The sequence below is a fragment of the Trachypithecus francoisi genome, unplaced genomic scaffold, assembly GCF_009764315.1.
Source record: "Trachypithecus francoisi isolate TF-2019V2 unplaced genomic scaffold, Tfra_2.0 Lachesis_group12, whole genome shotgun sequence".
NCBI classification, from domain to species: domain Eukaryota; kingdom Metazoa; phylum Chordata; class Mammalia; order Primates; family Cercopithecidae; genus Trachypithecus; species Trachypithecus francoisi.
Genome location: NW_022681457.1, coordinates 47,216,650 through 47,505,007, shown reverse-complemented (window position 1 = coordinate 47,505,007; position 288,358 = coordinate 47,216,650). Strand labels below are relative to the sequence as shown.

General features: G+C 40.2%; 3 protein-coding genes across 5 annotated transcripts; all 3 read left to right on the top strand.

Annotated features, from left to right (window-relative positions):
- Nucleotides 1–58,332: 58,332 nt before the first annotated feature.
- On the top strand, nucleotides 58,333–201,328 carry DDAH1 (dimethylarginine dimethylaminohydrolase 1). 2 transcript variants are annotated; one of them, XM_033225463.1, is made up of 6 exons: nucleotides 58,333–59,048; nucleotides 162,104–162,203; nucleotides 169,265–169,338; nucleotides 170,296–170,415; nucleotides 194,936–195,079; nucleotides 198,235–201,328. In XM_033225463.1, the coding sequence occupies exons 1-6, from the start codon at nucleotides 58,746–58,748 to the stop codon at nucleotides 198,349–198,351; spliced, it is 858 nt and encodes a 285-aa protein (XP_033081354.1). In that variant the 5' UTR covers nucleotides 58,333–58,745; the 3' UTR covers nucleotides 198,352–201,328. The 2 variants fall into 2 exon arrangements, with proteins under 2 accessions (XP_033081354.1, XP_033081355.1); XM_033225464.1 differs by lacking the exon at nucleotides 58,333–59,048 and adding an exon at nucleotides 115,122–115,269.
- Nucleotides 201,329–242,717: 41,389 nt separating this feature from the next.
- On the top strand, nucleotides 242,718–253,026 carry BCL10 (BCL10 immune signaling adaptor). The gene is made up of 3 exons (XM_033225462.1): nucleotides 242,718–243,321; nucleotides 249,277–249,565; nucleotides 252,208–253,026. The coding sequence occupies exons 1-3, from the start codon at nucleotides 243,265–243,267 to the stop codon at nucleotides 252,561–252,563; spliced, it is 702 nt and encodes a 233-aa protein (XP_033081353.1). The 5' UTR covers nucleotides 242,718–243,264; the 3' UTR covers nucleotides 252,564–253,026.
- Nucleotides 253,027–260,476: 7,450 nt separating this feature from the next.
- On the top strand, nucleotides 260,477–267,899 carry CUNH1orf52 (chromosome unknown C1orf52 homolog). 2 transcript variants are annotated; one of them, XM_033225460.1, is made up of 4 exons: nucleotides 260,477–260,805; nucleotides 261,440–261,638; nucleotides 264,524–264,612; nucleotides 267,176–267,899. In XM_033225460.1, the coding sequence occupies exons 1-3, from the start codon at nucleotides 260,530–260,532 to the stop codon at nucleotides 264,598–264,600; spliced, it is 552 nt and encodes a 183-aa protein (XP_033081351.1). In that variant the 5' UTR covers nucleotides 260,477–260,529; the 3' UTR covers nucleotides 264,601–264,612; nucleotides 267,176–267,899. The 2 variants fall into 2 exon arrangements, with proteins under 2 accessions (XP_033081351.1, XP_033081352.1); XM_033225461.1 differs by lacking the exon at nucleotides 264,524–264,612 and having other exon boundaries at nucleotides 260,481–260,805.
- Nucleotides 267,900–288,358: the final 20,459 nt, after the last annotated feature.

Here is a 288,358-nt window from a genome sequence, read left to right as displayed (position 1 = left end):
TTAAAAAATTACTCACCCATAATTAGTTACAGGAACATAGAAAGAATCGTTAGACCACTCTTTCCTCCAATGAATGTAGTATCCTCTCATTGCCAATAATTAAGGTCTTTAATTTTATGAGGGAAAAAATAACTTCCTTCAGGCTTTACTCTCAAAATGCAGATATTTCATGATACAGTGTTATATGAAATAATTAGGAAGAAAGGTTTTTCTTTGCTGCCACATATAGTAGGAATGGGAAAAAATTGTTGCTCTGATTAACTGGGGAGTCTACTCCATGTGAGTGGTAGTACTAATTTACTAATTCATCCTTTAACATCTGCTGTGTGCCTAAAATGTGCCAGAAACTGCTATTTACTGGAGATGTAAGAAGAGCTAAGACTTGGCCTCTGTTCTTAAGGAGCTTACAATGAAACGGGAGACGTTTGTATAAACAATTGCAATGAAACAAGACAATTCTTAAATGGAAGTCTGTACAAAGCACAGCAAACCTGTAGGAGAACGACGCGAGTCGGATGGCGTGGGATGGGCGCTGAGGATTATGGGTTCACAGAGAGAGCATCTGAGCCGAGACCTGCGGGAGGAGAAGGAATTTGCCAGGCAGCACAGCTGGTGACTCGGTGACGGGGGAAGGCATCTAGATACAGGAGTGAGTCTATGGAGTCTTTGGGGCTTTATTTTAGCAGCAAATGGCCTGTGACCTACCTCACAACTCACAGAAACACACCAGTGAGGCAATCCGTGGTAAGGCTCTCTTATGAAGGTTTTTAGCGTAGCAGGGATCTTTCAGTTTGGTCGTTAAAGACAGCGTGAGTTCACTCTGGCGGCCGTTGGTGGAGACAGCATCTAGAAGCTGCCTCAGTGTTGGGGCAAAAGGGGATGAGCCCAGATCTGAAACAACACTGGTAGGAATCAGGGTGTGGAGGGCAATAATGAGGCCAAGGCAGCGGGATCCGGTGATGAACCAGGCAGGTCACAGGTGCCTTGGGCTGTAAGCCACAAGATCTGGACGGACTCAAGTTTCCAATCAGTGGTTGTGGCTGTCTGCATCACCCAAAATAGAACATAGGTTGAGTATTGCACTCAAACTAACTTGAAGGTAGAATGATGAATAGCCAGACATTAAAGTATTGTGATGACATGAAGTAGGATATTTTCAAAATAGATGATCCTTTCTGGGGGAGAATATTTGTCTGCGTCGATCTCTTAAATAACTGCATCTGGCCCTGGAGAGGTAACTTTAACACTTTCAGCAGGGAAGGAGCTGAGGCTGACTCACAGCTCTCCATCAGCATTTCCCATTTTTGTTTCAAAGCAGTTCATAAATACCTTCTTTATGCTTTACATTTTTACTGTGGAGCCAGAGAATGTGTAAGGAAGAAGTTGATTAGCGTGGTTAATCTAAATCTGTGACATTAGACCTATTCTCCTAGTAGCCTACCTCTTTTTATTTAATTGCACATTGACATATTCCTGTGCCTATGCCCATAAAGTTCCTGCATCTGCTTTCACAGCTCTTCAGAATTTCAGAAGGAAATCTGTTCCAGTCACACTGAACTCCTATTGTCCCCTGCATTTGGTAACGAAGTCCCTTCTTTGTGCCTCGGCACAGTCCATTTTCCTATCTGAATTGTTCCCTCTTAGAACTCCATAAACTTCTCCCTCATATTCTGGCTCAAAATTAAACTTCTCTGAGAAATATAGTCACAGTTCCAATTGCCTCTTTGTTTTTTGACATATCTGAACTGTATTAACTTTGCATACAAGTGTCTACTTAAGTCTTCTCAAACATTTCATGTACATATTTTGGGCATTTTCAAACAGTATCATCCTTAACCTAGTGTAACTGTTCAATAGATGGCAACCTTAACCAATGGACAAGTAGTGGAAATACATTTCCCTCTGTCTGCCCTAGTTTCATGTCTATCTTTAAAAGTTTAGAATTTTTTCTAGAACCCAAAATATATGTGCCATTAGGTCAGCATCTCTATTTCTGACTTCTAAGTACAGTTCTTTGAACAAATATTCAAAATATTTTATACACACAGAAAAGTACAGGATATAACAGAGCAGAATTTAAAAAGGTAAATATCTTGTACCATGTTTCAGATATTTTATTTTTATGAACAAGATTAGAGCTAAGCTATGAGGATGCAAAGGCATAAGAATGATACAGTGGCCGGGCGCGGTGGCTCAAGCCTGTAATCCCAGCACTTTGGGAGGCCGAGACGGGCGGATCACGAGGTCAGGAGATCGAGACCATCCTGGCTAACACGGTGAAACCCCGTCTCTACTAAAATATACAAAAAATTAGCCGGGTGAGATGGCGGGCGCCTGTAGTCCCAGCTACTCGGGAGGCTGAGGCGAGAGAATGGCGTAAACCCGGGAGGCGGAGCTTGCAGTGAGCTGAGATCCGGCCACTGCACTCCAGCCTGGGCGACAGAGCGAGACTCCGTCTCAAAAAAAAAAAAAAAAAAAAAAAAAAAAAAAGAAAAAGAAAAAGAATGATACAGTGGACTTTGGGGATTCAGGGGGAAGGGTGGAGGGGAGTGAAGGATATAAGACTACATATTGGGTACTGCTTGGGTGATAGGTGCACCAAAATCTCAGAAATCACCACTGAAGAACTTATTCATGTTCAATCAATCAATCAATAAATAGAAAAGAAGAAATAAAACATTACAAATATAGTTGATATCCTTTTTATAGTCTTCCCCCATGCCATTTCCCTCCTTTTATTCCTAGAGGCAACCACAGGCCTGAAATTGATGCATTTATTTCCCATCTCTGTTCCTATAATTTCACTAAATATGTATCTTTCTGTGATCAATATATTAATTAATGTTCGTGTTTTAAAATTTTACCCAAGTGATATATTTACACATACAGCTTTTGTTATTTTATCCAACTTGAGAGTCTCTGTATTTTGATAAGCAGATGTGATCTTTTATATTTATTGTGATTATTGATAAGTTTGAGATTGTGTTTAGCATTTTTCTTAGAATTTTTTATTTATTGAAATTTTTCATGCTTTTCTTCTTCTTTTTTGTCCTTGTAAGTAATCATTTTAAAATTCTTTTTTGTTTCCACACTTGTTTGGAAAATAAACATTCTATTTGTCTTTTTAGTGGGGCTGCCACTTTAAATACGAAAATAAAACTTATACATTATTTTTAAAACACCAAGTCTGTATTTACCTTCTCAGTCTCAATCTGTTGCTATTCATCCATTTTTTCCCTAACCCAATACAATGATCCATCTTTCCTCCTTTTTTCTTCTTTTACAGAAAATGGTTATACTATAAGCACTCTTCCATAGCTTACTTTGCCGTTATAACTTTTGAGTATCTTTCTATGTCAGTAGCACAGTTCTATCTCGTTCTTTCTAATGGCTACATAGCAATGATGATGATAGCTAACATTTTCTGAGTAATTGCTATGTGCTAAGAACTTTGCCTCATCTAAAAGTCACAACAATTTTATGTCAAAAGAAGTCCCATTTTAGAGATGAGGGACCTGAGGCTTAGAGAGGAGTGGCAGATAGAACAATGGTCCCGGAAGATGTCTATGTCCAAATCCCTGGAACCTGTGAATATGCTGTCTTACATGACAAAAGGGACTTTGCAGATGTGATTAACAGTAAGAACCTTAAAATGGAGAGCTTATGCTGGACTATCTAGGTGGACCCAATCTAATCACTTGAGTCCTTAAAGGTGGAGCCTTTTCCAGTTGGATTAGAGAGAGCTGCGATGGTAGAAGCAGGGTCAGAGAGACAGCAGCCTGAGAAGCATTCACCGCCCTGTCACTGTTTTTGAGAGGTTGACATTTATGTGCAGGGACAAGCAAGAGGCCTCTAGGAGCTAAGGGCTGCCCTCAGCTAATAGCCAGCAAGGAAACAGAGATCTCAGTCTTACAACTGCATGGAACTGAATTCTGCCAACACCTGAATGAGCAGGGAAAGGGATTTTCTCTTAGACTTTACAGGAAGGAGTGCAACCCTGCCCACCCACTGATTTTAGTTCATACCAGACTTCTGACCTGCTGAACTGTAAAATAGTAAGTCTGTGTTGTTTAATGCCTATACAATTGTGGTGATTTGTTAAGGTAGCAATAGAAATGAATACAAGCAGCCACAACTAATAAGTTGTAGTGAAATGGGAGCTCAGGTAGTCTGATTCCAAGGTGCATATATATATATATATATATATATATAGCTAAATCAGAGTTTATTTAGCCAGTCCATACTGGTGGGCATTAGGTGGCTTTCAATTTATAGTATTTCAGACAATGGGACAGATTTCCTCATAGCTCTCTCTTGATACACTTTAGAATTTAGGATTTCTATAGAGAAATTCCTAAAACTGAAATTATTAGGTCAAAGGATATGCACTTTAAACATTTTTTAAATAAATACTGTCAAACCGCCTTACAAAGTGTTCCAATGCAGTTCATAGACAAGAACTGAAATCAGTAGAAATAAAATTAACAAAGAGTATTAATGGCTCTGACTCATTGGTGACCATTTCAGCAAAGCAAAGAACTGAAATGACCACAAAACTGAAAGTTCCTTTCTCCTTCAATTTAGATGGAAAGGCTGCAGATGTCTGTTCTGCAAGAATCCCTCTGGCTCTGTCTTCTTTATGTGCTGTGTAACTTCATTACTTTGTGCTTTTACTTCTGGGTCTTGCTCTTTGGCCCTTGAAGCAATAAAGACTGACAAAATAAATAGTTTTTAAGTATCACTTGTGCCTCACATCTGTTCTAAAAATGCTATATTTCTTTAACAGAGGCTAGAGTTTCCCATGTGCACAATTAAATACTTTATGAATAGTGTCTCATTAATTTTGAACGATATGCTGTCCAACAGAGCCCTGAAACCCAACTGTTGAAAGAAATCACTGATTTTAAAAAATTAACATAGCAGCCAGCTCACACATGAGGGCCCAGTGAGTAGCCAGCATTTTACGGGAGTCACTGGTGAAGTCTCCCATCAGGATGTAATGGCCAATTCCTCATGTGACCCTACATCAGAACAAACCTCTTCACATTAGCAAAGCCCAGGCTCTGAAAGACAAGTAGTGTTTCTTGTTGGAAATAATTTTATTTTCTTTGGCATCTTACCTTCATTTTTTAGATACAGAAGTTGGTTTCTTTCTTTTCTTTTCATTTCTTTTTTTTTTTTTTTTTTTTTGTGGTGATAAAAATGTGTATTTAGAATTAGCCAGCTAGGCTCAGTTTAGATGATCTCAATTTTATTGGCAACATCCAAAATATCATAGTTTGGAACTTGTTGAGTGTATGTTGCCTTCTTTCCATCAGGCCTGATCAGGCTATTGACATTGGTCATGTCAACATCAAAGCTTCTTCATAGCCTGTTTGACCTGGCACTTGTTGGCTTTGCCATCCACAGTGAACACAATATGTTGTTGTTGTCCGTCTTCATGGCCGACTCGGTAGTCAGGGGAACTTGATTGTCACATACAGCTCAAGCTTGTTTCTCTGAGGGCACTATTCTTTGTTTCTCCTGGGGGCTTGGGCTGCCTTTGGGAGCCTTAGTGTCTTGGGACTCTGGAAGGTGGGTGATGTGTAGATATTTATTTGTGGCTGTGATGCTTTCAGAACTGTCTACTTGGCCTTCAAAACCTTTGCTTTAGCTTCTGCTTTGGAAGGAGAAAGGGCTTCCTTTGCTATAGGGGCTATCTTGAGGAAAAAGCTAGAAAGTGGCTTCTTTTACTCCTGACTCGCACTAATATTTTGGTGAGCTTGCAGATCTGATAGCAACCTTTCTTTTTTCCCATGCTCTTTCTTTTGTTTCAGAACTTCCTTTTCTCTATTCTACTGCCTTGGAAATTTTTGTTTTCTCCTTCAGCTGTGATTTTAAATAATTAGAGTTATGAAACCCTTTGACTCAATTATTAGGCTTGTTTTTTGTCCTTGTGCTCGACTGCCTGATCCTAGCACGTGGCAGTAAGCATCCTCTTGGTCGTGAAGTGGACAGACATCAAATTAAAGAGATTTGCCTGTTGTTACTTTATTTTTGCTTCATTTTACCTAAAAAAAAAAAAATGGAAATTTGAATTCTGATAAATTTTAGAGTGTTATGATGAATAACAACACCTCCTATTTATTGAACACTTACTATGTACCTAACACAATTAATTTTTCAAAATGCTTTAACTTACTTAAGTCCTCAGGGCTGTTCTGTGGTAGGTGCTATTGTTATCCCGATTTCACTGTTGAGGAATTTGAAGTTTTAAGAAATTAGACAACCTGCTCAAGGCTATATAGCATTGGAATGATAAAGCTGAGATGCAAGCACAGGCTTGTTTGGCCAGTCTTCACCTCTTAACCACTGTACTATAATGTTCCTTGGCATTTTAAGTTATTTGTAAGCAATGCTTCCAGGAACATTTTTTAACCAGAAAAAACTAAACATAGAACTACTTAGTTGTGTAGAAGCAGAAAGAACACTGGGATATGAGACAGGAGATAGAGCCCTAGCTGTGTGCCTAACTAGCCAAGCAAGTCCCTGAACCAGTCACTTCACTGGCCCCAGCCCTGTGCTTTTCTCATCTGTAAAAGTGCCAAACTTATAGCATCCTAAACAAAACTTTATTTCCTCTTCTTTAGTTTTTCCTGTACTAAGGCAGATAAAACCCACCATTCCCATATCATTTATGACAACTAAGGCTGGTATCAGATGAGGCCATTGGCACAGGGCTACTTGTCCTGAAAAAAGAGGGAAAATGCAATGATTAAATGCCACCCACCCTGGGCAGAAAGCAAACTAAGCATAATGACTCAAATCCAAGGCCTAGAAAATCTTGGTAGAAACAGGGTGGATATATTATTCTGTCTTCAGTTTTCTCTGTGTGTATTCATTGTTGACCATAGAAATGTGGACAAACGTGGCTCACCATTAATCATCATCTCAAACTTGCTCAAGCTATTGTGGAGTAATAATGCCATTGAACTTTGTCCAGCTAGAAATGAGACCCAGCCATAGAGAAGACTTCCTGAGTTTCTCAAGCATGTATCTGTTCTATCACATAGCTTTTTCCTATCCCACATGTTATGGGCTGAACTGTATTATCCCCAGCAAATTCATATGTTGAAATTCTAACCCCCAGTACCTCAAAATGTGACTGTTTGGGTATAGGGCATTTAAAGAGGTAGTTAAGGTAGAATGAGGCCATACAGGTGGTCCCTAATTCACTATGACTGTTGTCCTTAGAAGAAAAGTGGATTAGGACACAAACAACACAGAGACCAAAGGGTGACCATATGAGGACACAGCATGAAGGCAGACATCCACAAGTCAAGAAGAAAGATCTCAGAAGAAAACCATCCTGCCAACATCACCTTGATCTTAGCCTTCTATTCTCTAGAACTGTGAGAAAATACATGTATGTTGTTTAAACTACCCAGCCTGTGGTATTTTGTAATGGCAGCCCTAGCAAACTCGTCCACTATGTTTTAAATCCAGGTTGCTTTTTTAAAGTTTCTCTTTATTTTTCAGAAGTTTCTCACCTTAATTTTAAATTTGTTTTTCTTTCCTCCTTTGCTTGAGCTAGATTTCTACACCCTAAGAAGTCATACTTATGTTTCTTGCTTCATCCACGTACTGGAGTACAAAGATTCCACAAATTTTAACAGTATTTGAATAGTGCCCAGTCTTTGAGATGAGTCTTGACTGTACTTTGGATATAACTTACATTTTATATTTCTGTAAGTTCCTTTTCATATTGCTCACCTGTGTCAGTTCTCAAATAGATTATTTAATTTTATAACAAAGCAGCAAATAAAACAAAGCACTGAACTATGTATAACGGACTTGTCATCCCCCACCCCTGCCCTGTGAATTTTTTTCTTTTTCTTACTCCTTACCTTGGGTAAAATGGCAGCAGCAACACCATCGACCCAAGTTCAGGTTCTCAAACTGGGAACTTAGGAACTCATTCTTCATTCTTTCTTTGTCCTTGCCTCTTACATTTAACTCATTATTCAAAGTCTGTTCGTGCTTCTTTTAAAATGTCTAATAAAAACACTTGTAATTTTTTTTTTTTTTTTTTTAGAGACGAGGTTTCACCATGTTGGCCAGGCTGGTCTCGAAGTACTGACCTCAAGTGATCTGCCCGCCTCGGCCTCCCAAAGTGCTGGGATTACAGGTGTGAGCCACCATTCCCAGCCAACACTTGTAATTTTAAACTATATTAAATTTGAACTGGCAATATCAATATAGACTCATGAATTAAAAACATATATATGTGTGTGTGTATTCTAGCTCTGTACACTGAAAGAACATAGAAGCAATGATATTCCTCTAGCAATGAGCAATACCTAGAATCCAGATATTGGTTTCTACTCATCTTTGCTTACGGAAAATATCTTTGGAGAAATAGCTGATTCCAGGTGTTGAGCATGGAAACTACAAGGTAAGTGTAGGACATTTTGATATACCAAGGAAGTGCTCAGTGATTTATGGGGGCATGATACGAGGACACAGGGGCTAGTGTGAAAGGGCTCCCAGTAGCCAAAGTCTGGACAGTTTGAACATGGCTATATTGATTGCAAAACATTGAATACATAAAAATTCATTAGTCCATAGTAATACCAAAAAAAGTGAAAGAAAAGGAAAAAAAAACTAATTTGCCATCATTGGAAGTGATTATTCAATAAATTCTTACTCTGACATTGGTAGTAAAAGGGAAAGAACTAAACATTTACCTTGCCTTTTTTAAAAAAAATACTTGAAGTTTGAGGGTACATGTGCACAACGTGCAGGTTTGATACATAGGTATACATGTGCCATGTTGGTTGGCTGTACCCATCAATTCATCATTTACATTAGGTATTTCTCCTAATGCTATCCCCCAGCCCCCCAGCCCCTGACAGGCCCCGGTGTGTGATGTTCCCCGCCCTGTGTCCAAGTGATCTCATTGTTCAGTTCCCACCTATGAGTGAGAACATACAGTGTTTGGTTCCGTCCCTGTGTTAGTTTGTTTAGAATGATTGTTTCCAGTTTCCTCCATGTTCCTGCAAAGGACATGAACTCATCCTTTTTTATGGCTGCATAGTATTCCATGGTATATATGTGCCACATATTCTTAATCCAGTCTATCACTAATGGACATTTGGGTTGATTCCAACTCTTTGCTATTGTGAATAGTGCCACAATAAACATACGTGTGCATGTGTCTTTATAGGAGCATGATTTATAATCCTTTGGGTATATACCCAGTAATGGGATTGCTGGGTGAAATGGTAATCCTAGTTCTAGATCCTTGAGGAATCGCCACACTGTCTTCCACAATGGTTGAGCTAATTTACACTCCTACCAACACTGTAAAAGCATTCCTATTTCTCCACATCCTTTCCAGCATCTGTTGTTTCCTGACTTTTTGATGATTGCCATTCTAATTGGCGTGAGATGGTATCTCATTGTGGTTTTGCTTTGCATTTCTCTGATGACCAGTCATGATGAGCATTTTTTCATGTGTTTGTTGGGTGCATAGATGTCTTCTTTTGAGAAGTGTCTGTTCATATCCTTTGCTGACTTTTTCGTGGGGTTGTTTTTTTTCTCGTAAATATGTTTGAGTTCTTTGTAGATTCTAGATATTAGCCCTTTGTCAGATGGGTAGATTGCAAAAATTTTCTCCCATTCTGTAGGTTGCCTGTTCACACTGATGGTAGTTTCTTTTGCCATGCAGAAGCTCTTTAGTTTAATTAGATCCTATTTGTCTATTTTGGCTTTTGTTGCCATTGCTTTTGGTGTTTTAGTCATGAAGTCTTTGCCCATGCCTATGTCCTGAATGGTATTGCCTAGGTTTTCTTCTAGGGTTTTTATGGCTTTAGGTCTAACGTTTAAGTCTTTAATCCATCTTGAATTAATTTTTGTATAAGGTGTAAGGAAGGGATCCAATTTCAGCTTTCTACATATGACTAGCCAGTTTTCCCAGCATCATTTATTAAATAGGGGATCCTTTCCCCATTTCTTGTTTTTGTCAGGTTTGTCAAAGATCAGATGGTTGTAGATGTATGGTGTTATTTCTGAGTCCTCTGTTCTGTTCCATTGGCTATATCGCTGTTTTGGTACCAGTACCATGCTGTTTTGGTTACTGTAGCCTTGTAGTATAGTTTGAAGTCAGGTAGTGCGACGCCTCCAGCTTTGTCCTTTTGACTTAGGATTGTCTTGGCAATGTGGGCTCTTTTTTGGTTCCATATGAACTTTAAAGCAGTTTTTTCCAATTCTGTGAAGAAAGTCACTGGTAGCTTGATGGGGATGGCATTGAATATATAAATTACTTTGGGCAGTATGGCCATTTTCACAATATTGAGTCTTCCTATCCATGAGCACGGAATACTCTTCCATTTGTTTGTGTCTTCTTTTATTTTGTTAAGCAGTGGTTTGTAGTTCTCCTTGAAGAGGTCCTTCATATCCCTTGTAAGTTGGATTCCTAAGTATCTTATTCTCTTTGTAGCAATTGTGAATGGGAGTTCACTCATGATTCGGCTCGCTGTTTGTCTGTTATTGGTGTATAGGAATGCTTATGATTTTTGCACCTTGATTTTATATCCTGAGACTTTGCTGAAGTTGCTTATCAGCTTAAGGAGCTTTTGGGCTGAGAAGATGGGGTTTTCTAAATATACAATCATGTCATCTGCAAACAGGGACAATTTAACTTCCTCTTTTTCTAATTGAATATACTTTATTTCTTTCTCTTGTCTGATTGCCCTATCCAGAACTTCCAACACTATGTTGACTAGGAGTGGTGAGAGAGTGCATCCTTGTCTTGTGCCAGTTTTCAAAGGGAATGCTTCCAGTTTTTGACCATTCAGTATGATACTGGCTGTGGGTTTGTCGTAAATAGCTCTTATTATTTTGAGATACGTTCCATCAATATCTAGTTTATTAAGAGCTGTTAGCCTGAGGGGTTGTTGAATTTTGTCGAAGGCCTTTTCTGCATCTATTGAGATAATCGTGTGGTTTTTGTCATTGGTTCTATTTATGTGATGGATTATGCTTATTGATTTGTGTATATTGAACCAGCCTTGCATCCCAAGGATGAAGCCAACTTGATCTTGGTGAATTAGCTTTTTGATGTGCTGCTGGATTCGGTTTGCCAGTATTTTATTGAGGATTTTTGCATCGATGTTCACTAGATATATTGGTCTAAAATTCTCTTTTCTTGTTGTGTCTCTGCCAGGCTTTGGTATCAGGATGATGTTGGCCTCATAAAATGAGTTAGGAAAGATTCCCTCTTTTTCTATTGATTGGAATAGTTTCAGAAGGAATGGTACCAGCTCCTCTTTGTACTTCTGGTAGAATTCGGCTGTGAATCCGTCTGGTCCTGGACTTTTTTTGGTTGGTAGGCTATTAATTATTGCCTCAATTTCAGAGCCTGTTATTGGCTACTCAGAGATTCAACTTCTTCCTGGTTTAGTCTTGGGAGGGTGTATGTGTCCAGGAATTTATCCATTTCTTCTAGATGTTTTAGTTTATTTGCAAAGAGGTATTTATAGTATTCTCTGATGGTAGTTTGTATTTCTGTGGGATTGGTAGTGATATCCCCTTTATCATTTTTTATTGCATCTATTTGATTCTTCTCTCTTTTCTTCTTTATTAGTCTTGCTAGTGGTCTATCAATTTTGTTGATCTTTTCAAAAATCCAGCTCCTGGATTCATTGATTTTTTTGAAGGGTTTTTTGTGTCTCTATCTCTTTCAGTTCTACTCTGATCTTAGTTATTTCTTGCCTTTGCTAGCTTTTGAATGTGTTTGCTCTTGCTTCTCTAGTTCTTTTAATTGTGATGTTAGGGTGGTGATTTTAAATCTTTCCTGCTTTCTCCTGTGGGCATTTAGTACTATAAATTTCCCTCTACACACTGCTTTTAGTGTATCCCAGAGATTCTGATATATTGTTTCTTTGTTCTCATTGGTTTCAAAGAACATCTTTATTTCTGCCTTCATTTCATTATGTACCCAGTGGTCATTCAGGAGCAAGCTGTTCAGTTTCCATGTAGTTGTGCAGTTTTGAGTGAGTTTCTTTTTTTTTTTTTGAGACGGAGTCTCGCTCTGTCGCCCAGGCTGGAGTGCAGTGGCTGGATCTCAGCTCACTGCAAGCTCCGCCTCCCAAGTTCATGCCATTCTCCTGCCTCAGCCTCCCTAGTAGCTGGGACTACAGGCGCCTGCCACCTTGCCTGGCTAGTTTTTTGTATTTTTTAGTAGAGACGGGGTTGAGTGAGTTTCTTAATCCTGAGTTCTAATTTGATTGCAGTGTGGTCTGAGAGACAGTTTGTTGTGATTTCTGTTCTTTTATATTTGCTGAGGAGTGCTTTACTTCCAATTATGGGATCAATTTTAGAATAAGTGCGATGTGGTGCTGAAAAGAATGTATATTCTGTTGACTTGGGGTGGAGAGTTCTGTAGATGTCTATCAGGTCTGCTTGTTGCAGAGCTGAATTCAGGTCCTGGATATCCTTGTTAACCTTCTGTCTCGTTGATCTGTCTAATATTGACAGTGGGGTGTTAAAGTCTCCCATTATTGTTGTATGGAAATCTAAGTCTCTTTGTAGGTCTCTAAGGACTTGCTTTATGAATCTGGGTCCTCCTGTATTGGGTGTGTATATATTTAGGATAGTTAGCTCTTCTTGTGGAATCGATCCCTTTATCATTATGTAATGGCCTTCTTTGTCTCTTTTTGATCTTTGTTGGTTTAAAGTCTGTTTTTTCAGTGACTAGGATTGTAACCCCTGCTTTTTTTCACTTTCCATTTGCTGGGTAGATCTTCCTCTATCCCTTTATTTTGAGCCTATGTGCATCTTTGCAGGTGAGATGGGTCTCCTGAATACAGCACACTGATGGGTCTTGACTCTTTATCCAGTTTGCCAGTCTGTGTCTTTTAATTGGGGCATTTAGCCCATTTACATTTAAGGTTAATATTGTTATGTATGAATTTGATCCTGTTACTATGATGTTCACTGGTTATGTTGCCCATTAATTGATGCAGGTTCTTCATAGCATTGATGGTCTTTACAATTTGGCATGTTTTTGCAGTGGCTGGTACCAGTTACTTCTTTCCACGTTTAGTGCTTCCTTCAGGAGCTCTTGTAAGGCAGGCCTGGTGGTGACAAATTCTCTCAGCATTTGCTTGTCTGTAAAGGATTTTATTTCTCCTTCACTTATGAAGCTTAGTTTGACTGGATATGAAATTCTGGGTTGAAAATTCTTTTCTTTAAGAATGTTGAATATTGGCCTCCACTCTCTTCTAGCTTGTGGGGTTTCTGCTGAGAGATCTGCTGTTAGTCTGATGGGCTTCCCTTTGTGGGTAACTTGACCTTTCTCTCTGGCTGTCCTTAACACTTTTTCCTTCATTTAAACCTTGGTAAATCTGACAATTATGTGTCTTGGGGTTGCTCTTCTCGAGGAATATCTTTGTGGTGTTCTCTATATTTCCTGAATTTGAATGTTGGCCTGCTTTGCTAGGTTGGGGAAGTTCTCCTGGATAATATCCTGAAGAGTGTTTTCCAACTTGGTTCCATTCTCCCCATCACTTTCAGGTACACCAATCAAACGTAGATTTGGTCTTTTCACATAGTCCCATATTTCTTGGAGGCTTTGTTTCTTTTTACTCTTTTTTCTATAACCTTGTCTTCTCGCTTTATTTCTTTCATTTGGTCTTCAGTCACTGATACCCTTTCTTCCATTTGATCAAATTGGCTATTGAAGCCTGTGCATGTGTCATGAAGTTCTCATGCCATGGTTTTCAGCTCCATCAGGTCATTTACAGTCTTCTCTACACTGTTTATTCTAGTTAGCCATTCGTCTAATCTTTTTTCGAGGTTTTTAGCTTCCTTGTGATGGGTTCGAACAGTCTCCTTTAGCTCAGAGAAGTTTGTTATTACTGGCCTTCTGAAGCCTACTTCTGTCAACTCATCAAAGTCATTCTCCGTCCAGCTTTGTTCCACTGCTGACAAGGAGCTGTGATCCTTTGGAGGAGAAGAAGTGCTCTGATTTTTAGAATGTTCAGCTTTTCTATTCTGGTTTTTCCCCATCTTTATGGTTTTATCTACCTTTGGTCTTTGATGTTGGTGACCTACCGGTGTAGATGACCTTTTTGTTGATGTTGATGCTATTCCTTTCTGTTTGTTAGTTTTCCTTCCAAGAGTCAGGTCCCTCAGCTGCAGGTCTGTTGGCGTTTGCTGGAGTTCCACTCCAGACCTGTTTGCCTGGCTATCACCAGCGTAGACTGCAGAACAGTAAATATTGCAGAACAGCAAATATTGCTGTCTGATCCTTCCTCTAGAAGCTTCATCCCAAAGGGGCACCCACCTATATAAGGTGTCTGTCGGCCCCTACTGGGAGGTATCTCCCAGTTAGGCTACACGGGGGTCAGGGACTCACTTGAAGAGGCAGTCTATCCGTTCTCAGAGCTCAAACACCTTGCTGGGAGAACCACTGCTCTCTTCAGAGCTGTCAGAAAAGGGACATTTAAGTCTGCAGAAGTTGTCTGCTTCCTTTTGTTCATCTATGCCTTTCCTACAGAGGTGGAGCCTAGAGGCAGTAGGCCTTGGCCTTGTTGAGCTGTGGTAGGCTCCAAGCAGTTTGGGCTGCTTGGCCACTTTGTTTACCTACTTAAGCCTCAGCAATGGCAGACGCCCCTCCCCCAGCCAGGTTGCCATTTCACAGATTGATCTCAGACTGCTACCCTAGCAGTGAGCAAGGCTCTGTTGGCATGGGACCCACTGAGCCAGGCACGGGAGAGAATCACCCTGTCTGCCGGTTGCTAAGACCTTGGGAAAAGCTCAGTATTTGGGTGGAAGTATCCTGTTTCTCCAGTTACATTCTATCACGGCTTCCCTTGGCTAGGAAAAGGAAATCCCCCAATTCCTTGCACTTCCCAGGTGAGGTGACACCCGCCTGCTTCAGCTCGCCCTCTGTGGGCTACACCCACTGTCCAACCAGTCCCAGTGAGATGAACCAGGTACTGCAGTTGGAAATGCAGAAATCACCTGTCTTCTGCGTCAATCACACTGGAAGTTGCAGACCAAAGCTGTTCCTATTCGGCCACCTTGGCCCATCTTACCTTGCCTTTTTAAAAGGAATTTTATATCATCTACTTAATGAGGGAAAACTCATCTTTAGAGAAGAATGCCAATGAAGGAGTGATAATATTTGAAATTTACTAATTTGCAACTCCCAATGAACTAATTAATTCAGGCAAGGATCTTTAATAGTAAAAGATTATTGCAAAACAGGTTATTCACACAGTTACAAAGCATCACAGAACATGTCACTTCCTAATTGTAAAAAGTGCAAAGGAGAGATCTGGCAGTCACCACTTTAACCAAGTGATCGAACTTACAATCACTAATATGGGACAAGTTTGTATTATGTTCCTCCTGATGGGGTGCAGATGAAATTCATGAATCATTTATGAAGTATTCTTGCCAAAAGAGCTTAACCTGAATCTAAGTAAGCTTTTACGCAGGCCTAACCTCAAATAAATAGGAGTTACAGGGAATCAAAGAAAAATCAAATTACAAAGAAACCTGCAGAAGAATCTGAATTTGAGATATTCTACAAAACAACTATTTTTTTTATTCCTCCAAAAGTCATTTTCATGGGGGGAGAAGGACTGGGGGAGCTGTCCCAGGTTAAAGGAGACTAAAAGGCCATAACGACCAAATACATGAACTTCAAAGGACTCTTAGCTTGAAAAAAACAGCTGAAATTTTTAGAAACATTTAGAGAAAACCTAAATATGAGCATATATTAAATAACGTGGATATTATATGATATTAAGGAGCTAATATTAATTTTATTAGAAATGATAATGACATTGTGGTTATGTATAAGAAAATTCTTATTTTTAGGAGATGCTATTTATTTATTTATTCATTTTGAAGCAAGGTCTCACTTTTTCACGCAGGCTGGAGTACAGTGGCACAAACATGGCTCACTCCAGCCTCAACCTCCTGGGCTCAAGCAATCCTTCTATCTCAGCCTCCCAAGTAGCTGGGACTACAGGTGCATGTCAGCACACCTGGCTAATTTTTGTATTTTTTGTAGAGACAGGGTTTCACCGTGTTGCCTAGACTGGTCTCAAACTCCTGGGCTGAAGCAATCTGTTTGAATCAGCCTTCCAAGGTGCTGGGATTACAGGCATCAGCTACTGCATCTGGCCTACAGAAGATGTATATTTAGGTGTTAATGTTTAGGTGTGCATAGAATGACTTCAACAACTTTCAAAATATATGTATACACACATACATATATATCATACATATATATATATATTTATGTGTGTATGGAAAGATAAAGCAAATATGGCAAAACAGTAACAATTGTTGAATCTACATTGAAGAGATTGTAGAGATATTTATTTTACTGTTCTTTCAAATTTTCTAGATGTTTCATGTTAAACAATTTAGAAAAGAATTTATGCCTCTACCCCTTCTTCTTGTTTTGTGCCTCTGGCACTCCTTTCTATTCCCATGGTCACTCTCTAACTATCACTCTTCATTGCCTCTTACCTGAACCTTTGTGGTGGCCTCCTATGTTTCTGTCTTCAGTCTAAATGCCTCCAAGTCATCTATCCAAGGCAGCTTCCTAAAAATCAGTTGTCATCATTTCTCTACCTTGCTTCACTCTATCAGTAGTCATTCCCTTCCTCATCAACCACATGGTAAAGTCTGAATAAGCTTAGCAAGCAAGGCCATTCACTCTTTTGCTTCAAGCTACAATGACATCACATCCTTGTTCAAGGTGTTCTCCTACCACCTCATAGCCTAAGCTCTACCTGGGTCACAAACTCAAATGCCCGCATAGAGGGCTGGGAATAAAAGACTTTAGGTTGTGGGTCTAGGGTGAACTGGGGATCGGGAGCCCTGTCTCAAGGGGGCAGCTCTTACTTGGGACCAGGTGAGTGTTACTATGAGAGGATGTGGGCCGAGTATTGTGAAATCTTTGTTTCTATTAAGTCAGAAATAAAGATTTGTATACTAATACTGCCTTATTTTAAATGCTAAGAAGTAATTAATTTTTTTTAAAAAACTGCTGCAGAATGAAAAAATTGTGAACTGCAGAGTGTGATTCTGTAATAACCCATGGAACTGAATGCTCATTCTTTCACACTGACCTCTCTCATTCTTCCTTCTCTCTCCATGGTGGGAAGACTTTCTGCATCCTTTTCCTGGTGAAATCTGGTGAATACTTCAAAACCTAGCAGGCAAGGCCATTCATGTTGCCCTGTCAGGCCCAGGCAGAGTGAGGAGCTCTCTCTGTAGTGCACCCCAGCCGCTCATTTGTACAACCTTCCTTCTAGAACTTGTCATGGAATTACATATCTGGTTGTTTGTCTTCTCCCACTGGATTCTGAATCCTCATGATTAATAGCCACATTTTATACATCTTTGTCTCCCCTGAGCTGCTCGCAGTTCTGGTATAAAGTCAGCATTCAATAAACATCTGCTGGTTAAGTTGCGGGCTCTTAAAGGTAATGCTATAGAAAAATTTAGGACATGGCTTCTATGACATCCAGTTTAAAATGTACTAAAAATGTCTATAAATCAATTAAAGAAAATTTTTTATTATTATAATATTCCAAGTAAGGTTCTCTTTTGAGATCATTTGTCTACTGTAGGAAGTCAGTTAAACAAGTTTAATTTAAAAAAAAACAAAAAATTCTCAAATCAGGATTCTTTCTGACCCTTTAATCTCAGATAATGATAATAGAGTATTGTTTCAAATATTTCCCTTCTAGCACAATCTTAGTCAAGATCAGGCCAAGGATATAGACAGGTTCAGTAAACCACAAGTGCTCTAAACCTGCTTGAACCTATGTAAGAACTGAGCAGTGGTGTGTGCACTGGATCAAATCACCTTCTCTCCTTGGGACATCAATTCCTATCAGTGCTGTATGCACCTGATTCTCCTATTCTTGTCTCTTTCATGCCTTTCTTTAATGAAATACTTTTGCCCTCTTAGCAGGTCTTCCAAAATTCACCCCAAAACTTACTTCTTCCTAGAAGTGTCTGCTATCACCTGCCTTGATTGTTTCGCTGTATTATATTCTCCATTTATCTGTGTTTCTTTTTTGTTAGGTATGACTTACTTTGGTGTGAAACATATAATAAGAATAATTATGGTATTAAGAAAAAGATAATATGGTAATAATAATATTTGGCTTTGGGAGGCAAAGGCAGGTGGGTCACCTGAGGTTAGGAGTTTGAGACCAGCCTGACCAGCATGGTGAAACTTTGTCTCTACTAAAAAAAAAAAAAAATCAGCTGGGTGTGTGCTGTAATCTCAGCTACTTGGGAGGCTGAGGCAGGAGAATTGCTTTAATCCAGGAGGCAGAGGTTGCAGTGAGCCGAGATCACGCCATTGTACTCCAGCCTGGGCAGCAAGAGTGAAACTCCGTCTCAAAAATAAAAATAAAAAAAGAATCATTGAGGGCCATTGTTAAAAGAAATAGCTTACCAGACCCCTCCCTGGAAATTCTGATTCAGTGGGTCTGGCATGGGGTAGGGAATGAGAATGAGTATTTGTATTTTTAACAAGTGCCATAGATAGTTCTTATCATCAGGCAACCCTGGGAAACACTGCCATCATCCTTATAAGCTTGGGTTTGGGAGCCAACTAATCAGGGTTTGAGGATGGGTTCTCATGCTTTTTAGTGTATGTAACAGTGGGCAAGTCACCATGTCCTAAGCTGTGATTTTTTCATCTAGAAGATGGGGATGATACTCACTGTCTCAGTGTTGTTCTGGGGATTAAATGACTCATTTAGAGCATGAGCACTTAGAATGTCTGGAACATTCTAAGTGCTCAGCAAATATGTGACAATCATATTCATATTTTGCTTGTAGTTTGCTTGGTTATGTTACTGTGATTCAAAATCTGAATGATGGTTTCCTTGGTTCTTCTGTAGCACTACGGTGATTCAGAAGAGTGACCCAGGAGATTTTATCATAGCCAAAGACTATTGTTGAGAGTCTGCTCATCTCTGCCAACTTTTTATTGCCTCAATAAGTTATCACCCTTTGTTCTCTTTAATTTTACCTGTCATCTCCATTGAATTACAGAAAGGTCTTTGAGGCCAGTGACCCTGTCATCTAGTTTTGTTATGCAGTAGATCCAGTATCCTTTAGAGTGGGCTATCAACAGAGGGCATGATCTAATAAAACACACATTTATTTCATGGAGTTATAGAGCCATCATCTCTTACTTAGGTTATGACAGCTCCTAATGGGTCTTGGAGTCTTGAGGTCTTATGCTCTTGCTTCCCTGCAGTGCAGCCTACACTGCAGCCAAAATGATCTTTGAGCAATATCATCACAGCATGCCAGTCCTATTTGAAACCTTCCAGTGTTTTCCCTGTATTTATAATAAAATCCGACCTCTTTACTGTGGACTTGTAAGCTCTACCTGATCTGGAGTAGTCTGTCTGTCTGACGGCATCCCCTGTGATTCACCTCCTGGATCGTTACATTCCAGCAACACTGAAGTTCTCCCTCCCTAGACTGCCCTTTCCCTCCATCATCACCTGCCACTTAGCCCAGATGTCACCTCAGAGATCTTCCCCCACCTCCATATCTCATGCTTTCCTGCCATTATTTCCTATCCCATCTTCCTGCTTTATTTTCTTCTCATCACTTACCACTGTCCAATATTGTACTTATCAGTAAGTGATGTTAGTTTATGTGTTTATTGGACGCTCCATTATAGCAGGCATCCTGTCTATCTTGTATTCCAAGTACTGGGAACAGAACCTAGTACCTTCATGGGCTTGGTATACATATATATCAAATTGATAAATGGACTTTAAAGAACATCAGCCGGGCTCAGTGACTCACGCCTGTAATCTCAGCACTTTGGGAGGCTGAGGTGGGTGGATCACCTGAGGTCAGGAGTTCGAGACCAGCCTGGCCAACATGGTGAAAACCGGTTTCTACTAAAAATACAAAAAATTAGCCTGGTGGCCCGTACCTGTAATCTCAGCAACTCGGGAGGCTGAGGCAGGAGCATCACTTGAACCCAGAAGGCAGAGGTTGCAGTGAGCTGAGATCACACCATTGTACTCCAGCTTGGACAACAAGAGTGAAACTCCATTTCAAACAAACAAAAAGATAAAGGATATCTATATAGTCTAATATATCTCAACTTTTTTTAAAGCAAGGAACAAACAAAAAATGTTTGTTTTTAAATTATTAATTTGGTTGGTTGGTTGGTTTTTTTTTTTTTTAACTTCTTTCTTGACAATTAATAGGATTCCATACACATAAAAGTTCTTAACAAACACTTAACAATTTACTGAGTGCTTGTTCGATGACATCCACCACCAGGGGGACATCAATTCACTGACTGGTAGCTGTGGATAGAGAGAAAATCTGGCTGAAGGAGAAGCAGATCTGACCCCAGGGGACAAAGGCAGGCAGAGGCACCTAGTGTTCTGGTAGTATGGCTCCTCCAGGGCTTCCCCATGGCTCTGCAGACAGAGGTGGTAGGAGGCAGGAGAGGCAGAGTTATCTCTGGAGAACCCAAAAGAGAAGCAGCAAGAGAGGACTCTAATGCAGGCCAGGCTGCAATGAGAAACTGCCTGGCCTGGAGCAGCCCTGTACCAGTGGCTGCAGCATTGCAGAAACGATGGCAGTGGTGGTGGTGGTGGGGATAGGTGGAAGCAGCAGTGGTGGTGGTGCCACAAGAAAAACTTCTTAGGGAGGTACTAACATGGAAAGCAGCCTCTCACCAGGCTCAAGCCAGAGGGACCTGAGAAGGGGGCAGTGATGGCAGTGACAAGCAAGGGGCAGCAAGGAGGTCCTCAAGAGTGTCACGTTTTCCCAGAAGAAAGGAAAGGATTCAAAGAACTGAAATCCCAGCAGTTGAGCATGTGTGATCTCAGTCAGAGCCATTGGCTTTGTTGTCATTTGGGTTGTGTTTACTTTTCAGTATCATTCTCAAGAATTAAGCAAGATAACATGTGCAAAGCATCTAGCAGAGTGTGTGGGGTGTAGTCAGCAAATGTTATTTCCTCTCATTGTTGGGCAACCACCAGTAGCACCATATCAGAATTAAAGCTGAAAGAAGAATACTGTGTTAAGCTCTGTGGAAGAAACAATGATGAATTAGACATTGTGCATGTCTTCAAAGAGTTTACAATATGGAAGTGACATGATCATTCAAAAAGCAGAAAGTGCAAAGTGCTGTCTGAAGCAGTGCCAATAAAGTGTTAAGTATGTTCATATATGTTCATATATACTTATACCTGTCATAAATTCCAGTGTGGGGGACTGGATAAGCTTTATGGAGAGACCTTGGGTCTTAAAGAATGGATATAATTTAGACATGGGAAGCATGGGTAAAGGATAAAGAGGAGGAGAAGATAGTGAAGGAATAATAAGAAATTTAGGAGGAAAATCAAGATTAGAGTAGTAAAAATAAGGAAGAACTTCAAACAGGAGATGATGAGCAAAAATATCCAGTGTGAACGACTTCTGCTTCTGGCTTTGATAAAATTACTAGTACCAGTTCTCTTACCATAAATAGCTGTAAAACTGGACAAAATATAGGGAGCAACTGTTTTCAGATACTGGAATTCAGGCAGTATTGAACTTTGATCCCTGGGGAAAGGGAAACACATGAGATGAACCCCTTGGTCACCTTGTCTTTTTTCCTGGAAGCACAGCAAAGTGGAGCCCAAGTTGGTAACAGTTGCTTTACTGTTCTGAGGAGGCAGAGATCACAGTTCAGGGCTGTTGACGTGGTTGGAATTTGTAGGTCAGGGTAATGAAGAGAAAGCTGCGCAGAGAAACAGGTCCAGAAATCTGCATATGGGTACTGTAAAGTCTTTGGACAAATGCTAAGCTTCTCACTTTCCGGGTGACAGTCTACAAAGTCTGGTGGCAAATAGCTACTGGGGAGCTGTAAGCTGGATAGAGATTCCAGAAAGTGCACAAAACTGGAGATGCAGATGTTCTAAGTGGAGATGTTCTCAGTGATTCCCTGGGGTTTTCAGTGAAGAACCCAGAAAGGCCAGGCAGTAGGAGCAGGGCTACCTAGCCCTGGACTCAAGGCTATACTAATTTTATCCAAATAAAGTTTAAAAACAGCTTTGTAAAAATTAAGCTTATCCACTAGTAAATTAACGTTACAAAACTTAACGCTCTTTAAATCCAGACCTGATAATGTAGTATTTAATGTCTAGCATAAAATTCAAAAATTACTAGATATGTGAAGAGGCATGACCACAATAGATTTTTTAAGTCAATAGAAACATACTCAGAGATAGCAGATATGTTAAAACTAGCAAGCAAAGGCTTTAAAAAAACTCTCATAAATATGTTTAAAATTTTAAAGAAAATATGGACTCCAATAAATAGAAATTCTCACTAGAAAAGTGGAAATTATAAAAGAAAACCAGCTAGAAATTCTAGAACTGAAAACATGTAATACCTAAAATGAAAAAAAAAATCACCAAATGAGCTTAACAGCAAAATAGATTCCATAGAAGAAAAAGAAATAGTGACATTGAAGACATGGCAATATAAACGATATCAGCTGAAGCACATAGAGATAAAAGCACTGAAAAAAATGAACAGAGCCTCGCTGACTTGTGGAATAGTACGAGGTGGCCTAACGTCTGTGAAACTGGAGTTTCAGAAAAAGATGAAAGAGAAATTGGGGAAGAAAATACATTTGAAGAAGTGATAGCTGAAAAAATCCCCAATTTGGTGAAAAATATTAACCCATAAAGTAAGAATGTGAATAAACACCCTGCAGGATAAAAAACAAAGAAAACCAATCCTGGGTACATTATAACCAAGTTTATGAAAGCCGAGGATCAAAGAAAAACGTCTTAATAGCAGTACAAGGAAAAGACCCATTCTGCGCAAGACCCAGGGGAACAACAATGCTGATTTATCAATAGGCCAAAAGAGAATTGAATAACACCTTTAAGGTGCTAAAAGAAATAAAACCTGTCAACCTGGGATGAGAAACCTAGTGAAAGATAAAGATCCCTTTAAAAATGAAAGAAAGGAAAAAAGAGAAAATGGGAAGGGAAGGGAAGAAGGGAGAGAGAAAGGAAAAGAGGAAGGAAGGAAGGAAGGAAGGAAGGAAGGAAGGAAGGAAGGAAGGAGAAAGCAAGCAAGAAAGAAAGAAGGAAGGAAGGAAAGAAAGAAAGAGAAAAGAAAAGAAAAGAAAAAGAAAGAATGAGAGAAAGAAAGAGAGAGAGAAAGAAAAAGAAAGAAAGAAAAAGAAAAGAGAGAGAAAGAAAGGGGAAGGGGAAGAAGAAAAACACTGCCAAGCAAAAACCGAATGTATCAATGGTACACATATACTATAAGAAATATTAAAGGAAGTTCTTCAGGCTAAAGGAAATGATACCAGATAGAAACTCAGATCAACATAAAAAAAATGTCTAGTGCTAGAAGTGCTAAATATGTGGGTAAATAGAAATTACTTTTTTCCTTGCCTGTTATTGAATAAGTAAAACTTAATTATAAAGCTGAGTTTTTGGTAGACATTGCAGTAGTCTGGGAGTCAGGAAATCTGGGATCTGGTCCACTTCTGTAACCTTAGGTAAGTGGCTTAATCAATACTTGATATTCCTCTATAATTGGTAACAATTCAAGAAGTTTCTTTTTTTTTTTTTTGTGATGGAGTCTCACTCTGTTGCCCAGGCTGGAGTGCAGTGGTGTGATCTTGGCTCACTGCAGCCTCCACCTCCTGGTTCAAGCAATTCTCCTGCCTCAGCCTCCCAAGTAGGTGGGATTACAGGCATGCACTGCCACACCCAGCTAATTTTTTTTTTTTGTATTTTTAGTCGAGATGGAGTTTCAACATATTGGCCAGGCTGGTCTTGAACTCCTGACCTTGTGGTCCGCCCACCTTGGCCTCCCAAAGTGCTGGGATTGTAGGCGTGAGCCACTGCAACTGGCCTCAAGAAGTTTCTTTTTATCATTGCTGAATACCTCAAAAGGGCTATCTACTTATTATTTCTTAAATTTAATGTATATATGAATTGCCTAGGGATCTTGTTAAATTCAAGATATATTAATAAAGTTATTGTGGTATAGTAAAAAGACAGACAAATAGATCAATGAAATTAAATATATATATATATTCTTTTTTATCCCTTTTACTTCTAACTTATTGTTTATACTTATGCTTTATACATAAAGCATCTCTCTTATAAACTCTATAGCATTAGTTCTTGCTTTTTTATTCTGTTTGATAATCTCTGCCTATTAATTGGAGTGTTTTGTTCACTTTACACTTAATAAAATTTTTGATGTTGAGGTTACAGCTACTATTTTGCTATTTGTTTTCTTCCATCTATTTGTTTTGTTTTGTCTCTTTTTTGTTGTTGTTCCTTTGTTTCTCCTTTTCTTCCTTCTTTTGAATTTGTTGAGAATTTTTTTTATTATTTTAATTTTTATTTTATTTAATCTTATTTTGAGACAGGGTCTCACTTTGTTGCCCAGGCTGGAAGGCAGTGGCGCAACCTCTGCTCACTGCAACCTTCACCTCTTGGTTTCAAGCAATTCTCCCACCTTAGCTTCCCAAGTAACTGGGACTACAGTCGTACACCACTACCTCCGGCTAATTTTTGCATTTTTTGGTAGAGACAGAGTTTCACCACGTTGTCCAGGCTAGTTTCGAATTCCTGACCTCAAGTCATCTGCCCACCCAGCCTCCCAAAGTGCTGGGATTATAGGCATAAGCCACCACACCGGGCTCGAGAATTTTTTAATATTTTGTTTTATTTCCTCTATTGGATTGAAAACTATATGTTGTTATTTTATTTTGGGTGATCTAGGGACTGAAATATGCATCCTAAGCTTAGCAGAATCTACTATGATTTCACATCACTACATATGTAGTATAAAAAACCTACAAAGCAAATTTTCTGCTTTCCAATATGTTCTTTGCACTGTTGTCATACTTCTACATAAGTTAAAAGCTCCATGGTAAGTTTTATTATTTTTGCTTTAAATAATCAATTGTCTTTAAAAGAAATGAAATAAAGGTTGACATTAGAGCAATTCTAGAAAACTTCCTAGGTTTACTCTGATTACTGTATTTTCCAAATGTCATATGTGAAGTCCTTTACAGGCCCTACCTGCTGGGTTGGATGAAGCAATCCTTGAGGGAAGTCACCGCTATAGTCCTGTTGGCTATCCCTCAGAATCTCTTCAAAATTCACCCTGGAGAAGGAGAGGAGAAAGATGCTTAGCGAGGAAGGGAAATACTGGCAAGGGGATGGGGAGAATGAAACCACTTTAAAACTGTATTTTAAAGGCTCGTTAAGCTTCACTTTTAATGCAGTATAATTTGAAGAGATATATTTTCTTTTGAAGGCAAGTTTTAAGACACTAGGGGGTTAGTTCACCAGAGAGATGCTGGTAATTATATTTGAATTGGCAGTAATTCTAGTTCCATCACCAGAAAGCAAAAGCAAGTAGTAAAAGATGACTCTTTACTTGAAATCTGCGGGGAAGAAAGAACTTTGCTTCTCTCAAGGTCATCTGGTGTTCAAAGAAAATGTATCATTGATGATTTAATAATATATAACATGAGAAATTGCATTAGTATAATTATGTTACATTTTATCATCTTATTTTTTATGTAGAGAACAGATTGCCTTAAATCTGCAAGTATCATATTTGAGTTAAAATTGCATTCAACATACCATAAATATATACTTCCTAATCATTTAAATGTTTGCAATCATTGTGTATCTCAGTTAAAATATATGTTCACATTATACTTTAAATTTCTATTTCCTTTGGACATTATTGTATTTTGCAAGAACAGAAAGATTATCTAAAAACTTTCTGTAGTGATAATGGAAACCATGTTAACATCTGAATCATGTTCAATGTGAAAAAGAGAATTGGGGCCAATTTAACAGTTAGTACCCTTTCTTGGCAGAGAATGATAGAACACTGTTGTAAAAAGGACTGCTTTCTTTTCTTTTTAAACCTGCAAAGCATTACTAAATACCATAGTCCCTCGCCTTTGGAAATACCATGGCTTTTTGGGTCACCAGCTGTGTATTATATACCAATGGAGAGTACAACTCATGGCCATTTTTTGCATTCTTAGTGCTATTCATGGCTATTTCTTTACCTCATGAGCTGTATGACACCTTTTATTTAAAGAAGTCCTCATGTTTGTGATCACTGTGCATCAGGTTATCAGGTCTGTGGCTGGCCTTCCAGTTATTCATCAGTCTGAGCTCACGAAAAGCAGACACAATTGGCAGAGTCATTGTGCTGTTCTGTTAGATTAAGTCATCCTGGTGGTATCCAAAAACTTTCTGGTGTAAGAATTATTTTTTTCTGTTTTGAATTAATGAAGCAGAAACACAAACTGTGAACATTGTCTGTAAATAGCCTTTGTTCTTTTATGCAAAAGGTCCTTAATGTTAAGGCCTGCAAGAAAATAGTATGTGTTATATTAGTTTTATAATATTAGTGTTCATGCAGAATGATGGCGGGAAAACCAGCTAGGTTTTATTTCTTACTGGTTATTATTGGTTGATGAATTCCTGTGAAGGTTTATGGCATTAGGTTAAATCATATGAAATTGCTATTTGTGTAGACAATTTCATATGACTCAACCTAACAGGAAACAAAGCAGCTTCAGTTCTAGGATACAAGATATAATTCAATTAATTCGCTCTACATCATTGTGAGTCTGCTGCAAATATCTTAAATTAATACATATAACTTAAAAATTGGAACTGGAAATTCCAGTTTGTTTTCCTTTTATTCTTACTTTGCTTTTACTCTGTGTCATTGCTCTCTTGCTTTCAAGGAAAATACAGACTCTATATATAGAACATCTCCCGACATTTGCCATTCTGTAGGTCTTGAGGGGTAAACAAGTAAGAACACAAATATTACTTACTTAGTTGTGGGTTAAAGTCATCCTTCTATTATTCTAACAATAACTTAAACTTGCAGCCCTTCCTTAGTGAATTTTCACGAATTCTCTTCTCTCTAAAGAAGACTATTTCATCACAGAAATATATTAGAGGTATTAAAATGCCTTTCCCCTCTCTCTTCTTCCATATTTCTCCATTTGCAGTTTCATCTGTACGGAAAAGGAGCTCTGGTTGCTTTGGCCAAGACTTTTCAGTAGGAAATGCTTCAAAATACAAAGCAAGAGCTATTTTCAAGAAAGACCTTCTAAATTTGTATTAGGTAAGTTAAATTGTAGATGTCCTCCTTTACAACTAGAAGTAAATACATTTGATTTAATTATATTAATCAAAATGTACTTGCGTTCAAGTGTTCTTACATGTCAATACTCCTAGATAGATTTAAATTACATTGACAGAAAACATCCATTTCCTCACATTTTCAAATACCAAGCAAGCAGCAGAACCTGGTCTTTAGCATGGTTGTATTTGAAAAAAATGTAATCCAGCCAAGGCTGATCTTGTTTTTCCTTTATGCTTTAAGCCAGAAGCAATTACTTTTCATTTCAAGATTAAGCGTCTGTAACGTTGCCACTCGTCGCTGAGGCTCCTGGTTTCAGCATGTCTCCTTGGTTCCCAGCCAGCTCTGGGTGTTCAGGTAGCAGCTGTGGCTGGGAGTGTCTCTCCAGCCCACATTCCTTGGCCATGAATTTTGCAGCCCTGTTTATCTGATGAAGACCTCCCAGTAGTGAATTGCTCATGACATTGTCACACAAACCTTAATGAATGATATGGAAAGATACTCAATATTTTTCCTCCTGGAATGCCTACCAATCATCAGTGTCCCAGCCCCTTCACTCCAGCTGATCACCGCAAAGGTTTGGTACTGAGATCCAGTGAGACGTTTGTCCTACAAAAACCACATTCTCACTGGATGCCTACAAGTCCTCTCTATGGGACTGTTACCCAAGCCTGTTTAGAGAATTTTCAACAATTACATCTGCCCATTTGCTGAGTTTCACTACTCTACACTAATTGTTGACTTCAATTTATATTTTTAATGTACAATTGCTATCACCAACTTCAGTGCATGAAGACCTCTCTTCCTTCTCTTCAAACCCATGACTTTGCTTGGGATAACAGGGATAGCTTTATAGCATGGCTTTCTCATTATTTCATGTGTCTTCATTTTGCTTCCCCAAGTCAGATTGTAAATTCCTTGAGAAAGAAGGCCCTGAAAACTAGAAATACCTATACAGACAGATAGTTAAAAAAAAAAAAAAAAAAATTGGACAGAAAGACATTTGTTGCTCTAAGAATCCAGAAAATTTGCCTTAACACGTTCAGAAGAGATCTTTGGCTACAATATACAACTCCTCTCCTTTCCCCCGCCTGCCCTCTGCTGGAACTGCTAATGAGCAGTAAGATGGCAAAAGCAGGACATTGTATGGGAAATGTGGGAAAACAGGGGCTAGTCTGACTAGAAGGCGAGTTGAGTAACTGTGATTTGTAAGTCCACAATGGGGATCTTTGAAGTCCTTCATGATGTGCCTTTGTATGACTAGCAACCTCCTCACAAGACTCTGTGGTTCACTGTACACAGAGATATGATTCGGCCTGCCTGCCTGAGATAGACCAAGCGGCCTTGTGTGTTCTCTTCCTCCTCTGTGCTTGTTTCATCTGCAGAACCATCTGATGGATGGCAGACAGCTGAACCAGGTACTGCCCTTCCCAAACACAAATGCCCTCCCCACTCACCATTCCCCAGAGCCTTCACCACCTTCATCTATGAAAGGCATTTACTAGGGTCTAGCAACACTGCCAATTTGGTAATGCAAAGCAGGAGATAAGTGTGAAATTCTAGACTGGTTTACTGTTTCAAAGGGCAGCAGGATGTGACAGCTGCTGAGGCAGCCCTTTGCCCTTGGAGAGGAGAAGCACGAGTGTAATCACTAGATGACCTCTCCCTCCTGCTGTCTCCTGGGTGGTAGGGACAGTCTCTCTCCCAACCCCACTCTTGGTCAGGTGGCTACATATTATGAAAAAGAGGAGGAAAAACATGTTTTTGCTTTTAAAATTATTATTAAGAGAGAGTACTCTTTGGGGAAGCAGAATCCATTAGCTGAATTCATTTCAGTATCTATGGTTAATTAAGTTAGGCAGCCTTAACACAATTTTATTATGTAGCCTTTAAGAGCTGTTCTGGTAAATGCCCATCCTATAAATACTAGCACTACTTTATATGTGTGATATCCTTTTTGGAAGGGTAAATCTGAATTATTATCCAGATATTAGTCTGCACACAACCCCATCCAGACAATGCAAAGATGCTTCCTCATATTTTGAACATTGTTCAATACATTCAGAAGGGGGAAAAACCGCTCAGATATGACTTTCTACAATTTTAAGTCAGTGGATAAGTCAGCCTGGTTGCATCCCAAAACATACTTTTGAACATCAATTTCACCTTACTCTGACCAAGTAATTGATTTCTACATTTCATTCTGTAAATTAAACGCTAGACTTTGAATTACTAGAAGAAATACACAGTTAGCCAATAAACCTTTCTTATAAAATGACAATATTTTAATTTATTAGATGCGTTAGCATGTATTCATGCCTAAGATTTCATCAATCAATTTTCCATTTTAAAAAGCAGTCTCTGGAAGCAACAGTGGAGAGATGCTGAGTTCCAAAAGCAATGTTGTGAAAGGCAGCAGGTCTAGCGTTCCAGGCACATGCTTAACAAAATTCTAGTCAATAACCATGTAGCTCCAAGTATAAACCCACATTTTTTAAAGTATCTGCCTTCTGAACTGACTCTTTTGGAATGTCAAAATTTTAAAAAGAAAATATTTAAATTTCTCTATTTAAGAGGTGTGCTGTGTTTGTTCAATATTGGAGCAACCTCTGATATTATTTTAAAATATTTATTTTGCCACTTTGACAGCCTTCTACACTGCCATTGGGTTTTGATTTTGTTTACAGTACTAAATTTCAATAGTTGGCTTCAGATTAAATGCATATTCGTATGTTGTGGTGATTTTATTAATTAGTTGCTTTTGAAAAATCTTTTAAGCCGAAAGTCACTCCAAAATAGAAACTCTAAGAATCACTACCACCAAGTTAAATTTAAGTCATGTACTCATTTCATTCAGTCATCAAAAATATATTTAACACACAGGACTTGACTAACTTATCCCTAAGCAAAGCAGGCATAGCACCTGGGGCCCACAATACTTTTAGAGGCCTATAAAAACAGTCTTTTAAATCAGAAGGAAAAAATGTTTTTTCTTTTAAAATCAGAAGAAAAAGATAAAATTTTAGGTCAAAGAAAGTATATATAATATTAATATATTCATTTTCATACCAGCATGATCATAAAATATAATTTTAAATATTTTTTTAATGAAGGAAGGGGCCCACGAAGGCAAAAGTTTCCAGGACCCATAAAATGATAATGCAACCCTTCATGACATATGCCAAGTTTTATCTATGCTAGATTCTAGGTGTAAGAAGATATGTAGGACACAGTTTCTGTACCCAAAGCACTCATAGTCTAATGAAGAAAATGGACATAAAACAGGCAGTTCATAATGTGGTTGGTTCCCTTGAAATTGTTTGAAAGAGTATTTACAAGCTGAAAAACACAAGGGTTTTACTACAAAATGTCATTTAACACATAGACTTGGCCTTATGTTTCTTTCAGTTAAACTTATACAAAAATTAGGTTTATATATATATATCTTAATGCTACATAGACAGTGTAAGTATATATGTGTGTTCATTTTAAACATTACTGATATTGCCATTCAGATCTGTAAGTCAGAATGTTCATTATTTTATAAGTACTGTCCATCAAAAGGACCACAAAGGAAATTCCACGTGCTGGTATCAATGGTCCAATGAGGAAAATGAGAAGTGAAATCTAGTTCTCCCTAGCTTAGCAATGCTTACCTATGTCCTTTCAAGTTTTACCAAGATTTCAGAAATGGAACAGAATCCTGGCTGCACTTTCCCTCTTCATAAAATTTCACATATATGTGAGATGCAGCATTTATTTTTTTTCTATTACTGTTTCTAATTCCAATAATTTGGGTAGTCACAATGTTTCCCCTAAACCTAAGTCTTCCTTGTTAATATTTGAGTCAATTTTTGCATTTTTTGATTGTCAATTAGAGAATGATTTCTGAACATTTTCTATTTTTAGAGCAATTTTACCTTCATTATCTTATTACACACACAAAAGCTTTTTGAGTAAGTAGGACATCACAGGGCATTCAAAAGAAACACAGACTCAGACAAGCCTGGGTATAAATCTCAATTCTGCCAATAAAGCTGTATTACTTTGGTCACTTCATTTAACCTCATTTGCATCTCAGCTTCCTCATCCATAAAATGAGGATCATTATGCATGTCTCATAAAGTTGCCATAAGAATTAGGATAATGTATGTTAAGTGTTAGACCAGCACCTGAAATTTAGTAGAAGCTAAATAAGTAACTGCTATTATTATTTGCCATATTTTATAAATTAGGAAACTGAAGCATAGACATATTCCTCATGCCAGTATAGGGGGTTAGGGCACCTAGTTATTACAGGCAAACTGCAGACTTTGTTTTGAACAAGGCTTATTGAAAATGAGGGTATACACTACAAAGTACAGAAGAAAAAGATGCAGAAAAAACACTGACATCAAACCAACCAGATAACCAATATATGTTTATTGGGCACCTTGTAAGTATAAGACATTCTGTGTACAAGTTGGGCTACTTTGCAAATGACAGAATTCCAACTTGATCATGCAAAAAAGAGAATTTGCTGACTGATGTCACCCAAACACAGAATGTGGACAGCTGGTCCTATGGATGTCTGGACTCAGTGGCAAGTACACTTTTAGGGCTTATACTCTCTATTTCTGATGTATGTTTCCAGTTCTCTTTGCAGATGAGCTTTCTCCATGCCATGGGGAACATGAATCCTAGCAACTATGATATCTCATCTCATCCTAACTAAGCAGTTCTACCAACAAAGGAAGAGGATTTCTATGTCTTTGTCTGCAGTTTGAAAACAATCCTAAAAATCACTTGCATTGAACCAATAGGTCACATACTCTTCCCTAAGCCAATCACCAAGCCAGGAAGATGGGGTAATATAATTGGTCCAATTAAGAGTACATGACATGTTAGGAACTTGAGACCAGTGTGGCCAACATAGTGAAACCTCATCTCTACAGAAATACAAAAAAACTAGCTAGGTGTGATGCACACACCTGTAGTCCCAGCTACTTGGGCGGCTGAGGTGGGAGGATCACTTGTGCCTGGGAGGCAGAAGTTGCAGTGAGTGGAGATCGCACCACTGTACTCCAGCCTGGATAAAGACCAAGACCGTCTCAAAAAAAAAAAAAAAAAAGGAGTACATGTTACTGTTGTCATTAGAATAGAGGGAAGTGTATTGGGTGAGCAAAAATCATAACCTTTACCTTCAATGAGTTATAATAGAAAAATTAATATTTTAATGGTAGAGTTGGCTCAAAGAGCCAAGAGGCCAGAATCTCAGAATGTCTGGCTGAGATGCCATGAGCCCTGAGCGGACATGTCACATGGACTGCTCAGCCAGGAAGGGAGGCCTATCATACTTTTGTCCCCCACTTGTGTTATCTCATAGATTACAGACTTAAATTTATTTCTTAATATGCATACTATTTAAAGAAGGAAGTTATAAACATTTGGGCATTATCTTAGAGAAAGCAGAACTTTCTAAAGAGAGTGACTAGAGGCTGGACCACAGACTAACATCCTTGTTGGTTGAAAAACTGCAGGCTGTCTTGTCCTGTTGGAAAGCATATTCTGACAGATTGCTTAATGCTTTTCCTTCCTGTAGCATGGGCTTGGGGGAGTGGTACTCAAAGCAGACTTACACATTGGGTTGTATAGTGAATGAACTTTTCTTAATGGCTTTGCTAGGTTTATTTAAGACATTGAACTGTTTGCCCTTGTCTCCAGTAATTCAATGACTACTCATCATTACATTAGTGGGAGAACTATTATACTGTATTAGAGATACGGAGATCTTGTGACTGGGTGAGGAGTCAGTGTTTTGACTTTTTATGCCAACATCATTATTTTCCCACTCATTTCACATTTCTCCTGTCAGTTTAGCCCTCAATTCAAGGTTACCTTGATTACTTTCAGGTCTTTTAGTCGTGAATCTTTCTAAACTATTTTTACCTCAAAATGTTCCTATCTTTTCATGTACTCACTTTGTCTTCTTTTCTGTCTCAAAATTAGAGGTTTTCCTAGTCTTTTCCAGCACTAAATTCTTCCCTCTTCCACCTCCTTAGAAAACTAACTTCATTCATTACTTCATCTTCTATTTGCATTTTCAGCTATCCCTCTTCATTGTATCTTTCTCCACTTATGCACCACAAGCCTACCTCTTGAAACAGTATCAAATGAGATCATGTATGGGAAAGTGCTCTGTTACTCTGAAGTGGAATATAAATATGGAATAATATCATAATCCTGTCTTTCTTCTTCCCTCCATGATCATTTTTAAAAACCATCACTATAAAGTATTTTTTAATTTTACTATATCACTGTTCAACTCATTACCTAATGTCTTAAAATCTGACTCTGTCTCCTAAAATACTATGTTGGGGGTTCATAACTTTATCTTCCAGTATTTGATGCAGTTAACTACATCCTCCTTCCTTGGTTTCTGTAACCTCATAACCTTGGTTTGCCTCCTCTCCCTGTAACCATTCCTCTTTCCTTCAATGTCCATCTTTTCCCTTCTACCTCTAAATGTGAGTGGTATCTATCATTCTGTCCTTGCTTCTCTCCCTCTCTTTCTGATTTTCATAAATACTCCTTGAAACCACCAACAAATTCTTTTCTTCAACCTCTGTTAATTGCCTGCTGAGAATTTTAACTTGGATGTCCCACAAGCCCCCAAAGAAAATGTATTTTAAAATAAACTCTTACCCCACTCCAAATATCTTCCACCTTATCTCAGCCAACAGTGTTACTCTTTTACTGAGTCACCTAGGCTTGAAACCCTAGTTCTGTGATTGATTTTTTCCTCCTCCTTATCCCTGAATCTAATTTCAGCCATATTTTACAGATACTTACTCTGTCTCTGCCTTCTCTTCCTTCAGGTAGTGATAGTTCAGGCTGCTGGGATAGCACATAGCCTATTATTTTTGCTTTCAGTGGGGTTGTCCAAACGTATTTCGTGGTCATACTCTTTTTCCCTTCTTTGTTCCTTAGCCCTTTTCTGGGCTGAAAAACCATTTTAACTTTATTCACAAAGACCACTAAATCTTCTATGCTAATATTTTCTCAAAACTTCCACTAAACATGTTTAGAATGACTAGAATGGCCTTTATAACATGCTTGGTAAGTAACAGCTGGGCGCAAGTTGACTATTGTTTATAAGTAGTGACATGACAAAAATACATTTCATAGCTATATGTCTTTATTAATTTGCATTTTCAAATACAGTCAGCATCTTCATATTAGCAGATTCAACTGCGCTTGATTCAGAATGCTGAAATTTTGAGGATCTAAAGACATGCTAATGAATATACACTGAACATGTTGCCTGAGTTTTAATACTTTTTCACCAATCATCAGAATACAATTCTAGTTTATGTCTAAACTCATCAGAAACATCACCTTTCAGGCTCTAGGATTCTAGCTCTCTAACCTTGTTTCTGCAGATCCCATTAGCAAAAAAATGATTAAGGAAAGCTTCAGTTTTCCCAGTTTTGACATTAAGGGTATTTGATGCCACAGTAGCATACTGTGCAACTGTAAAAAGAATAGAGAAGCTCTTTATGTGTCTATATGGAAAGATCTCTATTAGGAAATGAATGTTCATGTCTCCCTCAGAATTCATGTGTTTAAGTCCTAACCCTCAATTTGATGATGATATTTGGAGATGAGGCCTTTGGGATGTAATTGGGGTTAGATGAGGTTATGAGGGTGGGACTCTCATGATGTGATTAGTGCCTTTATAAGAATAGATGCCAGAGAGCTTGCTGGTTCTCTCTCTGCCATGTGAGGACATGGTGAGAAGGCAGCCATCTGAAAACCGGGAAGAGAGCCCTCACCAGAATCTGACCATGTTGGCGCCCTGATCTTGGACTTTCAGCCTCCACACTGTAAGAAAATTAATTTCCATTGCTTAAACCACCCAATCTATAGTCTTTTGTTATGGCAGTCTGAGCTGACTAATATAATCTCCAAGATTATTATTATTATTATTATTATTATTATTATTTTGAGACAGTCTTGCTCTGTCACCCAGGCTGGAGTCCAGTGGTGTGATCTCACCTCACTGCAATCTCCACCTCCTGGTTCAAGTGATTTGCCTGCCTCAGCCTCCTGAGTATTTGGGGTTACAGGTGTACACCACCACACCTGGCTAATTTTTTGTATTTTTAGTAGAGACGGAGTTTCACCATGTTGGGCAGGCTGGTCTCAAACTCCTGACCTCCAGTGATCTGCCTGCCTCAGCTTCCCAAAGTGTTGGGATCATAGGTGTAAGCCACCACACCTAGCCTCCAAGATTTATTTTTAAGTGGGGGAGAAAAGAGTGCCAAAGTATACGGCAATGGGAGTAAAAAAAAAGAGAAAATATACTTGTACTGGCTTGCATATATATTTTTTAAATCTTGGGAAGTGTAAATGAGAAACTGATAATGTTGGTTACCTGTTTTGTGGGGATAGGCAGATAGAGAATAGGGGAGGAAAGGAGACATTGCTGTATATCTTTTTATACTATTTGATGCTTGAACTATGTGAATGTGCTACCAGTTCAAGAAATTAAATAAATAAAATTTACTTTTTTAAAGAAATAAGACAAAAACATTTAATAACAAAAACATTTAATTTGGAAAAATAAGATTATATTCAAAGAAGAAAAATACTGATTATGTTGAAAGAGAATGGCTGCCTAGCAGAATAACTAAAGCAGAAGTTTACATTTGATGCAGACACAATTTGAACAAGATGAAGAAATAGGAGCAGATGTATTAAATAGCTTTCCCAGTCAGCTCTTTAATAACCCCCATGACAGCGTAGACAGTTGTTATTTTCTACTATCCTTTTCTTGGATCTGGCTACTGCCAGCAGAGCTGGAACTGCCCACATGACATGTATTCAATTGAAAGGTGACAACCACAAGTTCTCAATACTCTCAGTAATGCTCAGATGGTGCCTGAAAGTAACACCTTCTCCTTCAACTTCCCTTGGTTGGAGGTCCTAAGTACAAGGAGAGCAACTACTGAGAAAAGGACACAGTCATCCATTTGAAAGAGGTTCATGTCTCATCCAAGAACACAGATGTAACTTTTCTCACAACCTACTTTGGCCAATTAAACATCCAATTGTGTTACAGACACTATATCATATTGCCCCAGAGCATTGTCCTTATGTAGTTCTGATCATTTTATTTCTATTTAATATCTATCAAAGAATTATTCTCCATTAGTTTCAGGGTAAAATCCAAAATTCAAAATATGACATTCAAAGACTCTGGTCATCTCTCTACCCACATTTGCTCATTTTGAGCTGTTTTGCCATGAGCCCAAAGTGCTTTTCTTTCTCAGACCTCCATACCTTTTTAAATGCCATTTTCATTGCCTGGACTACCCTTCTATTTCTTCCTTTTGATGATGCTTTTCCAAATTAAAGTGAGTGTTCTTTTTCTAATATCACCCTGTATTTATTGCATACCATTGAGATTCTCTATGTACTTGTCCTTTCTATCAGACTTGAGAAGTTCAGGGACCATGGCATATTCATTTTGCATCTCCAGTGCTGGCATCCAGTAAGCATTTGATGGTTGAATGAATGAATAAATATGTAGTCTAGCTGAAGTTTTAAAGACAGAACGTTGTAGTATCCTATAATAAAATCCTAACCAAGGCTTAGGAAAAGTGCCTTGCAGGAGGATTCTAACTCTGCATTTTAAGAGTGTAATTCAGCTTCAGATTGACTTGTAAGAGCTGAATGCTGTCAGGACAATTCTCCCTGAGCCTTTTGATTTTTTGGAAGGCTTTCAATTTTGCAGATTTGTGTGTGTGTAGTTTGAAAACTCTGGTGAGCAATGCCATACTGAGGTAGTTCTTTGACAATCTCCTCTGTTTAAGAACGTTTTACTTCTCATATTCTAAAGCATAGATGACAGCTTGCAATCCAGTGGATTTTCATCCTTATCTCCTGAAAACCACATTTCTTAGGCATTGTGGTAGCAAGTTCCATATCAGTGAAAATCATCCCACGGAAGTGAGTCTTCAGCTCAAACCTCAGATCCACATTTGCTTGTGAGAGAGCAACAGGGACAGCAGGGCAAACTCAACAACTTTGTAGTTAGATGTCTTTCTCATGTGTCTTTCTCAAAGATGTTCTTTTAAAATGTGAAATTTCCAGAAAAATCTAACAGTTTCTAGCCAAAATAGTTCACTTCCCAAGCTAAAGGGGTTGATCTTGGTGGGCTTCAGTTGTGTCAACAGGCCACTAGTGAGGCAGACTTCAGAGATAAGCCATCTTTTGTTAATTCAGTTCACTCTGAACAAAACAGACAGAATGAATGCTGGAACCCCACCTATTTAGACATGCTTGCATAAACATGGCTTCATAATAGTTTGTTTTCAGAGTCCACTGACTTTAATTGTCCTACGGATGCTGTTTAAATGCCTCCATTGATAAATATAATGTGTTAGTGCTCATTTTCTATAGTAATGAGCATAGTCACAAGCCTGAGTTCAGTATACATTTGAGCAAAATCCTGGCACTAATCTCAATATAAATAGCACATTTGATCTTACTGACATGTGGCTGAAGGCAAAACGTAAATCCAACAAAATTTGCAGGACTTTAGTTCTGATGCCATTTTTTTGTAAAGTTTGGCGATAAAAATGGTAGGAATCCTGGAATATTTTTCCCACTCTAGGATTTTAGTTATTCTGCAGTTACCAAATCGGCAAAATTTCTGGATTTGTCCTCCTCCAGGAAACACTGTCTTAATTAATTAATTAATTAAGTTCATTTAAAAGCCAGTGATTCTCCTGTGATTTGCTTCCATAATTGCCTCTTTACTCATTAAAAAAAAACTACCTAAGTTAACTCTTTTATTTGTTCTTAATATGATGCTTTACCTAGTCTATGCAATTGTTTCTCATATGGCTTAAATGTCTCTCTGTGTTGTCATTGTCGGTATCTGTAGAAAATTGTTAGGTCCCAAAAGGCAAGACCTGAGTATCCTTACTTTCTGTGATGCCTACACAGCATTATATGATATTAAACAGGTAATAATTATTTTAGTGTGATGAAGACAGGAATCTATAGCATGCTAATTTAATGTGAATTTAACATCAAAACATTAAGTTACTGAAGCTCTGGTATGCTATTCATAGCACACAGTAACCTATAACAGTTACTAAGAAGGGTTTATTATTATGTGAAAGCAGTTGATGAAATGTTCCAAATAGCCAACTTCCAATGACTCAGAGTACATGTGTCCCTTAAATTGCTCACCTGCTTTTGCTCTAGAGCTATGTTTCAGCCTTTATGTTTCCAGAAAGAGGCTGGAAAGGAGGTCAAATCAGCCAGCTTATACATTTTGGTGGTTCTGATGATAGGGTTACTGAGAGAGATGGTAATAATGATTGTTAAACCATTATTTTTAGGGATTAATGTGGAATTTACATTTTGATGGTCAGTTTGCATCAGTAAATTGACATGCATTATCAAATGCACTGTTTGTAGAACTGTGGAGAAATTCCTTTTTCTATCAAAAGCTCTACATGGTTAGTCTGACTGTAGATCTTTTATCCACATGCTAGTCTTGATGGACTAGCAGAGCTCAGAGGAGCAAGCCTTAAACACAGAGCACAGTTTCCTAGAAGCAAAGAATTTAACCTTTGTTCTAGTCCTTCTTTCTGTCAGCCTCATCAGCAGGAAAACTGTCAAGGTTGATTTCAAATGAATCATCTTTGGCAACATTTTTCCTCCTAAAACCACTTATCTGTCACTTCATGGAAATTGCTACTTGCCCTCAGTGGTATGCAATATTAGCACAGACATTACACATAATTCATTATACCACAAAGTTGAAATATATATATAATACATATAAATATATTATATATTAAACATAAGTAAATAGGTAGATAGATAAAATTTCTCCTGAACCAGCTATGTATCAATAAACTCAGCAGTTTTACAGTTAAGTTCTGAAACCACAGCCTTTTGGTCACTTGCCGCCAGTATTCTTCCAAGAGAGATTAAGAAATGTTTGGCCTAGAGGTAACCTTTAAAATGTACTGAGAAGTGCATTTTTGCCAGCTCTATTAATATTACTTCTACCTAGATGACCCACATATTCCTTGATATTCTTTAAATATTTGCAAATTGGGTTTATAACATTTCCTCCTCCTTCAAAACAACCCTAGCCCCTTAGGCACTGTGTCTTTAAGACATAGATTAGAGAATTTTTACTCCTGGAGTGTGTATCTACAATCAAATATGATCATATGCTTTATTCTGAATTGAAATTAGCTTTATGACTTCTACAATCAGAGTGAGTGTTGGGCTTAATGAGTTGAGACTAGTTAACAGAAGATGCATCTTCCACAGGCTGTAGCACTGAGTCCCCATATTTCTCATACAGGTCTGCGAGCCATGGTCTGCAGTTCAGAAATCCAAAGGGCTCTGAAAAGCAAAAGTTTTAGTAACAAAATTTAGTGGCCAAAATTGATATGAAGCTTTATAGTCCCCATCCATCTCACTTAATGGAAATATGAATATGCTTGATTATGGGTTGCTGCCCAGGACCCACTGGGGGTGTTACACAGATATACTCGCCACATTACCTTCCTAAAATCCAAAAAGTGTCACATCTGGCATCAAATATTTTGGATAAGGAATTGTTAACTGTACCTTTCCTTAAAATACTAAAGATTTTTGACTGGGGAGAGTGAGCCAATCAGGTTTTTAAGTTCACGAAAGGCAAATCCTTCCAGCATGAGAAAACCAAGAAGAAGCAGGACAGCTGCTAGGGAGATTCAATCCCTGTCCGGGTCAATTCTGTTAAGTTTGACAACGAGTGACCTGGGGCCATCTTTGGTGACACAGGGGTGATGATCAGAGACCACTCACTTTCTCCAGTGGACCTGGGAACCCTCAGCTCCGTAGACAAGGGTCTTGATGAGGGCAGAAGTTTAGACTTTACAATGTAACAACCTCTCTGGTCCTTTTCTGTGTTCCTAGTTTTGTACAGATTTGTTTTTGAGTGTTGTTCAAAATAAGGGACAAAATAAGGGGAATATTATTTTTTAAGATAATTTTTTTTTTTTTGACAATCTCACTCTGTTGCCCAGGCTGAAGTGCAGTGGCATGATCTCTGCTCACTGTAATCTCTGCCTCTCAGGTTCCAGTGATTCTCTTGCCTCAGTCTTCTGAGTAGCTGGGACTATAGGCATGTGCCACCATGCCCAGCTAGTTTTTGTATTTTTAGTAGAGATGGAGTTTCACCATTTTGGCCAGGCTGGCCTCGAACTCCTGACCTCAGGTGATCCGCCTGCCTCGACCTCCCAAAGTGTTGGGATTACAAGCGTGAGCCACCATGCCGGGCCAAAAATTCATTTTTATTATTGTCCCCTTCTTGCTTTTCTGTGAAAGTCCTCATCCTAAGAAGTTTATATATTTTATATTAAATCATTTCCTATTGATTTTTGTTGTGATTTTCAAAGGTGGATTCCCACAGGTAAAATCTTAGCTATTGCCCAAGACATAGTAAAGGGTCACATGTACGAATTTTTATAATTGGAAGAAAACTCTGCCTTTGTGAGTGCACATGTCCATCCACATTTCATCCCTCCATCCCTCAAAACCCTAGTGAGGGGCATTAAAGAATGGTTTATGTATATGCAGTGTCTGTTAAGCATGCACTATGTATTTCATCCTCATTTACTGGGTCTGGGATTGAAGTTTTTAGCCAGCATGGACCTAACCTACTTTTTGAGTTAAAATATACTGTTTTGTTACAGGCAAAATTCTGGTGTGGTGTGAATGCTGTGGGTCAGTCTGAATATATTTTTTTTCTGTAATTTTATCATTATTATAAGATTGTAATACCTGCTTTGTTTTTTAATTGGAAAGCAATCTTTTCTACTGTTGAAAGATATTTTTGACAACTTGACCCTTCCTAGTGTTGAGTACTGTGTTGAGGACTGTATCTTCCTGTTTTTTACATTATAGAGAACAAAACACTATTGATTTGAAAAATACATATGACTTGGTATCTCTGTCTTGGTTGCAGTGGTGATACAGAATTGGTTTCATTAACTCCTACATAGTTGGTAATCACTGATCAAGAAAGTGGGAAAACAAAACTTTAAAACTTCAATCCTCAGTAGAAAACAGGTTACATAAAGTCAATTTATAGGTAATCTATGTATATGCTAATGGGATTGGAAACAACCTCACAGAGCACATTACCTGATAAACTTGAGTGGAGTGGGTTTGGGAGAACAAACTAACAGGATTATTGTGTCTCCTAGTTGGTACATGGGAGCAACTGACATGCCCCGTTCAGAACTTAACTGTTAGTAACAGTGGCGGTAACAACACAAACCAGTGAGCAGAGATACAGCTCTTAGGCCAAGCTGGCCAGACTGTATGGCTAAAGGAAGTGACTGACCAGTGGCAGTGCTCAGCCAGACCAAGATGAGGAGGGAAGAGTCAATAAGCTTTCTGGAGGCTAAGGTGTTCCCGTGGTGGGAAAGTGTGCCCCCAGCCTTCATGGATGAGTTATTGGTCTTAAAGTTGGTCTCCTCTTGTTAGGATTTCTCATTAAAATAACCTGATAATACCTGGCTTTCCATGTAACTGTCTCTAGGAAAAAAAGTACTGTTCATGTTGACATAGGTATTTCAGTCTGCATGGTAAAAGTTCTATATCTTACTACAAAATAATAAACTAGCTGGTTTATAATGTGTAAAAAAGATTTTTGAGAAATCATTGGGGGTGGTATCATATTAAGTGATATCATCCATATGGGTAGTTGTTCTCATAACATCTTGTATGTAACTATAACACTTACCATAATGTACTAATCATTTGTTTTCAATCTTTTAATTTGGACTAGACATAACCCTTTCAGAGAGAAATTGTCTTTAGGCTGGGTAGGTGGCTCACATCTGTAGTCCCAACACTGTGGGAGGCCGAGGCAGGCGGATCACCTGAGGCCAGGAGTTCAAGACCAGCCTGGCTAACATGGTGAAACCCTGTCTGTACTAAAAATACAAAAAGTAGCTGGATGTGGTGGTGCACACTGGTCATCTCAGCTGTTCAGGAGGCTGAGGCAGGAGAATCACTTCAACCTGGGAGACAGAGGCTGCAGTGAGCTGAGATCACACCACTGCACTCCAGCCTAGGTGACAGAGCGAGACTCCATCTCAAAAAAAAACATACAAACAAACAAAAAAAAACCCCAAGAAATGATTTTTATTGTTTTATAAAGTATATGCTTCTTAAAGAAAAGTTGGAAAATACATAAATTTTAAAGAAAACAAAAATCACATATAATCCCACTTCTTAAAGATAACAAAAGTTGCTATTATATTTTATTAAGCCTTTTCACCTATATATGTTCTTAAAGTAAAACTGTGATCATACTAAAACATTATTTTCAAAAGCATTATATTTGATGGCTACAGAATATCCCAACAGGTATGGATGTACCATGATTTATTTAACTACTCTTTTATTATAGGGCTTTCCAATTGTTTCTGATTTTTAATTTTAATTTAATTAATTAATTTATTTATTTATTTTTGAGACATAGTCTTGCTCTATCGCCCAGGTTGGGGTGCTGTAGCACTATCTTGGGTCACTGCAACCTCCATCTCCCCGATTCAAAGGATTCTTGTGCCTTAGTCCCCTGAGTAGCTGGGATTACAAGTGCTCGCCACCACACCCAGCTCCTTTTTGTATTTTTAGTAGAGATGGGGTTTCGCCGTGTTGGTCAGGCTGGTCTCAAACTCCTGTCCTTAGGTAATCTGCCAGCTTCAACCTCCCAAAGTGCTGGGATTAGAGGTGTGAGCCACAGCACCTGCCTGTTCCTGATTTTTTTTTTTTTTTTTTTTTTTTTTTTTTGAGATGGAGTCTCGCTCTGTCGCCCAGGCTGGAGTGCAGTGGCCGGATCTCGGCTCACTGCAAGCTCCGCCTGCCGGGTTTACGCCATTCTCCTGCCTCAGCCTCCTGAGTAGCTGCGACTACAGGCGCCCGCCACCTCGCCCGGCTAGTTTTTTGTATTTTTTAGTGGAGACGGGGTTTCACTGTGTTTGCCAGGATGGTCTGGATCTCCTGACCTCGTGATCCGCCCGTCTCGGCCTCCCAAAGTGCTGGGATTACAGGTTTGAGCCACCGCGCCCGGCCTATGTTCCTGATTTTTAAAAAGATGAATAGAGAAATCATTTCTTTCTTTTTTTTTTTTTTTGAGACAGAGTCACGCTCTGCCGCCCAGGCTGGAGTGCAGTGGCCGGGTCTCAGCTCACTGCAAGCTCCGCCTCCCGGGTTTACGCCATTCTCGTGCCTCAGCCTCCCAAGTAGCTGGGACTACAGGCGCCCACCACCTCGCCCGGCTAGTTTTTTGTATTTTTTTAGTAGAGACGGGGTTTCACCGTGTTAGCCAGGATGATCTCGATCTCCTGACCTCGTGATCCACCCGTCTCGGCCTCCCAAAGTGCTGGGATTACAGGCTTGAGCCACCGCGCCTGGCCGAGAAACCATTTCTTAATCAGATCATTAGCCACAGTATCTAGCACACTTAGTCATTTAATATAAAAGTATTGAATTGAAAAGTTATTTTCATCTGAGATCTTATCCCGAATAGGTTTCATTAGGTTTCATTAGAAGCTTAGGAGGAATCTGACAAAATGAACTTCAGAGCACATACATTTTGGTGTGAAAGGGAGCAGTTTAAGCCTGTGCTGAGAGGTGACCCAGGGATAGGGAACTACTAACAGTGTGTGGGGTGGAGCAGGGGTACATAGAAGAATTTCTAAGGTGAATGTTGACTCTGTCACAGTTTTACCTACTGACAGAAGTGTTGGACCATCCACAGTGGGTTAGTTCTCCCACTCTTGTGAAGAATGAGCTGTTTTGTCACTTGTTCTGTTTCTCTTTTAATTGCTCACAGTTTTTCCTATGAGAGCAGACATGTGCTCTTTGAATTTAATCGAACGTCTGCTTCAGAACAATGTGACAAGGAAATATTATCTTCTTAGATTTCAGTATGGGTAAGATGGGCATAGTCGTTTATAAAAATCCCAAATCAGAATTTTGTGACCTCTTCCAGAATATGTGATTAGCCTGGCCCAACATGACTCTCTCCCAAGCAGGGCCAAACAGATACATGCTGGAAGCACCATTTTCACCCTAAAGGGATCAAGACAAGGCCCAGCAAACTGAACTAGCAATATCTAGTTGTCTGGGGTTCTCATGATGCTCACATGGGCCCCCCCTCCAGAGTGCCTGTTACTGTAACATCTGGAACTGTTATAACACTGCCCGTTTTGATATGTGGCCAAAACCACTCTACTTTCAGACTGTGTGAACACTGTTGTAATACTCAATAAGCAATTAGTAGTGCAAACCCCGATTGTGGTAATATTGGTGCCTAATTTGTTTAATTTAATTAAGTATTTAATTTCCATCTGGTGTCTTTATAAAAGAAAAACAGGAGGGAGGAAAAATAATCTCAGATTATTAACTACTTTAAGCTTTCACCTACTACCTCTTGGGCTATAGCAAATCATTAATCTTTTAAAAGCAAAATACAAAATAAAGTAAAATAAAAATTAAATTTTAACTTTCAAAAGGCAATAAAAATATAATTTCTTTTAAAGCATGTATTAGTTCAACCATATTTCTAGAATACTGTAAAGTAATATACAATTATATAGAAGACAGCATTATACAGTAATGTAACATGCTATAGACTATCCCCCATAATGTTAACAACCCATTCTTTATCAGTTGATATTCATTAGTCTTCCCTAACAATGCCAAACCTATTCCCTGATCTCCAACTTACCCGTGAATGACCACTTCTGATGAGGATCTGAACAGTATTGCAATAAGGCAGACAATATTGTAAAATTCAAGAAACATTAAGTTACAATAGGAAGGATACAACTGAAAGGATGATGATATGGTTTGGTTGTGTCCCCACCCAAATATCATCTTGAATTGTAGTTCCCATAATCCCAACATGTTGTGAGAAGGACCCGATGGGAAGTTATTGAATCATGGGGGTGGGTTTTTCCCATTCTGTTAGTGAATAAGTCTCATGAGATCTGATGGTTTCATAAATGGGAACTCCCCCTTGCACAAGCTCTCTTGCCTGCCATCATGTAAGATATGACTTTGATCCTCCTTCGCCTTCTGCCATGATTGTGAGGCCTCCTCAGCTATGTGGAACTGTGAGTCTATTAAACTGCTTTCCTGTATAAACTACCCCATCTCAGGTATATCTTCATTAGCAACCTGAGAGCAGAATAATACAGATAATTCCTAAAATTAATTAAGATGTCAGAAAGCGTTCTTGGCAAAAACCAAGTTTGAGTAGAAACTTCTCTTTTCTTTTTAAAGATGTATCCTATGATATGGTCTTTAGTGGAAACTCATGTTTTCTATAAAAGTGAATCTGATTTTTCTATATAATACTCTTGCTCATTTCTCTCCAAAATGGTTTATCTGTCAGCATTCTCACAGAAGAAAAATTTGCTTTCCCAGGCAATTTCCTTTCTCTTTTTTCCCTATATTTTTGAAAAATTCTTTCTTTAAAGGCTTTTCTAAAATTCTTTTTTAGAAAGAAAGTTGGAGAAACTGAGATTAGGAGATTTTTGAGTTGGCAGATAGCATAGATCATGAATTTTTTTCAATTATGGTTAATATATTAAAATAACAAAAACTGAACAGAGAATAGAAGCCCATATACTAGGGAATAAAAGCATAAAATATCCTATACAGTAAATGATAGTCAATCTGTACAGCATTTTTTATTGATGCATACACTAATTTGATGGTTGAGGTGTTTAAATAAATTCCCTGAAACATTTAGTAAGTAGCTACATATGTGACCTGTATGAACACAAATTACCATTTTCTTCTAGGTTTCACATCAAAATTTCACATCATAATATACTATATATATTTCTATATATATAGTAGAGATAGTATATACATATATGTATACATATACGATCTCTGCTATATATAGTATACTATACTATATATAGTATAGCAGAGATAGTAGTGTGAGTCATATGTCATCTCTAAAGAGTAGGATAATCTTGGCGTCAGTTAATCTTGATTTACATTTTAACTCCACTCTATGATAACCACCAGGATGTGTTATTTTTTCGTAGATAATGTTTTCTTCAACTGGTTTTCGATGCTGACTTCTCTGAATGTGGATGTTTCTCCTGTAAGATGTCATGAGGTTGTAGGGGACACTCTTCCAGTTGTGAAGGCTATAGAAAAGGCCTGAGGGCAGATGTATATCATTGACAGGCCCCCCATCATTGGGGAGGCGCATATTTGTGGAGCCCTTACCTGTGTCAGGGTTCTCAGCCAGGAGCTGACCCTCAGCTTTAAAACAAAGTTAACAATATCACTGACATTCCAGCTGTAGCACATACATTTTTCTATTCCTTCCTCCAATATACTAAATTCCCTCCCATCTTGCGCCTTTGCTCATATGCTCAGCTCAGTTTGGCAATTTCTCTCCACTCCTAATTAATACCTACTCATCTTTCAATTCTCAGCTCAGAAGTCACCTCTCCAGGAAAGCCTTCCTTTACTCCCCCAGATATATGGGATTTATGTTATTATGCATGCTCATGGCACCCAGTCCTTTTCCTTTATAGCACTTAGTTTGGGAGTATTTAGTGATGGTTTGATTCATAGCTGTCTCTCTGCTAAACAGTATTCGCACCTACTACTAGTCAGTGACTAGTGCTAGTTGTGTAAATAAATCTGTACTATGGACCCTGTTTTTAATTCAGAAAAAAAAATTGGGAAAATTTCAAAAACTGAAAGAATTTTTTCTGAAACTATTATTGAAACACTATATTGAAAGAATAACAGAACTTGATACTAAGAGTGTGACTGGTTAATGATAGACACTCCTTCCATCAAGAGAAAGTGTCTGTTCTCCTCCCTTTGATGGGCAGACCTGTGACTGCTTTGACCAGTACAGGATAGCAGAAATCATGCCATGCTAGCTATGTGCATAGCCCCTAAAGAACATCGCAGCTTCCACTTCTCACGTGAAGGAAGCCAACCACCAAGAAATGAGACTATTCTGAGACCACCATTCTATGAGAATCCTGAGCCACAGGAAGAAGCTCTGGAAGAAGGGACCTGTGTGGAGGGGGTGAGCTGAGGTCAGGCTGAGCAACACTGAGGCACCAGAGATGTAAGCGAGAAAGTCAGCTGGAAAGCGGTTCCCAGTTTCAGCTGCCCCAATGGACTCCATGTGGATCAGAGACACAAGCCTTCCCCCAGTTCCTAATTCACAAATCATGGGCCAAACAAAATGACTGTTCTAAGCCACTAGGTTTCAGGGTGGTTTTTTGTGCATCAACAATAACTGAAACAAAGGGAAAGAAACGTAAATGCATGATAAGAAGGAGCTGAGGAAAGATAATTCAGAGGAGAAAGTAGGTGAAGGGCAAAATAAAGAAGCGTGCAACAACTATCTTGAGGCTGTACATGGTGGCTCATGCCTGTAATCCCAGCACTTTGGGAGGTTGAGGCAGACAGATCGCTTGAGTTCAGGAGTTTGAGACCAGCCTGAGCAATATGGCGAAACCTTGTCTCCATAAAAACACAAAAACAAAACCAAAAATTACCTGGGTGTGGTGGCGTGCAACTCTAGTCCCAGCTACTCAGGAGGCTAAGGTGGGAGAATTGCTTGAGCCTGGTGGAGGTTGCAGTAAGCTGAGATTGTGCCACTGCACTCCATCCTGGGTTACAGAGCGAGACCATGTCTCAAAAAAACCAAAACCAAAACAAACAAACAAACAAAAAACCCAACCACCTCAGAGGTAAGAGTTCAGGTACTAGGGACAGTGAGGCTTTCTCCATAAACCCACTAGAAGTTTGGAACCTCTACCCCCACCCCACCCCACCTTTTGCCCGATGCAGGTCCTGATATATGGAATTCCTCTATAATTTTATAATGGTGCTGATAAGAAAAAGAAAGTGTGGGGAAATAATCTGACAGTGTTTACATGATCTATGTTTCTAAGAGTTACGCCTATTGTGTTGTCAAACATATCGAATTAAGTAACTTGAATTATTTAAAATGTAGGAAATTCTTACCAAAATTTAATATAAGAAGGTTCCCATTCAGCAGGGGAAGTTGGGCAACAATTTTATTGTAATGGGATTTGACCCTCGAATGGGTAAATGAAGCTTTCCCCAACCAAGAATGGAATAGGAAAGAGGAAAGGGAGTAACCTTTGTTGAAAGTCAACTATTGCTATGCTTTGCATATTTTCTTCTTCTTCCCTCCTCCTCCCACTTCTCCTCCTCCATGATCACAGAAGTGGCTAACATTTGCTGAGCACTTGTATATCTACATGCTACAAAGCTTTATGTGGATCATCTCATTAATCTTCATTACATCATAATATAGGTGTAATCTTTGTTTTACAAATGAAAAAAACAGAAGCTCTGTATGTGAAGTTAATTGACCAGGATTGTACAGATAGTAAGTAGTGGAGCCAGCATTTGAACAAAGGGCTCCTTTGAACAAAGGGCTCCCTCAGCAGAAGGGAGAGGAAGAACATATTTCATATGTTGTCTAAGTTAATTTAATTTAGTCCTCATAAGAACTATGTAAGATTGATATTACTATCCTCATTTTCCAAATGAGGGGTCTGAGGCTCACAAAGGTCAAGCAAGTTGTACAAGATCACACAGCTGTGACCATGAACTCTCCACTCTCCAATAGCAATTTATAAGCATTGGGAGCAACAGAATCATAGATTCTTAAAGCTGGAAGGGGCCTAGTATAAGCTTCTTATCTTACAGGAACCGAAACCCATTCATATGAAAGTGGGCTGATGAGAATGGGGAGAGAGGAATGCCATCTATTGCTTTAATTCAGTCATTCTCTACACACCTGAATTGAGGATCCAGTAATAAAAAGATGTGCCTGTCTGCCAAGAGCTCCTTGGATTAGCAAGTAAAACAGTGCTTTGTCATAGGAGTCAAAACAGGGATACAGATGCATCTCATCCAACCTGGAGACCCAGGGAAGTCTTCTTGAATGGAGTGATGCCTTCAATGAGTCTAAAGAGGATTAGGAATTACCCAAGCAGAGATGGGGCCACACACATTCCAGGAAATAGGAAACCATGCACAGAAGCCCAAGTAAGAGAAAATAGGGATGAGATCAGAATGAGGATGGCAAGTAGGCAGAGGCCACATCACGGAGGTGGGGTGTTGGGTGGGCTATAGTAAAACATGTGGACTTAATTCTGAGGATACTGGGAAGCTACTGGAGGATTTAGACAAGAGAGTGGTAGTTAGATTTGCAGTTTAGAAAGACCACTTTGGATAAGATGGCTGTTGCAGTAATCCAGGAAACCAATAATTATTTTCTGGACGAAGTGGTAGCAGAGTGGATGAAGAGACATGGGTGGATTTGAATCATTTTAAGGGGATTGATTGGTCAAAACATGGTGATTGATTAAATGTGGAGGTAAAGGAGAATGTGAGGTAAAGGAGAATGTGAGGTAAAGGATAACACTCAGATTACTGGCGTAAGCAACTACTAGTATGAATGAAATAGGGATTGGAAGGAGCAATCCTGGGCAGGACATGATGAGCTGTGCTTTGGGATGTCGACTTTGGAATGCCTGTGGAGCAGCCAAATAGGGATGTCTTTTAGGCAGTTCTGAAGCTAGGCAGGAAAAGACCAGAAATGAAGGTTTGAGCCATGTTGGCACTGGAGTGTATTTGAAGTCATGGGCCTAGATTCGCTCATCCAAAGCAGGGAGCATGTAAAGTTGGAAGAAAAGAGATGGAGGCTAGAGAACTCTGGGAAACACCAACATTTAAAGGAAAGAATGAGGAAAAGCAATGGAGTAGAAGCAGAGGGAGAGAGACAGACTGGCAGAAGAAAAGAAGCCATGAGAGAGAAGCATCACTGAAGCAAAGGATTCTTTGGACATGTATATACCAATGCTATGTTAAAACCATTGTGCGTTAATATCACAAAAGCAAATACAGCGATTCCCTGGCATTGCGAAACTGGCGTATCTCTGTGCTTCATAAGAAAATGAAGCAACTTCATTTCACAAGGAAATGAAGGGGATTATCAGAGCCCTGTTGTGTGTGTGTACACATACATATACATATATAACAATTTTAACTGTAGAAAAATGTTTTTCTTTTCTTCTACATTTAGATTTCCCAGAATTTGAAAAGTATTTCCCCTCAAACTATTTCTTCCCCCATAAATATATATTGAATATCAAATGATCATAAACATACTTCTGGAAAAATAATGTTGCAAGACGCTCAGAAAAACTGAAAAAATAGCTGATATAAAAGTTTGGGGAACTACCATTTGACCCAGCAATCCACTTCTACCCAAAGGAAAAGAAATTGTTCTACCAAAGAGACACTGCCACTCATATATTTATCACAGCACCACTCACAACAGCAAAGTAATGGAATCAACCTAGGTGCCCATTAGTGATGTACTGGATAAAGAAAATATGGTACATATACACCATGGAATACTACACAGCCATAAAAATAATGAAATCATTTCCTTTGCAACAACATGGATGCAGCTGGAGGTCATTATCCTAAGTGAATTAATGCAGAAACAGAAAATCAAATACTGCAATACTGTTCTCACTTATAAGTGGGAGCTAAACAATGAATACCCATGGACATAAAGATTAAAACGACAGAAACTACGAACTCCAAAAAGAGGCAGGAGGAGATGTGGGAAGGGCTGAAAAACTTGCCATTGGGTACTGTGTTCACTATTTGGATGATGGGTTCAATAGAAGCCCAAACCTCAGCATTATGCAACGTATCCATGTCACAAACCTGCACATGTACCCACTGAATCTAAAAGAAAAGCTTGGAGCAACACTCACCTCTGCTTATCATCATAATACATCACAAATTTGTTAAAATTCAACATATTTATATAGCACTTAGAACTTTTCAGGATATTTTGGTTATCTCATTAGCCCCTAATGTCATTGTAATGAGGTAGATGACTCTGGCATCCATGGGTTATTACACTGTGCTAGGAGAAAGTAATAAGCAGCATTTAAGGGTGGTGTGGGGACCAAGGGCCCTTTGAAGTTTCATTGAAAAATCAACTCTCAAAAGGCAGATTAATAAGAGAAAAGGCATATAAATTTATTTAGGGTGTACACATGGGAGCCTTCAGAATGAAGACCCAAAGACACAGGAGAAATTGACCTATTTTATGCTTAGGTTTAACAAAGTATGGACAGCCATGTAGAAATATGAGTGGACCAAAAGGGTATGATCCAATGCTAACAAACTGAGCGAGGAAACCCAGCCAGGTCTGTCTGCCTAGATTCTCCTTCGCCTCTCTGAGCAGCATTCCTTCCTTCTGGGGGTGGGACAGGACCTTCTCTGGAATAGGGGTCTTATGATCTACAAACAAGGTATGTCAGATAATTTCTTTATGGCCACTTTTCACAGAAATAGGGCAGAAGGAAAATTGGAGTAATATTTTTAGGTTTTATGTCTGGCTTTGGGGAAAAAGGCATTTTGGTTTCTATGACCCGTCTCAGGGAAGAGGGATTCTAGTTCCTGAGCCTAGCCTCAGTGGGGCATGGGACTGAGAGACAGGAGAGCAGGAGAAGGTCAGAGAACAAACCTACACCTCTGAGGCTGCTTCTGAGGCCTTCATTTTGGGGCATTGTTTTCTGAGCCCCAACAGAGGAACACAGAAAGAGCTACAGAAATTCAGAAAAGGGATGTGTTGCTTGCACAGGAGGAGGTGGGGACCAGAGAAGGCTGAACTTTGAAGTGCAGAAAGCACTGAGAGCTTCCAGTGTCCCTATCACTGTTGTGGGCACTTTATGTTATCTCATTTGAAGGACTTGGGTATTTTAAGTGGTGAAAATAGGCATTTTATACCGAGGCAGATGGATACTCCATAATGAATACAATGCCTGGCACAAGGGCACAATAACTGTTAATATTAGTGGCTATCACAATTGAGTACTTACTGTGTTCTAGAAGCAATGCTCAGATTCTTTGTATATGCAGTCACATTTCAGCCTCAAAACTCTGAGAACAAGGTATTATAACTCCTACTTTACACACCAATTCAAGACAATGTGTGTGCACACATATACACATATATGTACATAACAAGTGAGTTATAAGTGAGGGCCCTGGTAAAAAACAAATGGCATACCTAAACAATTCTGAAGAGCATGTTTAATAAAAGGAATGTTTTTAGAGGTGTGGGCAGGTAAAGAGAACCAACGAGGAACACTGAGGCACCCAGAGACTAGCAAACATGAGAAGCCAATACCACCCCTAGATGGAATAATGGAAGGCAACAGCATTACCAGAACCCAGCTGAGAGCTGGAACCATGGAATAGGGGCCACCAGCAGAAGCTATGATTGTAGAAGGATGGAGCTGTTGCTACAACCATGAAAAAGCAGGAAGGGAGCCAGAGAAATAAATACCCCAATCTCTCTCCCCTCTTGTCCTCCAATCTCCTGTAAGTATATCCCATTCACCAAAACCAACAAAAATGGGATCCCAGGTGATGAAATCCATGAAAATCAGTCCTCTACAGCTTCAAGCAAGAAAGAAAATGGTGAAACACGGGTCTTGGGTACACTAAGGTGGTACAGCCAGAATGTAGGAGGGCCAGGAATCAAATTCAGGCTTGTCTGAATCAAAACCCATGCCTTATCCACTGCTTTTATGTATTCCTCTACCATACATACTGTAGGTGCTTAGTAAATGTTTCTTTAATGAACGAAACCCCAGATGAAAGTAGGAGAAACTGAGATTAGGAGGCTATGTGTCTTGATTTTAGGAACCAGAGTCCTGGTTACCGTGGAACCCTCTCGGGGTCTGTAACTCACTGCCTGCCCATTCAACCAAACACCACTCACTCCTTGGATATAAAAGGTAATCTGCAGCAATGGGCTTCTTTCACAGTAAATATTTATGTAATAATTATGTTAAAACACTCAGGACTTAGTGCCAAATTGCAGATTTATGGTACTTACTTGGTCCAATATTTCTAGCACTTAGGATGGGCAAGGACACCCCTGAGCCCTCCTTCTCTTTGAGAATTCCCACCCTGATATGGTTTGGCTGTGTCCCCACCCAAATCTCATCTTGAATTGTAGCTCCCATAGTTCTCACATGTTGTGGGAGGCACCCAGTGGGAGATAATTGAATCATGTGGGGCAGTTTCCCTCATATTGTTCTCGTGGTACTGAATAAATCTTACAAGGTATGAGGGTTTTCTAAGGGGAAACCCCTTTCATTTGATTCTCATTTTCTCTCTTGCCTTGTGGCCATGTAAGACGTGCCTTTTGCTTTCCACCATGATTGTAAGGCCTCCCCAGTCACATGGAAGTAGTCTCGGGTATGTCTCTATCAGCAGCGTGAAAACGGACTAATACACACCCCCACCTCAAAGTACCTGTCTCCTATGAAAGTAAATCTTGTATCTGCTAAAATGGAGTAAGAAAAGAGTAAGACAGGAATGCCTGTTTTAATCTTCAGATACTTGCTATCTAAAATTGACTTCAAATAAGGCAAGATACCAGCAATATTGTCAATGGAAAAGAAAACTTGCCCCTGTGTTAATCAACATCCAACCATAACAGAAATAGCTTTAGGTATGTCAGACAGAGGGAATTTAAAGGAAATTGCTTATAAAGCTCTTGAAATGTCCAGAAGCGCAAAAGGAACAATTTGACCATAAGCCATACATTATCATGTATAATTACATCCCCAGTGCCTAGCACAATACCTAGCAAGGGTTCAATAAATATTTATTGAATCTATGATTACACTTGTGGGTGAGATTTGGTCTGTCAACCTAGGAAGGCCACTAGTTCTATTGGAAAGCATACCTTCAAGCAGCTATATGATTCTGATAATTCAGTGAATGTGCACGTGTGGTTTGGCCTTCGGTAGGAAATCATGTGCAAAGCCTTCTGTTCAAAACCTCTCAATGGATAATATTTCCTGAGCATCTATTAGGCTCTAGTTACTATTCTATGCACTTTCTAAGCATTTTGCAATATTAACATTTATAATAACTCTATGATAATGTGTTCATTACTCCTCGTTTATAGATGACGTTGAAACTGAGGCAAAGAGTAACATGCCTAAGATCACAAAACAAGGAAATAGTAGAGCCAAGCTTTCACTACACAGTCTGGCTCTAGAAGCTATGCTTTTAATTTCCACAACAAATGCCTCTCCACAGCTCATTTGATGAAGGTTTAGCCCACTTTTCTACCTTTGTTTTCCATTTTCCCCACAGTTCTCTGGGGGCAGACACCAGTCAGCTGTTTCCCCAGCTCTGTGTTTTCTTTTCTTTCTAGACCCTCAGCAGACTGTATTTTCCAGTCCTCCCTCAAGGTTATTGTAGCTGGGTGGCAGAATTTTAGACAGAAGAATGGGAGCAGAGGTGATATGCATCCCTTCTAGGCCTGACCCATTAAGCCTTTCACATTTGGTGGCTGTATATTCTTTCTTGTTCTTTCAGTTTGAGGAAGGTGAGTGATATGGGGTGGCTGTGTCCCCACCCAAATCTCATCTTGAACTGTAGCTCCCATAATTCCCATGTATTGTAGGAGGGACCAGGTGGGAGGTAATTGAATCATCGTAGTGAGTCTTTCCTGTACTGTTCTCGTGGTAGTGAATAAGTCTCATGAGATCTGATGGTTTAATAAAGGAGAGTTCTCCTACACAAGCTGTCTTGCCTGCTGCCATGTAAAACATCTCTTTGCTCTTCCTTTGTCTTCTGCCATAATTGTGAGACCTCCCCAGCTATGTGGAATTCTAAATCTATTAAACCTCTTTCCTTTATAAATTACCCAGACTTGGGTATGTCTTTATTCACAGCAGGAGAACTGACTAATACAGTGAGCATGGAAAACTTGGATGCCACATGTAGAAGAGTTGGAGCCACAAAATAGAAGAAAGCTGGATCCCTGAATATTGCTTGGAAAAAAGAGTTGAGAACCAATCAGGAACATCTGTGTTAGACTTTAAGTGAACAAGAGATAAGCTTCTATCAACTTTGTGCCATTATATGTGTTGGAGTTGTTTTGTTACAGCAGCTATAGATATGTAAATTGATCTACCTACTGTCCTTTGAAAATGCCTTTCCCTTAGAATTCTCATTCTCTCCTTCAGTTACTCACATCCAAAAATTATTCAAGGCCTAAACCAAGTCCAATCACCTTCAAGCAGCTTTCTTCCACTCCCACCCACCATAGAGATCTCTCTTTCCCTCACCTTCCTGTAGCACTTTGTTATGTATACCTCTCATGTGCACTTACCCCAGCTCCAATTCTGGATGTCTTGTTTTCCTAGTGAGATTGTGGGCTCTTCAAGGTAAGGATCATGTCTTTGTGCTTCCTTCTTTTGTGACTCTGAAGTGCATAACATGGTGATGTGCCTTGGGAATTTTCAATAAATATTCATGGAAAAAATGAACATATCAGTGTATTAAGCTCAATGAAGTCCATTTTCCTAAAAACAGTCCTTCATTGCTGAAGTGTGAAAGCATGTAAACTATAATCTACTGGATTTGGTAATTTTATTATTCTTTTTTACTAATATATACATTCTAACACTTTTTGACAACTGCTTAGAGAAGACAGAAGGCATGCTTATCAAATTTCAGATGGCACAAATTAGAAGTAGTAAGTAATGCACGAGATAACAGAATCAAAACTAGACAAGTTAGAAAGAACTAAATAATATTTAACAGGGATAACTACAAAATTAGATTTTAAAAGAACAGTTACCCAGTTTCAGTACTGAAAGACATGGCTAACATCAGGTTTTAATTGGCTGCTAGATTGACATGAGCCTATAGTGGTACACAGAGCCCTGTTCATAGTTAGACTCAGGGCACTGAGTGGTAAGTGAAGTTTTCAGGTCCAACAAGGCACAGACATGAATGAAGATTGCTAGATGGTGGCCAGTTAGAGACATATGGAGCCTCAATGTCTGGTAAAGTCTGCAGTAAAGGCAGAATGAAGTCCTACACTTTATTTAACACGGGAGCTAAATAAATAAACAATATATAATAAGAGTAAATAGGCTGGGTGCAGTGGCTCACGACTGTAATCCCAGCACTTTGGAAGGCCGAGGTGGGCGGATCACCTGAGTTCAGGAGTTCGAGACTAACCTGACCAACATGGAGAAGCTCTGTCTCTACTAAAAATACAAAATTAGCCAGGTGTAGTGACACATGCCTGTAATCCCAGCTACTCGGGAGGCTGAGGCAGGAGGATCGCTTGAACCCGGGAGGCAGAAGCTGCAGTGAGCTGAGATCGTGCCATTGCACTCCAGCCTGGGAAACAAGAGTGAAACTCCATCTCAAAAAAAAAAAAAAAAAAAGAATAAATAGTGAACTAATTTAAAAATAAATAAATTTTATTTATTTATTTATTTTTTTTGAGACGGAATCTCGCTCTGTCACCCAGGCTGGAGTGCAGTGGCCAGATCTCGGCTCACTGCAAGCTCCGCCTCCCGGGTTTACGCCATTCTCCTGCCTCAGCCTCCCCAGTAGCTGGGACTACAGGCGCCCGCCACCTCGCCCAGCTAGTTTTTTGTATTTTTTAGTGGAGATGGGGTTTCACCGTGTTAGCCAGGATGGTCTTGATCTCCTGACCTCATGATCCGCCCATCTCGGCCTCCTAAAGTGCTGGGATTACAGGCTTGAGCCACCGCGCCCGGCAATAAATAACTTTTATATTTAACCTGGGTAAACTTAAGATCAACTTTCACCTGTAACTTTGTTGAGAATCCTCCATCTGAGGACACCATTAAGTGATTTCTGACGCTAAACTGGGTCTAATGGGGCAGCCTGAATCCCCTAAGAATTTTGCTTTAGAAGTACTACCTAGTAGGTCTAAAAGGTTTGTTATTTTACTTTTGGTCCCACTTCCCAACATCAGTGTCAGAGCTGTCCTTAAGACTCCTCAAATTTGGGCAGGGCATGGTAGCTTACACCTGTAATCCCAGCACTTTGGGAGGCCAAGGCGGGTGGATCACCTGAGGTCAGGAGTTCAAGACCAGCCTCGCCAACATGGTGAAAGTCTGTCTCTGCTAAAAATACAAATTAGCCGGGAGTGGTGGTGCGCACATGTAGTCCCAGCTACTCAGGAGGCTGAGGCACGAGAATTGCTTGAACTGGGTAGGCAGAGGTTGAAGTGGGCCGAGATCACGCCACTGCACTCCAGCCTGGGCAACAAGAGTGAAACTCCGTCAAAACAAAACAACAACAAAAAACAAACAGACAAAAAAACTCCTCAAATGTGAAGCTGAGAATTTTGAAGCTCATTTATAAATTCACACCACCCTTGTGGGAGGGGAGAGAAGGCAGATCACATCTCCGGGCTCAACTGGGGCAACCATTCTGGGATACTCAGACAGACCTGCTCCTAGAAATCCAGTTTCCTAAAAGCTGGGATCAGAGTTCTGGCAAGAAGGCTGGAGCCTGGGCCTTGGCCCTAGACCACCAAAAAAGTGAATACAGGCTTAGGCAGTGTTCATAGAGGCCCAGCATCTGGAACAAGGGTGCTGCTGTAGTCTGTGCTGGTCAGACCACACAGGAAGAATTGTTTCTTTTCCGGATGCTATGATTTTAAAAGGATACAAGCAAATTGGTGTGTATCAAAAGGAAGCTGACCAGAATGTTGAAAGGACTTGGAAACCAAATCACTAGTTACTTTTCAGCGGTTTGGGCTCCAGGACTGGAGGGGGTTAGGGCTGGGGGTAGAGGATGGTGTTAGGCGGCATAGATAATTAGAACTGTTTTCAGATATGCAAATACTGTTTTGTGAAAAAACACACACACACGCAAACACAAAAAACAACAAAAAAACTTGTACTTTAGGTAAGGCCAGAAAACAGAACTGGGACCCGTGGGATTTAAGCTTAAAATGAAGAATCTGTAAGCCATTATAGCTCTTCAAAAGTGGACTAGACTTTGTAAGTAAGCAAGGTTTAAACTGTTCAGGCAAAAACCAAGCAGCCCTCCAGCCGCTCTGTCCAGACCGAGGCTGGCTCTCCAATTCCGCGCTGGGGACGATGGGAGGTGTGCACCTGCGACAGAACACAGGTACCGCTAGGTCTAGGTAGGGGTGGCTTTTCGCCGAGGTCCCCCGCCTGAACATACTTCTTGCCCTAGTTGCTTCCCCGGCCGCCTCTCCTGGCCCCACTCCTAGCGCAGCGCTCGCCGCCACAACTCCCGCCTAGGCTGGCGCGAGACCCGCCGCGCCGGAGTGGGCGCGCGGGCTGCGCGCGGGCCGGCGCCCGGAGCTCTGGGCATGCTCAGTCGCGCGGGCAGGGCTCCGGGCGCGAGCTGGGCTCCTTCTGCACCACATTCAGCGGCTGCCAAGAGGAGCCGCCGGGCGCTCGCAGCTTGGAGCGCACTGCCCGCGGCAGGACCCGGCCGCCTCCGCCGCCGCCGCCGCCCCTAAGCCTCCCGAAGCCATGGCCGGGCTCGGCCACGCTGCCGCCTTCGGCCGAGCCACCCACGCCGTGGTGCGGGCGCTGCCCGAGTCGCTCGGCCAGCACGCGCTGAGAAGCGCCAAGGGCGAGGAGGTGGACGTCGCCCGTGCGGAACGGCAGCACCAGCTCTACGTGGGCGTGCTGGGCAGCAAGCTGGGGCTGCAGGTGGTGGAGCTGCCGGCCGACGAGAGCCTTCCGGACTGCGTGTTCGTGGAGGACGTGGCCGTGGTGTGCGAGGAGACGGCCCTCATCACCCGACCCGGGGCGCCGAGCCGGAGGAAGGAGGTAACTGCCCGCCCGGCGACTCGAGGGGCGCGGCCGGGGCGCGCGCCGGGCCCTCCCCTCCCGTCGGCAGCCGCGTTGCCTGGGGAGTAGCGCCATTGGCACCTGGGCTAGTTCACAACTTCCCGTCGTGGGGCGAGTGTGTGTGTTTGTGTGTCAGAGTCAGAGAGAAGTTCATTGTTCACACCTCCAGGCTGCCGGCAGCCTTCTGGAGGATCCAATTCAGTGTGGTTGTACGGTCTCGGGCAGGTGGGTGGGCGGGGGAGTCCATCTCACGGGCATTTTTATTTCTGAAAATTAAACGGCAGCGACGACAGTGCAATTTTGAGTGTTTCATAGGGAGCAGGGGCCGCGAGGGGTGCCGCTCTGGGAGGGCAGGTGGAGGCTGGGCGTCCCTCCAGGGGGCAGCGCCAGTCGTGACACCGAAGCCCCTAAGTCCTGTCTGGAGGTTGGAGCAGGACAAGCTGGATGAATTAACGGGGTCTCGGTGCCCACAGACCTGGGGCTTCTCAAGTTCGTTTTCAGTGGTGGCGAGCGAGTCCCAAAGAACGGGACCAGTAAGTGAATGAATGGAAGGAAAGTGTTGTGTTGGTGAGCTGTGCTAAATGTGTGCATGAATGGACCAGGTTTGAAAAGCTCTACTCTGTGCGGTGTTGGGTGTGTGTTTAATTAAGAGATGGTTGTTTCACAAATTCCGTAATTTTTATTGTCTATATTTTTAAACTCACAGCAATTAAGAGAGCTTTTCTGTTCTCAAGGGTTGTAACTACTTTGAAATACTGCAGCTTGTGAAATGGCTGATTGCTTTAAGTGCAATGTAGGTTAGTGGGGAGAGACAAATAGAGTGAGATTGGATTTTAAAATGCCATCTGGTCTGGGATTCTTCTCATTGCCAGTTAAGAGCCCAGGCTCAAGACTCCGTTGCTATTGGCATCCAGTGGCATTGCAAGAAGCTAGTGGTTTCTTTCATTTCTGGAGATTTAAGAATTTTTTTTCTGTTTTGTCTGTATTCACTTCACATTGGAAATGCTTCATAGAGCTTAGGATAAAATATGCTTATTCCTCACCTGCTCCACTACTTGGTTGATGGAATCCTACATGGCCTGAGAAAATAGGCATATTCTACTAATTTCTTACTAAGATAATCAGCTTTTATTCCACCCTCTATTAGCAGAAAACCAGAAGAGTAACAGATCTCTCTTAGCCCTTTGATCTGTTTGCCACACCTCTCCATCTTTGAGTCTGTGAGATGTCCCAGTCTTTTAAACTGATAAGGCATGTAATCCCATTTGAATACTTTCTAATGTGTTCTAGGCCAAATGGCAGAGCTATGGTTTGAACTTAAAAGAGCAAAATCGATTTGAAAACCCTTTCAAGATGGCACTCTTTTGATGAGAGTAGTCCAATTTCTTCTCAAGAGACTGTCACCATATTTATTCATCCATTTCATTTTATTCCTTTAATAAAAGCTTCCAACCTTTGGCCTCCCTGATACCTAAGTGAGCAGTGATCTTTTTCCCCTGCCCAGATTTTGAAGCATACATTTTAAATTGGTTTAATTCTGATATCAGCCTGGTGGCCCACTGCCAGAAGTCACATGGTGTAGTGGATGAAAACAGACTGAATCTCAGCTCCACCACTTTCTAATTCTGTGACCTTTAGGGAGTGTTTCTTGCCTTAGTTTTCTCATCTATATGATGGGCATAATACTACCTATTTCACAAAGTTGTTGTAATAAATTTATTAATCTACCTGAAATTCATAGGACAGGACATTTGATGAATGTTGACTATTATTACTCACTTAGCAATGGGTTATGGAAGATTTACTCCTTTAATAACAAGTCAGCTATACACTGATGGTAGTTAGTGACATTTTTCTACTATGTGATACTGCCTCTGGGTTTGCATCTCCTGCTGGTGCCTGCCTTTGCATTGCACATGATCTGGGTCACCAGGGTAACAGGCCTCCCGGGCAGGGAGAGGAATATGGGCAGTCAGTGTTGGATGGGATGCTTCTGGAGAGCAGGGTCATGTAGGGCAATGCTTGTAGCAATCTCTCACAGCACCAGCTCCCCGCCTTGGTAGGTGTTAATGCTTGGTGAGTGAGTGGATGAATGAATGAATGAAATACTAATACAAGAAGATAGTTACTTGAAGACCCTCTTTGGATTGCTATATATTTTTTTCATGTGATGTCTGCATTCCCAGCTGTGAAAATCCACAGTAGCCAAGAAATTATTTTAACATTTTCATCACTGATCTCTGCCTCTAGTCTTGTCATTTTCCATTCCATTCCCACACTGTAGCCAAACTGGTCTCTTAAAAACTCAGATCTCATCCTGTCCCTTCTCTGACTAAAATTCTCAAGGGGTCCCCACTGAGCTTAGATAAACCCATTGAGCTGGGCTGTGCTTGCCTTTCCAGCTTCAGCTTCACCTCTGATCCCACCCCAAGCACCCCCTGACCCATGGATCAAGCGAGGTTCTTTCAGTGCAGCTCACCAGACTATTGCTTTTATTTTGTACATTTTCCCTTTGTCTGGGTACTCTTCCTCCTTCCTCTCTTCCCTTTTACCTGCCTTAAGTTCTCAGCTTACTGTTATCACTAATATTAGTAGCTAATATTTATTGGGTACTTGCAACACACCATATCAGATTTATGATGTGCATTTCATTAATACCCACATCAACTCTTTGAACTCAGGACTATCATAATTCCTGTTTTAAAGTTGGTGAAAGTGAGGCCTAGAGAGATTGAATAAATTAGCCAGGGTTATAGAGTATAACCTGTAAAACCAGGATTTGAACTAGGGTTTAGAGAACTCCAAAACTCTAGTCCCACTTAGACATCACTTTTCCAAGCATGGAATTGGTTCTCCTTTTATGAGCTCCTAAAACTCTATAAACTTCCTTTTATATTTATCATACCACATGATAATTGCCTGCTTACCATTCTGTATCTCCCACTATTATGTAACCTGTCAGGGCTAGAATCATGTCTGCATTGGTCAACATTTTGTCACCAAGGCCTTGCACACAATAGGCATGTAGCAAATATTTTGTTGAACAAATGTTCTCATTATTTTAGATTAACCTTAATTCTCCCTCCTTATGATGTATTTGGTGTTTCACAAGCATTCGCAATCAGTAAGGTCCCAAAAGTTCTATTATGAATGTAGGTGGTTTATAGCTATTTCTTCTACTCCCTTTCCCTGTCCCTGTCCCTCTTTCTGTTGTTGTTGTTGTTTTGTTTGTTTTTATAAAAATCTTGAGAAGTTTCTTCTTAATCAAAATACCATGTTTCATTTAATGGCTTTTCTTCCTTGGAATTCAAGAAAGTATTCCTGTGAAAGTCCAGTGTTTGCCTCAGTGAGGCCTCAAAGATTAATAAAACACGGCCCCTGTGTGCAGGAAGCCCAAGTTTTAGTGAAGGAAACTGTATATACAGAAAGTCAGTAAATAATGTTAATTGTCTAATAATTTTGTATCTTTAGATTTTGAGTGTTTTTTATGTTTAATACTTTAAAGAAAAATCAGTCTTTAGGGGCCTATCAAATTTTACATGACTCCAACTTACTTTTTAGGGAAGAAATGCAACTTCTCTGTTTGTTTGTTTTTAGAGACAGGGTCTCACTCTGTCACCTAGGCTGAAGTGCAGTGGCATGATCATAGCTCACTGCAGCCTTGAACTTCTGGGCTCAAGCAATCCTCCTGCTTCAGCCTCCCAAAGGGCTGGGATTACAGGCATGAACCACTGTGCCCGGCCAAAAGGCAATGTTTAAATGTCATATAATGTAAACAAATAATCTAAAAGATGATGTAGGAGAAATAACAGGGTGTGAGGATTGAATTTTTTTAATTAAAACTTTTGTGTAGATAATTCATGCCTTCAGTGCCAAAATCAAAGGGTACAAAAGGATATGCAGTGAAAGTGGGTGTTGCCCTTCTATTCCCGCGCTTGCACCTGCCTAACCAGTTCTCCTCCTTAGAGGCAACTACTAATGCCATTTTCTTGAGTTTCTGTCCAAAGGTTCTTAGTACGTAATGAATGATTAACTGACAAAACTTACTTAAGCAAAATTGCAAAATATATCCTGTGCCTTTTTGCCCCTTTACTTTTTTTGTAAATTTATTTGTCATTTACCCTGTTGACAAGGATTGCTCCTTTTTAACGGCTATTTTATCCTTTCCCAGCTACCAAGTGTTAGTATGTGGGATAATTTTGTCTTGGAGAAAACCACACAAATGCATTCTTACAAAGTGATGATAGCTTTAATTATTGTTTCCTTGAGCTTTTGCATTTTTAGGGGCCTCTTCAGGAAGAAGTCAATGCTTAGCACCAGGTAATACATCCCAAAAGTGGAATTAGGCATCAAATGGGGCAATGGGGACATAAATGGAAGGGATGGGGAATGTAATTTGGATAGATGTTCCCCTTTTATTAGGGTACTTATTAGGACCTATATATTTTGGTTCTGGGTTTATTCTCTGGTTAGGAAAAAGCCTAAATATGTTCATCCTGGAGGCAAGTGAACATCAAGATAATGTCTAATAGCTATAGCTAACAAATGCCAAGTTTTTGAATGTGTGTGAATCCTAAAAGAGGTGGTATTATTAACCCTATTCAAAAGATAAGGAAACTGAGGCTCAGGTAACTGAGGTTAAGTAACTTGTCCAAAGTCATACACAATAATAAGTTGCAGAAATGAGGTTTTTATGAAAATCTAAAGGTCATTTTTTGCATGAAGTTCTTGTTGCCAATTGTAGTTAATCCTAACATAACATTAAATCTATGTGGAATAACTACCTAAATCCCATTTTACACATTAATGATATGCAATCTAACTCGAACACTAAGTGAATCATTTTACTTCCCTTCTCTCATAAATGAGAATACATTGTTTTCACTTCAGTTTAAAAATAACAGTTCAGTCATTTATATAACCCCCTAAATTGCCTAGGCACAGTTTGTGCATAATTGTGTCTTTATTTACCAGCAGAGTGGATGATTGCTTTTTTAAATGCATACGTTTCCTCAAATTTCTGTTTAGCTTCAAGTGAGAAAACTGCCCCAAACCATAATTAGAAATTATTCTGACACCAAAATGGAAAGTCAATGTGCTGGGGCTCTTCACATTGCAGCAGATTAACAGTTCTTGATAAATCATCACCTTCAACTAGTTAGAACAACTGCTCCTTTTCAGGATTTAAAAAAATTTTTTTGACTCTTCTACATAGCCTTGGCAGTAACGTTTGGAAATTGATGTGTTCCAGAGACTGGGATGCATCCAATACCGTAGTCTCTTCCTGTACAGTTGATCTTGAAAGCCTTGAAAATAAGGAACAAAATGAGTAGGGAGTGACTTGTATTAGATACTACTAGCTGAAAATAAGCTTTCTGCAGAGATTCTTAGACTCATTAGAGAACCATTATAAAACTAAGAAGGCAGGGCTAGATCCTTTGTAACTCAGATATGCTGGAACATTGCCTTTGCATGTATTTGAATTCTTATGAAGCTCAGATTTCTTCAAAATTAGTTTTTAGTATAATAATGGTAGGTATCCATCCATTAATATAAACTACAAAAACAGAAAAATCTACTTATGACTTTTGAACAAACAGATTTATCTTCCACTGCCTTTGTGTCATAAGTAAATTATCCATGGCATCTTATAATTCTCAATATAAATTTGGAGGTGTATGTTTTAAAAATGAGTGCTGGTTATTTTTTTTTTTTTTTTTTTTTTTTTGAGGCGGAGTCTCGCTCTGTCGCCCAGACTGGAGTGCAGTGGCGCAATCTCGGCTCACTGCAAGCTCCGCCTCCCGGGTTCACGCCATTCTCCTGCCTCAGCCTCCCGAGTAGCTGGGACTACAGGCGCCCGCCACCTCGCTCGGCTAGTTTTTTGTATTTTTAGTAGAGACGGGGTTTCACCATGTTAGCCAGGATGGTCTCGATCTCCTGACCTCGTGATCCGCCCGTCTCGGCCTCCCAAAGTGCTGGGATTACAGGCTTGAGCCACCGCGCCCGGCCAAGTGCTGGTTATTAATTTTAGGGCTTTTGCTATTAAAATCTGTAACCATTTCAGAAAGCCTCATTTTTTTGACTAGAGATCTGGATATGTGTAGTGTTCCTTCCTTCTTATCAAGGGAGTATCATAATTAAAGATAAAACCTTAATACAAAAGAAAAAATTTCATTTATATCTTATACAGAACACAGTGCAGTATTTATTGCAGGTTATCCATAAATATTTACTTACCATAACTGAATTCTCTGAAGTTCCATCAAAATATTCACCTGACCTTTGAAGTTAGCTTCCATCACTTCCCCTAAACTGATATTAGATATTAAATCTGTCAGACTTCTCAGGCTCATTTCATAAGCAGGTGCTTTTCATCTGAATAGACAAGCAGGCATAATCTCAAGCAACAAATCCAATTTAAAAATGTGTGTGTGGCACCTGTAGTACTAGCTACACGGGAGGCTGAGGCAGGAGAATCACTTGAATCCGGGAGGCGGAGGTTGCACTGAGACGAGATAGTGCCACTGCACTCCAGTCTGGCGACAGAGCGAGACTCTGTCTAAAAAAAAACAAAACAAAACCAAACAAACCCAAAAAGTGTGTATGTAATGCCATCCTAGTTCACTTTGTCATTGTCAAGTAATTTAATAATGTACATCATCTTCCTGAAGCTGATGCTGCTGAAGGAGCAGTAGCATCCCATAGAAAGCAATGAATCACCAGACTTTGGACTTTTGTTTCTAAATGTTTAGATCATCCAAGCAACTATGACAAGAGGAATCAGCATGACAAAGTACAAAGAAAAGCACAAACTAATACAAGGTTGGTTTAATTTTGTCCAACAAATCAGTGTGGATAAGAACCTTAGTTTAGGTTAGCAAATTAAAAGAACTATATCATTTAAGCTGCTTTTGCAGCTGGATGGGTTTATGGCGTAAGTTATCATCCCAGTGAAGATATATACATCAGCATTTTCCTCTATTTGAATATGTGTAAGTAAACCTTTGCCTTTATTAAAAGATGTTTTGGGCTGGGCGTGGTGGCTCATGCCCATAATCCCAGCACTTTAGGAGGCCAAGGCGGGCGGATCATGAAGTCAGGAATTCAAAACCAGCCTGGCTAACGTGGTGAAACCCCGTCTCTAATAAAAATACAAAAATTAGCCAGGCATGGTGGTGGGCACCTGTAATCCCAGCTACTCTGGAGGCTGAGGTGGGACAATCACTTGAAAGCAGAAGGTGGAGGTTGCAGTGAGCCAAGATCATGCCACAGCACTACAGCCTGGGCAATAAGAGCGAAACTCCATCTCCATCCTTTTGCCTTGATTCTTTTGTCATTATTTTGCTTAAGAAATATTAAAGTTTTCCAGTTTTTGTGTGGTATTAACTATGAGTACCATGATTGCATGAAAAATGACTCTGCTTTTGATAGTAAAGGGATAATAGTTGTGTTACTTCCAGACCGAATGTTTGGTGCTGGGGAGATACAGATGAATTAGACACTTCCACTGCCCCTGAGGACCTCACAGTCCATTGAGGGAGGCAGATCAGTGACAGACAGTTGCAGAACACAGGGGCAGATTTTATGATGCAACTCTGCCCAGTGCCACAAAGGCTCAAGGAGATGTGTCTCACTCACACCAAGGCTTCCCAGAAGAGCCATTGTTGAGTGAGAATTAACCAGGGGAAAGCAGAGAAGAGCAACCTTCCAGATACAGAGAACAGGATGAGATATAATGGGGGTAATAGTCCAGTGAAGATTAATTTTGTTAATGTTGAAAAGATGTAGAATTGAGAAAAACCCACCCGTGCCCTCTCAGATCTTTTGAAATTTCAGATCCAATTCCAAGTTCACCAAAAGAAACACATGCATAACTAGTTCTTTCTTTTGGGTCTAGAGGGATTTGGCCACTTTGCACACCTCATTTGTAAGTGTACTTCCCTCTTACTCTTATCCACGTGCTCCATAATGGTCTGGCACCCCTTCTAGGATTCCTGACTAGCACAGTTTGGGAACAATGTAGCCCACTTGAGTTGACTAAAGTCTACTTTAAGTCTGAAACTTAAACATATCCTGAGCTTGCCATTTAGATTCTGGTAAGGCACTTTTTTGGCGGTGGAGGGTGGGGGGTCCTATAAGTTATCAGTATATTCTTTGCTGGGGGAGTTTCCCCCTTGACCCATAATTTGTTACATGAGGGTATATCAGGAAAACCTTTCATCCTGTAGTGTGTAGTTATATACAGATGCTCCTCAACTTATAATGGAATTATATCCGGATAAACATATCTTAAGTTGGAAATACCATAAATTGAAAATACACTTAATACCTGTAACCTACCACACATTATAGCTCAGACTACACTACTTTAAACATGCTCAGAACATTTACATTAGCCTATAGTTAGACAAAATCATCTAACACAAAGCCTATTTTAAAATATAGTATTGAATATCTCATGTAATTTATTGAATACTGTACTGAAAGTGAAAAACAGAATGGTCATGTGAGTACTCAAAGTATGGTTTCTACTGAATTCATATCACTTTTTCACCATTGTAAAGTCAAAAAATTGTAAGTTGAACCATCATATATCAGGGATTATCTGTACATTACCCATGTCAATGGCAAATAAGACAAAACTAATTTATATTTGCTGTTGAAATGTATTTTTATTCACAAATCTCTCCATCTTGACAGTAGTCACCATTGAATCTCAAGTGCAGCATAAACTGAGAATGCATCTATAATTATGGGTTGAATTTTGCATGAGCTACAGGAGGCAGCCAGGTGGGGATACCCACTGTTCTGGGGGCAGGAGACACTGGTTTTGATTTTTGCAGTGATATTAAGATCAAATAGCTGAGGGTTTTTTTTTTCTTTTTGGAGCCCGGGTTGTGGGGGAGAGAAAGTGTAGGGTGGGAAAGAGATAAGAAGATGGGGGAAAGTGGATGGGGAGCTGATGATAACTTACATTTGTGAAATGAAATTGGAGTTTGATAAATAAAAAATACTGGATTTTATTCAACCAAAGACATTATACTTGTTCCGCTTATTAATTAATCATATGAACTCATGCCTTGTTAATGATAATCCATTATGAGATGCAGTTGAATTTGCTAAATCTATTTCAAAAGCTCTGCTTACGCAACCGTTTGTAGCACATTTGACAAGTAATTTTTTCTATAGAAGACTTTAAATAAAAACCATTGAAATAGTGTAAGATCCTAGACCCACATACTTTCTGCCATCACACGTCACTTTCCTCAGTGTCTATCAGTTGATGTTTTTGTGTGGTGAATGTGAACCAGTGGCCTGAAGAAGTGGAGAGTAAATGGTGATGAGGTATGTGCTGTAAGTTGTGTTTTCTGTTATAACTAAGTCTTGACTTACCCATGGTAATTCTTTCTTATAAACCTTCCATATATGTGTGCTGGTTTCTATTCCTGATGCTGAACTGTTAGTTTTCTAATATTTAACTTTTGGCTTCCAAAACTACAGTAAGTTATTTTTCTAAAGAAAGACAAAAAAAAAAAAAAAGATACCTGCTTAAAAGTAGCCTTCCTATAATTAGCTGTGTACACGTTAGCCAAATAAGGTATAGATATAGTCATTTTTAGCCTGAAATGATTGAAAAAGGTGAAATGAATGAATTAATCTTGGTGCCATTTCAAAATAGTAATAGAAGAAAAATAGCCATTTTATTCTTTTAATTATTTTTTGAGTCATAAGGGAACCATCATTTCAGAAAGAAAGATTATTATAACTACAGTTTGGCTTTGAGTCCTATTTTAGGCCATTTATGATGTAATCGTATTTTCAAGCTCAAGAGTTTTGTGTGAAGAGATTTAGATCTAGTACTTTATTTTGAAATACCCAAACCATTCTTTAAATCTTGCTTTTGGAGTTTTCTAACTTTCTGCATGCCATCCTAGTTCTCTATCAGGGACCTTGGTTTTCCAGCTCCCTTTTCTCGGAAAAATACACAGTTGGGATGTTGAAGGGCCCTAGCCAAAAAGGTTACTGATTTCTTCATTTTTGTCTTTTGTTACTCTCAAACTAAACATCATTAAGACTTCAGGCCTTCCTAATCTCTGAGTCTTCCCGAGTCACCCCAAACAGTCCAATTATGACCAGAGCACAGCTTCAAGACAAGGTTTTTGTACCATTTTTCCCCCAACTGCTGCTCTCTACCCACTAGTCGGTCGTGAAATCAATTTAGTGGGTCATGACCAGATCTTTCATTTTTATTGTAGTAGAATCAGTAGAAAATGTCAGAGTGTACTGCAACATAGCGTCATAAGGGTAAGTATTGTTTCATAAAACTTGTTTCATTTTTACACACTGTGTTTGTGTATACTGATTAGGTAAATAAATTTCTTACACTAGGTCATGGTAAAAAATAAATGTGAAAAATCCACCACATCCCCTTTCAACCAGATTGCGCCATTCAGCCTCTTTATAGAAATTCTGCAGGGCCATTCCTGTTGGTCAGTTGGGTCCTGGGAATCATGGCCAAAATCTCAGCATTACTTTCTGTCAAGTCATGTTTGATTTCCTCTCACTTGTGTTGACTCCTTACAGTGATGGTTTCCTGACTGTTTGGACCCCTGTCCATTCAGCAAACTAGTGTTGAGTCCGTAATTCTGTGTGGCCTGGTTGATGTGATTGGGGAACATGAAGAGGAGGAAGATTGTCAGTTTCACCATTTGCTAGAAGCTGATTCTAGCTTTCCTTCTTTGGTGATAAATTTTAACCTGGTTAAGGGAAGGTTATGTTAAGACAGGAAAGCATAGTTTTCCCCCTGAACTTGCATCTTTTGCATTTTGCAGAGGTGGGGAGGGGGAGATTTGGTGGCAGTAGCATTCCCTGAATCTCTTGCCAGGGGTTGTACCCAGTAGGAAGCAGTAGCATCCAGGTGGGGGCTAAGACCTACACAAACACTGGGAGGCATCAGGATCCAACATCAGAATTTGACCACAGATACTCTTGGGGTAGGGACCAAAACTCAGAACATTTATTTTGGTTCAGAGAACCCCAGCATGTGTTCAAATACAGAATGCGCTAAAATGTGATTATAATGTTCGTGTCATTCTCAGATCACTGGCTAAAAGAGATCTTGGAAATAACTGGTTTCATTCTTCTTCCTTCACACTTATGCAACACTGGATAAGTGGAAATCCTGCCTTATGTAAGAATCCAAAGAAAATTTAGTTCTCTCCCCCAAGTCACTCATTGCAGCAATATTTGTTGGTAATGGTGCCTATTAAGTATGAGACATCTGGACTGGCATATAAATTGGGATTCGTTCTGACAAAGTATATATGGATGTTTAGTAATGGGTCAATCTGTGATTGCAGGGAAATGGAGCACCCAGTTTTCAGTGGTGATCCCTTTCTCCTAGCTGAGCAGCCTAGTACTAAGAGTGGAATGGATTCCCTTATACATGCTCTTCTGTGCCCCCCAAAAAGAGTGCTTTGAAGATTCTGATAAGAGACATTAATGCTAGAGGCAAACAGTGTGTGGCTGTGACTGGAGAAATTGTGTGTTTGTAGGAAAAGGGCTTGGAATTGTGAGACTTGGAGCTATAATTACATGAGAAAAAAAATGGGGAGTGCAGTTGTCATGTCCATGTCTGCATTTTTCTTTGTGAGCACTGAGCTGGATAACTGAAGCCTCTGAGTGGTTTGCAGGAAAGCTGAGGATTAATACTGCTTCTAAACTGTCCAGTCTTCTGAAGGAAGTTTCTTGGTGAGTGGAGGGAGTAATAGGGATTTAAGTTAGAACATTTTCTTGAAAGTAAATGCCAAAAAACACACAAGATATAGCTTGTTGGCCTCAGTACAGCTGAGGGCTCAATTATGATTCAGAACATGCTCCCTGAAACACTTGCCTGCCCTGAGGTCAACCTAATGACTGGAAATTCTGCAAATGCAACAGCTACTATCACTTGGCCTGTTTTTATAACATACACACACACACATACACAGGTCTGGATAAAAATCAGTTTTCTAAAGATGCTCTCCTTGTGAATAATGCTTGGTGGTATTGTGGATCATCAAAAATGTTTACAGGGATTCTTGAGTTACATTATTTCAGTGGTCCTTTAGTCAGGAGAAAGTTTTTGTTGTTGTTGGTTTGCTTTAATGAATTGTGCCTCTTTTATTGGGCTCTTTCAGCCTGTGATCACCTCCACGCAGGTCGTCTTGATTTCACCTTTGGGATGGGCTTTTATGGTGCTATCTATGGAGGAGAACGCATACGTGCAGTTCCTACAACTTCCCTACCCTTCTTTACTTTCCTTTTTTGAGGGAGTTCCTGTAACACTATGAGTTTGTTCTTATACTCTAGGTCCAGATGGCGATTTTCAAATTTTAAGTTCAACTCATAAGTGGATCATAAAGTTACTCTAGCAAGTCACTCCAGTTTTTTTTTGTTTGTAAAGAAACTGGAGTAGAATGGAAAATATCAGAGTGTATTCGCAACCCATAATATAGCCAGGTAATGTTTCACATAACCTTTGTTTCATTTATACACATACACACATCTACGTGTTCCCTCTTATGCTGTAGGTTGCAACATAAATTGTACTTCTTACTGTGGGTCATTGTCAAGAGGCTTTATTTATTTATTTATTTTTGTCATTGTTGTCAAGAGGTTTTAAATCTACATATCTAGGAGAGCAAAAAAACCTTAAATAAATGCTGTCATTTTAGCTTTTGTTGCCATTCTTTGTTGTTTGCAGCAACAGAATGTTGACATGTGTCAAAGGCACTTGACTTCCATTGAGCAAATGGGCTGTTTGGTCTCAGGGCACTGGGTTTTTCATTACCTAGTAGGAAGGTAAAGCCACTCATCCAAAGGCAGCAAAATGCAGGGGATGGAGATGAAGAGAAGGAAAACAAACAGTGTAGGTGGAAAGTCTCAGACTCTTCCCAGTAAACAGGCATTTTCAAATATCAAAGACTCCCCTGCATTAATGCTACAGAGTATTTCTGTCTACTTAGAAGTGATACACTCATTTGTAAACCACATTATAATGTTATGATGTTATAGTTCAGGATGGCAGGTGTTCAGAAAGCATACCACTTATTAAAATGGCCATATGAAAGCCTAGTACATTTTCTGTTCTATTGACTCCAGTCTCATTTTTACTGTTTCTACTTTCCTCTGCTCCTCACTGAACTGCCCACCTGCTCCCAGACCCACAATCACTTGAGATACCAAATCAGCACAAGATTCAGTCTTCATCACCCCTCTCGCATACATACCTCTCACTCAACCCAGGTGTCTAGAGACCCATGCTTCTAAGCTGACTCAGGAGGCAGACTTGCTTGACTCCTGGGGCACTTGTTAAGAGGGGGCTTTCTCTTCCTTTCCATGTGCCCCGAGGACCGGCAGGGGACAGCTATACATTCAAATTGTGGTTCCAGTGCTTATTGGCTGTGTGGCCTTGAGCAAGTACAGCATCACTTTCGTCATCTGTAACGTTGAGAGGGTTTTGACTACCCTATAGCTTTGTTATGATGACTACGTGCAATAATACAGGTAAGGTACTGAGCAGTACCTTGCACAGAGTAGCTCTTCCATCAGTGATCAGTCCCTCTTCTTTCCGCATTTATATGCTTTTTGTCTTTCTAAAGGGCTATTATTCGAGCCCCTAAGGATTGAGGCTGTGCTTTTCTCTTGCTATCTTCTCTTCCTGGAAACTGGAGACTTCCATCCATTGGGCTGTGGCCAGACCGCCTGTGGCCTGCCCAGACTGAGATTCTGTCCAGCAGTTGGCATTCATTGCTCTTGTATTTTGGACCCCTATGCTAACTCCACCTGAAACATGCCAGGAGGTTGGTAAGACCATTAGAGATATGCACTTGATCTTCAGCTGGCAGCTGGGCCAGTCACCCAGCACCTGTGCCACTCTACAGGCAGGTCTCCTGTGGGCACTGGCCTCCTCTCCAGCTCACAGTTTTAGGAGTAAGTCATCAGACTCAACTGAGTCAAAAGGTACTACCCTTTCTATAATTTCTCTTCATCCTCTGATCTTCTAAGTGAATGAATACTTAGAGATATTTCTACCATTAAGCTTATCATCTGATCTTGAACTGGTCATATACTAGCATTTGAATTTACATTTTAAGTATCTTTACACATTCAATGTATTTTCCATTTTAAGTGCTTAAAAAATTCCTCTTACATTGCAGGTGAAATTCCACCTGGAATTGAGTCTCAGTTTCACTTCTCAGTTGCATCATCTCAGGCAACTCACAAGTTTCAGTTTCCCATAAAATATCTTTATGCCTTCTTCCCAAGGATGCTGAAAATCAAAGTTTTCTGAATGCTGTGATGCTGTATACAACAGTGATTACAGTGGTAATGTTATGATCAGTGTTGGATTGTATGTATGGTAATAGTAACATTATTACTTATGGACTGGAGATAACTAGCCTATTCTTGATGATATATTGAATTAACTAGATTTGACCAATATCCTTTGCACAATAACTGTGACACTAAGCTCTGACAACGTTAGATAGAGGTCCTAATAGAAAGAGACTATTCTTCAGTCACCTCTAAAGACCCAGACCTACCACTTACTAGCAAGATTAACTTGGCCAAAAAAACTTTTGATATAGTTTTGTCACCTGTAAGAAAGGGTGACACTACTTTTATTTATTCAGCAGGCAATTGTTGTTGAGTGCCTACTAAATGCAGAACATAAAGTAAACAAATATGATGCCTGCCCTCATGGAGCCTGTGTTTAATTAAAGAGATAAGCATGAAATAAATAATTGCAAATATATGTGTAATTAAAAATACCAGTAAGTGTCCTAAAGAAAAAATGCAACTTGTCTCATAAAGTTGTAAAATGTCAATAAGAGACCTTACCTGCAAAATACCTGAGTATCAGCTTTTAGATGAGACGAGTGTTACCTGTGTTGCAGAGGAATTAGTAGATCACCCATGCTATTGCTCCTGTTTGTACACCCCTGATTTTATTCTTAGGAATATTCCCTCTCTCTGCTGGAAGGGACTAGAATCCTGCCCCTGTACTCCAGCACCATGGGCACCTGCCTCTGGCCAGCTCTGACTTCTGGACCCTGTGGTCTGCCTCTCTCTCTAGTACAAACACACCTCTTCTCCACCTCCCAACTTCATCTGCCACCTGTTCCTGCTGCCATGCTTTCCACAGATCCAGCCCCACCTGCTTGGACTTTCACCCACCATACATGCATCTCCATTGTGCTTCATGTAGTTTTCAGGTTCAGAGACCCCTTCCAGTGTTACCCACCTTCTCCCAGCTAATCTTTTCACCCACAATAAACAACAGCAATATCGTTTATCGTGTATTTACTGTGTGCCAGCACTTTAAATCCATCATTCTCCCTAGCTATCTTGGCCCGCTTCCAAGCCCTGCAAGCAGCCTGGCTATTAGCAGAAGAAATAAAGGTCCCTTGTTCAATAGGTCTTTTGGTCAGCCTCATCATTCTGCTGATGGCCCTACCCCAACATGACCCTTATTCATTTCATATGCACAGGTAGTGCCTTGGTTCCCTTAACTGGGTTTACATCTTGACCCCTTTTGTTGGTTTCCTGCCTAGATTCCCTGGAGAAGACCCCAAGGCTGACCTCTAGTCCTCATATGAGAGAATCTCTCAAACATACTGCTATGCCCTTTTGGTGCCATGTTCTGCCAGCACTCTCATACATCTGCATTGGGCCAGACACCAACCTGCCTTGTGCTGGGCTGTGCCCTCTGCCTAGCCCCTTCTGTGAGGGCCTCTGATGCCAGATGCCATTCTGAGTCTTCTTTCTTTTGCCCAGAGTTGGAACCATCCCTGGTCACTGGCCTTGTGCTAATGGGCCATTTTACTGACTGAAGTCAGAACCAATGTGTGCTTTTATATTTTAAAGTATTTACTAGATTTAGCCTCTTAGGAAGTTTGAGGTATGATAACTTCACTGAGGCACACCCTTAATTTTCCATCTCTCTCCCCTCCTCCTGTAGTAACTAGCTATATAGCTATCAATTAAATGCTACTTTTCTGTCTCAATTTAACAAACTTGTTCTTGGAATGCTCACTAAACTGACTTTAGTCCAATTTTGTAAAATTTGTAAAATTCTTTGCTGGCAGAAAAGAAATTTTACTGTGGTTAATTAAACAGATTAAAACGTGATTTTCTCAATTGTCAAAATTGTTTTTGATAGATTTCCTGTGTTTCGTGGGGTTTTTTTTTTTTTGTAAAAGAAAAATTATTCACATTATTGTAATTCCATATTGTGCAGAACAGGAACAAAGGAAGTGATGCAGATCCTTTGGTAGAAAGGTCATTTGAGTCACTGGAGTGTCCTGAACCATAAGGGAATTAGAGCTCCTATTGGTGCGATGCACAGCACATTTCTTCAGAATAAGACACCGTGGATTTATCTGGATGTTTTTCATGTGAATATTTGCGACAAAGGAGAGCAACAGAGGGATACTCACTTGTAAACAAAGCGGGATGGTGAAGGAGGAAATGAATACTTCATAGAACTCTAAAATAAACCAACCAGTTTTTCAGAGTCTCTCACTTTTAATGATTCCTGTCATTCTTTATCTCTTAGAACAGAGATGATTGAGAGAATCAAAGAGTAGGCTTAGTAATGGTGAAAACACAAATTCTGATTGGTAATCCAGGATAACAACTTCAAAGTAATAGAGCTTGATGTTCTTACAAAGGGGTGTCCGATCTTTCCTCTTCCCTGGGCCACATTGGAAGAAGAAGAATTGTCTTGAGCCACACATAAAATACACTAACACAATAGCTGATGAGCTTAAAAATATGTATCACAAAAAAAATCTCCTAATGTTCTAAGAAAGTTTACAAATTTGTGTGGGGCCACATTCAAAGCCATCCTGGGCCACATGTGGCCCATGGGCCGTGGGTTGAACAAGCTTGTTCTAACAAGAAAGCATGATGAAGATGCTGGCTCCTGACTGCAATGGGTGGATATTTACTGCTGAACACACAGCACTGTACAAGGTCTCCAAGGCCTCCATGTCATCCTTGGGTTAATTAAAATAAGGAATGAATTTAGGCATGCAGCCGGCTCCTCTTTCTGATGATTCAGTGTGAAGGAAGAGGGTAGTTTTGCAGAAAAGAAATTCTTGCAGTGTTTCTGTCAAGGATTAGCCTGTTGATGAGGAAATTCAGACATCAAAGGTCAGTGTAGCTTTTGGTTAACATTTTGCATAATTCAGACTGACTAAACCTACAATTCCTGGTAACTCCATTTGAATCTTTGGCAAGCCTTGAAAGTAAACTGGAGCTACCTCCAGGCTCAGACTAGCAATCATATTACTAGGTCAATGATTTTACATTCTAGTCAGATTCCTTTAGGTTGCAAATAACTGAAACATATTCCTGCAAGAAGGAGGAGGAAGATTGTAAGGATAGACTCAAGTAGAAACCACAGAATCATTAGGGACATGAAGTCTCTCTTTCTCCTCATGCCATCTCTTCTCACTGTCCACTTGCTTCATTCGATTCTCTGGTTTATCTTAAGCTTCCTTGTGGCCCACCCGAGTTTACTTCATATTCCTGTAACTTAGCTACTGTGGCATTCTGACTCAGATTTCCAGTTTCTCAACTTAAAATGTTTACGTGGAGAGCCTCATGGGTCCATACTAATTTTTTGATGCAGGCAACCAAGTGATAGATAGCTGGCCAGCCTATGAATAGACTGAATTCAGTTCGGGTGCCCAGCTCTGGTTCAACCAGATGTAGCTTCAGAGGCCAAGATCAGAGTGGGTTTGCTTAGAACAGCAGGCAGATTCCTGCATATAAATAGGCAGGCAGTGATTGGTGTCTCCTGTGTAGCTGGCCTCTTCATGCTGATAAATGAATCCAAACACTGACCTGTCATGAAGTAAAGAGTGCCTTGTGTGGGGAAGCCACATTTTGATCTTTTATTCCATTGAGTTTTAAAATTGGATGATGATCACCTTTATTTCTTCCTGTTGAAAGGTGGCCTGTCCTATATCCCTTCAGTAAGACACACGTCTCTCGTATCCTAGGTGAAATTTAAGGTGTAATGTAAAATGCTATTGCTGCAGGAAGAGTGGACATCGGGAAGAAAAGGGGTGAATAGGAAGAGAGAAGGAGAAGAAGGAGGAAGAACTAACTGGGAATGAAATCCTCAGGTTCTACCCAGAAACTTGATACATCTCCATGACACTAAGCCATATGCTAGAGGATTGGGGGAGAGGTGGTAGGAGAATTGAGGGAGAGGGAGAGGAAGGGAGGTGGGATTGAAACAAGGGGACAAATAACAGGAAGGAAAGGATTTTGGATATTAGGCCTCAGAAGGTAGAAATTCCACCTTGATGTCTTTGGCATGGTGTTGCCAAAGGATAGGACTTGGAATGGACATGATCAACTGGGCCAGATGGGTTTTCCATTTCCCCTTTTCCTGAAAGCCCACCAGTAGACAATTGATATGGTTAGGCCTTATGTCCCTACCCAAATCTCATCTTAAATTATAATCCTCATAATCCCCACGTGGCAAGGGAGAGACCAGGTAGAGGTAATTGAATCACGGGGACAGTTTTCCCTGTGCTGTTCTCATGATAGTCAGTGAGTTCTCATGAGATCTGATGGTTTATAAGGGGCTCTTCCCCCTTTGCTCGGCACTTTTCCTGCTTTCTTGTGAAGAAGTTACCTTGCTTCCCTTTCACCTTCTGCCATGATCGTAAGTTTCCTGAGGCCTCCCTAGCCATGTTGAACAATGAGTCAATTAAACCTCTTACTTTTATAAATTACCCAATCTCAGGCAGTTCATAGTAGTATGAAAGCAGACTAATACAATACATCCATGAGCAATTGCTGGGGCAGTACAGCTCACAGCATGAATGTCTCTACTTCTGCCACAGTCAGACATGCACTAGAAAATAAGTGTCTGGCTGTTCCTGATGTCCTTAGTGGACTGTAATATTTTGAATTTGCCATTCTAACAAGTGGTCAGAATCGCAGATAGCATTTAACTATTGGGATCGATTCATTTGGCTTTAAAATGTAACCTGAAGTCAGGTCTGATGGTTTATGTCTACAATCCCAGTATTTTGGGAGGCCAAAGAGGGAGAATAACTTGAGGCCAGGTGATTGAGACCAGCCTAGGCAACACGAAGAGACCCTGTCTCTTAAAAAAAAATTATCTGGGCATTGTGGTGCACACCTGTGGTCCCAGCTATTCAAGGGGCTGAGGCAGGATGATTGCTTGAGCTCAGGAGGTCAAGGCTTCAATGAGCCGTGTTTGCACCACTGCACTCCAGCCTGGGCAACAGAGCAAGACCCTGTCTCAAAAATAAATAAGAAGGTAAGTAAATTAATTCAATGTAACATGATATTTTCATTGAGCATATACCCTTTAGGAAGGACAGAAGGACCTTGTTATTCTTTCACATATCTTCACTTGTTTTTTACTTTAACCGTCTATCCTAAATTGATGCCATATAGTCTGACCTGCAGATTCACATTTGTCAAGATTTCTAAATATTTGATCTTAGGCACTGTCTAGTATTGCACAAATTACTAATCTTTTATGCTTTTTCTCCTTGATAATTAAAAAAGAGTATGCTTAAAACTGAATTCATCCTCCTAACCTAGTTCAGGTGCCCCTCCTCCTTGAAGCACCCCACACTCCTAGAGCTATCATGTCCCCCTGTAATGCTTAATACTGAGTGTCAACTTGCTTGGATTGAAGGATACAAAGTATTGATCCTGGGTGTGTCTATGAGGATGTTGCCAAAGGAGATTAACATTTAAGTCAGTGGGCTAGGGAAGACAGACCCACCCTAAATCTGGGTGGGCACAGTCTAATCAGCTGCCAGCACAGCTAGAATATAAGCAGACTGAAAAATGTGAAAAGAGAGACTGGCCTAGCCTCCCAGCCTACATCTTTCTCCTATGCTCGATGCTTCCTGCCCTAGAACACTGGACTCCCAAGTTCTTCAGTTTTGGAATTCGGACAGGATCTCCTTGCTACTCAGCCTGCAGATGGCCTATTGTGGGACCTTGTAATCGTGTGAGTTAATGCTTAATAAACTCCTTATTTACGTATCTATTCCATTAGTTCTGTTCCTCTAGAGAACCCTGACTAATCCCCTACTTTGGTCAGCACATAGTGCTCCATATTGTCCTTACTTATTTGCATGGTAACTCACACATCTATGAACTCCTTTCCCACAGCACCTGTGACCTTTTCACTTCTGAGCCTCCAGCACAGAGCACAGTGAGGAGCACACAGTAGGTAGGTGCTCAGTGAATGTCAGTTGAATTGAGTAGACTATGTTCAATACAGTTTAGCACTCACAATATTCTTAGGACCTACCCTGTGGGGCCACATTGTAGGTGGAACTTTGACACAGACTTGAGGTCAGGATGCCTGTGGTTAAGCCTTGCCTTGTTCTTAAGAGTATGTGGCTTTGGTCACCATCTTCCTGGGCCTAGTTTTCTCATAGATGAAATATGGGTAATGATTCCTGCCACTGAAGACTTTTGCAAAGATGAAATGAAAAAATATATATGAAAAGTCTTTATAATGTTAAAGGGCAGTTTATAAGGAAGATATCATCTAAACCATTCTTTTGAAATTTCAGAAACTAATCCTCTTTAGACGTGATCCAAGACAGATCTTTCTTCTGCTGAATCCTCCTCTATGGCAAACATAAAGTTGAAAGGTATACTGTTGTGAGAATTATAAATATGAAACATTGGTGTAGTGCCTAGCATATAGTAGTCACTCAGTGATAGCTGCCATTACTATTATTACTACTGCTATTATTAGGATAAAGTAGTGTTTCCTCAGCTGGCTTGGAGGAAAGCAATTGGGTAATCTGAGAAGGGTAACAAATTTTCAATCCTTGTGCAGTCTGCCACTTTCTATCCCTGAACAAGCAACTGATTTATTTTCTTTTCTTTCTTTCTTTTTTTTTTTTTTTTTTTTTTTTTTTTTTTTGAGATAGGTTCTTACTCTGTCGCCAGGCTGGAGTGCAGTGGCATGATCTCGGCTCACTGCAACCTCCACCTCCTGGGTTCAGGCGATTCTCCTGCCTCAGCCTCCCGAGTAGCTGGGACTACGCCCAACTAATTTTTTGTGTTTTTAGTAGAGACGGGGTTTCACCATGTTAGCCAGGATGGTCTCGATCTCCTGACCTCGTGATCTGTCTGCCTTGGCCTCCCAAAGTGTTGGGATTACTGGCGTGAGCCACTGCGTCCAGCCAGCAACTGATTTCTTACCTCTTTTCTCAATACTATGTAATCTTTCCTTCCTTGCGTGCTGTGAGGATGACTTTAAGCTCAGAGAATTGCTGTAAAAATCCAGGTGAGTGTTGCTGTCCTCTTGAGCATGTGCTTTAGTTCTCTTATTGTCTGCATCTGTCAGACATGGAGCCTTCACCGAGGATAGTGAGGCTCAAAAAAATTCAGCATTTATCTTCAGGGCTGACATGCCACTTTATTTAGAAGTTGGGGTGGAGATGGAAACTTTCCAAGTACTTGATGCCATTGAGCCTTGTTAATTTGTGAAAGAGTTTTGTACTTGCCCTCTTTCTTTCTTTTTAACCATTCTTAATTTTCCAATCCTGCTTTTTGTTGGCTTCAAATATGCTCACCAGAATCCTGCCAGCTTTAGTTGGAAGAAATATATTTCCGAGCTTAGTTGGACATCAGTTTTTTTTGGGCCCTGCCCAGATTTTTGACAGAGAAGGTAGTGTTAAGGGGGTTAATGGTGTCTAGACGGTAAAATCAGAAACTTTGTAATTTATGTTGTATTACAGATGTCCACTTCCCAGATTGGAAAAAGGAAACTGACTTTTATCTAAGGAAGTTACATTAAAAACCAAAGCCCTTGGGTATTTCTGACCTAGGAAAAGTTGAAGCTTGAGTCATTTTATATAACTTTCTCCAGCCCCTTCAAAGACTGGAATTATTGAGAGTAGTCCTGTGTAGGATCAGGGATGAAAAATAAACTTCCAAATCTCAGAAGATAATTCATAGAACCATATAGCAGTCTTTCCCGGCTACTTACCTCTGGTTAGACCCCTGTGAGCTCACAGTGCAAGGGGGTCTTGCACATCAGTTTCAGAGGGATTTTGGAAAGTTGAAGAAGAGAGAGGCTAATAGCAAAAGAGCATGGAGGTGTTTGGAATTCCAAAGAAGATTGAAGATCTGACTCAGGGCTCCCACACTAAAAAAAATCACTTTTCCTTAAGGAAAAAGCATGTTGTTGATTTGGAAAAAATATTACAAAAATTAAAAGTACCTTAATTATGCAATGATATTTTGTGTTTCTTTTTATGCTGTTTAATGCTCATAAATATCAGATACATCCTCAATATTCATTATTGTGGAAAATAATAGAAAAAATCTTAATAAGCTAGGCAAAATTTAAATAAAACTAAAGGCTTTTAAAGCCCATGTCAGCTTTTGTTTTGACCTGGATCATCGTCCTAGAATTCTGAGTTTCTTTCAGAAAAGTATGAACTTCTTTATGTAGAACTGTGAGACATCATATCAAAGGCTACTATCTGAACTGTTTTAGAACACATATATTTAAAATGTCTTATTAGCATTATGAATTAATTATTTGCTTTTCTATCAGTCTTAAAAATTTTAAATTTCTCAAAGTAGGAAAATTAGTAAAAACTCGATTCATTACAGAAAAAATTATCTTGTTATTCTTACAAGATACTAGGTCACTTTATCTGAATTAAATTTCACTTTGACAGTTTCCAGCTGATTGTGCCTGGGTCCTAATAGACACACAATAAGTGTTAGCTGAACTGTATGTTGAGTTCTTTCTAAATTTTACGTCAAAAGCACTTTTTAATATGTAGTAACTAGATGATTAGAATTTGTCTTGAAGAGCAGATAGTTTTAGAAAACAGACATAAGAAACAAGAGTGTCATGTATAGTGTATTGATTACTAAACACTGATGATATGTATAATGTGCCGAAACCTCTGTAGCAGCCAGGGATGTAGTGGAAGTCTTTTCCACAGCTTTGTAGCCCCCTGGCAGAGAGCTGAGAGATCAGAACTCGGTCAGACACTTGGGAAGCTGCAGTCCCATGACATTTGCTCCCGTGTTACTCAGTTTAGGATGTTTAAGTTGTTGGCTTCTCAGAGTGATATTTGACATTTTTCTTTAGCTTCCACGGTTCTAGCAGAATGCAGAAAAGGTAAAGGGTACAGTGGGAAATTCCTGATTAATTGGCAAATTGTCTGTACAGAAGGATGCTTAGTAATCAGCCTAAGCTGGAACAGTCGTATTCCACCCCTGCTAATTATGGCAAAATGCAAAGATAGTAAAACTGCAGAAATAACAATGACTGACCATAATAGTTACCATTAATTAAGCATTCTTATCAGCTCACTTAATCTTTACAACTCTATGAATTTGATATTATCACAGTTTTCAAATGAGCTACTTGGAGTTCAAAGAAGTTAAATACCATGACTAAGATCACAGACTTAGTAAAGACTAGAATTGTTTCAAATCAGATTTGGTCTGTTTTTAGTTCAATACCCATCCTTTTAATTACTAGCCTGTTATAAAACTTTTTATTCACCTTCACTACTAGTTTCTCATAAGAAGTTATATTTTGGCTTACCCTAATCTGCTCAACAAAAGTCTCTATGTATCAATATATCATACCTAAAAATCTAAGAGCCCTTTAAAAATAGATCTTCCTCCAGTATCATCTTGATTCCTGTTCTGGTTATTTAATGCTGCACAACAAATTATTCCAAAATGTAGTGGCTTAAAGCAATGGCATAGGCCGGGCGCAGTGGCTCATGCCTGTAATCCCAGCACTTTGGGAGGCCGAGGCGGGTGGATCACCTGAGGTCGGGAGTTCAAGACCAGCCTGGCCAACATGGAGAAACCCCATCTCTACTAAAAATACAAAATTAGCTGGGCCTGATGGCACATGCCTATAATCCCAGCTACTAGGGAGGCTGAGGCAGGAGAATTGCTTGAACCTGGGAGGCGGAGGTTGCGGTGAGCCGAGATCGTGCCATTGCACTCCAGCCTGGGCAATAAGAGTGAAACTCCGCCTCAAAAAAAAAAAAAAAAAAAAAAAACAATGGCAGCATTTAATTTGCTCATGAATTTGCAATTTAAGCAAGACTTGGTGGTATAACATATCTCTGCTTTGCTTGGTGTCGGCTGGGGTTACTCAACGAGGTCTAGAATACAGTTGACCCTTAAACAGCACGGGGGTCGGGGCATCAACTTTCACACAGTCGAAAGTCTGCAGAGGTTTCCTGTCATTAGGCTCATCTTCCGAAAAGCAGAAGAACTACAGAATGTTCTCAAATGGCAAATACATTTTAAACCTCTACATTCCTGAGCAGATTTTACCCTTAAATAGAAATTCAGCCAATTGTTTTAATCTCATATAGAGGCATTGTAAGGAGCCCTAAAATTTTTTTCCAGTTTTTATTAGGTTCAGGGGGTACATGTTCAGGTTTGTTACATGGGTAAATTGCATGTTGCTGTGGTTTGGTGTACAAATGAGTTCATCACCCAGGTAGTGAGCATAAAGGTAGTTTTTTGATCCTCATCCTCCTCCCCCGACCCTCCACCCTCAAGTAAGCACCGGTGTCTGTTGTTCCCCTTTTTGCATCCCTGTGTACACAATGTTTAGCTCCCACATATAAGTGAGAAGATGCTGGTATTTGGTTTTCTGTTTCTGCATTAATTCACTTAGGATAATGACCTCCAGCCGCATCCATGTTGCTGCAAAGGACATGGTTTCATTCTTTTTTATGGCTGCATAGTAGTACGTAGTGTATGTATACCACATTTTCTTTATCCAGTCCACCATTTATGGGCATTTGGGTTGATTCCATGTCTTTGCTGTTGTGAAAAGTTCCAAATTGCCATCTATTAGATTTGTTGTGAGAAATAAGGAGTTAATGAGAACAAATTACATGAAACAAATGGAAGTCCTAACATTAATGGTTACTCTGTATTTAGTGGTAAACTATGCTTATGTGTTTATTAGAGAATATTAAAATTTTATAAATTTACATTGGACATTTAAGAGATTAAATACATTGCCACAAAGAAACTGCATATAACTTTTGACTCCCCCAAAACTTAACTACAAATAGCCTACTGTTGCCTGGAAGCCTTACCAAAAACATAAAGTGCATTAACACTTTTTTTGTATTGTATGTCTTATCTGTTTTAATCTTAAAGTAAGTTAAAGAAAATGTTAAGAAAATAATAAGGAAAATATATTTACTATTCATTAAGTGGAAGTGGATTATCATAAAGGTCTTATCTGTGTCTTCAGATTGGGTAGGCTGAGGAGGAGAAGAAAGAGGAGGGGTTGATTTTGCTATCTCAGGGGTGACAGAGACAGAAGATCTGCTTATAAATGGATCCCCCTCAGTTCAAACCCATATTGTTCAAGGGTCAATTATAATTATTTAAATATCCGGCAGTTGATACTGAGAAGACTTGGATAACTAACTGGAGGCTGGCACAGCAGAGGCTCCACAGGCCTCTCTCTTCATCTCTGTGTGGACATGCTATGTGGTCTCTCCAGTATGGCAGCATCAGAGTTGCCAGGCTTCCTCCTTGTCCATCTTAGCTCAGGTTGCCCAATGTGTGTGGAGGGGCTGGCGGCAGGCAGTGAGAGAGGGAGAACCAGGTGGAAGCTGCATTGTCTTTTTCAGACTAGCCTCAGAAGTCATTCAGCATCACTTCCATCACAATTTTAGGGTTAGAAGTGAGCCGCTAAAACTGGCCCATATTCAAGGGAAAGGAAATTAGTCTTTACCTTTTGTGGGAAGAATGTCTAAGAATTTGTAACTTGTTTTAAAACCATGGAGGCACCTGTGAACCTTGCTTGAGGAGTGCCTCCCGTGACACCTGTTTCAACTTAAAGTGATAGGGTTGGCCCCAGACAGAAATGTGCAAGAACTGAGAGTTGTCAAAAATGTCTACCACTTCACAACTGTGACCCTCGCCTCTTTTCAGGGCCTCCCTTCCCACCAGTAATGGCCCTGTGTGGCCAAAAGCTGCTCTCTTCTCCCACTTCACACCTCTTCTCCCACTTCACACCTCTTCTCACCCCCACCATAATACTCATCTGGCTGACTAGTTAGCCCAGGACACTGAAGCCCAGAGATAAGCTGAGCACCATTACCAGCACAGCCAGCAGAGCTCCTGCAGCATCAGCAACACTTTGTGCCTGAGCCAGGTCTGACTGAGGCTCATAGTGTCCCAGATTGCTATAGCATACGTTTTCATATCAGCAGTACATGCTTTCTCATCTCTTCTAACACATTTGTATTAATGATATGCCACAGCTTTCCCTGGGGTTTTGGCCAAAAGCTTCATTGTCCATTTTCGTAGATTTTATGCCCATGTTCTCTTTGTCTTGTTAATATGAATTCACATATAGCTTTAAAATATGATAAATATTAATCAATGATCAATACAAAAGCATACAAGTATTTCTATGAAAAATTATCACAAGTTTCTTCCAGAGGTTAAAAATAAAGTTACAATAAAAGAAAAAAAAATTTTTAATTGTCACAAGTTAAGGAGACCTTTTTTCACCTTTATTTTTAGTATTCTTGAATTTATGGCCAATGCAATAAAATATAAAACAGATAGAAGTGGCTGGGCACGGTGGCTCAAGCCTGCAATTCCAGCACTGTGGGAGGCCGATGCTGGCGGATCACTTGAGGTCAGGAGTTCGAGACCAGTCTAGACAGCATGGTGAAACCCCATCTCTACAAAAAAAAAAAATTAGCTTGGCATTGTGGCACATGCCAGTAGTCCCAGCTACTCAGGAGGCTGAGGCACAAGAATTGCTTGAACCCAGGAGGCAGGGGTTGCACTGAGACGAGATTGTGCCACTGTACTCCAGCCTGGGCAACAGAGAGAGAGAAAGATAGACTCTGTCTCAAAAAAAAAAAAAAAAAATATAAGTGGTCCAGCACAATCATATGCCCCTTTTATTTCACTTACTCTTCTGTTCTAGGCTCACTCCCATTCGGTCACTGCCCAGAAACACTCCTTTCTTTGAACTTTGCACTAGTTGTTCTGTCTGCCTCAAACGCTCCTCATATGTATATGACTCTTTCACTTCCTTCAAGCCTTTGCTTAGGGAGGCCTATGCAGACCACTTTATTATTTAAAATTGCACAGTTCTCCACCTCCTGCATTTCTGTCCCCCTTGCTTTTCACTACTTTTCCATAGGACTTACTACCTTCTCACATGCTACATTTGCTTGTTGTACTTATTTATTTTTTATCCCCTACTAGCATGTAAGCTCCACTAGGATGGGGATTTTGTATGTGTTGCTCACCCATTTATTTTCATTATTTAGTACTATGCTCGGCATATAGTAGATGCTCAATGAATATTTAGTGAATGAAAGAATAACTGTTGGAAAGGAAGAGAACAAAATCCTGTTATTTGCCTTGTTAAATCATTTAATAGAAACCTCAAGGCAATCAAATAGAAAAATATTGAAACTAATGGGCAGGCTTGTTCAAAGGTACTGAGTTTTCTCGGTTGATTACAGTCAGTTACAGATTAAACTCTTTGTTCTACCCTTCCCCTGCCTTCTCACTGTTGTACTTGACTAGTCTTTAATAATACAACAACTAATGGGCAAATTAAGTGGAAAAAATCAATTTTTATTTTATATAGCATCAATATTCTGTTAGCAAATATATTTTTTAAATCTTAAGCAAATATAAAATGCCTTGGAAAAATTTTTATTAAAACACTTATAGGAACAACACAAGAAAAATAGTAAAACTTAGAGACATAGAACAAGATAAAAGGGTATGTAATCTGGGTAATCACTACTTATTATATATCGTCAAGATTTCTGTTTTTTCTAAATTTATATATTTAATACTCTTTAATATTGTATACTAATTATTAATTTCAATATCCTTTGTTTATTATTGTTCCAATCAAATTCTAAAATAATTTTTTGCCTGGGAAGTAAGTTAAAGTTTGCCTGGATTCCAGAATAAGTAGATGAAAATAGCCAAGAACATTTTGAAGAAGAGAGGATAGTGTTTGTTCAGAGAATGTCCTTTATTATAACATATTAAAACAGAATATTTGGCCAGGCATGGTGGCTAATGCCTGTAATCCCACCGCTTTGGGAGGCTGAGGCAGGAGGATCGCTTGAGCTTAGGAGTTCAAGACCAGCCTGGGCAGCATAGCGAAACCGCAACTCTACTAAAAATATAAAAATTAGCTGGGCATGGTGGCACACGCCTGTAGTCCCAGCCACCCTGGAGGCTGAGGAGGGAGACTCGCTTGAACCCGGGAGGCAGAGGTTGCAATGAGCTGAGATCATGCCACTGCACTCCAGCCTGGCTGATGGAGAGACACACCCTGTCTCAAAACAAAACAAAACAAAACAAAAAACCGCACACAATATAACACTTTAATAATTAAATTGGTACTAGTGTAAGAATAGACATAAAAATTAAATGTCATAGTCTTGGAACAGACTCAAGTATACATAAAAATCTGAGAAGGAGGCATCACAAGTCAGTGGGGCTAGGTAAATGATTCATCATTTTTAAAAATTGGGGCATCATAGGACACATCAAAATTCAAGATGGATCAAAATGTTAAATGTAATAACTAAAATATAACTAAAAAGTAATAAACAATAAAACAACGAGAAACAGGTCATTTTAAGATGTGCTGTTAGGATGGGGGTGAGGGAAACAGTGTAAGTAGAACAAGGAAATCACAATAGGAAAAAATCAATCACTTTGATTACATTTTACATCCTGATATGGTATCTTAAATGTGTTTTAATTTTTATTAATAAATATTGTACAAAAAATGTTGAATTATTTTCTTTGAATCCTACGTTTGATCTAAGTAACATAAATAATTACCTGAAGATTTAAGTGTGTTTGTTTTCTAGAAAATCAAATATCAAGAACATTTAACATACATAGATTTTGAATGAGCTAAATCAGAAAGAATACAATATTTTATTTGTGTCTTAAGTTTAAAGTTTCCTTAGTATTACTTTTCATAGTTAGCATAGCTTAGGCTACAAATAACATAACTAGGTTATGTTGCATGGCTGTTAGCTTGTTGTTGACATTGTTGTTTTTATGAAAGAACATGAATATTTTAATGATGTCCTTATGAAGGAATAGTCCAAAATATGGAGGCTTGAGGTTTTGAAAAAGTAGCTCAATTTTTTTCCAGCTTAAGAATTTAGTACAAGTTTTATGCATGTTGTTTGCCTAGTTGTTGGATTGACAACAATATCTGTGAAATTCCTTACAATTTAGTGTATTAGTTAGCCTTCATCAGAAAATCCTGAGGATGTTCCCAGACTGTGTGCTGCTTGTACATTATTGCAGTTGTCATTGTTGTTTTGCATTAAGGACAGGAATCTCTACAGATGGCAACCAAATACTTGATGCATTTTTCCAGAAATCATTGAAGAGAGGTAGATTTCATGTGCGAAGGTGAAGAAGAAAGCCCTGTCTCCTCGCCCCTGCCAAGCTCAAACCCCTGCTGCTCCTCTGCTGCCGCCTTCCTAGGTCTGCCAGCCTGAGTCCCTTGCCAGGTCCTGGGTGTTTTACCTCCTAATTACAACTCTGCTTGGCACCTCAGCCTTTCTTTCCATGAAAAATCACTAGTGGCACATAGAGGACCTTAAAAACAAAAACAAAAACAAAAAGATTGAATTATATATGTCTGTATATGTATGCATGTATGTATAAATATATATGTATAGTCTGGCCAAAACCCGGTTTTGTTACATGGATTGGTATCACACAGTGTAAATATCATGATCAAAGAGTAGATTCCACCATCTGTAGTCATCTTCTCTGAACTAATATATTTAAGCCAAAACTAAAATGGAGAATTACAAGGTCTAGAGTATTGTTTTGTTTATTTTGTTTTGTGGGAGTTAGTCCAGGTCTTGATCACTTCATGCCCCTAATTTGTTTGCACCATGCTATGCTTTCAAGATGCTAAAATATTAGAATTAAAAGTGAAAAATTCCTGTTGATATTTAGATGCCTTAAATATTAAACATTTAAATTAACTAAGGGAAGGTGAAGCAGATAAACCAAATCATCGAGTAAACTGAGATTCATTTCTGTTTCATTCTGCAGTATGTCATGTGATATTTTCCTGGGAAAATTCATATTCTTAATTATCTTTGGTTTACAGTAATATTAAAATAACTACATTTCCTGAGTACAATTCAATTGTGCCATTAAGGGATGTGGTGTTCTTTCATCATTCCAGGCAGGATGGAATCTACTGAAAAAAAATTGACCGTTCCAGGAAAGGTGGAATCTACTGGAAATGAAATTGGTCAGAAATAATACACACAAAAATAAAATAGAGTTGATGATATTTAGAAGCATGCATAATGACAGAATTTGCATTATCTCTGTTCTATTGTTGCTTAGACATCTCAGAATCATAGCTTTTGGGAGGGATAGGTGGAAGTTGTGTCACTGATTTATTGCTAGCTAGCTGAGGGCCTGCTTAACCATGCACCTGTTAGCCTGTGGGAAAAGAAAAATGGGAGATGAAAAGGCCACACTTTCAAGGAGTTCCGGTGTGGTGATGTTCAATCTTTCTATGTTGAGCCTTTATTCATTTCTTCATGCTCTAGGACTGACAAATAGGAGGTTACAGTCTAGGGAGAGGGGCAGAAGGACATGGACCTAAAGAGGGAGTACATTCTACATAGCCCTTTCACAACTTCCTAACTCCGCAAAGTCACCACATGTTTCCTGAGGTTCTTTTAGAAATCCCTTTTATTGTGTTTAGGAGTTAACAAAAATACTTAACTGTAAAGCTCATCATGTTTGCATTAACACAGATTGTACTCATTGGGGATGTTAGCATAGATCAGGTGCCTGAGGTTGTGGGAAATTATCATGCTCTGAGATCCTGCCTCTTGTATTAATTTCAAAGCAACTTTATGTGTGAGAAATGGCGGGACACTTTAAGATCATTCACCTCACCTAACTTGACCCTTCTATTTGATGAAGCTGTAAATAAATATATGTAAGGAATATTGCTTAGGTCTCCAAACATTAGCATTGTCAGGATGGAGGTGCTGATTACTGAGTAGCAGATCAAGAGGCTCCTAATAGGATCAAATGCATTACTGCACAAGGGAGGACATGTGGAAGTGTTTTTAACACTATCTTAGAGCTTTCTGAGAGGAAGGAAAGAAGGGAGGGGAGCAGGGAAGGAAGGAGGAGGAGGGGGTAGGGGTGGGGAAGGAGGGAAGAAGGAAAGAAGGGAGAGAGGGATGATAGGTCTTCTGGTTATTAGACAAAGGAGGAGGATTCTAGCTTAAAGAATAGCCTAGTCCCCTTCAGTCCCTGAAACTTTTGTTTTCTCACTGTCAGGCAAAGAAGGTGATGCATTTGTCAGGTGCCCTGCACAGCTGTCCTAACTATCCTTAGCAGGACTAAAATGCCTCCTATCAATTTCAGGCCAGTACCCCGATGAACATCGATGCAAAATCCTCAATAAAATACTGGCAAACCGAATCCAGCAGCACATCAAAAAGCTTATCCACCACGATCAAGTCAGCTTCATACCTGGGATGCAAGGCTGGTTCAACATACACAAATCAGTAAACATAATCCATCACATAAACAGAACCAATGACAAAAACCACATGATTATCTCAATACATGCAGAAAAGGCCTTGGATAAAATTCAACACCCCTTCATGCTAAAAACTCTCAATAAACTAGGTATTGATGGAACATATCTCAAAATAATAAGAGCTATTTATGACAAACCCATAGCCAATATCACACTGAATGGGTAAAAGCTGGAAGCATTCCCTTTGAAAATTGGCAGAAGACAAGGATGCCCTCTCACCACTCCTATTCAACATAGTATTAGAAGTTACGGCCAGGGAAATCAGGCAAGAGAAAGAAATAAAGAGTATTCAAATAGGAAGAGAGGAAGTCAAATTGTCTCTATTTGCAGTTGACATGATTGTATATTTAGAAAACCCCATCGTCTCAGCCCAGAATCTCCCTAAGCTGATAAGCAACTTCAGCAAAGTCTCAGGATACAAAATCAATGTGCAAAAATCACAAGCATTCCTACACACCAATAATGGACAAACGGAGAGCCAAATCATGAGTGAACTCCCATTCACAACTGCTACAAAGAGAATAAAAAAGGGATCCAACTGACAAGAGATGTGAAGGACCTCTTCAAGGAGAACTACAAACCACTGCTCAAGGGAATAAGAGAGGACACAAACAAATGGAAAAACATTCCATGATAATGAATAGGAAGAATCAATATCGTCAAAATGGCCATACTGCCTAAGGTAATTTATAGATTCAAGGCTATCCCCATCAAGCTACCATTGACTTTCTTCATAGAATTAGAAAAAACTACTTTAAATTTCATATGGAACCAAAAAAGAGCCCATATAGCCAAGACAATTCTAAGCAAAAAGAACAAAGCTGGAGGCATCACACTACCTGACTTCAAACTATACTGCAAGGCTACAGTAACCAAAACAGCATGGTACTGGTACCAAAACAGATATATAGACCAATGGAACAGAACAGAGGTCTCAGAAATAACACCACACATCTACAACCATCTGATCTTTGACAAACCTGACAAAAACAAGCAACGAGGAAAGGATTCCCTATTTAATAAATGGTGTTGGGAAAACTGGCTAGCCATATGCAGAAAATTGAAACTAGACCCCTTCCTTACACCTTATACAAAAATTAACTCAAGATAGATTAAAGACTTAAACGTAAGACCTAAAACCATAAAAACCCTAAAAGAAAACCTAGGCAGTACTATTGAGGACATAGGTATGAGCAAAGACTTCATGTCTAAAACACCAAAAGCAATGACAACAAAAGCTAGAATTGACAAATGGGATATAATTAAACTAAAGAGCTCTGCACAGCAAAAGAAATTACCATCAAAGTGAACAGGGAACCTATAGGATGGGAGAAAATTTTTGCAATCTGTCCATCCGACAAAGGGCTAATATCCAGAAGCTACAAGGAACTTAAACAAATTTACAAGAAAAAAAACCCCGTCAAAAAGTGGGCAAAGGATATGAACAGAGAGTTCTCAAAAGCAGACATTTATGCGGCCAATACACATATGAAAAATTCATCATCACTGGTCAGTAGAGAAATGCAAATCTAAACCACAGTGAGATACCATCTCATGCCAGTTAGAATGGTGATCATTAAAAAGTCAAGAAACAACAGATGCTGGAGAGGATCTGGAGAAATAGAAACGTTTTTACACTGTTGATGGGAATGTACATTAGTTCAACCATTGTGGAAGACGGTGTGGTGATTTCTCAAGGATCTAGAACTAGAAATACCATTTGACCCAGCAATCCCACTACTGGGTATATAGCCAAAGGATTATAAATCATTATACTATAAAGACATATGCACACGTATGTTTACTGCAGCACTATTCACAATAGCAAAGACTTGGAACCAACCCAAATGCCCATCAATGATAGACTGGATAAAGAAAATGTGGCATATATACACCATAGAATACTATGCAGCCATAATAAAGGATGAAGTCATGTCCTTTGCAGGGACATGGATGAAGCTGGAAACCCTCATTCTCAGCAAACTAACACAGGAACAGAAAACCATACACCACGTGTTCTCACTCATAAGTGGGAGTTGAACAATGAGAACACATGGACACAGGGAGGAGGACATCACACACAGGGGCCTGTTGGGGGATGGGAGGCTAGGGGAGTGATAGCATTAAGAGAAATACCTAATGTAGATAATGGATTGATGGGTGCAGCAAACCACCATGGCACATGGCACAAACCTACATGTTCTGTACATGTATCCCAGAACTTAAAGTAAAAAAAAAACAAAACCTCCTATCCCCACAGCCAGTTTCCTAGCCTTCTGTTCTATAGCTCTAGACTCTATTCCAACAATTGCCACCTTGGCTTGTTTTACCTTCCTCATGTTGCTGCCTCTAGCCATATGGCCACAGATTCTTATCTTTTATCATACATATTCAATAGAAGAAGGCTGTACCAGAAAATTTTAATCCAGCAGGGTTCTGATCCTCTAGTTAAAATGCTTGATCTTCCTGAATAAAGCACAGCATTCTTTGCCTTCCAGGCAAGCAGGAGTAAACAGGTATGCTGCTGGCTATTTGTGTTGTCTGGAGTTACTTCTCTTGAGTCTTTGCTGCAGGAAGTTGATGAGGAACAAGACCATTTCCACTGCCTTCTCAGATATCAGTTCTGTGACCTTGGCAACAACCTTACCCTTATTAAGTAGTGTTTGTCTCCGATATGGTTTGACTGTGTCCCCACCCAAATCTCATCTTGAATTGTAGCTCCCGTAATTCCCAAATATCACGGGAGGGACCAGGTGGGAGGTAATTGAATCATAGGGGCGAATCTTTCCCATGCTGTTCTCATGATAATGAATAAGTCTTATGAGATCTGATGGTTTTATAAAATGCATTTCTTGCCTGCTGCCATGTAAGACATGACTTTGCTTTTCCTTTGCCTTCTGCCATGATTGTGAGGCCTCCCCAGCCATGTGGAACTGTGAGTCCATTAAACCTCTTTCCTTTGTAAATTACCCAGTCTCGAGTATGTCTTTATTAGCAGCTTGAGAACAGAATAATGCAGTTCCAATCAAACCTCTACACATACAATAATATCCTTCTCCTGAGTCTTGGTTCTGAGAAGTCTGAAAAGGCAGATGGATAACTGGAAGGATCTTGGGTCACACAAACTACTTGGGTTCTTATTTAGATAGACCACTTCATGGCAGTTAGCTTTGACTCAGCTGGTTAACACCACAGCTTCCTATTGCCTTCTGTAACCAGTAAGACTGGGATGTGGGTGCCATGAATGTAAGGGTTGGGTCTCCCTATCTTGGATTATACTTCTCTCACCTGTGTTCAGCCACACTATTGGAGGAGACATTTGACACCTGACAGACTGGAGCCTTTCCTATCCCCTCCCTCACCTGTGATATTTGTGGAGCTAGTTCATTAGGAAACACATACATGTTTATGAGGTGGGAGAGGTACAAAAAGAAAAAAAAATGTATGCTCAAATATCAGGGGCTCCTAATGCAAGTTTTTCTATCCCTCTTTCTTTCTCTCGTTCTTTGTTACATCCTTAGAGAGAAAAAAATATTTACACTGTGTTGTTTGTTTTACCAGAGCAATTGACAACAGACAGTCATGTAAACATGCCCAGTTTAATGATCATGTAAGAAGATGATGACTATTTCAGTCTGTCCCTTTGAGCTGGCTCTGCATGGACTGGCAAGACACAAGCATTTTGTACTTGCTATTTCTAGATAAAGATCTCACTGCTGTAAAAGTCTTTACTTGAATCCAAGTTACCATATGAACCAGTTGGAATAAAAATCCTAAACAAAATTCCTTAACTAGCTTCTTCCTTCTGAGCAGGCTTTTTGACAGTTAGAGATCTGAAGCTTTGCGTTAAAAAATTTCAGAAAATGAACAGATTTTCAGACGTGCTGTAGTACAGAATGCTCTCTTCTCCAGTTTGTTTTCCATTGTCTCTTCTACTTTTTTTTTTTTTTTTTTTTTAGCTCACTTGGGAAAAAAAAAACAAAAACAGAGCCACTAGCTTGATGAGCTCTTAATACACTGTGGAACTTAGCAGCGTTTAAATGAGAATCATTTAAACCTGTATTCTCTTTTATATGTGAAGGCACCTAATGTCTGCTTGTCTTGGTTTAAAGGTGAAATGGAAATTGACACTAACTATGATCCTGCAGACATTACTTAACTTTTCTGAGACTTACTTGCCTCAGTATAAAATAAGGAAATTGAACTAACATCATCCTTAAGATAATGAGGTTTAGAAGTTCTAGCCCAAGTGGGTGTTCAAGGAAAATGTAATATCTTTTTTTCTTTTTCCTTTGTCTTTTTTTCTTTCTTTCTTTCTTTTTTAAGAATCAGAGTCTCACTCTGTTGCCCAGGCTGGAATGCAGTGGCACATTATGACTCACTGCAACCTCAGACTCCTGGGGTTCAGCAATGCTCCCACCTCAGCCTCCCAAGTAGCTAGGACTACAGGTGCGCACCACCATGCCTGGCTAAGTTTTTTAAAACTTTCTATAGAGATGGGGGTCTCACTGTGTTGCCCAGGCTGGTCTTGAACTCCTGGCCTCAAGCCATCCTCCCACCTCAACCTGCGAAACGGTTGGGATTATAAGCATGAGCCTCCACACTGGGCTTGTTTTTCAACTCCTTTGAGATCTCAGGTAATTTATTGATAGGCAATATTAAATTAGCAGAAGCTGTTTGAGTGAACTGGTAGCTCATTACCTACTTATAATAGGTTAGTGTCTTGGGTCTCAAGTATTTCAGAACTGCTCAGATAGTTGCTATGTTATTGCTTAGGCCATAATTCAATTAACATGTATTGAAGGACTTCTGAGTGCAAGGACTTAAGCCGAGGCACTTGCTACATAATGACATATTTAGTCTGTGTAGCACTTGATAGTTTACAAAGCACTTTCGATTTAAATTGTTTCATTTGATTTTTGTACCAACACTGTAGAGGGGGATGGCAAATATCACCATTTTATAGGTAAGGAAATTGAGGCCTAGTGATACTACATTAACACTATTATTTCATAACTTTATTATTTCTAAGTTCCAAGGAAACAAAGAATGGGAAAACATATAGGAAAACTTTTTATGAAAGTTAAATATTTGATTATGATGATGATGGCTTTTACTGAGCTCTCATTGTGTGACACTGTTCTAAGTGTTATGTACAGATTCATCAATTTAATTCTTGCAACAATCCTGTGAGGGAGGCACTGACATTATCCCTATTAATAATGAATGTAATGAGAGGTCCACCAGGACAGGATATTTTAAAATCTGTTTTGTGAATTTATATTCCCAGTAGCTAGACTAGTGCTTATCACAAAATGAGTACTTCATAAATATTATTTTAGTGAATGAATCTGTTTTTCAAAGAGAGAAACTGAGGCCCAGGATAATTAAGTAACTATCCTTCACCAAAGTCACTCAGCTAATACAAGGTGGGTACAAGATTTGAACTCAGACAGCTTATTCCAGAATTCTTTTAAGACCACAGGCTAGGCCGGGCGCGGTGGCTCAAGCCTGTAATCCCAGCACTTTGGGAGGCCGAGACGGGCGGATCACGAGGTCAGGAGATCGAGACCATCCTGGCTAACACGGTGAAACCCCGTCTCTACTAAAAAATATAAAAAATTAGCCGGGCGAGGTGGCGGGCGCCTGTAGTCCCAGCTACTCGGGAGGCTGAGGCAGGAGAATGGCGTGAACCCGGGAGGCGGAGCTTGCAGTGAGCTGAGATCCGGCCACAGCACTCTAGCCTGGGCGACAGAGCGAGACTCCGTCTAAAAAAAAAAAAAAAAAAAAAAAGACCACAGGCTATCCTTGTTTTAAAAATGAAACAAAATAACCTACCAGCCAAAACTAAATATGTGTTGGAGGGAAATTTTAAACTACCTTAGAAAAACATAATAACTTCTCTTATCCTCGGATTTAAGTTCTTGCAAAGAAACATTTAATTGATGTGAAACTTCAGGCTGGAGATATAATCTTTATGTATTGAAGGTGATCAGACTTGGAAAACAGCTATTTCATAAAGTATTCTGGTGTTTCTGCTTAAGAATGCATTCTCTAAGTGTGTTTGGTATTTTATGTTTGTGTTGGTGAAAGTATTCCTTATAGATGAGGAAAGTCTAGCTCTGATTTATCCATCAAAGAAATATAAATGTCTGAGAGATGGCCTGGCTAGCTATAGAAGCAGGGAGTGGGAGATATGGGGAAAGGAATACAAATTCGGATCAGTCAAAAAATACTCGAAGAAAACTGAGTAAAATTGCTAGCTCTCAGAGACGGACAAATGAAAATCTAGAAAGAAAAATTAAAAAAAGAAGTGATGGATTGTCTTTGAAAAGTGCAAATCTAAAACTACAGTCCTGAAGTGAGATTTTGGTTTCAACATGAAAGAATTGCAGTGTGAAATGTAATGCCTAACTTCATCCGGTAGTTAATATGACATGACAGCTCACATGAAGATAAACTGCAAAGAAATGCTTAATTTAAAAATGATACTGTATGATCTCAATAATTGAAATATATATGATGATATTAATGTATGGAGAAAAAACATTTGACAGAATCTAACACCCATTCATGATAAAAAATCTCAACACATACTTAAGGGTGACAAACTCAATGCGCCCTAGAAGATTGGGAACAAAGCAAGGATTTCCTCTCTGTCCACTGCTATTCAAAACTGTACAGAAAGTCCTAGCTAGTGTAATAAGAAAAGAAAAGTAAATAAAAGGAGTATAGGCTGAGAAGGAAGACATTAAGCTATTTTTGCATGATTGTCTCCATAAGAATATCCCAAAGAATTGACAAAAAAGAAAACATAACTTCTAGAACTAGTAAGGAAGTATAGCAAGATCTCAGGGCACGATGTTAATATACAAAAGTCAATTGCTTTCTTACATTCCAGCAATGAACAATTGGAATTTAAAATTTAAAAACAATATGTTTACCGTAGCACCAAAAAAGCAAGAAGGGAGGGAGGGAGCAAGGGGAGGAGCAAGGTAGCAAAAAAGGAAGGGGTGGAGGAAAAATGCCTATGTATAAATCTGACAAAATATTTTTCATCATAAGAAATGAGTAATCTTTAAAAGACACAGATGAATCTTAAATGCATATTGCTAAGTGAAAGCAGCCAATCCAAAAAGGCTACATAATGTATGATTCCAATTATATGACATCTAGAAAACACAAAACTTTAGCAATAGTGAAAAGATCAGGGGCTCAGGGAGAGAGAAGGAGGGTTAAACAGATAAAGCACAGGAGATTTTGTGGGCAGTGAAACTATTCTGTATGATACTATAATTACAGATATGTAATTTGTCAAAACCCATTGAACTTAACAGCACAAAGAATAAACCTCAATGTATGCAAACGTAAAAAAAAATCATTTAGGAGGTTGAGAGTGCCAGAATGGAAAGCAGAATGTGATAAAACCAATCTAACTTCTAACTGTCTTACAATGTGTGAAACAACCTCACTGAAGCGGGTGAGGGAGAAAGCTGCTGACCTCATTAACTTTGGAAATGAGTGGTATCTGTAAGATTAAAAACAAAAGATACAACACAAAAAGAATGTACAGTATTCTCATTGATAAAGTTGTTTCTTTTGTGATATGGTTTGGATCTGTGTCCCCATTCAAATTTCATGTTGAATTATAATCCCCAATGTTGGAGGTGGGGCCTGATGGGAGGTGACTGGATCATGGGGTCAGTTTTCCCATGAATGGTTTAACACCGTCTCCTTGGTGCTGTCCTTACAATAGTGAGTTCTCACAAAATCTGGTTATTTAAAAGTGTGTAGCACTTTCTCCTCTCTCTTGCTCCCTCTATCTTGTGAAGTGCCTGTTCCCGTTTCACCTTCCGCCATGATTGGAAGCTTCCCAAGGCCTCCCTAGAAGCAGATGCTGCTGTGCTCTCTGTACAGCCTGCAGAACCCTGAGCCAATTAAACCTCTTTTCTTTATAAATTACCCAGTCTCAGATATTTCTTTATAGCAATGTGGGAATGGCCTAACACAGAAAATCAGTACTGAGGAGTGGGAAACTGCTATAAAGACACCTAGAAAATGTGGAATTAGGTAACAGGCAGAGGTTGGAAGAGTGTGGAAGGCTGAGAAGATAGGAAGATAAGGGAAGGTTTGGAACTTCTTAGAGACTGGTTAAATGACTGTGACCAAAATGCTGACAGTGATATGCACAGTGAAGTCCAGGCTACCAAGGTCTCAGATAGAAATGAACTTCCTGGGAACTGGAGTAAAGTTCACTTTTGTTATACCTTAGCAAAGACCTTGGCTGCATTGTGTCCATGCCCTAGGGATCTATGGAAGTTTGAACTTTAGAGTGATGACCTAGGGTATCTATCTGGCAGAAGAAATTTCTAAGCAGCAAAGTGCTCCAGATGTGCCCTGGTTGCTTCTAACAGCCTATGCTTATATGCGGGAGCAAATAAATGATTTAAAGTTGGAACTTATATTTAAAAGGGAAGCAGAATGTAAAAGTTTGGAAAATTTGCAGCCTGACCATGTGGCTGCTGAGCAACCACTTGCTAGAGAAATTTGCATAACTAAAAATAAGGCAAGTGCTGATAGCCAATACAGTGGGGCAAAGTCCTCAAAGGCATTTCAGAGACCTTCATGGCAGCCCCTCCCATCACAGGCCCTGAGGCCTAGGAGGGAAGAATGGTTTCCTGGGACAGGCCCAGGGAGTGTGCTGCCATGCACAGCCTCTGGACACTGCTCCCTGCATCTCATTCAAACCCCAGTTCTAGCCATAGCTCAAAGGAGCCCAGTTCAAACCCCAGCTCAGGCCACAGCTCCAGAGGGTCGATAGTTTGTAACCTTGATAACATGTGATGAAAATGGCACTTTACCCATGTGATTCTCTCCAAAAAATGATAAACCCAGACTAATTGTTATCTAAAAAAAAAAAAAAGTCAGGCAAATGCAACTTGAGGGACATTCTATAAAAATAAAATAAAGTAAAATCTGATCAGCTTTCCCGAAAACTGTCAAGGTCTTAAAAAATAAGCCTGAAAAATTGTTATAGCCAAGAGAAGCCTAGGGAGGTGTGAGGACTCAAATGCAATGTTGAATCCTAAATGGGATCCCAATACAGGAAAAGGACATTAGGTGAACCAATATATGGTAACAGATGTATCATACTAATGTAAGAAGGCAATAATAGGGGAAAGCATTTGCAGGTGCATATAGGAACTTTTTATATTAGTTTTACATTTTTTCTTAACTCTAAAACTGTCCTAAAGAGGAAGTTTATTTTTAAAATACGTTACACAGACTTTTTTTTTTTTTTAAGATGGAGTTTTGCTCTTGTCATCCAGGCTAGAATGCAATGGTGTGATCTCAGCTCACTGCAACCTCCGCCTCCCTGTTTCAAGCGATTTTCCTGTCCCAGCCTCCTGAATAGCTGGGGTTACAAGCGCATGCCACCACACCTGGCTAATTTTTTGTATTTTTAGTAGAGACAGGGTTTCATCATGTTGGTCAGGCTGGTCTCGAACTCCTGACCTTGGGTGATCTGCCCACCTTAGCCTCCCAAAGTGCTGCGATTACAGGCATGAGCCACCGCGCCTGGCCACGTTACCCAAACTTTCTTATTGCTGCTGTTTGAAGGAGCACTTCCTTGCACAATTCCAGGAGACACCATTCATGTAATGGTCTCTCCTGGAGTTGTTCAAGGCTGCAACACTTTTACAACTTTAATGGCTTTTTCCTAGGAAAAGCAATCACATCTGTCATGCATCAACTTGTTTTTCCTGTGAAACTTAGCATAAGTTGATTACAGATCCTACTTCACTGATTTGTCCAGCTAGAAAAGGTTAGGCAGAATCAATCTTTTGTAGGCAAAGGCATGGAAGGCTCTTTTCATTCTTGAAATGCAGACATCAACCCAACTATGATATGAGTAGAGGGCATAGAGGGAGCCAAGTTGGGAGATATGACTCGCTTCTCCTGTCCTGACCTATAACCTGTACTCTACTCCTTTATCCACCACTAACATTGATTATGGAATAGGACCCATAGCATGGCAAGATAGCATTCCTGTTGCACCAGGAACCAACTCAAATGGACCAGGAAAGCCCAGGGATATGGGCACTGTGTTAAAAGCAGCAGTGACAGCATTCCTGAACACTGAAAAGGACATTTCCAACATCTGAAGAGATGCTACATTTTCCAGCTTGCTAGAGAGAAAGGCTGAAAGATAAAAACTTTTGTTGACTTCCTCTGCAAACAAGTATTTAACTGAAAAATGTAAATGAAATTTTAAATACCAATGAAATGTGATGCCCTCTTCTGGTATTTGGTCCGTAAATTATGTTGCACCAAAGTTTAGATCATAAAGTTCTCCCATTTCAGACCAAATTAATGGTCTTTTACTTTCTGTTCCTATGAATTATAAACCCAACGTGTCAAATTATGTAATAAAAACCAAATAAAAAGAAATTTGTTTTTTAAGGAATTTCATAAATTTCTTGTTTTACCAAGGTTTATTGGTCTCATTTTAGTGGGACAAAAAACAAATTAACCTTTCATGTTTTCACTTTTTGTTACACTGTAGAGAGACCCTGAATTGTTGGGACAAAAAAGGAAAATGCTTTTCTTGGACCAAGTTTTTGATTGGTCCACTTGCTGAGATAAGCCTCCTGCTGAATCAAATGTATGTTTTTGTGTTTGGTCTTGGATCTTATCTGCCTGCAGCAGCACCAAGCTTAATAACAAATGAGGTTCAAAAATATGAAGCAGCTATTTCGGCCCCTTATCCTAATGTTTTCAAAGAGCTCTGTAGATTTGGTCATTATGCCCATCCTAATCAAACTGTCTGAAAGCTTATCTTCTGCCACCATTTCCTACAGACTTTCCACAAAGCAACTATGATTTGTAATCGTTAGTAGAATGGTATGTGGTATGTAAATATAGGTAATAATTATATTTCTAAAACAATCTTTAAGACCATCTTTTAAGTCTCAGCTTGACAATGAATTGCCTATTTTTAGTTTTCAAATCAGGACATTTTTCAATTATCTTGCAATTGATTTTCTAAATTCACTCTTCAGTTCATGAGAGAAATGGCTTTTATAGGGCAAATAAATACTATTTGGGGGTTAGAGAGGATAGAGATTATTTTATTCTTTTTGTATTGAATAATTTAGCAGGAAGATGCTACCGATTATAAGGAGAGTTATATGTATTAAGATCGATAAAGAGAAATATTTTTAAGGCTTTTAGATTTCCCTAGAAGGAGATAGGATTTACATTCTAACTTCGGTTTTCTTCAAAGGGATCCTGTTTGCTTAAATTCTCAGAAAATATGATTGGACTTCTCAGTCGACTGAGCTGTAAGAGTGGTGAGGAACCTGCCCTCAGGAAGGGACCTGTCAACATTTAGAGGGTGTAGGGGTGGTGATACTGGGGATGGAGACTGGTGTGATGGAAGGGGTGAGGCCTAGAACACAAGCATCTCGAACCCACTTGCCTCTCTGTGAATGGGGCTCTTGCGCACAGCCAGGCCTGGCTTCCCTCCCTGCTGTTCCCACTTGCCCAGCACAGTAGACTGATCCAGCACTGGCAGGAGGTGGCTGTCCTTGGCCAGTGCCAACTCCTGGCTGCACGCTGTGCTCCACAGAGCCTTCCAGCCCAGCCAGCTTGGCTGTGGGGGTCTCAGATTTCATCTCAAGGTGCCAGCAGAGTCCCTTCATTAAAATCATATTTTTTCACCTGTTAATTTGATCATTTTGCAGTTAGTGGGTTTCATCCACAAAAAAAAGGTCTTCTAAAAAATAAAATATAGTGTTGTCTTTCATGATGTTATGTGTAGGACCACTACCCGGTATAGAGCCACTGAGAGAACCTTGGTTAGAAAACACGAGTTCATCCAGGCGCAGTGGCTCATGCTTATAATCCCACCTATTTGGGAGGGCAGTGCAGAGAGATTGCTCAAGCCTGGGAGTTCGAAACCAGCCTGGGCAATATGGTGAAACCCCATCTCTACAAAAAATACAAAAATTAGCCGGATATGGTGGTGTGCACCTGTGGTCACAGCTACTCAAGAGACAGAGATAAGAGGATTGCTTGAGCCCACAGGGCAGAGGTTACAGCGAGCCATGATCATGCAGCTGCACTCCAGCCTGGGCGACAGAGCAAGACCCTGTTTCAAAAAAAGAAAGAAAAGAAGACACCAGTTCCGTTGTCTGATCCACTCCAGGTCTGACCACACTATTCTAAATTCTTTCTTTTCCAGAAACTAGAGGCAACTGTTTTTAAAATAAATATCCTTGGGAATATTATGAACTTTATGACTATTTCCCTGCAGATAATCAAACTAGTCAAATACTATTAGTAGGCTGGGCATGGTGGCTCATGCCTGCAATCCCAACACTTTGGGAGGCCGAGGCGGCTGGATCACCTGAGGTCGGAAGTTCAAGACCAGCCTGACCAACATGTTGAAACCCTGTCTGTACTAAAAATACAAAATTTAGCCAGTGTCATAGTGGACGCCTGTAGTCGCAGTTACTCAGGAGGCTGAGGCAGGAGAATCGCTTGAACCCACGAGTGAGACTTTGTCTCAAAAATGAAAAAAACAAAAACCAAATACTATATATAGAAGGAAACCAAAATCACAGTCACACAAAGACTGTGATAAGACTTTGTTAGAGTGAAAGATTCAAAAAATTTATATTCTTTTTTCATACCTTGAAGTAAATTATATGCAAATATGTCCTAACTTAAGCAAACTGGAAACTAAAAGTATCAACATCAGTATTAATAAATTAAAGGGTTATTTTATTTGCTTTTCTTTCTTTAATATTATTTGCTTTTCTAAAGCTTTCATGATACAATTTGTATAAGTAAATAATTCAGATAATTCCTATGGTAGGATTCAGAAAGAATTTGATTCATTTTAAAATGCAGCTGATATATAATGTTTTAATTATTGAAAAGTATACATTCAGAATAGTGTTTTAAAACAACTGAAAAGTTTAGAGAAAATAAAATGCATACCTGTATACTTATTACACAGATTTAAAAAATCAAAATTTAGAAGGCATCTGTGAACCTCTCCTCAATCACAGTCCTCCCCACAGAGGTAACTACTCATCTGAATTTTATGTCAACCTATTCCCTTGTTTTTCTTCATAATTTCATTACTTGTCTATTTTCCCCCCAAATAATATAGTCTTTCATTTTCTCTGTTTTTTGAACTTTACATAAATAGAATCATACTTTATATGCTTTTGTGTGACTTATTTTACTTAACATTACTGTATACTGTATTTCAGTGTATGAATATATTCATTTTTTTCTGCTGATTTATATTGGGATTGTTTCTTGCTATTAATATTATGAGCAATCCTGCAGTTAATAAACTGAAATATATCTCCGAGGTTGCACGTGCTAGAAACTCGCTCGGATATCTAGAAGTAGAGCTGGCTTGTAAAGTGTACAAGATTTTAAGCTATAGTAAGTGATGCTGAAATGGTTTTCAGGCATTTACGTTCTCACAAGCAATGGGTGAAAGTGCCCCTTGGCTCGGTGCAGTGGTTCACCCCTGTAATCCCAACACTTTGGGAGGCCGAGGTGGGTGGATCACGAGGTCAGGAGTTTGAGACCATTCTGGCCAACATAATGAAACCCCGTCTCTACTAAAAATACAAAAAATTAGCTGGGCATGGTGTTGGGCGCCTGTAATCCCAGTTACTCAGGAGGCTGAGGCAGGAGAATCACTTGAACTTGGGAGGCGGAGGTTGCAGTGAGCCAAGATGGCACCATTGCACTCCAGCCTGGGTGACAGTGTGAGACTCCATCTCAAAAAAAAAAAAAAAATGGTGCCCCTTGTACCACATTCTCTCTAACACTTGAAATATTTGATTTTCGTTAACAAAGTGACAGGGGCCTTCTAAATTTTGATTTTAAAAATTTCCTTCTATTTAAAAAAAAAAAAAAACCATTGTGGTTTTCATTTTTCTTTCCCTGATTACCAATGAGCTTGGGTGTCTTTTCATATGTTTATGGGCCATTTGTGTTTTTGTTCATTCATCAAATGTTGTTTGAGTACGTCCCATGTGCCAGGCAGTCTTTGAGTCTCTCCTCCACTTTCAAAGAGCAATAAAATCGAAGGAATAACCCAGAAACAACTCCACACATATATACAGGGCCATAACTCACAACAAAGAGCACATTGTAGGTTAGTGGGTAAGGGACAGTCTCTGTCCTCCATTTCTTAGAAAGTGGAGGAGAGACACACTGTGCCTATCTATCAATTGCCCATTTTTCTATTGAGTTGTTTCTCTTTTTCAAAGGAATTCTTTATATGTTCTGGAAACATCCTTTGTTGATTGTATGTGTTGCAAATATTGCCTTCAAGTTTGTGGCTTGCCTTTTTACTCTGTGGTACTTTTTGATGATGACCCAGAGCTCTTAATTTTAATGTGGTCAGATCCTTTCCTCATATTGTCTTCCGAAAGCTTTAGCATTTTGCCTTTCATGTTTAAGACCTTACTTCCATTTGGAATGTATTCTTATATATTGTGTGAGGATGGGATCCAATTTCCTTCTTTTGCTTGTTACCCACACCCTATATGGAGGACTAACTCTCCTGGCACCGTTATTGAATGGTCTGTCCTTTACCTGCTGATCTACAGTGCCCTCTTGTTGTGAGGTATAGCCCTATATATGTGTGGATCTGTTTCTGGGTTCTAATCCTTCTATTTTATTGTTCTGTTTGTCTCTATGCCAGTTCCACCATACCACTGTATTAATTACTCATCACAAGAAGAAAAGGATAACAGTAATTATTTTGAAAGTTGGATTTATAGTGCCTGACCTGATACATGTAAAGCATACAATAAATGTCATCTATTATTATTTTAGTAGGGAACACATTTTCATATGTTGTTTTAAACAATATCTAAAATCTGTAGAGAATTAGTCAACATTCAATAGATATAACCACTTCTGTTTTTGCATTTGATATGAGTTACTCTGGCTGCCCAAAGACTTAAGAAATCCATACATTCAGTTACTGGTTTTGTCTTCTTCTGAAGTATGTTGGAAAAGATGAAAGATGGACTCTGTAATTTCTTTACTCATCCTCACGCTGCAGTCTCTTAGAAAGGTTAAATGAAGGAGGCTTGACTTTGTTTTTCAGATTTGAATTTTGGAAAAGAAAATGATGCCGGAAGAATAAAGCAGCATTATTTAGGAAAGACTTTCAGTGATAAATATCTGGAGTGTCCTGTTTTCTATACCTTGCTTCTATGCCATATTTTACTTATTATAAACTACCTCAGGGTCTTTGTTAAATAAACCCATTTATTTGATGAAGGAGAAGGAAGTGCCACATTTTAACTATTACTGAAAGAAATGTTCTTTGCTCTGTTGGTCTTGGACTTCCACAAAATACTTGATTCCAGATGTTAAATTGTTTTTTCAGAAGCCTTGTTAAAGGGCCAGAGCATTAGATTTTTGAAGGCATTTCCAAACCCCAGCTGATTATCACAACACACAGGAATCCAAACTTTCAAAGCTTAGCTTTGGCTCTGAAGTGTATCAGCAGCTGCAAAAAATATGTGCTCAGGCACAGGTTCATAGAACTGGGATCCAGTGTCCTTAAATGGTAAAACTTTAAGTAAATTTCCTTTACTTTCTGCTTATCACAGATGCAGTTCAGTTGTTTAAAGTGCACTGAATTTCCTTGATTCCATCAAAAGTAGTGAGAACTTGATAATGGTAATAGTCATGTAGCAGCCTGGTATGTAGGTATTCATAGTAATGGATTTATTTTACATTTTTCTCTAGCTATATATTTCTAGAATATATTAACAAACTAACCATTCCTCAAAAAAAAAATGTTTTTTTTGAGAGAGGGTCTTGTTCTGTCACCCAGGCTGGAGTACAGTGGTACAATCACAGCTCACTGATACCTCGACCTGCTAGTTTCAACCAATCCTCCCTCCTCAGTCTCCCAAGTAGATGGGTCTAAAGGTATGTGCCACCATGCCCAGCTAATTTTTTAGTTTTCTGTAGAGACAAGGTCTTGCCATGTTACTCAGGCTGGTCTTGAACTCCTGGGCTCAAGCGATGTGCCTGCCCTGGCCTCTGTAAGTGCTGGGATTACAGGTGCGAGCCACCGTGCCTCCCTCAAAATATTTTATACATGCCATTTGCACTGTTCTTTAGACCAGATCTCATCATTCTCTAGGGAACTACCTTGATGCTTTTCCAAGGATGAGAGGTACAAATGTCCTCTCAACAGATGCCATCAACATGATGAAGCCAAGAAGAGATGGGATTAGGGGGAAACAAAGGGGAAGTTTTGGGACATATTACACCAATTGGTAGTAAAGAAGAGGGGAAGATGTTCTCGGTGGAAGAAATAACCGAGCAAAGGCTCAGAGCCAGTAATGACCAAGAGACTTCAGTCACAGGAAGATAGTCTTGCATTGAGTGAAGGGGTCATTGTGGTTTGCCATGAAGGACTAGCTAGAAGAGGCAGATGAAAAATTGTTAGAAGACTCCAAAAGATGAAATTCAGTGTGTTCCAACAGCAGACTGATTAATTTCTGTGTTCATTTGTGTCACTTAACAAATAGTGTTAGAGCGTCTAGTGTGACGTAGTAGACTGCAACTCAAGAAATTCCTGTAGTCACATGGAGTTGAATTATAGAGACTGTTTATAGTAAACAAGAGACTATCACAGGCCTTAAAACAAAAACCTTTCACATGTTTTAAGTTAATTTAAAAAAAAAGAATATTCTTTTCTCTGCCATTGGCACTATGCCTGGAATTTGGTACATGTAGGAATTTTAAAAATCAGTCCAGTGCCTCTCTTAAATTCCACAAGTACATTCTATATCAGTGGGATAATTTAGACGGAAGTTCTAATGATATCAGTGGAGAAAATTCCTGCAGGCCTGGGTAGATTGGAGGTTCTGCTTTTATTCCTTTCTGTACCCTTTTCTAGCTATTGATTGGCCTCCACAGTGCTGAAGCTGAGGTGTCAGCTGACCCTTCTCTGGTTTCTCAAAATTCCTCCCTTTCAGAGCAGAAGCCAGCATGACCAGAATACTTCTGAGGAATCTGCAGCAGCAGCAGTCCCCATGGGGAGCCACAGAATGATAGTGAAACACAGCGTTTACCTTCAAATTGCTCAGCAGTTGCCATCATGGCAGCTATCAGGAACTGCAGATGTCTTTTTCACAGTCTTTATATTTAGGACCCAATAGAATCAATTGTCTGTTGTCCTGGCATCTGTATCTAGACAGATGTATACAGTACAGCCATTTTGCTAAGACCTGGGGAATCTAGAAATGAAAGACAGTCCCTGCCCCCAAATAAGCTCATGCAGTTTGGTGTAGAAGACAGAAGGACAGCATAGCATGGGAGTGAACACAGCATCAGTCCCCTCATCAGGGTCAAAATTTACTTCGTCAAGCAAGTGAGCATCCTGCTTAAGGCAGGCCTGTTACCTTTTAATTGTTTCTCTAGTTATGTGAATTCCTCTGTTTGACCTACCTGACCTTAACGCTTGTCATTTGTTTTTAAAATATTACTCTAAGCTACTTACTGCAATTGTTCCAAATGTTTAATTTATTAATTCCAGGCAATTCATAACAATTTATTGCAATTTATTAACTCCTGCCTCTCTGTCAGCTGTTATTGGTCTGTTTCATGGTTGACAGTGGTTAAATGTTTTCATATGCACTACAGTGTTTTTTGTGATGCTGTGATAACTTGTGGGCTAGACTAGGATGGCTGGTCTGGATCCCTGCCAAGACACTCAGTCAGTGGACCTGTGAAGAATATGCTTGGGTAGAGTTGGGTCTCAGGACATCATCTCAGCACCATGGATGAACAATGCTATCTACGACAGCCTATGGGCTCTTTGATGGTTGACTCTACCTTTTTATACTGTCTCCCTCCCTCCTTCCCACACCTGTCATCAGAATGCCTGCTTCTTATAGGTTCATATTCCCCAAGGTCATTCCACCAGAAGCAAGGGGATATTTCTCATTGTCTTGTATACTTTGGCATTCTAGCAGGGAAGCAAAGACTTAATTATTTATGAGACAAACTTAAGTAAAATTAAGAATCAAAATATTCTTAGGACTAGGTCAAGCCAGCTACTACAAAGTCATCTTTAAACATTTATTTAAATTATGTGTTTTAAACTCAATTATACTCAGTACCTGAACCCCAGCATATTCAATGTTAATCTCATTTCCTTTTGTTTTTTGTTTTTTGTTTTTTTTTTGAGGCGGAGCTTCACTCTTATTGCAGGCTGGAGTGTAATGGTGCCATCTTGGCTCACCACAACCTCCACCTCCCAGGTTCAAATGATTCTTCTGCCTCAGCCTCCCAAATAGCTGGGATTACAGGTATATGCCACCATGCCCAGCTAATTTTGTATTTTTAGTAGAGATAGGGTTTCTCCATGTTGGTCAGGCTGGTCTCAAACTCTTGAACTCAGGTGATCCACCTGCCTCGGCCTCCCAAAGTGCTGGGATTACAGGCCTGAGCCACTGTGCTCAGCTAATCTATAATTTCATAATCTCTGTTGGTATATACATAAGGAGAATTGTTGCAATTACAATTGGCTTTGGATCTTCCCAATTAACTTGCAGTCCAACAACTCAAGTAGGGCTAAGGACTAGTATAGCAATGAGTTATGACTGATAACTTAAGATTCGACAAAAACTTTAGCATATGTGCTTTACAGTTGATTTTTAACTAATATGTACAATTTCTTATAAATAAAGTTGAAAACATATATGCATTACAAATAATGCTGAAACAGCATGAAATGCTATTATAGAGGTGAACGCAACCTGCTCTGGGAGCACAGAAGAAGTAAATCCCTGCTGTGGAAGTCAAGTAGCCCTTCACCAAAGAGGCAATGTTGAAGCTGGTCTAGTGCAACAAGCAGGAGATCCAGGTGGAAAAAGGTAAAGGACATTTTAGGCAGTATGTGAAAAAGCTTAGAAATGTGACATAGAATCTCCACAGACCAGTAGAAAGTTTGATGTGACTAGAACTTAAAGTAACAGCAGAAAAATTGGGAAGTTAGACTGTGCATGTCAGGTTGAGATGATTACGCTCTGTCCTGTATTGTCGTTTAAGGGAAAATAACGAAAGTATTTCATCTGGGCAGTGACATGATCAGATCTTTCTCTTTGGGAATATCTCTGCTGTTCAAAACACTGGACTCAAGAAAACCACTTAGGGGTTCCTGCAATAGTTCACACCAGAAATGTGGAAAGTCTAAACCAGGGGTGTCCAATCTTTTGGCTTCCCTGGGCCACAGTGGAAGAAGAAAAATTGTCTTGGGCCACACATATAATGCACCAACACTAACAATAGCTGGTGAGCTAAAAAAAAAAAAATCATCAAACAAATCTCATAATGTTTTAAGAAAGTTTATGAATTTGTGTTGGACTGCATTCAAAGCCATCCTGGGCGGCATGTGGCATGCGGGTTGTGGGTTGGACAAGTTTGATCTAGACTATCAGTGGGAATGGAGAGGAGGGTGAAGTTGGAAGGTCTTTTAAGAGTTAGACTGTTAACCCCCATGAGGGCAGGAACCGTGTGTGTTCTATTCAACTTTGACCCATAAAGCTCTCTACTCCTCTGCTCCAAGTGACAAGGCCCCTTTCTGGCAAGATCCCCATTGTGTTCATCTTACTACTTGGATTTTGCTGTCCAATGTAACAAGCCCACTCATTGCCTCTGGTGCTATTGGATACATATAATTGTCAAGAGTGAAGTAAGTTAAAAAAATAGACTAAATTTCTTCACCCATTTGTACTTTTCCATATGCTGTTTTGTTCCATATGACCATTTAGGTTATGCTGGAAGAATAGCTATATTTTTAGTGGATGGATATAACTTGCCCCATTTCACAAAGTAAGCTAAAACTGTGACATACTTTTTAGCAGTTTTAAAAATGAAATGGATTCAAATGTACAGGTATGAAAAGATTTCCAAGAAGTACTTTTTTTGTAAAGTAAGTTATGGAACAATATGTGATAATATATTAAACCGGGAAAACATGTAAATCAAAATGATATATTTTATATATTCATTTAATCATGGAAATGCCCCAGAAAACAATATGAAAAGGTGTACTTCAAATTGATAAACATGGTTACCTCTGGGGTGGAGCAGGGAATTGTTCAGTTAATCCTGAATATTTTGCCACAAAAAGATTAAAAAAGAAGAAGAAGAAGAAGAGGGAGGAGAAAAAGGTAAGGGGCAAGATGAGGAAGAAGAAGTAAATCAGACAAAAGTACAGCTCTTTCAAGGCAGAACATTCCTTGCTCTAGGCTTACATTTGTGAAGGGCAAAAGAAATTAGGAAGTATATCTTTGTTTACCACTGGGAAACAAAGATTTGGTTTCATGGATTATTTTTATTATAGCTGCTGAAGTGAGTGATAAAGTACTGCAATGTATCTAATACTCAATTTTGAAATAGAATATCCATTTGTAAACGCAGGCCTGCCCTTGATTTGAATACCTATGAATACAAGCCAACAATTTAAAATTCCACATGCATGGTCTTCCAGTTCTAAAGCAGGAGAAATAATACTTACCCCTAAAAAGGATGTTGAGGAGACAAATGACAGATGTAACCAAAAGATCTGAGCTCTTTTGAATTTTATGTAAATATAAGATAGGATGTCCTGGTATAATCTTTACATATATGCATAAACTTAGAGACACAGGGTATCTGTTACATAATGTTTACCAATTTTAAATGCACAAATTATTGTTTAGGGTAATGTTTCATAACCCTTGGGTCAATATTACCAAAAACCAACAATCAGTTGTTTCAGTTTTGGATTTCAAAAAGCCTCCTTTCAGATTTAAATTGAATAGGAAACCATTATTTTTAGGGCTTAAAAACACAGTGGTGTCCCCTTAGAAACCTCCAATTAGTAGCAGCCATTGTCTAATTAGGTGAAAATAATAATCTATCGATTGTTATAAAAGCAAGATATTATAATTCAAGTGTGTTTCCAGATGCCAGTGAATTGCTGGAAAGCTGCAAGTTTAACTTTCCGCTCTGATAGAGTTTTAAAAGAGGTCAGGGTACATTTTACCATAGTGTCTAGCAATGTGAGTTTATTCAGACCTTTTGGCAGACATTCCTGCACACTCAAGCTAAATCAATGAATCATCCATTGTTGGCCAGCTCCGCTCTCAGTTGCTAAGAGGTTTTTCAAGCATACTAAGGCTTTATTCTACATAGTCTGTAAAAAGGGCAAACTGTATTAAATTTTTAAATATCTCATCTTTCCTAAATTAGTAATTAAAATTTTACCCAGAATTTTAATACTGGGGCGATGGGAAAGTCTATGAGCAGCTGGAGGACTTTCTACTTGGGAAAATACGTGAGAAAACTTCCTGCTCATAACTCTTCAGAAATATGTGTGTGGAGGAAATGGAAACATTTAAAAAGTGGACACATGAAAAACAAAAACTCAAGGAGGAAGGTCTAAACTCTCTTAAAGAAATATAATGTGTTTTTGTTCTTATATATTTCCAATGAAAGACGTTTACGTTTTCTTTAAATTTTGTTAAATGTACTCTAATTTTCCTTGTTTCTCTTTGAGTCATAAAGACCCTTGTAATTTAGCATTGTATTTTAAAGCTTTAATACAATAGTTTTTAAAAATATATAAATTCAAAACTACCATGAAATAAAGGAATGTAATTTTTTCAGCTTGCTCTTTATGAATGTTTATAGTATATTCTTTTCTCTATATGTAATAACAGTGCATCATATACTCAAAAACTGAAGGAGTAGATTTTTACATGTTCTCACCACAAATAAATGATTAGTATATAAGGTAAGCCATATGCTTGATTCAACCATTCCGCAATGTATACATATTTCAAAGCATAATGCTGTATGCCAAAGACATACACAATTTTTGTTAACTAAAAAATTAATTTTTAAAAAAAGTATACTGTGTTCTATATGTATCCTTCTTGAATATTTCAAGTTTTAAAACATAATAGTTGTTTTATTTATTTTGTCTTTGGACTTAGTGATGATTTCACATTATAGAGAATCTCATAATTTATCATAGAGATTACTATTTCATTTTGCTGAGAGGACGGGGATAATTTGGACTACAAATTTAAAAAGAGAAAAAAATCAAGTATAATGTATCTTAAAAAAATATTTTTAAGTTTATTGGATCCAGATGTAGTGATGAGGAAAGCTTCTCTTCTGTATTTCTTAGTTTCTCAAGATAAAATTCTATTTCATAAATCTCTATGAGGACTGTCTCAAATATTCTAAAAGAAGCTTTTCAGATATAACGTGGCTTTTGGAATTGGACAGGCCTGGTTGCTCCATGTTCTAGATAGTGTTGCCTTGAACAAATTACTCCTCATCTTTGGGCTCCAACTTCCACATTTATAAAGTAAACATAATAATGCACACCACCACGGGTGGTTATGGAATTCAAATGAGGAAACATGGTAGGTAGTCCTGGCACGTAGTGGGTCCTGGATAAATTTCAGTTCTTAGCTTCTTTAAAACTGTTGGAGGCTAATATCCACGTGCTCTTAAATACAGCCAAACCTCTTTATTTTAAGTTAGCCACATAAGTGTTTGGTTTTACTTCTAATTTCAAAAGAGATGTATTTGAGTGAGTGACTGAGAGGATTCATTACATGAGGGCAGCTTAGAATAAGAGGACAGGGGATAGTCTTGCACCTTGGCCTTCTTTCTTGCAGAGAAACAAAACATTTGTGATTCTTGGGTTCTTGTCTCCCCTCTCTCTCTGAGGCGCTCTCTTTTTCATAGAGGACTCCACCTTCTCTCAAGACTTGTATTCCAACATGCTATCTCTAGTTTACTATTCACTGCTATAAAGCAGGGCTTTTTTTTTTTTTTTTTAGGGCATTTTTTAGATCCAGCCAAGGACAAAGCCTTTCCCAGCCAAATGCGGAGCAGGGAATGGACCATGCCTTGGTACGCCCCTGCTCCTGTTGATCCAGAACATGACTTTTTAAGACTTTAAGCGGCCGGGCGCGGTGGCTCAAGCCTGTAATCCCAGCACTTTGGGAGGCCGAGACGGGTGGATCATGAGGTCAGGAGATCAAGACCATCCTGGCTAACCCGGTGAAACTCCGTCTCTACTAAAAAATACAAAAAAAAAAACTAGCCGGGCGAGGTGGCGAGTAGTCCCAGCTACTCAGGAGGCTGAGGCAGGAGAATGGTGTAAACCCGGGAGGCGGAGCTTGCAGTGAGCCGAGATCCGGCGACTGCACTCCAGCCTGGGTGACAGAGCAAGACTCTGTCTCAAAAAAAAAAAAAAAAAAAAAAAAGACTTTAAGCTTACAGAAAAAATAAGGTGTGACCTCCATTTACATGCTTAAGCTTCCTGACACCTGTGTTTATTTAAAGGAACCATCTCCATGTCTGTACTCACAACCTGATGATGCACGCCCTCTATAGAACCAAGTATAGTGTTTTTACAGAAAGTTTTTTAATAGCAAGGAAAAACAAGATCTTTTCCTCAGGTGCTTGACTATTTCCCTCTGTAATCTTAGATATAGTTTAAATCCTATTTCTTTTAGGTAATATTTGTTATATTAGATGTTGGAGGCTAATATCAGCTAATAAATAGACCCATGTGGCCTATTTATTGAGTTAAACTGAAGAGAATTGCTAGCATGTCTGCTCTTAGGATACAGTAGTATGAAGTGGCAGCTACATAAAACTGATTACTCTGGTGGCCCCTGCCTAAAGAGAGAAGGCCTCGTACAACTCAACAGTGATATCAGCAAAATAACATGTCTATCCTTGTCAAGAGAGAAAACAGGGTTGAAAATGACAGAATGAAGATGTAATACTCAAGCTTTCTAGGGCAGATTGTAGAGTATGGCAAAAATGAAGCAAAACAAAACCCAAAGGAAAGAAGTTTAGATTTAATGCCTAAAGAAGTGGCGTTTCCTCAAGGAAAGTCCACATGAGCTGACTTAAGTTGCAGTGATGGGGGTCAGTGAGAACAGTACATAGAGCAACTCCTGTGGCTTTCTGTTAGAGCTTCACCTTGCAATTGTAATTTTTATATAACTTGAGAGAGAGAGAGAGAGAGAGAGAAAGACAGAGAATTTCCCTCACTTTCTGAATCATGGCTCAGAAGTGTGTTATAAAACACCAAGAACGGAAAAGCTATTACGTGGAATATAAAGAAATACTTGAGTCTACAATATCATTGAACTCTTGGATTCAGTTTCAGCAGACATGCTCTGTATTCCCACAAGAGTCTGGAAAATGAACTCCTATTTTTTTTTCTGTCTGGAGCTGCAGTTAGTGTTATTATTTGCTCCATGGCTCAATCCGGGTCAGACTGTTCTTCAGTAACACAGGTGGATGTTAAAACAGGGAATCTGTTGAAAAGATTGCGGAGGAACTGCTTCCCAAAAGCAGTTCTGGATGGCAATTTGATGGCAGTCGGCTATGGTAAGGACAAATGAAGCCTAGCAGTGCCTTCTAGAATGTGGTCTTTCAGGCTTTGTCAGCTGCAATCCTACAGGCAGAAGTTTCATGTATAATGGGTCAATATGAACTGGTGGCATCCTCTTAAGAAGTGGATTCTAGAAATGGAGGTCATTAAATGCTCAATACTTGGTAATTGTGATGTTGATCTGCATTTTTCTGTTTAGCTTTATTTGTGAAATATGTAGTTCTTAAAGAAAAATTCCATAAGCCTTTTTTTTCTTTCGTATGGGCTTAAAAATATTTTAGAAACTTGTTAAAAACTAGTTATAGAAATATTCATGATCCTACTAAAAGTGGCAGGAGGAATATAGTTATGGTTTAAGATATAGAAATTGTTTTGTGCTAATGTTTTATTGTCAGCAATTACATTGTTAACATGTAACAGGTAAATTTTGCCAAGAGTACAACATGTATCCATTTGTAAGTAAGCACACAGGGAAAACTATTTTAAATATTCTACCCATTGAATTATTTTTTCTAGTAAACAACTTGACATAAAATAGACTAAAACATCCATTTATTTTAACAACTATGTTAAATTACAGATTAGTGGTCCAAAATAAAATTTGAACTGATTTAATACATAATTCCGTTTTGGGGGAAAATAGATCTTTCTCCAGCTGAGAATAGACTATATATTTTTTGTGTGTGAATAACTTATTTTACCTTTAATAAGTTTAGGACTTGCCTGAACCGCAGCCAGCCTTAAGAATCCTTCATTCAGAAATATTCAACATTATATTGACTAAGGAGCAACTTGGGGGTTGACAAATAGATCAGTATTTCAGTTTCTGACTTTAGACTATTTTTAAAGTAAAGTGCTGAGAGTTCCAATTGAAAAATTGCAAATGCTCCAGGACACTGTGCCTGGAAATAAGATTCCTGAAGAGTAGAGCCTAGGGATGTTTAGGCAACTCTTACAGAAACAGGCCTTAAAGTACATTTTAAGTACAATGTGTCTCACACGTTTTGAATGATTCTTTTCAGATTTTTTTTTTTTGGATATAACTATTCTGTTTTACTTTACATGCATGTATATACACACATATATGTATATGTGTACATGTGTACGTGCATGTGTGTGTGTGTCTGTGTATATATATGTGTATATATATGGTAAATCTAGGAGTTTACATATCCAAGGGAAAATTTTCCTCAAACTTGAGATTGTTACTCACCAGATCGAACATTAGCAGGCCCTAAGGGACAGTCCCAGTCCACAGCCAACACACACTGATCCCTTCTTATCACTTGGAACAGACACTCCTCCACGGGTACACACCCAGCATTCTTAAGAAAACAGGTATCTGTTGAAGTTAAACTAATATTTTTGGAGCAAAAAATGAGAATTGACAGAAGATTTTTATTAATTGTGTTTTCTAGAAATGTAGTCTTAGTTCAGTTATGTTTACCAGAAAAACACACAAAGCATTTTTATATCTTAGTATTTATAACTGAAATTATACATTTCTGAAGAAAATATCAAATCTGAGATATAAACAGCATAAATTAATTTGTACTGAAAATATTTTTGAAAATATTTTGTCTATAAAAATAGTTTGACAAGTAGTCTTGTTTGCTATAGTTGAAAGACTGCTTGAAGTAAAGCATTCATGCTTAGACCCTGGCTAGAAGAAAGAAATCAGGGGCAGATTTTTAAAAAGACCATAATTTCAGGTCTGGGCACAGTGGCTCACACCTGTAATCCCAGCACTTTGAGAGGCCAAGGCAGGAGGAACACTTGAGGCTAAGAATTCAAGATAAGCCTGGCCAACATAGTCAGACCCTGTCTCTACCAAAAAAAATTAAAAGTATTACCTAGGGGTGGTGGTTGTGTACCTGTAGTCTTAGCCATGTGAGGGGCTGAGGCAGGAGGATTGCTTGAGCCCGAGAGTTTGAGGCTGTAGTGAGCTGTGATTGCAGCACTGCCTGGGTAACATAGCAAGACCCTGTCTCTAAAAAAATTAATTAAAATAAAAGTAAAATACTTCACCTTCAGAACACATTAAAAAGGAACTAGATGCAAAATAGTTTTGAAAATGTTTTCTTTCAAGTAAGATAGTAAATGTGCTTCTTTTTAAAACAAAATGACATATAACTGAAAATCTGATTCTACAGTTCAATAATAGGAATTTTAAAAGAGCTCAAAAGCTGCTTCTTGGTCAGATGCAGTGACTCCTGCCTGTAATCCCAGCACATTGGGAGGCCGAGGTGGGTGGATCACTTGAGCCCAGGAGTTTGAGACAAGCCTGGACAACATGGTGAATGAAACCCCATCTCTACAAAAAAATTGTTAAAAATTAGCTGGGCATGGTAGTGTGTGCCTGTGGTCCCAGCTACTTGGGAGGCTGAGATGCGAGGATTGCTTGGGTCCAGGAGATCAAGGTGACAGTGAACCTTCATCATGCGACTGTACTCCAGCACGGGCAATAGAGTGAAACCCTCTCTCAAAAAAAAAAAAAAAAAGAAAAGAAAAGAAAAAAGAAAAGCTGCTTCTCTTAAAATTCAAGGTAAAATTATATTTCATCCTCATTACAATTCTTTTTCCTAAAAGTAAATATAAACTACACTATTCTATTATGTATGTGCTATTTAGACTATCTTTATCTGATGTAGTTAGTCATTCTCTACTGCTCCCAGGAAGTGAATAAATCCAGGTAAAAAGAAGATACCAATAATGAAAGATTTCACTTTTCATGAATGTTTTCACAGTAGGCGCCCTCTTCATTTTAGAGGTGTAACCTCTTGGAGACAAGGATCAATTCCTGTAATTTTATTGCTAGACTGTGTCAACACAGTGTATTATGAAAGCTACATTTAAGCAGCACCAAGATCGTCTTTTAATGATGAGAGATGGTGTTAGTCTGCTGTACTCAAAAGTGTTCACTCTTTAGCCCAATGTTCTGGTATTATATAAAGCTTTAGAAACCCTGGACATTTGCCTATGATGTCTTTGAAGAAGGCAATCACATTGTGGGCATGGATCATATCTCTCTGCTTACATTTTATGGTTTTCATTCATGTACCATTGTACTGCAGAAGGGATAGAAGGCAGCTTAGAAGGATATATACAATAAAGGTAGAACCAATCAAAAGATGGGTACAGGAATAAGGTAAAATGATTACCATTAGGTGGAGCCAGGAGCACAATATACGATCTACACACTGTTATAGATGGGTCACAAATTCCACTGAAAGTTTTCTAACCAACAGCATAAAGAAGTGAACCTGGTAGGTATTTTAGTCTATGAGGACCTAAAGATACAGGCAGGTCGGTTTCTGAGAAGTAAAAATGTGATTGCTACTAAGCTCAGAGAAAAATTTCTTTCTTCCTAGGGATCACATGTGGACGGTGTATAATGATATAAATAGCATCATCTACCACATTTTTACCAGTAGGTACAGTTCAGTTAATTCAATAGTATAGAAAGTAAACTCTCTAATTCAGATGTACATTTTAGAATTTCTGCAAGAGTAGGCCAGGCATGGTGGCTCACATCATAATCCCAGCACTTTGGGAAGCCCAGGTAGGCAGATCACCTGAGGTCAGGAGGTTGAGACCAGCTTGGCCAACATGGCAAAATCCTCTCTCTACTAAAAATACAAAAAACAGCAACATAAAAAAGCGAGGCATGGTGGCACACACCTGTAATCCCAGCTACTTGGGAGATTGGGGCAGGAGAATAGCTTGAATCCAGGAGGTGGAGGTTGCAGTGAGTCGAGATTACACCACTGTACTCCAGCCTGGGCAACAGATAGAGACTCTGTCTCAAAAAAAAAAAAAGAAAAAAGAATTTCTGCAAGAGTAGACTATGTGTCCTTCAGGCAGTCCTCCCTGATTGTTTTTGATAAATAATGCCGGTGAGCTCAAGGTTTTTTTGCTCAACAATTGGCTGGGATACAGCAAAACAAGGCCAAGATTCTCCAAAGAAAAAAATATTTGAGTCCACTTGGGCATTTCAAGAACAAAATTGCAATAGATTTAGTTTTAAAGAGCACAGCTGGCTTTATTGCAGTTCTAGAATCGGGCAACATTTTATGCCGTAAAATACAATAAATTTGCTAGTGAGTTGAACAGAAGGGTTTCGTTTTATAGACAGGGCTAAGGAAAGCAAAAATGAAGAACAAAAAACAGATTGATAATTTCAAAGTTACTTTCCTTGAAAGGCAGGGACAGGGAGGCAGAAAAATAGAAAGATTGGTTAGCATCAGATTACTTTTAAGGATTAAAACAGAGGGAATTATTATCCTACTGATTGAAGATTGATACTGGCCTATTTGGGAAATTGGCTGCTATCTCTCCTGCTTTCTTGGAAGGTCATATAACAACTTAGTTTCAGTTTGGTGATGTGGAACTTCAGCATGGATAACTCCATTTTGATTTTTATTCAAGTCTGTTGGGGCCTAATCCTGGAGCTGTGGGGCCTAGTGCAAGAGCTTAGTCCAAAACAATGGCCTCCTATATTTTTTATTTAATAATTTTCCCCTTTCAGTCACGCTTTCGTCTAGGTGAGTGCGTGACCAAAACTAAGGGCATTAGTGCTACTCTTATCATCATGTTGGGTTTCTGGTCTCTACAAGTCATTCATAGGTTATGGTGTACTCATCATCATGTATTTCTTTGAGTTTTTGTCATTCCAGCAGAAAAGAGACTCTTCGGTGTTTGATGAATGACTGCATACAAACTTTTAAAACTTTTTGAGAGGATGTCATGTACCAGAGAAGCTACTATTATGACTATCAGAAGGATAATGCCAGGAGTTTGGAGTATGCTTCTTTATCTAGGATCCCCCTAAACTAAACCAGCTGAAATTAAATAGATCAAAGAATGAGCCAGGCCAGATACTCATTATATCTATGGGTGGCAATCAGTATTAGCAATTGCACAGATTTCTACCTGTTCAGTCAGTTGGTAGCAAGTCTATCACCTAGCATTCCAGGAATGGGTTACACTAAAGCAGAGAGTACTAACTCTGTGAAAGATATCACTAGTACAATTTGAACAAACAGTTGCATTAGTGATGTTGCTGAAGTTACCCACTAGGTGGACTAAAGGATCTCAGGTTTTTGAAAGATTCAGATTTGACATAACAGATTCAACATGCTGTCAGATTACCCACAAAAACTAAGGACTGTGAAACTTCAACCATAGCCTTATTCTGCCAAGTGAAAGAAGTAGGCATAAGCAAGGAAAAATTAAGAGGGGTAAGAATATTATAAGAAGTCTTCATCTGATGGTCTTGTTAAAAGCTGTCCATGGCATGCAGTTAGCAAATTCTCATCCTGGTTTGCAGTTTGAATGTCCCTGGTTGTGGCATTAGATATTCTGGTGAACTCTCTGTATGGCAAACACATCACATATGAGACTTGTCCCTTGAAATTTATATCAAGTTGTCCAGTTTAGCACTTTTGCTCTTTGAAGCTAGATACTGGAGGGCACTAAAAGAATTCAGGATCCAGTCCAATCTAGGGAAAAATAAACAAGGCTACAGTCTACTAAAAGGTGTACTATAGTTTTTCTTTTGCAACATAACTTTTCTCTCTATAGTCACCCCCATTTCTACCAAAGATAATCAGAGTAAGACTAATTTGTTTGCAAAATAAGTTTCGTCTCATTAAACTTCACCTGATTATTTTATATAAGTACAGCAAAAATAACCACACAGTTCTTTTTAAATTTGCTTTGCTAGAAATTTTGACAAGGAAACTCAGATTAGACTTTTAAAAAAACCTCTCATCACTAGGAAGCTAAACCAAGGCCAACATCAGACTTTGTCCATGGTTTTCTAGTATCTTGAGGTTCCTAAGCCTGCCAGGAAGTGACAACTTTTTACTCACTGTAATGCTGTGTGTTAGTCCATTTTACATTCCTTTAAAGGAATATATGACACTGGGTAATTTATGAAAAAAAAGAGGTTTATTTGGCTTACAACTTTGCAGGCTGTATAAGAAGCATGGCACCAGCATCTCCTCAACTTCTGGTGAGGTCCTCAGAAAGCTTTTATTTATGGTGGGAGGCTAGGGGAGTCAGTGGAGTCACATAGCGAGAGAGGCCTCCCACCAGGCCCCACCTTCCACACTGGGGATCAGATTTCAGCATGAGATTTAGAAGGGATAAACATCCAAACTGTATCACACTGGGAATCCTTGAAACCAGACATTCTATTAATTCTCAAAAATATTACATTTCAGTCAAAGCCTTGGTAATTAAACCAGTGTTTCCAGTTGTATCATGTAATACAGTGAGCAAATTCTTTTTGAGCTTATGAAAATAATCATATTAAGGAGAAAGATGGAATGTTTCAATCTTTGTTGATGAAAGTGTACTCTACCAAACTGTTGTGAGTTAGAGACAGCTTTAAAAAATCGTTTCTTAAATCTGGAAAATAAAACATTAAGAGAACCAGCAGTGTGTTAAAAAGCTATAAGAACACATAATTTTTCCTCATCAGTTTTTCAGTCTAATGTAATTAATCCCTGCTCTGTTTGATCTTAGTTAACAGTTTCACTAATCTATCAGTTTCTTTCTTAGAGTTCTACAAATACTTACCCAATCCAGTGCTATCTCAAAGTTATCACAAACCTGTACTTGTGAGAATTTTTTCCATTCTTTCCATGAACTTCTTTGAAGATTATGGTTGTTGCAAAAAGCTTTCAGAACAGCATCAGAATAAAGCGATTAACTGAGGACAGTAAGACTTAAAATAGCCATCATTAAAAACTTGATGAGAGTCCATAAGTGACAAAGAAATTGTGTTATTTCTGTGGCATATAACATTTTATCATAATAACCAAAATTATGATTGATTTCTAGAAATTTAATGCAATTTTGAAACCTTTTTTTTTTTTAGGCCGGGTCTCACACTGTCACCCAGCCTGGAGTACAGTGATGTGATCATGGCACACTGCAGCCTCTGCCTCCTGGGCTCAGGCGATCCTCCCACCTCTCAGCCTCCTGAGTAGCTAGGACTACACCTGTGTGCCACCACGCCTGGCTGCTCTTTGTATTCCTTGTAGCAGTAGGGTTTTACCATGTTGCCCAGGGTGGTCTTGAACTCCTGGACTCAAGCAGTCTGCCCACTTCAGCCTCCCAAAGTGCAGGAATTGCAGGTGTGAGCTACCATGCCTGGCCTGAATAAATATTTTAATAACATATCTATACAAATGTAAGGAAAAGAAGGTTAAACGTTATTTCTTATTGACAATATTTCCCATATAATTTAACATATCAAATAAACTTAATTGGTTTAATATCTCTCTTTTGGACTTCCAGGCGGCTGTGGTTTGGATGTTTGTCTCCCAGATCTCATGTTGAAGTTTGATCCCCAATGTTGGAGGTGGGGCTTAATGGGAGGTGTTTGGGTCATGGGGGTGGATCCCTCATGAATGGCTTGGTGTCTTCTTTGCTACGAATGAGTTAATGGAAACTATTAGTTCCTGTGAGAGCTGGTTGTTTAAAAGAGCCTGTCACCTCCCCACTCCTCTCTTGCTCCCTCTGTGGCCATGTGATCTCTGTACTGTGACTCCCTTTTGCTTTCTGCCGTGAGTGGAAGCTTCCTGTGGCTTTTGCCAGATGCCCAGTCTTCCAGCCAGCAAAATTGTGAGTCAAGTAAACCTCTTTTCCATTAGGCAGGAATCTAGACCCAGCATGGCAGCGTTACCCGGCGTAGCAGGCCTTTTGTTAAAGACTCCCTTCACCCTTGTACACACCCGCAGACTTACATGCGTCAGGGGTTCCGGCTGGGCAGCCACACTCCCCCATGACCTGGAGCTCACCTGCATTCCACAAGTTTGTAAACAGCAGTTTCGGTTGACAGTTTCCAAAGACCCCTTCCTCATGACCCTTACTCAACTCCTGCCCTAGTAGTTTCAAGACCCCCCAGGCCCTGTTTGCACAACCAGCTTCCCTACCTCTCAGGCTATAAGAAGCCCCTACCCTCCTCCCTCAGGGCGACTTCCTCGGCCCACGCCTTTGGACCGAGGAACCTCGCCCGCAAGCCCTAATAAAAGGCTATTCTCACTGCCATTTGCCTTGTGTCTTCGTTGCCCGTTCGGCTCCAGCCTCAGTTTACCTTTACATTTTCTTCATAAATTTTCCAGCTTTAGGTATTCCTTTATATCAGCTCCAAAGGGACTAAGACAAGGGGACTTAGAATTTCATTTTGGAAAGTTTGTCAAAAAGATTCAAACACTCAATCAAAAATAGGATTACAGGTCACTGTGAAAATAATACTCATTTAACCACAGTGATAATTGAAATACTTCAAAAGAAGTTACATAGCTGTAGAAAATCTTAACTCTTATAATAAAGAGAAGACTCAGTTTTCCTAAGTAATTAATGACCTAAGAAAGAAAACATGAAGCACAAAAATTATTTTGACAAAATACAGAATCTTTCTTTTCTAGGCCACATATCTAAAAAGTCTCACAATTTTTTAATAAGATCAGTACCTCAAGAAAACCTTGTTTTAAAAATAAAACTTAATTTTTAGAAAAACCTAAACATAATTCTTTCTTAATTTTAGCCAACTTGATCACACTCAAAATTCCTTTCATTAGATTCATCTTCCATAAATCTAAACCTTGCGAAGACCTCCTGCAGCTTGCTCAAACCTTCAGTTTTGTCCCATGCATTCTACTTTTTCTTTTCTTTTTTTTTTTTTTTGAGATGGAGTCTCACTCTTGTTGCCGAGGCTGGAGTGCAATGGCATGATCTCAGCTCATCACAACCCCTGCCTCCCAGATTCAAGCGATTCTCCTGCCTCAGCCTCCTGAGTAGCTACAGGCATGCGCCACCACACCCAGCTAATTTTGTATTTTTAGTAGAGACAGGATTTCTCCACATTTGTCAGGCCGGTCTTGAACTCCCAACCTCAGGTGATCTACCCGCCTTAGCCTCCCAAAGTGCTGGGATTACAGGCATGAGCCACTGCGCCCAGCCTCTTCTTTTTTGTATTGAAACAACCACTCATTCTACCTTAGGGCAAAAATGTACTTTTCTTTTTCCCTTATCTTTCTGACCACACAAAATTAGTCTCCTTTCAACTTTCTTTACCAAAAATATATTCTCAGACTTAGAACTTTTTTGTATCTCTTTTTCATAATAGTTCCTTCCTGCCTTGTTTCCATTTTCTTCATAAATCTATATTGTGAAAAGCCTTTAACCTTTGAATTAGCTGAAATTACTCTTTTCTACAAAAACATATTCTCATGACTTTTTATAAATTTTCTCACCCAAACATATTTTACTTTCTCTTGGTATACTTTGCATATATAATTACATATATTAATTAGAATTTTTAACTTTTAGTAACCTTAATTTCTAGTGAAACCTAGGAAGTAAGCAATTTTGAGCTATTGTATACCAACATTTTATGACAACACAAGGTAACAAAGTATCTATACTTTAATCATGTTTAGCAATTAATGTGTCAGTACTCTAACTTACCTGGAAATAACTGACATTTCATGAATATTTATTAATCATATGACTTTAAGATTATGTTACTTGAAGATTTTCGAAACTATGAAGAATTTATTTAAAACCTTTAACTGATTTACTTTCACCTAATTTACTTGTTCATGACAGTTATGCTTGAATTGGTCGTTTAACAAAGCTAGCCATTATCTCAAGTTATTTCCTTGTTAACCATTTTTACAGTATGCCGATGTTAGTTGCTACCTAAGCAAGAACCCTAAAGTTAAATACAAGTTTATTTTGCTGGTCAGAAGACACGGCTGTTTTATTGAACTAGTCTTACTTACCAAAGATTTACCTGTCACATGAACTGAAAGGTATTTGAGGTAGTCTCTTAGCCTGTTTTCTTTTGCTGTAACAGAATACCAAAGACTTGGTAATTTGTAAAGAAAAGTTGTTTATTTAGCTCATGATTCTAGAGGCTGGAAGTCCAAGATGGGGCAGCCCATCTGGTCAGTTTTTGGTGTGTGTCTCATGTTGCATCATAACATGGTGGAGAAACAGAAGGGAAAGCAGGCATGGAAAGGGGATAAAACACAGGCGTGACCTCACCTTATAACAACCTGTTTTCCTTTGAGAACTAATCCAGTCTTGCAGAATTAACCCAGTCTCAGGAGAAAGATATTAATCTATGTGATTGACCTAATCATCTCTTAAAGGCTTTACCTTCCCACACTGTTACATTGGCAATTAAATTTCAACACGAATTTTGGTGTGGACAAACCACAGCAAACCATAGCAGTTAGTGCAGTTTTTCTGATAAAATATTATATTTTGTAGCTTACTTTTTCTTTAAGCCAATTAATTAAAGCTTTTTCATATATTTTGATAGCAAAATATCACATCCCTATAACACATGTAGACATACAGACACACAGAAGCAGATCTTAGAGCTTTTATAAGATTCTCTATTTGCCAGTTTTTCAATAGTTTCTCTTTCTTCTTTAGACTGTCAATCTCCTGATTACCTATTCTGTTGTTTTTAAATTATTGTTAATTTTTTGTTAAATATATAAAGTAAAATAAATACAAATAAAAATTTATCGTTAAATTATTGTTAAATATTTTTAAATTATTGTTAGCTAGGTAACCCTAAGTTTGCACTTCCAAACACATGACTCTTAGGTGAGATGATATAGAAAATTTACATCCCAAAGCACACAACTTAGATCTAAACACCATTATTTGCTGAGACAAGGGCAAAGAGTAAGACCCTATAAGACAAGATGGGCAGGAAAAGTGCTCTAAACACAGTTAAGGTTTGTTGTGTAAACTTTAAGCCAATGTCCTTCTCACTGTAAAATTTTCTAGTGGTTTTAGGTGCAGAGAAAGAGATGCCCTTAGAAATGGAGATTTTCTTTATAGATGTAAATTTCTTTTACGAAGAGTTTTTAAATAGCCAGCTAAATGTTAGAAAGTTGTATTTTGGAGACCAATTTTGTACAATAGGTAGTCATTTTAGATTGTTTCTTAATGGAATCACTGACTTCAGTGTAGAGCCCTCTAATGAATAGGACAAAGAAGGCATTTTCTTTGCCTGGACTCATGGATAGAACTGGATTTGATATTCCTCACAACTGAAATTTTCTTTTTTATTTTGAGTGAGAGGTTTTCCCCACTTTTATAAAAGTGGGGCTTAAACTGTATGACTTATGCCTCAGTCTCCTGATCTGTACACTAGAGGGTAATAATATCTCCTTCAGATGGATATTTTAAGAAGTAAAGATGATATATAGTGTATAGAACAATGCTGTAAGTATTAGTTATTGATGTTGTTATTGCTATTAAGGATTGTCTTGTGCAAAATAAGTATTTTGTCTGAGGGAATAAAACAAAAGAATAGGCAAGTGAATTATTGTTATAGAGCAAAATGACCTAGGAGAGACCAAATACTAGGAATCAGTCAAGTATGTCAGATACTTAGAGTGTCCTTGTCAAAGACCTTTGGAAACTACAGGACTTTTATTCTTGTATCAGTCCCCATGAAGTCAGGATCTGTGAAGGGTCTGAGATTTTACCCCACTGGCAAGCCAACAGTTTAGCTTGTTACAGAAGACTGGTAACACCTACATCAGAGACAGAGGACTTTATTATTGACAGCACAGCAAGCAGCATGAGTGTCATGTTGGTGTCAATTCCCCACATCCTCCCAAAACTCATGAAGGTGACAAAGACAGGCATGGGTTTAAATGGGTGTTGTGTACTCAGTGGATTTGTGTCACATTTGAGGAACATTGAGTTTAGGAAACTTACTGCTTTTATAGTGAGCCATGAGGAAGGGATGGAGGAGGAGATGGAAGCTACTTTACTTCATTTCTCAAGATGTTCACTGAAACACAACCCAGAGAAATGACCTGAGTAAAGAGTAATCAAGGCCTTGCATTCTTGACCTGGCAAGAAGCTAAGGATATTCAAGGTTCATTGTGAATTGTCCATCCCAATAACCCGGCCCCTTAGCCTGCTTGACAAGGGCTCTGAGAACTGCTTTGGGTTCTGCCCACTGATACCAATAACCAGGCTTTATATAGCTGGTGCTGAGGTCAAACAGCAGCAGTAGGACTATTAGCACCATCAGTTTTCAGCTTAGCTGAACCAGAGGTAAACCAGGTCCAGGCATTGAAGGGAATCTCTGTGAATCGAGGACCTTGTTGAGCCCGTGGATTTGTTTTAGGTGGCAGAGTGGGAGATAATGTATTCCCCAAAAGGATAGCTGCTACTTCATGCAAAACTGAGAAGTCACTAGGGTCAGGCCAGCCATACCCTCAAACACATTATTTTCATTTGGCCAGCAAATGGACCCTTTCCTTGTAGTTGTGTTGTAGTTGACCCACCTCAAAATGGGAATGTCAGGCCTGAGAGTCACAAGACATCCATGGGTCAGGGGTTCATTTTCTTTCTTTTTTCTTTTTTCTTTTTTTTTTTAGACAGAATTTTGCTCCGTTGCCAGGCTGGAGTGCAGTGGCACAATCTCCACTCACTACAATCTCCGACTCCCTAGTTCAAGCAATTCTTCTGCCTCAGCCTCCCGAGTAGCTGGGATTACAGGCACATGCCACCATGCCCAGCTAATTTTTGTATTTTTAGTAGAGACGGGGTTTCACTATGTTGGCCAGACTGATCTTGAACTCCTGACCTCGTGATCTGCCCACCTCAGCCTCCCAAAGTGCTGGGATTACAGATGTGAGCCACCGTACCTGGCCCAAGGGTTCATTTTCTAACAAGAGCTCAGCAGCACTTATGTTATGAGTTGAATTGATGCCTTCTCAGAATTCATATGTTGAAGTCCTAACCCCTAGTACCTCAGAATGTGATCTTATCTGGAGATAGAGTCTTTAGAGTGGTAATAAAATTAAAATGAGGTAATTAGAGTAGGCCCTAATTCAGTATGACTGTGGCTTTATAAGAAGAGGAAATTTGGACATAGAGACATGCATACCAAGATAATACATTGTGAATATGAAGACAGCTATCTATAAGCCAAGGAACAAGGCCTAGCACAGATGCTTTCCTCATAGCCTTAGCAAGGAACCAACCCTGCAGATACCTTGATTTCAAGTCGCTAGCCTACAGAACTGAGACAATACATTTTTGTTGCTTAAGCCAAAAACAAAAACAAAAATGGAGTTAAAGAAGAATTTCAGAAATCACCACTAAAGAACTTATTCTTGTAACCAAACACCACCTGTTCCCCAAAACCTATTGAAATTTTTAAAAATTTTAAAAATAAATAGATAAAGTAGAAATCACAGTTGTGGTGTCTACCTACAGGATAACAACTGGAGCTTCCCCCAAAGGCCTGTCAATCCTGGTGGTCAACATGGAGATTATCAGAGGGTAGACAGCCTGTTTATAATGTTTTCCCTGGAAATATTTGAAGCAGTCTCTTTTCCAATGTCCTAGTTGCTTGCACCAATAACAACAGTTTTTTGGAAACTGTTTTTTCAGTCATTTATTAAAGAAGTGCCCCAGAGCAGGCCCAAAGGTCAGCCTAGGTTGTTTTTTGCCATCCAACTGAAATACTTTGGTAATGGCTTTCAAAAAGTTATTTGCATTTTTTCCCTGCTTTCCATAATGGACCAGGTGGGGCTTGTCAGGTAATACCATTCTGCCTCTTTCAACCATTTTGTGGCTTCTCTAATTCTCACCAATATGTGTATTAGTTGGTTGAGATCAGATATTCTGGGGTTATAAGTTTCAATGAAGACCCTAAATTTTTCCTAAATATTTATTTATTTATTTATTTGGGGATGGAGTCTCACTCTGTTGCCCAGGCTGGAGTGCAGTGACATGATCATAACTCACTGCAGCCTCAAACTCCTGGGCTGAAATGATCCTCCCACCTCAGTCTCCCAAGTAACTGGGGTTATAGGCATGTGCCACTACACCTGGCTTCTCTTCAGAAAATATCTGGAGGTCTTCTGTAGGTTTAGGAAATTTTCAAACTATGACCCTTGGCTCTGTTTTTGTCCAAAGAGTATCAGTCACTCAGGGATTATTTCCTGAATTTGGGGGTAGTTTTTTTCTTATAAAAAAGGAAACCATTTAACTGTGTTTTCAGAAAAGGAAGGCATTTAAGACAGAGTTAGTAGACTGACTATCAGGCAAAGACAGAGGGGAGCAGAATAAGTCATGTCAATGTTACTGTCCTTGGTATGACGATATCTCGCATTTTTAACTTTTTATTAGCTCTTTACAATGAATTTTTTTAAAAAGCAATTTTAGAATCCTGTTGTCTGCTTGAGGCTTCTGAATGTCAATTAGAATAACAATCCCATTCTCTTTGCCTAATTATAGAAATTTGAGATTCAGGTACACTTACATGAATGGTCTTGTTCATCTGGAACATTCTATATGGTAGCCATTGTAATTCTTTATTATCTGTAGTAAGAGTTGATATTTGCAGCTTCCTGAGCCATAATTCTATACGTGAAAAAGGCAGGCATGCTGGAAGGCAGAGTTGTTAGATGTTTAGAAATTAAGGATCCCATTTTTATATTGGATTTTGGGTCTCTCAGAGCTAGGATGGCTTTGGCTCTAAGATCTCAGTGCTGAAGAAGAGAACAAATAAAGAGGCCCCTGCAGTAACAACCACTTACTGTGACTACCATCAATTACCTTAAAAGTTGGCACTGTGGTATGGGGGTGGGGGTGGCACCTCCATGCCCTCTTTGGGTACATTACCATCCCAGCACATCCATGTGTTCACCAACCCCAAAGCTTATCAAGTTTTGTTGTTCAGAAGTTTTTATGGAGTCTAATCTCCAGTCCTTCCCCACTCCCCTTTCCTGGAGGTCAGTAGGTGACATGGTTTGGCTATGTCCCTACCCAAATCTCATCTTGTAGTTTCTATAATCCCCACATGCCCTATAGAATGTCTTGGGACAGGTGGGTGGAGTAAAGGATGGTGCAGTTGGGTTTTAAATCAGATTCACTCTACTTGCAGATCAGGCTGTGTTCAGTTCTAACTAGAAGGTAGGAGACCATGCCAGTTCTCCAATTTGGCCATTACCAAGGGACCCCGGATAAAGCTGATATATGATCCCTGTTTGTCATGTGTCTCGTCCTAATTAGCCATAAGGTAGAGAAGAGGTGGGAGGTGGTGACTGACACCCCTAACCACCAGCAAATAGGGTGAGGACAGTGAGGCAGGACTGGGCTTGACTTAACATAGAAGGATATGTGACCACATACTCCTTTCTGTCTTTTGACTTCAGATATAAAAATGACTAGAGTTTCTTTTCCTATGATAAGTAGTAAAAAAGATGCTTCTGGTTTTTGTTAGAAGAGGTCTTCTAGAATCATCAACTTTGATTACACATTCTTTTGCTCTTATCACTGAATTATATTAGCGTAACTGTAACAGAAATTGTTGATATTTTCTAATGGTGATCCCACTCTCTGAAATTCCCTCCCTAACACTTTTTGCTTCCATTGTCTTTTAGGGGGCTAATTCCATCTTCAGCTAGAACATGAGTTCCCTGAGGTCAAGGAGTTAATCTTCCTTGTGTCATAGTCATTCATCCCTTGCTCATTGATTCATTCCTTAAAACTTGTTAGCATCTCCTGTTTGTTAGGCACTGTGTCAGGGCCCATACATTACACGGTTATATAGCCATCAACATCAGAGTAGAGACTCTAGCCTCACAGAGCTCACAATCTCTCACGAAGCCCATCATGATGAGAGGATTTCAACTAAGTAAGTAAAGCATTGAGCACAGGGTCTGAGACAGCATTAGCCACTCAACACACATCTGTTCAGTGAATGGATAACTCAGCAGTGCTGGAAGTAGCACAGAGTTGGTATTCTGAGACTTTTGTATGGGATTGTCCAGACTCCCAGACTAAAATTTAATAGTTAGTAAATAATATTTATTGAACATTTACTGAGTAGATCACCATGCTAAGAGCTTTATAAACATCATTTTATTCATCACAACAACCCTTTGAGATAAAAAAAAACTTTTATTTTGATGTTTTTCCAGTTTGTTTTTGTTTGTTTGTATTGTTTTGTTTTGTTTTGAGACAGGGTCTCACTCTATTGCCCAGGCTGGAATGCATTTGATTTTCATTTTAAGTAGAGACAGGGTCTCACCCTGTTGTCCAGGCTGGTCTTGAACTCTTGGGCTCAAGGTATCCTCCTGCCTCAGCCTCCCAAAGTGCTGGGATTACAGGTGTGAGCCACCACACCTGGCCTAAAAACAACTGTTAATGATCATTTTATGGGTGAGGAAACTGAGGCTCAGAGTATAGTATCTTTCCCAATCAACTAGCAACTATCAGAGAAAGGATTTGAACCAAGTTATTTAATTTCAAAACCTGTGAATGTAATCATTTTGCTACATAGCCTCTGGGGGGTCGTCTATTTGAATTCCTTTAAGTGAATCCTGGGCCAGTGGAACTTTAAACAGACTGTCAGTCAGGATGCCAAATACTCCACACTGAAAGTAGACAGAAATAGCGTCATCAGGAGCACAGTGAAGGTGACACTTTCTCCTTTTTGACATTTTTCAGAGAGCCATTGGTTGTCCTAGAGTATTACTATCTACTAGGATTTACTGGGTGCCACATCCAGATAAGCCAAAGAGGAGATGGCTCTGGGTTGTTATAATGACATTTTTATGATTTTTTTCATGTAACATGTCATTTTACACTTTATTAAGTATTCTAATGATTCTGGACAACACATTTAGAAATGGAACTCAGAAAAATGAGACAAATTTAGTGTGTTGTTTCCCTTTATGATTCCAATTGCATTTTTCATGGGTCACTGTGAACAAGGCTTATAATTATTTTTATATAATGACTTTTTCATTCACATTATTTCTGTAATCTCATAGTTTAATGACAATTACTGTCTATTTATATTGTATTTCTAAGACTGGTGTTCAAGAGAAAGTTTATTTTTTCTTAACAATAGTAGTAATGGTAAATAACTAAGATTGAGGGATCACTTTGTGTCAGGCTTTTCATTAAGGCTTTTTACATGTATTGTTTCATTTAATCATCATATCAACCCTATGAGATAGTCACGGTCGTGGTCTCCAATTTACAGACAAGGAACCAAAAGTTGTAGAAGTTGAGTGATATAGTTTGGATGTTTGTGTCTCCAAATCTTATGTTGAAATTTGAATCCCAGTGTTGGAGGTGAAGCCTAGTGGGAGGCGTTTGAGTCATGGGGGCAGATCTTTCATGAAAGGCTTGGTACCATCCTCAGAGTTAATAAGTGAGTTCTCACTCTATTAGTTCCCCTGGAACTGATTGTTAAAAAGAACTTGGCACCTCCCCAACCCTTGCTCCCTCTCTCTCACCATGTGATGTCTGCACACAATGACTTCTCTTTCCCTTCTGCCATGAGTGGAAGCAACCTGAGGCCCTCATGAGAAGTAGATGCTGGTGCAATGCTTCTTGTACAGCCTGCAGAACTGTGAGCCAAATAAACCTTTTTTCTTTGTAAATTACCCAGCCTCAGGTATCCTTTATAGCACCACAGGCAGAAAATTGGTACTGAGGAGTGCAGCATTGCAATAAAAATACCTGAAAATGGGGAAGCAGCCTTAGAACTGGATAAGGGACAGAGTTTGGAGGCCTCAAAAGACAAAAAGACAAGGGAAAGTTGGGAACTTCTTAGAGACTAGCTAATTGGTTGTGACCAGATTCCTGATAGAAATATAGATAGTGAAAGCCCAGCTGGCAAGGTCTCAAATGGAAGTGAGGAACTTACTGGGAACTGGAGCAAAGGTCACTTTTGTTATGCCTTAGCAAAGATCTTGGCTGCATTGTGTCCATGTCCTGGGGATTTGTGGAAGGCTGGATTTAATAGTGATGACGATGAAGGTTATCTGGTAGAAGAAATATCTAAGCAGCAAAGCACTCAAGAAGTGGTGTAGCTGCTTCTAACAGCCTATAATCAGATATGGGAGCAAAGGAATGAGCTTAAGTTGGAATTTATATTTAAAAGGGAAACAGAGCAGAAAATTTTTGAAACTTCTCAGCCTGCCCATGTAGTAGGAGAAGGAAAGAGCAGTTTTAGGTGAAATCCAAGGATGTGGCTGATCTATTGCTTGCTAGAGAGATTAATATGGATAAAAGGGAGCCAGGTGCTAATTCAAGACAATGGGAAAAAGATCCTGAAGGTGTTTCAAAAACCTTCGAGATCACCTTTCCCATTACAAACCCAGAGACCTAGGAGGCCAGAGTGGTTTTGGGGGAATGGCCCAGGGCACCACTGCCCTACACCACCTCAGGACACTACCCCCCAATCCCTGCTGCTTTTAGCTCCAGCCAGGTTGTCTGTCTGCAGGGTATAAGCCTTAATAAGCCTTGGTAGTTTCCACTTGGTGTTAAGTTTTCAGGCATGCAGAATGCAAGGGTGATGGAGGCTTGGCAGCTTCCACCTAGATTTCAGAGGATATATCAGAAAGCTTGAGTGCCCAGGCAGAAGCTTGCTGCAGGGTGGAGCCCCCACAGAGAACCTCTACTAGGGCTGTGTGGAGGGGAAATATAGGGTAAAAGTCCCCTACACAGAGTCCCCACTGGGGTATTGCTTAATGAAGCTGTGGGAATGGGGCTGCCATCCTCGAGATCCTAGAATTGTAGACCCACCAGCAGCATGTACCCTCAGCTTGGAAAAGCTGCAGGCATTGGACTCCAACTCATGAGATCAGCCATGTGTGCTGTCCAGCAAAACTGTGGGGACAGCACTGCCTAAGGTTTTAGGAGCCCACCCCTTGCACCGGTGTGCTCTGGACGTGGGACATAGAGTCAAGGATTGTTTTGGAGCTTGAAGGTTTAACGTCTGCCCTACTGGGTTTTGGACTTGCATGGGCTTGTTACCCCATTCTTTTGTCCAATTCCTCCCTTTTGGAATTGGACTGTTTACCCAGTGCCTGTACAAACATTGTATCTTGGAAATAAATAATTTGTCCTTGATGTTACAGGCTCCCAGCTGTAAGTAACTTCCCCTGAGTCTCAGATGAGACTTTGGACTTTGGACTTCTGAGTTGATGCTGGAACAAGCTAAAATTTTAGGTGACTGTTGGGATAGAATGATTGTATTTTGCAATATGAAAAGGACATGAGATTTGGGGAACCAGGGAAAGGATTATATACTTTGGATATCATGTTGAAATTTTATTCCCAATGTTAAGAGGTGGGCCTACTGGGAAGTGTTTGGGTCATGGGGGTGGATCCCTCATGTTTGGTGCCATCCTCCTGGTAATGAGTGAGTTCTCACTCTATTAGTTCCTGCAAGAGCTGCTTGTTAAAAAGAGCCTGGCATCTTCCTTCCCTCTCTCTCCTCCTTCATCTCTCTCACCATATGATCTCTGCTCATACCTGCTCCCATTGGTTTCCATCATGAGTAGAAGTGATCTGAGGCCCTTCCCAGATGCATATGCTGGCACCATTCTTCTTGTACAACCTGTAGAACCTTGAGCCAAATACATATCTTTTCTTTATAAATTACCCAGCCTCAGGTATTCCTTTATAACAATGCAAATGCACTAAGACATTGAGTAATAGCCCAAGGTCACACAACTAGTAAGTAAGTGGTAGATCCTATATTCAAAATGAGGCCTCATTTGCTCCAGTATCTATGAGCTCAACTGCTCTCCTATACCATCTTCCTGCCAGGCTGCTCTAACTGCAGAGTAAACTCGCATCAGATGAGAAGTTACGCCTTGGTTAAGGCCCTGTGGTCCAAACTTATGGGTTTCCCAGTGGCAAAATTATTTGAGGAAAATGTTGCACATTTTCCAACTTTATAATATGCTTTTGAACTATGTGTTAAAATGAGGTTGCTCTCTTAAAAGCACACTGTTAAAGAATACAGTCAGTAAGCTATAATTTAGTATGTATTTTACTAATGCTTTATTTATTTCTGAGATGATCCTTGTCTTTTTCACCAGCCTTCAGTGGATTGTTTTTCTTCAAGCCATTCTGAATTTGTTTTTGATTCAAGTTAGAAAAGCTCCCTGGCTATGGCTATGGTTCTGTGTTTCTAACTGCTTTTACTCTGTGCCAGTGGCTTTGAGTTCTTCAGCAGAGGTACTCTGGCAGACCAAGTCTGTCTTATTCAGAGGCTTAAATAGATATTGTAGAGGAGAAGAGGAAAAGAATCAGCAGTGATTATTACTTGTACTTCTGAGACTCTGTTAATTGTAATGTAATGGTTAAATTTGCTTATTAACCAGTTTGATACAGACTTATCTTCCAAATACAGTCCAGAGACAGACTGCTGTACAGTTACAAATGGTCTCCTTAATTAGCTTCCAAGGTCCATTAGAGTTAAAGTTGTATCAGAGCTTTGCATTTTAAGTAACATGTAAATAAATCCTGAAGAAGTTTTATCACACTCACTGTCTGCTTCCTTTCATGACAGCATCACCAAGATCATCAGGAATCACTAAATTTGTTCATAGAGAAGTAATTTCTAGAACTCCCTTCTGTTTATTTGTTAAGGGGAGAAATGTTGTTCCTCATTGTTTAAATGAGGAAAAAGAGTCATTTGAGTTATGGGACATTATATAATGTTGTCACAGAGGTGGTCAGGAAGGAAAAGTAACAATGTTTAGGTGTATAGTCTTGAACCTTTGACTTCCATCATGAAAGATTAACTGCTACAGGAATTTCCCTTTTGCTGTAGGTAATTAGAAAACTGGACCAACTATGTGAAACAACTTTGCAGACAGTGCACACAGGAAGTGTAGGACTGATCGCTGAGGGAAGGGAAACCAATGATGAGATTACAATTTTCCCAGCTTATTGTCTGGAGGCAGTTTTCAGGCCACAGAGGTGGAGGAGGGGATGCAGAACAGAACCTACTGGTCTTATCAAATTGAGGGGACGAAAATCAGAGTTTGGGAGAACTAAAATGGTAGAATTTGCAGGGCAGAGTACTGGAGATGAGGGGCTGCTCAAATACAGCATTCCAGTACTCGAGTCTTTGGCTAGGTATTTATTTGTCTGTGCGTGCATAAAAGGAACTACCCAAAGCTAGAGAAAGAACCACCAGAAAATAGGCCAGACAATTCCCAGAACTCATGCAGAAATGACATTATATTCCCAAAAGTCAGAAAAGAGAGATCTCACAATACACAGGGCTTTGAGTAGAGCCTCAGAAGAGCCTTGCTTTAGCGTTGAGGGGAAATCACTACTTAATACCAGAAACTTTATGCATCATAATCAAATACAGGCATGCCTCAAAGATAGTACAGGTTCCATTCAGATTATTACAATAAAAGCAAATACTGCAATAAAGGGAGTCACAATTTTTTTTGCTTCCCAGTCCAAATAAAAGTTATGTTTACATTTTAATGTAGTCTATTAATTGTGGAATGGCATTATGTCTGAAAAATATATATGTATCTCAGTTAAAGAATATTTTATAGCTAAAAAATGCTAACAATCATCTGAGCCTTTAGCAAGTCATAATCTTTTTCTTGGGGAGGGTCTTGCCTCAACATCAATGACTGCCAACCTATCAGGGTTGTGGTTGCTGAAGGCTGAGGTGACTGTGGCAATTTTTAAAAATAAGACAACAGTGAAGTTTGCTATGTTGATTGACTCTTCCTTTCATGAAACTTTTCTCTGTAACATGCAATGCTGTTTGATAGCATTTTACTCACAGTAGATCTTCTTTCAAAATTGTAGTCCTCTCAGACTACCATTGCTGTATCAATCAACTAAGTTTTTGGACTGTTCTAAATATTTTATCGTCATTTCAACAATGTTTCACAGCATCTTCACCAGGAGCAGTTTCCATCTTGAGAAACCACTTTCTTTGCCCATCCATAAGAAGCAACTCCTCATCCATTCAAGTTTTATCATGAGATTGCAGCAATTTAATCACATCTTCAGGCTGCACTTCTAATTCTAGTTCTCTTGCTATTTCTACCATGTCTGCAGTTACTTTCTCTACTGAATTCTTAAACCATTCAAAGTTGGAATCAACTTCTTCCAAACTTCTGTTAATGTTGATACTTTGACCTCCTCCCATGAATCACAAATGTTCTTAATGGCATCTAGAATGATGAATCCTTTCCAAAAGGTTTTCAACTTATTTTGCCCAAATTCATCAGAGGAATCACTGTTTTGGGCAGCAATAGCCCTGTGAAATGTATTTCTTCAATAATAAGACTTGAAAGTTGAAATTACTCCTTGATTTATGGGTGGTAGAATGAATCTTGTGTCAGCAGGCATAAAAACAACATTAATCCCCTTGAACATTTATATCAGAACTCTTGGGTGACCAGGTGCATTGTCAATCAGCAGTAATTTTTTGAAAGCGGTCTTTTTTTCTGAGCAGTAGGTCTCAACAATGGGCTTAAAATACTCAGCAAACCATGCTGTAAACAGATGTGCTGTTATGCAAGTTTTGTTGTTCCATTTGTAAAGCACAGTCAGAGTCAATTTAGCATTATTCTTAAGGGCCCAAGGATTTTCAGAATGGTAAGTGAGCATTGGCTTTAACTTAAGGTAACCAGCTCCATTAACCTCTAACAAGAGAGTCAGCCTGTGTTTTGAAGCTTTGAAGCTAGGATTGACTTCCCCTTAATAGCTAGGAAAGTCTGAGATGACATTTTCTTCCAATATAAGGTTATTGGATTTACTTTGAAAACCTTCATTTAGTATAACCATCTTCATCAACCATATTCATAACATACAGTGCTGTGTGTTAGCTATAATAGATCTTCTGAATAACTTGTTGCAGCTTCTACATCAGCACTTGCTACTTCACCTTGTACTTTTATGTTGTAGAGATGGCTTCCTTCCTTAAGCCTCATAAGCCAACCTCTGCTACCTTTAAAATGCTGCAGCTTCCTCACCTCAACTCGTCTCAGATCTCATAGAATTAAAGAGAGTTGGGGCCTTGCTCTGGATTAGGCTTTGGCTTAAGAGAATATTGGGGTTGGTTTGATCTTCTTTCCAGACCACTGAAACTTTCTGCATATCATCAATAAGTCTGTTTTACTTTCTTATTAGTCATGTGTTCACTAGAGTGGCACTTTTAATTTCCTTCAACAACTTCCTTTACAATCACAACTTGGCTAACTGGCACAAGAGGCCTAGCTTTGGGCCTTTCTTAGCTTTTAACATACCTTCCTCACTAAGCTTCGTAATTTCTAACTTCTGATTTAAAGTGAGAAACATACAATTCCTCCTTTCACTTGAACACTTGGAGGCCATGGTAGGATATAATTGGCCTAATTTCAATATTGCTGTGTCCAGGAGTAGGTAGACCCCCAGGAGAGGGAGTGACAGGGAAACAAACCAGTCAATGGAGTAGTCAGAACACAACAACATTTATTGATTAAGTTTGCTGTCTTATGTGGACATAGTAAGTTTGAAATACTGCAGGAATTAACCAAAATGTGACACAGAGATACAAGCAAGCACATGCTGTTGAAAGAATGGTATCAATAGACTTGCTTGATGCAGGTTTGCCACAAACCTTCAATTTGTAAAAAAAAAAAAACCGTGTCTGCAAATCACAATTAAGCAAAGTACAATAAAACAAGGTATGCCTGAAAACCAGTAGTGAAGAGATAATCTGAAAAGCAGTCAGAGGAAAAATACTCATTGTGTATAAGGGAACAAAGACTAGGATGACAGCAGAATTCCCATTACAAAACAATGCAGGCATAAAGGCATAAGAATGATATAATGGACTTGGGGACTCTGGGGGAAGGGTGGGAAGGGGATGAAGGATAAAAGACTACACATTGGGTACCGTGTATACTTCTCAGTGACAGGTGCACCAAAATCTCAGAAATAACCACTGAAGAACTTATTCATATAACCAAAAATCACCTGTTCCCCCAAAACTATTGAAATAAAGAAGAGAAACAATGCAGGCTGAAAACATTGTAATGACAATCTTTATAAGTGCCAAAAAAACAAAAACAAAAACACCTGCCAACCTAGAATTCTGTATCGATAGAATGTATCTTTTTTTTTTTTTGAAACGGAGTTTTGCTCTTGTCACCCAGGCTGGAGTACAGTGATCTCGGCTCACTTACAACCTCCACCTCCCAGGTTCAAGCAGTTCTCCTGTCTCACCTGAGTAGCTGGGATTGCAGGCGCCCACCACCACGCCCAGCTAATTTTGTATTCTTTTAGTAGAGACGAGGTTTCACCATGTTGGCCAGGCTGGTCCTGAACTCCTGACCTCAGGTAATCCACCTGTCTTGGTCTCCCAAAGTGCTGGGATTACAGGCATGAGCCACCATGCTCGGCCAGAATATATCTTTCAGGTCTATAGTTTCTTCTCTGAAACCCAGAGCGCCAGATGTGTTTCAAAATTTATAATGTTTTATATTTTGAAAGTAAATGAGTATGTCAACCATATTTCATAACACACCCAGATGAGTCTAAGATAGCACCCTTTAATCAACCACATTAATATATGTGCAGCAAAACCTATGACTGTTCATTCTAGATGAGATAAAGTCTGTAAAACTTTTATATGTAGTCAGGTTTTGCTACCAAAGTAGTTCAGGCACTAAATTAAAAAAAAAAAAAAAAAAAAAAACGCTTGGTTTTCAGAACTTTGTGGGCTTTCAGAATTGTAAATAACAGGCCTTGTGCTAGTCACTTTTCTACATGTTATACCTGCATTACCTCTGATCCTTACCAATCCTTACCTTGTTTGTTATCACAAATAATATGTGACTACAGAAGGCAGCATGGATCATGTAACCAGAGGCTAGTGGGAGCGTCACCATTTCAGCTACGCCAGTGCCAGAGACCAAGAATCTGAGACTATGTTGGGATGATTGTACATCCTGGAAGATGCCAGCACAAAATGCTGGGTAAATACTCATTGTGAATGTCACCTAGGAAGAAAGCAGTGGAGAGGAGGGGATGGACCTGAATTTAACTGAGTTGGAATTTGAAATAATTGAGAAATTACTGGACCTGTCTGTGTTTACCCGGATTATCTAGTTATAAGAAAATGAAGTTACATTTTTACATAACAGAATTTATAAGTTTTTAAATTCTCTACTAAACATTGCTTAATGTCATAGGGTCTGGTTCATCATCTGTTAAATAGGGAAAATAATACCAACTTCACACAATTGTATAAGGCTTCAAGGAAAAGATTGAGAAAGAAAAAGAAAACTTCATACGCTTAAAAGAAAGATGTAACCGAGAATGTTAGGTAATCTTGGGTTTTTAAACCAATGAGCTCTCTTGTTTTGGCAGAATTACTGTGGCCCCAGTGTGTGTTATGAATTTGAGAAGGGACAGCTGTTAGAAGGAGATGAGCTAGGAGGCTTTGCAATCATTCAGGCAACAGGAAATGAGGTCTTTTGTTAGGAAATTGCAGAGTACATGGGTTCAAGAGCCTTTCCAGTGGTAGAAACATGGAAAAGTGTGAGGAACTCAGAAGGAGTCAAAGATGACCTAAGATTCCAAGGTTGGTGATTAAAGAGGACAGTGATGACATTAACTGAGTTGGAAAGTAAGGATGCCAGCAGGTTTGGGAAATAAATTTCAGTTTAGAGTACAGTGAATACATAGGGTCCACAAATGCCTTGGAAAAGAAGAGAACAGTGAACAGTAGTATAATGGTGAAGAGTGGGTGTGTGGTGTGGTTCTGGAGGCTGACTCACAAGTTACATAAGTGTTCTGTACCTCAGTTTCCTTTCTGTAGAATAGTGGTTCAAATATTATGTAATTCATAGATTTGTTAAGAAGCTTAAATATTAGGTCATCCAGGAAGAGAGCATAGTAGGGCACCATTATTGACTATAGCTATTGCAGCCAGTTAGTGGAAGTCTGATGCTGTGGATGTGATGGAAAGAGCACTGCTCCCTGCCCTGGGAGACAGAAGACACAGCTCTGAAATATAACTAGCTGGTGGCTTTGAACAAGAGGTTCAATTGGGCCTCAGTTTGTTCATCTGTGAAAACAAGGGACTGGATAATTCTCTATAAGGCTACTTACATCCCTTAACATTATATGATTCCCTTGAGGTTAAAAACAAAACTTGCTACAAATAAACCATAATGGAAATAATGTATTCACTTATAATGGAGCAATAGATTAAGTTCTATTTTAGTATCTATGTGCCTGACCTAAGACATATTTTTGCATTTAAAGCACATTAGGAAATTTAGAAATGGTAAAGGTAAAAAGCTTTTTGAAATTTGCCTTCAGAAATATTTTTAATTTAGAATTTTAGCTGTGCCTCATTATCTCTACCTGTCACTATACATTTTCTGTAGGGTTTCATATAAATGTACAGTGCCTTTTCCTGTTATAGTTGCTTAGTGATGTCACAAAACACCTGTCTGGATGCTTACTTCATTTGCAAGGATAGAATAGGGCATTTCGTTTGCTAGGATTTCCACTTGTTAAAAAGAATCCCAGAGGGCCAGCCATGGTGGCTCATCCCTATAATCTCAGCCCATTGGGAGGCCAAGGTGGGTACATCACTTGAATTCAGAAGTTTGAGACCAGCCTGGGCAACATGGTGAAAACCTGTCTCTACAAAAAAATACAAAAATTACCTGGATGTGATGGCACATGCTGTGGTCCCAGCTACTAGAGAGGCTGAGATGGGAGGATCTCTTGAATCCCAGAGGTCAAGGCTGCAGTGTGCTGTGATTGTGCCTTTGCACTCCAGCCTGGGTGGCAAAGCAAGACCCTGTCTCAAAAAAACAATAAAAAATAAAAAATCCCAGGTTCCATAGAGAGGGTACTCATTTACTATTACTTTTTCTGCCATCTATAGCAGAGTACAATCCTCTTTCCATTACATTACTAGAAATTTTTATTAATGAAGACATGCTAAGCACATAACCAAAGCTAAGATTTTCATTTTGGCATATTTAGGGAGAAACTATGAGGAGGAGGAGATACAAAATGGCCTCCTCATAATAGCTTACACCTGCTCTCTATCACTTTACCTTTAATAGGGGTGATTCCATTTACCCTCATTAACTTCTTTTAGCCCTTTTTGGTTTTCAAAATTTGATACCATTTGTATTGAACAGAATAGTCTTTTACTTATGTCCTTCATAAAATGGCAGTATGCAAAATATGATTGAAATAAGGAATGAAGTCCAATAAGTCATGTATAAAAATTAGTCTATTTTATTACCTCATATTCATGCTGAAAACTTTACTCATATGACACGTTTTATGCTCATGTTATATACACATTTGCCAAGGGTTCAGCTGTCAGAAATTAGAGATCAAATACAAAAATTGTGTTACAGTTTGTACTATATATTTTCCAATTCTTTAGGTGGGCAGCCTTCAAATATTAATGAAGAGGAAGAGAGGTTATCAATTTAGTTGGGAAGCCAAATCTTCAGTCATCAAATGGATTACTCAAAAGTTTTACTGAATATGTGTGTGTGTGTCAACTTGTATGGGGGTGGGGGGATGAGGGGGAGAAGGAAAAAGGAAGATGTTTTGCTTCCTGAAACAATCTGTGAAGGAAAGTCTGGCAGACATTGTAAATCGCTTTGATTTTTACATTTTCCTTATCAATACCAATTGAAAAACACCTAGACCATTAACTTTGAATTGTATAGAAACCTCTAAAAATGTACCTGCCTGCCTAATATCACAGAGGACCATGGTCCTCACTCTTGTTTTTCAGTGCAAGCCACATTTATTCTGTGGCCTTTGGGTTTGGTTAGATGGCAGATGGTTCCTCGTTTGATGCCATGAAATGATGAAATTCCAGCCAATATGAAAACTTTAAATGAAATCTGGTAATTTGTGCTTGGCATCTAGAAGACAATTTAAATATATATGTATATTAATTAATAATGTATTAATGATTCTAAAACTTTAAAAGTAGAAACAACTTTCTATTCGTAGTCTTAACATTGCCTTTTCATATCAAAACCATTTTTAGTTCATCAGGAATCTTGTTAAACTGTAAACAAGGGGACTTGGGTTCTAATCCTGCTTCTGCCTCTGGCAGGGGAGAGTCATGCCAACCTGGTGGGACTTGGTCACCTGAGCTGTATGACCACAAACATCTCTTGTGAGTTTTACCTTTCATGATTCTGTGAACTAAATATCCTGTGCTAGTTTCTTTTCATTTAATTCCCCAGTCCAGAAATTTACCACACAGATACCTGCATGTAGCTTTGACATACATTAGGTGATCAGTTAATATTTGGTAAAGTAACAATGTGTTTTGCTATTTCAGATGGGTTGTAAAATTACTGTAATTTTGCAGCTTTTTATATTGGGGCTATTACTCATTTGTGTCGAATCATATTATTGTTGCTTTAACATTTACTTACTCTCAGTTGCTTTGTGCATCATTTAGAGTTGGTTTTTATGCATTCTCACTAAGGTATTTCAGCAGGGAAGCTGCAGGAAAAAAATTTTTTTTATTTTGCCTAATCTTGGAAACTCTAAGAAAATAGACACAAATATTTTCATCATCATAAGGTAATCCAGGGAGTGAATTTCACTTTTGTCCAGCTTGATTTTGCTAAAAAAATAAAAATAAAAAAAACCATTCTGGATACACAGGCAACTTATTCCAAACCAGTTACCCTGTGAAAAGAAAAGCTTTTCCAACTCTGCTCACTGGAAAACTGCCTGGATAGAGGCAAGCATTTGGTACCCTGAATTTGGAGAGACCTAGACTTTCTTCTAAGGCTCTAAGATGGATATAGAATTTAAAAATTATAAGAAATAACTTTGCTGTTTGATGAAAGAACTTTAAGGTTAACACATCTGTTTCCTTAACTTTATTTTTTTCCATTACATATTTTCAGTTAATATCTAAATGGGGGATAAACTGCTCATCAGGCAGGTGGTGTAAATAGTGCACTAGTTATTTTTAAATGCCTAATTCCATATGGTATCTATTCAGCTTTACATATTTTCAGTAGTTAACACCCTAATAGGAGTGGCTTAATAAGCCATTTACAATAGAGGCAGTTAACTAGTTATGCTATTAAAAAGCAAACTTTAAAGCATTTAAGCCATTGTGTTACTATTAGCTCTGAGAGGCAAACGTAAGATTTATAAGGTTCTAATTTGAACCCCAGAATAAATGAAGGTAAAGGAAGCCGAAACTTCCCCGGTGTTGAGGAAAAACCTTTGCTTTCTCACTTCCCGTGAATAGCAGTATTGTCCACCACCGTTAGGACGGGGCGCCAGGGCCTTGCCATTCCATGCTTGGGCTTGTTTTTATTTTTAAGGAATGTTGGAAAATTGTGGAAATGAATGTTTTTTCTTCCCTTTTTTCCTTAATACCTCATGGATCCTGACCTTTTTCTTTAAACTGGTTTAATATGTGTTTCCCTTAAGGTTGGTCATTGACCCAAAAATAAGTTTGAGTTTCTTTTTCCATGATCTCCTCTAAAGAATTCTGTTAATAGCATACTAAACTGGATTACAAACTTACTGAATAAGAGCTTTGAATTCTGGGCAACCTTGGAATAAAGGGCACAGAAAGAGTAATACTGCATAGAATGAAACTGGGCAAGTTGGTATAAAGGAAAGGAATGCAACTGTATGGTTGATGTGATCAACATCGTCTAGAAGGTTTATTAGCAATTTAATGGAATATGGCCATTCAAGCACAATAATGGCTTCAGTTGAAATGTCTGTTCTCCTCTTTTTCCCATACACTTTGGAATGAGTAGAATGTGACAGTTGAGCTTTCAACAAGCTTCATGAATTTTAAATCCTTTTTAGTTATAAAATGAGGTACATGGCATGTAGTCAGTGTGGACAAGGAGCTGGCAGCCTCATCTAGTCTTATGGAATATCAGGTGTCTTCAAGATAATGAGGGCTCAAGTTGACCAGGTGCATTCTGGGTGTGCTCTGTATATCCACAGAGAACAGAGGGACCTCTCTCTGTGCAACATCCAATGATTACTTTGCAGTTGTAAGGTTACTTTCTCAACATTTGCTACAAGACCTAAAAACTTGGTATCATCACAGAAGAAAACCTGTGCTGATGTCTCAGAACAATTTCTTTTTGGGAGCTAAATATTTTTATTTTGTTCTATCTCTGGTTGATTCATGCATATTTAGAGAAGAAACACTCTGTGAATTGTGAAACACTCTGTGAATTGCTTTTTGTCCTCAAATTTTAACACCTATCCTAATTGATCCTGGAGTATTTCTTTAAATATTTAATTTTTTAATAAAGTTTTCAAATTCTATTACCACCATAAAAGTCTGTATGTCTGCTTTGGGTTCAGTCTTGAAGTACTCTAAAATTCAATACGAGGAGCTTTACTTATTTTATTTGCAGTTACCTAACAACGAAAGACTGTTTTCAGAAGATAACTTTTTTTCAGAAAATCTAATTTAAAGCAATCTCAATTTAAATAGTATGAATTTAAATTTAGTGTCCTGTGCTTTATTTAACTATATTTATGCTTATAGGATAATTTTATAATAGTATGAGCAAAAAAAATTCTCATAAAAATACTTAATAGGGCCGGGCGCAGTGGCTCAAGCCTGTAATCCCAGCACTTTGGGAGGCCGAGACGGGCGGATCACAAGGTCAGGAGATCGAGACCATCCTGGCTAACACGGTGAAACCCCGTCTCTAATAAAAACTACAAAAAACTAGCCGGGCGAGGTGGCGGCGCCTGTAGTCCCAGCTACTCGGGAGGCTGAGGCAGGAGAATGGCGTGAGCCCGGGAGGCGGAGCTTGCAGTGAGCTGAGATCCGGCCACAGCACTCCAGCTTGGGTGACAGAGCGAGACTCCGTCTCAAAAAAAAAAAAAAAAAAAAATAATAATAATAATAATAATTGGAATATGTTGAAGTTTGTGTGATAGATTATTAACAGTAAGTGTTATCTATGCATAGGTGTTGGGATTACAAACATTTTTAATGGTTTTGACTTATCTATACTTTCTAATTTCTCTACATTAAATATGTGGGATGGGATGTGTTACCTTTTTCACTTCAAGTCCAGAGAGAGTGGGCTTTAAATAAACCCCTCAGAGAGATTAAATATATTTTTGCAGTTTGGAAACACCAAGGATAGGTGTCTGGGAGATATAGAGGATTAGCAGCTGGTGACTAACAGGTTAGGTAGGAAGCCAAGAAAGTGCTACTGTGTTGGTCATAGCTGCACTGCCAGAGTTTGTGAACAAAGGATATGCAAGTGCTTACATGGACTAGAAATAGGTCATGTAGGAGAAAAAGTTGGTCGGGGCTGTTTCAAGTTCAGTCTAAAATAAGAGTCCAGGGAAGTATGGGGACTCAGTGAGAGCCTGGATGGAGTAGACCACAGGTGAACCAGGGGTGGATAACCCAAGCAAAAAAGACTCCGGTAATGCAGCTTCCAGTGGTCCAGTCTCCCATATCCAGAGTCACGTTAGTATTTGGATGTTTAGAGTAATGGAAAGTATGCATTGACGAGCTGTGTCCCCTGCCTTGAGAACCAGAATGAGCAATGGTTACTGGAGTTGTAGGCAGTGGATGAAGTTTTAATATTTAGGCTTTGGGGTCCCAAGTATCTCTTAACTTCTTCCACCAGTGTCACATCAACCATTTTCCGCCAACCAACCACAGCTCTTTCCATTTTTACACATTTCCTTTTAGACTTAACTAAAGAGGTACACTTAACAGGCATACTTTAAAAACAAATTGTTGTAATCTTAGTTTTTTGTGTCTTTTAACTGCTAAATTTGCCCACATTCTTTTTGTTCTTAGAGCTGTCTCTTAGTTTCTCCCTGGGTATTTATAAGGATACCATATTAGTCTTTTTTCACACTGCTATAAAGATACTACTGCAGACTGGGTAATTTATACAGGAAAGAGGTTTGACTCACAGTTCTGCATGGCTGGGGAGGTCTCAGGCAATTTGAAATCATGGCAGAAGGCAAAGGAGAAGCAAGTACCTTCTTCACAAGGTAACAGGAAAGAGAGTGTGTGAAGGAGGAACTGTCAAACACTTATAAAACCATTAGATCTTGTGAGAACTCACTCATCGTCATGAGAACAGCATGGGGAAAACTGCCCCCATGATCCAATAACCTCCCTCCCTCAATGCTTGGGGATTGTACAGGTCCCTCCCTTGATACGTGGGACATGGGGATTACAATTTGAGATGAGATTGGGTTAGGAATACAGAGCCAAACCATATCAGATACTCTTTAGTTCACTGCACAGATACTAAATGACATTGAGCACTAAAGTATGTTACATTATGCCCTGAAGACCTGAGTTAATCTAGTTTTCAAAGTTCATGTGGTACTATCCAGGAGAAAGTGAAGCAACAAGAAAAATCTAGCTAACTATATCATGTCAATAAGAAATACTTCAGTTATATATTTGCATAATACTGAAATGAATTTAGTTTTGATAGCATAAACAGAACTGTGTTCACTAGGGACTTATTTCAAGATTTGAGGCCGGGCGCGGTGGCTCAAGCCTGTAATCCCAGCACTTTGGGAGGCCGAGACGGGCGGATCACGAGGTCAGGAGATCGAGACCATCCTGGCTAATACGGTGAAACCCCGTCTCTACTAAAAAAATACAAAAAACTAGCCGGGCGACGAGGCGGGCGCCTGTAGTCCCAGCTACTCGGGAGGCTGAGACAGGAGAATGGCGTGAACCGGGGAGGCGGAGCTTGCAGTGAGCTGAGAGCTGGCCACTGCACTCCAGCCTGGGCGACAGAGCGAGACTCCGTCTCAAAAAAAAAAAAAAAAAAAAAAAGATTTGAATATCAACTTATATAATATTAAATTTAGTTAAGATACTTCAGAAAATTTTACAGACTATACCCACTATTAAACTAAGTGGTATTTTGCCAACAGATTGTGTGCTTTGTTCGACTATAAGCTTTGTACATTTCATAACAAGCACATTCCTGTTCTGAAATGGAATGCACCCGATCTATAATAAATCTGCTTGAGAGACAATGGATCCTAGCCAGCTCTGCCTTGGTTCAAGGAAAAAGACAATAAGTAGGGGGCAGTGACATTTATGAGAATCTAATTTCATTATGCTCTGCCTCATAGGAAGAGAATCTAGATGGTGTTAAGGTTATTGTACTTTGAGTATTACTCAAAACCAGATATGAAGTACCTTCTGTGTTATATTCCTAATGGTTATTCCTCCAATGAGTGTTTTACTTAAAAATTAGTTAATATTTACTGATAAATTAGAAGTAAAACCAACATTTTTTTAAAAAGGAGAAAAAAACTATAATGGCAAAACTATAATGGCAAGAAAAATATGGCTTACCATATTTTTCAAAGTAATTTGGGAAAGGCAAAACTCATTAGCTAGATGATAATTAGTTTTCCTTGGTAGAATATTGACTGGAATGTTTCTATTGGGAAAATACTGTTGAACTGTTCCGGTCTTTTCCAGCTGAGGATGCCCAGATTTGATAACAGTGAAGAAAAATTCTTCACTATTTTTTAACACGGTGTTAGAACATGGACAATTATCATAACCAAGGACAATTTCTTGAAACTAGCCATTTTGTACAACTATGGTTGGAAATGAGCCTTTGTTTAATACTTATAAGCATCCAAATACTCAGCTGGTGTTTTTTCACTAACATATTTTAAACAAGTTCCAAGAGAAGCAAATGTATGAACATATGACAAAGGGTGAATATTTACAAAATCATTTGCCATGCTTCAGCCTGGAATCAGAAGGCAGCTTCTCAGAATTAATTACTATGCACTCTGCTTATCCTGACTAGAGCCTTTCACAACCATCTCTAATGAAGCCTTTAATAACACACAAAAAAGCTAAGGACTAGGAAGGAAAAAAATAAGCACCAAAGTTCCCCCCCAGAAATCATCCTAGTGTTCCAAAAACCATCTTGCATATCATGTTCAAACCTGGGGCAAGGTAGAACAGTCAAAAAAAGCACCAACTTGCACCAGTTGTTGAGAAAGCTCCACAATTGGTGAAAAATTAGCAAATACAATATTTTTAAAAGAAATGCAGCCTTACTCATGCAGCAGTCATTGAGGGTATACTAATGAAGTGTTTCTCAGTTCAGATCTTTAGGGGACCTACTTGAATAAGTGAATACAAGTGTGTTTTAATTAGCACAGCAACATTCATTTAGTCCTATGGTGCTATATAGTGTGAATGTATTTTGGACTGACTGATCTGAAATGTGTTTGAAAGTTGTTCTTGCTATATAGCCTTGCCTACACTATTGGTTTGCTTAATGCACTTCACCTTGTCTCCAATTCAAGTGATCATAATTTCAAAATTGATGATTTCTGAAAGAATAAAATCTTATGCTACCGGTATGGTTGTTTTTTGTTGTTGTTTGAGACACAGTGTTACTATGTTGCCCAGGCTGCAGTGCAGTGGCTATTCACAGGTGTGAACATAGTGCACTGCAGCCTCAAACTGCTGGCCTCAAAGGATCCCCCCACCTCAGCCTCCCAAGTAGTGAGGCTTCAGGCATGTGCCACTGTGCCCAGCTTTACTGCTGTATTTTATATAGCATCTACAAAACTGAATTTAACAGGAAAATGTATAGGTAAGTGGCAAGAAGTAGCACTTGATGACCTCACTACCTATTACCTCTGGAAAGTTCATTACAATCCATTCATTTGTTTCCGGACCTTTATCTAGATGGTATTGGTGCAATCATAATGAATGTACATTAAGTAGCTCTTCCTGCCAAAGGGGGATTTTTGCATACATTGCTGCAAACAGCTACCAAACTTTGCAACAGTAATGAATGAGAAATGTCTCCTGGAGTCTTTTTGTTAGAATAGTATTGTTAATATTAATGGACAAGGCAAGTTTCGTCACATCACTTCCGGCAGATCATGGTTTGAGTTAGCTCTTCTAATGTCTCTTAGATTTAAGTACCTTTTTGTATCATTGACTCCCAATTTTTATTTCTGGTTCTGACTACTCCCCTTGATCTCTCCATTTGAATACCTAGAAGTTATTTCAAACTCAACATGGCCACACAGTTCTTGAATTTTTTCCCTACAACCTTGCTCCTCTCCCCAGAATTTTTCATATTAGAAATCAGTACACCTATCCACTCAATTGCTCAAGACAAAAATCTAAGTCACCCTGGGCCCTTCCTTTCCTTCACCCCCACATCCAGTCCACCAACTTCTGTCAACCCTCCAAAACACATTCCAAATTCAGCACTTTCTTTGTCTCCACTCTCACCACACTTGTGCTGACCACCATTGTCTTTTACTTGGACTACTGCAATTGCTTTTTAACTAAGTTCCGTGTTTCCATTTGTGCCTTCCAATCCATTTTCTATGATGCAGCTATCTAGAATTCATAAATTATATCACTTCCTTCCTGCAAACTCTCCAGTGACTTCCAATAATACTTAAAATTCCAATTCTTTTTGCAGGTCTACCAAGTCTGGCATGAACTAACCCCATCCTCAACCCCAGCTTTATCTGGTAACATGCCGTATTAGTTTGCTAGTATCACTAACTGGACAGCTTAAATAACAGATAAATTTTCTCACAACGCTGGAGGCTAGCAGTCTGAGATCAAGGTATTGGAAGGGTTGGTTTCTTCTGAGGCCTCTGCCTGGCTTGCAGATGGCCACCTGTGTCTTCACATGGCCTTTCATCTATGTCTCTCTATCCTAGTCTGCTCTTCTTATAAAGACACCAGTCATAATGGATTAGGGCTCATCCTAATGACCTCATTTTAGCCTTATTATCTCTCTAAATACCCTATCTCTAAAGGCATTCACATTCTTAAGTCCTGGGAGTCTTCAACATATGAATCTTGAGGAGACACATAGCCCATAACACTTGCCCTCTTCATTTTAGCACCGTGCTGTCTTCCTGTTCCTTGAACACGTTAAGCTTGTTCCTACCTTAGAGCCTTTGTACTGGCTCTTGTTGGAACATTCTTTCTATGGGTAACAGAGTTGGTCCTTTTGGTCACTCAGATATCAGCACAAATGACACACTTTCAGAAAGGCTGTTCCTGACCTTCCAAACTACAGTAACTACCCTAGCCATTTTATGTCACATCTCCTAAATTAAATAACTGCATAGCACTTACCACTAATATTTTTAATGTTTATTATTTATTGCCTATCTCTCCATATCCTCACCAGAATATACACAGGGCTCTTCTGTCTTCACTGATGTATTCTCGGAACCTAGAATAGTGCCAAGTATATTGAAAATGTTGAATAAATGTTTGTTGAATGACTAAGCGAATGAATAGAATTATTGGAGATGAGTGGTGGTTAGTGATTATTGGGACAAATAGGCCAATGGTAGTTTTCTCATCTGCAGGTTTTTAGAAATAAAGATGAATCTGCCCACCCTTGAAATGTCATAAGAGTTGTTTAAAAGAGGTCACACAGGTTGTATGGCTCTTGCTGTGGCTATGCCTTGTCTAAACAAGGTGGATTTTTTTGCCTTATACTTGTTTATAACATTTCCAGAAATTCTGTCTGACTTACAAAGTTGTTCAGCTGTTCATTCAGTAAACATATACAGAGAGTCAGCTAGGGGCCAGAACTTGTTGATAGAATGCCCCCAGCCTGGGCGGCATAAGGAGACCTCATCTCTCCAAAAAAAAAAAAAAAAAAAAGGCCATTGGGCACACACCTGTAGTCCCAGCTACTCAGGAGGCTGAGGTGGGAGGATTGCTTGAGCCAGGGAGGTCGAGGGAGGACAGAGTGAGACCCTGTCTCAAAAAAAAAAAAAAAAGAATCCCCTGGGAGGCTTGGGGGCACACAGAAGGAATCTCTGACCCAGCCAGGACCTGCATTTGGGCTGGGAGCAGGGATATGCTAGAAGGCTTTTAGGGCAGCTTAATGCCTACAATGTATTAATTGTATACTGAACATACAAAATATTTCCCATACATTAATCTGTTTGTGTCTGGCAGCATGCAACTCCTCTGAATTCACAGAAAATTATGGACACTTCGAGTACTATTTCTGGTGCTTATTTTGGATGATGTGCACAGCAAATTTTTATGCTTCTCAACATTCAGGAAAATTAGTTTAAAATTTTATAAACTTGTCAGTTCCCTGGTTTTTAGCCTACTAAATTTTGCAGGTCCTTTGGCAGCTGACACTTATTTTCATTTGGTATTTGGTGATAAATCATATTTTTATTTGCCCCCCTGCAGACAGAATGTCAGTGGCTTTTAAGTACTCAATACATGTATTGTGTCATTATCGTCAACAAGGAATTGGACAGCTTGAATTAGTACATTATATATCAAGAGAGCTGACAAGACCAGCAGAGCTCCTGCCTTGTTTTTCATTTAGAAAGCTAAATGTCACTTCCAGCCTTCTTCCGGGAAACTGTCTTGTAGTGACATCTTTATGGAGGGACCTTTGAACCTCTGGAACTTTCTCAATGTATCCTCTCCAGATAATGAAAGGGATCTTTTCCAGTTTTGTCCAGAGTGCTTTTTATTTCTCCTGGCTCTGTGGGTTTGCCTTTCACATTTCTGTCTAATCTTCCTAGATGCTATATGCCCTTTGGATCTAAGCACTGGTTCAGAGATGAAGAGTGTTGCAACAATTGTGCTTTATAAACTAACATAATCCTGGGATGCTTTTAGCTTGACAATCTACTGTCTTCTATAGGTAGGATTGTCTTAGTGTTGTAAGTGGTTATAAATGGCATGGTGCATTCCTATAAAAAGAAAAAATCCTCCATTAATAGTTGTTTCTATATCAGAATTTAATGAGTTTTGTAAAGTGGCCTGTTATTACTGACTCTTTGGATACTACTTGTCAATTTTGTTGTATACATAAATGAGTTACTTTTAGCTGCAGCTAACAGAAAACTCAAATTGGTTAATAAAATGAAAAATCTCATATCTTAAGAACTCCAGGGCTCTAGGGTTGGATTTAGCAGCTCAAAATGTCATCAAAGACTCAAATTGTTTCCCTGTCTCTGCCCTGCAATATTTGGTGATGGATGTGTTCTCACCAGTTCCAGGTACAACATCTATACAGAACAATGTCCAAGGGAAGAAGAGGAATTATGTTTCTCTCAGTGGCTCCAGGAACCTCTCAACAGACACCCCCTCAGTGGCCAATATTGGGTCACTTGCACTAGTCCCTGGCATAAGAGACAGAACTGCCTTGACTGATTAAGACTGGGAGGTACCTTAAGGAATATAGTGATAATTAAATGACATAATCCATGCAAAATCACTTAGCACAATGCTTGGCACTTAGAAAGAGCTTAATAAATTATACTTATTATTAATGATAGTAAGTGTTATGAGTGGTTAAGAGGTTAGTTCCTCAGACCTTGTTGATACTGATTGTGTGTTGAGGAGATAAAGATAACAGGGATCACCTGGGGAAGCCCATCTGCTCAAATCCTCAGAGCGCATAGCAGGACCCTACTCATAGGAGGGGAATGGGATAGGTTACTAGAATAGGACTCCAGGGAAAAGAACCAAAGCAGCACCCAGGTATATGGTCAGGAGTAGGACAAAGCAGAAAGAATGATTTGACCCTGTGCCTCATCGGCCTGGAGCTTGTTAGATCCTTCTCTCTCAGGTTAAGATCGATCATGGGAATAAATGAGTTATTTTTAGATACAGCTAACAGAAAACTCAACTCATATTGGCTAGGGAAATGAAAAATCTCATATATCAAGAACTCCAGGGCTCTAGGATTGGGTTTAACAGCTCAGTCCAACTTACGGAATGAACCCAAAGTTGATGAAATCTACTATACTGCTTGTGAATATAAATAAGAAAATACACAGAGGTTGGTAAATAAGCAGAGCCTGACATCTGTCTTACAGGAAAAGCATTGTAGATTCTCTGTGTCATATAATTATCTCACTACTGGCAAGTAATTAGCAGTCTTAGAGAAACTGTGTGATGGGTTCCTCCAAAAAAATAAAATATAAGTATCATAAGTTAGTGTTGAGTTGACACTCACACTCTTTGTTTCCTACTGCAGTGGAATCTTCTGTTTGCCTCTGAGGACTCCCATCTTTCTGGAGTTTTTTTAATCCACTTTTGGGTTTGCCCTATCTTGTCTGCATTCATATATCCAACCTCTTGCCTCTGATTGGATTTGTTAAACACCAGAATACTTTAATCATGAGTAACCATCTAGGGTATTTTCAGTAAATTCTATGGAAGGGAAATAGGATTACAGTTAGAGTAACATTTATAAATTCCAAAATTTTTTCTGGGGCTGCAACTCTTAGAAGTCTAGAGCTGGAAATGACCTCATTTTTAAGCTTTGTTCCCTCCATTTACCAATATGGAAACCAAAATGCTAAATATCCTGGTTAATTTTTAGCAGTTTCCACTAGAAATAAACCCATATGTTTGGAAATCCAAGAAATCAATGGGAAAAAATGAAATGGATATGTAACAGTTTGTAGGAAATGTTTCAAGAGATCTTATTCATGTAAAAGTTATTATAAACAAAAAGTTCAATAAGAGGGAAAATGAGCTGAGTGGTTTTAAACCTTAACACATGCTGACCATTTGATAAAATCATGAGTTCTCTGAATAATCACAAGGTTAATATTTATTTGACTTTGATAACTTTTAAAGATTGTCATGATTAAATAATTTCCAGTTCTGTTGACCATTTTTGTAGGACTAAGGCTCCCATTTGATTTGTTGGTTGGTTGTTTTTACCAGCTATCAGCCGAGAATTGCTCTCAGTTCCCAGAGGCCACCCTGTAGGCCCTCTTCAGGCAATTCACAACATGGATGTTTACATTCTTCAAAACAGAAGATCAGAACATCTCTCTGACTTCTTTGTCTCTAACCTTTAAACCCACTTCTAAGGGTTCTCCTTAGGTCAAGCCCACCCAGGGTAATCTCCCTTTGATTAACTCAAGTCATCTGAGTAGATACTTTACATCTGCAAAATTTCTTTACTTTGCTATGTAAAGTAACCAATCACAGAAATGATATCTTCATCATATTTTCAGGTCCTACTCAAACTCAAAAGGGGAGAGATTTATACAGGACATGTACATCAGGGGGCAGCAATCATGGGCACCATTTTAGAATTCCACCTACCATACCTCCTAGTGTGGCAGAAACCCTTCTCATCTCTCTAAATTCATTGCATTTGTTTGGAGTGTATATAATGTCTTGGTTTGGAGTGTGTCTGCATATCCTTATGCTTTGGTAACCTCACTATTTAAAATATACTGTTGACTATCTATAGATTTTTACACAAATAACTCCTCCTCATACTCTGATGAGAAAGTAGTGGCTCCCAAAATTTATTAGCCTTAGTTTATGTATGCTTAGAAAGGCAAAATTTAGACTCTTTAGAAACCAAATGCAAGTTCAAACTGCTGCAATTTTTGTAGCCTCTATCCTTCCATTTCTCCAGAATGTCTGAGTCCACATTTTTGTTCAATAAATAAATAATAGTGAACAAAATCTGTTTTGGAGAGAACAATAGCTCCTCACAGTCATTCAATTTCATTGTAGATACCTAAATTTTTTTGTTAGTAACAATATTGTGTAGGAAAGAATAGCACAAACTTCAGAGCAAAGCTAGTTGAAATCTCAGCTCTCTGCTTACTCACTATGAGACTTTGATCAAATTTACTTACTCTGCCCCAGTTTCCTCATCTGTAAAACAAATAATTCTTGTACTTGCTTCATCAGGTTGTAAAAGTTAAATAAGGTTAATATGAGTTCATAGCAGAGTGCCTGGCACATAGGAAGACTATACAAATGTTTGCTGTTATCATTGCTAACTGAATTTCTCCTGAGAACTTTGTCCTAAAATTAGAATATAGAAGAAGATTCCAATATGTTTTTATTTACAAATTTTTAAGACTGGATCATTGAGTATATTAAACATCTGTTCGATCCTTTTTTTTGGTAGTTTTGGCTAGTTTTAGTAGTCGACCCATACAGCCAGGAGTGGTGGCTCATGCCTGTAATCCCAGTACTTCGGGAGGCTGAAACAGGCAGAACACCTAAGGTCAGGAGTTTGAGACCAGCCTGGCCAACATGGCGAAACCCCATCTCTACTAAAAATACAAAATTGGCTGGACGTGGTGGCACAAGCCTGTAATCCAAGCTATTTGGGAGGCTGAGGCAGGAGAATCACTTGAACCTGGGAGGTGAAGGTTGCAGTGAGCTGAGATCGTGCCATTGCACTCCAGCCTGGGCCAAAAGAGTGAAACTCTGTCTCAAAAAAAGAAAGAAAAGAAAAGAAAAAAAAGAAAAGAAAAGAGAAAGTAATCAACACATATGGAAAAATTTAGGAACGAACCACTGACCAAACCTAAGGCATCTCCAAATCGAAGGGTAGTAATGAATATGCAAGTTTTTCTTGGTGAAACAGGTTGGTGTGGTTTATATATTCTGTTCATATTACTTAGTGTTTTTAATCATTCTATAACTTAACATCCTAAGGCCCTCATATACAGAAATTGCATTTATCTCTGATATGAAGAGATCATGGAATACAAAGTCACCTTGGCACAGGATCTTGTAATACCCAGTGGACTTAAATGTACAGAATTGGAAGGCAGAAGGCATGGGCTCCAATTCTGATGTGGGCTGCACTCTATGGTGAGACCTCAGCAGAATCATAATCACACAGTGAAGTGAAAATGAGGATGGGCTCCGGAGGCTTGACTCGGCAAGTCAGTTAACCTCCCTTAGCCTCAGTTTAATCAGATATAAAATGGGTATACTAATATCTACCCTTTCTACTTTTTGGAGTTATTGTGAGCATCACAACAAATATTCCATTTTATTGTCACTATATATTCAGAAGGTGTATCTGTCCCACTAGAGTCATTTCACTGTGGCTTAAAAAAAAGAATTGTAGCCTGATTTGAAAAAAAAAAAAAAAGTTGACATCCACCAAATGTTTATTGAACCGAGATGTTATTCACATGAAAAAATATATGTGAAAGTGTGATACAACATTAAGCAATGTCATAAAATCAGCCAAGTGTACTAGCAAGTGGCCACAGTGACCAAAGATGTGCTGATTAACAAAGAAGATTAAAGTAGCATAAAGAAATAAAATGTGGCCTTTTGAATATGACCTTGGACAATATAGTAACTTTGATGCATCAGCAAGCTCCAAGCCATCTGTGCCGTGATGTGCCAAGACAACAGCTTCTTGAGCAGCTTCCTCAGCATTATCTACATGTCACACTCAACATTAAAAGGCAAAACAAAATCAGCAAAAAATTGGGAAATGAAACTATCTCACTACCAACAAAGCTATGTTGCTGCTGTTCAACTCTCTGGAGCCAGACAAGTGTAGGGATAGGATGATTCTATAATTTTAAAGCTCCTGTAATGTGATGAGTTACAAAGAAACCAGGAAAACTTAAGCAGGCATTGAAAACATAGTGGTGATAGTGGTGATAGCACAGCTTCCAGCACATGGCAGAACTGTGGGTGACTGAGACATGTCAACCACAAACAGGCCAACTTTGAGGGCCACGTTTATTTCATAGTATCTGGCAGCAGAAATAGCTGAAGGAAAGCAGCTTGGCTAACAGATTGGTGCATATTCTTTAAGGAGCCACAGCTCAGAACTGTTCACCAGGCCCCACAAATACATTCACAACATTTAGAACAAAGATGTGAAACATTCAAAAGGGGCATTATTGAAAATAAACAGCAAAAGTCAATTCTGGAAAGGGTCACCTGGAAAATATTGCCCTGAAATAAACAGTATTAAACTAACAGTGCTATAACAAGTTATGAATATAGCTTCCTAGTAAAACTATATAAGGCTATATTTTTGTTTTGTTTTATATTAGGGAGAGTTTTGGGGTTTTGGGGAGTTTTTTTAGTATTTTAGGTTTGAGGGAGATTTTGCAAGAACAAAAGGAAAACTGAACGTAAAAGATGTTTTATTTAATACAGAAAATTGTATTTTTTATCTTTTACTTGTTTTTGAAAGGTAGCCAAAATCCAAACAAAGGACTGAGTTAATCTGGGGCAAAATAATAATATCATCAACTACTAGTTTTGAGCACAATATGCCAGGCACTGAGCTAGGTGTTTTACATGTATTATCTTATTTGTTACTCACATCATCCCTGTTAGAGAGAAAGCACTATTCCCGTTTGCAAGTCAAGAAACAGACTCGGAGAAGTGAATTTATCCAAGTCACATTGCTAATAAGTGATAAGGACTTTATTCTAATCCCTGGTTCTTGCCACTCACCATGAGGGTCTAAAGGGAGTGAAAAGAGAAGACAGGATGATGATGAAAACATGATAGGATGGAAATGAGAGCCATAAAAGAAGGAAAGAAGAGTATAGGAAAGGGAAAGGTAAGGAAGGAGACCAGGCATTGAGAAAGAGAAAGAATTCTTTAGACTGATTGGGCCCTTCAGAATGGTGATATTCTCAGTGACCATGATCATTCCGTATCATTTTAGCTGATGCTCTTTTGAGTCCTGTGGAACATCTTACCAGACAGGCCCACTTCCCACCTTATGTAGTACTTTCCGAGGGCTATTTCAAAGCAGAGGTTACACAAGAAATTTGCCATATGTCTTGACAGTTTCCAGGAGCTGGAAGGAAATCAGAATTGGATTATTTAAATTTAAATTTAAATGTATCCTCAATGTATGTGCTCTAACTGTATACTGGCTTTGCAAAAAAAAAAAAATCTGTAATTTTAATTCACAGGAAAGCAGATGGGATCTGTCATGGAGGGATAAAACACAAGAAACATGTCCAAATGTAAGAAAAACAGCTTTTTTCTTGTGCACCAATTTTACAGTACAAGTATCTGTCACTGTGTATACACAAGCTGTTATTCATAAAAGAAATATTTATTCAGCAAATACTGTGTGACTTTTATGTACTTAATGACCAGAAGGAGCCTAAAAAGTTGATACTATAATGAATAAATACCCACTTTAAAGATGAGAAAACCGAGGCTCAGAATATTAAACAACCGGAGGACACTGGCTAATAAGTAGCAGAACTGGAAGCAGCAGAGGTGATCTGAAGCAGCTGTGGCCAGAGAAGAAATCTAAGCTGTGATAAATAGTAGGAGGAGAAAAATGGGGCAAAAAATGCGAGTATAACATTATTTTAAGATGAAATCAAAGTGCATGTAGCATGAAAAGGGAGGGAAGAAAGGTCTTATAAATTTTTTGAGTAAAGAATGAAAATTACTGTATATACTTTATACCCTAAGGCTTGAATTAAGTAAGATTGTTTTTCTAATTTGCCCTTTTTATTTCTAATTTTGTGGGCTAAAATGACCCATTCAACTCAGCTGTTGGAATTAATCCTGTTTGTCCTGATGGTTTCTCTGAGTAATGCTAAGTTCCACACTGCAGGGTTAGTGTCTCAATGAAAGGTGGGTGTGTTATTTGGTCATTTTTTTTCCTCTTGGAAGTTAATTAAGTCAACATTAACCATGGCTATGTAACCACAGAATGGGCAGTTTCTTGAAGGCGCATGGTTTGGAAATTTTCCTGCAAAAACTCCCACTTCTATAGTTATATTTAGTGTTCTAACTGCCTGAATAGCTGGCTTGCTGTGGACCCATGTGTCAAGCCTGTTTGCAGCTGAATTTGTCTGCTTCAACGGAACCTCAGTGCCAAGAGTATGTGGTTCCCAATGGACAGCCTGCCGAGTTCAGCTTCTCATTTCTTCCCCAGAAATCTTCCTGGGGTTAGCATTGCCGATTTGATGCCGTATGGCCCTACAGTTCTCAAAACTGTTTACTTGATGTTTACAATCTTTTAAAAACTTGTCCATGTGCTTAACTCTGAAAGTAATGTAGTATCATCAACATGTGTGGTATGGACCTATCCTGATGACTGTTTGTATAGATGTGATTGAATTTTTTTAAGTACTGGCCATGCACAAAAGCTAGTTTTTGTTTTTTTGTTTTTTAATGTCAGTGCAGCTGTTTTAATTTAACAAAAAAAGAGAAGAAAAGAAAACCACAAACATTTTATCCTCTAAAACTTTAATTTTCAAAGACATAGGACATTTAAAGAGATGTAATGTTTCTGAAACTGGTATATATCCCTACTTCTGTTCTCCTCTAACTTTTAAGAATTAAATACAGTTCCTGAGTTGAGATGTTGCATAGTTACATACAAACTTTTCAAACCAAAATTTATGTTACTGCTCAACTCCTTGTAATCTTTGAAATGTTGTTATAATAGAAGCAGTAGCATTAGTAATAGAAACAAAAAGTAACTGTACATCTGTTCTCATGATCTCTCCCTAAGCTCAGTGAATTTTCCATGGACAAAGACAGCAGAGATGTCAAAAGGAAACAGTTGTGTTTTCCTGGGTTCACAGTAGCCCAACAAGTCATGGTAAATATTGTGTTTGCTCCTTATTTTATGCTGTAGCAACAGTTCCACTTCCTATTACATAGGAAAACCTATTCTGCTGTTAAAAAAAGGTCACTGAATGTATTTACTACAACATTAAGACCATTTTGTCCATGGAAATATTTTTTATTGTTCTGAGTCACTCCGGTTTGTGGAATTTTTACATGAGTTCCAGGACAAGGATGAGATGATATATTTATTTTACTTTGTATCCTCTTTAAATGTTTTTTGAATGCATGAATGTCAGGCTTGTTGTCAAAGTATTTCCATATTTTTATTACTTTAGAAGTAGCTCTGCTCTATTTTTGTCTCTTAAACTCTTCACTAACAATTCACACTGTGTACTCAGCATGCTGTATTTTGGCAGAACTACCTGCTTTGCCCAGTGTGATGTGATCTCTTGTTCCCTTAGCCCCTATTCAAGTCATCTCAATGTATGTCTTTACTATCCTAAAGGTTTTGCAGACCTTTGAAAACACTGAAATTGTTTTGTTGAGCTGCTGGAAGGACTTGAATTAAATTGTGAGCTTCAATTTGTTATGTTTCACATTCATTTCGTATATTAAAGTCAGCCTCAATAGAAGTGGTCCTTAATTCAATCCAGAATATCTCTGTGCTTTAGACATGCCCTGGAATCATAGAAATTCCTGAAATTTATTTTCAGATATTCATTGGTTTGATTGTAATTGTTGAACTTGTTAGTCACCTCTAAGGAACTAGGTTTTAAAAGATGGGTAATCATATTAACTGTTTGACTATAACTAACACAGTTTTGATTTACAGAGAAGCAATGGATGTTTTGACATTTTAGAAAATATTTGAATAGGAAACAATGATTGTCCTATGGGTTGAGATTTCAAGTTACGAGTTATTGATATTCCTTCCATGTATTATACTATGTGTGTACAATTCTGACTAAATGACTTACATAAGATTTAAAATGGAATCTTTCATTTCCTGGCAAGGGTAGGAGAATTGGGTGCTTTGCCTCCCACTTTCCTTGACTCATGTGCCCTAACTAGTCAGCCTCCAATAGTGTGCTAACTGGTCAGACTACAACAGTCTCCTAACTAGTCAGCCTCCAACAGTGCCCTAACTGGTTAGCCTCCAATAGTGTGCTAACTGGTCAGACTCCAGCAATATCCTAACTAGTCAGCCTCTAAAAATTGCCCTAACTTGTCAACCTCCAACAGTGGCCAAACTGGTCAGCCTCCAATGGTGCCTTAACTGGTTGTACTCCAACAGTGTCTTAACTAGTCAGCCTCCAACAGTATTGTAACTACTCAGCCTTTCTACAGAAAAAAAAATGACACTATATTGACTCAATCTTACACTAGAAGGGAACAAAATAAGCAATTTCTAAGAGATCATTTATTCTCTTACAAATGATCATGACTGGTCATACACTATATATTCACAAGGATGGATGTATATGAGTGTGGATGTGTGTGGGTGTGTGCACATGAGAGCATGATTTAGTATTCAGATGTTTTGGATGGTTTTTTCTTGTTAGGAAATTATAGTATATTAATCTGAATCATTTTATTTTCAACAGGTTGACATGATGAAAGAAGCATTAGAAAAACTTCAGCTCAATATAGTAGAGATGAAAGATGAAAATGCAACTTTAGATGGTGGAGATGTTTTATTCACAGGTATAGTTGTATTTATTTTTTCTATCCAAGCATATTTTTAATACTTGGTTTGTATTTACTTATTTTATTATAGTTTTTCGTGTGTTTTTTTGTTTGTTTTTGAGACAGAGTCTCACTGTCACCTAGGCTGCAGTGCAGTGGCACCATCTTGGCTTGCTGCAACCTCTGCCTCCTGGGTTCAAGCGATTCTCCTGCCTCAGCCTCCTGAGTAGTTGGGATTACAGGTGTGTGCCACCATGCCCATCTAATTTTTGTATTTCAGTAGAGATGGGATTTTACCATGTTGGCCAGGCTGGTCTCAAACTCCTGACCTCAGGTGACCCACCCACCTCCGCCTCCCAAAATACTAGGATTACTGGCATGAGCCACCGTGCCCGGCCTATTATAGTAGTTTTAATTACCAAAGTAATAGATGCTAAATGGAGGGAAATTGGAAAATACAGAAAAACACAATAAGAAAAAAAGACCTTCTATTCAAATATAATCACTTTAGTATTTAGTATATATGTCTTTTTAGTACTTCGTATGTATACATTTGCATATTTTTACAAGAACATTATTGGTATGTACATCACCACTGTGTATCTTGCTTCTACTTTATTCTTCTACAACGTGAATTTATAAGTTTTCCATTGTGTTACTGTATATCTGGTTTGTATTTAAAGGATTCTTAATTCAAGATTAGTGTCATTTACAATTTTCTTTCCAGATGGCAAGGTGGATTTAAATAATTTCTATGCAGATTGACTTGGCTTAATGCCAGATGAATAATAGCAGAACTCAACAAAATATGAACAGCTAATATTATTATTGATCTAACTGGAATCAGTTTTTACAATGTGTAATGTGGCTACTAAAGAAATAGTAATTTTAGCATTTAACCTTTTCAACTCATTTATCATATAATTAGTGTTGTATAAAATCATGTGTAAAATCCAGGTCCCCAAATTCATTCTGGTTATACTGATGAGCAAGATAATCAGTAGTAATTTTAATTTATAGTGAGAGTTTATTTTCCCAGACATGTCAGAGAATACATTTCACCTGTATAGCCCTGACAGCAAAGGCTGGTCCTCAGGGACTTAGGAATATAGCCCCAGGTGACCCACTGAAAGCATGAAGCTACTTGGAAGTCTACTATTTTGGCTGATGTGAATTTTATATTGAATCTCACATATACATATAGCCAAGATATAGCCATTTTTGTTTTAATATCAAAATAATGTTTTGCATTACTTACCTTTGGACATAATTAATGTTCCTGAAGAAGGAGTGTTTATTCTGTGACATTTAAGTAGTTCTTTGCTAAGTGTCACATACTGTAGCTATGGGTGAGGCCACCACGTTGCCCGCTCTGGGGGCACCATTCTTGTTAGGGATTGTATGAATAGTATGCCCTGGAGTTGTGTACTGCACCTGTGCTGCCACTGTCACATGCAGTGATCCATCTCTAGGGTTTGGTTTGCATGCCCATTGAACCCTGAGAACACAGAACAAGGAGTCAAGAAGGCCTACGCCACATTCTTAGCTCTGGGTGTGTCAAGCAGACTCAGGCATTCTTTGAATCTGCCTAGTAAGTTCCCCTTAGAATATTCTTTGTGTCTCCCATTGATGGCACTTTCATTCTTTTTGACAGTACAGAACAACAGCCTGTTTCTCTAACAAAATAGGCTTTTGTGAAAAGTGAGATGTGTAAATCACACTTCCTTACAATGTAACTCTTTTTTATCAGAGCATAGCCATGCAGTGAATAACTTATTGTAAGCAGGTACTGTTAACATTTGAAATATGGCTTAACCAAACTGTGTTCACAGCCATTTAGTTATTTTAGCAGCTGAGCCAAAAAGACCCCCTAAAATCTCCTCAGTGTGAAAGTGCAGCTTACACTAGGAATCTCTTCTTTTGGTCAAAGGTCTTTCCCTAGCATCTCAAGCCTAGTAGTTCTGACCTATCTTCAAAGTAGGTACTAAGCATTTAGGCTTGCCTTTGATACTACCTGTAGACTTTTATTTGTTGTATTCAATACTTAAGTTAATGTGTTAATAGTTACTTTGTTCAAAACTGAGATGATGTTGGGATATCTTTATGTCCTTGGCACCCCATTCACACCTAATGTGTGGTCCTGCCTTCTGTTTTCTACTTCTCACTTTTCTTCATCTCTTTTATTTTATTGTGGTTAAACATACATAACATTTGCCATTTTAACCATTATTAAGTGTACAATTCAAGGGGCATTAATTACATTCATAATGTTGTGCAACCATTACCACTCAATTTTTGGATTAGGAAGAGTTAGATAAGAAATAAGGTCTGTAACATTTTCTATGTGCTCTGTGTCCTCTTTCCTCTGTAATTCAAAGCCTCATTAATAATTAATCAGGAAATGGACAGAAGGAAAGCTGCTTTCCAAATCCTATTCCTGCTGGGAAATCTGTCAGTCAAGCAAGCAGCTACTGGCAAAAATTGTTTCAATCCCATTTCTCTTAAAAAGACAGCTACTTACCTCTATTTTATTTATTTTTGTGAAATACAGAATACATTTAAAAAGAGTTATAAAATGTTTATGTATAGTTTAAAGATCAATAATAAAATAAACACCTGGGTGTCCACCTCCTGACTTAAGAAATAGAACATTGCCAGGACCATAGACGACCCTGTGGGGTCCCCAGTGACAACCAGCCTCTCGCCCAGTCTCAAGTAACCACTGTCTTGAATTCTGTGTTAATGATTGCTTTGTTGTTCTTTCAGTTTTGCCTCCATGCATGTATTCCTAAAGTGTATGCTGTTTTAGTTTTGTCTTGTAGTTTTATAAAGCTACAAGATACCTTTATTAGAGTCACATTATATGAACTCTTAGGTGATTTTTCTACTTTTGATCTAAGTTGATGTGTGCTGCTATAGTTCATTTTCAATGTTGTGTAGTTCCCTGTGATAAGAATACACCATAATGTATGATTAATTTTACTGCTGATGTGTTTTTGGATGTTTTCCAGTTTTTGTCGATTATCTTCAGTGTTTCTATGTACATTCTTGTGTGTCTCCTGGGAACATATACAAGAGTTTCTCTAAAGTAAACACCTGGAAATGAATTTCAGGTGGTAAACTCTTTTTTGCATCACTGAAATGATTATATGATTTTCTTCTTGAATCCGTTGATGTGGTTAATTTCATTAATTCATTTTCTGATATTTGACCAGTCTTGCAATCCCAGCATTAAATCAAATTTGATCATGATTTATTATCTTTTTAACACAGTATTAAATTTTTTGTGGCCTATAATTTATATTTCTTGTTATCTTTGTCTGGTTTTGGTAAAAGAGTTATGTTAGCCTCATAGAACGTATTAAGGAATATTTCCTCTTTTTCTATTCTCTGGAATCAGTACTATTTGAATTATGTATTCCTTAAACTTTGGAAACAGGCTCTTGTGCCTTCTTTATGGAGAAATTTTAAACTGATTTAGTCGATTAATGATTATGTGACAATTTAGATTTTCCTGAGTCAGTTTTGATGAGTTCCATTTTCTAAGATTTTATCTATTTTAATTTTTCAAAATGTTGGGTATAAAGTTATTTATATTTTCTAATATCTGTTTAAGCTTCACAACTATAGCTATATTATCTTTTCATTGGTAATGTTAATTTATGCCTTCTTTCTTTCTTTGCCAGAAGGTTTGCTAATTTTATTAATCTTTTCAAAGGACCAGCTATTGGCTTGGTTGAACTCTTTCTCTTGAATGTTTCTTTTCTGTTTCTGTATTTCCTTCCTTCACATTTCTTTCTTTTTATTCTATTATCTTTTTTCTACATCTCAAGTTGGAATTTTATCTCATTAATTTTAGCCTTTCATCTTCTCTAATGTAAGCTTTTAAGGCTACGTAACTTGGCCTCCAAGTACTACTTTAGCAGACTCCTTCTTATTTTGATATGGATATTTTTGTTATTTAGTTTTTTAAAATGTTTTCTAATTTCTACTGTGATTTCATCTTTGATGCATTCAAAGGTAATGATGTTTTTTAAAAAAAACTTATTGGTCATTATTGCTAGTTGCTAGAACACTAACTCATTACTCTAATAATTTATATGTAAAAGAAAGACTCAAGCATTTAGCTTTTCTTTCCTTTATGAATTTTATTTCAAGTAGACCAAATACTTGAGGAGAGATTTTCTTTTTAGAGTTGCAGCCAGTAAATGCAGATTCCTAGTAAAAATAATGGATCTGTGTGATGATCAACAAATGATATTAAAACTGTTATGTGAAAGCTTGACAGGAAACTTTATACTGAGGGAATCAGGCTGATGCCACTTGAACCCACAGTAGTCCTGTTAAAAGATATATGAATGAGCATCTAATTAATGCCTGCTTACTGAAAATACAAAGGATAAGGGAAAAATTTAAATGCTAAGTTATAAGAGGAAGCAACCAGTCAAAGCAAGAATGTAGGATAGTCAGTAGGAAAATGGCCTGGTTTCTCCTATAAATGACAGAGACAGGAAGGGGAAAAACAAAAATGTGAATTGGCATAGAAGAAAATGACACAAAAGACATCAAAACTAATTTAGATGTCCATTCAGTATTTTAGTTGTTTCCATCAGGAAGATTATTTAGGAGATCTCATCCAACATACTCCCAGAGACAGAGGTCCAACTTACTTTGAAGAGATAAGCAGCATCCTTTTCTTTGTACTTTCCCATCACATCTTAGCCTTTGAACACCTTAGTCTTTTAAAATGGAAATGGTATGCATTCCACCCTAAAAATTTGTTATATACATAAATGTGGAAATTTTCATCCTCCCTTTATTTCTTGGAAAAGAATTCCACATGAAATGTGGGAAAACATATTCAGAGAGAAATCAGTATCTCTTTTTTTTTTTTTTTTTTTTTTGCCTTGGAGTATTATGTTTTTCTTAAAAGATTTTCTTAAAAGTTATAAATAAATTAATTTATAAACCTACTTTTATCTTGAAAGAATTAAGGAAACTTGACATTTTTTCATTGTAGCTATTTAATAAAGTACATAATACTTTTTTCAAGTAAAATACCTCTCCCTGAGTTAAATTTTGATCTTTATATAGTGAGTTTTCTTAAGGGTCAACACAATCATACCATTACCCAAAAAACTGTCAGCGTGCCCAAAAGATTCCTGTGTCTGCCAACAACATAAGCCCTTGGATATTGTCATAACATCACCTGACCTATGTCATTTGCCCCTTTATAAGGACATTATGAAGATTAAAGTTATAATGTTTATAAAATCTATCAAGCAATTCCTTCTGCATGGCTACTCTTCTTATACTTTACCATAATACTCTGAGGCAAAAAGATACTAATTTCTCTTTGACTATCTTTTCCACGTATTATGTGGGATTTCCGTAAATAAAGGGAAGATGAGAATTCCCACATTTATATATTGCCTAACTCCATACTATACTTATTTGCCTATAACTAAGAGACCATTTTTATCTAGTGCTTTGGCTTCTGAGTAGAAAAACTGCTGAATTTCAGAGAAGTCAAATAAGAAGGCAGTTTCGTCCTGCAGAAATGTTGTATTTAGTACATAGGTATCTTTTGATGTTTTGATTTCAACCATATGGATGTATAGTTTCAAAGACAGGGCTCTTAGAGGTCAGACCTGAAGACCAGTCAGCACTTAACTCACTTTCCCCAGAGTGTTTCCTCACATGATCATTTTATAAGAAAAGAATCCAAATTTATCAACAATGTCTAGTATTGTTCTTTTAGTGAAAAAAAAAAAAGGTAGTATAGTAAATTCTCACTTAACAATGTTGATAGGTTCGTGGAAACTGTGACTTTTAAGCGAAGTGAGATATAACAAAACCATTTTTACCATAGGCTAATATAAACAAGAGTTAAGTTCCTCTGGCATATTTCTAGTCACAAAAATATCACCCAGCTTCTAAATCAAGACCCAAACCACTTATAATATTAAACATTGAAATAAATGTCAGCCATATGCACATTTTTTTAAATTAATAAAAACAAGATAATTGCCCAATTTTTGGTCAATTAGTGAGTGACAGCAGTTGTGGTGGTGGTGGGTTAAATCAGGGAATAAATGTTTGCCAAACTAAAATTGTAAGGAGCTCCTCCTCCCACCACACAACTCAAAACAATCACAAATATGGTGGGCTCATTGAGCACTATCCTACAACATTGTTTATTGTTGTACATTTGTATGATTATTGGATACTTTATTACAATCATTTGTATCCATTCATTTTCTAACCCACTTCTTCCAGTTCAGGGTCATCAAGGGTGGCTGGAGGCTATACTGGAAGCTCAGGGTGCAAGGTGGCAACTCACCCTGGACAGGACACCGTCCCATCACGGCACACCCGCACACCCACACTTGCTCAGACTGGGACCCTGTAAACATGAAAATTCACCTGCTGTGCACAGCTGTGGGATGTGGGAGGCAACCCATGCAGGCCTAGAGAGAATGTACAAACTCCATGCAGACGATGGCCCCAGCCCAGAATTGATTTTTTCTTTTTCCTGATCAAAGTTGAACAAAATGATGTTATTTGAGGAACTGTTGTACTGTTAAATTGTCATTGCTATTACTTAATTTCTGATCAGAGATTACCAATGTGTTTAATTGTATTATTGCCTAAATAAAAATTTCATTCCTTATTGTGGTAAAATATACATAACATAAAATTTACCATTTTAACCATTTTTAAATGTACAGTTCAGAGGCATGAACATTCACAGTGTTAGGCAACCATCACCACCACGCATCTCCAGAACTTTTTCATCTTCCCAAACTGAAACTTCTATCCATTAAACCATAACTCCCCATTTACCCTTCCCCATGGCTCCTAGAAACCACCATCCTACTTTCTGCCCTTAAGAATTTGAAAAAGTTTATTCTTAAGGGCAGTAGTTTGAAATCATTTTTTGTCGTCTCTTTAGTGAAGCTGTCCTCTGTGGTAAGAGAAAACTATGTGATGCTTTAAAGTCATTATTTATAGATAAAAGAAATGATGTACAGTCCCTGGTGCCACCCGCTCACTATGTTCCATGACATCTATTATAGGCAGAGAATTTTTTGTGGGCCTTTCCAAAAGGACGAATCAACGAGGTGCTGAAATCTTGGCCGATACTTTTAAGGTAGGTAAAAGGTAGTTTATGCCTGGCACAAAGTAATTACTTAATAAATAATCATAGACCCATTGAATCAATATCATGAGTAATGGTGTTTATGCTTCACTGGCTTTGTACAATAATTCGTAATATTTGTACATTTACTAGAAGTTTTATAAGCTATAAAATTCAAATTCCTCAATAATTTGGCTTCATTGGGCTACCACAAGAACAACAAAGTTAGCATGGGCATCTTCTGTCTTCTTCCAATGTATAATTATACAGCCACCTGGCAGATGTTCCTGGAATAATCAACAACTTAAAAAAAAAATCTGGAAGGCCAGGTGTGATGGCTCACGCCTGTAATCCCAGCACTTTGGGAGGCCAAGACAGGAGGATTGCGTGAGCCCAGGAGTTCCAAACCAGCCTGGGCAACATGGCAAGGCCCTGTCTCAAAAAAAAAAAAAAAAAAAAAAAAATCTGGAAACCCAATGGACTCTGTTATGAAATACAGATTTTTTTAGATTGGAATCAGGGGTCCCCTGTGCTTGAGTGCCTTCTGTGTGCTGGAAACCGTGCTAGGTGTTGCACATACATCTTCTTAAGGTCCCTTTATTGATTATTAATAGATTGGCTCTCTGTACTGCATAGGAAGGGATATAACTCTCAAGATGCTCCATTCCCCATGAGGATGTGAGTCTCCAGCTGAGCTACTGTTTACACAGGATATTCAGATACACCCTCCCAGAGTAGCCCACTCCATAGATCAAACAGCCAGCAAAGATGTTGCAGCAGTCACACATCTGGTGACTCCGCTCCCTTCTTTTAACTAGCAATATCCAAACCTGTGGGTCCCAGTTTTTCTTCCAAATATTCAAGGTCCCTGACAGCCTTCAAGGAGTAGGTGTAGTTCAGGGAAGTTTTAAATCAGTTTTAGAATTATTCTGCAATACTAAACTGCTTGTTTTTCTATTGTCCATGTAGGACTATGCAGTCTCCACAGTGCCGGTGGCAGATGGCTTGCATTTGAAGAGTTTCTGCAGCATGGCTGGGCCTAACCTGATAGCAATTGGGTCTAGTGAATCTGCACAGAAGGCCCTTAAGGTAAATACAAAACTGTGCTCCTTCTAAATGCAGTGGGGGTGCCTGCCACAGGGTTTTTCACATTCTCTCTGCAGGGGGAGTAACAAGCAGGGTTGGCAGAGAGAGAACAGGCAGGTATTTGAGCTTCTGTGATGTGCACTATTGTGACCTCACATTCATTAGAAGCCAGGAACACCTAAGTGTAGGAAGAATTCTTCACTGGTGAACTGTTTTTAGTTACATACCAGATTTCCTAAAAAAAGTCATGATTCAAAATAATAAACACCAAACTCATCACCATTATCCCTCAGAGGAAAAGAGGGCATGCCACCAGATAGAGCTCCTTGTAATGTTTTCTCACTTAAGTTGGAGAGTTGGTACACAGGGTTTGTTATATTATTCTCATCCTTTTGTTGCATCTGGACTATTTCATAATAATCTTTTAGAAAGCCATGATTCAGAAGTACCTAAAAAGCTTAATTTCTTCATTTGCATTTGGAATAATAACATTTTAACACCGGAAATTTCCTCATTTTATAGATAGTAGACTTGCCAGAAGAAAATTAGACTTGCCCAGGTCACACAGCTAAATCAAGAGTGGAAGTCATTGATAAAGAAGATGACCTTCTGTTACAGTGCAGTGCTTTCCCTTTCCTTCTCTGTAACTTCAACTCTGTGAGATGATATAGACACCCAGTAAGGATAAAGACTGTGTCTGTTCTGCTCATCATTATGCTCCTTTGCACTTGGCCCACAGTGGGCCCTTAATAAATATCTGATGAAGGGATGAATAAATGAATGAGAGAGGTGGTATTATCTCCATTTTGCAGATGAGAAAACTAGATCAAGTGACTTGCCCCAGGTCATAGTGCTAATACTAAATGGTGGTCAGGACTGAAGCCCCTTCCTCTCAGCTGGTCCTGCATACCAGCATGCATGACTTACTAAAGGGCCAAAGCCGGAAGTTCCTTTTAGAGAGCAAATCTGTGAGCCCTGAGGCTCTTTCAGGTTTTTTCTCTTCTACCTCAGTGCCAAGCGTGGTTGTTTGGCTGGGAAGCAATCATTGCCTTGAGCTAAATTTCCCATCTGTATTATCTGCCACTCTTTCAGCTAGCTCACCTGGCCTTTCTTCCGCCTCTTCCCAAACTGTATCTTTGGTTCTGTTTCTAAGGCTTTTATTAATTGTTGCTGAACAATCTGTCTCAGAATTTGGTTTTTTATCGTGGTGGCTTTTGTTCGTTTACTTTAGAGAATGTCTTTTGTTCTGCTCCATCTGGAAGTTCATGTCAACTTCCTGTATATAAAAAAAGCTAGTGTCTTGAAAGAAAACATTTGATAAATGGTGTCACTCAGGAGGTCTAGGAAGATGGTTTTTCTCCTTAGGGACTGTGGTATCTATCCGTGGTAGCAAGGCTGGTCTGCATATGTCTGAGATCGATTATAAGATGAGAGGGTTTAAGCTGATCTATACCTTGCATTTGTGTGACTTAGCAGAACGAACTCCTTCTGGGTGGACCAACTAGAAAAAGTGGCCTTTTCTGCCATTCTGGGTAGACTAGGTCCCTAACTCAAATCGTTTGGTCCCTACCTCAGTAGGTCTCTAACTCAAATAGTCTAGCGAGACTAACACATAACAAAATAAAAGGTAATCAAATATGACTAATTAGCACTACGTTATATGATACAGGCCCTAACTGCTCTTCAAAGTTCAGAGGAAAAGGAGGAGCTCCCTGAGGCCTAGATATTCAGAGAAAGCTTTGTAGAGAAAATGAGACTAGATGTGAGTCTTGAGGGATGGATGGCATTTGACAGGGTAGAATTCAATAAGAGAAAGTTACAGGTGGGGACATGGCATAAGCAAAGACTGAGCAAAGCACATTCATGAGATGTGAGCAAACCAACTCAACTCATAAAGGAGTTTCTAGTGGGTTTCTAGAGGTACAAGTGGAAGGGGCAGGTGAGGTCTGAGGAAGTAGGAACTTAACAGTGAGGAAGACAAGATTATCACCGTGAGGGGGCAATCTGGGTCCCAGGAGGTCTTTGAGGAGAAAGCCCTGCATTGTTTCAGAGATGTTGGACCAACATTGGAAAAGGAAGATCCTGCAGTCAGAAAAGAGGACCACTGATGACCTAGGGGAAAAAAAACAAAAAACCCAAGCCCTAAGTCCTATTGCATGGCTTGGCAACTCACTCCTATTTCTCTCTTCATCTTTCCCTTCCCATGGTCAGATTCTCTCAGACCACATATCTTAAGGGCATCCTATGAAGACTTTATAGTCCTCCTCCCTGTAGAGTTCATTCAAGTTAGTGTTAATAATGATGTTCCTTTTCTACTTGTCAGAACCTATAAATAATCCTCAGTGGCTAGAAAGGCATTCACTGGAGATTGCATTTTCCATCAGCAAATGTACTGCCTAAACCACAGGCCTGTGGATTTGGTGACTGCCCACCTGCCATGTTTCTAGCATCAAAAATGTCCTGTTACCTTGTAGTGAAAATAAGAGGACAAACTGATCTGGAGAATAATGAGCTCTGCCTAAGGAAATAGTCACAGGTTGGAAATGGGTTGGGGAACCTCAGGTTTGGATGAACTCAGCTGCTTTATTTATTTGAGAGCAGTTTGGTTTCTATATTACAACCATCAATAAAATTAATAAGGGGGCAATTATTAATTGCTAACTACTAGCATAGAAATATAAATACTCCATGTTATTATAGACAGGCAGGAAGACAGATGAATAGATACAAATATATCACAAGTGATAAAAGTGTGATTGGTTGTGTTTTTCCCGTTTTACAGTTCAAAATACTGAGACCTGATGAAATAATCATTTTGAGTGGGATCTTACAGTTCCAGAAACAAGTTTCCTGAACCCTGATTCCCCGGCCTCAGTTGGCCACCCCACTCCATACTGAATCTTCTTTTTTATTTAGAAAACCTTTTCTAATTATTTTGCCATAGACTGATTCTAGCTGAGCTTGTCTGCTCCTTCCGTGTCTCTCCACCTACCTCCTGACTTTCCATTTTTTATTGGTATCCAGGATCTGAGCAGTCTCAGGAAAGGTGTGAGTTTGGTACCAGATATTTATTTTTTCCCTTGTAAACCTTCTTTCCTCTATAGAGAAGTCCCTGGCCACTTGAGCATCTCTTTAAAGGACATATTACTTAAACAGAGGTGAACTGTGCCTTCCTGTGCTACACACTGAAAGCTTGATTACTTCTCACCTCTGTCACTGCTCTTTGAGTACTTGGTTCCTTCAGAATCTACTTCTTACATATTTAGGTAAAGCTGAGAGCCCCAAGGGTTTCTGGGTAGTTTTATTGCATTTGAAATACTTTTTAATGGGTTGCAATCTACTCTTGGTTAATGAAGTAGATTCTTACGGAGATAATCATCTTGCCAGTCGAGATTATAGTAGATTTAATAGTGTGTGCATTGTATATTTAAATGAAATCATCTATCTAGGAAGAGTTTAGCAATTCTCAGCTAAAAAGCCCAGAACACATTCATTCATTCGTTCACTCATTCATTCATTCATTCATTTAAGATGGATTCTTACTCTGTTGCCTAGGCTGGAGAGCAGTGGCTTGATCATGGCTCACTGCAGTCTCCACCTCCCAGGTTCAAGAGATTCTCCTGCCTCAGCCTCCTGAGTAACTAGGATTACAGGCACCACGCCCAGCTAATTTTTGTATTTTTAGTAGAGATGGGGTTTCACCATGTTGCCCAGGCTGGTCTCGAACTCCTGACCTCAAGTGATCTGCCTGCCTCGGCCTCCCAAAGTGCTGGGATTATAGGCATGAGCCACCTCGCCTGGCCTCCAGAACACATTTAATACAGGGTACCAATCAAGGGAAAGAAGAAAGGAAGACATTATTACTGCATTTTACCATCCATATGGCAAAGTTACTAGAAGTTAGGTTGGTTTGAACAAATGCTAGATATCTAACAGCAAATCTGGTCCTAGAAATACTATTATTTAGGCCAAATTAGTTTTTAGAGCAACCTGCATTTTCTACAGTTTTTCTCCCGACTTCGCATCATCACCTTCATACCCCTCTACATGTAAAAAAGAACAATGTAAGACGAATTAATTCATACACAGGCATTAGACCTGTTTGTACTCTTCCATAAGGAATGTTTGCCTTCTCTAAGAGCTCCAGTTATTCCAAAGCTGGAAATGCTGCTCAAAAACATAATTTGAACAAAAGAAGCCAACTCCCAAAGAATACATATTCTAGTCTTTTATGCACAGAGTTAAACAAGAGGCAAAGCTACTACTCTCTACTGTTAGCTGTCAGAATAATATTTTAAGAAGAAGGGAGGCAGTCATGGTCCAGAGGGCCACTTTGTGTGTTATACTTTATATATTACACTTTGTATGTTATACTTTAATTTTTTAAAGTTTAGGAAAAATATATATGTTACATTGTTGGAAGTAGGCTATGATTGACTTACAGAAATAATTCTCCAATAACTAAGTGTGCCTAACTCCTGACCCCCTGCTTTACCATCTACATGATGCCTGTCTTTTCCATAGACTACTCTGTTTTTAATTTTTTTTAATTAAGGGGGAAAAAGACATAAGAAAGAGTAAATCTATACCACATCTCACCTTGTTCTTTTTCTAGATCCATCCCCAAAATTGCCTTGTTTTCCAAAAACCTGGATTAATTACATGCTATCTTCACAAGAGGATAGATTGTAATATCTGCCCTCAGGAGGGACTCATAGTAATTCTCAGTAATGATTTTTAACTTGACCTCCTTGGTAGCATTCACTCTTCCAGTCAATTGGAGAAAAAAAAATTTTCTTAAAGAAGGAAGGAAAGATGAAGGGAGGGAGGGGAGGAAGGATGAAGGGAAAGAAGGGAGGGAAGTCAGGGCAGGTGGTAACCTTTAGCTAAAACTTTCCTGAAGCTGTTCAGAGGAGGAAGCTGCTGACCCCACCTGGGAGGGACTGCAGCACTGACCAGCTGGGGGACTGTGCCATCTGCTGGCCGGGCAGCAGGAGGAGCATCCTCACCTTCCTAACCCCGTGGGAGAGGAGTTTTTTGTTGTTTTGTCTTGTTTTTGTTTTCATTTTTTTCATATATTACATTTGTATATGTTTATGGGATATAGCTATAGTTTTCTTTGGTGGACTTTTTTAAAATTAGTAATTCTGTTCTTTTGTATCACAATAAATTATTACCTAAAAATACTTTTAATAAAAATACTACAAGGACGTGGTAAGAAAATAATTATGAGATCACCACTCCATTTTTTGTGCCTTTGTCATGTAAATGGAGCTTAAATACAGTATGTGGTTTTTCAATAGACTTGTAATTTTAAATTAAAATCCTCACAATGCATCTCAATGGAAATGTCTTTTAGGTTTCTTATCTACTTCCTGAAATAACTAACTAACTGAGTTTGTAAGATTCCTTGAATGAAGACAAGAGCTGCTTTGTACCTCATTTAAATTGCATAGCACACAGCCTGGTTTTCTTTTGAATGACTAACTGTATAATAGAGATCACTCAGACTGTATTTCCTCTTGTTTTGACTCAGCTGCAGCATTGCTTTTATGTCCAAAAATGTCCATGTTATTTTATAGATGCATATAAAAATGAAGATGGAAAAACCCTTAATGTGTTTGGATTTTGTATGTTTTTTATTGCCTGGAATTTCCTTTAATGACAACTAGCAAAACCCAAAAGACAGAATGAGAACTAACTCATATCAGCAGGGTGATTGAAATGGAAAAATAAAGACTTCGCATATTTAGTTATGTATGTAGCCACAAGATTTTCCACTTTGGATCTCTGCTATGAAAGGCATACTGACAATCCCATTGTAGGTTTAATTTTGTCTTATTATCTGGCTGTTGTATTCACCAGCTCCACAAAACAATGATTTTTTAAATCTGCCATGCGTGTATTAAGAAATTAAAACACAAAACCAAATAGCCTCTGAATTTGTAACAACTGTTTATGCTCCCTTTCCTGGCAGCAGTGGCCTCATCTGACAATATTCCCAGAGCTGTATGCCAACAAGGCTAGGGTGGCCAGAATAAAATGTTTTGGCATAATAAGCCAATAAATAATTTGAAGCTATGACACCAAAACAGCCATGCTGAATTTTAGCATTAGTCCCAAGGCAGGAAGAAGGCAAACTTGGCCAAGTAGGAGAAAGGGAATAATGTGCTTTTTTTTTTTTTCTTTTGGGCTTTCAAGAAAATGTCGAAGGGGAAAAGGAAGAAATTATATTTAAAAGTGCTGTTCATCCTGTCCACTATATACTAGACCATCAAAAAGTATTAAACTGACTCTATAGGATATTGTAGGGGTAATCATCTGTTGGATGGTTGGCCACATAGCCTCATAAGGGGCCTTTCAATCCAAGACTCTAGCTTCTGAAAGAACAAGTCTGTAAGTGACCTTAAATTAGTGGTTCCTAGTGAGAGAGTGGTTTAAAGTCATCTGAGTAGCTTTCTGAAAACACTCTACCCTGGGTTTATCTCAGAAAATGCTCATGTTCTGAGTCTGGTATGGAACCCAGGCATCTGCATTTTTTAAAAGCTCCACAGGTGATTCTAATGCACAGGCCAAGTTGCGAGCCACTGCTTTCAAGGATACCTGCAACTTCCAAAAGTACCTAGCTTAGAATCCCGAATAATGTGCACCTGAAGAAGCCAACTTTTTTGTCATATAGATGCAAAATAACATATCCCGATTACATTATCAGTAAAAGTAAAGAAAATATTCAAATTAAAGCCATAGAAAGCTAGAAACTTCTTAGGTTTTTCCTGCCCAGAATTCAACATTGTATAAACTTGAAATATAATACCTAACTGGGTAATAATTTGGATGCCATGATTTAATCTATTTGACATGCTAAAATTCCTCATTAAAATATTCCAAGTTACCAAAATCACTAATGTTATCATTTTCTGAGAACAGGAAGCTTGCATTTGACTCATGTTTCCATACCTCCTCCCCCAACACACACACACACACACACACACACACACACACAGAAAAACCTAACAACAGGACCTGATCTTACTGTGTGAGAATATAGCCAAAAAGGGGGAAAAAAAGTTAAACGTCACACTATTACTGATATTAGAGAATACCTTACTTTTTAAAATAATCATATGTTGATTCTACTAAAGAAGCATAATTGCCTACAGGTTCAAAATGCCTATAAGGACAAAGCAGAGAACTTAGAATCCATTTCATGGATTGGCATTCTGGCTTTGCCTCCAGCTCTCCCTGTGTGACCCCTATCTCCTATACTCGTTCTCTTCTTGAAAAAACAAAGTTGAATCAGCCTCACTAGGAATTGAAAGTATTGTTTCTTCCCGTTGGAAATTTCATAACGGCCAGTCAAGGTGAAATACTGTGTCTTAAACCTAGGATACAGTGAACAACTACTTGGCAAAAAGTAGCAACCATATAATTATAAAGCACTAGCGGTAAGGATTATTTTAGAGTGGGCTTACTGTAGAATCTATTAATGTGATGTTGTCCTTTCAGTGCCTGGAAGTGATGGAACATCTGTTTTTTGGCGTTTTTTTTTTGGCTCTGTCACCCAGGATGGAGTTCAGTGGCGCAATCTCGGCTCACTGCAAGCTCCACCTCCCGGGTTCACGCCATTCTCCTGCCTCAACCTCCTGACTAGCTGGGACTACAGGCGCCTGCCACCACGCCCAGCTGATTTTTTGTATTTTTAGTAGAGACAGGGTTTCACCATGTTGGCCAGGATGGTCTCGATCTCCTGATCTCGTGATCCACCCACCTCGGCCTCCCAAAGTGCTGGGATTACAGGCGTGAGCCACCACACCCAGCCGGAACATCTTTGTATCTGTTTGTGCTTAGCAATGTTTTTATGCCTGTTTGAGGAAAACCACAGAAAGATTCCAACTTCATTCCATTTTCTTAGAAGAAGCTTCAGTTACATATATAACTATTCAGTTGGATATCTAAAAAACAATTTTCTAATTCATACATAAAACTAATAGGAAAAGTAGCTAAGATTTTCAAAACCTCTTATTACTGTCTCTTCTGCAAAAAGACTTTTAAAACAGCAATTGAAAAGACATCACAGTGGTAAGATTTACTGAGCAGCAACTATTAATATATGAAAGATACTATCCCAAGCACAAGGATACTGAGTCGGATGAGAAATGATCTCTGCCCTCAAGGCTGCTCCCATTTAGCTGGAGAAACAAGAGAGAACATTAAAAGATAAAAACTGTCACTGTGCAACACAACATAAGTTCCTAATAAATGGTTCAGGGTCCTAGGAGAGGTGGTAGGAGTTCTGGAGAGGGTGTGATCAACCAGAAGCAAGACTCCAAGTCTGAGTTCACCTAAATGAACGTAAGCCATAGTTGGCACAGAAGAGTGGTGGTTATTACAAACAGAACAATCTGGGGGAGTGTCTACAGTACAATCAAGAGACAATGGCTGGAATGGGGGCTGTATGCAGGGAAACAGAGAGAGAGAAGGTCAGAGATACAAGTTGGGGCTGCTTCAAATGATCTTGGCCAATGAAACTGGGGTTTTCTTATCTGTGGGCTGTGGGGAACAACACAGATATTTTTTAGCAGAGGAGTAGAAGCTGAAGGTGTTTTTTCAGAAAGATCTGTCTGGAACAGTTCCTGTAATGATGTAACAGGAATAAAGATTAGGAGTAATAAAACTAGCTGATGCCATTGCACAGCACAGTCTATGAATAAATGAGTGGAGGATCTGTACTAGGAAAGTAGCTGTGAAAGTGGAAAAGGCAGTGTGGAAAGTGAGGCCCACTTAGAGAAGTAACAGAACATCGTGACTGATGGACTTTAGAGGGAGAAAAAGGGACCAGATCAACACTTTGGCAGATAATTACAGAATTCCTGATCTGTGCCCCTGGGGACAGTGATGAACAAAATGACTTCAGAAATAACTACCACAATGGCGTGCCTTTCGTAGACTTTTTGGAAAAGAGTTTAAACTCTCCTTGTCACCATGAATTCAGCTCTCCTCATTCACAAAGTAACAAGCCATCAAAAATTGGTGGGCAAATATTGCTGGATTTCACTGACCTAGATTCACATTTTGGGAATGAAGCAGTACTCAGATATGACAGCAGCTCTGGTAGGCATCTGATGCCTAAGCTTGTAAGACACTAATGGGGTTGGCTTCCATTTCAGTTTCCATTGGCAGCAGTGGAATCAGTGCTCACTCAGGTCTGGAGTCTGTCCTTTATCCTTTTCCACTTATTTTCATGTGTTACTCTCTCTCAAGGCCCACCAAAAAAATCACCTTAAAAACATTTGCATGCCTTCCATCTCTAGCAGTGTCAGATTGTTTCTTGGCTGAATTGATCTGGCAAAAGACTCCAAAAAAAAAAAGGATGATTTCTGTCTCATGGGCTGAGATCGTACATCACAGCATGACCTGTGTGATACTCTCAGCCATGCCAACACCAGTACCTTTGGTGTTGAAGGGATTAGGAAACATGTCAGTTGAGCTGAAAGGAGGAGGGTTGTGAGTTTTAGGTTACTGTTTCTCTGTGGAAATCACATGTATTAAATGCCGTAGGTGTTGATAAGTATCCTATTGCTTGGCTGAAGGTTAATAAAGCATAGGGTGAAACATAGACACTAAATTAGAAGTAACATGTTGACCGTGAATTATTCTGCAGCCTCTGGGGAAAACTTCCCCACTACATGACACAATACTAGAATTTGGATCATCCTTAGAAATACTGACATGCAAAAGAAACACATTAAACTTGCTACCACCCTCCTGCAAAACCATCCCGCTACCATTACCCTGCTCTTAATCACTTACTGTTTTTCCCTGTTTTCATCTTTCAAAATGTTGTATTTGTCCAATAATCTTTAAGAATATTTCTAAATCTCATTTTCTCAATTATGGTTCTGTTGCTGCTGCTGGGTCCCCATATTACTCACCACACTATCTGTCTGCAAATGTTCAAGGCAGCTTTGGAGATAGATTACAACAGCCATTCCCTTTATCTCATCCTGAAGTGGGACCAAGTTTAAACCTGTGACCACATACTCAGAGGTGACTCACCGTTATAGGGTTCCAAAAACAACAACAACAGAAAACAATTTAGGAGCTAAATGAAAAGTGCTGAATCTATCACAGGTTTTGTATGTTTTCTAACCACTCATTTCTTTTTTATCCACACCCTGGCAAACGATAAGAACTCAATAAAGTTCAGCTACTACCAGTCATATTATCAATAGCAATAACAATACGTGTTAGGTGTGAAGATCATATATATATATATATATATATATATACACACACACACACACACACACACACATGTATACACACATACACACACACACACCACACACACACATATATATATATTTTTTTCTTTTTTTGAGACGGAGTCTTGCTCTGTCACCCAGGCTGGAGTACAATGGCACAATCTTAGCTAACTGCAACCTCTGCCTCCCGGGTTCAAGCAATTCTTCAGCCTCCTGAGTAGCTGGGATTACAGGCACGTGCCACCATGCCCAGCTAATTTTCTTATTTCTTTTTTTTTTTTTTTTTTTTTTAGTAGAGATGGGGTTCCCCATGTTGGCCAGGCTGGTCTTGAACTCCTGACCTCAAATGATCCCCCACCTCAGCCTCCCAAAGTGCTGGAATTACAGGCATGAGCCACCACACCCAGCCAGATCATATTAATTTGAATAGTGTAAGTTAGTGGTCCTCAAACTTTAATGTACCCAAGAATCACACACAGTACACATTTAAAATGTACATCCCATTCCTGGGGCTCACAGCAAGAAATTCTGATTCAGCAAGACTGGGAACCATGGCGTGACTCTGATGCAGGTAATCCATATACTGTGAGAACACTGGCTCTGTCTGGAGTTCACCAGATATCAGTTCCTACATGAGGGCAGGGAGAGAAAATCTATTCCTAAATTGTTATGTCCTTGAACAGAAAATGTCACCTAAAATCATTCAGAATAATATCGTATTGAGTAAAATACCTGGCACGTTAGAGAAATAGCTCTCATATGAAGGAAAATCAGGCATAACTCCCCTAGATTACTGAAATACAAGTTTTATGAAATGCTAACCTTTCTCTAAAATGCTGTCTTTTTAGAAAGAAATGCCTACAGAATGATTTTCATTTATCACATTTTCCATATAGTTCTTTTCTCTCTGTTGATAACATATGTATGTTAAAATATCTTGTATCTGCAGTGTTTTTATTATGTTCATTCTCATTAGGCACACAGTCCCTCAGACATAGAGAAAAGTCTGCCTTCCTTGCCAGCTCAGAAGTCCTGTGGTATGATACTAAATACATGACACTAAATTCTACAAGAAGGAATAGTGGCAGGAGGAAGGAAACCCAGATCTCTGTTTGGGGAAGAAGTTTGTCCGGTCCCATCCCTGAAGCTTGTTAGAAAGAATTTGAGAAAGGTCTCTGGAGAGCAACCAAAGCTGATGAAAGTTGGAAGTTCGGTGACTGGTGTGGATTGCACAGAAGGATAATGCAAAAGTGTGGACTGGCAGCTCTTTTCTCTTCATTGAAGGCTGAGCTCTGAGTGAGTGTGTCTTTTAAAGGAAATTGCATCAGGAGACTTTAGGAGAGTTTTCAGAGTTATTGAAATGCTGAAATACGGATAGACTACGGAGGAAAGAGGACTTTAACTTTTTGAAAAAAATTTTATTGGCCGGGCGTGGTGGCTCATGCGTGTAATCCCAGCACTTTGGGCGGCCGAGGCAGGTGGATCACAAGGTCAGGAGTTCAAGACCAGCCTGGCCAATATGGTGAAACCTCATCTCTACTAAAATACAAAAATTAGCTGGGCATGGTGGTGTGTGCCTGTAGTCCCAGCTACTCGGGAGGCTGAGGCAGGAGAATCGCTTGAACCCAGGAGCTGGAGGTCGCAGTGAGCCAAGATGGCCCCATTGCACTCCAGCCTAGGCGACAGAGTGAGAATAGAGAATACATCTCCAAAAAAAAAAAAAATTAGTTTTATTGTGACATAATTTCCTTACAATAAAATTACAATTTTAAATGGATAATTCAATGAGTTTTGACAAGTGTATGCAGCTGTATTAAGTCCAATAGAGCTTTAAATTTTCATATTTGAATCTTTTACAAGATGCATTTGTAATAGTGTGATAATTTAAAAACATGTTTTTAGAAGAACTGACATTGTATAATCACACCTCACCTCACAAAAACAGCTTACAAAGATACATAAAGTACAGCAAAATAACATAACTAAAAAATACAAGGGAAAGATGATATAAAACAAGAAACAAGAATAAAGATTTTAATTGGAGCTGAGTTGGAGAATACACACCATCTACTGATCATATGGTTTTTGTCCTTCATTCTGTTGATGCAGTATATCATGTTTTTTAATTTATGTATGTTGAACCATCCTTACATCCTTGTGCCTTTGGGATAAATCTCACTTGATCATGGTGTAATATCTTTTTGATATGCTGTTGGATCTGGTTTGCTAGTATTTTGTTGAGGAGTTTTGTGTCTATGTTCATCAGGGATATTGGCCTGTAGTTTTCTTTTTTTGTTGTGTCTTTGTCTAGTTTTGGTATCAGGGTAAATCCTGGCCTCATAAAATGAGTTAGGAAGAATTCCCTCCTCTTATTTGGATCCACTCTCTTTTCTTCTTGGTTAATCTAGCAGTTTATCAATTTTCTTTATTTTTTTCAAAAAAAAACAACTTTTAGTTTCATTGATCCTTTGTATTATTTTTTAACTCTCTATTTCATTTAATTCTGTTTTGATCTTTATTGTTTCTTTCCTTCTACTAGTTTTGTGTTTAGTTCTTGCTTTTCTAGTTCCTTGAGGTGCAACGTTAGGTTGTTGTTTTTGAAATCTTTCTACTTTTTTAATGTTGGCATTTGTTGGTATAAACTTCCCTTGTAACAATGCTTTTACTGTATCCCATAGTTTTTGGTAAGTTGTGTTTCCATTTTCACTTGTTTCTGGAATTTTTTTTATTTCTTTCTTAATTTCTTCATTGACCCTGTATTCATTCAGGAGCATGCTGTTTAATTTCCATGTATTTGTAGTTTTCAACATTTCTCTTATTGCTGATTTCTTGTTTCATTCCATTATGGTCTATGAAGAGAATTGCTATGATTTTGATTTTTTAATATTTGTTGATACCTGTTTGGGGCCTAATATCTATCCTGAAGAATGTTCTTCATGTGCTGATAAGAAGAATGTGTATTCTGCAGCTGTTGGATGAAATGTTTCACAGATGTTTGGTACATTTGGTCTAAAGTGCAGTTTAAATCTAACGTTTCTTTGTTCACTTTCTGTCTTTTGCTGAGGGTGGAGTGTTGACGTCTCAAAGCTATTATTGTATTGGAGTCTGTCTCTCCCTTTAGATCTAATGACATTGTATTGTGTTGTGTTGTGTTGTGTTGTGTTACATTACGTTACGTTACGTTACTTTATGTTATGTTTGAGACAGGGTCTCACTTTGTCACCCAGGCTAGAGTACAGTGATACAATCTTGGCTCACTGCAACCTCTGCCTCCCAGGCTTAAGCCATCCTCCCACCTCAGCTTTCCAAGCAACTGAGACTAAGGCATGCACCACCATGCCCAGCTAATTTTTGCATTTTTTGTAGAGACAGGGTTTCACCATGTTGCCTAGCCTGGTCTTGAACTACTGAACTCAAGTGATCCACCCACCTCAGCCTGGCTGAGGTGCTGGCTGAAATTACAGATGTGAGCCACCATACCCAGCCAACATTTGCTTTTTATATCTCGGTGCTTCGGTGTTAGGTGCATATATATTTAGAACTGTTATATCCTCTTGCTGAACTGATCCATTTATCATTACATACTAACCTTCTTTGTGTCTTTTTATTGTTTTTCATTAAAAATCTGTCTTATCTGATATAAATATATCTACTCCTGCTTGCTCTTGGTTTGTTTGTGTGGAGTATTTTTTCTGTCCCTTTACTTTCAGCCCATATTTGTCTTTTTATAGGTGAAGTGAGTTTCACTAGGCAGCATATAGTTAGGTCATGGGTTTAAAAAAAAAATTGTAATAACCCTCATTACTTTGGATAGGTCACAGGTTTTTTAATCCACTCAGCCATTCTATATCTTTAAGTTAAAAATTTAAGCCATTTACATTCAAGGTTATTATTGATATGTGAGGACTTATTCCTGTTATTTAATGGCTTTCTGGATGTTTTGTATATCCTTTGTTCTTTTCTTTCTCTCTTACTATTTATCATTGTGGTTTGGTGGTTTTCTGTAGCGGTAACATCTGAATCCTTTCTCTTCCTCATTCATGTGTTTGCTGTGCCAGTAAGTTTTATACTTTTGTGTGCTTTCATGATGGAAGGTATTGTTCTTTCACTTCCAGGAAAGGACTTCCTCAAGCATTTCTAGGAGGGCTGGTCTCTTGGTGATGAATTCCCTCAGTTTTTGGTTGTTTGGGAAACTCTTAATTTGTCCTTCATTTATGAAGGATAATTTTACTGGATATAGTACCCTTAATTGGCAGGTTTTTTCTTTCAGCACTTTGAATATATCATCCCATTTTCTTCTGGACTGTAAAGTTTCAGATTAGAAATGTGCTATTAGTCTGATGGGGATTTCTTTGTGTCTAGATGCTATAGTAAGCCATTCTCACATTACAATAAAGAACTACCTGAGAGTAGGTAGTTTATAAATAAAAGAGGTTTAATTGACTCACAATTCTGCCGGTTGTACAAGAGGCATGGCTGGGAGGCCTCAGGAAACTTATAATCATGGTGGAAGGGTAAGGAAGCACCTTCTTCACATGGTGGAGCAAGAGGAAAAGAGAGTGAAGGGGGAAATGCCACACACTTTTAAACCATCAGATCTTGTGAGAAATCACTATCATGAGAACAGTAAGAGAGAAATCTGCCTCCATGACCAATCATCTCCCTCCAGGTCCCTCCCCCAACACTGGGAATTATAATTCAACATGAGATTTGGGTGGGGACACAGAGCCAAACCATATCAGATGTTTTTCTCTTGCTGTTTGTAGAATTATTTGTCTTTGACTTTTGGCACTGTATTAGTCCATTTTCATACTGCTTTAAAGAACTCTCTAAGACTGGGTAATTTATAAAGGAAAGAGGTTTAGTTGGCTCACAGTTCTGCAAGGGTAGGGAGGCCTCAGGAAACTTAGAATCACGGTGGAAGGCAGAGGCAAAGCACAGCACCTTCTTCACAAGGCAGCAGGAAGGAGAATGAATGCAGGAGGACTACCAAACACGTATCAAACTACCAGATCTCATGAGAACTCACTCATCATCATGAGAACAGCATGGGGGGAACCGTCCCCATGATCCAATTACTTCCACCTGGTCTCTCCCTTGACACCTGAGGATTATGGGGATTATAATTCACGATGAGAATTGGGTGGGGACACAAAGACTAACTATATCAGACAGTTTGACTATAATATGCTGGGGAAAGATCTTTTGGGGTTGTATCTATTTGGGAATCTTTGAACTTCCTGTTTCTAAAACTCTTTCTAGACTTAGGAAGTTTAAAGATATTATTTTGTTAAATTGTTTTTCTATGCCATTAAACTTCTCTCACCCTTTGAACACCGAAAATTCAAATATTTTGTTGCTTTATGGTGTCCCATAGGTCACATTGACTTTCTTCTTTCTTTTTTTTTCTTCTTTTTAAAGTTCTGAAATTCTTCTTCTTGATTTAGTATCCTGCTGAAGTTCTCATTGTATTTTTTATTTCATTCAGTAAATTCTTCAGTTTCAGGATTTCTCTGGTCCTTTTGTATATGTCTATCTCCTTAGTGAATTTCTCATTCATATCCTGAGTTGTTTTTTAAATTTCTTTTTATTGTTTTTCTGTGTTCTCTTGTATATCATAGAACTTCCTTAATGTTGTTATTTTGAATTCTTTATCAGGCACTTCATAAATTTAATTTTTATTGGAATCTGCTTCTGGAGAATTATTATGTTCCTTTGGAAGTGTCATATTTCCTTGCTTTTTCGCATTTCTGTGTCCTTTCATTGAAATCTGTGCATCTGGTGTAACAGTCACTTCCTCCAGTTTTTTAGATTGGCTTTCATAGGGGAAGACATTTTCCTGTAGGTAGATCTATGGTGTTGGTTGGTTGGGGCACTTTTGCTTTAATTCTGGGCATATATAGTGGTGTAGTCTCCACAGGATTTCTTTGGCTATACACCATCAGTGGTGTCTGCGATTTCCTCAGTGGTGCAGGCTTCAATTGTTAGTGGAGGTTATGCTGAGGTTTTCCTGGGGATAGGACGTCAGGTGGGCCGGTCCTCAAGCCCTGCTGTTGGCAGCGGCAGACCAAGCATGCCTGTTCTTGGGTCCCAGGGTGGCATATGTGGGCGCCAGTTTTAGCAAGTCCAGATGGGCTGATTTTGGGGCCTCCAGGCAGCTTGCTTGGGTGCTGGTTATGGCAGCAGTGTGCCAGATCACTGGATGAGTCCTCAGGCTCCCCATGGGCACTCACTTATAATTGCAGTGGCTGCAATGGGCTTGGCAGCCCAGTCCCCAGTCCTCCAGGTAGTACATGCAGAAGATTGCCAGCAGTGGTGGTGGTAGCAGGTTGGGCAGACCTTCAGGTCCTGGGAGGATTGCCCAGATGCCAGCAGTGGTAGATAGGGTGAGGCAATCCCCCAGCCTCCAGACAGCATGCCTGGGTTTCAGCAGCAGATTTTCTGGACCTGTTGTTAGGCCCTCTGATAGCATGCATGTGCACCTGGGTCAACCAATGGGGAGGGGCAATCCCTAGGCCCCCAGGCAATGTGCATGGGCACTGGGGGAGGACAGGGGTGGTGCCAGGCTAGGCAGGCCTTTTCTCAGGCCCCCTGTGGGGCCCGTGGGCCCAGGCTGTGGTGAACAAGGCAGAGCAATTCCCAAGCCCCAGATGGCTATGGCAATGGTGGCAGCCTGTCCTCAGGACACATGCTAGTGTGAGGTAGCCCTTCTACTATGGGAGCAGGGTTTTCTGTCACTAACAGTGGCCCCAGGAAGTCAGATTTCATGCTCTGAAAAACGTGCTTCAGCTCCTTTTGTGTCCCCAGTGTGCAGGACAATGTGTGGGCTAGAGTGCTAGAGACCCTGCCACTCTACTGGGTCCAACCTGCATTGCACCCTGCAGCCCTCTGTCAGTGGGGCTCCAGGGATGTGAAGATACAGGGGTTGCTGGGTCCCAGGACACAATGCAGTCTGGTGGGAAATGGGCTCTCTAACTGGCTGGCTATCTGTCCAGGACTAAGTGGGTACATGGGACCCAAGTGGGCTCCCTCTCTGGAGCAATGCTGCCACACGGACCCCGGGAATACCAGTTTCAGGGTCCTTGGGGTTTGAGAGACTCTCATGACAAGGATTTCGGGAGTCAGTGTGGGAACAGGGACCACTGGGAATCTCTCACTTACCCTTTCCTCTCACTAGGGACCCTCTCTGGACTCCCAGCTGATTCCAGCCAGGCTGTCTACCTTGCCTCCCTCTCTTTTACTATCTCAGGTGTTTTCTGTCACTTCTCTGCTGAATTCCAGCATTCTCTCTTAGATGTCTATTCAAAGTATGATTATCTACTTGCTATTTTGGCTCTTCTTTGCTGGGGAAACAGGTGTCCGGTGCCTCTAGTCAGTCATATTAAAGCCCTTCTCAGGCAGTGTTCATTTTGAACTAGTCTGTGGAAAGACTATAAAACATGAAAGTATGCTATCAGTTTAGAATGGTATCCATAGCTATATTGGCTCAGCCTTAAAAAGGCCTCCGGGGCTTGATGCTGGTATGTTGTCGGGTTCTCAATACACTCTTGAGGGATGGATAAATAAATGAATGATTTTAGATACACAGTAGCAATGAAAAGTGTACTTGGGCATCATATATTGTATCAATAGAGTCTGTAGTCAGTTGTTTTTAATATTGGTTTAGCTTTGATATGTTGAGATGGGTACATTATGTATTTATATATATATATATATATATATGAAAGATCAATTATGAGTGACCCAAAACCGTGCTTTGAATATTCCCTAAACATCTCTAACTACCTTTTATATACCTTTGCTTCAGAGTTTGACCAATAAGTTCTAAATTGTTCCACGAAACAACATAGCCCAGGATTTTTAAAAATATAATTACCGTAATACAAAGAAAGCATGAGTAAGAAGCAAGAGAATGGAGTGGGCTTTCAGTCCTTTGGATGAGAAAATTCCCAGAAAAGTTGGGAACTGCCGGAAATGCCTGGTTGTTAATGCAACTTGCCATGCAGATTCTCTTGGGCTGAAAGCCAGACAGTTCCCACTCTATTTTGTGACAGCTCCACCCTGGGAAGCAAGGCCAATTCCTCCAACCAGCAGCTGTGTAACAGACCATGACAGCGTGGCCACGATGATTCTTAGAGCCATGTCCTCTCTACAGCTGTGTGCCTTCTTCATTAAGGAGTTGCTGATGATAAAAGTGAGGTTGACTCTCTTTTTACTGCTAGCATACTCTTCATGTGCTTGTCCTGCCTTAAATGATAGATTTTCATCTCCTGAAGGCATCTCTTTCCCTTTCCCTCCTCACACTGCCATTGTGCCGAGCCCGAAGAGGACGTACCATAAAAGATTGTTGAACAGAGCTGACGACCAATTGAGCCAATCCCAATAATAATCGCTCACACTAGTTTACATAAAGTGGAATCATTCCTTTGGCAAAATTCAGAAAGGGCATTTGGAACAGCAACCTGACTTCTGAGATCTTTCCCCCAAATCCTGTAGAACTCATTTGTATCATTCAGAGTTGAGTCTGGGGCCTCTCAGGATATCGAGTAATCTGCTCTTAGGGAAAGGAATTTGTGGTGACTGACGTGTGGAGGGTTTAGGTGTGTCTCCTTTCCATTCAGGCTTGAGGCACAGTGAGAAGCAGGAAGTACAGTCCCTGGGGTTGGAAAAACACTACATACAGCACTGGAGCAGTACCACCTCCTTCATGCTTTTTTAGGAAAAAATGTTGGAACACAGAACCAAACAGCTCAACAGCTGCATTCTCGGGATATTTGAAATGGTGCTCATCTTTTAACAAAGCCTCTGTGCATCCACAAAGGGCAAACAGAACCTGTTCCTCGGCCTCGCTGTTGCTCAGTCCTCAGGAGCCCGAGCTCTTTGAGGTGATGCCCTGCCAGGCGGGATGTGTGAATGCATCCTCACGGTGCCCATTAGGGTGTAAGAAGGGAAAGATGTTCGAGAGCAACACAGCCTTCCTGCATCTTTCTCTGCATGTTCCCTGCTGAATGGCCAGCACCCTGCCTTGTGTACATACATGTGTCTCCTGAACCCAGCTACAAATAAATGGTAAGCTTATTCAGACAATAATAACATATAAGAGAAAGGAAAATAGTTACTCCGACAGGAAAGGAGAAACCTGTTTGTTGTCCCAAAAGACAAAATCTCTTTGTGTTTATAATAAGCACCTTTAGCTTTTTCAAGGGGGAAAAGCATATTTCTTGTTATCTACTGTTACCACTTCATAAATGAAAAAACCTTTCATTTAGAAAGGCTATGCCTGACATACCTTTTGTAATTTTTTTCAGTTAAGCAGAACCACTCACTGCTCCAAATGGGGTCTGTTCATTATTAAAAGTCATTTTTTGGGCATATTCTTAAATCTGTCTTAAAATGATAACCATGGAGTCTTGATAAATTAATAGAAAAGCTTCTCCTAAGGTGCTTTATTGGTTTTGTTAAGACATTTATTTTGAGAGTAACTCTCAGTAGAATTTATCAGTAAATTACTTCATATATTCTCAGCATTAAATTATTTCCCCACTAAAGATATTATAAGTCCTTTTCTCCCAGTAATGAAAAATTGAAACTGTCCTCAAATAATTCTAAAGTAGGTACTGGCCTTTATGTTAGTAAGTGTAGGAATGTCCCCACCAGAACCTTTAAATGATAAAAATAAGGCTCAGAAAAGGAAGAAGCATTACAGAGTGAAACAAAACAGTGATTAGAATTTCAAATACATGCCAGTAACTGAAGAACAATTCAAATAGGAACCAAGTAGGGGAGAGGATTGTTCACTCAAGGACGTGAGGTTGGGGGATAGGGCAGAGCATGGAAACAGCTACAGTCAACTGGACAGGCCCTGTCGCTCCAGTGACACGTGGTACTTTCTGAGATGGGCACAACCTTGGAGATTTTAGTTTGTTTCCTCACTGGTAAACAAGAAGTCAGCACTGATAACAATCCCTGAGAACACTTCCTCTGGAATGTATGACATTCCATACTTCTGCTTTGTAGTCACCACCGGACATGCATGAGTCATGCTGAGAGGTGGGGGATTTGCCCAGACCGCTAGATCCAGTGAATAAAGTCAGGCCTAGGAGATGTAGTCTTGCCATGCTTCTTTCTCTTTCAACTCATCTGGTACTAAGAGACATGGGTGATTTATTTATCTGTAGATAAGGAGTACAATGAAGCATCGCAGACCACGAATTAAAATGGAAAACCAACCGGCAGTTATCTGGTGATTATGAATGGTGGGAGCACTCAGCCTGAATGTGTGGGCCAAAATATGCTATACACAGTTTTCTCATTTGCTTAGAAAAGTAAGTCAATGGGAATAACAGATTTTCTAGATTTTGTTTTGTTTGTGTCTAGGTTGACCAGGCAGCAGTGGTTGTGCATACATGTTGTGAGGATCTCTCTGAGGTCCTCAAACCACTGGGGTCCTACTTAGTAAACCTCTGGCTCAGAGAACTGCCTCCCCAGTGGTCTGGAAGAAATTCTGAACTTCTCGGGTAAACTAGGTCCAATATGTGTGACAGGATGACCGTCCAGTTCTGACTGCAAACATCAGCAGACTGGCCATCTTGGTCCACCCTCAACAGCACATAATAAGCAGAGATTTAGACATAGTGGAACCTCATTCCCTGCAACTGGAAAAAAGCATGTTTGTGAGACTGACCAAAAGCTATTGTCTAGAAGTCTCACAAATCCTAACTGCCACCTTGCATATCAAGGCAGCCCTACTCTACTGTGAAGAAGTCAGTCTGCTCATAGGGTTTCTGGACTATTTTACTCAATTAGAGTCACAGCCTGACAGAGGCCTATGTGTTCAGTTTGATATACACAAAAGTTTTTCTTTTCTTTCTTTCTGTGAATGCCCTTAGGTGCCACATACTCTGTAGGTAATTCCAGGTCCACCCCTCTGTTGTCTTACTTTGTCATCCAGAGTCATTTTAGTTAGGACCACAGACTATAGTGCCCTTCTGTATGGCTTTGAAAAACAGACAAACCTTGGCCTCATTGATTTTAGCCATGTTTTTTCACATTAAAAATAATGAATTGTATTTCTATTTCTGGACATAGACCATACCTTGTTTCTCTGAGGGAATTCAATTGTTTACCCATGTGATTGACCACATAGTTCATCACATGCCCTCCTGAGGTTCTCCATAGCTTTTAAAAAGGTGAAAGGAATGAAGAAACGAACCAGTTAGTGCAAACGTATTTTGGTCAACTGCTATATGTCAAGTGACTCTCAAGAAACAAAGAGGGAAGTGAACTGACTTTTATTACACATTTAATTTCTGCTAGAAGCTTGTGCTAAGCATTTTATGTACATTATCTGTTTGGGGTTTTTTTTTAAATAATCCTCAGGGCTACCCTGTGGAGGACAGGTATAGCATTCCCATCCCATTTTACTGCTGAGAGAATTGAGGCTCACAGAGCATACGTGACTTTCTCAAAGTCACACAATTAGTGTGCGGCTGAGCAAGGCTTCAGACCCAGACCTTTCTGACTCTAAAGCCCATGCTCTTTCCACCTCATTATGCCTGGACCTGCATTCAAGGAGGTAGCAGTCTGGTTGAAGAGAGAGAAACTGCACAAAAACTCATAGTAAAATTTGTCCTTATTCCGAAAAGTTTGGGAACTTTATAGCTATTATTTCTCTAAGGGATCTAGGTAGAAGGGATGCTAAGCCTGCAACACTACTAGATTATGTGTTAACGTAGGCCTTAGAAAGAAGGAAGCTGAAGAAGTAATTGTGCGAATATGGTGGGTCTAGTCTTTTGTGGTTTTTAAGACTAAGGATTAGACTCCAAGACAGATTATCTGTGGCTCAGGCTGGAGTGCAGTGGCACTAACTCGGCTTACTGCCACCTCTGTGATCTTCCCACCTCAGCCTCCTGAGGAGGTGGGACTACAGGTGTGTGCCACCACACGCAGCTAATTTTTTTGTAGAGACAGGGTTTCGCCATGTCGCCCAGGCTGGTCTCAAACTCCTGGGCTCAGGCGGTCTTCATCCGTTCCCTTGCACACAATAATAAATGGAAGCTGCTATTACTGTGTTTTGGAAGCAACCAAAAAGAAAATCTGCATAAGAATAACTAAATTACAGTTCATAACAAAGGAGCTACTTGGGTCTGTTTGTTTTTTTTTTTTTCTCTCAAGCTTCTTCATATTATTTCTGGGCATATCCATTTTATAAAGAGGGCTAAATTGAATATGTTGTTAATTTTCTTAGAAAAGTTAATCTTTAGGAGTGTCTTTAACTTCTTAATTGCCCACATGTTGGATTAGACCTAAGGTTTCTAATCAGGGCTGTAAAGAAAGACCCGCTCCATAGGTGATCCACTCTATGGGCCTATCCCTTCAAGAACAATTTAAATTCAAAAGTGCAAGAAAGGTGTCCAGTTAAGTCCTTTACCTATACCAGACTGTAGCAAGTCATAATAGGATTACATATAAGAAAAGAATTAATGGTACTGCCAGAGAGTAAATAATAAGTACCAAGTGAATGTGAAAACGTAGGTGTTATGTAGTTTGTAGGAGATAGTTTGCTGCTACAGAAGTTGAGAAAGAGCAAAGTGAGATGATTAAGAAACGTTTTGAGTTGCACAGATCTGGATTTGAATCTACCTGTAGGACCTTGAGCAAGTTATTTGACCTCTCTCAGTGCAGTTTCTTCATCTGTAAAATGAGAATTTTGAGATTAGATAATAAATGTAAAATGTTTGGCGTGGTGCCCTGCTAGTTCTTATTGTTATATAATTATCTATTTTTCTGTCAGTTTCCTCCACTAAACTGTAATCTCTTGGAAAACTGGGTCTGGGTCCTGTTCATTTGTATGTCTCAGCCTTTCATACAATGCTTAAGCTCATCCCCATTCTTGATGTCACCTTCCATGTGAAGGGTATTCCATTATGGGATTGCTCTTGGCCTTTCTCCATCCTTGACATATTCCACACTAGAAGTGAATGATTTAGCTGACTGGTGAGTCAGGAAGGGCTTACTGTGTGTCGCTCTTAGGAATGAATTTTCTACAGGAAGCATGCTGTCTCTCTTCTGCTCTTCATACCATAAATCTTACTATCCAGTGCACCCATGACTGAGTGGGCATGTCTACCTTGTAATATGAAGCACATTTCCACACAAACACTGAAAAGTAAAAGTAGATGGGACCATAAAGGTAGATTAGAACCAGATTGTGGAAAACATCATGTTATACCTTCCTAGCATGACATTTCAGTAGATTCCTTAAAACTGTATGGATATTGATAAAGAGTAGAAAGAGTCTATAGGACTAAACCCCAAATAATATTTGTTTTTGTGGGTTTTTTAAATTTGGATATTCTTGTTGTTAGGGGGAGGAGTGTTGTTTTTTGAGAGTTTTGATTATGTTGAGGAGGTAAGGATGAGGTATCAATATTTTAAATTTTGTGCAGAGTTCATTTTTGTGTTGTTTTTAAAGTTATGTTATGCTAAAAAGATACTAAGTTCATCATTTGAAAGAACAGACCTGCCGAGAAGGTTTTTTTTTTCTTTCCAGTTGTGGTCCAGGGACCCTCTGCCTCAAAGTTATCTGTAGGGCTTTCAAAATGCAAAATTCCTATGCCTCACCCCAAATCTGCCAAACCAGCATTCCCTAAGGGTGAGGCCTGGAAATATGATTTTCTCATTCTCCCCAGGTGGCTTTTATGCTCATTGTATTAACGCCATCACTTGCCAATGAACAGGTGAATTCAGTTTAAAAATATATGAAGAGCAAAGCGTGTGTGTGTGTGTGTGTACACACGTGTGCACACATGTGGTGTTACTGCTAAATCAGATTCACATTATTGACTATTCTGATTACCAGTATGGCCCTTCTTTCCTATAGAGGAGGCAGCCCTGCTTACTCAGCCAAAGATAGCAAAACCCCTGCTGGGCCTTACATGTGCCATTTTTTGTCTTACTGATAGGTCTTCTGAACAAAGACTAGAAAAATAATAGACAGTTTTAAAACCTTAAAAGAAAAGAAAGACAAACACATACTTTTAAAGAACAACAAAAACGCTTGCAATTCTTCCAAAGACTCATAGCTTAATCAAGTTTTCCTTGTCTGGTTCTAAGTGACTGGAGGTAATAGATGGGAATTTGAACAGAGGAACAGCCTAAAGTGTCAGTTACAAGCTTGTATCCTACCACACTGCCTTCCTTCTGTTTGAAAGTGTGGGGAGATACTCTGCTTAGGCCTGCTTTGTTTCTCTTTATAGATCATGCAACAGATGAGTGACCACCGCTACGACAAACTCACTGTGCCTGATGACATAGCAGCAAACTGTATATATCTAAATATCCCCAACAAAGGGCACGTATTGCTGCACCGAACCCCGGAAGAGTATCCAGAAAGTGCAAAGGTAAAAAAATATCCCTTCTGGCCACTGCAGCTGGGTCGGCCTCCCTGGGGATTCTTTCATAATGGAGTGACCAATAGGAGCCTCCTTTTCCTCTATACATATCAAACCATTAAGAAAAGGAAGGATAATACAATTTAGGGCACAAGGAAAATGTGTTTCACTTTTCTCATTCATGTCATTGCTCACTAATGTATGCATAGTAATTGAGATGATCATGCCGGATAGTCAAAGCTTTTCAAATAATACTCAGATTTTCAAATAAGTACTCACCCAAGTCTATGCCCCAGCTCTGATTAAATGTACTTTCCCACCCTCAGATACTCATTAAGCATAAAGACCTACAATTAGATGGTCAGCGGTATCACTGTTTTCTGACAGAGCTGCTGAGCTGCCCCTCAGAAAAGGGCCATTTGTTTCTTTTCTTTTTCTTTTTCTTTTTTGTTTTGGAGACAGGGTCTCACTCTGTTACCCAGGCTGGAGTGCTGTGGCACGATCTTGGCTCTCTGCAACCCCACCTCCCGGGCTCAAGAGATCTTCCCACCTCAGCCTCCTGAGTAGCTGGGACTACATGCATACACCACCACACCTGGCTAATTTTTGTATTTTTAATAGAGATGAGGTTTCGTTATATTGCCCAGGCTGGTATCAAATTCGTGAGCTCAAGCAGTCTGCCTGCCTCGGCCTCCCAAAGTGCTGGGATGATAGGCTGACAGGCATGAGCCACCATGTCCAGTCCTTTTTTTTTTTTTTTTGAGACCGGATCTTGATCTGTTGCCCAGGCTAGAGTGCAGTGGCATAATCATGGCTCACTGCAGCCTCAAATTCCTGGGCTGAAGCGATCCTCCTAACTCAGACTCCCGAGTACCTGGGACTACAAGCATGCGCCATTACACCTGGCTAATTTTATTTTTTGTAGAGATGGGATCTCCCTGTGTTGCCTGAGCTACTCTCGAACTCCTGGGCTCAAAGGATCCTCCCACCTCAGCCTCCCAAAGTGCACAGGCATGAGCCACCATGCCTGGCCATTTGTTTCTTTAGGTAGAGGAGTATGAATGACCCAGAGTGGTGGGTGTTCATTGTCAGGGCTGCAGAAAAAAGAAACTGCCCATGTTAGGTAGCAAAAAACTCTTCATTGAAAAGACAGAGCAGGAAGAAATATGGTACACTCGAAATCAGCCAACTGGTCCCTCCAGTAGTCTCTGTGTTTGTGTTCCAATAAGGGAGCTGTCTCTGGATCTGGAATGCTTTTCCTGGTCTAAGAAAATCTCCCTTGTTTTTCAGCGTACTCTGCCAGTCTCATCTATATACTTTAGTAATTTCGATTTTACCCTACCAAGCAAACATAACAGTGCTCGTCCATAGATTCTTCAAGTGTCCGTATCTTCTAGGCACTCAGCATCTCATCTCTGCCCAGGGGAACAAGATATTTATACTATGCATTTCAGAAGAGCTTTTAGTAATCATTGATCTTTTTTTGTCTTAAGCTTTGCAAATATTAGAAAATATTTTATAGTACCTTTTAAATATGCAATATTATATAATTACTAGACTCACTCTCTAATCACAGCCTCTTTCTGAGCAGATAACAAGAAAAGGGTGGGGGGAATACATAGATACTTTTTTCTATTTCCATGGCTGAAAATGTGAACCTGAGGAAAATAGAGGACTCCTGACCCAGGACTGGGGCTTACCCAGCTCTTAGATGAGTAATGGATCTCATACTTTAATGCACATCAGGGTTGCTAAAATTGCAAGTTCCTGGACCCCCACCCTAGAATCTGCAATATCAACAAGCACCCAGTCACAGAACTCACTTTGAGAAATACAGGTCTGAATCATTCATCCCTCTTTAGCCACATTGATCATCTGACCTACCAGATGATTATTCACTGTCCCCCTGATTCAGCCGTGTGTCTCTCAAAAATGACAATAGTATTAATAATATCCCTGTTTACTGAGGGCTTCCCCGGTGCCAGGCAGGGTGCCAGGCATCCCAGGTGTATTATCTTATTCAGTCCTTGTAACAGCCCTATGGGGCAACATTACTATTCCAGTATTGCAGAGAAGTAACCCAGGCTCAGAGGGAATGCCACTTCACTGAAATAATTCTGTAAGTAGTAGGTTGACAGAACTGGGTTTGGTACCCTACTCTGGCTCCAACATTCTTAATTAACCACTGTGCTGAATTTTAAGAAACACAGTGCTTCCTAAAGAAGCACAGTAGATTGTTATTAGGCAGTACACTTTCAAGTAACTTTGTTTTTAAAAATATGCTTTATTTGATCATCACAGAAAAATCTATTAACTGTTCATTGAAGTTCTGACTTATGCTTTCTATTAGTGTCAAAAGATGCTAATAAAATTTACAACTGTAATTTAAAAGCATTTTAACCTGAAATACTTAAGTTATATCTTGTCAAATTTTTCCAGTGGTGTTGATAAGAAAATAAACCTAAAGTATAGTTGAGAGGGTTTTAAAGTGTGAAGAGAAGGCCTAGCGTGGTGGCTTATGCCTGTAATACCAGCACTTTGGGAGGCCAAGGCAGGATGATCACTTGAACCCAGGAACCCAAGACCAGCCCTGGCAATATAGTGAGTCCCTGTCTCCACAGAAAATAAAAAATAAAAATTAGCCAGGCATAGTGGTGTGTGTCTGTTGTTTGTCCCAGGTACTTTGGAGGCTGAGGGGGAGGATCATTTGAGCCTGGGAAGTTGAGGCTGCAGTGAGCCATGGTCATGCCACTATACACCAACCTGGATGACAGAGCAAGACCCTGTCTCCAAAAATATGTAAATAAATAAAAATAAAGTGTGAGGGGAGAGTAATATTCAGACTGACACATGGCCACCAACTTCCACGTACCACTTAATCTAGCAATGACAATGGCAGAGTAAAGGCATCTCTAGCAAAAACACATTTCTGACACATCTTTGGCCTTGAGGTTAAAGCACAGAGCTAGTGGTTAACCAGTTCCCACCAGCTCTGTGGGGATGACTGTGGGCATGTGTGTGGTTGAGACTGCATGTGTGTCTTGGGATTAAATGAATGAAAAGCCCAGATGCACAAATCAAATTGATTCTCCACTTCTGAGGATGGTAAAACAGGCAGAAACATAATCCTTCTTTTTCTTCCTTTTCCTTGATTCCCACTGTAGGTTTATGAGAAACTGAAGGACCATATGCTGATCCCCGTGAGCATGTCTGAACTGGAAAAGGTGGACGGGCTGCTCACCTGCTGCTCAGTTTTAATTAACAAGAAGGTAGACTCCTGAGCTTCAGAGTCCTCCCTGGTAGGCGGCAAGACCGCACAGGCAAGGCCGATGACTCTGTGCCCACTCCCGTTGTTTTTCTTGACAATCTACTGTGCCACTGTGCTACTAACTCTTGTTTACAAAATTTGATTCTAAGTTGAATTGCTTCATTCAGCACCCCCACTCTTCCTCCCCTCGCGGTGGTACCTAAGCTGTGGATTTGCTAAATGAATTAAGCAACCTAGAAGATATAGAGCTAATGAATTATCAAAATGTGATTAATCATAGTAAGGAAACACTCATTTAGTGTTTGTATTATTGGTGTGAAAATTATTTAGTTCCCAGTATATTCTGAAGAATGTCTTCTTGATCAGTCAGATAAGCTTGTTTGTTTTGTTTTGTTTTGTTTCTCTATATCATGAATCATGTTTGGTTCCTGTGAAATTTCCTGGTCCAGGGATCCTCCTCCTTCCTCTTTTACTTCTGAATTTCAGTTAGTTACTTTTGCCTTTCGCTCTTCTATCACAGCCACCTTGGCCTTGGGTAAAACTCATGGTCTTTCCTTCTGGCTACCTTCCTGCAGGTCCACCCTGTCTGCCATTGTTCTCCTCTGCCTCTGACTACATCTGCCACCAACAACCCTCCCCTCACCCCTGCCAGGGGCAGACAGGCTCCTCAGCAGAACTGTGACTGAAATCAGAGCTGCTGTCTGGGGCAGTGTTAACTACACAGAGGCACATCCTGACAGGGTTTGCCCCTGAGATCTAAATTCCAGAAGTAGGGCACCACACCTAGGAAGGTAAATCCAGTATCAGAAAGTTGCTAAGAGATTAAAGATCAAGAAGCTTGGAAACATCCCATGGGAACAATGTCTTAGAAAGTCTTCAAGTCACATACCCTGAATTTTTGCTTCATTACTGACCATATATGACCTTGGAGGAACTCTTTTTTTTTTTTTTTCCCTTCAACTCATTTCCGTTTCCACCTACCCTGACTTGCCCTGTTTCCAGTCTTCTACCCCTTGCAGTTATCCTGGTCCAGCAAAGTCATTTCTTTCAAAAGAGACATCATGTCTGAAAATGATTACTGGTAGTCCAATATGAGCCAGAGTAAACAGCTCCTCATGGTCAATGAACATGTTCAGGAAGCGATCACCTTGATGCTTGAAACCAACCCCAGACAGTGGACAATTCTACTTTGAAATATCCGTGAATATTTACTGTGGAATCCAATTTAAATTTCTTCTCTAGCCTTTAAATTACACAACTTTCAACTGACACAGGTCTCTTACGAAGAACAATGCGGCATTGAAGGAAGAGATGATTCCTTTACTCAAACCTGCAGGAATCAGCCTATTAACAGGCAGGGGAAACGGTACTTTCCAAGGAATGGTAACTGATCCAGGCACATTATCACACTTCCTAGTCGTCTCCACCTTTCCTGTATTGCCTGTGGCTTGTTGTTTAAGATTAAGAGTCAAAGAGATTAAGAAATATCACTTCAAGTCTTGCTCTGCTCACCTCTATGTTTGCAGTCAAATATTCCTTATGTTGGTGACCTAAAGAGAATTACTTTCATTCATTTCATTTCCCCTGTAGCAGATGGAAGTGAGAAACCTCTGAGAAAATGAAAACATCCTTAACCACTATCTTTCTCTTTTATTTGATGATTTTATGCCAGAAATTTGTAAAAGTTTTTTCTCCTCCTTCTCTTCCTTGTTGCTTAACTTTTTAATTCATACCATATGCAGATATCCAATTATGTGCATCCTGTGAATAAACCATGTCTTGGTCACTGTCATGTTTTGAACCATCTCATGAGAGATGAATAATATCTTTTTACGAGAGAGAGAATGAATGTTAGCCACATGCCCAAGTTAACAAAGAAAAAATGTTCTCAGCAGTCAAGGTTGCCCTTTTGGGTTAAATCTGGCCCTTCCTTGGCAAAAGCAAAAATTCTCCCTGTGAGAGCTCAATATCTCAAACACAACCACAGGAAAAATGGCCCAGTCAGCCAGTTTAGGCTTACCAGCATATAATTTTTAATATCTTTACTTCTGCCATCCCAAATCAAAGAACTCTTTTCTATTATGTTTAATCAATTGCAAGCAAAGGGATTTTTCTTTGTAACAATTTGTTCTGCAGAAGACTGTTTTTCACTTTTCCTTTCTTTTGCTTCTTTCTGTCTTTCCTTCTCTTTGTCTGGAGAAATCACTTAGACTCTGTGTGCCTCTTCTGCATTGCATTCTGCTCTGCTACATTACCCGCTAGGCTGGCTTCTTTGGACTCCCTATGTGATTGATGATGTGAAAACCTAAATTACTTGCAGCATAGTATTACTTCTTTGATGTTCTCATTAGCATAATGTTATTTTTGAAAAGGAAAGATACTATCACATAAGTTTTCCTCATGTCCACTGTGATATACACCAATGGATAAACTAACAGAAACTGCTTTTTGACATTAAAAGACATGAGAAATTATATTTAACTAAATAAAAATTAAGTCAGAATGACTTGGGTGATGTGATTCAATTTAGTTAAAGGATGATAAAGAGAAAATACATTATTTAGCATTATTTCTTCAGCTATAATGAATTGCTATAGAAATCAGGCAGATCTTTCTAATGTGTATTGATTGGTCTTTGCAGCTACTGTGAACAGATTACTAAGGCCATCTCCTCATCTCTAAGGGAGAAAAATTGTCTGTAGATGAATAATGTAAGGTAGAGAGTTGCATGTAAGTCTTTGTAATTATTTACTCTTTAACATTCTCCAGAACTCAGACATGATTTCAACATGGTGTTAGATTTGTGCATTTTATTTTCCTGACCACCTCATTCCAGTTAATGTATGGTTATCCACTCTGTGTGCCAAAACCAATCATGCCTTTCACGGCCCTTTAGTTCAGAGAAGTTCTGCACTGATTTTTAGTCTCTTGCTGTCTCAATCTTACATGTATACCAATCACAATGGAATAAAATGTGAGTTGTACTGTGATCAACAGCGTATGTCTCTTTTCTTTGCAACAGAAACTGCCACGGGGAATGAAGTCATCATTTCTTTGCTGTCAGTCACGGGATATTTTCTCTCTTGTGCTTTAGGCTATGAACTTAGAAAAACAGTGTACCTGTAAATCATTTGCCATCAAAGCTTGGGTTAAAATAATATTTGAGGCCGGGCGCGGTGGCTCAAGCCTGTAATCCCAGCACTTTGGGAGGCCGAGACGGGCGGATCACGAGGTCAGGAGATCGAGACCATCCTGGCTAACACAGTGAAACCCCGTCTCTACTAAAAAAATACAAAAAACTAGCCAGGCGTGGTGGCGGGCGCCTGTAGTCCCAGCTACTCCGGAGGCTGAGGCAGGAGAATGGCGTAAACCCGGGAGGCGGAGCTTGCAGTGAGCTGAGATCCGGCCACTGCACTCCAGCCTGGGCGACAGAGCGAGACTCCGTCTCAAAAATAATAATAATATAATAATAATAATAATATTTGAAGTGATACTTCATACTTCAGGCACTTAAAAAGTGTGCATATGCACACTAGGTCAGGAAAGCTTGAGTTCCCCTGTGCCTCTCCTCAAATGGTGTCCCTTTCTTCCCTTTCACTGCTAACCATATTCAGCACATAGTCAGTTACGTGGTTCAGTTATACAGGCAGGTGAAAGATTTTTTAATTTGTTCATACAAGAGTTGTTTTTGTTGTTGTTGTTGTTTGTTTGTTTTTTGTTTTTTTGAGATGGAGTCTTGCTCTGTCACCCAGGCTGGAGTCCAGTGGCACGATCTCAGCTCACTGCAAGCTCCGCCTCCTGGGTTCACGCCATTCTCCTGCCTCAGCCTCCCAAGAAGCTGGGACGACAGGTGCCCAACACCATGCCCAGCTAATTTTTTGTATTTTTAGTAGATATGGGGTTTCACCGTGTTAGCCAGGATGGTCTCGATCTCCTGACCTCGTGATCCGCCCGCCTCGGCCTCCCAAAGTGCTGGGATTACAGGCGTGAGCCGCCGCGCCCGGCCCCTGTTTTTGTTTTATAGTAAAGCATCCTTTAGGAAATTTGAAGGTTTTTTAAATGAGGCTTTTTTATTTTCAACAAATTTTTTCAATCTGTATTGTTTTCTTTCAATAATTGTAAAAATAACTCCTTACTGTTAAAATTCAAGCAACACAAAAAACTATAAAAGTAAAGAAAAAACTACCCACGGTTTTATCACCCAGAGATAACTATTATTAACATTTCATAGAATATTCACAGATCTATAAATAGATATCAGTATAAATATGCAATAATTTTACATGATCGTGCTGTTCTGTAGTCTGCTTCCTTCAACTTAGCAATATTGTAGGCATCTTTCCATCTCAACAAATGTAGATCTACATCATCAGTTTTAACAGCCCTGAATATTCTACAACACGGTTATTCAAGCAGCTCTTTCTAAATTATACATAGTGTTTCATCACAGATAGTCAATATGCCCACATTGCTATTAGCCAGGGGTCTTCAGTCTATTAAAAATGTGTCACTTCTAAGCTTTCACCCAGCCCCAAAGCTAGTTCATGTGGTGTATTTTTATAATAACTGGTCCGTACGAATGCTCATCAGATGTGAAGACCAATTCTAAAATTCCTTGGAGAGGCCATTGATTCACTCACACCTTCTCAGTTGATGTTGCATTGATTATTTCTGCATTATTTAGATTGATACTGGCAGTGAAGCTAAAAAATGCCAAATGCCACCTTGCAAACCTGCTGTGGGCCCCAGTCAGAAATGGAGCCCTCCACCTCAGTGCCAGATATACTGCTCCTCCCAGAGGAGAAAGGGAGATACTTCTTTAAGAAAGATTTGGCAGGGGTTCCCTGACTGACTTTCCTCCACACCTCTGAAAGAATAAGGGGAGAGGAAACAGAAAAATGCCCGTTCATGACAAGCTACAGATTCTGGAAGTGGGAATTTTGCTGACTGAAGAATGCTGGTCATCAACGATTTTAGACAAGTGAGCACATATTTAACAAGTGCCCACAGCCTGCCAGGCTCTGGAGTACAGCTCCTATCTTTCAAGAGCTGATGGTTTGGAAGAGGCAGGGAAGGATGACTACACAATTACACAAATGATTATGATACAGCAGAAGGTACAAACTACAAAAGAACAATGCCGCATCTGTTCCCAAGTCAGGGAGACCAGACATAGGAATGGGGGTTTATTCTGGGCTTGGAAGGACAGCTCTGGCTTCAGTAGGTTGAGATGGGACTACAGGCTGTCTAGGCTGAGGGAGCCGCAGAAGCAAAGGCATGGAGGTGGGTGAGCATCATGTTCACTTCAGAAGCAAGTATTTGAGCCCCGGTTATGTGCCAGTTAACTCTGCTAGACCCTGAGGATACAGTGGTGACAGCCCCTACCCTCCTGGAATGTACATGCAACAGGAAGACAGACATTGAACAAGTTAGGGCAAGGGGAATGAACATTATTGAAGGAGAATGGGGTGCTTAGAGCAGGCTGTAGAGGTGAGCAAGCGGATTTATTTGGCTGAAACGCAGGGTAAATATAAGAGCATGGTGAGACAACATTGGTTGGAACGTTGAGGGCCTTGCCTGCTGAGTTAGGATATTTGGACTGAATTTGGCAGTCTGCCAGGATCCCCTGAAGACTTTTTGGTCAAGAAGTGATATTATTGGAGCTTGATCTGGCAGCATTATATAGGATGACTGGGAACTGAGAAAGACTGGTGTTTCGCCAAGCTTAATTTCTCCAAGTTTAATTTGTTATTTAAATATCTCTTCTTACCACCAAAACGGAGCCTGAAAGCCTGGCAATTAAGTCTCTTTATATTTTCTTTCCTGAAGAACAGATGAATAACACCTAACACCTTCCCCTCCCAACTCCAAAGGGACATTTTCAAGGCAAATGCGATAAAAGAACTGAAGGGTTTTTGGATGAAAGAGATAATGTAAATATCATTATCATCATCATTATCCTTATTAAGTCTGATCACAGCAAGCTTAGATCCCATCAAAATGTCATCTTCTATTTGAAACATCAATCACCTACTCCAGAAATAACTTGGGATTTTCATCACGGATGCCTCGAAGCTGGCCTGACAGCTTCTGTGGTGAATTCACAGGTTTCCCTGGTAGCTGACATGGCTGTGCCACAGACTTACTTGCATTAGGAAACTGTTGGCTAATCGGAATGTTCTCCATCTCCCTTCCCCCTCCAAACCCTCATTTCTAAGTTAGTGAAAGCTAGGCCACTTATAGCACAAGATAACTGGGGTTATCAGGCTTTTAGGAGGATGGGTAAGTGCCAAATATATTACTGTCACTATAAATAAAGAAAAGATTCAAACAGTACGAACTTGGTAAAATATTGCCTGAGCTGACGTGTGACATGAATGCCTAAAAGCAATGATGGGTCTCTAGGTCTTGGGAGGCCCCCTCTATTTATAAATGGAAAGTGTAGTCATTTGGCTATGAATACTGAGAAAGAGCTTGAGTGAATTAACACAGGCCTAAGGAGGTAGCTTGCTGCCCCAACTTTATTGAAGTCTAATTGACAAATGGTATATATTTAAGGTATATACTTCATGCTTAGATAGACATTGTGAAATAATCACCACAATCAAGTCAATTAACATAGCCATCACCTAACATAGTTATCACTTTCTTTTTTTTCTTTCTTTTTTTTTTTTTGGTAATAACAAATACTTAAAATCGTTCCTTTTAGCAAATTTCAAGTATGCAATAGAGTATTAACTATAGTCACATTGCAATACATTTGATCTCCAGCATTTATCCATCTTGAAAACTGAAACTTTCTACCCTTTGGCATCTCCCCATTTCTCACTTTAAAAGCAATCTTTTAAGTTCCTGCTCATGGACAAGAAAGCTTATTTATTAGCTAGGGCTTTGAGGTAAGAACTCAGAGGATCACTGTTCAAAATTAAACTAGGATCCTATATGCTATAGGTTGAATGTGCCCCTATCCCACCAGGGTACAAAGACTGCATATTTCACATTGATGCAGGAAAAGCTCAGGAACCAAACAAGTTCTGATTCCAAGCAACAGTCTAGCTTATAAAAGGAGCTAATGGAATAAATACTGATTCACAGAGGCTTAAAATTCCAGGGAATTGTTTTTTGTTTACAGGGGACCCAGATGAGGGTATCAGGTCCTCTAGAGTTAATGCTAAGACAGTAACATGGGGTTTGCTTCTTTCCAGGCTTGATAATACTTGGGAGTGACAGAAGGAATGTTGCTAGCAGGGCAAGATATAAAAGTAACAAGGAGTCTGTTAGGAAATAGAAGTCATTCCCACTTGGTTCAAATAAAGAGATGACCTTAATGAAGGTCTGTTTCAGAAGTATGAGTCTTAAGGGTAAAAACAAGGGGTGGTAAGACACCCGGAAAGCAGATGTCAGCAGCACTCCTAGGTCCAACAGGACAAGGACAGAAAATTGTGCTGCAAAATATAGAACAGAGAAGGCAGGGCCACAGACTCAGCCAGAGCACAGAGAAGAAGCACCTTAACCTTTCTCTCCTCACTCTGATCTGCTGGTGCTCCCCACTGGCTGAACACAACTGCAAGATGCAATTGGCGGCTCAGGGGATGCCTCCAACCTAGGAGGTCAGCCTCCTAGGGCAAAGGACTGGCAGGGAAGGGCAGAAGATGGATCTGGAGAGTCAGAGGATATCAGCACAAGGCAACTGTGAAAATGAACTCAGCCTATCAGACAGTGGCCATCACCAACTCTGTAAATTTACAACTCTCTGTAAATTTAAATAATTTATTATTTAAGTTATCATTTAATTATTCTTGGCAGATTCCTTAGGCACATGCCAGTTCTGTGGTCTGGTCGTCCCTCCCTCAATATCAGAAAATAATTGGAGCAGAATCAACAACAGAATATGAGTATGCACGGCCTGAGGGTGAAAGAACGTTGCATTCCAGACCCATGAGTCCTGGACCTCTTTAGTAAGCACTGTGTTATTTCTAAAATTAGAGCAGTCTCTTGGGCACCTGGTATCCCAAAACAGCTAGTTGCCTTTTTGTAGCATGCCCATGACCTTCTGGTAACATGAAGTTGTTTAGGATCCTGAAGTACCTCTTTTCTGTTTCCCTTTTGTTTGTACATCCTGCTCATCTTGGCAGGCACAGCTGTTTTGGTTTTACTTGGTCATATTGCTTATGGGGATAATAATCAGTCTAAACTAATAGTAATGAATTCCCCTTTCCTGGGGTGTTCAAGTAGCGTTTGAAGGACCATGTGCAGGAGTGGTTGTTCTATCCAGTAACATCTGATATACTTAACATCCATACCAAGGTATTCCTTTCCCACCCTGGAATCTTTTAGTAGGCCTTTGTACTATATTCTGATTCTGCGTGGCTTTAGTTTCCCCTCTACCACCCCTAGTCTCCCAAATAGATGAACATTGCCCTCATCTAGTGTTTTAGTTCATTTTCTGTGGCTATAACAGAATACCACACACTGGGTAAATTGTAAACAATAGACGTTTATTTGGCTCACAGTTCTGGAGCTGGGAAGTCCTAGAGCATGGCACCAGCATCTAACAAGGGTCATCCCATGGTGGAAGGCAGACACTAGTGCACAAGACAGAGGCACTAGGGATCGGACTCACCTTAATAACTACCCACTCCCATGATAACTAACCCACTCCCATGACAATGACATTAATGTATTTGTGAAGGCACCACCCTCATGACCCAATCACTTCTTCTTAGGCCTCACTTCCCAACACTGTTGTTTTCACAATTAAGTTTCCAGTGCTTGAACCTTTGGAGAACACATTCAAATCATAGCATCTATTAAATGACAGTAGTAAGGGTTACAACTTCAATATGGTAGCATGAGGAGCTCTATGGATTCACTCCCAAGTGAAACTCACAATTCCTCAAGGATCTAGAACTAGAAATACCGTTTGACCCAGCAATCCCATTACTGGGTATATACCCAAAGATTTATAAATCATTCTACTATAAAGACACATGCACACATGTTTATTGCAGCACTATTCACAATAACAAAGACTTGGAATCAACCCAAATGTCCATCACTGATAGACTGGATAAAGAAAATGTGGCACATATATACCATGGAATACTGTGCAGCCACAAAACAGGATGAATCCATGTCCTTTGCAGGAACATAGATGAAGCTGGAAACCATCATTCTCAGCAAACTAACACAGGAACAGAAAACCAACCATTGCATGTTTTCACATATAAGTGTGAGTTGAACAATGAGAACACATGGATACAGGGAGGGGAACATCACACACCAGGGCCTGTTGGGTGTGGGGAGGGACAGCATTAGGAGAAAGACCTAATGCAGATGACTGGTTGATGGGTGCAGCAAACCACCCTGGCACGGGTATACCTATTTAACAAACCTGCACATTCTGCACATGTAGGGTAGAGCTAAGAACGCAACGCTTCTTTTCCCCACAGATCCTAACTGAAAGTCAGTCTTCCTGGGGAAAGACAGGATGTCAGCGTTGCTTATCCTGCCCTTCCCACTCATGACCTAATGCTGAGACTAAGTTCTGGGTGAATGTTGCCAGAAGGGTCTCCTTTATTCCTGCAAGCCCCAACTCTCGGGACAGAGGCTGCACTCTGAGAGCATGGTACCAATATGATACAGGGAGCCTGAATGTCCTTGCTTTGGCTCATGGGGCAGGAGTTCTAATCCAGAGAAGCAAAACAAAAAGACCTGAGTCTGTTGCCTTCTCTCTACCTAGCACTGAGACACAAAAACAAGGGTGTCATTCAGAGAGAAGTGAGGCACATTTCCCTGCCCCCAACCCCCCAGATGATGGCTCAGAGATTTTCCCCAGGGGACAATCAGGCTGTGGAAGGAAGAGCGCTGAATCCCTCCCTAGAGAACTGACTTCATTTGCAACAGAGTGTGAAGTTCAAGTCTAAGTGTGCTCTCAAAAACAGTGGTGGTTGTGGTGAAAGGCAGTTGAGAGGAAATTGGTAGATTCTTTGGAGATAAAGGCTAAATTGGAGGCGTCCAGATCAGAGAGGAAGAGGTAAAACTATCTCTATTTGACATGCTCATCTATATGGAAAATCCTAAGAAATCCACTAAAAATATATTAATAAATGAGGCCGGGCGCGGTGGCTCACGCCTATAATCCCAGCACTTTGGGAGGCCAAGGTGAGCGGATAATCTGAGCTCAGGTTTCGAGACCAGCCTGGGCAACATGACGAAACCCTGTCTCTACTAAAAATACAAAAAATTAGCCTGGCATGATGGCGCATGCCTGTGGTCCAAGCTATTTGGGGGGCTGAGGTGGGAGGATGGCTTCAGCCCAGGAGGCAGAGGTTGCAGTGAGCCGAGATCACACCACTGCACTCCAATCTGGGTGACAGAGTGAGACTGCATCTCAAAAAAAAAAAAAAAAAAAAAATTTCAGCAAGATTTTCGGATAAAAGATCAATATATTAAAAATTGTGTTTCTATACATTTGCAGTGAACAAATCCAAAAATAAGATTAAGAAAACAATTCCATTTATAATAGCATCAGAAAGAATAAAACACTTAGCAATAAATTTAGTAAAAGTCCAAAACTTATTCTCTAATAATTATAAAACATCGTTGAAAGAAGTTAAATATCTAAATAGATGGAAAACCTGCTATGTTCATGTATTAGAAGACTTAATATTGTTAGGATGACAACACTCCTCAACTTGATAAACATTAAATGCAAGCCCTATTAGAATCCCAGCTGGCTTCTTTGTAGAAACTGACAGGCTTCTACATTTAGAAACTGAGATTCTAAATGTAGAAACTGAGATTCTAAATTTCACATGGAATTACAAGGGGCCTCAAATAGCCAAAACAATATTGAAAAGAAAAATAAGCTTGGAGGACTCACACACCCCAATTTCAAAACTTTAAAAGCAACAGTAATCAAGACAATGCAGTACTGGTGTAAAGATAAACATATAGATGAATGGAATAGAATTGAAAGTCCAGAAATAAGTCCATGTCTCTATGGTCAACTGATTTCAACAAGAGTACCACGACTATTCAGAGGACAGTCTTCTCAACTGCTGCTGGGACAACAGGATACCCACATATCCAGCAAAAGAATGAATGAAGCTGGATCCTTTCTTCACACCATATACAAAAAGTAACTCAAAATGAATCAAAGACCTAAATATAAGAGCTAAAATATAAAACTCAGAAGAAAACTTGGTGATAAATTTTCATAACCTCAGAATTGGCACTTAGATATAACACCAAAAGCACAAGCAACAAAAGAAAAACTAAATTGAACAACATCAAATTTTAAAACTTGTGCTTCAAAAGACACTATCAAGAAAGTGAAAGACAGGCACGGTAGCACACCTGTAGTCTCAGCTTCCCCGGAGGGTGAGGCAGGAGGATCCCTTGAGCCCAGGAGTTCGAGGCTGCAGTGAGCTATGATCTCACTATTGCACTCCAGCCTGGGTGACAAAGTGAGACCCCATCTCTTAAAAAAACAAAAAAACTGAAAAGATAACCCACCAAACCAGAGAAAACATTTGCAAATTATATATCTGATAAGGGACTTCTATCTAAAATATGTAAAAAACTCTTACAGCTTGATAATAGAAAAGACAGTTTGAAAATAGGCAAAGGATCAAGAGACATTTCTCCAAAGAACATATACAAATGGCCAAAAGCCACATGAAAAAGATCACGTTATACCCACTAGAATGGCTAGAATCAAAGTCAGGTAATAGCAAACACTGGTAAGGAGGTGGAGAAATCAGAACCTTCATACCCTCCTGATGAGAATGTCAAATGCAGCCACTGTGGGAAACACTCTGGCAGTTCCTCAAACACCTACACACTGAGTTACCATATGATCCAGCAATTCCACTCCCTGGAATATACCTAAGAGAAATGAAAGCATATGCCCCCACAAAGGCTTGCGCATGAATGTTTACAGCAATTATTTAAAATAGCCAAAGGATGCAAACAACTCGTGTATACAAACTAATGAATGGATAAATGAAACAGATACCAACTGATGAACACATGAACAAAAATATCCATACAACGGGATATTATTCAGGTGTAAAAAGGAATGAAGTACTGAACATGACATGAACAAACCTTGAAAACATGATGCTAAGTGAAAGAAGCCAGTCACAAAAGACTACATATTATACAATGCCATTTATGTGAAATGTCCAGGGTAAGTAAATCTGTAGAGACAGAAAATAGAATAGTGATTGCTTTGAAGGGGAGAGTGCAAGAAGGGAGGAGAGGGAGGATAAGGGAGTGATACCTAAAGGGTAGGGGGTTCTTTTTGTGGTGATGAAAACTGACGTGATGATGGCTGCATATATCTGTGAACATGCATAAAATCATTGAATTGCACATTTTAAATGGGTGATGTGTTTGGTATATGAATTATATCTCAATAAAACTGGTTTTTAAAATGACAGCAATAATTCTCCTTGTCCTCTTCATATCTCAAAGGGTGGTTGGGAACATCAAATGACAGGATTTATATAAAAGTACTTGGTACTCTATGCAGTGCTATACAATTGTAGCCTATTATAGTATTGAATGGGATTAATCAGCTTTTCACCAGCACCTGTCAGTACAAAACTCGGAAGCTGCCATTCCTAAAACTACCTTCGCCCCCAATTAGAATTCCTTTTCTTTAGTGGTTAAAACTCATTGACAGAGCCCAACCCTTGAAATACTGCTGCATAATAATTGCTTATGGAATGCTTCTTACCTTCGTAGCCTTTAGAAATAAAGAAAATAACGTTTCTTTTATAGGTTTGCCTAAGACTCAACTCAAGTGTGTGTAATTACCACACATACCAAGCTCCTCATTATGTCAACCCTGGAGCCCACGTGGCCATTATAGTGATTTGCTAACTGGTAATTGTTCCTTTCCTCTCACAGTCCCAACCCCAGCCTTACATTTTGGCCATTGCTCTGCCCTTCTGAGCTGGTGTGAGTAGCAGTGCGAAGCCAAAGGGTATGAGAATGAAATATGCTGCAAGTGGCAAGTTTGAGAGTAGTGTAGACAGAAGCTGGTCCTTGGCCAGGTGAGCCTATGAGCGCAACTCCAACGCGGTATTTACACATAGGACAAGGAGGGGCAGAACAAGTCCCCTATGCAAAACTGAGGCCCAGAGAGACTCAGTCACCAGGAAAAGTCACACCGCTAGTGGATGTGGTACTGGGGCTCAAACTCTGATTGTGTTTGGCAGCATTACTCTGTACTGCCCATTGAAAAACAGGTGCCCTGCGAAAGTTTCAAAATTACTGCACTTCAAAGTATTTTCAAAATGCGTAAAATGTTTCCTACCTCTGCTTTTCCATATGAATGCCGATCTGACAGCGCGTGTTGCCCCTTTTCCTTTGATTTAGCCACAAAAACAAAGGAAATCCGAATATCCATGTTTGCCGACCTTAGTTTTTGCAGAAAAATTGTGGAGTAACAGCGCCCTCAGGTGGTCACTCGAGTTTTCTCAGCCGGCCTTAGAGCGCGGAGAAGTGGGGCTAAGAATGCCGCTGCTGCCCCCTGGTGGGCTTGGGACGCCTGGGACCTCCTCGCTGAGTAAAGTGCGTCTTCCAGGACTCGTGGGCCTGCGGAGTCACCTGGGAGACCCATTCCCAGCCCTGGCCTGGGGCGATCCTGAGGCGTGGCCTCTCCCACCTCAGCTGAAACCAAAATTGGAATCAAAGCCCTTAGTAGGGGGTGTTTTAAGATCCACACACGCTGGGACCTGGAAGGGCCTGAAGGCTTCGTGGCCAGAAACCCCTGCTGCCACCTATCTCTGGGCCCAAGCCTACGTTTCCTCCCCTGGAGCAGCGGCTTATTAGCTAAGGGATTGTTCCCGTTTTGGAAAAAAAAAATCACCAAGCTCTAGGGTTGGGGGTATGGATAGCAACACTCTAATTATTTCTATCTTAGTGTGAAATACGTTCATCTGACCCTTACCTGGTAGCAGGTGTTTCAGGGAAAAAGAAAGATCCTAAGAATAATGAGAGCCCGCAATCGGCATAGAAGGCAAGGGGAGAGAAAGGGAGAAGAAAGGAAGGAAGGGCAATGGGGATGAGAGGACAAGGGAATGGAAGCGAGGGGAAGGGAGGGGAGAGGAGGGAAGGAGAAAGGAAGGGAGGGAAGCAGAGGACAGAGGAGGAGAGAGGAAAGAGGTGGGGAGGAGGCCAGCTAGACCCTTCTGCAGTCTGACTCAATCTTCATTGCCCTAGTCCAGGCTTCAAATGCATAAAGAATTTGCAAGTGCACTCTTGTTCAATTGGCAAGACATTTCAGGGCTCCCATGGACTCCCACCATTGCTTAGTGTATTACTCTGAGTTCTCCAGAGAAACAGAACCAGAACCAACAGAAAAAATATATACCATATATATATGAATTACTATATATGCTATATATATGACTTACTATAAGGAATTGACTCATGGGATTGTGGAGGCTGACGACTCCCAGATCTGCCATCAACACACTGCGGATCCAGGAGAGATGATGGTGTAAGTTCCAGTTCAAATCCAAATGCAGAGGAAGACCAATGTCTCAACCCAAAGGCAGCCAGGCAGAGAAAGAAAATCCATCCTTACTCAGCCTCTCAGTCTATTCAGGCCTTCAACAGATGATAAAGTCCACTCACACTGGGAGTGGGAGGGCCCTGTTTTCCTCAGTCCACTCATTCACAGGTGATCTTAACCAGAAACACCCTCGCAGACACACACAGAAATCACCTTAATCAAGTATCTGGGCACCCCATGGTCCAGTCAAGTGCACACATGCAATTACCCTCCCATTTGGCAATGGCAGCACCTGTCGGCCACGCTGTCTTCTGGTTGCTTGTGCCAGGCTGCTTTCCCACTAGAGACTAGAGGCTGAGGACAGAAACAGCCTGTTCTAGCTGATCCCGGTATTTAGCACAAGAACTAACACAGGAAATGGTAAGTGCTCAGGATGTTTTAAAAGTGCAAAAATGGACAAATGAACAAATGCACATACCTGGGTCCAATATAAAGAAAACATAGGCCAGGCACAGTGGCTCATGCCTGTAATCCCAGCACTTTGGGACGCCAAGGCAAGCAGATCACTTGAGGTCAGGGGTTCAAGACCAACCTGGCCAACATGGCGAAACCCTGTCTCTATTAAAAATACAAAAAATAGCCGGGCGTCATGGTGCACGCTTGTAATCTCAGTTACTTGGGAGGCTAAGGCAGGAGGATCACTTGAACCCAGGAAGCGGAGGCTGCAGTGAGCCAAGATCGTGCCATGCCATATAGTAGTTGTCTCATTATATACCTATGTCCTTTATAGAGGACAGTGAGCTCCTTGAGTTAGGGGCCGAGTAGGTCACTGCATCCCCAGTGCTAAGCATGATGTTTGACACATAGTTGCTGCTCAGTAAATATTTGGTCACCCAGGGATGAATAGACCAGTCAATGAGGGAGAGAATGAAGCCAGCCGGCCGGCTCCCCAGAGACGAAGCAGGCTCAGATTCTCATTTGGAGCTGAGAATCACTCCTACCCGTGGTCAGGATCAGAGACAGGCTTTTACAAACTGGTATCCTGACAGTCTCTTCAAACTGACTTGAGAAACCTTTGTAAAATCCCAACCTTGCTTCCTGTCACCACAGTTATCCAGAAACTGTCAAAACCAACAGGACTCCTTGGGGGAAAGCCAGGAAGATTGTACAATGACTGCTGTCTGTCAGGAGACTATGACAGCACCTTGGGCCCTTCCAGCGGAGGATGAAAGTTCTGATTTCTTCCTATTGGGGTTAAAAACAGGAAGAAGAAAAAAGTTCTGATTAGGTGGACTCTGTCACACCTAGCAAGCCTGCTCTTCTGACTGGAGAGCTGCCCTAATGCTGGGAGGCAGGTTTCCAGAACCATCTGGAAGAGAGTGAAGAGATCTGGCTCGGCTTCATTGTACTTACCTGCTAAAAAGTCTCTGCTGCTCAGAAAATGCAAGAAAGAGAAATCTCCCTTTTGGGTTTCTGTGCCTCCATTTTGCTTGTAAAAATGTTAACGATGGGCCAGGTGCGGTAACTCATGCCTGTAATCCCAGCACTTTGGGAGGCCGAGGCGGGCAGATCATGAGGTCAGAAGATCAAGACCATCCTGGCCAGCATAGTGAAACCCCATCTCTATTAAAATACAAAAAATTAGCTGGGCATGGTGGCGGGCACCTGTAATCCCAGCTACTCGGGAGGCTGAGGCAGGGGAATCACTTGAACCTGGGAGGCGGAGGTTGCAGTGAGCCAAGATTGCGCCACTGCACTCCAGCCTGGGCGACAGAGTGAGACTCCGTCTCAAAACAAACAAACAAACAAACAAACATTAACGATGGCCCCAGGGAGAGTCACAGGTGAGTGAAAAGAAGCTGTTAGGTAGGTACAGAGCTTTCACAGAAGTTTGGGAAGCACAGCAACCCCCAGCTCCTCAGGTCGGAGGGAAAAGCAAACCTGTGGTTAGCCAAGTCTTCTGCCAGCTCACAGAGACCATAGTGGGTAGCGATGAAGATGTGGGACCTAGGATCAGAGCTGCTGTCCATCAGAGCTGCTCTCAAATCCTGGCTCTGTCATTTACTTGCTTGGCCCATTACTGTGGTAGCACCAAAGGGAAGCTTGAGGGATGTTAGACAGCTGTGACCTCCATGAGTTCCCAAGCTGTCCCAAGTGATGATAACCATCATCATTGTGATGGACAGTTCTCACGCTTATATAAAGTATAAATATAACCACAGGAGAATTTTTTGGTATTTTTTATCACAATCTAAGTTAATACATATGCTTTTTATGTAAACACAGCATCAAGGCAGTTCCCTGAGCAGTGCCTCCACCACCCCATCACCACCATAAACCCCTCCTCTATGTGAATTCTGGAGCCAACACTGGCAAATCTCCATTCCTCTCTAAACCTTAGTTTTCTTCTCTGTTACAACAATAAAGGCTAATACAGTTATTGAGTACTTTCTGTTTGCTGGGCACTGAGCCAGATGTTTTTACGTGAATTATCCCATGTAATCCTTACAACAACAGTATGAAGTAGGTCCTTATCATCCTGTGCCTCAGTTTCTCAAAAGATTGAGACAATAATACCTACCTCCTGGGATTGGAGTGGGGGCTAGAAACAGAAGATGCATGTGGGATATCTGGCCCTGGTGGTGCTCAATAAATGGTACAGATCTAACAGTTGTAATGATTACAATGATGTTGGAGAGGTTGCAGGTGAGGAAGTGAAGCAGGAAGAGGAAGATGAGGAAGATGAAATCATGGTTCCCGGTGGGCAGAGATGCCAGCTTATACTTAGACCCTCCCTCAAGTGCTCATCCACAGATGCTGTCCCTCCTGACCATGAGACCTGAAATGTCTCAGCAGTGTCACCATGCATGGTTTTATTCGTCCCCACTCAGCTGAAGTAAAGACGGGCCTGCACAGATCTATAGAGTAAGTGGGTCTGGCCTTGATGTCCCTGGCCTTGGCTGTCAACATCTTATTTCTCTCTTGGTGACACCCCCTCCCCTCAGAAGGGCCCCTCCCTAAGCAAGTTACTTACAAGGAGTTACAGGGAGAGGGAAAAAAAGGAACAATCCAAAGTAGCCCAGGTCTAGGACTCCAGAGAGAGCCACCAGGTCAGGGAACATGGGAATGAGGTATTAGGTCTGAAGCCCAATAATGTAAGGACACAACAGTCTGGGTCATGCGAAAAGGGACTAAAGGAGTGTGTGATCGAAATTGGTCATTGTCCAGCTATATCCATTCTCCCCTTCTTCCTTTTAGTAATAGGTTCTTGAAATTTTACCATGCACTTGGCCACTCAGCTGAAGACTAGATTTCCCAGCCTCCCTTAAAGCTAATTTATAGTTACAGCAGTAAGTTCTAGCCAATGAGATGTGAATGGAAATGACATGAACAGTTTATAGGACACATCCTTAAAACAGAAGCCACATGCCCTTCTTCTCCTTTCCAACCTTCCAATATGCAGAAACCCAGACCTGGTCCTGGTAAAGCAGCTTCCGCCAGGAAGACAAAGGCAATCCCATGGGGTTGGCAAAACCATAAGGAACCAAGCTTCCTAGTTCCCCTCACCCTGGGATGCTCACATATCTTGGAGTTTTTCCTTTAGGATTTTATAAACATCGACATTGTTCTTTGCATTAAAGCAGCATAACACATGCTCATTTGTCAATTGTCCAAAATGAGTCTAACGTCCAGTTTCAAGAACGAGAATACTCTGGCTAGAATCCCAGTCAGCATGTTACCAAATCCAGAGAAATCTTGAGGGCTTCTCTGAGGGGACATGGGACTGGTTTTCAGGGTTTCAGGAGAAAAAAACTAAAATTCTGAGGCTCAGATGCAATTTCTGGGCTGAGGTGCAAGGGGAGGTGAGCCACTCCCATGAGAAAGGGCAGAGGGACCCTCCCCCATCCCTCCCCAGATTGCTGGGATCAAGTTCAGGCCAATGCAGAGGATTGGCCTGTACTTGATCCGGCCGAAGATCCAGTGTGGCAACCATGGGACAGCTCATTCCCGGGAAAAACAAGACCCAGCTTTCTCACCATTGTATCCTGGCTTACTCACCATTATGTGGCCTGGCACACAGAAGGAGCTCAATAAATATTGATTTGAATATTGACTGAATGAATAATAAGAATTGTACATTTTGAGCTCTTCAAAACAAGAACAGTTCTGGCAGCAAACACCAAGAGTTAGACACTCTAAAGGAAAGACAAGGGTTGGGTCTGCTTGGCCAGTTTCTTCATGGAACATCCCTCTGAAAACCAAGGAACCACAAAGGCTCTTTAAAAAACAGACCTCTCTCTCTCTCTCTCTCTCTCTCTCTCTCTCTCTCTCTCTCTCTCTCTCTCTCTCTCTCTCTCTCTCGGAATCCCTGGGCCACTTCCCAAACTGTAGCAAACAGGGAGTTTGAGTACTTCAAAAAGTCTGTGGCTTTGGAAAAACTGATTTAGAAAGACTGACTAAATGGAACTGCCTTCTTTCACCACTCATTCATTCACTCAACAAAACTTTATTGAGGATGTACTATATACCAGCACCCAACCAAGCTCTGGTGTTAAAGAAAAGATTATAGTTTACAACTCTCTCCCCATCCTGAACGAGCTTATGTACTGTCCCAGGCTTTTCTCACAATCACAGCCTCTGCCTACCTCCTAGCCTCCACCTCAAAGAGTGGGTGGGCCATGGGGAGCACAGCCAGGATGCAACAGCTAGGAGCTACTTGAAGATGGAAGCAGAGACACAGTAATACCACCAACCAGGGATAGAATGAAAATGGATTTCCCCCTGCCAGAATTGTCCTCAGCTACAAACCAACCTTGCCCCTTAGGCCTCCACTCCCCTCCTTCCCATCTGCTGAAAGATGAGTGGGGCTACCCTTACTCTGAGGTGGCACAATTCAGAGTCCAGGCTGCTGCAAACCCTTGCACATGCTGCTGGCTGGAAAGTGGATACAGAGATCAGATCAGAAGGCTTCCCTGGTAGGAGCCTGGACACAGGTGCTCATACTACCCACTGCCATTTGGAGTGTAGTGGTTGTCTCTCAAACCCTTCTTGATCTTGGGCAGATTGGAACTGGGCAGTGAGTGATCTGGGGACCTGGAAAGGGGAAAGACTGGAGGGCAGGGGGAACTAGCCCTGTGCCTGGGAGTTGGGAGAGGAGTGATAGAAGGGGTAGGAATGGGAAGTAAAATACCTAGGAAACCCTGCCTATTAGGGAATTGGGTCTGAAAACTTTTTATCAGAAAACCAGTGTATATGACAATGATGATGGTGACCACGAGCAGGATGTGGGGCCATGTGTGGTATCAGGAGAAAATGATCATGATCCATCCCTCAGGATAGCCAGCAATAAGGAAAGATGAACTAAAACCCTCACTGGTTGTTTAAAAAAATATGGATTTAGTTCTTGCTGGAGGAGCTGCTTATTTGTGGTTGACTTTATACTTGCAAAAACCAGGACACATATTAAGAGAACACGTCAGGCTTTTGTAAAAAAAATTTTATTTTGAACTTGTCTGAGACTTGCAGAAGAGTTTCAAAAATAGTACAAAGAGTTCTCTATATCCCTCATCACGTTCCACTAATGATAACATCTTACATGACCATAGGATAATGATCAAGAACGAGAAGCTAACATTGATATAGTATTATTGACTACACCACAGGCCTTATTTGAATTCCACCACTTTTTCTGCTAATGTCCTTTTTTTGTTCCAGAATCCTAACCAGGATCCCACATTACATTTAGTTGTCATGTCTTCTGATCCACTCGTCTGGAACAGTTCCTCAGTCTTTCATGAACTTGACACTCTCAAAGAGTACTGGTCAATTCTTTTGTAGAATGTCTCTTCATTTTGTAGAATGTTTTCTTATGGTTGGAATCATGTTATGCCTTTTTGGCAAGAATACCACAAAATTCATATTGTGTTCCTCTTATCACATCAAAGTGTTCATAATGTTGATGTGTCATTACTGGAGATGTTTACATTCATCACTTGGTTAAGCTGGTGTCTGCTGAGTTCTCCACTGTAAACCTAACTATCTTTCCATTTGTAGTTGGTAAGTAGTTTGGGTGCAATATTTAGATTTTTTAAAATCCATCGTTTTCTATTGATCATCCCTTTTAACCTCTGCAGGTGTCTGATTCTCCAGGGTAGTATTCTGGTTAGCTTGAGTAGGTCACAGCCCCTTGACCCCAGATTGTCTTGAGGTCAATGGTTTTATCAATGCCCAATAAATATTCAATGGGTATAGGTGGAAAGTTCCACATGAGACATAACCATCAAATGCAATGCGCAAGCCTTGTCTGGATCTTGATTCAAACAAACCAATTATAAAAAGACATTTATAGCAAATTTTAATATAGATAGGATATTGAATGATACTAAGAAATTATTGTTATTTGCATTAGTGTGATCATGGCATTATGATTATATTAAAAACATCTTTTTCTCATAGAAATATATAGTGAAGTATTGATAGTAAAAGTGATGTGGTAACAGGGATTTGTTTAAAATAATCCAGGAAAAAAACATGTGGAGAGACACATGACGTGAGAGTGGCAAATGCCGATCGTTATTGAGGCAAATAATTGGCACATGGGGCTGGGCGCAGTGGCTCAAGACTGTAATCCCAGCACTTTGGGAGGCTGAGACGGGCAGATCACGAGGTCAGGAGATCAAGACCATCCTGGCTAACACGGTGAAACCTCGTCTCTACTAAAAATACAAAAAAATTAGCCAGGTGTAGTACTGGGCACCTGTAGTCCCCAGCTACTTAGGAGGCTGAAGCAGGAGAATGGCATGAACCCGGGAGGCAGAGCTTGCAGTGAGCCGAGATTGCACCACTGCACTCCAGCCTGGGTGACAGAGCAAGACTCCGTCTCAAAAAAATAAAAATAAAAAATAATTGGCGCATGGAATTCCATTATATTTTTCTAGTTGTATGTATTTTTTTAATTCCCAAAGTAAAAAAGGTTTAGACACATTAAAAAGTTATTTGTCTCAATTAATCTGCCTCAGAAAATACCACACTCATATATTAGTGTAATTTTATTCTGCATCCTGTGAAAACTGGACACTTCCCATACTACAACAAAAGCAAAACATGATCCCATTCTCAGGATCTGGGCGGTTGCTTGCTTTGGGTTCCCAGCCCAGATGACACTGCCCCCTTGGTGGCTTTCTCTCAGGGGCACTCTTTCATCCTTGTCTTCAGTAAGTATTCACCTTTTTTGCTGCTAACTCCTTTCTTTTTTACTTTTTTCTATTTTTACAGAGAGGTAAGGTCTTGCTCTGTCACTCAGGCTGGAGTACAGTGGCGCGATTACAGCTCCCTGCAGTCTCAATCTCCTGGGCTCAAGTGATCTTCCCACCTCAGCCTTCTGTGTAGCTGAGACTAGAGGCACATGCCACCACACCCAGTGACTTTTTTTTCTGTATAGACAGTATCCTCCTACGTTGCCCAGGCTGGTCTCGAACTCCTGGCCTCAAGGAATCCTCTCACCTCAGTCTCCCAAATTGCTGGGATTGTAGGCGTGAGCCACTGCGACCATCCACCAACTCCTTTAATTCATCTTAATGCTTGTCCTGTTCCTTCTAGAGATTTTAGAGGCCATTTAACCCCAGAGTTGGATTGTTAGCCTCTTTGAGGCTCAACTTCTTTATTTATAAAATGAAGCTAGCATAGACATACCACATGGGTCATGAAGAGAACTGCAGAGGATAACATGCGTGCTCCTATTCTGTGCAGGTGTAGTACATTGCGGGTGCTCAAGAAATGGAACTTTCCTTCCACTGTGGTTAAGCCTGCCCCAGAAAACCCTAGAAGAGACCCAGTCCTGGCACAGCAAGACACTTAGAACCCAAAACCTGGGCATGAAACCTGGATAATGTGACTTTGCTGAGTGGCAGAATTGTTGCCTCACTCGGTAGCCTAAGTTGTTTTGGAATTTGATGTAGTTAGAGATATAAAACACAATAATCTGACAAGTCTATGCTCTTTCTGACCTGGCAGATATCTCTGAGACCACCGTAGATGATTGTGCAGTACATATACTTGTGACACACAGTTGTACATGGTCATCCCAGACATCTGCCCCCACAGATGTAACTCGCTTCCTGCCTTCCTCTCTCTATCCCCTTCTATTCCTTCCCATCCTTCTTCCTCTTTTCATTCTTTCATGTAAATGGAAATCATAGAAACACTCTGAGGTTGTGACGTAAGTCAAAGTAGATGTGTCTAAAAGTGCTTTAACTCTAAAATGCTATATAGAAAGTTATGCTTTATTGTTTTATTTTTCAGGACAAGAACTATTATATATGTGTTAGATACCATCAGTTAAAGTGCTGGGTTGGTTTATTTGGGAGGTTTTGGTTCCGGTTGCTGTGCGCATTCCAGTCCCTAAGGCAATTAGTGGTATTTTGAGAACCTAGCTGGCATCCCTACATGACTGAGATAGAGACATGACTCTCCCGAGCGGTGACCCTCCTCCTGGAGCATGCTACCTAGATTCGCACAGGTGAGAAGTGGCTCAACTACAAATCAACACCTGGCACTCAGTGCGTCTGCCCTTGTCATTTCTGGCGTGGGGATTGTATCAGAAAGCATATGTGTTTCCTTTGTCCTGACATACAAGAGTTGTCTCTCCAGATTGGCAGGTTCACAGGCCTCTGGCTGAACCTCAATTTCAACAACTCTGGAAGGCCCTTTGAGGTGCTCCCCAGGACCCTGTTGGAGTCTCAGTAATAGGGTTTTACTTCCCACCCTGATTTCTGAACCTATTGAGAAGTAAGATAAAAGACCAAGTGGTTAGAGGCCAAAATATCACATTCACCATTGATAAAGTTTAGGTTGGAAGGCCTAGCTTGTATCTCTTGGCAAATGGAACCTCAGTTTTAGGTGCAACCCTTTCATAGGAGTGCTGGGCCAGGGGAAGCTTCCACCCTGGCCAGAGCCTGCCTGGAGGAACTGAGCAGAGCCTATGCTCACAGCCGATGAGTGCTCCCAGGAAGAGGACATAAGGTTTCGAGCCATACTCCCAGTTTTTCCCTCCCAAATTCACCAGTTACAGAAGGAACTCTGACTGGGACCAGTGCTAGCCAAGAACCGTTTATCTCCCACAAAGTCTTCCCAGGGCAAAATGTTTATAGAGTGACAAGTTCCCTCAAGAGGAACATCTGGTCACCCTTGAATCTATGCTATTCTGACAGAATAACTAAAACATGCTCTTCCATGCCCTGTCTGGTGTTTACCACAAACCAAAGCTATGTGCTGGCATTCACACCTCCCACCACTGCAGTCTCTTCTTCCATTTACCTAGCATCCAGCACCCACTCACCACCCACTCTAGTCTGAGGCCCCACAGGGTATCGTGGCTTGAGCCTAGCATTTCCAACTGTTTAAGGGATGCAACCTGCTTCTCTTTTGTTCTTACACAGACACAATCTGTTGGCAGCTTCCACATCTTTGGACCTCAGTGTCATTAAGTATCACATGGCCCCACAACAACAATAAATGGAAAACCTAATCCTCGTGTGTGTGTTTTTAAAAGTCCGTTCCATTTAAATGAGTCATACCGTTAAGTCAACACACAGTTTCGCTTTAAACCCTAAGTCACTTACATAAATCCCCAGGGGTTCACTGTGACCCCGTGTAAGGCTTCTTCCTTTTCTGTAAACTTTCGTTCTTGGATTACACATTTCCAGGGATGACTGCCAACTCCTCCTTTTGCCTTCCGTCCTCTCAGTGTGTGTGCGTGTGCGTGTGTGTGTGTGTGTGCGCAAGCGCATGTGTATTTTATGTCCGCATCCCGGTCCTACAAATAAAAGTCACCTTTCCTGTTTTCTCAGCAACTTGAATCGATTCCACTTTCCCATTTTCCCATTAGTGTTTGGTGTGTGTGCTTTGCTGGATTGGTCAAAGAAGCTCCCCACTCTGCAGAATTTTCGAAGGCTCCTAAGGTAGAGAGCATTACATTGGAAAGAAATGGAACTTTCTGATTCTTCAGAGACTCAGCCTTCTCCTATGAGGACCCAGGTGCTGGTCAGATGTTTAGGAGAACCCGGCAGGCAGTCTATGCTTCATGGTCTTCCCAATAACACTTTATGCTTCCTTCTACTAAGTACAACCATCTATATTTTAATGACTTGTTTCTCTTTCTCCTTTCCTGCTCTGTGAATTTCTCCAAGGCAAAAACTCTGTCCTAGCCAGTTATGATGGCTCACGCCTATGATCTGAGCTACTCAAGAGGCCAATCACTTGAGGCCAGGAGTTCAAAACCAGCCTCGGCAACATAGTGGGGCCTTCATCTCAAAAAAAGAAGAGAAAAAAAGTCCTGTGTTCTATTCTTTTGATCCATTTCAGTTAGCTCCTGACTCTTAGTGCCAGCTCAGTTAATATTTGAGAAAAGGTAAAGGAAAAGAAAGCAGCAAGGGAGGCCAGAAGGGAAAGAGGTCCCAGCACCCTTGAATATGCTGGCGCTCCCTCTAGAAAGCTGCTCCTACATGTTTCCCTGTGGCCAGCTCCTGCTCTCTCTGTCATTCCTATGTCCATTCAGCATCACCCCCTCAGAATGTCCTTTCCTGACATCCTTCTTAAAGGAGCCACCACACAGTCACTCTCTATGTTACTTTCTTTTTTTTTTTTTTTTTTGAGGCGGAGTCTCGCTCTGTCGCCCGGGCTGGAGTGCAGTGGCCGGATCTCAGCTCACTGCAAGCTCCGCCTCCCGGGTTTACGCCATTCTCCTGCCTCAGCCTCCCGAGTAGCTGGGACTACAGGCGCCCGCCACCTCGCCCGGCTAGTTTTTTTGTATTTTTAGTAGAGACGGGGTTTCACTGTGTTAGCCAGGATGGTCTCGATCTCCTGACCTCGTGATCCGCCCGTCTCGGCCTCCCAAAGTGCTGGGATTACAGGCTTGAGCCACCGCGCCCGGCCTATGTTACTTTCCTGTTTTATCTACTTCACAGCTGTTTGTGATCTGAAATTATTTAACTGTATGTTTATTTATTACCCGACTCGCTCCACTATGATGTAAGCTCCATGAGGTACAATAGCTTTAGGATCTTAAACAGTGCCTAGCACATAAGTGCCTACCAAGAGTCAATTGAGGCTGGGCACAGTGGCTTACGTCTGTAATCCGAGCAATTTGGGAGACCGAGGCCAGTGGATCACCTGAGGACAGGAGTTCGAGATGAGCCTAACCAACATAGTGAAACCCCATCTCTACTAAAAATACAAAATTAGCCAAGTGTGGTGTCGGGTGCCTGTAATCCCAGCTACTTGGGAGGCTGAGGCGGGAGAATCGCTTGAATCCAGGAGGCGGAGATTGCAGTGAGCCAAGATCACGCCATTGCACTGCAGCCTGGGCAACAAGAGTGAAACTCAGTCTCAAAAAAAAAAAAAAGACCAGGCACAGTGGCTCACGCCTGTAATCCCAGCACTTTGGGAGGCCGAGGCGGGTGGATCACCTAAGGTCAGGAGTTCAAGACCAGCCTCACCAACATGGAGAAACTCTGTCTCTACTGAAAATACAAAATTATCTGGGCATAGTGGTAGACACCTGTAATCCCAGCTACTCGGGAGGCTGAGGCAGGAGAATAGCTTGAACCCAGGAGGTGGAGTTTGCGGTGAGCTGAGATCACACCATTGCACTCCAGCTTGGGCAACAAGAGCGAAACTCCATCTCAAAAAAAAAAAAAAAAAAAAGTCAATTGAATGAATACACAGAGAAAGAGAGAAAGGCAGGCAGGCTCTCCTCTCCTTTTGCCCACTTGAATTGACACCTTAAAATATAGACCACCACAGACAAAAAGAAGCTGTTCTTCTGTCCTTTGCTGACATGTCCACCTGGCTCTTTAACATGGACCGCAGGGCCCAGAAGGCATCTTTATTGGGAGAACAGTTCAAGATGCAAAAGAACACCATCAGGAATGTGGTGGTGCTCAGGTGCAGAGCCCTTCTGGAAATGGTTCCAGCCACACCACCTGTGTTCACCATACAGACTGAGCTTCTCAAACTGTTCCCTTGGCAGGGAACACAGGTTTCACAGACACCCACAGGTATTTAAGCAGAGGTGAGGGCTACTGTTGATATGTCATGGCACGTGGGAACATGTGGCACTACAAGACCTCAGGGGAGAGCCAGACTTGGCCAGCCAGGGGCCAGGGGCTGCCGTGCTGCTGCTCTGCCAGCTACATTGTCCTCATCTCTCTTCTGTGCATGCATTTCCTGCTCTCTCACTGCAGACCTGTGCACAGGAGCCAAACACGCTGTTCAAGAACCTCGGAGGCCCATTTCGCAATTCCACAGGGGAAAATCTGGTGAGTCCAGCTTGGGTCCAGTGTCTACATCTTGTCCACTCAACTATGAAGGGAAGAGGGTCACACTGTATGGGTGTGGCAGCTGGTACAGGGTTCAGAAAAAGGGGTATGTAGTTGGGGATCACCCCAAAAACATTTACCATCTTTTCCTTAGTCAACAGATGGTGTGCTCGGTCTCCAATATCTGAGAAGCAGTTTATTGTCATTGCCCTTTAAATGTCCAGATGTTTTCCATTTGTCTTTCCTGTCATTAGCCAACAATCACCTGGCAGTGGAAGCATAAAATATAAGAGACTGCCCTCTGAAATATTTTCTGGGTCACTAAGGGCATTAAACACTTGTTTCCAGTGTTAGGGAAGCTAAAACAGAGGTCGTGGGTCAATGACAGAGAAATGTTTTAATGTCTACATTGGCCTGAGGAAGCCAAATGCTGCAGAAATCCTGTGGGCAGCTTTCCATCTTCCTCTTTCATCAATGTCACGGCCTGAGAAAACAACTCTTGGAATGTATCCACTTGAGTCCAACCATTTCAACAAAACAAGATAGAGTATATTCTGAATGCAACCCAAACACACCTCTCTGTGGGTAATTATGAAACCAGCTCACGCAGCCTTATGCCTCCTGCGATGACTATTTCTGACTCATTCCATTGGTTTTTCTGGCTTTATAGCCCAGTTGTCTGTGTTATAAGATGACACTAGGTGAGATCATACCCTTTTTTTGTTTGTTTGTTTGTTTTTAATACTTGGTAATTTTCAACCGAATTTATGTTTAATAAACTGTTCCCTTGGAAGGCCAAGGCAGGCAGATCATGAGGTCAGGAGATCGAGACCATCCTGGCTAACACGGTGAAACCCCATCTCTACTAAAAATACAAAAAATTAGCTGGCCGTGATGGAGGTCGCCTGTAATCCCAGCTACTCCGGAGGCTGAGGCAGGAGAATGGCGTGAACTCGGAGGGCGGAGCTTGCAGTGAGCCGAGATTGCGCCACTGCACTCCAGCCTGAGCAACAGAGCGAGACTCCCATCTCAAAAAAAAAAAAAAAAAAAAAAAAAATTCTTCCTCTGTTGAGGGAATCCTGTTGATAGACTGGAAGAGAGATGGGAGGAAGAGGGGCATAAAATAATGTGGCTTCAAAGACAGATGCAGCTCTGCACAGTAAAGTAAGAAATTGGTTTAACTATGGACAGAGACACATTTCCAAAGATGATGTCTCCTTTGGAGGCATATTGCTACCCAAAGAATATGAGAATATGTAACCCAGTGTGTCCACCACTGCCTTGATTTATTGAGAGGTTTGGGGCCAGTTCTGTCTGGTCCCTTTTTGCCCAGGTACTATTCCATGAAGGTGGAGACCAAACTGCCCTTTGGTGTAGCAAGGAAGGTCTCCTCTAGGAGACCAAGTCTTCAATCCTGGGGCTTCTAAGTGCCCTGGACCATTGGGAGCAGGGACTGTTCACACGGTGTGCCAGGGGCAGAGGGCTGAACAAAGCCCTAGGGCACAGGGTTGTCTTTGGGCCTTGCTGGTAATCACTGTGACTGCAGGCCATGAGCAACGTTCACCACAAACACGTGGACATCTAATCTAGGTCCTGAGGACCAGTGGGGGTCTCCAGGAGTGGGGAGCTGATGGACTACAGTCCATGTTTCAGTAGAGGGCAACTATCTCTCCTTCTGCCCTTAGGGGGTCCTTACCATCTCCCTATCCCCAGCCTATGGAATCCTTAGTCTGGAGAGCAAAGCTCTCTTTGTAGTTTTGCAGTTATGCAGCATGCTGTTTCTGTCTTATACCTGCACTGGTGACTTTTGAACTGAAACACTACAAATTTGGCTAATTCTCTGCTTCAAACACAACATCCTTCCCCTAAAGCAATGATAACTCATATCTCGTTGTCTGGCCTGGGAGGAAGATCATCAGAGTGCAAGTGAAGAAAATCAGAGAACACAAAGCTGGAAGAAGTGTGCCGGCCTTGGGGGTGGGTAAGAACACAGAGTGAATTATTTAAAACATTAACCCACTTCATATATAGGATCAGGTATTGCGCCTGTATATAAGCCTTGTTATTGTGGAGTTGTGTGTTCTCGTTCACACGGTTTCTTGCAGGGCTACAGGACAGACATGTGGACCTCACATGGAGGAGAAAGCAGGAAAAGTAGCTGGACTGGCTTGGTTCAGCAGAGTCTGGGCTGAACTATGGATGTCCTCCTGCAGAGTTGAGTAGGGAACCTGGATCTTGGGATATGTACCAGGGTGAGACAATTTTGAGGCATGTTCTATACCAGCTCGTCCAATAGGAATATGCTGAGAGTCACATATGTAATTTCACATTTTCTAGTAGCCACAGTTTGAAAAAGCAAAATGAAACAGATGAAATTAATTTTAATATTAATATATTTATTGAACCTTGTCTACCTAAAATATTGTATCAATGTGGTAATCAATATAAAAAATAATATGTTTTACTATATATATATATATATATATATATAGTTAGAAATCCAATGTGTATTTTATATTTGGAGCGCAACTCAATTCTTACTAGCTACATTTCAAATGCTCAGGGGTCACAAGTGGCTAGTGGCTACCATATTATAGGTCAGGGAAGCTCTATACTCTTTCTCACAGGTTCCCAGTGGGATTGAGCCCCAGTTGCCCACAGTGGTAATCTTCTGATTGATGTCCCCTTTCTAGATTTCCTTTCCTTCCCTGAAGGCCTCTATTCCCTTGCCAGTGCTTCCTGGGATCATCCATCAAATGAACTACTTGCTGTCAACTCCTTCCCTCAAAGTCAGCTTCTGGGAAATCCAACCTAAGATATGATTGTTCTAAGCCCATAAGCACTAAGGATAGCTACATCTTCTGTTAATTAACTTCTTCTCATTGTCGAACTTTCTATTACTTTTACATGGAGTAAATACTTGCTAAAAGTTACAGCACGGTGTATTCTGTGTTATGACAACCTAGCGGAAAGGTCTGCCCATTCTGGAGCCTGAATAGCAAAGACGAGAACAATGTCCCCTTCACTCAGGCCAAAGTGGTGCGAGCAGTAGCAGTGCCCAAGGAGACAGCTGTGCTTAGCAGGGGGGTGACCTCTCGAGTGTCACCAACAGCAATGTGCCTGGGCAACAAGGAGACTAGGGCAGCAGAACACAAAGGACTCATCTTGCTTTCACATAAGATGGCCCTGGCGACCCTCGGATAGGCCAGAGGACAGTTTCCAATCACCAGACCAAGGGAAGGAAGTACTGGCTACCACAATTTTATATTTAAAAGGAAATTTAAAATTTTGTAGGTATAGATGGTAAGGTCAGGACACCCAGTAACAAGTGATTTAATTCTCTTTTTTGTTTTGTTTTGTTTTGTTTTGTTTGAGACAGAGTCTCGCTCTGTTGCCCAGGCTGGAATGCAGTGGTGCACTCTCCACTCACTGCAATCTTTGCATCCTGGGTTCAAGTGAGTCTCGTGCCTCAGCCTCCTGAGTAGCTGAGACTACAGGTGCACACCACCACACCTGGCTACTTTTTCTGTATTTTTTTGTTGAGACAGAGTTTCACCATGTTGGCCAGGCTGGTCTTGAACTCCTGGCCTCAAGTGATCCATCCACCCACCTCGACCTCCCAAAGTGCTGGGATTACAGGCGTGAGCCGCCCCGCCCAGCCACAAGTGAATTAACTCTCAATCTGCTGTTTCAGTCAGGATGACTTCAAAGAATCCTCTGTCCATACCTCCGAGAACAACAAAGAAAAACAATAACCAGTTGAGATGCAGATCAGCTCTGGCACTGTTCATAAATTCTCCTAGAAGAAGTGCTTTCCAAGGAGTGGGAACCTGACTTATAATGATGCCAAACAACACCTGACAAATAACACAGCCCTGAGGGGGTGTGGAGCAAAGATGAAAGAGCAGTTTCATGTCAGCAAGCACTAACATATTTCTAGAAGAAACCTGACCCCAAAATGCTACATCTACATATATTAACAAAATATTCTGTGATTTATTTATCCAATGAAACTGGAAATTTCCTTCCTGCTCATTTGCACTTTGTCTCCATTTCTCTTATGCAAAATGGAATACCTTTTGAGAATCTAGATGATTATTGCCAGGCACATTTTCACTGGAGCCATCATCTCACCAAATAAAGGCCAATATATTTCAACCTCCATCAGCCAACATAATAAATGAACAAAACATTATATAGAAGACGAGTCTAAACTTGTGGCCTTATTTCCTTACCTTCTAAAACCATATGCCTCATCATCTTTTCCAAAAAGTGAATTTAAAATAACAATAATAACATTTCATTTTGGCTTCCACAACACACTCTACTGAAATTACTCTCTCTAAAGTCACCAGCAATTCCCTATCCTAATAGCAGGGGTCTTCTCTCAGTTATCTTCCTACTTGAATTTTCTGCAGCATGCAACATATTGAACAATCTTTTCTTTGTTCACTCCATTGCAATAAATATTTATTAGTACCTACTATAAGCCAAGCACTCTTGTAAACATCTTCAGTATATTAGAAAATAAAATAAAGACCTCTTCCCTTCTGGAGCTTACACTGTAGCATAAGAAGACATCATAAACCATAACCTTAAGGAAATGATAGCGTATGTTAGAAGGTGGAGACCAAACTGCCCTTTGGTGTAGCAAGGAAGGTCTTGGGCTTTGAAGGCAGGAAAGCATGATTCAGAGACTGGAGATGACAGAAAGCTGGGGGGTGACATGAGATTTTCTGCAAAAATATCCCCAAATAGTCTGTGACTTCCTAAGCATCACAAAATGCCAATGTGACTAGATCTCTTATAGAAAACAGAGTTGGGGTGTTGCTTCCCAGCTGGCTCTGGCAAGTTCTGTGGATTCCCTCAAATCCACCTCTCCGGACTCTCTCACTCCTGCCACTGCATTGAGTTCGGGTCCTGAGTTCTGCCTGGATGACCGCCTTAGCCTTCAAGTTGCAGTCCTTTCTGGAGCCCCAGTCTTACTATCATCCACTTCACTCCCCATAGTGCTGCCTGGTGGATTGATTGTCCCCTAAAATACAAATCAAATCCTGGCACTAGCTTTTTCCTGAAGTAGACATCCTAAATTGGCAATATGCTTTCCAAAGAGCCCCTGATAATATAGACACGGAGAGACACACGCTCATCTGCTGAAAGAAGCATACCTAGAAAAAGCACAATGGAATCCATTTTTCTCATGAAACTAGAGCAAAATGCTACTCCTATTAAAGAGGGTTGACATGCTTTTCATTGCTTTAGGAACTACCCGTAGTTGAAATAAACAGCAAAGATTTTAAGGAACTGCAGGTCATTGACAGAGGTAAACTAATTTTAACAGCAATCCAGATAATCACGAGTGGTTGGTTTGGGGGCTTCAGAGCTGTCACCAAGCAGTTTAAAGCACAGGAAGCAAGCTCACTGCCTGGAAGTTGAGGAGCTGCAGATTAATCCCTAAATTTAGCATCTTGATATGGGTGAAAGCAAACTAGGTACACGATTGTCCAATCAGAAACACAGAATCAACTCACTTAGCAATAGCGAGTTATGTTTCTGCTCTGAAGGCAGGTCAGCAGTGTACAGGCATTGCCCAGAGGAAACACCCAGGGAGGCAGTCTGGGGCTGCGTTTCCTCAAGGAAGCATGGTTGAAGGAAGAAACTGCAGTGTAGCTGAAATAAATCAAGGTTATCATCAAGAAGATGGTGCTGACAAGTTTCAGATCTGAAGGATGAATTAATAATGATACTAAGTCTCAAGAATAGTGAAATCGTGATCATTGCTCACATCTCCTGCCTGCATGGTATATGCAGAAACTAAGCACTCTAACCTTTACATGAATCAATGAGATAAGATGTTGCTATTTCTTTTTCTTTAAATGTCAGTGTTTCCCAGTACTCCACCTTTACCCCTCTTCTCCTATTTAAGCTTTTTCCTAGGTGGATGAGGAACCTGGGGCATGGAGCATTCAGGTAACTTGCCTGAACCCGAACAGTGAGTAACAGGACTACAAGGAGTGACTCAAGCCCAAGTAAAGTAAGTCTGAAAACCAGTGAATGAGGCGTGAGTCAGAAACGATAAAGACGGAGGTCAGGATGGAGGATGGGGCAAGGAATGGGTTGGTGCAGGCAGGTTAGAACCAAGGCCAGGAGGAACTACAGAACACTGAATTTTCCTTTGGCTGTTTCCTGGTGTATCTTAGAAGTAAGAATGGTTGTTAAGAGGAACCACGAAAGTAATGAAAAAAGTATGCTGACATAAAAGGGGTTAAGAACGACCTCCAGGCCGGGCGCGGTGGCTCAAGCCTGTAATCCCAGCACTTTGGGAGGCCGAGACGGGCGGATCACGAGGTCAGGAGATCGAGACCATCCTGGCTAACACGGTGAAACCCCGTCTCTACTAAAAAATACAAAAAACTAGCTGGGCGAGGTGGCGGGTGCCTGTAGTCCCAGCTACTCGGGAGGCTGAGGCAGGAGAATGGCGTAAACCTGGGAGGCGGAGCTTGCAGTGAGCTGAGATCCGGCCACTGCACTCCAGCCCGGGCTACAGAGCGAGACTCCGTCTCAAAAAAAAAAAAAAAAAGAATGACCTCCAATTGAGGCCAGGTACGGTGGCTCACGCCTATAATCCCAGGACTTTGGGAGGCCAAGAGGGGCGGATCACCTGAGGTCAGGAGTTCTAGACCAGTCTGGCTGACGTGGTAAAACCCCGTCTCTACCAAAAATACAAAATAATTAGCCGGGCATGATGATGGGTGCCTGTAATCCCAGCTATTTCGGAGGCTGAAGCAGGAGGATCGCTTGAACCCATGAGACAGAGGTTGCAGCGAGCCAAGATCACACCATTGCACTCCAGCCTGGGTGAAAAGAGCAAAACTCCAGCCCAAAAAAAAAAAAAAAAAAAAAAAGAATGACCTCGATTCAGTCACTCATTCAACATGTGTTTACAGAACACCTAGCATATGTCAGACTCTGTTCTAGGAGCAGCATTGAAAAAGTAGATAAAATACTGGCCTCACTGGAGTTACACCCTAGTTGAATAATAATAGATTAAACATGAAACACTAAAAATAATAGATTGCATATGCCCTGTTGTCATAGCCAGCCCTTTCCAAGGCAAAACCCCAGTAAAACCAGATTAGGAAATTAGAGGAAGAATAAAGGAGAAAAATAACAACTTTTGACCCTTCAGGCCAAGCTCTTCCTCATCTAGCAGAGATGCCCAAGATACAAGTGGCTCTGGCAGTGTGAATACAGCGACTTAGAGTTGGGCACACTCAAAATCACTAGACCAAGCCAAGCACCATGGCTCATGCCTATAATCCCAGCACTTTGGAAGGCCAAGGCAGAAGGATCGCTTGAGCCCAGGAGTTCAAGACCAGCCAAGGCAACAAAGTGAGACCCCCATCTCTAAAAAAATTTAAAAATTACCTGGGCATGGTGGTGTGCACCTGTGGTCCCAGCTACATGGGAGGCTGAGGCAGGAGAATCACTGGAGCCCAGGAGGTCGAGGCTGCAGTGAGCCTTATTCACGCCACTGCACTTCAGCCTGGGTGACGGAGTGAGACCTTGTCTCAAAGAAAAATAAAAATCACTAGGCCAATCACATCACCTTCTGGTTTTGGGGGGGTGGTTTTAAGAGATAGAGTCTTGCCCTGTAGCCCAGGTGGGAGTGCAGTGGCACAATCATAATCACAGTAGCCTTTAACTCCTGGGCTCAAGGAACCTTCCCGCTTCAGCCTCCCAAGTAGCTAGGACTACAGGTGCAGACAGGGTCTCATTATGTTGCCCAGGCTGGTCTCAAACTCCTGGCCTCAAGTGATTCTCCTGCCTTGGCCTTCCAAAGCACTGGGATTACAGGCATGAACCACCATGCGCAGCCAACTTCTCATTTTTTAATTACCTTCTATGACTCCCTCACCAAAAAAAAAAAAAAAAATACACACACACACACATATATATACACACACATACATACACACACATACACACACACATATATATATAGTTTGGGTTATGCTTGCTTGAATACCTTGCAGGAAAGAAACATTACTTCCCAATGCAGCTCACTCTAGAGAAGTTTAGGTTTGGTTTTGTTTTGTTAACCTTATATTGACTCTGACATTAAAATTTTTTTATAACCTAGGTGATAGGTCAATAGGTGCAGCAAACCACCATGGCACATGTTTACCTATGTAACAAACCTACACATTTGGCACATGTATCCTGGAACTTAAAATAAAATTAATTTTTAAAAAATCATTTTATATTTTCAGTTTGGTGTTATCCACAAATTAATAAAAATGCTTTCTGGATAAGTGGCTTTCAAACAATGCTCTATAAAGCCCTTGGTGCTTTGAGGAAGTTGCTCAGAAGTACTGGGGCAGGGTGGGTGGGCAAGAGAGGAAACTTCTACCGACCCAGTAAACAGGGCCTTGAGTTTAGTTTCCACAGAGAATTTTATTGGAAGAAAGGGTTGCATAGTTAGAAAAACATTTGAAAACCCCTGTTCCAGATATTCATCCCACAAGTCACTATTATAAATGTTGACTCGAATAGAGTTGAGAGCAGAGCATTAAGATACATTTCCCTGCATGCGGATGGCAATCCCTGTGTCTTGGGTATGGCAGGAAAGCCAATTGCCAATCAATCTCATTGTTCCACATGGACCCCCAAGGCTTATGAAAGACCCTGTAAATATCTCCCTGAAGCCGTCAGAGTGTGCCCTTTTAAGTTTCATTATTCATGGGGATCATTGCTTTTCAGCACTGGCTCTGCATTAGAATCACCTGGGAAGTTTTAAAACTACCACTGGCCGGGCGCGGTGGTCACGCCTGCAATCCCAGCACTTTGGGAGGCCGAGACGGGCGGATCACAAGGTCAGGAGATCGAGACCATCCTGACTAACACAGCGAAACCCCGTCTCTACTAAAAATACAAAAATCAGCAGGCGCAGTGGCGGAAGCCTGTAGTCCCAGCTACACGGGAGGCTGAGGCAGGAGAATGGCGTGAACCCGGGAGGCGGAGCTTGCAGTGAGTGGAGATCGCACCACCGCACTCCAGCCTGGGCGACAGAGCGAGACTCCGTCTCAAAAAAAAAAAAAAAAAAACTACCACTGCTCCTCAAGAAATTAAATATCGTTACCACGCAACCCAGCCATTTCACTCCTAGATGCTGGGATTATAGGCATGAGCCATGGTGCTTGGCTTGGTCTAGTGATTTTGAGTGTGCCCAACTCTAAGTCACTGTATTCACACTGCCAGAGCCACTTGTATCTTGGGCATCTCTGCTAGATGAGGAAGAGCTTGGCCTGAAGGGTCAAAAGTTGTTATTTTTCTCCTTTATTCTTCCTCTAATTTCCTAATCTGGTTTTACTGGGGTTTTGCCTTGGAAAGGGCTGGCTATGACAACAGGGCATATGCAATCTATTATTTTTAGTGTTTCATGTTTAATCTATTATTATTCAACTAGGGTGTAACTCCAGTGAGGCCAGTATTTTATCTACTTTTTCAATGCTGCTCCTAGAACAGAGTCTGACATATGCTAGGTGTTCTGTAAACACATGTTGAATGAGTGACTGAATCGGAGGTCATTCTTTTTTTTTTTTTTTTTGAGCTGGAGACCCTAGAGTGGGCAGCTCCTCTCTGCAGCTGGTAGTCCCAACTTATGCCCAGCTCTCAGCAGAGAGGAGATCCTGGAGAACGTAGCTCCTCTCCAAAGGCAGGTCATCTGGTCATCGGAGTTTGGCTGAATCCAGGGATTTTTATGGGCTTCAGAGGGGAGGAAGTGCATGCTGATTGGTTCATGGGTGGCCATGGGCGGGCCTGAAAATAGCACCATAAGTTCCCATTCTGGCCCATCAGCCCCACCACCAGGCTTTAGGCCATCCCTGGCTTGAAGGTGAGGCTTCACCAGGGACCTGCCCCTTTCTGCCCAGGAGCCTGTTTGCCTCCTGCCACTGCCCAAGCTATTTGTGCTGAGGGGTGCCTGCAGGCCCACGCTGAGCCACCCTCAGTGCTCCCTCTGTCTCCCTCCTGTGCTCATCAGTGCCCAAAGCCTGGAGGGGAGCCAAGGCAGCAGGGGGCTGGCATGTCAGTGCTGCTCTGAGCATGCGTACACCCAGCTGGGTTGCAACAGGGCCTGGGCTTGGCCTCAACTTTGCTCCAAAATCAGAGTGGGCACCGGGAGTCGGGGAGAAGCCAGGCAGCAGGAGCAGGCACTTCTGAGCCTGCAGGGGCAGGGTCAGAAGTCATCCCCCAAGAGATGCCCAGGTCCACAGCCGTGGCTAGATGGCTGCAGCTGTGCCTGGGAGGGCAGGGGACCTGCCTGATTCTGGCCCCCAAGAGCACAGAGATGTCCAGGTCTGGAGCTGTGCCTGGGCAGCTGAAGCTGCACTGGGGGAGCACAAGGCTCCCGCCCTGCCAGCTCGGAAGTGGGCAGGGCTTCCACAGTTCCCGGCTCCTCCCAGCTCTGTCGAGCTCACAGCCCTGGCCACGCCCCCCCCCCCGCCCCGCCCACCGCAGCCAGTGTCATGACAGCAGTCACTCCAGACGGGCCACCCATGCCATCACTAAGATTGCAACACTGCACTCCAGCCTGGGCAACAGAGCAAGACCCTGTCTCAAAAAAAAAAAAAAAGTTATTTTCTGGAATTATGCTTGCCATCAAACCCCATCTGGAGTTTGCAAATATCATATTCCTCTTTCTGAGACTTGCATTAGTTAACATTGCCGGTCTTCAGCTACTCTCATTGTTGCACATTGCCCTTCATGAATCCTAAGCTGCAGCAGATACACCCATTTGTGAGGCTCAGGATATAATGATTCAGAGAATGCTCAAGCATCCTAGCTTCTTCTGAATCATTATGTCCTGAAGCACTTAGCTCAGTCTACAGCTAATAATTAAGAACACTGGCCTTATTATCAAGGCTGTACTGGAATCCCAGTTCTGCTACTTGGTGGGAGAATGAACTTGGGCAAACCTTGTTTCTAAGCTTCAGATTTCTCATCTCTAAAGTAAGGATAATAAAGCCTACCTGTAAGGACTGTTATAGGCATTAAATTCCCACCACAGATGTAAAGTTCTTGGCTCAGAGTGAATGTGAAATAAACTGCTAATGATTATTTCTTCCCAGGGAGTTGTAAGACTGGGAGATCTAGCCCCTCCTCCAACATCCCCCTGCTGGTATATTGGTATGCAGCCTCCAAACATTCAGGACTTATAGCAGGTGCCTGCCTGCACTCTTTAAACCAGTCTTCTAGGGGGAAGGCAAAGGGAATGATCAGTTATCTCTGGTTCCCTCATCAGTCCCAGCAATGTCCTAGTGTTGGGGTGCACTAGCAAATATTGTCAGAGCATTTTCTCAGGTCCATGACCACCACCCTACACCTTCCTGGTCTTTCCTTCCTAAGCCAAGAGCCATTCCTAGAGACAGGACCCCCGTCCCTGTGCTAAACATCTGAATTTCACCACATAGTATCTTGCCATTAAAACCTAAGAGTGTCTATCTCAGAATTGGCCACTTTTTTCTTCCAACCATTTACAGAAAATGTATAATCCATAATTTACAATTCCACAACCACCTGGAATAGAATTTGTTGCTCAATACAGCATCTGACATCTGACAGGAAGTATGGAATAAATAATCAATAAGCAGTTAAAGCTCCACGTTAAAATCCTCCCACCCAGCTTAAATACTGGGTGAACTCCTCTTTCATGTTGTTTTATCGGTCAGAATGGTTTCCTCTTCCCTACCTCTGAATTCTTATTATCACTATCTTTATTGCATACTTACTAATTGATCCAAGATCCTACAGCTAATAATTGGCAAATCTAGAATTCAGCTGTACTGACTTGAATAGCATCTCCCCAAAATTCACATCTACTGGAACGCAGAATGTGAACTTATTTCAAAATAGAGTCTTTAGCTGGCATGGTGGCTTATGCCTATAATCCTAACAATTTGGGAGGCTGAGGCAGGAGGATCATTTGAGCCCAGGAATTGGAAACCTGCCTGGCCAATATAACAAGACACTGTCTCTACAAAAGTAAAAATTAAAAAAAAATAGCTGAGCATGGTGGCATATGTCTGTATTCTCAGCTACTTGGGAGGCTAAGGAGGAGGACTGCTTGAGCCCAGAAACTGAGGCTGCCATGAGCCATGACTGTGCCATTGTACTCCAGTCTGGGTGACAGAGAAAGACCGTCTCAAAAGAATAAAAAAAAGTGTTTTTACAGATGTCATCAAGTTAAGGTAAGGTCGTACTGAATTAGGGTGGGCCCTAAATCCAGTGACTGGTGTTTTAAAAAGAAGGAAACGTGGACACAGAAATACAGGAGGAGACACAGAGAGGAAGGTCATGTGAAGATGGAGGCTGGGGTGGGAGGGATGCCACCACAAGCTGAGGAATGCCAAGGATTTCCAGAAGCCACCAGAAGTGAGGAAGAGGCAAGGAAAAAATCCTCCCTCGTGGCTTCAGAGAGAGCATGGCACTGCCAATTTTGGACTTCCAGCCTCCAGAACTGTGAGAGAATAAATATCTGTTAAGCCACCTTGTTTTTGGTAATTTGGTATGATGGCCCTAGGAAACTAATACATTGTCTGTCAGATATCAGACATCCTCATTCTTAATGATATCTCATCTGTACCACGATGTTATGCAGCCTTATGCTTGTAGCACCTAAACCGTATCCCGCATAGCACTTTTCTCAGGTGCCTTCTATTTCACAGTAGGAGGCAGATGGAGTACCTAGAAGTTGAGGTGGTATGGAGGCTGTGTTAAGGGATGAGGAAGAAGTAGGATTATTGCAAGGTAGTGGATGGGCAGGGCTGTTTTCTTGAAACTATGCCCAAACTTCATTGTTAGACAGACCCTGTGATTTAGCAGAAAGAGGAAAATTAGTTTACTAATGAAAGAATTGTGATGCATTAGAAAGCAAGAAGGATGGGGAGTTGCAAAGCCTGCCACAAACGAGCTCTGTGATTAAGCACGTGGTAGTCAGATGTGGCTTTTTAAGCTAGGCAATTCATCTTGGGAACATTGACACATAGTCTGAAAAGCAAAATATTACTCTTTCAGCTATAAAAAACTCCTGTAATCCTCATTCAGTCCCACCCAATCCCTGATCCTTATTCTGTAACTCCCAATTCTAACACAGAGCACTTCACTTTTTAGTTGACTAAATAAATAAGGGAATGAATACTGAGAATAGAAAACGGTTGGAGGTGTCAGAAATGAAATGATGGTCAAGGAAAGAGAAAGACTCAGATGTATAGTAAGGGCATGGAAGAATGTTTAAGAATCAAAGATGTCTGCCACTAACATTTGGTAATCAAAAGCCATAACAAGCAAATGTGGCAATATATCAATGTCTGTTCCATCTTGGCAGTGAGTGTAGGGTGTTTGTAATATTCTTCATAGTTTGGTGGGCTTAAAATGTTTCCTTTAGAAAAGAACAACAGTGCAGTAGCAACCTCAAAATGAGTGCATTAAATTGGCAGCATTCAATTCACTTGCTTTGATGGGTGAATCCTCTCCTTCATCAGCAGAACTGATCTGTGGTAAAAACAGTTCATTCTCACACACAGATAGACCAAAACAACCCTTTTGGAGAGCACCTGCAAAAATATATACGAAAAGCCATAAAATATTTATTTCCTTGGGTTTTGTACTCCTGGTTCTGGGAATTTATGCAAAGGCAATGATAATTTGAAAGGAAAACTGATGAAAATATGTAAATTCTATGACAATTTTTTAATAACAATGAACACTTGGGAACGATTTAAGGTGTCAGTGGGGAGTGCTCACCACTGCCCCCACCCCGGTCACGCCACCCTAAGCTGTGCCTGGATGGCTGTGTGTAAGGAACATGGCTGTGGTTTGGTCAAGGACAGGCCAAGGTAAACATCCACAGGGACTCAGCGAGTTTAGAGCGCAGGCGTATAACTCCACTTGTTATCACAGCTATGCAGCCACTACATGGGGAAGGCCATCCCTTGGCTCTCAGCCACTATTGTCTGTAAAAGGTATAATTGCCCATTGACACTGTGCAGACGTGCTGGCACCCACAGAGAGAGAGAGAGCCAGAGGTGTCCATCTTGGAGACTGACAGTGGGGATCCAGGACACAGCTCGGCTTGCTTGTGCCCAGAGAGAGAAAGAGTTAAGCTGCTGACCCTGAAAGCAAGGGAGAGTCAGCCACGCAGCTGTGTGGGGGAGCCGCCAGTCTAAGCAGCTGAGACAGGGTGGACAGTGTGGAGAGCTAGTGTAAGAAAGCTCTTGACAAGAGCTGCTGCTAAGTAAAATATCTTTCACCTGCCTATGGTCCCCTGAGTGTTCTTTCTGCTCATCCACCCACTCCCCTTAGACCTCAGCATGGGCTGGAACCTGACCCCAAGCATGACATTTGGTGCAGTCATGAACCTGACATTGTGGTAGCCTCCACCCAGTCTCTGTTTCTGCCCTTGCCCCCGCCATCTACTCTCCACTTAGCAGCCAGGGTGATCCTTTCAAAATGAAATCAAACTGCTTCCTTGCTTCATTTCAAAATTCTCCCACCACCCTCACTGCTCCACCCTGGTCTGAACCACAACCTCTGGGGCCTGGATAAAGCAGTAACTCCCTAAATGGTTTTCCCTCTTCCATCTTCTTTCCCCTTAGCACAAAAGTAAAATTGCTTCCTTTCAAATCACAAATCAGATCATGTCACTCTACTCAGAACCTTCCAGTGGCTTCCAGTCTGACTCAGCACACTCATGACTCAGCACACAAGGAATTCATCTCCTTCCAGTTACACTGAGCATTTTTGTTAGTTGCCGGCTGTACTCATAATGCTCTCTCCTTATATCCACACAGCTCACTCCCTCACTTCCTTTAAGCATAAATGAAATCCCTTATCTTGGTATTGACAAGCCGAGAGCAGACTCTCCCAAAGTGAGCAGTGAGGTCATAACCACTCTAGTTTAAACTTTAACCAATCCATACAGTCTCATCCTACTTCCCTGTTTTATTTTTTCCTCTTAGCATTTATCATCTTCTAATAAATTAAATAACTTAGATATAGGCAGGCATGGGGGATCACGCCTGTAATCCCAGCACTTTGGGAGGCTGAGGTGGGCAGATCATCTGAGGTCAGAAGTTTAAAACAAACTTGGCCAACGTGATGAAACCTCATCTCTACTAAAAGTACAAAAATTAGCCGGACGTGGTGGCATACACCTGGAGCCCCAGCTACTCAGGAGGCTGAAGCAGGAGAATTGCTTGAACCCAGGTTCAAGCAGAGGTTGCAGTAAGCCGAGATGGTGCCATTGCACTCCAGCCTGGGCAACAGAGTGAGGCTCTGTCTCAAAAAATAAATTAATTAATTTTTAAAAATAACTTGGCCAGGCGAGGTGGCTCAAGCCTGTAATCCCAGCACTTTGGGAGGCTGAGACGGGCGGATCACGAGGTCAGGAGATCGAGACCATCCTGTCTAACACGGTGAAACCCCGTCTCTACTAAAAAAATACAAAAAGCTAGCCGGGCGAGGTGGCAGGCGCCTGTAGTCTCAGCTACTCAGGAGGCTGAGGCAGGAGAGTGGCGTAAACCCGGGAGGCGGAGCTTGCAGTGAGCTGAGATCCCGCAACTGCACTCCAGCTCAGGAGACAGAGTGAGACTCCGTCTCAAAAAATAAAAATAAAAATAACTTAGATATAGCCGGGCGTGGTAGCACACGACTGTATTCCCGCTACTCAGGAGGCTGAGGCAGGAGAATCACTTGAATCTGGGAGGCAGAGGTTGCAGTGAGCCGAGATCATGCCACTGCACTCCAGCCCACGTGACAGACTGAGAGTCTGTCTCCAAATAAATAAATAAATAAACTTAGATAAAATTTTTCAAGTGCCTACCTCTTCTGCCCCAAACACACATACGCTAGAATATAAATTCCATGAGGAAAGGGATTTTTACTGGTTTTGTTCACAGCTGTTTTCCTAGCACCTAGAACAGTGTCTGGCACATAGTGGACATTCAAAAAACATTTGTTAAATGAAAGGATGAATGGTTAAGTAAATCAGATGGAAGATGATGAACAATTAAGCAATCAGAAAAAATACTGTCCTTGTATAATGTGTCAACATGGAAACAGGACATAATGTAAACATCAGAATCCCTGTGCTGTGATTCTAGTTTTTGTGGCTCTGGTTACATTGTGTGTGTGTGTGTGTGTGTGTGTGTGTGTGTGTTTTGCTTTCCCTTTCCTTAAACATTGGCTTTCCCAAGTTTGTCCTTAGTCCTCCTGTCATTTTTATCTACTCTTGTAGCTTCAAATACCATCGAGTTTATTTATAGTTTATTTAGCATGTTGTCCAAGCGACCGTCTTGGGCCCAGGGCCCTACCTGTAGCTTGTCATCCACACTTCTCAGGTTGCTTTTTACACAGCACCATAGTAGTTAGAATATGGTCTGGGGATAGTCGTGTCTTCATCAGTCTCCCCCTATAAAATGGAGGACTCATAGTATAAGTTGTCTAGAACATATTAGTGAGGACTCAATAAATGTTTGAGTAGGATGAGCCGGGTGGCTCATGCCTATAGTCCCTGCACTTTGGGAAGCCAAGGCGGGTGGATGGCTTAAGCCCAGGAGTTTGAGACCAACCTGGGCAACATGGCGAAACTCCATCTCTATAAAAAATACAAAAAAATTACCTGGGCTGGTTGGTGGTGCACGCATGGAGTCCCTGCTATTTGGTGGCTGAGGTGGAAGGATCGCTTGAGTCGTGGAAGTAGAGGCTGCAGAGAGCCGAGATCGCACCACTACACTCCAGGCTGGGCAACAGAGTGAGATCCTGTCTCAATAAATAAATAAATAATCAGTTGAGGGCATACTGTGTGCCAACTACCTTTAAAAACTTTATATATGATCCCAGCAGCCCTGAAATGTAAGCATATCTATCTCCATTACACAGATTAACTAATGAGGAAAAATTATGTTTATAATGAAGTGACCAAAAAGTATGCAAACATTAAATTAGGTGTTAAAGTGGTGGGATTGTAGGTGCTTTCTTTTTTTCTTTTTTTTTTTTTTTTTTTTTTTTTTTGAGACGGAGTCTTGCTCTGTCGCCGGGGCTGGAGTGCAGTGGCCGGATCTCAGCTCACTGCAAGCTCCGCCTCCCGGGTTCACGCCATTCTCCTGCCTCAGCCTCCCGAGTAGCTGGGACTACAGACGCCCGCCACCTCGCCCGGCTAGTTTTTTGTATTTTTTAGTAGAGACGGGGTTTCACAGTGTTCGCCAGGATGGTCTCGATCTCCTGACCTCGTGATCCGCCCGTCTCGGCCTCCCAAAGTGCTGGGATTACAGGCTTGAGCCACCGCGCCCGGCCTCTTTCAAAAATTTCTTTAGTAGTTAGGCTGTTTGTGTGTATGCATGTGTATGTATGAGTGCGTTCGTGTGTAACCGAAACAGTAACCGGCAAACATAGCAACAGGAAACTGTAGGGCAGGGTCTGGGAAAAGGGGAGGAACCCGAAGGTACTGACAAGCCCAGACCAGACTCCCCCGAAGTGAGCAGGCAGCAAAGGCTGAGAGTGCCAGCTGCCTGGGTACTGACGGACCCCACCCACGGAAACGATGCCTTATGAGGAAGCTAACCAGGGGCACTTACCCAAGACCTGCGCAGGCGTGGCTTGAGGAACCGCCCGTTGTGGGTGGAGCCACCCAAAAGGCTCCGGTCGGGGGCGGGAACAGGATCGGCTCGCGGGCTGGCGCCAATACGCTGCCGCAGAGACAGGGCGGGCTCTGCCAAGGGACGCGCCGCGGGGCGGTCCCTGCGCCTGAGCCTCTAAGAGAGGGAAGGAACACTCCTCCGAACTGCGCGTCGCTACGCGTAGGTTTGCGGCGCCGTCGACCCCAGAGGCGGGGCCGGAAGCGCTACGGTTTGACCCCCGAGTCCCTCTGTTCCCGAAGGGGCGGCCGTCTTTCTGGCGACCCACTCTGCCTCCTCTTCTTCTCCCCCATTACCCGGAGACCGAAGCCCCCAGCCAGGGCGGGGCGGCGCAGCTCGAGCTCCCGGACCCGGAAGAAGCGCCATCTCCCGCCTCCACCATGGAGCCCACCGCGCCGTCCCTCACCGAGGAGGACCTCACTGAAGTGAAGAAGGACGTGAGTAACGCAACTGTGCCCAGGGCGGGCGGGTGCGGGCTGCAGCCCAGCGGGCAAGGGAAGCGGAAGCCTGGAGTCCGAGGACAAGGAGGATCCTCCAGGTCCAAGGAGCGGAAAGTCCTAGCACAGGAAGACTGTGGCGAGCCCTGCATCCGAGGGACCTTGGTGGCAGTGGTCCTCCAGTGACCTGTCAATCCAGGTTTTACGTCGCTAAACGCAGAGCTTGGGCTTTATTGCCCAGTGGAGTTTTGATTCTTGCCCACTCCTCACCCATCCCCTCATGCTTTTCCCCACACTGTGTTCTTGGAGCTGCTTCGTCATGGACCGGTGGCTCAGATTCATCCTTGAGTCAGGCTGCCTAGGCTGCTCTCTCAGCCTGGAGCGAAGGCTGTACCAGGTGAAGGATCCCAAGCAGTGGACCAAAAATGTGAAGCTCTTTTGCATAGGGGGCTTGAGGAAGCTCAACAGCTGAAAGCACAACCTGGAATTCCCCTAGTAAGCAGACGCCCACATATTTAAATTGGGGTTGGGGGAGTGAATTACACGTAGCTGAAAATTAATGTACAGGTAAACGTCGAAAATATTCAGTAGCTAAATTATGCTCTTCTCGGATGGTGCAGAACTACATAAACCTTCATATTTATTTGTAACGAATGGCTTTGTTGAGATAGGACATTCTTTTTCCTTTGCGTTTGTTTTGCCAGATGAGACCTGTATGAGTATCACTAAAATACGTTACATGAATTCAAATTAAAAACAAACTCAACATGAAACGTGTTCTTACTGAACACTGCAGTACTTTCACAAAGTCATTTTGGTGAACTGGACAGGATGGCAACTTTTTAAATGTTCATCCACTTCAAATCCCTTCCTCTTCCCTGTAAGCTTTATTACACTGTACTCACAATTGGTGTGACTCACCAGCAGAAGGAAACTGGATGTGACTGGGAGTTGTGCTTAGTTTCCTCATTCAACAGAGATTTATGGAGCACTTACTATATGGAAAGCACTGGCCTTGGGTCTGGAAGGATACAGAAAAATGAAGATCAGTTTCCTACTTTACATTCTAGTTGAGATAAGAATGGAACATAAATAACTACTGTAGAATAAATGTTGTCTTATTCATGGTGAGTGCCAGTAAAACCTTGAACTTCCAAGAGCTAGTCCTCCTATGTTCCAGATGCTGTGTCACACAGTTTACAATGTTCCCACTTAACCTTCACAACAACCTCTAAAGAAGATAATTGCCATTCCCATTTTACAGCTAATAAAACAGGAACTGAGAAATTACAAGTGGAAGGAAATAAGATCTGTATACAAGTACAGATGTGAAGAGGGGCTTCCAGGTCTTTGTTTTGGTCTGTCAGTTCATTGATGTTATCTATCTTCAGGATTTCGTTTTACGCCTATATCAGAAATGCGTAACCTTGAGGAAACCATGGATGGGTTTCAAAAGGTCTATAAAAGAAACTATGTGCATGCTTTTTTTTTTTTTTTTTTTTTTTGAGGTGGAGTCTAGCTCTGTCGCCCGGGTTGGAGTGCAGTGGCCAGATCTCAGCTCACTGCAAGCTCCGCCCCCGGGGTTTACTCCGTTCTCCGGCCTCAGCCTCCCGAGTAGCTGGGACTACAGGCGCCCGCCACCTCGCCCGGCTCGTTTTTTGTATTTTTTAGTAGAGACGGGGTTTCACAGTGTTAGCCAGGATGGTCTCGATCTTTTGACCTCGTGATCCGCCCGTCTCGGCCTCCCAAAGTGCTGGGATTACAGGCTTGAGCCACCGCGCCCGGCCGTGCATGCTTTTTTCTTTGAGGTTTTTTTCATGATATTTTCTTTTTTTTTTTTTTTTTTTTTTGAGACGGAGTCTCGCTCTGTCACCCAGGCTGGAGTGCTGCTCACTGCAAGCTCCGCCTCCCGGGTTCACGCCATTCTCCTGCCTCAGCCTCCCGGGTAGCTGGGACTACAGGCGCCGCCACGTCGCCCGGCTAGTTTTTTGTAGTTTTTAGTAGAAACGGGGTTTCACCGTGTTAGCCAGGATGGTCGATATTTTCAAAATGTCTTCTGATCTTAGTTTTAAAATTATCCACATATTTGGACTTCTCTCTCTCTCCACTCTAGGTCCTTATTTCCAAATGTCTACCGGAAATCTACTTTTATATCCTACAGATTGCTCACCTTGTCAAAAAATTGAATTTTTTATTATCCTTTTCCCAAAGTTGCCTGCTATTGCTGCTGCATTGCCTTTCCTGATGAATGGTGTGCTACCACCCTTCGCCTTGGGACCTCCCACTTCTTTAGTGTCTCCCCCTTCTCCTATCTAGTTATTTGCCTCATTGTGTTGGTTGGATTTAGTTCAGTTTAATAAATATAGATTACATGCTACTGTGAAGCTGATACTGTGGTTGGTTCTAACAGTTCAAAAATTAAAAATGAAGACACAATCCTAACTTGAAAAGAGCTCAGTTTCTTGACGGGAATCGTTTTAAATCACAAAATAAGTGCAGTGAGTTTTACATTCATCTGAAACATTAACTGCTTGGTGCTCTGGTAAGTGCAGAATATACAGTGTTGGCTAAAACATACCTCGTAGCTGTCTGCTTCAAACAGAGATGTTAGAGTTTAAAATAAATAAATATATTTGTTTTTATTATGGCAATTACTATGAAGGAATCCAACAGTGCTAAGACAATAGTAGGGGAAATCGACTTGAGATGGGATGGTCAGGAGAGGTTACTTTTAAACTGATTCCTGAAAGATTTGACAGAACTGAGGGAAGAGCATTCTAGGCAGAATAGAATTTATAAGGACCTAAGACATACAAGACCTTGGTGACTTGGGGAAATCAGAGGAAGGCAGAGGGTATTCTGAAGTGAAGTTAGGAAGGTGGGCTAGAGCCATTTTCATGAAGAGCCTTTTAGTAAATAAAGTATTTGGCGTTTTTTTCCCCCCCAAGTAATGTAGAGACATGTTGAAGAATTGTATTGTTTAAAGATCCCTCTGCCTGTTTCATGGACTGAGGAGAACAAGAATAAGAACAGGGAAGCCAGTGAGCAGGCTTTTGGAATCTATAGAGATGAAAGATGATGGTGATTTGGATCAGGGTGAAGGTAGTGGAGATGGATGGAGCAGGAGAATTCCAGATGCAATTTCTGAACTAGAAAGGATAGGACCTGGTGATGGATTGAACGTGGGAGTTGAGGAAGAGGATATAATTAGATTAGTACATGGAAATGTCTTATCAGCAATTACATCTGCAAAGTTAAAGATCAGAAGAGAGATCTGAGCTAGAAATGTAAGTGTGGGATGGAATGATTTTACCTAGAAAGCTGAGAGCTAGAAGAGAAAAATGGTTTAAAAACCTTTAAAGAAAAGAGTTTTAAAAAGTGAATTGTTAGCTTGAAAGTAGGGTAACAAAAAAGAAAAAGAGAAAGTGATTGAAAACTTGTGTCCACAGAGATGGGAAGAAAACCAGGAGAGTGTGGTATTCATGTAACAATTTTATTGTTTCAGGGAGGGAGTAGTCAACTGTGTTTATGCAGCTGAAAAATAAAATGAAGATGGAAAAGGTTTGTCAATAAGGGGGTCATTGGTGACTTCAAGAAGAATACTGGGGCAGGAATGGAAGTATCTGGAAATGAATTTTGAGATAAGGTGAAAGAAGTGGAGTCCTGGTGTATAGAAAGGTGAAATGTATACACAAGGTGCTACAAGGACAGAGGAGGGGGTGCCTAACTCATTCTGGGGAGTTAGGTAAACCTTTCCAAAGAAGATGACCACTGACCTAAATCTTAAAGGACGAATAGGGGCTTTAGGGTCTGATAAAAGAAAAGAAGACAAAAAATACATAAGAAAATGTAGAGAGACAGATAGTTTTAGATAGAGCATAAATTTTCAGGACAAAGGTAGTGATAGATTAAGTTGGAGAGGTAGGCAGGAGCCATATTATCAATGAACTTTGTCTTCCCTAATTAGTTATTATTACTTACTGTGTACAGAGGCTATGCGTGACCTTCATATATAGTATTTGCATTTAGTCCTCCTTGATGTCCTGTGAGTTAAGTTTTTAATCCTTATTTTATCAATAACATACCTGAAGCTTGGAGTGGTGAAGTAACTTGGGCCAGCTCTCACAAGGGTGAGTACTAGATTCAAGATTTGAACTGAGGTTGGTCCAACTTTAGAGCCATGCTCTTAACTTCTCTACTATTCTGCCACGTAAAGGAACTTTATCCTTTAAGACAGGGCAGAACATTGTTTTTAAAATTGTTTTTAAATTAACAAAATTTCAATATTAGAATTTGCTGGGCACAGTGGCCCACCCCTGTAATCCCAGCAACTCAGAAGGATAAGGTGGGAGGATCACTTAAGGCCAGGAGTTCAAGACCAGCTTAGGTAATATAGCAAAGATCCCTCCTCTACAAAAAAATAAAAATAAAAATTAGCTGGGCATGGTAGCTCACACCTGTAGTCCTAGCTACTCAAGAGGCTGAGATGGAGATCACTTGAGTCTAGGGATTTCAGGCTGCAGTGAGCTATGATCAAGCCACTGCTCTCCAGCCTAGGCGACAGAGTGAGATCCTTAAAACAAATTTAGTAAAATTCATATAATACTCCAGATTTCCATTTTCTCTTGAAGGAGAAATGTTGAGGAGGGGGAAGGAGGTAGTTAGTGCAGCTAGGTTTCTATTGTTAATAATCTATGCCAGATATGATAAGGACCAGGTCCTGGACATAGTTATTTGCTTACTCTGTGCTTTTCCAGTATTTGACCTACAATCTTTTTTTTCTGGGCCCTATAACATTGTTTTATAATTATTGCCTGTGATATTTATCATTTTCCCACCTAGACCATGAGCCCTTTGCATGTAGGATTCAAATCTTGTTCATCTTTGTATACTCAGTGCTCAGCACTCGGCATATTAGGAATTAAGATAATGTAAAATGTTTGTCATGTGAACAAACAAGTAAATGTGGAACTTCAGTAGACCAAGGAACCCTTCACCTAGCCTACTTTCCTGACATCATATACTAGGGTACTTGGCCTTCCATTACCTTTGTCATCATTACTAACATATATTGATCACTTACTATGTACCAAGCACTTTTCTAAGCACTTTGCCTATCTTTATTCCTCATATAACAGTCAGCTGAGGAAACAAGCACAGAGGAGTTAATTACCTGCCCAAGATCATATATCTAGTCAATAGAGGAGCTAAAATACAGTCACCGATATCAAATTATTAATGCCATTTATTGAGATCAACATGGGTTTTCTGCTAATTAAGCTCTCAGGCACTTCTCAAGTCTAGGTTTGCTTTTTTGTGGTGTCCTTTTTCTTTATTTCTTTCATTTTTCCAACACTCACTATTCCCCACACATCTTTCCATCTCCCTTCCACCAAGACCGATTCACTGAGTTAGAGTGTAGTCTTTCCAGCAGACCCCAAAGACAGATATATATGGGCTCTTTCAGTTTAGGGTTTTGTTTTTTGTTTTTAATAGTTTTACTCTAAGGAAATGGAGTAATTAATAACAAACATGAGAAAGTTACAGACTGTTAGACCTCTCACTAAGTTATTGGTCCTGACTAATTCTGGACTCGTTGCTAACCGATAGCTAAAATGTACAGCAGTCTTTGCCCTCATCTTTACTCCCGAAGATGGCCCTCAACAGACCTCCCTGTTTCCAAGGACCCAGGCCGTCTAGATTCAGCCGGTCCCTCCTCACAACAGCCTGGTCTTGGTTTTTAGGTTTGAAGGTGAGATCAAAGCAGTGAGGAATGTCTAGGACCTACTTGTGTCTACTTCGACCTTCATCTTAATTAGCATGCATTTTAGAAGGCCTGAGCCGCCTGACTTTAGAACATTATCTCACACCAGTTAAGATTGCTAACTAATAGTCACCTATGTGATTTTCTTAGATGTTATAAAATAACATTGAACCATATTTTATGTCTTCTAGGCCTTAGAAAATTTACGTGTATACCTGTGTGAGAAAATCATAGCTGAGAGACATTTTGATCATCTGCGTGCAAAAAAAATACTCAGTAGAGAAGACACTGAAGAAATTTCTTGTCGAACATCAAGTAGAAAAAGGGCTGGAAAATTGTTAGACTACTTACAGGAAAACCCAAAAGGTCTGGACACCCTTGTTGAATCTATTCGGCGAGAAAAAACACAGAACTTCCTGATACAGAAGATTACAGATGAAGTGCTGAAACTTAGAAATATAAAACTAGAACATCTGAAAGGTAAGATATCTTACTTATTTAAGAGTTAATTTAAATGTAATAATGCTTTTTAAAAATGCAGAGCAGGCCAGGTGCCTACATTTTAGGAGGCCAAGGCTGGAGGATTGCTTGAGGTCAGGAGTTTGAGACCATCCTGGGCAATATAGCGAGACCTTGTCTCTACAAAAAATAAAAAAAATTTGCCAGGCATGGTGGTGCATACCTGTGTTTCCAGCTAATCAGGAGGCTGAGGTGGGAGGATCACTTGAGTCTGGGACATTGAGGCTATAGTGAGCCATGATTGTGCTACTGCACTCCAGTCTGGGCAACAGAGCAAGACCCTGTCTCAAAAAAGCAAAACAAAAAAAAACAGAAATGATCATTTTGCTTTCAAAAAGTTTAAACTTCAAAATTATATTCAATTTGCATTTATTTTACCTTATGTGACCTTATTACATTGAAAAAGTGGAATATCTGTCAATATACTGTATTTGTATTCATTTAATACCATTTATGGAAAACGTAACTATTATGAAATCCCTGTATACATAAGGATTTGTTTCTAAAGTCAGCAGAATATAAAATTATTCAAGAGTAACCTCTGAAAATACTGTACATCACACATAAAGAACAGTATTTAGGCAAAGTATTTTAAAAGTCCAACTCTGCTAGTTTTTCTTGTGATCACCAGTTGATCACAAGATGAAGTAATTGGCACTTGTTTATAGGAATCACGTTGCATAAAATATTCATGACTTGAAACTAGTCTGACAAGATGTAAAAGCATGGAAACATTAAGAGAATAGCAAATTCACCTGTCCCATTTCACTCTCACTCCAGAATATACACTCATTGATTGGAATATTGTGTGGAATTGCCTACACAATTTAAATCCCCAACCCCCTCCTTTCTCTGTTCCTCGCTGTCTCTCTCTCTCTCTCTCCAGAGCACATAAATGTGCATGTGACGTTCTACAGCTGTTCTAGGCATTAGGGATACAGAAAAGAATAATTTAGGGTTCTGCCCTTAAGGAACTCATAGTCTATAAGTGTCCCCTTGCTGGGACACATGACAAGTTTTCCCTTTTGAGCCATATCTAAGAAAGTAGTTTCTATAGCATGGAATAGACATGCTGACTGTATTGTAAGGTTGAAAAACTAATGGAAGAAGTGACATGTAAGTGTCCTTTATAGACTATGCAGGTTTTACCTAAAAATTGTCAACTCAGGGTTTCTGTGCCTGTAGGTTGAATATTTGCTAAGCCTAACAGAAGGGTAAATTGTATTTGTGTTTATTCTTTCAATCCTGTGGATAATGGTTAACTATGGATGTGATAAAATTCTTTGATGGTATCTAAGTTGTTTTCTGCTATAGCAATACTTGAGACTGGGTAACTTATAAAGAAAAGAAATGTATTCATTTCTTACAGTTCTGGAGGCTGGTTAAGTCCAAGTCCATGGCGTCAGCATCTGGCAAGGGTCATCCGTGGTGGAAGGGCAGAAGATGGAAGAGTGAGGGAGGGCAAGAGTGTGAAAGGGAAGAAAAAGGAGTCGAACTCCCAAAATAAGTAACCCATTCCCATGATAATGGCATTAGTCCAGGGCAGAGCTCATGACCCTGTTGCCTCCCAAAGGCCTCAGCTCCTAACACTGCTGTAGTGGCAACCAAGTTTCCAACATGTGAAATTTTGGCAGATACATTCATACCATAGCTATTGGGAACAACCACTGTCATTTGAGTAAACTATGAGGTTGAGAAACAGGACGTTATCTATTGAATTGTAGTTCTCAGTTTCCCACAAAGTAGTCCTGGAATGTTGGGCATGACTTAACTGTCCTGTGCCTTTTTTTTCTTTTCTTTTTTTTTTTTTTTTTAAGACCATGTTGCTCTTGTTTCCCAGGCTAGAGTGCAATGGCACAATCTCAGCTCACTGCAACCTCCACCTCCCAGGTTCAAGCGATTCTCCTGTTTCAGGCTCCAGAGTAGCTGGGATTACAGGCACCCGCCACCACGCCTGGCTAATTTTTGTATTTTTAGTAGAGATGGGGTTTCGCCATGTTGGCCAGGCTGATCTCGAACTCCTGACCTCATGTTCTGCCCACCTCGGCCTCCCAAAGTGCTGGGATTACAGGTGTGAGCCACCATGCTCCGCCCTTTTCTCTCATCTTTAATAATAAGAGACTATCCTAGGTGACCTCTGAAATTCCTTTTAGTCCTGATATCCTGTTATTCAAGAATTAGCCATTGCCATTGATCAACAGATAGAATTTTAGCATCTGCCCTGTTTACATTTTGTTTTTATTGGCTAATATTTTTTGTACCAGAATACTAAAGAATATTTATTGTGAAAGCTATTTCTTATTTTATAAGAAGTTTTAGATGGTTAAGTTTATATGTACACTGTACCTTAAATAAGAATTATAACATGTCGTTTAACTTCCATGAGACTATTTTCTTATCTAGAAAATGCAAATAATAGTACACTTCATGGTTGTTGAGAAAAGCAAATTAGATTTGAAATAGATTATGACAGAAATTATAAATTGCTATTTAAATTTTGATTGTGGGGTAACTAGCTTGTAATCTTTAACAAGTCACAAGATGGACAGTGACTCCTTTTTTTTAGTTACTTTTTCATTTACATATGAATAATTTTATTGTAGGACTAAAATGTAGCAGCTGTGAACCTTTTCCAGATGGAGCCACGAACAACCTCTCCAGATCAAATTCAAATGAGAGTAATTTCTCTGAAAAACTGAGGGCATCCACTGTCATGTACCATCCAGAAGGAGAATCCAGCACAACGCCCTTTTTTTCCACTAATTCTTCTCTGAATTTGCCTGTTCTAGAAGTAGGCAGAACTGAAAATACCATCTTCTCTTCAACTACACTTCCCAGACCTGGGGACCCAGGGGCTCCTCCTTTGCCGCCAGACCTGCAGTTAGAAGAAGAAGGAACCTGTGGAAACTCTAGTGAGATGTTTCTTCCCTTAAGATCACGTACTGTTTCACGACAATGACACTTTATTGCCTTTTAATTTTTAATGATGTCAAAAAATGTTTTAAAAAATATGAATCTTTTTATAAAATGACTGTAATGATTTGTTTACATTTGATACATGTCTTTTAAAATGCGATGTAAGCATACTTTGTAAATAGGATTTTTAGAATAAAAAAGCATACTTTTAAGATAGCTAACTGTAAATCATGTTGATCATGTACTTTTTAGTAATTTCTTTTTTTCCTTTTTAAGATCTTTCACTATTTTTTAAAGTATTTTCTATTTTAAGACTGATTTTAATAGGGAATATATCTCTATTTGAGAATAGACTCTTACTGGGAAGAACGTTTTTTCCTCAGTGCATTTGTGCTAGAAATTTTCAGTCTAATAGTCTTTGCCAGTCATTCAGCAGCAAATTTTCAGCATTAAGCTGTTCCTGTTCAGTAATAAAACCAATCACTGATGGGAAAACTGCCAGTATAGAAAAATAAAAATAAAAAATCTCTTTTCTACTCCATTGTCTTATAGGCACTTAAACAGCGTTTTTTTGATACCGGAGGAACACTTAATGGAGTATGAGCCACCTCAGATCTCAGTTTGCCAACATTCATTTCTAATTAACCTTACTAATTATACTACTTTGTTAGGATTTTCACATTCTTGGCTTAATCATTTTCATTCTTAAAGACAAATATCTTGGCCTAAACCTCAGTTATTACATGTAATTTGATGAAGTATTTGAGGTATTTTTTTCTCTTTTTTTTTTTTTTCTTTTTTTTGAGACAAGAGTCTTGCCCTATCGCCTAGGCTGGAGTGCAGTGGCTCAACCTGGGCTCACTTCAACTTCTGCCTCCCATGCTCACGTGATCCTCCCTCCTCAGCCTCTCAAGTAATATAGCTGGGACTACAAGTGCTTGCCACCATGCCTCACTAATTTTTGTATTTTTTTATAGAGATGGAATTTTGCCATGTTGTCCAGGCTGGTCTTGAACTCCTGGGCTCAAGAAATCTACCCAGCTTGGCCTCCCAAAGTCCTGGGATTACAGACACGAGCCACCTCGCCTAGCCTGATGAGATTTTTTAAAAAATATTTTCTCTGTACTTTTCATTCTCTTTTAATGAGGACCAATGTACAATTGAAATAACTAGAACAAATTATTTTTGGTGTGTGTGACAATTCTGTTTTTAATGCTATTTGAAAAAGTGGGCCATTAGCCAGATTTGTCTTTTTGTTAGATAACAAAATTTTACGGCCGGGCGCGGTGGCTCAAGCCTGTAATCCCAGCACTTTGGGAGGCCGAGACGGGCGGATCACGAGGTCAGGAGATCGAGACCATCCTGGCTAACACGGTGAAACCCCGTCTCTACTAAAAATACAAAAACTAGCCGGGCGAGGTGGCGGGCGCCTGTAGTCCCAGCTATTCGGGAGGCTGAGGCAGGAGAATGGCGTAAACCTGGGAGACGGAGCTTGCAGTGAGCTGAGATCCGGCCACTGCACTCCAGTCCGGGCGACAGAGCGAGACTCCACCTCAAAAAAAAAAAAAAAAAAATTTTACTAATTTTACACGTTTATAAATCTTATGCTCTCACTGTTTTTATTTAAATTACAGTTTATCTGTTTCCTGACATCTGTCTCCTATATATTTCCATTATTAATTGCAAAAACGTAGAAATTGAAATTTTCCTATTAACAATAAAATTTTTTTTTACTAAAGTAGTGCTATTTTGGAGTTACAAATTTTCAGTAGGAAGTATCTAAAAGTTTTTTTAATATGTGCCAATATTTATAAAAAACATGACTTAAGATTGTGAGAACGAGTTGTATTTCTGGATGGACTGATGAATTTATCCATCATGAAGAAGACTGGCATATTAGCTTTAAAATTTTTTAAAGATTGGTTTTTTTTAGTGTAAGCATTTTCTAAGAATTATAGAGAAATGTTTCACCTCCAATGCATAGCAAAAATAGTGGTATTAGAAAGAAAATAGATTACATTTAAGGAAGGTGATTTAAAAAGCAGAAGCAGACTTTAAAATTCAATTCCTGGACACCTTTTTAAAAATTGAATCAAAGATTATAATTTAGATATACAATAACACCTGTATATAGATTAGTTTTAACACTGAGTTTTCTTTCAGACTGTTTTCTAACTACATAGACAATAAAATTAAGGTTGGCATAAAGCTAGGTTTGTGGGTTTTTGACTTCTACAAAATCTTTTTTTTTCCTTTTAGCCCTGAAAACTAGCCATTGCCAAAAGTGTGTAATTTAGGATAACTGATGGGATGCAGTTTGTTAACTAAGTTCATTAATGCAGCAGTGAAAAATTTACTTTTTAGGGATACCATATTTATAATACAAAAATGTTAATTTTTATGTATATGTATATATTATTAATACTTTATTTTTGGAGCAGTTGTAGGTTTATAAAAAAGCAGAAAATACAGAGTGTTTCCAAATACCCCTTTCTCCCTCAGTTTCCCATATTATCTTGCACTGATGTGGCACATTTCACATCATAATTGATGAGTCAGTCTTTTTGTTTGTTTGTTTTTGTTTGTTTTTGAGACGGAGTCTCACTCTGTCACCCAGGCTGGAGTGCAGTGGCGTGATCTCGGCTCACTGCAAGCTCCGTCTCCCAGGTTCATGCCATTCTCCTGCCTCAGCCTCCCAAGTAGCTGGGACTACAGGCGCCTGCCACCTCGCCCGGCTGGTTTTTTGTATTTTTTAGTAGAGACGGGGTTTCACCGGGTTAGCCAGGATGGTCTCAATCTCCTGACCTCGTGATCCGCCCGCCTCGGCCTCCCAAAGTGCTGGGATTACAGGCTTGAGCCACCGCGCCTGGCCGGACTGGCTTCTTTGTCTTATCAATGTGCATCAGAATTCTTCCAGGTCTTTTCATGATGAATTCACTTTGTTTACTTTTAAAAACTTGCCAAGTTCACTAGTGAGAGGGGGAGAAAGAGTAGAGCAAGGAGTTCTGCCTGTGACTGAACAATCAATTGAGATAATTCACTACTTTCAGGGGAGGGAGAGTTCACTTTTGAAGAGGTGATTCGTCTTTAGTCAGCATATTACTCATTGTGTGCAATGTCAAACACTGGTAAAATAGGGGCAGGCCAAGATAATGGCAGTTTTTTGTTTATTTGTTTTCATAAAGAGTTTTTTATTTTAAATCCAATTTATCACATTTTTTCTCATGGCTAGTGATTTTTGTCTCTTGTTTAAGAAATTTTTGGCCGGGCGCGGTGGCTCAAGCCTGTAATCCCAGCACTTTGGGAGGCCGAGACGGGCGGATCACGAGGTCAGGAGATCGAGACCATCCTGGCGAACACTGTGAAACCCCGTCTCTACTAAAAAATACAAAAAACTAGCCGGGCGAGGTGGCGGGCGTCTGTAGTCCCAGCTACTCGGGAGGCTGAGGCAGGAGAATGGCGTGAACCCGGGAGGCGGAGCTTGCAGTGAGCTGAGATCCGGCCACTGCACTCCAGCCCCGGCGACAGAGCAAGACTCCGTCTCAAAAAAAAAAAAAAAAAAGAAATTTTTGCCATCTCAACATCCTGATAATATTCTATGCTTTCTTCTGGAAGTTGTTTTAGTTCCTCATTTAGCGCTATAATCCATTTCAAAGTAATTTTTGTGTATGATATGAGGTAGAAGTCAAGTCTTACAGCTACCAACTTTTTACCTAAGCAATGTAAAAAGGAGATGGAAGTTTCACACTCTAGTGTTATATTGTATCACTGGATAATATGTCTACTATTGACTTTGGAGAAAAAGCAAACCAAGAAGCAAACTGATCTACAGTTTTTAAATGTAATCTTATGAGGGCTTTCTGAAAGGAGAACTGAATTTAAGGACAGATAATATGCAAAAAACTTGAGTGCTGCGGCTAAAATCTTCATACTGAATTTACCATACTATTTAATTACCAGAAATAGTTCTTTATTGCAATGGCTTCCAAATTTTGTTGTCCATTTTAGAATCAACTGAGGAGCACTTAAAGATCCCAATCTCCAGGCTACACCCCATACCCAATAAATCACAATGTTTGGTTGTGGAAGCCAGGCATCAGATTTCCGGGTGATTTTCAGCGGGCAACAAAGTTTGGAATCCACAGCCTTACTAGATGCCAAAAATGAGTTTAGTGTTTCCACATGTGTGATCTTGTTTCTTGTTTTTTAATCCTAATAACAACCTGCAAGGAAGGTTTTATTGTCTTTTTTTTTTTTTTTTACAGATGAGAAACTCAAGATAAAGTCAATGATTTAAAATCACACAGCTCTTTAGGATTAAAATCTAGGGCTGTTTGACTCTTAAGCCTGTGTTCTTACACAACACATGTTTTCATTGTGGGAGAGAGTCCAAAAATAAAGAAAATGAAGATAATTCTAGTTACCATGGAGACAAAATAAGGCATGAGTTAAAAAGTAACTGGGAAGATACTTGATAATAATATTGTAGAAGGCGTCTCAGAGCAGGTGAGGCTTTGAGCAGAGACCTAACTCATAAAAAGGAGCCAGCCATGGGAAGTTCTAGAGGGAAGAGTTCCAGGCAGAAGTAACATTGAGGTCAGAAGCCCTGAGGTAGGAATGAATTAGTGAGAGAAGCTGAAAACATTAACACCTTATTAGCAATGAGCTCACCTAGCACTCAGACCTTGGCTTCTAAATACCATTCTCCATTAAAAGGAATCCAAGTTCCTTGGAAATGGCTAATTCCAAGGTAAAGTATAAGATGAGCCTGAAACATCTTGTTTCAGGAAGCAGACCAAGTGATCAAAGAATCTTGGGGAGGACATGTCCAAAGAATGCAGAAGCCTGCTTGAAGGGGCTCCCACTGGCCAAATCAGAGACAATTTCAACATCAAAATAAATAATAATGGATCATAACTCATTTGATAAGAAACCATTAGTCAATGCTAATATAAATAAATGAACAGACTGGGCATGGTGGCTCACGCATGTAATCCCAATGCTTTAGGAGGCTGAGGTGGGCAGATCACTTGAGCCCAGGAGTTCGAGACCAGCTTGGCCAACATGGGGAAACCCTGTCTCTACTAAAAATACAAAAATTAGCCAGGCATGGTGGCAGGTGCCTTAATCTCAGCTACTCAATAGGCTGAGGCACAAGAATCATTTGAACCTGGGAGGTGGAGGTTGCAGTAAGCTGAGATTATGATACTGCTCTCCAGCTGAGTGATGGAACAACACTCTGTCTCAAGCAAAATGAATAGACAAATAATTTGAAGGAGAATGTGATGTTGACATAGTCTCTAAATACCTCACTACAAAAATACTTACAAAGGAGGGAAAAAGTAACTACAGTGGAGAAGCCTGGCAGATACAACCTTAAACAAATCAAAGGTAAAGTCGTCAGTGCCAGGACAAACTGAAATCATGTGCCTTCTGGTAGAGGGCAGTGAGAAGACCATAATACCACTTTCATAATATTCTTGCCAAAGATTCATAACCTGACTCAAATTATTAGGAAACATGAGACAAGAGGATTGTTGGCAGCTATCTTTGTAGATAATCTGCTACAAAAATGCTACGTTTGAGGAGTTTATGAGACATCAAAGTAGGAAACTGCATACAGCAGTTTGGTGTTCAGGAAGACTTTTGGACCAGTTATGTAATTGTGGGAGTTATTAGCATAAACTAATATTTAAAACCTTGGAACTTGGTGAGTTTGCCTTGAAATGGAGGGTAGACAAAAAAGAGGAAAGCTCAGAACTGAGCCTGAGGTGCTTCTGCATCTAGAGGTGATACAGAGAAGACAACAGAGAAAACTGAAAAGGACCCTGTGACATAGGAAGAGAACTAAAGTGTATAATCTAGTGAAAGGCAAGAGAAAAGCATTTCAAGAAGGCAACTATCTTGTTGAAAGGTCAAGTAAGAAGTGGTCTTTGGACCAAGTCTCACAGAGACCACTGATGGTTTGATAACAAGGACTCATGTTGCTCAAACTGAGTACCTCAGTCTCCGAGGCATTCAACAGTGAGTCCGTTTTAAAAGTCACTCAGAGTGCCTGTCTTACTCAGTAATAAGTAATTCTAGATATTTTTGTCTATTAAAAGAAAGCTTTATTAAACACAACCATGCAAAATTTCCATACATTTTCAAGATCTTGTATTAAAAAAAAAATACATATGCCCATGGGACTTTGGGCCACAATGTATCAGCTGAGCTTCTGGAGGAACTGGAGACCCAGGTCACTCTTGGGCAATTAACTGTGTCTATATGACCAAGCCCCAATAAAAACTCTGGACAACAAAGCTCCAGTGAGTTTCTCTGATTGGCATATTCCACGCATACCGTCACGTGTCTCTGCCAGGAGAAGTGCATACTGTTCACAATTCCACTAGGAGAGGACAACTGGAAGCTTTAAATGTGGAACTCTGCACTATATGCCTCTTCCCTTGGCTGTTTGGTTTTTTTTTTCCCCCTGTGTTCTTTTGCTGTGATAAACTGTAACCATGAGTATAATGGCTTGCAGTGAGTTCTGTGAGTCCTTCTAGTAAATTATCAAACCTGAGCGTAGTCTGAAGTTTGCAAAACCTGAAATTGGTGTCAGGAGTGAGGATGGTTTGGGGGACTCCCAAACTTTGCACTTTGAGACCATCATTTTCCTCTGCCAACATAGGAACCTGGATGAGAAAACTTGAGAAACACTTATCTAGACCCACACCATCATAAATTATTATAATCAAAAAATATTTATTAACCACCTGCTCTGTGACAAGCACTGCGCTGGGTACTAGGAATCTAAAAATGAGCAAAGCAGGTTCAGCTTTTCCCCTCAAGGAGCTCATAGACATTGTACCACAGGAAAGAGGGAGTGAACAAGATAGTTATATAACTCTGCCCTGGAGCCTACTTCCAGGGAGGAATAGCAAGTTATGTGTGCGTGTGAGTATCTAAACAAGCAGGCATCCTTAAGTGAAATCTAAATTTTTACACTGATAACAACTTCATTTGGGTATCATTCCTATTTAGTTCACCAGAAGGAGTCAAAGAGTTCTAGTTTCCCTGAATACTAGGCATATGGTTACACGATTTACCAAAAGAAGGAACAAAAATGCAGAGAAAAATTATATGAAAAGACAGGTTACGGTTCCAGTAAGTGGTTGTTTGAGGCCCTAGAAAGATACCATATGGAAAATTTAAGATCCACGTGGTGGTCGGATCTAGAATTTGGGTGGAAAGATTGGGGTTGAACACTCAGATTTGGGAATCATAGCATAGTTAATGCGGTGGAAAGGGATGGGCTGACTTGCAACTTTGTAACGCCCTTTAAAATGTTAGAAGCATCACCGAAAGATAGTACGATATGTTGGGAAACACCAACATTTAAGGGCCATATGGAGCAAAGCAGGCGGAGAAGAGGCTGACAATGAGAAGCCAGACAGTTTGGATGACCCAAGTGGTGGGCTATGATCCAAGAGGAGTTTTATCAAAGCTGTTCAGAGCGCACTTGAATGAGGTCAAGCAGGAAAGGATTTAGTGCTTGGCTTGGGGAAGTCCACCACCCCTAGAGGTCTTCCATGACAACCTAAGGAATCACACTGAGAGTAATTTTTATTTGGAAGACGAGATGCAGTGAATCAGGAAAAAATCCTACCCTCTCTGGGCAAGGGCTAAAGTGGAGTGACAGCGAAAAGACAAAATTCTTAGCTTTTCTATGCCTTTAGTAAATGCTATCGAATGCGGGAAGTTTGGCTGGGATCCCTGGCTCATGAGCATACTTCCTCTCTTCTCAGAGCTCTTCAGAAATGAGCAAAAGCAGCCCCCACCCCTGCTTGGCAACGTGCCGGGCCCGCCTCCAGCCTCAGCACCCCCCGCCAGGAAGCAGGAGCGTGGCGTAGCCGCCAGGGGACGCAGACCGCAGGCTTATTTGTAAGACTTGGGGCGGGGCCACGCACGGGGCGGGCTCTGGCGTGACTTCCGGTTTCCGGCGTTTTGGGTCGTCGCTCGCAGCGGTCATGGCAGCGGAGGAGAAGGACCCTCTGAGCTATTTCGCGGCATACGGGAGCAGCAGCTCAGGCTCCTCGGACGAGGAGGATAACATCGAGCCGGAGGAGACGAGTCGCAGAACCCCGGATCCGGCGAAGTCGGCGGGCGGCTGTAGGAACAAGGCGGAGAAGCGGCTCCCGGGACCCGACGAGCTGTTTAGGAGCGTGACTCGCCCGGCCTTTCTCTACAATCCGCTCAACAAGCAGATAGACTGGGAGAGGCACGTCGTCAAGGCGCCTGAGGAGGTGAGGTCCCCGACCCCGTTTCCCGGTCTCGGCCCCGGCCTGCGCCCCCTTCCTCCTGAGCCCTCTGCTGGGGACCTGCTGTCCGTTCCCCCACACGCAGTCACCCCCGCGGGATGCCGCACCACCCCCTTCCACCTCAAGCCCTGGGAAACCTAGCCCCCTCCCCCAGCCTGGTGGGTGTCAGACCGGACCCGCAGCCCCGCCCCCTTGTGAGGAGACCCAAACCTCCGCGCTCGGTGCCCCGACCCCGCGCGGCGAGGACTAACGGTGGTGACTCCCCCGCCCCCCCGCTGCAGCTTCTCCCTGAGACCCCTTCCCTTTGACGCCGAAGTGCCTGCGGTGCTGCCTCCAAGACAGTGTCTGCTGCAGCCTCCTGAAGGGGTCAGCCTTGGCGTAGTATCTCTGAGACTGGATTCTTCTTTGGTAACTAAAAGTTATTAGCTTTATTCATATAGGGAACCCTTTGGCTTTTCACTTAGCAGTATTGTGATTTTGATGGAAAAATGTGTCTTTCAACCTTAAAGAAAAAAAAGTCAGCCTGAACGATAAGCGAACGGCAGGGAGTTGCATGTGCCCACGTCCATCATAGGAACCTCGGTTCGTCACAGTGTTTCTTAATGTGTTTGCTTAACAGCCTCCAAAGGAATTCAAAATATGGAAGTCAAATTATGTACCACCTCCTGAGACCTACACCACTGAGAAGAAGCCTCCTCCTCCAGAGCTTGACATGGCAATAAAATGGTCTAACATATATGAGGACAATGGTGATGATGCCCCGCAGAATGCTAAGAAAGCTAGGCTTCTACCGGAAGGGGAGGAGACCTTGGAATCAGGTAAGGAAAATCAGAATCCCGTGGTAATCTATTTTGACCCCCCGTGATGGGCTTAAAAATAATGAGATATTTAATGATTGAAAATTAAATCTAGCGAATTGGCAAACTAATTGGATGGTCTTTGGGTACTTCTTGCTCTGCTTTTGAGAAAGATCATATATATTTGGCTTTAACATGAAGTCTCTGATAGGTCAGCTAATAGTTGCTGTGTTATTAATGAAAGATCGTAATGTTCAGGCTTTAAAGTGAAATATCTGGTATCTCATCCAGTAGTCTGTGTTTTATGAGGCCTTATTATTAGAACACAAATCAATTCATGGATTCTTGTGACTAGCTGCAAAGTGCTGAAGGCTGAATTTTCTTTTCTTTTCTTTTTTTTTATTGCGACAGTGTTTCGCTCTTGTTGCCCAGGCTGGAGTGCAGTGGCGCGATCTCGGCTCACTGCACTCTCCACCTCCCAAGTTCAAGCGATTCTTCTGCCTCAGCCTCCAAGCAGCTGGGGTTACAGGCGCCTGCCACCATGCCTGGCTTTTTTTGGGGGGGGGGGCGGGTAGAGATGCGGTTTCACCATGTTGGTCAGGCTGGTCTTGAATTCCTGACTTCATGTGATCCATCTGCTTCGGCCTCCCAAAGTATTGGGATTACAGGCGTGAGCCACCGCGCCCGACCGAAAGCTTCATTTTCTATTAAAGCAATTGTGCTTCAGAGCTAAAATTAGTATGACAAAATGAGTTTAACTGAGCATTACTACATAGTAATAGGAAGATAATGACTTAGTTGTTTTACTTTAGTTCATAACAGCATAATTTCATCTCTTACTTGGACTATCACAGTAATCTTTGCCTACACACTCTTATCCAATCTGTTCCATCCTTCACACTGCAGCTAGTGTTGAGTTTCTAAAAGTCATATCTGATTATATAACTTGCCTGCTTAAAACCCTTCAATGGGATAGAGTCAAGGCCTTCTATTGATAGGCCCTTTCTCCGTGTCCACAGTCATTTTTAATGGCCCCTTTCTAGCGCTTGAAGATCTTGAAATCCAGAACTGAATTTTATGGTTCCCTGCCTTTCAGTATGTGTTGCACCTTGTTCTGGAGTGTTGTCTTATCTCTGGCTAGTAAACTCATTCATCTTTCAAAATCCAACTCAAAAGAAGAAATCTCAGGTATCACCTCTAATAATTATTTGCTCCTCTGTACCTTGTTTATGCTAATGCTGTTGATTACCCTCATCACTTGTATGTGATTTTTTTAAAAGTCTGCTTTATGATGAGTTCCTCAAACAGCAAGAATTGAAGTGTTTATGTTTGTATCAAGTACATTGTAAGTATTCAGTAGATAATTGTTGAATGGAACTAATGTTTTGGAGCATTATTTTTAAGAAAGAGTATGCCATTTTTGTGAAACAGATTTCTGATCTTCCTACAATACGGGGGCTACTTAGCCCCTTTTTACAGTCATGCAGGGAGTGATGTTTTCAGAGAAAGGAGAACTGACTGGCAGGAGTTCTTACTTTAATTTTGATTCTACCTAACTTTTCCATTACTTTTGCTGACTTTCAATATGTATTAGAAGTCAACAATGAAGGAGCCTCTTCAGTAAGTGGCATCTTTTTGCAGACCTTAAATGATGTGAACATTTATAATACCTCATATTGTACAATCTTTTTTTTTTTCTTTTTTTTTTTTTTTTTTTGAGAGGAGTCTCGCTTGGTCACCCAGGCGGGAGCGCAGTGGCACTCATCTCGGCTCACTGCAAGCTCCGCCTTCTGGGTTCACACCGTTCTCCCGCCTCAGCCTCCCGAGTTGCTAGGACTACAGGCGCCCACCGCCACGCCTGGCTAATTTTTTTGTATTTTTAGTGGAGACGGGGTTTCACTGTGTTAGGGTGGTCTCGATCTCCTGATCTCATGATCTGCCGGCCTTGGCCTACCAAAGTGCTGGGATTACAGATGTGAGCCACGGTGCCCAGCCAATCTTTTTCATAATTAGTAAAAATATATTTGCTTAAGTAATCTGTAATTATTACAACACCTTGTGAAATAAATGTGGAAATGATAGCTTACATCATTTGTCCAAGGTCACAAAACTAGAAAATGCCAAGTTCTAAAATACACACTTTCTCACAGTTTTCTTATTTATTACTTCCAGCAACCTGATACAGAAGTGCTACATGACTCATTATTACTATTTTACAGATGATAGAACAATCTCAAATTAGAGAATTTTCCCAAATTCATTCACACAGCTAAAGAAGAGACAGAGTAGTAGGCATTCAAATCCAGACCTTTAAATATAAATTATGCCTTATTAAACTGATATTTGGTCTCCTGATGAATAGCTATTTCTCAACAGTGTTTGAGATATAGATATTCTTCTGTAGGGAGAATGGCAGTAAAGATACTAGGGTTGATACTCAAACTAGATTTCCATAGACTGGTGCTCTCACATCTTTGTCATTATGTGGAAAAAACCAGGATTATACACCAGGGCAAGCAAGCAAGAATTATCTTTCTTCCAGCTTAGCTTTTGAGTTAAGTTAGAAGGAGTTCCAAATATATGACAAATAACACTGCTATTTACATAGATAATTTCTGTCTTTTTGATCACATGATGGTCCTTTGTCAAAAAACAAATACAGGCAACATCAAATGACAAAAATTCCCACTTTTAGAAGTGATTTTTGCCATTTCAGATTCCTATATCATAAACCCACTGTAAAATCAATTTATGTCACAATTTTTTAGCCTGTTTTTTTCATTCATAAAATATGTATCAAAAACTCTACACTCTAATCCAAATTTTAGATTATCAAGGTACTTTTTTATTTTGCTTCCCCATTTTGCCCCTTGGCCTTTTATTGCTGGTTAACTTCTGTCTTCCAGTTATGTTAGAGGAAGAGCTGGGAAAGGTTCAGAACTCATCATTGGGTCTTGCTGCTTATCAGCACTTCTGGTTTTAGTGGTTGTAAAACGTAAGTAAGCAAAGTTTAGTTATTAGTTGTAGCTTTATTGACATGTATAATTAATTGTAAAAGCATAATTAATACAGCGATTTTTAGTTTACATTTTTTAGAATTTAGAAAGTTTGTTTATTGATAAGTTAAACTTACTTAACTTGAGTGATTTGAGTTCCATAATAAAAAAAACTGTTTCCTCACCAGTACATCTATACTATATGAGACGGAGTAAAAAAGCTCAGTAAAGTTGATAAATGAACATTGCTCAGATTTTTTTCCCCTACTCTAGTTTATAAAGCAATGCCTTGTCATGACACTAGATGGCATAGCACTTCTGCTCAAATCACTGATAGCCAGTTATTTTTCAACTCAAGTAGTTTGTGGTTTTGTTATTCAGTTAATTTATTTTTAATAAGTGGCAAATTAAAAGCAAAAATATCTCAGTATCATCTTCCAAATGTACGTTAATGCATAGTGAATATTGTAAACTTAATATTTTCCATTTTTATATTATCACTACTGAAAATCTCAAAAGACGAGCTTAGTGATAATTAACTCCAGTTAAAAAGCAAAAGGTGCTGGGCGCGGTGGCTCACGCCTGTAATCCAGCACTTTGGGAGGCCAGGGCGGGTGGATCACGAGGTCAGGATATCGAGACCATCCTGGCTAACACGGTGAAACCCCCATCTCTACTACAAATACAAAAAATTAACTGGGCGTGATGGCAGGTACCTGTAGTCCCAGCTACTTGGGAGGCTGAGGCAGAATGACGTGAACCCGGGAGGCGGAGCTTGCAGTGAGCCAAGATGGCGCCACTGCCCTCCAGCCTGGGCAACAGAGCGAGACTGCGTCTCAAAAAAAAAAAAAAGTAAAAGGTTTGGCTTGTTTTAGTGGTATACCATGTTATTTGTTGTAGAGCCAGTGTTTTTGTGTGAACATGATAAACTACTGATTAAAACTTTGATTTGTAAATTCCTGGGGTGAGTTGTTGATCTGAATTGTATTTTATTATTTTATTACACTGCCTACATAAATCCATAGTGCTCTGTGAAGCATATGAATAACATCACCATGCTGTGCTTGAAGAAGAGTGAAGATGAATGGTACTGATTGTTATCTGCGTCAATAAATGAGATATTCTGATTATGGTACACTTAGCAGAAGGGAATTAAAGGCTTAAGATTTTAAGTATATTTCCTTCAAGGAATGTATGATTTGATGTCAGTAGTTCCCCACATTTTTTAATATGCAGGCCCCTTTCAATATCAAAATAATTTTATAAATCTCCACTTGAGGACCTGTTGAACTTTTTGAGTATCTGTTGATCAAGAAAATAAAGTCAAAAGCAACAATTAGTAATGTGCTCAAAATAAATTTGTATTTTATAAATCATAACATCTTTTCCATGTTACTCTGTATGGAGTTCTTAATACCACACATTTGTTTAGGGAGATGGAATTAGCAACTAGTCTGTGCTACCCTGTATTTTTTTTTAACCATGTAGTTGGATATTTTAAAACATTGGATTAAAAAAATTTTTTTATTCTGTTTTAATTTTTTAAATACTAGTTTTAAATATTCATTTTAAAATACTAATAACATTTTGGGAAGGTGTAAAGGACATTGTTTTAATGTAAGGCTCTTCTCTAACCTTCCTCCCCTCTCCAAATTCTCGATAATATGAAGTAGGAAGATACATATTTTTCTGTTGCTGTTAGAATGTTCTAGCCGTCCTAGGAATGGGGAGGGGGAGGGGGAGGGTGGGGGCGGAAATTAGAACTTACTGGGATAAAATTCCAAATAGAGATTTGGGGAAACCTGCTTGTGAGTGCTTTTTAACCTCAAAGTAAGGATTTGGGGTGGGTGGAGAAGGTGGTGGGGAAAAATAAGTTGTTTTTGGAGGAGAGAAAGCAGATTGAAAGGAGGAGGACAGCTGATAGCCACTTAAATAATGTCATGGTTAGATTGATACCTATTTTTTGTAAAAAGAAAACAATATGCTCCATTCTTACAAAGCATTGATTGTATTTGAATATACACAATGTAAATACTATAATGTAGTGGTGTCCAAGGGAGAGAATACAGTCATGAGTTCTTAGTTTCTATGTTTGATTTGGCCAATAAAGCCCCTTCATCATCCTTTTCTGCTTATCACTAGAGACAGAAACTAAAAACCATGGCTTCAGGCTGCTAAAAGCCTAAAACAAAACAGCACAACAACAACAACAACAACAACAACAAGGCAGGTTGGACAAGCTTGCTGAGTATTTGGGAGCCTTTTTCAAAAGTCTGATTTGGGGGAAGTCAAGTCACTTATTTTAAGCTACCTTAATATAGCACTAAAGAGTCACTTTGTGAATTTTGTATGGCTGCAATTGAAAAACAAAATTGCTCACTTTCATTTGCATTTAAAAATCAGAGCTCTAAAAGTTAATTCTTGTTTTTTATTGGGAAACTCTGAGAGAAATATTAGTTGATGAGGGTAATAATTTTGGTATAAAGCCAGTGAAATTTTAATGCTTACAATGTTGGGTTTTTTTAAAATTACTGATCGAAACTCTTCCTTTTCTATTTAAAGATGATGAAAAAGATGAGCATACTTCTAAAAAGCGCAAAGTAGAGCCAGGAGAACCAGCAAAGAAGAAAAAGTAGAAACAAATGACCAGAATTTCTGGACTGCTAAACTTGTTGAAATGTTTCTTTGAACAGATTAAGTTGATATTGTGGGTTATTATTGCCACATCTCCGTGAAAGTGCATACGTTAATGAACTAATAATTATTGCCTCAAGAACTTTCCACTGTAGAATTCTTTTTTAATTTAAAACATATATGTATTTAAAACTCAGTTGATGACTTGTGATTGTGAAATTGATAACACTTGGATGCATTCTTGCTCTCACAGAATTGGTGACATGCTTTTGAGAGTTTTGTCACATGTTGACATGCCAATGTTCTATAAACCTTTTATAAAGGAATATATTTTTAAAGTAAATATATTGTAATGTACTGTGAACTTGTAGGGTGCTTTTCAACAGTTTGTACAGTGTAAATAGATCATGGAAATAAAATTACTTATTCAATATTACTATTACTGCATAACATTAACATTTGAATGTTTGTCTGTGACAAGTACCCTATTTGTTGTGTGACATTTTAAGTTGTAATAAGTATTACCATTTAAAGAGTGCCTCCTGTGTTCCAGGTGCTTTGTGCATATGTTTTCTCTGATCCTTAAACCTAGCAAGGTATTACTAGTATTCTCATTTTTTAATAAAGAGTGCTTGAGTAGCTTGTCTGATGTTACGCAGCTAGTGAGTGATTCATTTGGAATTTAACTTGGGACACTTGACCTCCAAAATCCTCACATTAAACCACCTGTCCATCAGTCAAAATGTAGTCATCTTTCAAGAATGACATCAGTTATCATCTCTTCCAGGTACCTTTCTGTTGTACTGGAGATCTGTTAGTAGAGGTCTTTTCCTCTCCTGATTGTATGACTGTACTTGTCATCTGTGCTTTATGGTTATTCATTAATTTCTTTATTAAATTGTAAGTTTACAGGACATTCAGTTAAATTTGAATTACAGATAAATAATGTTTTAGTGTGTTTAGTATTCAGGACATAAAAAATGGGTTTATCTGAAATTCAAATTTCACTGAACATCTTTTATTTGGTAACCCTACTTCTGCATGTTTTCTCTACCCAGCTTCTTCTATTTTAATGCTTTGCGTATAGTAATAATAAAATGAACAAGAAGTAGTTGGGAAGGTGTAATCTTTTGAGTTCCAAAATGCAGTTATCTGTAGCATTTTGAACAATAGAAAGGTTACACACTGCATCAATCTTTCCATGTATCTCAAGCCCTTAAGAGAGAAGAAGTACAGAACACTGCACATTCAGTGTATAAGAACAAGACAGCCAAGCACGGTGGCTTATGCTTGTAATCCCAGCACTTTGGGAGGGCAAGGTGGGAGGATAGCTTGAGGCCAAGAGTTTGAGACCAGCCTGGACAACATGACAAGACCCCATCTCTACAAAAAATGAAAATTTAGGAAAAAAGAAAAATACATAATCTGAGTATTTTTTTAAACTGTTTTTCCCCATTGTGGAAGACAAAATTTGAACAATTGTGCAAGATTTGTTTACTTAGGCATGTGTATCAAGTAGATTAAAATTTATAAAAGTCATTAAGAGTGATTGCACCAGCCATGGTGCTTTGTGGAATGAAGAAGGTCCGTAGCAGTATGATGGCTTCCAGTACATCTTGAGTTTAGAAAAACCAATTCTATAGCTGTCCATCCTCCAGGTTTGCAAATATATGAACCCCACAATTGCAGTAATTGCTAAAGCAAGAATGTGTTTTTTTAAGATTGTAGTCTTAGTAATGAATTTGGAAATCTGTGGTATCATACACTAGGGAGTGGCATCAAGTGATAAAGCAAGACCCTAGTATGACATGACACCAAACAACCAAACCAAGTTATATTTGTGAAGTTGTGATTCCCAGGCTCTGGAGAAATCTAAAATTTGGATACATGTGTTGGTGAACTATCTCAGAAGTTACTGAAAATATTGCAAGGTTCTTAAGTTAGCATGAAAGCAAACCTCTCTCCTGGGAGACGTGCAGAGTACGTTTTATGAGGGGAAAGACAGGACTTACGAGGGAAGAGGCTAAATATTTTGGAACAAGTCTGACGCAGCCATTTGTATCTCCTGGTTGAAAAATGGACTTTCATATCACTCTACATTCATCATCACATTAGAGAATAGATTATTTTCCCCTTTAGAGATGTCCTGGGAGCGTGTTTGCACAAGCATCCCTATGGGTACTGAGGTAAAGTTTGGTTGAGCTAGTGGAAACCTAGTGGGGAAAAGTCTTAAAAATCCATATACATAAGAAAAATCATCCATCCAAGTATCTTTCATTTTAGAGAATCGAGTCACTTGATATTTCTGATTGTTTCCTCCTGTTTAAGGAAGTTAAGCCTGGGCAACATGTTGTGATCCTGATCTGGTTTGGCTGTGTCCCCACCCAAATCTCATCTTGAATTTTAATTTCCACAATTCCCATGTGTCATGGGCGGTGACTGAATTATGGGAGTGGGTCTTTCCTGTGCTGTTCTCATGATAGTGAATGAGTCTTATGAGATCTGATGGTTTTAAAAACCATCAGTGCTGGGAGTGACCCTGCACAAGCTCTCTTTGCCTGCTGCCCTTCACATAAGATGTGTCTTGTACCTCCTTGCCTTCTGCCATGATTGTGAGACTTCCCCAGCCACATGGAACTGTAAGTCCAATTAAACCTGTTTCTTTTGCAAAGTGCCCAGTCTCTGGTATGTCTTTATCAGCAGCATGAAAATGGACTAATACAGTTCATTGGTACCAGTAGAGTGGGGTGCTGCTGAAAAGACACCCAAAAATGTGGAAGTGACTTTAGAACTGAGTAACAGGCAGAGGTTGGAACGTTTGGAGGGCTCAGAAGACAGGAAAATGTGGGACAGTTTGGAACTCCCTAGAGAATTCTTGAATGGCTTTGACCAAAATGCTGATAATGATATCGACAATGAAATCCAGGCTGAGGTGGTCTCAGATGGAGATGAGGAACTTGTTGGAAACTAGAGCAAAGGTGACTCTTGTTATGTTTTAGCAAAGAGACTAGTGGCATTTTGCCCCTGCCCTAGACATTTGTGGAACTTTGAACTTGAGAGAGATAATTTAGGGTATTTGGTGGAAGACATTTTTAAGCAGCAAAGCATTGAAGAAGTGATTTGCATGCAGTTAAAGGCATTCAGTTTTATAAGGGAAGCAAAGCATGAAAGTTCAGAAAATTTGCAGCCTGACAATGTGATAGAAAAGAAAATCCCATTTTCTGAGAAGAAATTTAACCTGGCTGCAGAAATTTGCTTAAGTAATGAAAAGTCAAATGTTAATCCCCAAGACAATGGGGAAAATGTCTCCAGGACAGGTTAGAGGTCTTCACAGGAGCCCCTTCCATCACAGGCCCAGAGGCCTAGGAGGAAAAAGTGGTTTCGTGGGCTGGACCCAGGATTCCTGTGCTGTGTGCAGCCTAGGGACTTGGTGCCCTGTGTCCCAGCCACTCTAGCCATGGCTGAAAGGGGCCAACGTAGCACTCAGGCCATGGCTTCAGAGCATGCAAGCCCCAAGCCTTGGCAGCTTCCACGTGGTGTTGAGCCTGCAGGTACACAGAAGTCAAGAATTGGGCTTTGGGAACCTCTGCCTAGATTTCAGAAGATGTATGGAAACAACTGGATTCCCAGGCAGAAGTTTGTTGCAGGGATGGGGCCCTCATGGAGAACCTCTGCTAGAGCAGTGCAGAAGGGAAATGTGGAGTTGAAACCCCCACATAGAGTCCCTGCTGTGGCACCACCTAGTGGAGCTGTAAGAAAAGGGCCACCATCCTCCAGACCCCAGAATGGTAGATCTACTGACAGCTTGCATCATGCGCCTGGAAAAGTCACTGACAATGCCAGCCTATTAAGGCAGCGGGGAGGGAGGCTGTACCCTGCAAGGCCACCGGGGCAGAGCTGCCCAAGACCATGGGAACCCACCTCTTGCCTTAGTGTGACCCAAATGAGAGACATGGAGTCAAAGGAGATCATTTTGGAGCTTTAAGATTTGACTGTCTTGCTGGATTACAGACCTGCATGGGGCCTGTAGCCCCTTTGTTTTGGTCAAATCTCCCATTTGGAATGGCTGTATTTACCCAATACCTGTACCCCCATTGTATCTAGGAAGTAACTAACTTGCTTTTGATTCTACAGGCTCATAGACGGAAGGGACTTGCCTTGTCTCAGATAAGACATGGGACTGTGGACTTTTGGGTTAATGCTGAAGTGAGTTAAGACTTTGGGGGACTGTTGGGAAGACATGACTGTTTTGAAATGTGAGGACATGAGATTTGGGAGGGGCCAGGGGTGGAATGATATGGTTTGGCTGTGTCCCCACCCAAATTTCATCTTAAATTGTAACTCCCACAATTCCCATGCGTCATGGGAGGAACCCGTTGGGAGGTGACTGAATTATGAGGGCAGATCTTTCCTGTGCTGTTCTCATTATAGTGAATGGGTCTCACAAGACCTGATGGTTTTAAAAATGGGAGTTGCCCCGCACAAGCTCTTTTTGTCTGCTGCCATCCACATAAGATGTGACTTGCTCCTTGTTGCCTTATGCCATGATTGTGAGGCTTCCCCAGCCACATGGAACTGTATGGCCAATTCAACCTCTTTCTTTTGTAAATTGCCCAGTTTTGGGTATGTCTTTATCTCTTTATCAGCAGCATGAAAATGGACTAATACAGAACTCATCTCTACAAAAAAATTTAAAAATTAGCCAGGCATGGTGGTGCACAATAGTGGTCCAAGCTACTGGGAAAGGCTGAAGCAGGATGATTGCTTGAGCCCAGGAGTTAAAGGGTGCAGTGAGCTATGATGCACCACTGTACCCTGGCATGGGTGACAGAGCAAGATCCAGTCTCTAAGAAAAAGAAATAAACTATATCAGGCATGAATGGCTTTTTGTACAGGGTAATTTGAGAAAAGAACTAAGCATATGTGGGCCATGTTTTAAAATTTGAAGTGCAAATAGCTTCATAGAGTTTTATGGGAAACATTCTAACTAGAATCAGAAAAATATTACTGAGTCAACTGCTCTGTCCAAAAAAAATTACTGAGAAAATTGGCAAAGCATTTTCACCATTAAAACAGTAAGATCTGGACTCAGTTGTAAACTTGCAACTTTCTAATCTTAAAATTTAATACTGTGTAGTGCTTTTGAATTCACAAAGTTTAGTCACATAATATTTTAGTTTCCAAAAATCCAATTAGGTAGGTTTCATCATTTTCAAATTGTGAAATGGAAAATAGGCCCAGTGAGCTGACACAGTTTACCCATGGATGTACAGTGTGTTAGCTTCAGAGAAGAGAGGGATGGAGTAACTGGTAGTGCTTAGTGGGATATAATGGCTGAGCATGAGGCTTTCTTTCATCGCAAATTATATTTTTAAATTTAAAATATGAACAGATTAATATAGGTTTGAACATAATCTACATATAAAATATGCCACACAAGTTAGGTACAAAGCTCTACCAGAGACATTTGAAACCTCTAAGTATTTTTACAGGTCTATATAATCCGGATAAACTCCGCAACTCAGTTTGATTAAGTCAAAAACTGACTAATCTGAATTCATAACTGGACTTGAAAACATATGATGGGTGGTATTTTGGATTTTTAGAATTTTTATCCACACTGAACTGCTTCCCTATGTCACCCCTCCATTTCATAATAGTACAGAAGTTTCACATATTCCTACAAAATCGTGTTAACATTCCCAGCAAATGTTTTGGAACTTTCATTACATTCTAAAGTTTTCTGTCTTCATCTTCCTCCACATAGATAATTTTCCAAATTTTTTGAAGCATTGCATTTCAGTGAAAAGAGAGTGTGGGGAGACACCAAGAGGCACTTATGTGTTCTGTCCACAGACGAGGGACTTTTTGCCTGTTTTGTTCATTGACTAGAACAATGCCTGCCACATAGTAGGCACCTCAATATGACTGCTAAATGTTGCAGGTAAGCTGAATTCCTCATGTCATTTGTCTTGGTATAATGCTATCCCCCCCATCCAGAGGCTTGTGTTTTCAGTTATATAGGCCACTATGTCTTATTAACAATGTAAACAAGTTTGAATTGGGTTTTCTGTCATTTTCCACTAAAACCATCAATTAATGCAAAACTGATTTTATTCCTTTGGTTTCTTCCAGGGCTCCATGCTATTCTGGTTCTATTTTCTCTGGTTCCTTCTCTTCCAACTGCCCCTGGTTGCCAGTGTAGTCTACATTGTTATTCTTCTCATTCTCTACCCTTGTTCTTGAAGATTTCAGTCAAGTTCATGGCTACCACAATCAGTAACACTTTGATGATCCCTTACACTGTATGCCTTGCCAAAGTGCTCTTATAAAGCCTAGATTTGTGTATCCACTTGTACATCTCCACTTGGGTCTTAAAGGTCCCTACCATACTGTATGTCCAAACACATTGTGTCAAAGGTCACACCATGTACCATATTTTGTTTCTGGTTGATGGCATCGCCATAAACCCAGAAACCTGCCCTACCTCACTTCCCATCACATAGGTTTAGTCAGTAAATCCTGTGGTTTCTACTCCCTCATTCCCATGTGCCTCTATTTTTTCTCTCTCTTTTCAAAATCTTTGCTTCTGAATGGAGGCAGCATATGTCACATGCCTCTTAATCTAGCTCTAACGAATCATTTACAATTCCGCAGATATGCTATTTAGTTCTGTAGCTCTGTGCCTTCACTCACATCATTTGCTTGACCTGGCCCTTTTTTGTCTTCCATATGAACTCCATGTTTTCTCCAAGAACCAGTTCGAATATTCCGTCTTTAATGCACTTTGTTTTATCTCCATATCCACCTCTACATTGCTTTCCCTCATACTCGGCACTAAATGAATAGCCAACATTTATTGAATGCTTGCTATGTGCCTGGCATTTTTCTAGGTGCTTTACATGTATTGACTCATTTAGTTTGATGAGGTAGGTGCTATTACTAACCCTACTTCTCAGGGGAGAGAACTGGTACAGAGAGGTTAAGTAATTTGTTCAAGGCACCGGAGCTGGGAAACCCAGGCATTCTGACTCCAGGGCCAGTACACTAAGCCTGAGGAGGGAGGAACGCCTGCATTAACCAATAGATTGGCTTAGTTCTTTGTGTGTGTTTGTTTCAAAGAATGTCTTACCCTTAGAATGCACTCAGAATACAAATATTTGGAGAATTAATGAATCCAAAACCATTTCACTAATCAGAGGAGCAGCATTGGTTGAATACACCGGAAACATCTTTTACATGGATTAAAGTCAATATGCAAATGTTTTAGGACGATCAATACATATTTTAAGGACTTAGTAACTTATTACATATTTGGAGTATCTGTAATTGAAAGCCTTAAGAGATAGTAATGGGCCTGAGAATATTACTCCTTCCCCCCAAAATATATTTTTTAGCTTTTCAGTTTCTTTTAAAATTTTTTGTTGCTTATAAAGAACAGTTTTTCAAAGTCTACATTTTTTAAAGCAAAATGAGTTTTAAGCCACAAATTTTGTCTCAAATTCCATTGACTATCCTCTAACATTTCATTTTATGGCTTGAGTTTAGGATCATAGCACCTGGCATGGAAAGGCCTCCAGAGGTCCTCCAGTACAGCCAGCCCCAAACAGGAATGTCTTCAGTGTGATCTTTGTCTCGCTTTTCTAGAGCCACAGACAAGCCCACAAAATGACAGGTTTACAGCCTGAATTTGAAGAGTCATTTCCTGTGTGTCTGTAATATTTTGGTATGCAGGGTCTGGTATTTCTCTTTCTTTCCCTTGTTTACCATTTTCTGAAAGGAAGAAACAGAGGATTTGGTGCATGGCATTGAAGTAAAAGTGTAGCCCTTTTCCTGGTATAATTACCTGTCTCTGTTTCTAAATGGGACCCAGATACTAGCAACCTTCCCTCGCATGACATGCTAGGAAGTTTGCATTCACATTTTAAATTTAGAATTCCTCAGGGAAACTGTAGTGAATTAACAGAGCAATCACTTCCAATCGAGAAGGTGACTTATCTGCCAGAAAATCTCCAAACAAGCCAACTCAGAAATCACTCCTCCAAGGCCTTCCCCCGACACCCCCAGCCTAGGGGCATTTTAAGACCCTGCTGCTAGTTTTCAGTTAGGAGATATAACCAGTACACTTACATACACCCTGAGGTGTTCGGTAACCATCAATAGGATATTTCCCTCATTTTTTAGCCTGTTTTGCCTTGAGGCCTTCCCTTCCAATCCTGTCCTTAACTACAAAAAGTGGCCTAAAAGCCTTAGCAGTAACATTTCTTCCATAACATCTGGAATCCATATGTCAAATCTGTGAGGCATAAGCTCTTTTTTCTTTTCTTTTTATTTTGGTTTAATTATTTGAGCTCCAAATCCCCCACCCCAGCCTCTTTTCATACCAAACTAATTAGGGCAATTATCTGAGCCATCCGTGGCTACAGATCAGTTAAACCCTGTTATTGAGGTTAACAAATGAGAGGGTTAATTTTTCTTGACTGCTCCATAGGTGGAGAAGAAAGATAATAAGCCCTTATATTTGTCGGGTGCTTTTGAGTTTTCAAACTCTCTATTCTCTACACCAAGCCGCCACCCGGGAAAAGGGCTTACTTTGGGGTTCCAGACTGTCTGGAACCCTGAAGTAAACGATTTAATTCTGAATGAAGCATTGGAATTTCCTGTTATACATGAAAGAGGCCCCTCCAGCTTTGCTGCTGCTCAATACGTTAAAAAAATTTGATGCTATTCTAAAGAAACAGGATTGCCATTTCTTTAATGCCTCTGGCATCAACTTGGAAATGTTTACTTAAAATCTTAGACAGTAAAGTGGCTTTTTCTAGATAATAGGACAATGTCTTCTGTGTTTCTAACTTACTTTAGAAGTTGCTGAATTCATCCAATTGCTCTAATTATGAACTACTTATGTTTTTCTATTCTTTTTCCACTTTTGTTTCCATTGCAACAGTAAGAAGACTATCCTGTCAGTCTTGCTGGGCAGCAAACCAGTCCCTAATTTAATCTTTTGCCCTGGAGGTTTATTTTAGATTATGCAGCCCAGCATTGAATGTTTTTTTAAGCCCCGGAGAGCAGGTGAAGGAGGATTAGGGTTTCTTAGCACTACCATGATTTCAACTAGTTTTTCCAAGTGGGATTTGTGAAAATTTGGTAAACAGTGATGGAGAACAGCTTTTCAATTGCGTCACAGAAATGCCAACGGTAAGCCATATGTCATAGAAGCACAGAAAAAAAAAAACTCTACATCTTTTATTACTACAAATATACTTAGCCTTTTCAAGGACAGGAACAATGTTTACAACAAAACCACAACAACAATTCATTCTACTTAAGTCACATTATTTTAATTCTCATAACATCAGTGTTATATAGTTACATATAAATTACTTGTAAAAGTAATACTCATTAAATTTTTTTCTGATGATTAAGATACATTCTTACTATAGAAGTTCTGAAAGAAAAATTTAAAAATAGAAATCATTATTAGTAGAGAAATCCACTGTTAACATGTTAATAGTATTTTCTATTGCTATTTTCTAAACACTGTAATAGTATTACAGTGTTTTTTTCTATGCACATATATACATATTCTAAACAATATAGATAAGAATTAAAGGCCGGGCGTGGTGGCTCACGCCTGTAATCCGAGCACTTTGGGAGGCTGAGGTGGGTGGATCACGAGGTCAGGAGATCGAGACCATCCTGGCTAACACGGTGAAACCCTGTCTCTATTAAAAATACAAAAAATTAGCCAGACGAGGTGGCGGGCGCCTGCAGTCCCAGCTACTCGGGAGGCTGAGGCAGGAGAATGGCGTGAACCCGGGAGGCGGAGCTTGCAGTGAGCTGAGATAGCACCACTGCACTCCAGCCTGGGGGACAGAGCGCGACTCCATCTCAAAAAAAAAATAATAATTAAGAATTCTTGGCCAGGTGCAGTGGCTAATGTCTGCAATCCCAGCACTTTGGGAGGCCGAGGTGGGCGGATCACGAGGTCAGGAGATCAAGACCATCCTGGCCAACATGGCGAAACCCTGTCTCTATTAAAATACAAAAAATTAGCTGGGCGTGGTGGTGCCCGCTTGTAGTCCTACCTACTCGGGAGGCTGAGGCAGGGGAATCGCTTGAACCCAGGGGCAGAGATTGCAGTGAGCCGAGATTGCACCACTGCGCTCCAGCCTGGTGACAGAGTGAGACTTCGTCTCAAAAAAAAAAAGAAAAAAAAAAAAGAATTCTTGGCCGGGTGTGGCGGCTCATGCCTGTAATCCCAGCACTTTAGGAAGCCGAGGTGGGCGGATCACCTCAGGTCAGGAGTTGGAGATCAGCCTGGCCAACATGGTGAAACCCCTTCTCTACAAAAGGATAGAAATTAGCATGATGGCAGGTGACTGTAATCCCAACTATGCAAGAGGCTGAAGCGGAAGAATCACTTGAACCTGGGAGAGGGCGGTTGCAGTGAGCTGAGATCATGCCATTTCACTGCAGCCTAGGTGGGGGGGTGGTGAGGGAGACTCCACCTCAAAAAAAAAAAAAAAAAAAAAAAAAAGAATTCTTTAAAAACCCAATTTTTGGCCAGGCACGATGGCTCACACCTGTAATCCTGTGCTTGGGAGGTTGAGGCAAGAAGATCCCTTGAGGCCAGGAGTTCAAGAACAGCCTGGGCAACATAGTGAGAGCCCATTTCTACAAAAAAAAAAAAAAGAAAAAATTAACCAGGTGTTGGCCAACATGGTGAAACCCCATCTCTACGGAAAATGCAAAAAATTAGCTGGGCGTGGTGGCACGTGCCTGTAATCCCAGCTACTCGGGCGGCTGAGGCAGGACAGTAGCTCGAATCAGGGAGTCGGAGGTTGCAGTGAGCCGAGATCATGCCACCACACTCCAGCCTGGCGACAGAGCAAGAGACTATCACAAAAAAAAAAAAAAAAAAAAAAAAAAAAATTAGTCAGGTGTTATAGTGCTTGCCTGTAATCCCAGCTACTTAGGAGGCCGATGTGAGAGAATCACTTGCACCTAGGACTTCGAGGGTACAGTGAGCTATGACTGTACCATTGCACTCCAGCTGGGTGACTGTGTTAGGCCTTGTTTTGTTGCTATACAGAAATATCTGAGATTGGGTAATTTATAAAGAAGAGTTTAATTGGTTCACGGTTCTTTAAGCTCTACAGGGAGCATGGTGCTGGCATCTGCCTGGCTTTTGGGGAGGCCTTGGGAAGCCCATAATCATGGCAGAAGACAAAGTGGGAGCGGGCATGTCACATGGCAAGAGCAGGAGCAAGAGAGAGGAGGGAGGTAAGGTGCCACACACTTTTAAACAACCAGATCTCACAATAACTCCTTCACTATCATGAGGATAGCACCAAGGAGATGGTGCTAAACGATTCATGAAAAATTATCCTTCATGATCCAGTCACCTCCCATCAGGCCCCACTTCCTCAATATGAGATTTGGGGGGACAAATATCCAAACTATATCAGTGACAGAATGAGACTTTTAATTTTTATGCCTGTTTGATTTTATTTAATCAACAATTTATCCACTGGACATTAAAATGGTTTTCAAATTTTTCACCACTATAAATAATGTTGAGACGAACATCTTTGTAAATAAGCATTTGGACGTAGTATTTGATTATAAAACTACTTTTTGTGAGTAAGATTTCAAGATGAAGTCGTGTGCATTTAAAGTTTATCTAGTTGGCTTGACTCCCTGCTTCTAACTTCTTGAGATCATATTTAAACAAGAACTTTCAAAACATTTCTACATATCCTTGAAGTCCGAATTGTTCAGTCCCTTGCCAGAAGCCAGCTCTTTATAACAGCAATTTGGCATTTCTAATATGTCCTCTTTTTAGCTGCTGTCAAAAACCACATTTCTTTTTAGACTGCTCCAAGAAACTACTCATCAGTGCTCAAATTGAGAACCTACTTATTTTGCCTTCTGCAAAAGGAATTTGTGGCCACAATGCACTAAAGACAAATTTGGAGGTGAAAAGAGGACTGGGACAAAAAAATAAAGTAGACTGGGCCTTTTCTCCCTCATTTATATATTATCGACAAGATTATTGCAATTAGCAGAGATACACCTTAGGTGGAGCTAAAGGCTACTGAAGCATTACCCATGGTGGCCCGGCAGGCAGTCCTCTCTGATGCCCGAAAGTAGCTGGCTGGCCTTACTGTGGCAGTCACCCAGAGCCAACTATAAGGGAACACCTGCTCACCCAAAAAAGAAAAGAAGGAAAATTCTTCCCTATTTTGGCTTGTAGAATTGAGGGAATTCCACAATTAGAGTTCCCAATAAAGCATTAACCAGAGGGTTAAAAAGCAGACTCTCAAGAGATGAGCTATGGGGGAGAAGTAACATTATTCTAAGTGTCATCTTGTTACTTAATCACACTTACATTGTTAGCTCACTGCTGGGCATATTTTACCCTTCTAAGGAGATCAGGGGCTGCTGGAGAGTGCACTGGAGCCTTATGTTTCTTCTGGGACTACCTCAGGGACCCAGCACAAAGCAGTAAAGTTAGAAGTTGTTCAATAAGTAACAATTTGTTCAATTGAGCAAATGAACAAACACCATCTTAGAGAAAATGAGTTTTCAGGTCTTTTCCTACCAGCTTGTTTGTGATGGGGCCACTAAGCAAACCAGCCAAGGAGAAAAGGGGCCTAAGACACAGCAGTTTGCCCATGTCTTGATTTCCTTGGGCTGGCCCTGAGCGACGCTAATCAAGGCTGGATTCTGACTCCTGTACCTCAGGTAATCCAACTAATAAAAACCTTCCATTAACCAAGATGCTCCCCTTTTCTCTATTATTAGAAAAAAACAAGTTATGAGAAAACAATAGGGATTTTATCTTAAATAAAATGACTTTGCAGACTTGGCCTTTAACTGGGTATAAATTCAACAACCTCCCAAACCTTCTCAATCAATGTTTCCCAAAATGTGTTCCAGGGAAAAAATGGAAGAGTCTCTGAGAAAAGGGTCCATTAAAGTCCAAAATTCTCCCCTCCTAGCGATCCATTAAAAAAAAAAGAAACGGGCCGGGCGCGGTGGCTCAAGCCTGTAATCCCAGCACTTTGGGAGGCCGAGACGGGCGGATCACAAGGTCAGGAGATCGAGACCATCCTGGCTAACACGGTGAAACCCCGTCTCTACTGAAAAGCACAAAAAACTAGCCGGGCGAGGTGGCAGGCGCCTGTAGTCCCAGCTACTCGGGAGGCTGAGGCAGGAGAATGGCGTGAACCTGGGAGGCGGAGATTGCAGTGAACTGAGATCGGGCCACTGCACTCCAGCTTGGGTGACAGAGCGAGACTCCGTCTCAAAAAAAAAAAAAAAAAAAAAAAAAAAGAAACGTTTTAAAAGCTTTGAGGAGTCATTAAATAAAGAAGCCTCTTTAACTTCTTGGCAAAGTGTCCCGGTGTCTCAAAATTTGCAGAACAAACTCTGAGACATGCTACTGTTCACCAATGATAATACTCTTTCCTGTGGAATGGCAATGCTCACTTGGGCTTACACTGGTGGGGACGAGAAACTGATCATTGATTATTCAAAGGGTTAGTGTCTTCTGTAGAGTGTATTTTCTTTCTTTCTTTCTCTCTTTTTTTAGAGACGATGTGTTACTCTGTTGCTCTGTCACCCAGCCTGGAGTTCAGTGGCATGGTCATGGCTCACTACAGCCTCGAATTTCTGGGCTCCAGTGATCCTACTACCTCAGTCTCCAGAGTAGCTGGGACTACAGGTGCACCACTACACCTGCCTAATTTTTTTTTTTTTTTTTTTGGACTGACAGAGTCTTGCTATGTTGCCCAGGCTGGTCTTGAACTCCTAGCCTCAAGAGATCCTCCTGTCTTGGTACTCTGGGAAGCCAAGGCAGGAGGATCCCCTGAGGGATCTCTTACAGGCATGAGCCACTGCACCTGGCTATTTTCTAAATTATTTTTCACAATAGTTGAATCAAATATATATTTTTATAAGAAGTACAAATTAAAACTACTTATAAATGGTATTTCTTACCAACTGGGGATTAGAAAAAATCCACTTAGCAGCACACTCTGTTGGTAAGGCTATGGGAACACAGCATGCCCTTACAATGTGGGTAGGAAGACAAAATAGTCCAACCCATATAGAGAGCAATTTGATAATATCTATAGAAATTACAAATATATTGACTCTTTGATCCACCAGTCTCACTTCTGGGAATGTCTCCTGGAGCTATGCCTGTCCATGTAGGATATATGTACCAGGTTGTTAACTGAAACATTGTTTATAATAGCAAAATATTGGAAGAAATTCAAGTGTCATAGGGGACTGGTTAAATAACTACGGTACAATGGAACATTACACAGTGGGGAAAATGAGGAAAATAAAAAAGTCTCCATATGATTGTGGAAAGATATCCAGGATATACAATAAAATGAACTGAGGAAGTTGGAGAAGATATATTTACTTATACTACTCTGTGTGGAAGAAAGGGGAAGATAAAAATATATATTCATGCTTGCATTTGTATTAGGAAATACTGTCACCATGAAAGAAACCAATAAAAATATTCACGTGTAGAGGGCAGGAGGAGTTTGGGGTAGACACTGACAATATCAAACTTTAAGCCCCGTGCTTCCAGAAAACAATGAAGGTTAAGAAATTCCCAACCCACTGGGCGCAGTGGCTTACACCTGTAATCCCAGCACTTTGGGAGACTGAGGCAGGCGGATCACCTGAGGTCAGAAGTTCAAGACCAGCCTGGCCAACATGGTGAAACCCTGTCTCTACTAAAGATACAAAAATTAGCCAGGTGTAGTGGTGGGCACCTGTAGTTTCAGCTGCTCGGGAGGCTGAGACGAGAATTGCTTGAACCCGGGAGATGGAGGTTGCAGTGAGCCGAGATCGCACCACTGCACTCCAGCTTGGGCGACAGAGAGAAACTCCATCTAAAATAATAATTTAAAAAAGGAAATCCCCCATTCTTTGCATGCCAGGAACCAGCAAAGAGCACCTGCTGTCTGAGGTAAGATCCAACTCTGTCCTTCTCGGGACTCTCATGAGCCCCATGTATGGTGATGACCTTGCTTATCTGCCCCTTGCCTTCTCTTAGAAACATTCCTCATTGATACACATTCTCACTACTACAGTAGCCAGAATAAAATCATCTCCTTAATTGACCAGTGCATTTTCACAACAGGATTGGGAACAGAGGTGTGTTCCCCTGATACACATCTCTGTGTATATCTTTTAATATCATTTTAATTTCTAAACTATGTGACTGCATCGCCTACTTTTAAAAATTTACTTAAAAATACAAAACAAGCAAAAAAAAAAGCTTCTCTAAGAAGCTTTCTAGTACCAACTTATGTGAATCAAAGCATGATATTGTCACTGTAAAGGGTTAGAGAGGCTTCAAATCATAGCTTTGTTTATAGAGCATGTCACTGGTCACAGCTGTGATACATGTGCTACTCTGTGCCATAGTGGGTAAGACCTGGATCTTGGGTTCAGCCCTCTTGAATTCAATTCCTGCCCCTGTTCCTTACTACCTGTGACCTTGGGCCAATTGCTTACGCTACCTGAACCTCATTTTCTTATCCATAACATTCAGATAATACTAGGAATAATTTATCAGCATGAGATAATCCAGGAAAAGTCTTTGACTAATAATAAGTTCTCAATAAATTATAGTGACTTTTTTGTCACTGTCATTGTTATTGTTGATACGACCTTTGTCAAAAATATAATCCCCAACTGTAATACTCTTTGTATGGACAACTTTTGTCGAATTCTGATTATATGCTTTATATCATCATTTTAGAGAATGACTGGATAAAAAACATCACAACAGATTGAAATCACCTTGAAGAATGAGGTGAATAGATGTGACAGATATGTCACTTCTTGCATATATCTGGTTCTCCTCTCTTTCCTGGGAATACAGGAAGACCATATTTCCCAGCCCCTTTGCAATAAGCCAAGGCCTCATGGCTAGTTCTTATCAAGGGACAGTAAGTCAAAGAAATGTAGACAACATCTGGTGCAAAGCATTTCAGATTGGACGTGAATCTCCCTGATTTTTCTCCTCTTGAAGCCAATGGGAACCCCCATTCACCTGGGTCCTTGAATGACTAACTGGAGCAGGTACACCTCTCAACCCCCAATAATTCAAATTGGACATGTGGAATGAGAAATAAACCTTTGTTGTATTGACATTCAATATACAATGACATTATCTGTCCTTTTCTAATACAATGAGTAATGACCAAGTTACTATAATATCCAGAATATGTAAGCCTTTGAATTGACTTGAAGGACAACGTACTCACTATCTGTCTGTTATGATGGGCCCTTGCTGGAAATTTTCATGACAAAAATCATAATAATAATAGCTAATGCTTATATAGGACTTACTATGTGTCAAGTATGTTCTAAGAGCTTTATATGTATAAATTCACTTAATCCTTTTTAAAAAATAAATTTAATTGGGAGACCATTAGGTTGAGATGACTCCAGCACCCTGGGTTGCTACATAAGCAAACCAAAGCCCATGCAAACAGTACAAAAAATCTAAGCTTCAAGGCAGGTGGATTACTTGAGGTCAGTAGTTCGAGATTAGCCTGGCCAACATGGTGAAAACCTGTCTCTACTAAAACTACAAAAATTAGCTGGGCGTGGTGGCTCATGCCTGTAATCCCAGCTGCTCCCAAAGCCGAGGCAGGAGAATCGCTTGAACCCGGGAGGCAGAGGTTGGAGCGAGCTGAGATCGTGCCACTGCATACCAGCCTCGGTGACAGAGTGAGACTCCATCTCTAAAACAAAAAGCAAAAAAACAAAAAAAAAACCCTAAGCTTGACTAATCAGAAACCTCTAACTAGCCTCTAACCAGAGACATTCTATTTTAGCCGAACGCATATATACACATACATATATACATATATGCCTATTTTTATGTATGTATACATATATATATATATATATATATTTGTTATTGTTGTTGTTGTAGAGACGAGGTCTCCTTATGTTGCCCAGGCTGTTCTTGGGCTCCTGGGCTTAAACAATCCTCCCACCTCAGCCTCCCAAAGTGCTGGGATTACAAGTGTGAGCCACTGTGCCCAGCCCCAAATACATTTTGTTTTGCTTCCATCAACACCTTATAAAATTTCCTTTCTCACCACCCCCCACCCAGTGGAATGCTAAACTGCTTGTGGTCTGGTGCTGCCCAATCATTGACTGCTCAAACAAGTGCTTTATATTTTTAATATATCTAAGTTTATCTTTTTTTTTTTTTTTTTTTTTTGAGACGGAGTCTCGCTCTGTCGCCCAGGCTGGAGTGCAGTGGCCGGATCTCAGCTAAGTTTATCTTTTTAACACCTCATGACAACTCTATAAGTGAGGTGTATCAAACTGTTTTGCAAATGAGGAAACTGAGGGCCAGAGAAATTAAGAAACTCACCCAAAGTAAGAAGTGAAGTCAGGATTCAAACCCAGGTAGTCGGACTGTAGAGTCAGAGTTAGAGTACTCTTTAACCACTATGCAATAAATATGGATTTAAAAATTGGCTGGGTGTGGTGGCTCATGCCTGTAATCCCAGCACTTTGGAAGGCTGAGACGGGTGGATCACTTGAGGGCAGGAGTCAAGACCAGCCTGACCAACATGGCAAAACCCTGTCTCTACTAAAAATACAAAAATTAGCTGGGCATGGTGGCACACACCTCTAATCCCAGCTACTTGGGAGGACAAGGCAGGAGAACTGCTTGAATCCAGGAAGTGGAGGCTGCAGTGAGCCAAGATCACACCACTGCACTCCAGCCTGGGGCGACAGAGTGAGACTCCATCTCAAAAAAAAAAAAAGAAAGTCATCTTTTTGGGCACAGTGGCACATGCCTGTAGTCCCAGCTACTCAGGAGGCTGAGGCAAGAGGGTTGTTTGAGCCCAGGAGCTCAAGGCTGCAGTGTGCTATGATCCTGCCTGTGAATAGCCACTGCACCGCAGCCTGGGCAACACGAGGAGACTCTGTCCCTTAAAAAAAAGAAAAAGAAAAAAATAATCATAATCTTAGTACACTCTGTAAAGAACTGTAATTTCTAAAGGAAACTTCAGGCTGAACACAAATGCAAAAATCCTTAACAAAATACTAGCAAACCAAATCCAGCAGCCCATCAAAAAGTTAATACAGGCCAGAAGTGGTGGCTCATGCCAGTAATTCCAGACTTTGGGAGGACTGCTTGAATCCAGGAGTTCAAGACCAGTCTGGGCAATATAATAAGACCTCATCTCTACAAAAGATTTAAAAATTAGCCAAGCATGGTGGCATGTGCCTGTAGTCCCAGCTACTTGGATGCTTAGGTGAGAGAATCGCTTGAGCCTGGGAGGTGGAGGTTGTAGTGAGTTGAAATTGCACCCCTGCACTACAGAGCAAGATCCTGTCTCAGAAAAAAAAAATGTTAATACGTGACAATCAAATAGGCTTTATTTCTGGAATGCAAGGCTGGTTCAACATATGTGAATCAATAAACTTATGTGAATCAATAAACATGTGAATCAATAAATGTGATTCATCACATAAACAAAACCAAAAGCAAAAACCATACAGTCATCTCAATAGATGCAGAAAAAGCTTTCAATAAAATTCTACATCTCTCATGATAAAAACCATCAGCGAACTAGGCCTCAGAGGAACATACCTCAAAATAATAAGAGCCATTGTTGACAAATCCACAGCCAGCATTGTACAAAATGGGCAAAAGCTGGAACCCTTCCCTGTGAGAACTGGAACAAGACAAAAATGCCCATTCTCACCATTCCTATTCAACATACTACTGGAAGTCCTAGCAAGAGCAGTCAAGCAAGAGAAAGAAATAAAAGGCATCCACGTAGGAAAAGAAGTCAAACTATCTCTCTTTGCTGATGATATGATTCCTTACCTAGAAAACCTTAAGCACTCCACCAAAAGGCTACTAGAACTGATAAATGATTTTAGTAAGGTTTTAGGATACAAAATCAATATGGAAAAATCAGTAGCATTTCTATACACCAATAATGTCCAGGCTGAGAGTCAAATAAAAAACACAATCCCATTTACAATAGCCACAAAGAAAATGAAATACCTAGGAACACAGCTAACCTAGGAGGTAAAAGATGTTATCTACAAGAAGAACTACAAAACGCTTCTGAAAGAAATCAGAGATGACACAAATAAATGGAAAAACATTCCATGCTCATGTATTGGAAGAATCAGTATCATTAAAATGACCATACTGCCCAAAGCAATTTACAGATTCAATGCTATTCTTTTTTTTTTTTTTTTTTTTTTTGAGACGGAGTCTCGCTTTGTGGCCCAGGCTGGAGTGTAGTGGCCGGATCTCAGCTCACTATAAGCTCCGCCTCCCAGGTTCACGCCATTCTCCTGCCTCAGCCTCCCAAGTAGCTGGGACTACAGGCGCCTGCCACCTCGCCCGGCTAGTTTTTTGTATTTTTTAGTAGAGATGGGGTTTCACCGTGTTAGCCAGGATGGTCTTGATCTCCTGACCTCGTGATCCGCCCGTCTCGGCCTCCCAAAGTGCTGGGATTACAGGCTTGAGCCACCGCGCCCGGCCAATGCTACTCTTAACAAGCTACCAATGTCATTCTTCACTGAATTAGAAAAACCTACTCTAAAATTCACATTGAAAAAACAGAGCCTGAATAGCCAAAGCAATCCTAAGCAAAAAGAACAAAGCCAGAGGCATCACACTACCTGATTTCGAACTATACTACAAAGATATAGTAACTAAACAGCGTTGTACTGGTACAAAAACAGACACGTAGACCAATGGAACAGAATAGAGAGCCCAGAAATAAAGCTACACACCTACAATCATCTGATCTTTGACAATGTCTACAAAAACAAGCAATGGGGAAAGGACACTCTATTTAATAAATAGCACTGGGCTAACTGGCTAGCCATATGCAGAATGAAACTGGACCCTTATCTTTCACCATATACAAAAATTAACTCAAGATGGATTAAAGATTTAAACGCAAACCTTTTTTTTTTTTTTGAGATGGAGTCTCGCTCTGTCGCCCAGGCTGGAGTGCAGTGGCTGGATCTCAGCTCACTGCAAGCTCTGCCTCCCAGGTTTTACGCCATTCTCCTGCCTCAGCCTCCCGAGTAGCTGGGACTACAGGCACCCGCCACCTCGCCCGGCTAGTTTTTTTTTTTTTTTTTTTTTTGTATTTTTTAGTAGAGACAGGGTTTCACCGGGTTAGCCAGGATGGTCTCGATCTCCTGACCTTGTGATCCGCCCATCTCGGCCTCCCAAAGTGCTGGGATTACAGGCTTGAGCCACCGCGCCCAGCCTAAATGTAAGACTTTAAACTATAAAATCCCTAAAAGAAAACCTAGGAAATACCCTTCTTGACATCAGCCTAGGCAAAGAATTTTTGGCAAAGTCTCCAGAAGCAATTGAGACAAAATCAGAAATTGACAATGGGAACTAATGAAACTAAAGAGCTTATGCACAGCAAAAGAAACTAACAATTAAGTAAACAGACATTCTAAAATATTTGCAAACTATGCATGTGATAAAGGTCCAACATCCCAGAATCTATAAGGAACTTAAATCAACAAGTAAAAAACAGCCCTATTAACAAATAGGCAAAAGATATGAACAGACACTTCTCAATAGAAGATATACATGCAGTCAACAAGCATATGAATAAATGTTCATCATCATTAATCAACAGAGAAATGCAAATCAAAGCCACAGTGAATTTCACACCACTCAGAATGGCTATTATTAAAAAGTCAAAAAAACAGGTTGGGCGCAGTGGCTCATGCCTGTAATCCCAGCACTTTGGGAGGCTGAGGTGGGCAGATCATTTAAGGTCAGGAGTTTGAGAACAGCCTGACCAACATGGTAAAACCCCATCTTTACTAAAAATACAAAAAAAATTAGCTGGGCATGTTGGCACATGCTTGTAGTCCCAGCTACTCAGGAGGCTGAGGCAGGAGAATAGCTTGAACCCAGGAGATGGAGGTTGCAGTGAGCCGAGATCGTGCCACTGCACTCCAACCTGGGCGACAGAGCAAGACTCCGTTTCAAAACAAACAAACAAAAACAAAAAACAATGGATACTGGCAAGGCTGCAG

Excerpts from the sequence above, each read along its gene's own strand:
- CUNH1orf52 (XM_033225460.1), top strand. The coding sequence starts at position 260,530 with ATGGCAGCGGAGGAGAAGGACCCTCTGAGCTATTTCGCGGCATACGGG. Across the intron at positions 260,806-261,439 it reads TCGTCAAGGCGCCTGAGGAG|CCTCCAAAGGAATTCAAAAT; the intron begins GTGAGGTCCCCG and ends TTTGCTTAACAG. Across the intron at positions 261,639-264,523 it reads GGAGGAGACCTTGGAATCAG|TTATGTTAGAGGAAGAGCTG; the intron begins GTAAGGAAAATC and ends TCTGTCTTCCAG.
- BCL10 (XM_033225462.1), top strand. The coding sequence starts at position 243,265 with ATGGAGCCCACCGCGCCGTCCCTCACCGAGGAGGACCTCACTGAAGTG. Across the intron at positions 243,322-249,276 it reads TCACTGAAGTGAAGAAGGAC|GCCTTAGAAAATTTACGTGT; the intron begins GTGAGTAACGCA and ends TATGTCTTCTAG. Across the intron at positions 249,566-252,207 it reads AAAACTAGAACATCTGAAAG|GACTAAAATGTAGCAGCTGT; the intron begins GTAAGATATCTT and ends ATTTTATTGTAG.
- DDAH1 (XM_033225463.1), top strand. The coding sequence starts at position 58,746 with ATGGCCGGGCTCGGCCACGCTGCCGCCTTCGGCCGAGCCACCCACGCC. Across the intron at positions 59,049-162,103 it reads CGCCGAGCCGGAGGAAGGAG|GTTGACATGATGAAAGAAGC; the intron begins GTAACTGCCCGC and ends TATTTTCAACAG. Across the intron at positions 169,339-170,295 it reads TCTTGGCCGATACTTTTAAG|GACTATGCAGTCTCCACAGT; the intron begins GTAGGTAAAAGG and ends TTGTCCATGTAG.